Here is a 272,757-nt window from a genome sequence, read left to right as displayed (position 1 = left end):
CAGCATAACCATCATAAGTCAGGGGGGGTCCGTTGGGCACATTTGGTATCGGTTGTACTAAAGATAGGGTACAGTGCTGTGCTTTCCATTATAAGGCCTCTTGTACACAACCCTATGCTTCTTCAGGGTGTTCTCACACTGCATGGTTGCCAACAGTCCTACATTTGTCAGGATTGTCCATAATTTTCAGAGACAGGCCCAGCAAATTTCTCTGCCTGAAAATGGGCTGTGCTTATGTTAGCCCCGTCCGTAAACAGGTGTTCCCAGATTGGTTGGTGCTGTCACCGTGCCCCAAATTTACCAACTACAATATTGGTTAGTATGATACTGTGTGAGTGTATACTGACCCTTACAAGTCAGTATTACCATGAACACTCGTTTGTTTTTTTATTATGCATCCATGTACTCGATCCAAAAATGCGGCCACCGGCCTGGTACATAGGTACCTGCCTTATTAAACACTGGGATCATCAGTTCTTTAAGAGGGCTCAAGCAACCCCCTCAAGTAACCAGTGGGTGTGAACGCACTGTGCCAACTAACCAGTTTGACTTTGGGCTAAACTTAAGGGCGTTATCTTGGAGGTTCACTGGTATTCACCCTTTATCCCCCGAGTAGGGATCTGGACTTCGGCACAAGGAATCAACCAGGCCGCTACCTCCTGGAGTAGTCCTGGTGTAGTTGGCTGCTGACCCACAGGGGTCAGAGACACCAATTTGAAGCACCAAGAAAATAGACAAAAGCGTAGTCTAAACACAGTCCAATAGTCAGGGCAGGCTGCGTACAAGCATAATCCAGGTCAGAGTTAATAGGTCGGGGCAAGCAGCAAGGAGCGGAATCGGAAGACAAACCAGGTTCAGTACATGAGATCACCTTCACTGGTTACTAGCGAGCAATAACCTCAAAGCTCAGACGAGGAGGTGGAACCACAGCCCAGCTAAATAGGGAGACTGACCAGCACCCGGGCAGGGGCAGGTGGAAAGCATTAACTCTCTCAGTGCTGAAGGAAAGTTCACAATGCTCTTATCCCAATTTACACAGGGAGAGCAGAGCGATGTCCACACCTGTCCAGGAGAGCAAGACCACGGTGGGCATGGACCGCCAGCGTGACAATCATGTACCAAGCTGGTGGCCAAGGAGGGCACAGGTGGCCCCCTGGGAATCAGCCCACTGGAAAATTTCCCTGTAAGGTCTATGGTCTGTCCGCCCCTGACTGTTAGATTGACAAGATATGTCGATGGGGGAGAAATTAATCAAGAGGGGAATTTAACATTTTAAAGTCAGTTTTGCAGGAGTCTGCATTGCTGTAATTTGTGCCAAATTTATGAAATATTTGGTAAATTTTTTGCAGCTTTCAGTCCAAGACTTCTGTGTTGAGATGTTACTGGACTTTCTACTTTATATTTTTGTGAAGTCTCAAGTGATAAACCTGGAGTGAAACTCACTACACAATTTATCAAACAACAGTGATCGTGGTAAAAAAAAACACAAAAAAAACGCCAGAATTGCTGTCATGTTATTTATGCAAAAAAATTTAAATTAACGTTGCGAAATCTATAAAGTAAAAAGTGGCAGTATTGCTGTTTTTTCACATTCTGCCCAAGAAGGAGTTAATAAAACTTAATTTCTGCGTTATGTGTACCCCAGAATGGTGCAATTAAAAACTACAACTTGTGCTGCAAAAAACAAGCCCTCATATGGGCCACATCGATGGAAAAAAGTTACAGCTCTTGGAAGGCGATGAAAAGAAAAAAAAAACTGGTTGGTGACTTTTGTGGCTTACAAATGTTGCACGTCATGCCAATTTCAGGGTTTTCTGCGACGTTTAGTCAAATTTGTGACATTTAGTGATCTTTGCCATTTTTAAAATGGTCTGTATCTAAGAGCTAAAAGTGAGATTGGACCTGGATTATAGCCCTTTTGCAAAAGTCAGAGCTCCGGACCAGGTATAGGTGTGAACCCCATTGCACTCACACCAAATATATTAAGATGCGCCATTTCATAAATTTGGCGCAGACAAAACAGACAGACTTAAAACTGACACAAAAACAAGCACAAATGCTAAATGCCCCCCAGCAACGCCCTTGTTGCACCCAGGGGATTATTAGAATAAAATAAAAACTTTATTTTTCTGGATTGGGGGCACGGAGAAGGATGGGAGAAAGAGCATGGTTGTAGTTACTGGTGCCGGGTGACAGATTCCCTTTAGGGTCCATTCACACGTCCGCAATTCTGTTCCGCATTTTGCGTAACGGAATTGCAGACCCAATCATTTCTGAGGGGCTGCACGATGTGCTGCCCGGATCCGGAAATTATGCAGACCCGCACTTCCGGGTCCGAATTTCAGCTTCCGAAAAAAATAGAACATGTCCTATTCTTGTCTGCAATTGTGGACAAGATTAGGCATATTCTACTATAGTGCTGGCACTGTGCGGATCCGCAAAACACACACGGATGTGTGAATGGACCCTTAGACTACATTCACACAACCGTATGTGTTTTGCGGTCCGCAAAACACGGATCCACAAAAAACATAGATGACGTCCGTTTGGAATCCATTTTTTCTCCGCATCCTTTGTAACAATGCCTATCCTTGTCCGCAAAACAGAAATCAATAGGACATGTTCTATCTTTTTTTTTTGCGGGCTATGGAACGGAAATACGGATGCGGACAACACACTGTGTGCTGTCTGCGTTTTTGGAGACCCATTGAAATGAATTGTTCCGCATACTGTCCGCAAAAAACAAAATGGAACGGACACGGAAACAAAATACGTTCGTGTGCATGAGCACATCCTCCTTGTAGAAACCACGGCAGCAAATGTGATCCTTGTCCGTGCCAGAAGTTTATATGCAGGGACCGAAGCGCAGTAAAGAAAATGGTGGATCAACTGAGATGGAACCGAGCGTCCGGGAGCAGGTAAATATGCTTTTTTCGACAGGTCCCGGTGGGGAGGTTTTGTTTAACCCCTCCAGGACACAGCCAGTTTTCAAGACCAGGCCGATTTTTGCAACTCTGATGTGTCACTTTATGTAGTAATAACTTTGGAATGCTTTTACTTATCCAAGCCATTCTGACAATGTTTTCTCATGATACATTGTAAATTTGTGTTGATGTTTCACCTTTGTTAACCAGAAAAATCACAAATTTACCCCAAATTTTGAATTTTTTTAGCAATTTAAATTTCTCTGGGGGGAAAATGGCAGTTCATCTTACAGCTTGAATGCTAAGGACCGCTTCCATTATGGAAGCGGTCAATAGCATGCCGGAGGTGCGGGGAGTGTTGATGGAAACGCTGAGCCAGCAATACTCACCTCCCTAGTCTTCTTCCGGACCCCTCTCTGCACTGTGTCCTGACTGCGTATAGCCTCAGGAAGCAGTGCATGTAGGCGCGCACAATTACCTGATGCTGTGCGACATCAGGTCACAGTGCAGTGAGGGCCAGAAGAAGAGCAGGGAGCGCTGAGTGCAGGATCTGCAGGGTGGCAGAGCTGTCCGGAACAAGCAAGATTTAAAGAGGACCTTTCACTCGTATACAAACACTAAAAACTAACTCTATCTGTGGGCAGAGCGGCGCCCAGGGGTCCCCCTGCACTTACTAGTATGCCTGGGCGCCGCTCTGTTCGCCCGGTATAGGCTCCGGTGTCTCAGCTCCGTCTGTTGTACTGGACTGATTTTTTGTAGGAGGCGTGTCCCTTGCTGCAGCGCTGGCCAATCGCAGCACACGGGTCGACAAACCATTTCCGTCTCGTGTATACAGCTGGCTCTACAGGTGTCCACAAAGTCACAGTAAAAATGACAAACGAAATAATAAAAGTAAACTAATAACGTTGAACCGTCTCTCCAGTGTTTGTGTGCTTCTTTCATTTTAGTGAAGTTGTTTGAATCGGTCGCCGGAACTGCCCGCCGGATCCGGAAAAACGTGTGAAAACTGATTACATTTGAATCCTGTTCAGGATTCTGATCACAATGAAAAAATGCATTGGAAAAAACGAATCCGCCATTTATGGACTTGAACTTTTTTTGCAAATTTTTCAGGGTTTAACATGCAAAAGCCGGATCCGGTTTGACGGAACACACGGCGCCGGATCCGGCATTAATGCAAGTCAATAGGAAAAATACCGGATCCGGCGTTCAGTCAAAGTGTTCTGGATTTTTGGCCGGAGGTAAAAATACAACATGCTACGGTTTTCTGAAAAGCCTGATCAGTAAAAAAGACTGAACTGGATGCATCCTGAACGGATTGCTCTCCATTCAGAATGCATGGGGATAAAACTGATCAGTTATTTTCCGGATTTGAGCCTCTAGGACGGAACTCAGCGCCGGAAAAGAAAAACGCTAGTGTGAAAGTACCCTTAAACACGATAATTAGGTAGTTTCATCCATGGCTCCCACGCATGCTCTACTTTTTTCCTATTAATCAAAGTGTCTGGTAACATATGCTCATAATGACAAGTCAAATTTAGCTTTCTATATACTTCTTCCACACTCAGGGAATTTAACTCTTTCCAGTGAAGACGAGTAATCACCAGTTTTGCACTTAACACAATATGACCAATTAATAGTCTCACCTCTGGTGAGAAGCGGTGTATATTGCTAAATAGCAGGACCAGAGCTGGAGACGGCTCAATTGTCTCCAAGCAAATATCAGAAATCAACGTGAATATATCTCGCCAATAGATATGTAGCTTTGGACAGCCCCATAAGATATGCAACAATGTACCAGTTTGTCGACACTGTCTCCAACAACATGCACTGGCTCCTGGGTATATTTTACTCAATCTACTGGGAGTAAAATACCACCGTAGAAGCGTTTTAACTCCTGCTTCATAATGTGTAACACATTTAAAAGTAGAGGATAGATTGTCTCCTCCACACCCTCTGGGCCTGCCCAAAGATTACTAATCTCTGGAGAGAAGTTCAGGACCTCTTAAATAGCCTTCTCCCTACTCCCATAGTTGTGTCCCCAGAAGCAGCCCTCCTCTCTATCAACATCGATGCCCTGCCATATACCCACAGATCGATAATGGCCCACGTGCTCACGGCCACCAAGCTGGTTATTACTAGGCACCCTAGACATCCCTTCTTTCCGTGAGGTAGTGGCGTCTGTGAATTCCACTTGCATGCACGAAAAAATGTGGTACACCCGATAGCCCTCAATGTCTAGGTTCAACGCACTATGGTCGGAATTGAAATCCAGTCCATGGTACGAGTCTTAGTCAATATCTGGGAGATCCCATCCTCGAAGGAAACCATAGGGAATAGCTTAAATTGCCTTCACTCATTTCAACTGACCTCTGTTATGCTGCCCCTTTTAGTTATCCTGTGCCCTGGTGTTCCTTGTGTTGCTCTTTATGCTCGTTTGTTTGTTTGCATACCTACATATACAATACCAATAGCCACCCAGTGTGCACTTATATTCTCATTCTGTATTGTGGAGACTTCCACATTTTCATTATGCGCATGGCGTGCGAGCCAGCTTTTTCTATTTGATGTCGTATTGTAATAATGATACTGAATTATGTTTGTTAATGTCTTGAAACTTTAATAAAATTTCCGTGATAAAAAAAAGTAGAGGATAGAAATGTCAGGGCTTTAACCCATACCCCCTCCGTGTACTCTTGCTGTAAGTCCTTTTCCCATGCTAATATAGGAGGCGTTGTAAGAAATGTACTCTTATCCCCCAGTATATTATAAATAGCTTTTGTATTATTAGCGGAAATCCTGGGAGTTCCCTGGAGCCTATGAATCAAGTTCACGTTAAGTTTAGGCAGAGTAACAAGGTTCCAGAAATGACGAACTGTCAGATAATTGTAAAATTCCTGATTAGGGATTGAGTGGGCTGCTCTAATTGTTTCAAAAGATTTCATTGAACTCCCTTCCAATAAAGCTGCTATGTTGTTCACTCCTCCCCTGGTCCATGTGGACACCCACAGTTAGGGTCCATTCACATGTCCATAAGTGTTTTGAGGATCCGCAAAACACGGACACCGGCAATGATAGCATTTTTAATTAGACCCTGGAACCCCATTCTGTCCATCACCGAGAAGGCATAATACCATCTAATGTTATAGCAAGAAGCAGGATATTCTTCAATTCCGCATAGTGGAAGATAGCTAACATTCTTCTAGTGGTATCCGCTGCCTGACGGCCTTTGACAGAACCCTTCTGGTCTGTTTTAAATAATAAAGGCAGTATAGGGGCCAAGCGACTTGCTATCAATTTAGAGAACATTTTTATGTCTACATTAAGTAGCAATATAGGGCAGAAGTTCTGAGGGATATTATCCGGCTTTCCAGGTTTTGGGAGAATAATTATGAGGGCAGTTTGCATTTCTATAGGGAATGGTATTCCTCCAGCTGCCTGTTGGAATATAGACATCAAGTGGGGAGTCAGTGAATCCAGAAACTGCTTGTAATAGTCCCCTGACAGTTCATCTGGGCCTGGAGACTTTCCTGATGGTAGGGTTTAATCACAGCCCCAACATCCTTTTCTGTAATGGGTCTATTAAGATCTTCCAATTGCGCCTCACAGAGGGAAGGAAGGTTAGCTTTCGTAAGGACGTTTTGGACCAGTAAGGAATAGGAGTCTGGCAGTGGGATGGTGTCCCTTAAATTATAAAGCTGTTCATAGTACGATCTAAATTGAGCCACTATGTCTCTGCGATCTATGGGTTTTCCCCGGTTTTGAGGGTGCAATATGTGGTCAATATGAGATCTCATGTGAATTGACTTCCATTTGGATGCCAGAAGTTTCCCAGCTTTATTCCCCTGTACGCAGTGCCTAGCTTTGGTCCGAGAAAGGGCCTTCTCGTAATTAAGTAAGAGAAGGTTACGCAGCTTTTCTCTTTCCAATGCTATTTCTGTTGAGCGTGCGACGGTAAGTCACTGCTTGTTTACCTGCTCTAACTTAGTCAATTGGGCTATGAGGTCTATGTTCTGTTCCCTAGCCTTCTTTTCCTGATGTCCTATCTTAATCATTATTCCACTAATGTATGCTTTGTGAGCCTGCCATACAACGTATGGGTTGGCCACCGAACCTGCATTCAAAGTAAAATACTCAGTAATTGCTTCCTTCAGTTCTTGGGAATACTTTTTGTGGCTCATTATGAATGCGTTATTTCTCCAAATTGGAGTTCTATGCGTTTGAGATTGTTCTGTGATAGATAAGGTTATTGGGGCATGGTCTGACCATTTGATGAGACCTTTTGTAGTGGATTTTGTGAGAAATAAGGTAGCGTGTGAAGGAGAGAAATAGGTGTAGGCTCTTTCAGTACTAAGTTGGGCCCTCCAAACTTCAAAGAGGCCCTATGTTTGTATCAGAGCAGAAAGACCCCTATCTGTTCTGCGACTAACTGAAATAAAACACTAACCAATAACTCTGTAACTGTAAAAACATACAACTGACAATAATAAGCCCATACGGTATACCGCCGTTGACGGCCGCTGGGGGGGAAGTTCCATGTAGTTACCAGAGAGGTTCCGACTGCCCGGCTTTTCCCCGCAACTGGATAGCTATACAGGTATCATCTCCTGTGCGGTTTGCTGTTAAGAAACTGTAACCCAGTCTTTATGCAGAGGAGGAGGAGGCACCTTCCCTTTTTCATTATACGATTCCATCTTGATCTTCCACTCCTGAAACAACTGTTCCCCTTCTTCAAAGGTTTTCACCACGTGCAGTGGTCCTCCCGCATGTATAAGGAGTTTTAGCGGATATCCCCACTTATATGCAATATTGTGAGCGCGCAGTTCTGACGTTATGGGGATAAGAGTCCTCCTTTGGCGGAGTGTAGCAGCCGATAAATCCGTAAATAACTTGACGGGTTGAAAAGGAGGTGGCAAGGTCTTGTGCTTGCATGCAGCTGCCATCAGGGCTTCCTTGATGTGGTAGAAATGTATTCTCGCCAAAGTGTCCCTTGGAACGTCTTTGTCCAAAAATTGTGGTTTGGGCACCCTGTGTGTTCTATCAATTATTGACTCTTGGGGTGTAATGTCCGGTATCAGCACCGAAAACAGCTTGTGGAGATACGGTTAAAGTTCAGTGTTAGTCACAGTTTCTGGTATGTCTCGGAATTGTATGTTATTGCGGCGGGAGCAGCCCTCCATATCTGCAATTTTGGACTTTAGAATCTCCACCTCATCCGCCATATCATTATGCACATCTATGACATTGTTCTGAGACGTGGCGTAATCTCCCATTTTTTTTCTCTATGTGGAGCACCCTTTCCTCCAAGTTTTGAATAGAGGTTGAGAGGGGGAGCAGTAGCTCAGTCATATCAGTGTACAGGAAGCTCTGTAAGGCCGCTAGCATCTGCTTAAAATGGTGGCTTCTGAGGCCATCTTATCTGAGGTAGGAAAGTTCATTATGGATTCTGATGACTGTGCTGTACCAAAGCAGCTATTGATATGTACACCCACCTGGGTCATGTAATGCGAGTCCAGCCGCCAATTTTGAGCCTGCAAGCCTTCCGGCGGTGTGGTGGCGCTTCTTCCCGCCTGTCCACCATCTTGCTCTTTCCCTTCTTCCCCTTACAGCGCCTTAATGTCATCTGGCATCGGAGGGAGAGAAGGCTGATACGCTCGGGGAGAGCTCCGCACTCCGATCTGCTGCTAGGGACCTGGAGGAGGGTGAGTGTGCTCCGGATAAACATTGCTGTTGGTCCGGGTCCTCCATGTGGTCAAAGTACTGCTCCAGGTTGTTGGCGACTTTGGGGAGCAGCCTCCGTGATTTCCCCATCTTCTGCTGACTCAATCCTGCCTGGGTGTCCAGTTTGTGCTGGGTTCAGAGTGAGATGAGGCTGAGAATAGTCATTACTTGCTGGGAGCTCTCCTTCTACGCAGCCATTTCCTCCGGAAGCCTAGCCACGCCCCCCCCATCCACTTTTTAAAGGACCAATTCAGTTATGAAGTCACTTTGAGGAGCTTTAGAAACTTTGTTGTTGTTCTACAAGAACTAAAGGAAAATGGAGGTGAAATTTCACTTTTTTTTGCAGATTTTCCATTTTAATCCATTTTCCTGTAACACAGCAAGGATTAAGAGAAAAACAAACCTCAATGTTTATTACTGTGATTCTGCAGTTTACAGAAACACCTCATATGTGGTTGTAAACTTCTCTATGGGTACACAGCAGGGTTCAGAAAAGAAGGAGCGCCATATGGAGTTTGGAGGGCATATTTTGTTGGAATGGTCTTAAGTGCCATGTCACATAGAAAGAGACCCTGAGGTACTCCTATAGGTAACCCCCCAAATTGGCCCCCTTTTGGAAACTACACCTCACAAAGAATATTTCAAGGGGTGTAGTGAGCACATTGTTCCAACAGACATTTCATAGATTTAAAAACACTTGGCTGTGAAAAAGAAAAAATAGATATTTTACAAGAAAATGGCGTGGCGACAGGAGAAAAGGGACCCCACAATTTGTTACCTATTTTTTCCGAATACAGCAACACCCCATATGTGATCGTAATCTGCTGTTTGGCTATGCTGCAGGGTTCAGTAAAGACCATTTTTTGGCTTTTGCAGCTCAGCTTTTGATGGATTGGTTTACGGACACCACGTTACTTTCCTTTAGCCTCTATACGACCATACGATTTTTATTTTTCTCTTGATGGAGCTGTGTGAAGGCTTATTTTTTTGCAGGATGTGTTGCCATTATCATTGGTTTTATTACGGAGTACCTATGACTTTTTGATCACTTTTTATTTTTGCTTGTTGGGAAGTAGGATAAGAAAAGGCAGCAACTCTTCCATTGATTTTTGGGGGTTTGTTATTGCTGTGAATACCATGTCAGAAAAATGAAGTTAACTTTATTCTGCTGGTCAGTACAATTACAGATATACTAATTTTATATATTTTTTGAACAATTTTACAAAAGCATTTTTGAAAAAAAAAATACAAATTTTTGTGTCCCCCTTTTCTGAAAATAATTTTTTTCTTTGGTCTTGGGTGTGGCTCATTTTTGCGGGACAAGTTGACATTTTCATTGGTACCATTTTGGGGTACGTGACGAGGTGACCAAAGACTGGCACCATTTTTTTAATTTATTTATTTAGAAATTAACAGGGTAGATCATGTGATATTTTTATAGAGCCGGTCTTTATGGACGAAGTGATACCTAACATGCAATTTTTTTTTAAAGAGTCACATTATGTGCGGTTGGGTAGTCCAGTCCTAATATTGTGGTTTTTAAGCTGGCTGACAAGGGTGGGAATGTGGTCGTATGGCCAATTGATATGTATGAGGCCGAGGTCTCTCGTCAACTCCGTGATAAGGAATGTTATCAACGATTGCCTGATAATCCCACTATCAACTTCAAAATCAAATTGGATCTCATCTTGAAGGAAGCAGTGACAACTGGCATTATCACCAAGAGTGTTTATGATGGACTTTTAGTCAAGCATCCGGTAACTCCCACTTTATATGTGTTGCCTAAAGTGCACAAATCCCTATCACGACCACCGGGTAGACCTATTGCCTCAGGCTGTGGGGGGCTTTGTGAACCTGTGTGTCACTTCTTGGATTACTACTTGAAACCTTGTGTTCAATGCTTACCTTCTTATGTACGGGACTTCACGGACGTACTTAAACAACTTGAGGGTATAAAGATGGAGAGTAACATGGTCCTGGTATCCTGTGATGTGGAATCCCTGTATTGGTCATGATTTGGGCTTGAGAGCATCCCGATCCTTTTTACAAACAAGTAATTTAACATCTGAACTGGTGGACCTTCTGTTGGAATTGATGCATTTTGTCCTTACTCATAACTATTTCCTTTTTTAGGATTACAATTACGAGGAGTTGCAATGGGTGCGACATGCGCACCCTCATATGCAAATCTATTTCTTGGGCATTGGGAATGTGAGCTTGTCCAGGTTACTATGGATGAGGCCCAGGGACAGGTGTTGTAATGGATGCGCTTCATTGACAACATTTTGTTCGTGTGGCAGGGCTCACAGGATGCTCTAGATCTGTTCTTTAGAGCTATAAATACTAATGAATGGAACATAGTCTTGACTCAAACTGTGTCCTCGAAACAAATGGATTTCCTGGATATCAGGATTAAGGTGTCTGAAGATGGTTAGTTACAGACTTCTGTGCATCGTAAGGAAACTGCCGTTAATGCCCTACTTTATGCCTCTTCTTTTGACCCTAGGCATCAGAAGGCATTCATACCTACTGGACAGTTCTTGCAGGCCAAACGGATTTGCACATCCAATGTTGATTTTGAGAAAGAATCTGATATTTTAAAACAACGCTTTCAACAGAGAGGATATCCAAATCAAGACATTCAGCAGGGATATCAACATGCGAGGTACACAAAACGTGAAACATTACTTACTCCCAGACATAGGGATGCCTCTTCATCCTCCCAAGTGGTCTGGATGATCACCAATCATAATACACAGTGGCACAATATAAGACAGACCGTTACTAAATTTAGGCCTATTCTGAGATCTGATTCGGATTTGGAATATGTGCTTCCACTGACCCTGGCCTTTGTGGCCAAACACAGTAAAAACCTGAATGATTTATTAGTACAGATTCATTATGTGCCACCCAGATCACGTTTTCCATTTGACTCTCGTGGCCCAAAATGGGGCTTGATTCAGTGCGGTCACTGCAGTACGTGCAAGGTTGTGGTGAAAATGGACAACTTCTGTGATTCAACGGGGAAACAAGTTTACAACATAGTATATTTCATCAACTGCAGTACATCTGGAGTCATTTATTATGCCACATGCCCTTGTGGGCTTATATATGTGGGAATGACCACACGTGAACTACGTATTCGCATTTAGGAACATCAGAAAGATATACGTGCAGCTTCAAAGATTGACAACGATGAGAGGGATAAGATCGCTAAGCTCAAACCAATAGCAAGACACTTTCGACAAAGACATGATAATCGCTGGCAAGAGTTGAAGTTCCGAGGTATCGACAGGGTCTTGCTTGGATCCCGAAGAGGTGACCTGTTTAGATGCTTGGAACAAGTGGAAAGTAAGTGGATTGTCAAACTGAAAACGCAGATACCACATGGTCTTAATGACAAGATTCCTTTGCGTCCTTCTTGTAATTCTTGTTTTTATTATGTGTGTTAATGTTATTATTTTATACTCTTTTGATGACGCTGGATGTGTGTGGGAGTAGTGATACTTTGACTAATATGTTTTTCTATTTGCAGGTCCTTGTGTTGTTGGTTTTAGGGAGGATTTGAGGCAGACCATTCATTTATTTGGATGTGGGAGTAGTCAGTTTCTCAACGAAGGAAGTGCAGACAATATTTCTAAATGGCATGGGCACGGGGAATATATATTAGTCTATATATGCCTTATGTTTATATAAACAATTTCTCTTTTTTCCTTTTCTTCCTTATTTATATATTTTTTATACACACACTTTTTTTATGGGGTAAAATTGTGATGCTTTGATTGTATTATTTTCATGGAGCGGGAGAATTTTTTTCGCCTCCTCTGTGTCTCTTATAGTCTTAGGCTGGTGTGACACTTTTTGAAAACCAGGGTATATCAAGAACACATCTTCACAGCTATTTATAGCTCATGTCATTATTCACACACTCACATATATTTTTTCTTCTCACGATTTGTTCATTCACATTAAAAAAATTTAATTTTTTATTCATTAGTTTTTTCACATTTTTCTCCACCTTATTTGCCCATTTTTCATTTCACACATTTACATTTTCTCATTTTAATTTTACCTTTTTTTATCGATTTCATGCTCACATGTAGTCACTTGGCTCTTTATTTATTTTTATCATTATATATATATATATATATATATATATATATATATATATTTGTGCTCGGAATTTAATATGTAATGGATAATGTCAGAGGGAAAAGTTGGTTGTGGTGTGCCGAAAACCAACGTCCGAGTGGGCCTGTAAATAAAAGAGGGCAAAGAGAAGTTCAAAAACCACACTTTATTGCATTAGCTTACATGACTAAATTCCTGAAGGCTTGGCGAAGTTCTCTTTCTGGTTGTGGAATATACGTATTGTATATAGAGGACTTCCAGCGACGCAGTCTCTTTATGATGTGGACCGGGGTGTTAGGCTGGGTTCACACTTGAGCGTTGCGCAAACGCGCGTTTTACGCGCGTTTTTGACGCGCATTTTTATGCGCGTTTTTGTAATAGTAAACGCGCGTTTGACGCGCGTTTGTGTGATTCACTACAGTGTCCTATGGCCACAAACGCCCCAAAAGTCGCTTGTGTACTTTTTGGAGCGTCGGGCGTTTTACAGCGCGATCGTACGCGCTGTAAAACGCCCAAGTGTGAACCATTCCCATAGGGAATCATTGGTTTCTCCTTGTTGAGCGTTTTACAGCGCGTAGGAACGCGCTGTAAAACGCTCAGGTGTGAACCCAGCCTTAGTGCTAGAAGCTGATGAAGCGGCTCCTATACGAAAGGAATGCCCGGAGAATGAAGTTGGGCTGTAGCCCAATTTTCCCAGTAAGGTTCTCACATGCGTGGTGAATTTTGCTGTAGTGAGTGGGTGCCCTTGTAGCTGTAAGAGAGGTGAGTCTGATAAGTGCGTGCTATGGGTTGACCGTAAGAGGTCTAGAGTCTTAACTGGGCACCAAGCATTGTCTGTTGGAAAGAGAAGAATGATAGAGGGGTGTAAGGACTGATTAGTTTTGGTAGATGGGATTGTGAGAATGTAATGGTCGTCTACTTTAGTGAGTTGTGAGGTTTTAAGGCTGTGAGTGGTATCTCCTTGACAAACAACGGTAAATTCCCTAGGTCTTAAGAACCCATAAAAAGCCAAATAGATAGCAGATTTGATCACCAGGTTAGTGTTGGGATCAAAAGGGGATTCGTCGAGGAGGTTGCTAAGTGCTCTAAAGATAGGCCCGTCTATAGGTAGTCTGGTGGGTATGGGTGGAACCGATACTTTAGAGATCCCCTTTAAGATTTTCTTGATTGGGTATGATGACAAAAAGGGGGTATTGTTAGGGAAATTAGTGAGGCTGTGATGCTGCACCCCAGTGAGGTATAATTTAATTGTGTTGTGGGAAAGTTTTAAATGTAAGTGGCAAAAAGAGGCAAAAGCCACCATGGTTTGGGTTGAGAAATCACCTTGTAAACTGATTTCAGCTGTAAATTTGTTAAAAATGGTAAGTGCCCTACTGTAGGTGATAGTAGTGTTTGGTGATAGTGCTTGGTGCGTAAGGGTCCTAGCATGATGCATAAGTGTGTTCAATCCAAGATTAACTCGTGAAAATTCGGTGTTCTGGATGGCTGATGGTGGGCGGACGGGAGAGCCTGGAAAAACACCTGAAATTGAGATCGAGACAGAGCGTCAGCAGCAGTGTTGTGAATACCCGGGATGTGAAGGCAAATTAAGTGGAACTAGACGGTTGCTGCCAATCAGGTCAGCCTGCGAATCAGCCGCATGATGGTAAGAGAGGAAGAGCGCCCTTTGTTAATGATGTTGCAAGCTGACGGAGTAGCATTTTACTGCCTTGCCGGACCAGAGGTGACCCCAAGTGTGTGCGGCCGCCACAATGGGGTAAATTTCAAACAGAGCTAAAGTTTCTCTAAAGCCCGGCAAGGCATCCGTCTCAGCTGGCCAGTGACCCCTAAAACAGTGATTACCAAATATAGCTGCAAAACCCGAGTTGGCTGCAGCGTCAGTGTAAATGCAGGGAGAGGAGTCGGAGAGAGGGGTAATAAACATGGAGATACCGTTCCATTGAGTCAAAAACTTCCCCCACATGAGTAGGTCAGCTTTAGCGTGATGGTCCAACGCAATTGGGCAGGTGTCTGGTACCCCGTGAAGCAGACAAAGGAGCCTGGACACAAAAGATCTACCCTGCGGAACGATGCGCATCGTGAAATTCAGGGACCCCAATAAGGACTGAAGTTCTTTCCTGGTGCAAACATCATTCCGCAGGAACATATCTATTTCCCCTCTCAGGCGAACCAGTTTTTTAGGTGGAAGGCTGGCGCGGGAGGTACCAGAGTCTAGCTCTATCCCCAAGAAAGTGAGTTTAGTAGTGGGGCCAATTGTTTTTGCGGGAGACAGAGGTACCCCGAGGGTGGAGAAAAGTGCAGAGGCGCTGAGGATATCGGTGGGTGCGCGTGTGCTTGGTTTTATGATGAGGAAGTCGTCCAAGTAGTGAATGACGGTGTGACACCTAATAATGTTCAGAAGCAGCCAGCAAAGAGTTCCTGCGAAAATATCAAACATCTTAGGGCTGCTTCTGGACCCAAAGGTGAGTCGCGTGGAAAAATAGTACCTGTTTCGCCATTTAACACCGTGCAAGTGCCAAAGTGATGGGTGCATGGGCAGTAATTTGAATGCGTTGGCAATGTCTGTTTTTCTAAGCCAAGCGTTGCTACCAGTTGAAATGATGGTTTGTATGGCGTCGTCTATTTTTACGTATTGTAGTGAGAATTCGTCTGCGGAAATGAGTGCATTGATGCTAGGAACAAAAGAAGAGTGCGGTGCCGATAAATCAATAATCATGCGCTTTTTATTTGAATATTTGTGTACAGCTATACCAATAGGATTAGTGCACCAGGAGGAAAACGGTGAGGAGGTGAAGGGGCCGATCATGAAACCTTGTGCTATTTCTGTGAAGAGGAGAACGTCCGTGGCCTCTGGGTCAAGGCAGGCTGATAGGAGATTGGGGCATTCCAGTATCCCTGAGGGAATGGCCACGAGACCCGTGAGAAAGCCCTGGGTAAAACCTGTTCTCAAATACTCCACCAGATGTTTACTTAGATTATTTGTTTTTTTGTAAAAAACCAGGTTGTCGATATTAACGTTGGTTAGTCATTTGTTAGGGGACAACCTGGCCGGGCACATGGTCTTGGTGTGTGCCCTGAAACAGATGGAGCAGATGTGCAACAATCTACAAGCGCTGAAGCTGCAGGACCCTGCATTGAAGTTGTTGCACACCTGAGCCTTACCTAAAAAGGAGATGGGCCTCCCCAGTCTATCCCGCTGTCCGCCTTCCTGTTTAAGGTGAGGAGTGGAAGAGGATTGAGTGGTGGGTGTGGGGGTGGATGGGTCGGCCATGGACGGGCACAAATCGGCCAAGTGGGTTGAGGAATTGCATATGGCGCAGGACGGGGGTCTCAGACCAGCGAAGTGGCAACAAAATAGTTCTGTATCCATTTGACACCAGTTAATTCTAACATTAAACTGTTTCAAATGTGTCGCCGCTTTCACTGATGTCGATTTATGGTAATCATAAAAAGATGAGCCCCCATACTTGATGCCCAAATCCACCACTTTATGGAGATAGAGGTCCAGTTCCTCTCTCCTGTGGGGATATACCGAGCAGATAACATCACAGTATATCCCGAAGGCCAACACGAAATTGGGGATTGACAATTTTTTGTTGAGCCTTGGGTCTTTGGTTTTAAGAACCACCGAGATATCACCAAAATTATAAGCCCTGTTCTCCAGAACGTCTTGGGAGGCAATGAGTAATGATACCAGACACACGTCCTTCCCATCTAGGATTTCTTTCCTAATGGAGTCTGGGGTGGAGTGAGCTGGTGACACGAAAGGTGATGCAACTGGAGCAGGAGCTGGAGGGGGAAGTGTAGGGGCGGGTGTAGGTGCCATAGGTACCGCCGGGATAGGGGCTGAAGGATCAGGAAGGTTACCTGGGGAGGCTATGGAACTTTCCACCTTGCTTAACCTGCTGTTCAAGGTTTGTAGGTTGGCCAGGATTGCCGCAAGGGTGTCCTGGGTGGCCGGAAGGTTGACTTTGAGAGCTTGTGCCTGGCCTAGGCTCAGGGGCTTGGTTGGTTAACAGTCTGTAGAATTCCGCCTTTCTGGCCGTAGCAGGGAAGGGGATGCCCCTAAGCCTAAGTTCGGTCGTGATTTTTGGTATAGTCCATGCTCTCAAAGACGAAGCGGTAGAAGAGGCGAGAGAAACTCCTGGGGATTCCGGTCTGATAGGAGTGGATATTATATCCTCATCAGGCACCTCATTCATGGGAGATGTATCTTGCGACATTCTAGAAAATGAATTAAATGAGTTGGATTTAGTAGGGGCCGCCTGAGAAAATAATATCAAGGGGTGGGGGGGGGGGTGGGAGGGAGGGGGGGGGGGGATTGCTCCTGTGAACTGGACTGTAAGGCTACTGCCGAAGCGAAAAACTTAACTTAGACTAGTGACAGATGAGACCCTGCTAATGCCAAGTGGCGGTGAGAGGCTCTATGATTTGGGCGAGGGAACTACGTGGCCACAGATGTGGTGGCAGGATGTTGGCCTCTCGATGACAGTTAAAAGGTTCAAAACGTGTGGCCGTGGAAAGTGAGGCCCTGACTATGGCCCTATAAAAGAGCGAATGAGGAGTTTAACCACTTCAGCCCCGCTAGGTGAAACCCCCTTCATGACCAGGCCACTTTTTACACTTCGGCACTACACTCCTTTCACCGTTTATCGCTCGGTCATGCAACTTACCACCCAAATGAATTTTACCTCCTTTTCTTCTCACTAATGGAGCTTTCATTTGGTGGTATTTTATTGCTGCTGACATTTTTACTTTTTTTGTTATTAATCAAAATATAACGATTTTTTTGCAAAAAAATGACATTTTTCACTTTCAGCTGTGAAATTTTGCAAAAAAAACGACATCCATATATAAATTTTTCGCAAAATTTATAGTTCTACATGTCTTTGATAAAAAAAAAATGTTTGGGCAAAAAAAAAATGGTTTGGGTAAAAGTTATAGCATTTACAAACTATGGTACAAAAATGTGAATTTCCGCTTTTTGAAACGGCTCTGATTTTCTGAGCACCTGTCATGTTTCCTGAGGTTCTACAATGCCCAGACAGTAGAAAACCCCCACAAATGACCCCATTTCGGAAAGTAGACACCCTAAGGTATTAGCTGATGGGCATAGTGAGTTCATAGAACTTTTTATTTTTTGTCACAAGTTAGCGGAAAATGATGATGATTTATTTTTTTTTTTTCTTACAAAGTCTCATTTTCCACTAACTTGCGACAAAAAATAAAAAATTCTAGGAACTCGCCATGCCCCTCACAGAATACCTTGGGGTGTCTTCTTTCCAAAATGGGGTCACTTGTGGGGTAGTTATACTGCCCTGGCAATTTAGGGGCCCAAATGTGTGAGAAGAACTTTGCAATCAAAATGTGTAAAAAATGACCGGTGAAATCCGAAAGGTGCACTTTGGAATATGCGCCCCTTTGCCCACCTTGGCAGCAAAAAAGTGTCACACATGTGGTATCGCCGTACTCAGGAGAAGTTGGGCAATGTGTTTTGGGGTGTCATTTTACATATACCCATGCTGGGTGAGAGAAATATCTTGGCAAAAGACAACTTTTCCCATTTTTTTATACAAAGTTGGCATTTGACCAAGATATTTTTCTCACCCAGCATGGGTATATGTAAAATGACACCCCAAAACACATTCCCCAACTTCTCCTGAGTACGGCGATACCAGATGTGTCACACTTTTTTGCTGCCAAGGTGGGCAAAGGGGCACATATTCCAAAGTGCACCTTTCGGATTTTGCAGGGCATTTTTTACACATTTTGATTGCAAGGTACTTCTCATACATTTGGGCCCCTAAATTGCCAGGGCAGTATAACTACGCCACAAGTGACCCCATTTTGGAAAGAAGACACCCCAAGGTATTCCGTGAGGGGCACGGCGAGTTCCTAGAATTTTTTATTTTTTGTCACAAGTTAGCGGAAAATGATGATTTTTTTTTTTTCTCTTTTTTCCTTACAAAGTCTCATATTCCACTAACTTGCGACAAAAAATAAAAAATTCTAGGAACTCGCCATGCCCCTCACGGAATACTTTGGGGTGTCTTCTTTCCAAAATGGGGTCACTTGTGGCGTAGTTATACTGCCCTGGCAATTTAGGGGCCCATATGTGTGAGAAGTACTTTGCAATCAAAATCTGTAAAAAATGACCGGTGAAATACGAAAGGTGCACTTTGGAATATGCGCCCCTTTGCCCACCTTGGCATCAAAAAAGTGTCACACATCTGGTATCGCCGTACTCAGGAGAAGTTGGGGAATGTGTTTTGGGGTGTCATTTTACATATACCCATGCTGGGTGAGAGAAATATCTTGGCAAACGACAACTTTTCCCATTTTTTTATACAAAGTTGGCATTTGACCAAGATATTTTTCTCACCCAGCATGGGTATATGTAAAATGACACCCCAAAACACATTCCCCAACTTCTCCTGAGTACGGCGATACCAGATGTGTCACACTTTTTTGCTGCCAAGGTGGGCAAAGGGGCACATATTCCAAAGTGCACCTTTCGGATTTTGCAGGGCATTTTTTACACATTTTGATTGCAAGGTACTTCTCACACATTTGGGCCCCTAAATTGCCAGGGCAGTATAACTACGCCACAAGTGACCCCATTTTGGAAAGAAGACACCCCAAGGTATTCCGTGAGGGGCATGGCGAGTTCCTAGAATTTTTTATTTTTTGCCGCAAGTTAGTGGAATATGAGACTTTGTAATGAAAAAAGAGAAAAAAAAAAAAATCATCATTTTCCGCTAACTTGTGACAAAAAATAAAAAATTCTAGGAACTCGCCGTGCCCCTCACGGAATACCTTGGGGTGTCTTCTTTCCAAAATGGGGTCACTTGTGGCGTAGTTATACTGCCCTGGCAATTTAGGGGCCCATATGTGTGAGAAGTACTTTGCAATCAAAATCTGTAAAAAATGACCGGTGAAATACGAAAGGTGCACTTTGGAATATGCGCCCCTTTGCCCACCTTGGCATCAAAAAAGTGTCACACATCTGGTATCGCCGTACTCAGGAGAAGTTGGGGAATGTGTTTTGGGGTGTCATTTTACATATACCCATGCTGGGTGAGAGAAATATCTTGGCAAACGACAACTTTTCCCATTTTTTTATACAAAGTTGGCATTTGACCAAGATATTTTTCTCACCCAGCATGGGTATATGTAAAATGACACCCCAAAACACATTCCCCAACTTCTCCTGAGTACGGCGATACCAGATGTGTCACACTTTTTTGCAGCCTAGATGCGCAAAGGGGCCCAAATTCCTTTTAGGAGTGCATTTTTAGACATTTGGATCCCAGACTTCTTCTCACGCTTTAGGGCCCCTAAAAAGCCAGGGCAGTATAAATACCCCACATGTGACCCCACTTTGGAAAGAAGACACCCCAAGGTATCCAATGAGGGGCCTGGCAAGTTCCTAGAATTTTTTTTTTTTCGCATAAGTTAGCGGAAATTGATTTTTTTTTGTTTTTTCTCACAAAGTCTCACTTTCCGCTAACTTAGGACAAAAATTTCAATCTTTCATGGACTCAATATGCCCCTCAGCAAATACCTTGGGGTGTCTTCTTTCCAAAATGGGGTCAGTTGTGGGGTGTTTGTACTGCCCTGGCATTTGAGGGTCTCCGCAATCATTACATGTATGGCCAGCATTAGGAGTTTCTGCTATTCTCCTTATATTGAGCATACAGGTAATGAGATTTTTTTTTTCCGTTCAGCTTCTGGGCTGAAAGAAAAAAAATGAACGGCACAGATTTCTTCATTCGCATCGATCAATGTGGATGAAAAAATCTCTGCCAAAAAAAAAAAATGGAGGGGAAAGGCGTCTGCCAGGACATAGGATCTCCGCCCTACATCCATACCCACTTAGCTCGTATGCCCTGGCAAACCAGATTTCTCCATTCGCATCAATCGATGTGGATGAATAAATCATTGCCGGGATTTTTTTTTTTATATATATATATATATATATACAAAATGCTTGCCAAAGCATAGGAACGCCGCCTCCTCCTCAGCTCGTATGCTTCGGCAAACGTATCTGTCACTGCAGAGGAGAAAATCCCGTCTTGCAGCGCCGCATACACCGACTTGCGTGTAATCTGACAGCAGCGCAATGCTTCTGTCAGAATGCACATCGGTGCTGCAGCTAGTTCATCGGTTGGTCCACCTGGAAGGTAAAAAGACAAAAAAAAAAAAAAAGAAAAAACCAGGCCACAACGCAATAATTTTATTAACTTTGGAACAGAACATGTAACTTTAACTTTTGGAACTAAACATTAACCTGTTTGCTTACCTGTTTTTTTTTTTTTTTTGTTTTTGTTTTTTTACCTTTATAGAACAAACCTCTCCTCCCCCATGGGTCAATGTGCAAAGCGCAAATCGCCCAAAGATGTGGCGAAGTGCGTTATGCACTTTGTCCCATGTGAAAGGAGACGTTTGCAGCAGCTGTGTGAGTGAATGGGCCCTAATAGCCCTGTGTGCCTATCCTGGTGAGATGTGATCCCTATGCTAGGTGTACCTGTGTGTGGTACTTTCGGAAACAATCCCCTAAGCATAGGGCAGGGTGGTCAGGACAGTCAGGACAGAAATACCGGGTGTCACGCCTTATTCCACTCCTGCTACAGACACGACATCTTTTTCGGGGTGACGGTTGGGTTGAGGTACCAGCAACGACATTGGGGAAATGTCGCTCGTGTAGACGGCTAACTACACTGGTGGATGGGGCCACGGAACCTTCTGGATACAGGAGGTTCTCAATGATCTCTTCCTGAAATTTGAGGAAGGATCCAGTTCTCCCAGCCTTACTGTAGAGAACAAAACTATTATACAGCGCCAATTGAATCAAATATACAGACACCTTCTTATACCAGCGTCTGGTTCTGCGGGAAACTAAATACGGAGACAACATCTGGTCATTGAAGTCGACCCCTCCCATGTGGAGGTTATAGTCGTGGACTGAGAGGGGCTTTTCAATGACACGGGTTGCTCGCTCAATTTGTATTGTCGTGTCTGCGTGAATGGAGGAGAGCATGTAAACGTCACGCTTGTCTCTCCATTTCACCGCGAGCAGTTCTTCGTTACACAGTGCGGCCCTCTGCCCCCTTGCAAGACGGGTGCTAACGAGCCGTTGGGGGAAGCCCGCGCGACTAGTTCGCGCGGTACCACAGGCGCCAATCCGTTCTAGAAACAAATGCCTAAAGAGGGCCACACTTGTGTAAAAATTGTCCACATAAAGATGGTACCCCTTGCCGAATAAGGGTGACACCAAGTCCCAAACTATCTTCCCACTGCTCCCCAGGTAGTCAGGGCAACCGACCGGCTCCAGGGTCTGATCTTTTCCCTCATAGACACGAAATTTGTGGGTATAGCCTGTGGCCCTTTCACAGAGCTTATACAATTTGACCCCATACCGGGCGCGCTTGCTTGGGATGTATTGCTTGAAGCCAAGGCGCCCGGTAAAATGTATTAGGGACTCGTCTACGCAGATGTTTTGCTCAGGGGTATACAAATCTGCAAATTTCTGGTTGAAATGGTCTATGAGGGGCCGAATTTTGTGGAGCCGGTCAAAAGCAGGGTGGCCTCTGGGACGGGAGGCGGTGTTGTCACTAAAGTGCAAGAAACGCAGGATGGTCTCAAATCGTGTCCTGGACATTGCACCAGAGAACATGGGCATGTGATGAATTGGGTTCGTGGACCAATATGACCGCAATTCATGTTTTTTTGTCAGGCCCATGTTGAGGAGGAGGCCCAGAAAAGTTTTAAATTCGGAAACTTGGACTGGTTTCCACCGGAAAGGCTGGGCATAAAAGCTTCCCGGGTTAGCGGTTATAAATTGTGTGGCATACCGGTTTGTCTCTGCCACGACTATGTCTAAGAGCTCCGCAGTCAAGAACAGCTCAAAAAATCCCAGGGCCGAACCGATCTGAGCCGTCTCAACCCGAACTCCAGACTGGGCAGTGAAAGGGGGAACTACAGGTGCGGCTGAAGTTGGGGGCTGCCAATCAGGGTTTGCCAGCACCTCTGGGATTCTAGGGGCTCTACGGGCACGTCTTTGCGGTGGCTGCGACGGGGTCACTACTGCTCGTGCCACCGTACCAGCTTCAACTGCCCTTCTGGTGCTCGCTACTTCACCAGGTTGTACGGCAGTGCTGGTACTAGGTCCAGGATGGGCTGGTCTGCTGGTGTATGCCTCACCACGTAATCCGGCAGCACCAGCCCCACTCTAATGCTCTTGAAGCGGATCCTGCGCAACCTGCGGTCTAGCAACACGGGGCCGGGTACGCCTGGTTCTATCAGGGACCTCAGCCTCCTCGTCCGAACTTTGGGTCAGAGAGCCGCTGCTTTCTACAGGTTCGTATTCTGACCCGCTGGATTCATCAGATGAGGGTTCCCACTCCTCATCTGACTGGGTCAGAAGCCTGTAGGCCTCTTCAGAGGAATACCCCCTGTTTGACATGTGGGCAACTAAATTTAGGGGTATTCCCTGAGACTACCCAGGTAAAAAAAGCAAGCCTGTCTTACAAAGGGGAGGCTAGCGAAGTACCGGAGGCCGCTGCGGTTGATAAAAAATATCAAAAGTGATTTTTTTATCGCCGCAGTGCGTGTAAAGTGGATGTGCAGCGATCAAAAAAAAATTTTTTTTTGTCACTGCGGTGGGGCGGGTGTGGGCGAACGCACGTGTGGGCGACCGATCAGGCCTGATCGGGCAAACACTGCGTTTTGGGTGGAGGGCGAACCTAAAGTGACACTAATACAGTTATAGATCTGACCGTGATCAGTTTTGATCACTTCCAGATACTATAAAAGTACAAATGCTGATTAGCGATACGCTAATCAGCGAATAACGGACTGCGGTGCGGTGGGCTGGGCGCTAACTGATCCCTAACTACCTAACCAAGGGACCTAAACTATACCTAAAACCTAACGGTCAATAACAGTGAAAAAAAAAAGTGACAGTTTGCACTGATCACTTTTTTTCCTTTCACTAGTGATTGACAGGGGCTAGAAGGGGTGATCAAAGGGTTAATAGGGGTTCAGGGGGGTGATCTGGGGCTAAGTATGTACTGTTGGTGTACTCACTGTGAAGCCTGCTCCTCTGCTGGATCCAACCGACGAAAAGAACCAGCAGAGGAGCAGGCAGCCATATAACAGATCATATTTACAAATATGATCTGCTATACGGCTCTGTGATTGGCTTTTTTGAAAATCAGCAACCTGCCAGCCAATGATCGCTGGCTGGCAGGTCCTGACGAAATACTCCTCTATGAAATGCCGGCCCGCGATGCGCATGTGCGGGCCGGCTGCGGCGAAATCTCGCGTCTCGCGAGATGACGCGCCGATGCGTCCAGGAGGAGAAAAGCAACCACCTTCCGGACGCATCGGCGCGTTAGGCGGTCCGGAGGTGGTTAACTATGATTTGGGCATTGGGCCGTACCTCCGTGTTGAGGTGGGAGATGGTTTGTATGTTCCTCAGTGAGCTAGGTCTGACGCCCAGACCCTGTGAGCCAGTTCACGTTCCATCTATGAGCTAAATTGGCGAATTATTGTGATGGTAGGATACTAACCTTGATAGTGATTAAACCCGGGGATTTGATCTTTGAGTATATATGAAAGACAGGCCCAGTGGTTGTTGATATAGCCAAAGAAGCCCGAGGGGTTTAAGACAGATGTAGATCTGTGAGCGTGGCGTATGAGCGCCTCATAAAATTACTGGGGGGCATAAATGAGCGATACGAAAGAGTGGCAAATGACAATGAAGGCTGACTGTGGCCTTAAAATAGAAACTGAAGAAAATAAATACTGAAGTGTTCAAGAAAAAATACTATACCTGGATATAAGGGACGAGGACCAGGATCTGGAGTTTTTTTTTTTTTTTTGAAGCAGCAAGCTTGTTTGACGTTTATGATAGAAACCTCAGGGTTTTAAGACCGATGTAAATCTGAGCGAGCGTGACGTATGAGCGTATTGTGCGAAGAAAGTGGATTAAGAACAAGAATCAGGGTTTGCCATATGGAATGAGCAAACCGATTGGTGCTATTGTAGAAAGTGAACCTGGATTTGGAGTAGACGAACCCCTGATTGTTTTTTTTTTGTCGTATTACACAGTACGCTCTGTGGAGATAATTTATATTTATTTTTTTAACAGGGTTGAGCTTAACTTTGTGCGTAAAGGCATAGTATAGTATTGTGTGAATAGTTATTATGTGGTAACCTCCAAATAAGTATGCTAGTAGCTGCCGCTATGGTTTTGGTGTAGGGGAAATACATTTATGCAGAATAATATAAGAACCACTGATGGCGAAGACAGGCCAAACTGGGTATGTGATTTGGTACAAAGAACCGTATGGAAATGAAAGCTTGTAGACAGTAGGTTAGCTTTGTAGTAACTTCACTTTTCCCCACATGGAATGGTATAGTTAAAGAAAAAAAATTCTTTCTTTTTATTATTACCAGCTTGGTGTTTATTTAGTTCTTTATATGGAGACTTTTATATTTTCTGTAGGTTTTGCAGTCCTAATATAAGTCAGCTTTTAAGGGGTAACTGACATTTTTAATGGATGTTTATTTTGATGATGCCTTTCTGAGAGACTGAGGTTAAAGAGGTATTCCCATCACATACAATGGGGGCATAGCGCTACAACAAGAAAGGAACAGAGCTGTGGCTGGAGGACCCCAGATTTCCCAGGGTCCATCCACCACAAAGCGCTGCTCCCATATAAGTGAATGGGAGCCCACGCACACCCCCCTGAACCCATTCATTTCTATGGGGCAGACGGAAATAGCAGAGTCAGTGCTCGGCTATTTTTTCGGCAGACCCATAGAAATGACTGGAGGGCAACGCGCCCTCCGTTCACTTCCCCGCTTCGTTCTCATTGTAGGTGCGGATCCCAGAGGTGGGAACTGCACCTATCAGACAATGCAGGCATATACTAGTGATATGACCCCATTGTCTGAGATGGCAAAACCACTTTAAAAAAATGGACCCATTCAATTGTATGGGGGCAGTCTGTCAGTGAAAAACGGACAAGATAGAATATTTTTTAACGTCAGGTTTTCACTGACAGTCTAAAAAAACAAAACAAAAAAAAAAACAAAAAAAAACTGCCGTGTGAATAACCCCATAAACTACCATAGGTCTTAAAACAGACATGTGATGGCCGTTTATCAGTGTCGTGTGCATGTAGCCTTACCAAGCTATACATTGTATAGTGGTTGTGCTTGGTACTGCGCTTGAATCGGACTGGACTACGCCTAGGACATGTAGTTAATGAAAGTGATGTAACCGTCCTAGGAAGAAACAAAAACACTCAACGTAGCACTATCTGCAGGAGTCCTTAGGATAGGCCATCAATATTAACCTACTGGCCTTTAAACCTCTTGGAATTCTATCTTTCATTGTGCAGAATCAGGAAGTAGACTAAGAGACCTGAGGCAACGCTCCCTGATCAATATATGTAATTGTTAGTTCCCCAAACAAAACAAAACTTCATCTACATCATGCACTCGTACTTAGCAATGTTACAAGCCAAATACCTGTTTCTATCATTTGGGCATCACCGAAACAAAAACAGGAATCTATGTTGTAGAGCTCAGATTTTGAGCGATACTCAAGGGAAAAAAAAAAAAGTACAAATGGCTTTCCTACAAAGGAAATGCCGCCAATGAGGTGCCATTTATATAGCTTCCATGATAGTTAATGTATGACTACTTAGTGTTATAGGGGTGAAAGCTAAGGTGTTTCTTCTTTCCTATCCTAGATCAATCCCCGATCCCTTGATGGTGCCTCCGTTTCACCTCTGTCATGAATTAAGACATTGCTATAATTAAATGTATAGATTTTTAAGCAGACAGATCAGTTTGGCAGGCACTTGTGTTTTGGCAATGGATGCTGCTCAGAAAATCAAGGTATAAGCAGAAATATCCAGCTCTTCATTTCGTGAAACGGTTTTCTGGTCAGGTAGAAAGCCCTTCCTTCAGCTTATTGTGCATAGTCCAGTTTGGACCAAATGCAGAAGCCCCATTTTTCAAATCTAACTTATCACTTTATCTAGTAATAACTTTGGAATGCTTTTACTTATCTGAACAATTCATAAAGTTTGGGACACATCGTACTACATGTTAGGCCCCATTCAGACATCCGCAATTTTGTTACGCATTTTGCGGAATGGAATTGCAGACTCCTTCATTTCTATGAGGTGCTGCCTGGATACGGAATGGCAGCCCCGCACTTTCGGGTCCACAATTCCGTTCCCGAAAAAAATAGAACATGTCCTATTCTTGTTTGCAATTACGAACAAGAATAGGTATGTTCCATTAGTGACGGCAATGTGCGGTCCGCAAAATGCGGAACGCACATTGCCGCTGTCCGTGTTGAATGGACCCTTAGTGGTGATTTTAAGTTGATATGTTTTACCTTTATGTATAAAAAAAAATAATCCAAAATTTACAAAAAATTAGGAAAAATTTGCAATTTTCTAAATTTGAATTTCTCCTATTCACTAGAACTGACTGGAGCCGTCCCTGAGGATAGGTCATCAATAGTAAAAAGCGGACAACCCCTTTAACATTCACGATATGTCTACCTTATGTTGGCATCATTTTTTGGGGGGGAATTGTTAAGAACATTTTCAAAACTGTTTAAGGACCATTAAAGTTCTGAAGTGACTATAATGGGCTTACATAATAGAAACCACACAAAAATTACCCCATTTTAGAAACTAAACCTCTCAAAATATTCAAAACTGGTTTTACAAACTTTGTTAACCCTTTAGGTGTTCCACAGGAATTAAAGCAAAATGTCAGGGCTCAGAATAAAAGGAGCGCAATATTGTTTTTGGGGGGGCAGATTTTGCTGGAATGGATTTTGAGTGCCATGTCACATTTGAAAAGACCTTGAGGTACCCCTAGAAAGGAAACCCCCAAGGTAACCCCATTTTGGAAACTACACCCCTCAAGGAATTGATTGAGGGGTACAGCGTTTCATACACTCACTCTGTAATGCCAACAAACAGGTATTGGAGGCATATGTATGCATGGTGAGGGGTGTTAGGAGCACATATAAAGAATTTTGGTTTTGGGACCGGGCAACCTCTTTAATGAAAGTCAATAGGAAACATGTTTTGTTTTTAAATAGCAGTAGAAAGAACCAAAATCCCCAAAAACCTAGTACAGAAAGGATAGATAAGACTAAAGCAAAGTGAAATGAAGCACAAAAAAAAGATGTGAATGAAGTACTTAACTATATGACTGGTGCAAAGACTAAATACATCAAACCCTTATGTAATCCAAAAATACCTGACCCACAAGGGTTCTCCAACAGATACAAATGTATTGCTTTAAAGGCTATGTAAAGCTTCAGAAGCAAGTTTTTTTTTTTTTTACAATAGCATTTTTACTCAATTTGGGCAAAAAAAATAAAATAAATTCAATTGGTCTTTATTAAAAATAATGGAGTTCTGTCACAAAGGGTTAACAGTTTCTCTTTGTGAATCGTACTTTTTACTTTCACTCTGTGCTCATAGCAACCAATGACGCCGTGCGCTCCTGCTCTCAGCAGGAATCCAGTCAGTGTTACCACGGACCGCTCACGGTCGTAAAACACAGCAGTGTGCGTTCGGCCTTACTGAGCGGTCAAACACTTAAAGGAGTTGGCCACCATACGCAAAAAAATAAATAAAATTGTCTCGGATAATAACTAAAGCCAAGAGGTATTAGTATAATTTTTCTAATGTGTTCAGCATAGTACGCTCCCATAGACGTCAGGCTGTGTGGGTGGAGCAGCAGCAAAGTGAAAGTAAAAATCCCAGAATGCATCACAGCAAGCATCTTCAGAGGAGTGGTCACATGACATCCCTGGCCAACTATGATACCGTAGTAACAGCAGCACCTCAGGTGTCACTTCATCACAGACAAGTCAGCATAAGGGAGCATTCACATGACCATGTTGGTTTTGCGGTCCGCAAATCACGGATCTGTGTGTTCCGTATGTCTTCAGTTATCTTTCCGTTTCCGTTACGCAAGTCCGTATAATACGGACATGGTGCTTCCGTGTGTCATCAGTTTTTCACGGTCCGCAAAATACTGAAAAGGGGTTTTCTAGAATGTTTTCAGTCCAGGGGTCCGCAAAAAACGGATGACATACGGATGCACTTTCCGTGTGATATCGTTTTTTACGGACACAATGACCTTCTATGGGGCCACGGACCGCAATTTGCAGCCAAGTATAGGACATGTTCTAAAATAAAAGGAACGGACACACGGAACAGACAGCAAACTGATCACAATGAAAAGGCATTCCGCAATTTTTGCGTACCCATAAAAAAGAATGCGGAACAGACACGGAAGAAAAACACGGTCGTGTGAATGCTTCCTAATGATGAGAATCTCCCATTACCAGCAATGAATAAAGATTATTACCGGTCACAGAAAATAAAGTGATCAGTACAGTACAAACATGTAAGTTATCTATGAAATATCTATCTGCCTATTTATCATCTATCTCCTATTTCATTATATATATATATATCTCTATGGTTCATCTGCCTATTTATCATCTCTCTCTTATATATCTCCTATTTCATTATTTATATATACCGTATATATATATATATATATATATATATATATATATCTATCTATCTATGGTTCATCTATCTATTTATCCATCTCAGATAGATATTAGATAGATTATATATATATATATATATATATATATATATTCATCAATCTATCCATCTTGTATCTATGTCATATCTATCTAATATCTATCCCATATCTATCTTTTATCTATATCGCATATGTATCTATCTATCCCATATCTTTCTATCTATCTACCGTATTTTTCCCCCTATAAGATGCACCTAGGTTTTAGAGGGGGACAATAAGATTTTTTTTTTTTTCATGACACCTTAGATCAGACCCACAATCAGACCTCAGCTCAGACCCCAATGTGAATGACCTCCACTCTGACCTCAGATAAGAGCCCCATGCCTCTCATGTGCCCCCCGCCCCCCCAGCCTCTCCCTCTTATCAGCCCCCTCTGGTAACTCAACCCTCCCCCTAGTATTAAATCATTGGTGGCAGTGGCCACAGGGTCCCCCCCCCCCCCCCCATCATTTGTGGCAGTGGTCAGTTCTGATCGGAGTCCCAGCAGTGTAATGCTGGGGTTTCGATTGGTTACCATGGCAGCCAGGACGCTACTGAAGTCCTGGCTGCCATGATATGTTAGTGAGCAGTATTATACTCACGTGCGCCATGGCAGCCGGGCGCTGCTCCTTCTGTCTCTGCGGCACATTGCTAATGCTTATAGCATTAGCAATGCGCCGCACAGACCTATGAGAAGAAGGAGCGCCCAGCGGCCACAGCACACGCGAGTATAATGCTGCTCACTAACATACCATGGCAGCCAGGACTTCAGTAGCAGACACTGAAGAACAGTACCGGCACCCGACCTCTGAGAGGACGCTGTGATCCGCGCAATTAACCCCTCAGGTGTGGCACCTGAGGGGTTAATTGCACAGATTACAGCGTTCTCTCAGCGGTCGGTTGTCGGGAATGCGAGTCACAGAATTCCTTCCCCCATGCCGAACTGCTGAGAGCGCCGCCGCAAGCGGCCAGCAGTTATCGGGGACATTTGCACGAGTACAAGTACTCTGAAAATGTCCAGTATCGGTCCCGATACTGGTATCAGGACATCCCTACCGGTAATGTGTCAGCTCCAGGCACCGACCTTGGACACAGTAGAAGTGACGGATGGGGGGGTTAGGGTTACGTGAGGCTGGGGCGCCAGTGGCAGACTGGGCATGTGCTGCGACGATAAGGAAAAGCAGCGCATGCGCATTTACTCTGCAGGCATGGACAAAGCTCCTCCATGTCGCGTGCAGCCATGGACGAACTGGCTGCACGGCAGAGCGGGGCTCAGGGGGTGTGTCATCAGACTGTAGAAAAAACAGGCAGATCTACTAAAGACATATATTAGGAAAAGTACTTTTTTCCTGCCTCCCACACAGTAGTAGAAAACACATGCAGAGTGGCCAACCCCTTTAAGCCACATTCTAATCCATAAGATAAGAACTGAAAAGACAGAAAATTCTGATACTTCTATTAGAGCATCTCAGCGATGTACAGAAAAAAGTATTCCATATTTGTAATAAAGACCAATTTAAAAAAAAAAAAAAAAAAAAATTGCCCCCAAAAGGTATACATAGCCTTTAATGCATCTATGGCCAAGGATCACAGAGAATATTTAGCATCTGATTTGTGCAGTCTCATACATAAGGTCTACAACTCTACATCACAAAGGAATGTTTGAGTGCTGTAACACTGTACAATGATGAGAACTACACCGCAGCCACGAAAAATATTAACCTGCTGGATTTGTAGTTGCAGATTGCAAGCAACCTTTACAGCATAGAGGTCAACGTAACTTGGATGCATCTGTGACTTATTTGTAACAAGTGCACATTTTTTTTTTAGTCTACTGGTTGTTGCAAATACGCACTTTTTGTGCAGCTTTAACGCGACAGTAAGTTACTGCCAGATCACATGCATTTTTTGTTGCACAAAACCACAGTCAGTGTGATATTTTAATATGGTTTTCCCCAGAAGGTTTTTTTCTCCTCTTTAAAGGCCATCTGACAGCAGATTTGCACCTATGAAACTGGCTGACCGGTAACATGTGCACTTGGCAGCTGAAGGCATCTGTGTTGGTCCCATGTTCATATGTGCCGCATTGCTGAGAAAAATTATGTTTCAATATATGCCAATGAGCCTCTAGAAGCAATGGGGCGTAGATTTTACATTTACAGGCTCTGCTTTTTCTGCAACTACCGTGCAAGGCGTGATGATATTTACAGTGCCTGGCCCCGTCAAAGTGCAGAGAGAGCTGAGACTCCTGGTGTAAGGACAACGCCCCCATTGCTCCTATAGGCTCATTTGCATATATTAAAATAATTTTTCTCAGCAATCCGGGCACATATTAACATGGGACCAACACAGATGCCTTGAGCTGCCAAGTGCACATGTAACAGGTCAGCCGGTGTCATAGGTACAAATCTGCTGACAGATGCCCTTTAAATACATGCAGTAATTCCAGTGTATTATAATAGAACCACAAGGCTGGGAGTTGCATGACTGTTTTAATTTGAATGCACCTTCAATTGTAGTATAGTGCTAACAATACGGCAATGTAAGACAATTTTCTCCCATGAATTTAAAGGGAATGTGTTGTCAGGTGTGTAAATCACTTTTATGTTAAACATGTTTTTTAAGAAATAAAATACTGCAGTTTTCACACTGGCCACTACCACACTGCTCTCTCTCAACAGTTATGTGACACTGCAGTCAACTACTGGCAGGAACAGTGACCGAATGCATGTCCGTAGCAAGAAGAAACAGAAAGTGGAGTCTGGTTGGGATAGATTCATTATCTATCTAATCTCTGAACACACATCATACCAGTGGAGAATTTTGCGCCAGCTTAAAGGGGTTACATAAAAACTCATGTGAATGCCTCAAACAAATGAATGGATACTCGCCCATTTTCTACCCTGTATTTCGAGTGCTCCACTCCGGTCCTGCAGCGGTGATGTTCCATGCGTACAGGTCACCTCTGCAGCCAGTCACTGATCTCAGCCGTACATGGGACATCTCAGCTGATGCCAGGATTTGGCTGCAGCAGTGACCCGTGTGCACAGAACGTGACTGCTGCAACCAGGGAAACAAAGAGTAGCGGTGAGGACTAAAGCTCAGCGCAAGAAAAGAAAAAAAAAAAAAAAGCAGAGAACATGGGCGAGTATCCATAATTTTTTTTTATTTTAGGCCATTTACAAGGGGTTGCCTGAATTTTATATAACTTGTACAACTCCTTTAATAGCTGAACTGTCACTGGAAAAAGAATACACACACACAAGGAGGTGTTGCGAAATAATGAGAATGGAACAAAAGAAAATAAAACAAAAACGTGAAGCAAACTTTTTCTCAGTTTTATTTATATTCAGGTAAAAACATGAACCTGATGAAGTAGATTATTGCAGATCTGAGAAATCAGCACATAGAACAGGACATTGAGAACATTTGCTTTCATTGTCAAAACATTTCCAACCCTCCCTCCCAAACTAGACCCAGAAAAAAAAACTTAAAAAAAATATAATAATAATAATAATCTGAAGAAAGAAAATTAAACAGGGCATTAAACTGTATTTTTTTTATATTTTTTAAAATATACATTAAATTGAAATGCTATGGCTGTATTTGGATAAATACAAGCCAGCCAAGTTTTTTTTTTGTTTTATTTTTAATTTTTTTTTAATTTTACATTTTTAACAAATCAAAAAGAAACAAAAAAAAAAAAAAAACACCACTCAGTTCTTTATATACTGTGTAAACAGTTTTAAAGTATCCTGGAAAAAAGGCCAGAACAAACCATCGGATCTCTGCTTCCTCTCCTCACCCCCACACGTTTCTGGGACTTGGAGGAATATCACTGACAGATGTTACCATGTTCAGAGGCAGGGCTGCTTCTTCCCAAAAAAACTAACAATGAGGCTGCCTGCCATCAAGTCTGCACTTGCAAGGAACTCAATTGCACATAACAGGTAATTGGGGAGGCTGCGTCAAGTGAGAAAAATACACTCAACTACATAACTAGATTTGTCAAAGAAAAGGCTTTGCGATTCCATGTATCTGTATGCAGAATCTGCTTTCAGATGGGAACAAGCGGTGGAGGGAGCTGACTCATTAATAGCTTGATGGATACACACAGACTGGGATTTTTAAACTGCACAGCAATATTTATTTTTTTCCAGCTTCAAAAACATCCTTTTTCTTCCTTAAAGACTGCTTTTCTTTAATATCCCTCCTCTTTTGTAGTCACACGGCAAAGCAATTTAAAAACTTCACTCTTCAAAAGGATAATTTAAGCAAAAGAAAAAATAACTTTCTAAACAAACTTGCGTATCTTTCAAGCCTGATCAGTTTGAGACGTCCAGGGGACTGTTTAATGGGACTAACAGGTCACTTTTTATTGTGTGTGTTTGTAGTAATCTGCATTGTTTTTTTCCTCTACAATAAGGCGGAGATTGTCGCCTTGACTCTGGTGACACGTTTAGAAAATAATCATGATTTGTTATCTTAAGCAAGGTCCGTGGTAAGCCCCATCGGATCAGGAAAGGTGGAATGACTGTTGTCCTTCGCGTGCAGCAATTAACAGTTTCTCACGCATAATCTCAATGCTAGAATAGTCTGGCAGTTTAAGGTAGTTGACGCAGGTCATAACGGATGGCAAGAAATCATCTGGGTTTTCGGTGGATTCAAAAGTCTTGCGGACTATGGTGAGTGGAGGGTTCAAGCTCCGGAAGCCTATAGTAAAGAGACAAATACTGAAACAATACACACATACAAGTGTAATCTTGACTTCTGGAATAATGCACACTGGAGAATAAGGACCAGACCAGTCAGATGCTTTCTTACAAAGAAAGAAATGCAGCCACTTGTATGTGCAACCACTAGTGTCACTCTAGTGAAATAACACATGCATTAAGCTTAACCTCTTAAAGAAAGCCAGTCACCAACTTTTCACTATTAAAACGACCAGCCAAGGCTATCAGTACATGGTATAAGCAGTCTCAACATACTTGTATCTCATTTCGGTGTTCAGTAAATAAACAGAAAAGAGAACTTTAATATGCAGCTCGGCTGCCAAGTGCTCAGCTGGGCGGGCTTTGCATTCCAAAGTGCCCAAGCCTGCCTCTTTTGCCCAATGTCTGCTCCTCCCCAGACTTCCTCCCCTTGCCCCTGATGCCTCTCCAAATCTCACCGCTGCACTTCCACTCACAGCCAAATTCTAGGAGTAAGCTCCTTTGCTTCTATTGATCTTTAAGAGCACAGGTCACAGCGCCCACACAGAACATATCCCTGGGGCAATAGCCCACAAACGGAAATGTAGTGCGCAGGTGCCGAACGCGCAGCAGAGGGTGCCTATGAGAGATCTGGAGAGCTGTGATGTCAGGGGAGGAAGGCTTGGGAGGAGCAGACATAGGGGAAAAGAGGTCGGCTTGGGCACTTTAAAATGCAAAAGCCCGCCGAGCTGGTCACTTACAGTCCAGTTTGCATATGAATAAAAAATAATTTTCCTGAGCACCCAAATGACATTCCATTTAGAATGTGTATCTCATGTACTGAGGGCCATTACTGGTAATTTTATTATTGAAGAGTCGGTGACAGACCGTAATGAAAGCCATATAGTGTTCTGGTGAGCTGTCTTATATAGTGCATTCTTCTTAAAGCCTTATAAATCATGGTGAATTCTGATACACAGTCTGCTGGGCTAGTTTCACACTAGCATTAAAACCATCCAGTAGGCTGTCGTATTCCGGATATGATGAACTGGCAGGTTGTTTTTCTGCCAGAAAGGCCTGCCGGATGGTTTTAAAGGGGTTATCTGGTAAATTATATTAATGACCTACCCTCTGGATAGGTCCTCAATATAAGATCGAAGGGGGTCAGACACCTGGGGCCACCACTGATCAGCTGTTAGAAGACACCAGAGTGTCGTAATCATCGGGGCCTCTTTCTGAACCATGTCACATCACCGTATATCGGTCACATGGCCTAGTTGCAGCTCAGCATCAATGAAGAGATTACCAAGCACAGCCGCTATACGATGTACGTGGAAAGCTGCCGGGAGCTGCTGGGACTCTGACCCCCCCCCCCATGCTGATTCGGAGAGGTGCTGGGACTCTGAACCCCCCCCCCCCCCCACATGTGATACTGATGACCTATTCTGAGGACCAATTAAATTAGATTAAGATGTTTTACAGAAGGATGTGGCTCCCTTTGTCAGATCCTCGGTCAACAGCAACCAGGGACCTAACAACTGTCAATGGTTTACTGTAAGCAACCAAATGTAATTGGCCTTAGGCCACCTGCACACAGGTGTTGGCTGTCTGACAGAAATTCTACAACAATATCCATGAATTTCCGTACAGAAAAACTGCATGTGTTACTTGTGGGTTTTGGTGTGCATATGATGTGGTTTTGCCACAGATCTCACAGAAAAGCGTGAAATCCGCACAAAAGTACTTAAAGAACTGAGATGTACACTTTGCTGCTACTGTGTTATGCTGCTGTTTTTCCGCAAGAGAAAAAAAACGAGCATAAATCAGCAACGTCTGCAGTTGGCCTAATAGTCTGCCTGTCAGAGTTACACTGACATGCAAACTGTATGTCCTAGTATGTAGATGCCTATGGCAAACCAAACAATACTTTGAAACACCACGTATTTCAAAGCATTATAGATGTGATCAAACAATCCCTGGTTCAAATTCTCTAGGGGCACAAAAAAATAAAAGTATGAATTTTAATGAGACTTTATATAATAAAGTTAAACAAAATATTTTACTTTTTTTTTTTTACTCCTTTACCTTTGGAAAAAAAACTAACAAAAAAAAAACAAACAAACATACTTGGTACTGCTGCAATCGTAACATGTAGAATAAAATGTTACTTGTTATTTTTAAAAGGGATTGTTCATCTGAAGTGTGTTGTACCTGCTAAAAAAAACTCACTCGCCCGATTACATTCCCTGTCCTGTAAACTTCCAAACAGATTGGGACACATGCGCATCTGCAGCCAATGATTGGCCTCACTGACCAAGTCCCCAAGAGGCTTGTTACCCGGCAATAAGATGCCACTGATGGACATGTCACAGCTGAAGCCTGTTATTTGCTGCAGTGGCACGCACGTGAACTCATCTGTATGGAACTTTACAGGGCCAAAAGGAGCCACAGAGCAGGAGAGAATGAGTTTTTCAACAGATACAACATACAGCAGGCATCCCCACAGTTGGAGACCTTTTTAACACATGGAATATAGAAAATCAAAAGACAAAATTCTGGGTCTTAAAATGAATTAAACCAGTGTTTCCCAACCAGTGTGCCTCCAGCTGTTGCAAAACTACAACTCCCAGCATGCCTGGACAGCCAAAGGCTGTCCAGGCATGCTGGGAGTTGTAGTTTTGCAACAGCTGGAGGCACACTGGTTAGGAAACACTGAATTAAACGATATTTGGCCCAAAATAGTATCAATAAAAAACTTCAACAAAAATCTAATCATACAGCTACCTTGATGAAATGGTAAAGAGGTTAAAGGGGCTGTGCAGTCTGAAGAAACGGATGATCAGCCGTTTTAAAAGGTGGTGGTGCTTATACAATCACTGCTTCCACTTCAAAATCAGGTGTCATCTCGCCTGTAGAGGCGCAACAGTGTAATTACAACTGCTTGTCCTAGTCAAGTGCGCACAGGTCATTTTGAAGCGGAAGCAGCGCTTGTACCACTTCCTCAGATCAGCAGGGATGCCGGGAGTCAGACACCTACCGATCTGATTTTGGTGACCTATCCTGAGGAAAGGTCATTATCATCTTTACAATGAACAACCCCTTTAAGCATTTTAAAATGTGGCTACACAAAAATATTTTTTTGCTCTACATAAACACATTTTCTATTGTGCAAAGGTACTAAAACAAAAAGCATGTGCAATTTCAGGTCCTAAAAGGATTAATATTTAACATATGACCAACAAGCCATCAGCCATTACTTTCCTCCATGGACCGCTAAAACTACATTTTCCTTTATTATTTGTTAGTTTAATGGGTGTAATGTCTTGCATAGAGGTGTAGGTCTTACCTCCAACCGGCAGTCTTGGGCTCCCCGTGACAAACTGGAGGAAAAGTCTTTGCTGCTCATGGTCCAAACTACTGAGGATTTCAAAGAGAAATTTCACAGCGCGACTGCAAGAGAATAGGAGGACATATTACAGTAAGGTTATGATGGTTAAGTACAACACACAGACAGAGAAAAAAGTTTTCTACTGACCTATCATGTGTATATCCATGGTCAGGCCTACAGCACTCCATCAACGTCTTAACATCCCAAGGATCAGCCTTACTTCCACAAAGAAGTTGATCCAACTATTGAGAGATAGCAACAATCAATGATATTTGGAATTAAAAAATAAAGCAATGATCACTGAAAACTCCTAGAAGCAGATGAGACTACTCAACCAAGGTGTAATATAATGTGTTGTAATAAAATAAGAGCAAAATACACATCCTCATGTGACATAGCAATCGTCATGGACTGCAGATTGAAAGCCAGAGATTTGAAATCAGTCATTGTAATCTCTCTGGGAGCTAACACTATAAAACATCAAATTACTAAAAAGGTCATCAAATGAACCTATTACCATATGCAGTAGTATATACAGAATAAATCAAAATTACAAACCTCCTCTGGGTAAAAATACTGCAGGTGGTTAAGAGGGAAGACAGATTCGAAGCCATCTCTAAAAGAGTCAAACTGCCTGGAGACGCCTTCATTCAATGCCCAATAAATAACAAGCTGCAAAGAAACAGAAAGCTGCATGTAATCTTCAAGTTACCATATGCCTTGTATGTCAGCTCCGGCCGTAATTGCCTGCCAGTGTACTATACAAAGCAGTGTCCCCCACTGCTAAATGTGAGAAACCCGCTTCACACTGTGCTACGTTTCAATCACATCTAGCCCCAGAGCACTGCTACCTGGGAAGCATTCTACACAAAATAGTTTCACAGTTTCATTGCTCCCTTTAACTTTGCAAGGGTAAAAACTTGTAGATGTAGGGCGTTTGTCAGCCATCACTACAGCTCTGTCTACTTTACATGGAAGGAGGGAGTCCCTCTCTCCCCACTGTGACACAGCCGCCACTGCCACCAATTAAAACATTAAGGGGAGGGTGCTCTGAAGCTGCCACTGCACCACCAATGAAAATAACTAACCCCTAAATGCAAATGTATGGAGTGGGATGCTGTAGTGCAGTGTTTCCCAACCAGTGTGCCTCCAGCTGTTGCAAAACTACAACACCCAGCATGCCTGGACAGTCTTTGGCTGTGCGGGCATGCTGGGAGTTGTAGTTTTGCATTTGCATTTAGGGGTTAACTATTTACATTCGTGGCACAGTGGCCCCAGTATTTTTATTGGTGGCAGCTCTCGATCAGAGCCCCAACTGTGAAATTGCAGGGCTCCAATCGGTTTCCATGGCAGCCAGGACACTACTGAAGCCCTGGCTGCCATGGTAACCTTCCTGCTGCTGTGTGTACTATGCACAGGACAGCAGGGAGAGTGTAAGATCCTATTCACCCTAATAGAATAGAATGAAAAGCACACGATTCACCATTTTTTTGTCACCTTGTCAACCCACAAAAAATAGGATAGGACTGTTCTATTATGTACCGGACGTTCCGATAAATGTTGATTGCACACGGCTTTTTTTTTGTGTGTTATTTTTCTTTCACATGGTATCGAGTATCACAATCAAATAAAATTTTTGGTATAGTGACAACCCTAACCGCAAGACTGCCTGGCATCTCATGAAACTGACTCATGAGGAGTGGAAAAGTGAGTGTCAACGTCAGCGAGGTTCACAGGGACTAATGCGAGTAAGTACAATATGCACACGGCTCTGAAGAACACAATATACTCCAATCATTCCACATCTACATACTACACTTCAGCTTTGAAGGCCATATTACCTCAGTCTGTTCACTTACCCCTACATATTCGTCCAGATTATGAATAGTGACAGGCACATCCTTCCCTCCCTTCTTCAACTCAATATTGGGAAAGCCTGGTAATGTAAAGTCCAGTCCCAGATCTTCTATGGAGCAGCCATTCATATTCAAACTTTCAAGTGCAAATTGCAGACTCTCTTTGGTCTAGAAGGAAGATGACATGATCAAAACATGTACTGTAAACCGTGGGGTTGTTCACTGTTAGAAAAACATGTCTGCTTTTGTCTAAAAATCTGCTTGTGTGTAGCATTGCAGCAGTCCAATTCACTCATTGAGCTGAGCTGCAGTATAAGGGCTGTTTCACACGAGCGGATGCCGTGCGTGGCATCCGCTCCGTGAAAGAGTGCCAAAACCCGATGCAGACTGCAGAGGCACGGAGCATTATCAGAATATAGAACATGCTGCGATTTTCACGCAACGCAGAACTGATGCGTGAAAAACGACGCTCATGTACACAGACCCATTGAAATTAATGGGTCAGGATTCAGTGCGGATGCTATGCGTTCACGTCACGCATTGCACCCGCGTGGAAAACTCGCTCGTGTGAAAGGGACCTTAGACACCACCTATGGACAGGTGTGCTGCTGTTTGGAAGCCACCATGTTTTTCTGATTCTGCTTAACACCACAGCAACCAAGCCCCATACATGTATGGTGCTTGGCTTTATTGGATGGTGCAGGATTAAAGCTCCTGCAGTCTAGCAGGTTGGGTCCCTGAGGAGAAGACTGTTTATTATTGCTTCTGCCTTCCCCTTTCTTCTGTACATGTGCTCAATGAGTGCTAGCCTAATTATTATTATTTTTAAGCCTCTAATAGGTGTCTCTGACACAGGAGGGCTGCAGGCTCAGAAGACCCGGATCAGTTCTGTGTATAATGGCCCCCACAGAGGGATATTCCTGCTGCCTCCTTCCCCCCCGGTTTCTGGGATGCAGTAGTTACAGTGAAGAAAGTGCAAATTACAAGAAATAAAAAAAGAAGAAGTGTCAGAGTCCCCCAGAGGTTTTTTAATAACTACTAGGAGGATAAATGTGCCAGAAAAAAAAAATATATATAAAAAAACTAAAATAAACATGCCCATGCCAACTGAAACCATAGCCGCAATTGCCCCATTCACATAAAACTATACATATATAGCAAAACTACTGACACAAAATTGGGAACTTATTTTAATAATTTTGGAAACCCCTAGCTACACTTCACTTCATTTCATGTGCACATATGCCACCTGGTGGCTGATCAGTATACAAGTTTTCCACAGTCCTTATCTTTCACACACAGGGAGACCATCCTGCGTTTCCTGCACTTTAGTGACAATAGCACCTCTCGTCCCAGAGGCCACCCTGCTTTTGACCGGCTCCACAAAATTCGGCCCCTCATAGACCACTTCAACACCAAATTTGCAGATTTGTATACCCCTGAGCAAAACATCTGCTTAGACGAGTCCCTTATACATTTTACCGGGCGCCTTGACTTCAAACAATACATCCCAAGCAAGGTATGGGGTCAAATTGTATAAGCTCTGTGAAAGGGTCACAGGCTATACCCACAAATTTCGGATCTATGAGGGTAAAGATCAGACCCTGGAGCCGGTCGGTTGCCCTGACTACCTGGGGAGCAGTGGGAAGACAGTCTGGGACTTGGTGTCACCCTTATTCGGCAAGGGGTACCATCTTTATGTGGACAATTTCTACACAAGTGTGCCCCTCTTCAGGCATTTGTTCCTAGAACAGATTGGCTGCTGTGGCACCACGCGACCCAGTCGCCGGGGCTTCCCCCAACGGCTCGTTACCACCCGTCTTGCAAGGGGGGAGAGGGCTGCCCTGTGTAACCAAGAACTGCTTGCGGTGAAATGGAGAGACAAGCGTGACGTTTACATGCTCTCCTCTATTCACGCAGACACGACAATACAAATAGAACGAGCAACCAGTGTCATTGAAAAGCCCATCTGTGTCCACGACTATAATTCGCTCATGGGAGGGGTGGACTTCAATGACCAGATTTTGGCTCCTTATTTAGTTTCCCGACGCACCAGACGCTGGTATAAGAAGGTGTCTGTATATTTGATTTAATTGGCTGTATATAATAGTTTTGTTCTCTACAGTAAGGCTGGGAGAACAGGATCCTTCCTCAAATTTCAGGAAGAGATCATCTGCTGGGTCACCCATGCTGGGTGAGAGAAATATCTCGGCAAAAGACAACTTTTCCAATTTCTTTATACAAAGTTGGCATTTGACCGAGATATTTATCTCACCCAGCATGGGTATATGTAAAATGACACCCCAAAACACATTGCCCAACTTCTCCTGAGTAAGGCGATACCACATGTGACACTTTTATGCAGCCTAGATGGGCAAAGGGGCCCACATTCCAAAGAGCACCTTTAGGATTTCACTGTGCATTTTTTTTTACACATTTTGATTTCAAACTACTTCTCACACATTAGGGCCCCTAAAATGCCAGGGCAGTATAACTACCCCACAAGTGACCCCATTTTGGAAAGAAGACACCCCAAGGTATTTCATGATGGGCAAAGTGAGTTCATGGAAGTTTTTATTTTTTTGTCACAAGTTAGTAGAATATGAGACTTTGTAAGAAAAAAAAAAATAAATAAATTATTTCCGCTAACTTGCGACAAAAAATAAAAAGTTCTATGAACTCACTATGCCCATCAGCAAATACCTTAGGGTGTCTACTTTCCGAAATGGGGTTATTTGTGTTTTTTTTTTCTCGCCCATTTTCCTTGGGGGACACAGACCTTGGGTATAGCTCAGCTCCCTAGGAGGCGTGACACTAAGTAAAACTGTTAAGCCCCTCCTCCATCAGCTATACCCTCAGCCTGGAGATAGAGGCTACCAGTTTTAGCTTAGTGTCCAAGGAGGCAAGACACTCCCTGCTACTGCAGGGCTGTTTTCTCCTTGTTATTTTTACTTTTTCTTCTAATTTTGTTATTTTATTTTTTCCTAGGGATACCAGAGACTCATTTGACCTCTCTGCTCTCCCGGGGTTGAGCTGCGCCAGTGCAAACTTATCTGCACTGCTGCCTCCCCCACAGAAGCAATAGGAGGATCTGGGCAGCAATGGCTCCCCTACATCCCGCCAGCTAGGGGGTCGCCCGCACGCCAAGCCCCTCTTCCAGCTTCCTGCCACTGCGGTGCCAGTGGCTGAAGGGGCGACCCTGCTGGAAAGGACTGAGGGTGAAGACGTCGGACGGTGAGATGGCTATTCCAGCCCATACCCCGTCCCTATCTGCAGCATCTACCCCTCTGGGTAAGGGGGGCACCCGTGGTCGCTCATTCTGAGCGCTCATCTGCAGGACAATGCAGCACAGCAGCATCCTCAGCACCCCCACGCCGTTCCCCCCCACGCTGCTATCTTTCTCCCCTCCCCCTCATTCGGGGCTGACTCCATTTTTCTCTTCTCTCTCTCCCCCTTCCCGCCGAGAACGGGGGGCGGGGCTTAGCGGTCCCGGCAGGGGGCGGGGCTTACGCGCGCGTCATTTTGGGGGCGGAGCTACGTTCTCCTTCACAGGAGACATTTCAAGCGCTGGAGGGGGCGGAGCTTGTTCCCCGCGCTTTCTGCTGAGGTTTCCCGCGCTTCCTCACTCCTGACAGGAAGCTGGGACACGGTGGGGGACTCTAACCTCCTGTGTACATCGCTCGGCTTCTGTGGGCGCTCTCTCTGCTGCTCTCTGCTGCTCACTGCTGTTCACTGCTTCTCTGCTGCTGCTGATCTGGGCCATCTCCTGACGTTCTTCTGAGGCACTGGTAGGACAGTTAACCCTCTCCTAACCCTCCTGGTCATAGCTGCTATAACCCTTTGTGGTCTCTATATTAGAGTACAACCACACTTCAGCATGTCAGATCCCACAGGTGCCCCCAAACCCTGGTACCATGCCTGTACCGCCTGTAAGGAACTTTTTCCGCGTGGGCAATCTGAGCCGCATTGCCTTGCATGTCAGGCCCCGGTGCAGGGCCCACTTCCCGCTGCGCCCCCCGGTGCCTCTGAACCCCCTGACTGGGCTAGGTCTCTGTCTCAGGCGGTGGAAAGCCTTACACACGTAGTGGGCCGTCTCGTGGATAGACCGCCTCTCCCGCAGGCTGCCACAATCCCTGTCGCACCCGCTGGGACTACCGTTTCTGCCGCCCCCACTGGTTCCCTGCCTCCCAGCGAATCTTCCAGGGCCCGGCATACTCAGAAACGTTCAAGGGTTGAGCGCACATCTTCTCCAGATGCTTCGCTCTCTCCGCCATGCGTGCGAGCTCAGTCAAGTCTATCCTCTCAGAGGGATACGCTTTCTGAGGGAGAACTGGCGGATTCGGACGTGGACATGGACTCAGAGCTTCCATCCAAATTGGCGTCCGCGGTGGGGCATCTTGTCACTAGCATCCGTGATACCTTTCAGCTACACGATGACCCCCCCAGCTCTGAACAGGCCGGCGTGTCCTTTCTCCGCCCCAAACAGGCCTCCAAGGTTTTTCCCATACACGCTGATTTTTCTTCTGTGGTATCCAAGGCTTGGACTCGGCCTAACGTCCGCTTTATTACACCCAAAAAGCTGGACATTTGTTATCCCTTTCCAGCGGATTCTGTGACCACGTGGACATCCCCGCCTAAGGTTGATCCTCCCGTGGCTCGCCTGTCCAAAAGCACTACTATTCCTGTACAGGACGGATCTTCCCTCCAGTCTGTTGAGGACCGTCGTACGGAATCCCTCTCCAAGGCCATATTTACTGCCTCTGGTTCGGCCCTTAGACCGGTCTTTGCCTCCGCCTGGGTTGGCAAAGCGGTCTCTGAATGGGGTTTGCAACTGGAACGGGAGTTAGGGTCGGACGTCCCTGTTCAGGACCTCCGTTCCTTAGCCCAACTAATTGTTCAGGCCGGAAAATTCGTCTGTGAGGCCTCCCTTGATGCGGGTGCCCTCATTGCCCGTTCCTCTGCCCTGGCAGTTTCTGTCAGGAGGGAACTCTGGCTGAAGGTTTGGGCGGCGGACGCCGCTTCCAAACGCTCTTTGGCCGGCCTACCATTCACGGGTTCCCGCCTGTTCGGAACCCGTCTGGACGAACTTATATCAGAGGCCACGGGTGGGAAGAGTACTCACCTCCCCCAGTCCAGGCCAATGGGCGCCCCCCGTGGTCGCGCTGGTTCGTCCCGTTTTCGGTCTTTCGCAAGCCCACCGGGTCTAGACCCGCGGCCAGTTCTTCTTCCTCTGGCCCAGCCCAGGATAGACGCAAGAAGCCGTTTTTTCGGACGCAACCTACCTGGCGCAAGTCCCAGCCTGCACGGGCTCCCACAGGCCAGCAGCCCTCTGCCTGAAGGTGCGCCCCCACCCACCCGGGTGGGGGGCCGCCTTCTCCTATTCAGGAACGTATGGCGGGCCCACATCTCAGACGCATGGGCGCTCGAGATTGTATCTTGCGGATACAAAATCGAATTTGCGTCCATTCCGCCGGACCGTTTCTTCCGATCCCGTCCTCCGCGAGATCCCGTACGAGTGGCCGCCTTCTTCGCGGCCATTCACTCTCTAATGGACAAGGGTGTCGTCGCCCCCGTGCCTCCGACGGAAAGGTTCAGGGGGTTCTACTCGAACCTCTTTGTGGTTCCCAAGAAGGAAGGCTCAGTGCGTCCGATCTTGGACCTAAAACGCCTGAACCGTTTTCTCCGACTGCAGAGATTCCGGATGGAGTCTCTCAGGTCCGCAGTGGCCTCCCTGGAAAGAGGGGATTTCATGGCCTCAATCGACATTCAGGATGCATACCTCCACGTTCCGGTTGCTCCATGTCATCACCGCTTCCTGCGCTTCGCGGTGGGGGACGATCACTTCCAATTCGTCGCCCTTCCCTTTGGTCTGGCGACGGCTCCTCGAGTGTTCACCAAGGTCCTGGCCCCTGTCTTGGCCCTTCTACGTTCAAGAAGTGTTTTTCTTCTCCCATACTTGGACGACATCCTGGTCAAGGCACCCTCCTTCTCTCAGACATCCCGCAGTGTGGAACTCACTCTGGAGACCCTGACGCGGTTCGGTTGGATTATCAACCACCCCAAATCTTCCCTTACCCCCTCCAGACGGCTGATCTTCCTGGGGATGCTCCTGGATACAGAGTTGGCGGAGGTCCGCCTTCCGTCGGACAAGCGTCTGGCCCTTCGCGGGTCGGTTCGCAGTCTCCTCCGTCATCACCGCCCTTCCCTCAGATCCAGCATGCGGTTGTTAGGAAAGATGGTTGCCTGTTTCGAAGCGGTGCCGTTCGCACAATTCCGATCCCGCACCTTTCAGAGGGCAATTCTGTCGGCCTGGGACAAATCACCGAGGAGTCTGGACAGGACCTTTCTTCTGCCTCCCCTGGCTCGGGCTTCCCTCGGCTGGTGGTTGCATATCCCTCTAAGGGGGAAGTCCTTCCTTCCACTGAACTGGCTGGTGATTACCACAGATGCCAGCTTACGGGGGTGGGGGGGGGGGGGGGTTTTTCCCTCCCCGGTCCGTCCAGGGCGTTTGGTCTCTATCGGAGTCCAGACTTCCAATCAATATTCTGGAACTGAGGGCGATTCTTCTGTCCCTCAGACACTGGACCCATCTGCTGAGGGGCCACCCTGTTCGGATCCAATCGGACAATGCCACGGCTGTGGCATACATAAACCATCAGGGAGGCACTCGCAGCGCTGCAGCGATGCAAGAGGTGACCCTCATTCTCCTCTGGGCGGAGACGCACGTGCCGGCCTTATCTGCGATTTACATCCCGGGGGTGGACAACTGGGCGGCGGATTTCCTCAGCCGGTCCACCATCGACCCGGGAGAATGGTCCCTGCACCCAGAGGTGTTCGAAGCCCTTTGTCTTCGCTGGGGTCGCCCCGACGTGGACCTCATTGCCTCCAAATTCAACCACAAGGTCCCCCTATACCTGGTCAGGGCACGGGACCCGAAGGCATACGGCGCCGACGCGCTCGTCCTTCCGTGGCGCGAATTCTCCCTTCTGTACGTCTTTCCTCCTTTTCCCCTCCTGCCACGGGTTCTTCGGAGGATCGCGGCAGAGGGCGTCCCCGCGATTCTAATCGCCCCGGATTGGCCCCGCCGGTCTTGGTACGCCGACCTAATGTTGCTGTTGGCAGACGCACCGTGGCCACTGCCCTCCAGGGAAGACCTTCTCTCTCAGGGACCGATCTTCCACGAGCATTTAGGCTCGCTACGTTTGACGGCGTGGCTATTGAGACCGCCGTCTTAACGCGACGGGGTTTCTCCGCGGACGTAGTCCGCACCATGATCCGGGCTCGTAAGCCCGTATCCTCTAGGATCTACTATCGGGTTTGGAGGTCCTATCTGGGGTTCTGTGAGTCCCGGAGCATCCCACCTCTCCGGTTTTCTCTTCCCACAATCCTGTCCTTCCTCCAGTAGGGTCTGGACCTGGGGCTGTGCCTCAGTTCTCTGAAGGGTCAGATTTCGGCGCTGTCTATTCTTCTCCAGCGTCCCCTGGCCCCTCTAGGGCCAATTAAGACCTTCTTACAAGGGGTGGCTCACTCTGTTCCGCCGTACCGCCCTCCAGTTCCTTCCTGGGACCTGAATGTGGTGCTCTCGGCGCTCCAATCAGCCCCCTTCGAGCCTTTACGGGAGGTCTCCCTTCGCCTTCTGTCCTGCAAGGTCATCTTTCTTGTGGCCGTCACGTCTCTCCGACGGGTGTCGGAGTTAGCGGCTCTTTCTTGCTCCGAACCTTTCCTGATCTTCCACCAGGATAAGGTTGTGCTTCGGCCTGTCCCGACTTTCCTGCCAAAGGTGGTCTCCGCCTTTCACATCAATGAGGACATCGTCCTTCCGTCGCTCTGTCCCTCTCCTTCCCACCCCAGAGAACGGGAACTGCACCGTCTGGATGTGGTCAGGGCGTTGAGGATTTACTTGGAGGTCACCGGGTCCTTTCGGCGCACGGACTCCCTGTTTGTGGTTCCGGAGGGTTCGCGCAGAGGGTTGGCGGTCTCCAAGGTGGCTATTGCCCGTTTCATTAAACTGGCGGTGTCTGAGGCTTATCGAGCCAAGGGCAGACCTCCGCCTTTCGGCGTCACTGCTCATTCCACCAGAGCAGTCGGAGCTTCCTGGGCGCAGAGGCATCGGGCCTCGGCTGAACAGTTGTGCAAAGCAGCCACTTGGTCCTCTCTGCACACTTTCACAAAGTTCTATAGGGTGCATACGCATGCATCAGCGGATGCTGCTTTGGGCCGCCTGGTTTTGCAGGCAGCGGTTTCCTGATGCTCTGGTGGTGGTCCGCCTTGGGTTTGTGGTCCCTCCCTTCTTGGACTGCTCTTGAACGTCCCAAGGTCTGTGTCCCCCAAGGAAAATGGGCGAGAAAAGGAGATTTTTGTATAACTTACCAGTTAAATCTCTTTCTCGCTCTTCCTTGGGGGACACAGCACCCACCCTTCTGTGTTTGGTTACAGGGTTATGGTCTGGCGCCCCGTTGGGTTGCTGGCTGGTTGTTTCCGTTATTGGTTGTTATCCTTTCACTACTTGGACACGCAACTGGTAGCCTCTATCTCCAGGCTGAGGGTATAGCTGATGGAGGAGGGGCTTAACAGTTTTACTTAGTGTCACGCCTCCTAGGGAGCTGAGCTATACCCAAGGTCTGTGTCCCCCAAGGAAGAGCGAGAAAGAGATTTAACTGGTAAGTTATACAAAAATCTCCTTTTTTAACTGTCTGGGCATTGTAGAACCTCAGGAAACATGACAGGTGCTCAGAAAGTCAGAGCTGCTTCAAAAAGCGGAAATTCACATTTTTGTACCATAGTTTGTAAACGCTATAACTTTTACCCAAACCATTTTTTTTTTTTACCCAAATATTTTTTTTTTATCAAAGACATGAAGAACAATGAATTTAGAGAAAAATTTATATATAGATGTCGTTTTTTTTTTTAAAGTAAAAATGTCAGCAGCAATGAAATACCACCAAATGAAAGCTCTATTAGTGAGAAGAAAAGGAGGTAAAATTCATTTGGGTGGTAAGTTGTATGACCGAGCAATAAACGGTGAAAGTAGTGTAGTGCAGAATTGTAAAAAGTGGTATGGTCATTAAGGGTGTTTAAGCTAGGGGAGCTGAGGTGGTTAAAAGCCATGTACACCTTTGGGGCAATTTATTTTTATTTTATTTTTATTATTGCTTTGTACTCATTTTGAGCAAAATTTTTTTTTTTCAATTGGTCTTTATTAAAAATATGGCATTCTTTTTTCTTTACAGAGCAGAGATGCTCTAGTAGCAGATTTTCTGTCAGACCAGGAGCAGATGGGCTCTTTATCTCTGCTCTCTGACATTATAAACACTAATTATAGCTCCATTCTTGTCTTACTGATAAGACTGGGGCTTAAATAAGTGTTTATGACCTCTTAGTAACCATTAGAGATGAGGGTTATTAGATGTCAAGCAAAAAGTGAAAGTACCAGTCACACAGCTAGAAAAACTGTTAACCTTTTGTGAAAGAAAGGTTCAATATTTTCAATAAAGGCCAATTGAAAAAATTGCTTCCGAAGGTGTACATATCCTTTAAAAGGAAGTCAATCTTAAAGGGGTTGGCCGCTATCCATTGTTGCACATTGTGCTGGAAACGGTGCATGCATGCAGCTAGTAATAAGCATTAATAAACTATTGAAGTCTAATGATTTATTATAAATAATTCATACTTACAAGCAGTTCTGATCACCTGTTTGCCGGCGCTGCTCACTGAATGTCTGCTGATGGAGGGTTCAAGCCATTGGCAGCTTTTATTCAGTTACACTAGCGCATGCGCAGTTCATCCACAGTATAAAGGCCTCTTTCACACGACCGTTTTTTTTTTTTCCGTTTTGCGGGCCGTTTTTTGCGGTCCGTATACAGAACCATTCATTTCAATGGTTCCGCAAAAAAACCGGAATGTACTCCGTGTGCATTCCGTATTTCCGTTCCGTTTAAAGATAGAACATGTCCTATTATTGCCCGCAAATCACGTTCCGTGGCTCCATTCAAGTCAATGGATCTGCAAAAAAACGGAACACATACAGAAATGCATCCGTATGTCTTCCGTATCCGTTCAGTTTTTTGCAGACCCATCTATTGAAAATGTTATGCCCAGCCCAATTTTTTCTAGGAAATTACTGTATACTGTATATGCCATGCGGAAAAACGGAACGGAAACAAAAAACGGAACGGATCAGTTTAAAACGGACCGCAAAACACTGAAAAAGCCATACGGTCGTGTGAAAGAGGCCTTAATCAAATGGTAACTGCTTATGGACAGAACCCTCCACTAGCAGTCATTTTCCAAGCATAGAGCTGGCAAGCAGGTGAGTGGACCTGCATGTACACAAGAATTATTTATATTACACTATCAGACATCGGTGCCAATAGTTTGATAATGCTTAAGGAGGTTGTCTAACTTCAGAAAATTGTATTTACCATGTAGAAAAAGTTAATACAAGGCACTTACTAATGTATTGTGGTTGTTCATGTTGCTTCCTTTGCTAGATTGATTCATTTTTCCATCACATTATGCACTCCTCATTTCCAAGCTTATAATCACCCTGCAACACAGCAGCGGCGGTCTTGCTTGCACACTACAGGAAAAAAGTGCTGGACTATGTGCACTCCCGGCCACCAGAAAGGCCGGTGCCTTTTCCTGTATTCTGCAAGCATGACCAGTATATAATTGTATAATGTGTATAATTTGATGGAAAAATGAATCAAGCCAGCAAAGGAGGCAAAATGGACAATAATACATTAGTAAGTGCCTTGTATTAACTTCCTCTACATGATAAATGCCATTTGCTGAAGGGAGACAAGCTCTTTAATGCTAGCTGCATACCTGTGCTGTTACCAGCACTTATGCAACCAATAATAGATTGTGGTCAACCCCTTTAATCTTGAGTACCTCTTCTAATCCACACAGATGTACTTGATGTGACTACACGTATATTACATCATCATTTGATGTGACTACACGTATATTACATCATTACTTGAATGGCTCTCATAAAAAGTTACCAGTGCCTTATCCTGTTCCAGTCTCCTTTTCTGCCTCACAATTTCTTCTAGATGATAAACAGATTTTGCCACCACAGGGTCAATATTGGACAAATCATGTGAGGCCAAGGAGGATTCCTGTCTTAACATCCACTTGTAGAATGGGAGTCCAAGAGGAATATCCACCTAAGGAAATAAACGAAGCAGTTAGATATTTTGTCATACTATTCCGATCAAAATAAAACCATTCTATATAATACTGTACATTTATATTTAACTCCATCAGCAGGGTTTAAAAATGACACTCGCTTGGCTAGCTCCATAACTGCCGGGTTACTGCTGTTTTAAACAGCAGACACCCTGAAGTAATGTCTGATTAGGGATAACGCCGAGATTGGGTAAGCCGTTCATTTTCTGTAATAGCATGGGTCTGTCTGAAGGAACCCATGCTGTTACAGCTCCTATAATAGGCCTATTTAGCCTGTATGGTGAAGGCCAAAAGGGTGGGGAAAGAAAAAAATTAAAATAAAAAGGCTTCTTTCCCATTTAAACAAAATAAATAAAACATGATCACAAAGTCGTACACACTCTAAAAATGTTATTAAAGAAGTTTTCAGAGATTTTTTTTTATTTTTATTTTTAACCACTTCACATCCGCCCATAGGATATAAACGTCCTATGGGTGGATGTTTATCTCTGAATGGATGCTCTGGAACGTCCAGAGATGGCAGCTGCACGCTAATCATGCAGCTGCTGTGTCAGGGGCCCGCTGTCAGTGACAGCAGGGCACCTCAGAGAGAAGGCAGGGACAGTTCCCAGGTGTCCCTGCCTTCTAGATCGCTGTATACACAGCGCTCAACGAGCGCTATGTGACCGCCGGGGCCAGGAGAGTGCAGGAGCTGTTGGGTCTTCCATAGACCTCGAACAGCCCTGCACTGAGCAGCACTGTATTCTGCTGTACAGCCTCTCTGGGGGCTGTACAGCCTCTCTGGGGGCTGTATTTCCCCTGTGACCTGGGCTACTATGTTAGCCCCAGTTACAGAAATCAATAATGGAAAAAAAAAAGTGACGCTAAATGTCCCCCAGAGGTCTTGTACGCAAAGTGTCAAATAAAAAAAGCCACCCTGTTTGATAAACACCATAAAAAATAATAAAAAAGTGTCCCAAAAAAAAAAAAGGGCAATTTTTGTCACCCCTACATCACAAAAAGTAAAGCTCCAAGTGATCAAAAAAGCGTATGTCCCAGAAAATGGTACCAGTCACCTCATCCCTCATAAAAATAAAAAATAATAGACCCTAAGACAATCGGTCAAAAAAATATAAAAAATCTGTAAGGGTGCATAAGGGGGACTTCAAATGGGACATGGCATCTAAAAAACAGTTCAGCAAAATCTGCCTTCCAAAAACCATCTGGTGCATCTTTTCTTCTGCGCCCTGCCGTGTGCCCTTACATCAGTTGACAACCACAGAATCAGGGTAATAAATATTGAGTTTTGTTTGGCTGTTAACCATGTGTTAAAGAAAAAAAATTGATCAAAAAATGGAAAATCTTGCAAAAAAGTGTTAATCAGTTTTGAGTAACCTGAGGGGTGTAGTTTCTACAATGGGGTCATTTATTGGGGGGGGGGGGGGGTGTTTACACTATGTAAGACCCACAATGTGACTCCAGACCTTAACTGGTCCTTAAAAAGTGGGTTTTGGAAATTCTTACATTTTAAGAATTGCTTCTAAAATTCTAAGCCTTCTAACGTCCTAAAAAAAAATAAATATGACATTTACAAAATGATGCCAACATAAAGTAGACATATGGGGAATATTAAGCAATAAATATCACTTTCTTTTTTTAAAAGCAGAGAAATAAAAATTTAGAAAATTATGAATTTTTCTAAATTTTTGGTAAATTTTTGATTACCTTATAAATAAAGGTGAAATATATTGACTCAAATTTACCACTGTGTGTCACGATAAAACAATCTTTTGGAATGGGGTAAATGGCCCGGATGTGAAGTGGTTAACTGATGACCTATCAGTATCAGATTGGCAGGTGTCCAATACCTTATCAGCTGTTTGAGAAGGCACTGGTGCTCACAGTAGCACTGTGGCACTCTTGCAGCTTTGCCTAGACCAGGCATGCCCAACCTGCGGCCCTCCAGCTGTTGGAAAACTACAACTCCCATAATTCCCGGACAGCCTACAGCTATCAGCCTACAGAAGGGCATGAAAGGAGTTGTAGCTTTTCAACAGCTGGAGGGCCGCAGGTTGAGCATCCCTGGCCTAGGCGCAGCTCAGCCCCATTGAAATGAAAGAGGCTGAGCTGTGATACCAAGCAAAACAGCTATACAATGTACAGTGATGTGCTTGGTGAGCTGAGAGAAGGCTGCGGTACTACTGCAAACGCCAGTGCCTTCTCAAAAAGCTCATATCCAGACGGTTGGTCATTAATTATAAAGGTCTTTAAAAACAACAGATCGACCCTCAAAAAATGAATCCTTACTCAGCTCCATAGCTGTAAATGGGAGAATGAAGTTAGGGTACTTTCACACTAGCGTTTTTGTTTTCCGGTATCGAGTTCCGTCACAGGGGCTCAATACCGGAAAAAAACTGATCAGTTTTATTCTAATGCATTCTGAATGGAGAGCAATCAGTTCAGGCTGCATCAGTTCAGTCCCTCTTTCCTTTTTTGGCTGGAGAAAATACAGTAGCATGCTGCAGTTTTCTCTCCGGCCAAAAGTCCTGAATGCATCAGTTTGCGTCCGGATTGCCGCAAGTGTGAAAGTACCCTTCACAGGGCAGATTTACTGCATTGTGAATTCTGTAAAACATTTCACCTATAAAACTATTGCAGAATTACATTTTTTAACAACTCCACTCCATTTGGATTTTTTTTTCCAGCTTCTTCTATTACATGGTGGCATTAGAAAGTTCAACTTGTCCTGCAAAATACAAGTCCTCATACGGCTATGTCAACGGAAAAATAAAAAGGTTATGGCTCCTGGAAGACCAGAAGTACAAAACAACCGCAAAAATGAAAATTGCCTGGTCCTGAAAGGGTTAATGATTAAACAGTGCAAAAGTTTCTTTCTGAAAAGCAGGAAAACAAACTGCAGGAGACTTTGATTACATGAGGATGTTTCACTTGGTCATAAGGCTAAGGACTACTAACACTCACCAGTCTGAAGTCCATGATGGCTTTTGCCATTAATTTCCCAAGAAAGCGAAATTTCATTTTCACTTTAGCGATATGTGCTGGTTTAGCGGTCCGACCAAAAGGAAGAGCAAACAGGCCCTGCATGTTGTGAACGTACTTGGTCCCTTCTTGAGTTCCTAGAAAGTAAATGATTTTCAATGGCTTCATTCAGAAATTCTGCTACAGATACCGAACGATATGAACTATACTGATAAACAGATGGCAACACAAAGAATGAGTCGGACTATCAAGTTTTAACCCCTTTTTCACCAAGTGGCTGGGCTGTCGCCTTTTTTACAGAGTCAGGTTCTTACTGTGAATGACTGGAGTGGCAGAAGTGCTGGCCTGGGTTATTTAACCCCTTGAAAATGGTCCTGTAAGAGGACTGAAATGTTGCATCTGTTCACATGGGTGAATAAAGTGTTTATACAGTTACAGAAGGAGCAGACCTGTCTCCCATCGGCAGCCCACGAATGAGATCATGGGGCGCCAATGCCTTAGTATTGCAGTCAAGGCCTAATGAAGGCCCAGGCCTGCTTTCAGAGTATTTGTAGCAGGCAGCACCAATCTGGCAGTTAACAGCACAGCACTGACAAAATAAGACATTGAATAAACAATTCCAATGTATTATATTATAAAAGGGATCAAAAGATCACCTATTAATGGGGTTGACCACTTTACTTTATTGATGATGTATCCTCAAGATCAGATCAGCAGTGGTCCAACTCCTGGCACCCAGCTAATCAGCTCCTCGAAGAGAATGCAGCGCTCGTATTGGTGTTTACCTGCCTGACATTGCAGTGGCAAGAAGGTATAATTGTAGCTCCTCTGTCCCATTCATTTCAATGGGAAGGAGCAGACTGAGTAATTTATTATTATTATTTTTTTTACACCCCCCACATCCAGAAAGAGTTAGGGTACTTTCACACTAGCGGTCTTTTCCGGCATCGAGTTCCATCCTAGGGGCTCAATACCGGAAAAAGTTATATTCTAATGCATTCTGAATGGAGAGAAATCCGTTCAGTATGCATCAGGATGTCTTCAGTTCAGTCACTGAACAGCGTTTTGGACGGAGAAAATACTGCAGCACATTCCGGAACACAGGCATTAATTTCCATTGAAATATATTAGTGCCGGATGTAACATTAAAATTACCACTTTGACGGATCCGCTATTCCGGTCTGCGCAGACCTTTAAAAATGTGAAATAAATAAATAGAAACAGATCTGTTAGTTCGTATGACAAACGGAGAGACTGATCTGTTCTTGCAATACATTTGCGAGACGGATCTGCGTCCGGCTCCGTCTACAAATGCTGTTTGTTTGCCTACAGATTGACAGATCCGGCAGGCAGGTCCGGCGATGGAACTGCCTGCCGGAATCCTCTAACGCAAGTGTGAAAGTACCTTTAATAAAAAGGTAATCAGTAAGTCATGTGCAACCAAAAATGGTGCCATTAAAAATTACAACTTGCCCCACAAAAAATAAGCCCTCATACCACCACATCGATGGAAAAAAAAAGCTACAGCTCTTGGAATGTGACCATAAAAATGAAAATCATGTTGCCACTGAGGCCCAAAACAGGCTGGTCACTAAGGGTTTCTGTTCTGAGCTGGAAAAGAAAAAATCCTTTGACAAAGGTCATATTTACCTTTAGGGTTAGTGAGCGTGAATTCTTCACCTCTCCATAGGCCAAGGTCGGCTCTCTGTAATTCCTGAGATACAAGTGCATAAAACTCCAAAGTGGGTCCCAATCCAGTTCCAACCTAAAATGTGCACACAATGAATATTAAAATTCAGGGCATATCCCTGTTTTCACCCAAGCAGCCCGCCGGATATAAGCAGAGCTTTTCGTGCTCCGATGCTCTCCCTTGCACTGTGCTGTATCGCGAAGGGCAAGGGCTGTTTGTTTATATTTTTAACAATGCTAGGCGGAGGCTTCCGCCTAGCAGTGTCCCTGATGAGGTCACCAGCACTGATGGTTAAACCTAGCTTTACCTATAGATAGCAAGGTATGTCAACGGATCTCCAAAAAAGCCTTTGCCCTGTGCGATTCAGCGCAGTGCAAAGGAGAGTATAGGAGCAAGGAATTGACATAGGGACTGCCTGGGTGAAAACAGGGATATGTCTGGGTTCAGTTCTGAACTGTGACAACCCATTTAACAAGTCTGTACAATACATATGACATGATGTACAAATCAACTGCATGGAGGAGCCCTGAAACCCAGTCCTTCCATTTCCTGGCACAAATAAAATTTCTGTAGATGGCAGGCAGTGTATTAGGCATGATTTTCAAATTTCAAAACACTGCAGTATTCCTACTGTTAAATGAAAAGCACTGCATTACAGAACCAGAATCTCCAAGACCAATAAAAAAAGTTATGGGGGGTAGAATACAGAGATTTTTATTTTCTACGTTTTTTTTTCTGTGTTAAAACCCAAGAAAAACTATATAAAATGTGGTATTGGGAATGCCAAAAAATAAAACCTGTAAAACTATGGCAGAATTGCATTTTTTGATTTAGAATTTTTTTCCAGCTTATGAAAAAAAAAAAAAAAAAAAAAAAAAGAGGAAAATAACTCGGTTAGTGATAAAGGGCTTAAGGTATGAATAACAGTATGAATATGGTTTTCAGGTGATTGTATAGAGCTACTTTTCATTTTGATCTGATACTTAGTGGTACCTTACTTCAACTGCACTATATGCAATGATACAGCATGAAACGCATGGCGGTAACTCACTTCATTCTCATACTGGATCTCCAGCATAGCTCGTGAGCTTCCCAGATCCTGCATAACAGATTCAGCTTGTTTCAGGAGCTCATCTCTATTCACAGTGCGCTGAAAGAGAAAGGACATATGAGTGCTGTGCTCAACCAGCAAGAATATACATTTTACCTTGCTCCTGTTCTTACTAAAGTAATTGTTCTGGAACTTCAGTATGACAGTAACAGGAGAAGAACAGTAACAAGTGTAAGTACACGATTTCCGATTTATATTAATGACCATGGGACTAGTGTGATTTGTTTCTTTAACTCACTCAAAACTTACCTTTTTTCTGTCTAGTCTAGGAGCCACTCTGCTGTCCTGAGAATCTGACTGGTTGATTTCGGGGTTAGTGTCAAGAAGCCTCTGCATTGCCCGATCTCTGTCAAATGCAGTCACGTAGAACAACATTTGTCGCGTGTCAAACGGAAAAAAGAATGGACTGAAAAGAAAATGAACGTTCAAGAAATATGAAATTCTGTTCTCATACTTAGAAACCAAGTAGTCTAACACAATAAAAAGGCATTTCCCATAACTAACACATATACTATCAATAGGATATGCCATAAATCACTGTTGGTCCAAAGGCTAGGACTTACATGGTGGCCAAGTCAAAGGGCCTCTCCCTAAGAACCAATGAGTCATGGCACTACACATTGACATTTTAGCAACTGGTAGGGTTCACAAGGTCAGATCTGCATCAATTCTTGTATGGCATAACGCATAAAAATGCCAGGAACATTGGTGGTAGGAAAATCACAACTTACCAGCTTTTCCCGAGCTCTGTTAACCAAGTGGGAATATTCCCTGTCATGATAACCAGAGGATCTTGCAGCTGCCTGTTTGCCTTTGCAGTCAGTTTGCTATTGATAAATTCTGATGTAGAAATAATTTCTTTGCATACAGCATTCTAAGAGAAATCACATAAAAAAAGTAAATTTCCAAGGGGGAATGTACATTTCGCAGGGTGAATACTTGGAATCATCTGTTAACTTGGCAGTGTTTAAATAATTCATAGACGGCAGAAAAAAAAAAGACCACTGCATATATTTCACCACTATTCACTATAGCCCCCCTAATTATCATAGTTTAACCCAAAATGACCTTCAGGACAGCCAAAAATAAACCTGCAAACTGATTCTGATAAAGCACAGTACAAATAAAATAGTGCAACTTACATCAAACAGGTAATACCAGTATCTACTGATAGCATGAAGAACCCTCAGAAGTATCACTACATCAAGGGATGGGTCATCAAAAGTGATATTTTCAGGTGGGGTGGAGATGAGGTAATTGTCTAAAGGATTAGCAGTTCTTGGGCACACTCCATCTGTGTACAGAGGAAAAATAAATGTTAAAACAGTCTTTGTTAAAATCAGTTTCAAATTACATAGGAGAACAAAAATCCCTCAGAACTGTGCATTGCTATGGTTATGGAAGGTGCACTGTATGTATGAGCAGCCAAAACTGAAATCCATCTTCCCCCAAAGCCGCCAGCTAGGAAACACATACATGTAAATCAGAAGTTTAACAGTTTGTTTTCATTTGTAAAAGTGGCATGAAGTATCACCTTTAATTTAGAATCTCAGCAACTGCCGGTAAAAACAAGATTTTTGTATAACTCTCCTGTAAAATCTCTCTCTCGCTTAGGTCATTGGGGGACACAGGACCATGGGTATAGCTGCTTGCTGCCACTAGGCTGAAAAGTGATAACTCCTCCCTTGCTGGCTATACCCCCTCCAGCCTGGAGAGAGCATATCAGTTTGTGCCCAAGCAATAAGAGTAGGAGAGAAAAACCATACCGTAAACAACCAATAACTGACCAATGCCAGTCAGATCGAACCAGAACTGAGGGCCATACTGGCTACTCAACCGCCATCATTTACAGCAAACAGAAATCACTGGGTGGGAGCTGCGTCTCCCCCAATGAACTAAGCGAGAAAGATTTTACAGGCGAGTGTCACTAAAATCTTGTTTTCCCGCTCGTATCATTGGGGAACAGGACTGTGGGACGTCCTGAAGCAGTCCGAGGGGAGGAAAACAAATCACACGCCCATAGAGAAAACGCCCTCGAGGATGCGTAACCCACTGCCACCTGCAAGGCCTTGCTGCCTGGAGCAGCATCCGCTGATGCCTAGGAAGGCACCCGGTAAAACTTGGTGAATGTGTGCCCGGAAGACCAAGACACTGTCTTCTACAACTGGAAAGCTGCTGCATGACTGAGATGAACCCTAGAAGCGCCAACCGCTGGTCCAAAACTCGTGGTGCCTTACCCTGGGAGCGGAATGTCCGAGCAACTGTTAAACAGATCTACCTGGAAAACATCCATTGGAGGCCACCAGCTTTGACAAGGACCTCCAGGAAAAAGCAGGTAAAGTCTGTACGGAGGTAAGCGCTAGTCATGGACAAGCAAACCTCAGAGGCCAAATCACATGGCTGATTGAAAGCTCTCTCTGTATAATGCAAGGGAGAAAAGAGAAATCCATGTCTGTTATGACGTGGAAGGGCGACTACCTTCTGCAAAGAAAGAATACTGGGCGGAGCACTGCCTTATGTTCATGATAAAAGATAAAAATACATACAAGGCGGAGTATCAACTCCAAAAAACATCTGGTGGATGATCCCGCCACCTGGAATGCCGCCTTCCCTGAAATAAAAAGGAGAAGTCGACGACCCAGAGGGAGGGCCTCTTCCTCACTAAAACTCCACCAAACAACCGGCTCCTGGCCGCAACTGTGGAAGTAGAACTAAAAATCCAGGTCCGCAGGATCCTCCTCTGGTTAAGAGAACACCCCCTAGGAAGCAGTAAATTGGTAGACCAATGCCCTTCTAGCCATAGAGGCTTGTGGTGAAACTTCTAGCGAGAGAAGCTGCTTGAGAAACCACAGAGAAAAAAAAAAACGCCTGAGCCAGGCATGCCCCATTGCAGGTCAAAAAACCAATACCTCGGAGAAAGGTAAAAGTAAAGCCGATTGTGTGCATCATCGGTGTTGGGAAGCCCCGTCAGTGACCATATATTAACAATGTGGCAACCCTGCCTGGAAGGGCAGATGAGTGGAACAAAGATGAGAGAAATACTCTTGCCGGGTGGAGTGTGATTACGACGTCCAACGCCTCCACCGTACCCGAGGAACCCATGTCACGTGGAAAAAAATTTGATTTTGTAAAACCAATAAAATCTCTTTCTCGCTCTTCATTGGAGGACACAGAGACCATGGGTATAGCTATGTTCTCTAGGAGGCGTTGACACTAGTAAAAGCTGTTAGCTCCTCCCTGGCAGCTATACCCCCTCCAGCCTGGAGAGAGAGCTTCAGTTTGTGAGAAGCAGTAGGAGAAGCAAGTAAACGAAACCATGTGGAACAGCAACAATGCCAAGAACCGAACCAGGTTCTAACCAGCAACAGCCACAACTGTGGCTGAACAACAATACTGGGTGGGTGCTGTGTCCCCCCAATGAAGAGTGAGAAAGAGATTTTACTGGTAAGTTTTACAAAATCTCGTTTTCTCGCCCATATTCATTGGGGGGACACAGAGACCATGGGACCTCCGAGAGCAGTCCACAGGGAGGGAAAACCACAGACCCATGAAGCAAGCGCCCGTGCAGGCAACTGAGAACTGTCGCCTGCAAGACCAAGCAGCCCACACAGTGACCATCGATGCATAAGTATGCACCTGGTAACTTCTTGCGAACATGTGCAAGGAGGACCGGAGCCACCTTACATTACTGTGCAGCCAAAGCGCGATTCCTCCTAGCCCAAGAAGCGCCCACCGCTTTGGGAGAGTGAGCCGTGACACTTAAGGGTGGAACCCCGCTCTGAGCGCGGTAAGCTACAGCACTTGAAGACCGAATCCAACGTGCAATTGCCCTTTTTGGAGGCCGCCAATCCCCAGCGAGGACCCTCCTGAGAGAAAAATGGGGATCCGTATGCCGAGAGCCACTGGAGGCTGCTAATGAGTAGAGCACTGACAACATCCATAATGTAACTCCCTTCCATAGGGTGCGAAGGAAGGGACCGTGATATGGAAGTCAAAGACAATCTTCGGGAGAAGAAGGAATGCTGAGAAAACTATATTCAGATCCAAAGGCTGTAAGGACGGTACAGAGGAACCGTATGTGCCGCTCCTTGAAGGAAGATTCCCACGGGCACCAGGGAACCTGGAAAGCTGCCCAAGACGGAAGCGACAACACCTGACCCATGAAGGAAACAAGGGCTAAACAAAGGTCCAACCCTTAAAGTAGAAAGGAGAGAGAAAACCCCAAAGTGAGGGGGACGTCTCGGCTTCAGAGAAGCCTCAGAAGGACCTCCAGGTCCCATAATAGATCCTGGCGATGCAGACTTCCTGTCCTGAATCATAGTGCGGAAGATATCCGCCGAAAAACCCTCTCCACGTTAGAACGGCGGTCTCAATAGCCACGTCGTCATTGAAAAGGTCATGCAAGACTGAACCCCTTGAAAGAAGGACGTCTCTGAGTGGCAGTGACCAAGGGACGTCTCCAGGAGAACGAGGTCGGAGTACAACACGCGACGAGTCAGGTTTCGGAGCGACTAGGATACGTCTGAATGTCCTCCATCCGGATCTTCCGTAGAACCCTGAAAAGGAGGGGAAGAAACTCCCGTCAAGGAGAATCAGGACCTCCATGGCGGATGCTTCCGGAACTCTGGCTCTGGAGAGAAGGCGGGAAGCCTTTGTGCAGATACCATTAGCACACACGAACCAATGGAAGAGTCCCTGTAGGAGGAAGAATGTGGAGGGCGTCACAGCCCACCAGTTGGGACTGGATCGTGTATGGAATGGAAAGCCACCAAACGAATACCCCATGCAATGCAGGTGAGGGAAGGTAGCAACGTAGGAACTACCAAGGCATACAGGGTGACAATGAACCATGAGCCAGAGGGGAAAAAGACTGGAGAAGCAATAGGCTAGGTCTAAGCCCATACCCTGTAAGAGACCGACGCTATACAGAAGTAGCCAAAGATCAAGTGGCCGTGCAAAAAAATAAATAAAAAACTCCACCTGAGAAGGAAGCCAGGCAAGGGAAGTCACACTGCAATGCTAGCCCCATATCCCAAGCAGAGGAGGGAACACCTGTAGAAGCCACTAATCCGGTGCCAAAGAGTCCACCGTCTAGCGAAGGGCTGTGCAGCAAGAACCCAAGCATGTAGGGAAAAGTAATACTGCTACCACAGTGGTCGCCAGCGCTTGCCCTGGCAGCGCAAAAACTGAGGGAGAGAACCAATACTCTCTGTAGAAACCATGTGCCACACTGCCCCAGTTATGTGGCGCTAACCTTAAAAATTCTACCTGGAAGGTCAATGAACAGGCGCAACTGCCAAGCTAGCTCCAGGGTAGGACCCCTACCAGAGGGGGATGTCCCACTGCAGCGATCATGAACATTAGCGAAAAGCTGCACCTGTGGAGCAAAACAAGCTGTAGGAGCTAAACCAGAGTCGCCAGCATAACCACTTCCCCAGAGAAGGGGGAGTGGTGGATACAGAATACGGAGTCAGTGAAAAGAGTCGACCCGCTGGAACGTACTCACTGGGTAAGTGCAACGGAGTATGTATTACGTATTGATGAGGACAATATCAGGACCGACTGGAGCAACTGAGGCCGATGGGGGTGGGTGTCTGTAAGACCCACAAGTGATGCTAGGAACCCCCTGGGAAGACAGAGGATGTTATAATCAGGCGCGAAACCAGCACCAAAAGAAGGATGCAACGATAAATAGCCACCGTATCCACTGGTGGCACCCATATAACACTAGGGTAAGAGTGTCGGGCGCCTGCGACAACCAACTGTAGCTGCGCCCTCTTGGAAATAAGCGAAGGCACCTAGAGCCGTAGAAGATGGTTAGTTACTCCCCGCTAGTGGATCACTCACGGAAGGGGGAAATGCGACAGAAGCATTATGGAAGGATAGCGCGACAGTTGGAACCGTATTTAATTGTAGAGTAATTAGCTACCTAAGGAGGTGTGAGCATACGGCAAGTACTGGTCAGTGGTAGGTAGAATACCCCACCTAAGAAGGGGGGCGAATGCCCACAGCGAGAACTAGCGCATATGGCGAGTCCTGTACCGCGTGGAGTGCAATAGTGCACCTAAGGGGGTAATGCATACAGCACATAATGTAACCAATGACAATGTCATCGCGCCACCGATGGATCAGCATATGGCAGGTCCCGAACCTCAAGTCATTGTACTTAGTCCACCTATGGCAGGGGACAATGTATAAGGCAGACACTGTATCCTGAAGTAGTGCAGTTACACCACCAAAGGAAGTGGGTAATTCATACGACAGTACTGCTGGCCAACTAGACGCAATCTCTGGAAAATTGCTTCGGACTCATGTCAGGGTCCAAATCAGAGATTCTCCCCTCTTCCTGGACAGACCCGCCCCAGTGAGGGAGGGTGTATCCGAGCATGATTTAGGGAGGAAGTGTAGGGGGAGCGGAAATATTAGAGGAAAAATGTCCTGCTGCGATTCACTTGCGCATAGAGCTACCCTTCAGAATCTCGCCCCTGGCAGTTGTGGACTGCGCAGGCGGGGACTTATCAACCAAACCATCCGAGAGTGGAACAAACTCCCAGAGGTCTCTCCACTGGATTGCGAAAGCGGTGCATTATCAACCAAAGAACCCCGGAGGGTGGATGGGAGATTCCAGCGGACCCTACTGGATTGCGCAGGTGGAGAATTATCAACCAACAACCAAGAGGGTGGATTGGGAATCCCAGAGGTCCCCCACTGTATGGCGCAGGTGGAGAATTTATCAACCAAACGGCCCTGTAGGACGGATTGGGATCCTGCAGAGATCCTTCACCGAGTTGCGCAGGTGGAGACACCAGTGGGTACCGACTTGCCATGGACCACCTGTGAAGGAAGCCAAGGCATCTAGTGTTGTGGCGTAGGTGAAATATAGCATGCAAAGATGCATGTGATGGCAAATGACTGATGGAATAGCATCCAGTGGTAGTGCAATCCTCCGAAGGAGGAAGGGGGTAGCGCAATAGTCAGAACCGCATCCAACGGAAGTGTAATTACCCCACCTATGGAGGGGGGGTAATGCCTACGGTAAGCACTGCACTCACTCCACCTATGACCGTGAGTAACGTATCCGGCAAGTACTGTAATCCGAGATAGTGCAAGTACATCACCTATGAAAGGGGATAACGCCACAGCAGGAACTTGTATATGACGAGTCCTGTACCCAGTGGGAAGTGCAATTACTCCACCCAAATAAGGGGGTAATGCATACGGTAAACACTGCAACGGTAGTGATAATGCCATGATGAGGCTAATACATACTGACAGTACTGTGCCCAGTGGAACTGCAATTCTGCCAACTACGGAACGGGGGATGTCTATGGCTGGCATTGAGACCAGTGCTAGTGTGGTTAGTCCACCTATGGAAGGAGGTAATACATAAGGTAAGTACTGTACCCATTAGTAGTGCAAATACCGCCTAAAGAAGGGGGTAATGAATACACCAGTACCACCGGCTATCATGGACGCAATCTTGGAAGATTGAACCGGATTCATGTCGAAGTCTGAATAACTGAGACTATAATTGAATACTGCAATATTCTCAAATCCATTTCGGGCCACCCATGGGACAACTGTCCTGCGATCATATGAGTGTGGGACAGTAGTCCCATGGGCGGCCTGACACTCACAGCGTCATAGTAACCTATGCCGCTGTGTAGTACCGTGCACATGATTGATGCGTCTCCGGTACATACGGCCCAAACGCGGACCGTATGTCTCGGAAGGCAACGTTTTTGTGCATTGGCTCTTACTCTAAAGAAAATCTGTACTTTCTGTACAGGAGGGTTGGGGTGAGGGAGTTGTTATACTGTTTTTTGCAATTATGTTTTTCTTATGAACAATATTTTCTTATATTTTATGAACATCTAATAAAAAATTACCTGATAAAAACATATTACTAAAATGGCAAAATATTAGAAAATCAGAAATTTTGCTTTGGTGTCCAAATTTGTATGTTTTTTTTCTGTTGTGTCTTTGTAAAACTGGTATTGGGAACTTCTCTTGTAATTGACAAAACTAACATTTCTCGCTCATATCATTGGGGGACACAGGACCGTGGGTATAGCTGCTTGCTGCCACTAGGAGGTGACACTAGGCTGAAAAGTGATAACTCCTCCCCTGCCGGCTATACCCCCTCCAGCCTGGAGAGAGCATATCAGTTTTTAGCTTAGTGTCGTAGGAGGCACACCTCCCTGCTTATGCAGGGCGACTTTATTTATTTTTGTCTTTTTCCTTTTAGGTAAATGAATGGGTTAAAAAAAATATATTATATATATATATATATATATATATATATATATATATATATATATATATATATTTATCATCTTCACCAATTCCTGCTGGTGCCGTTCTGACACTGCTCTGGTCCCGATTCTGCAAACGGGAAACTGCTAATCCTAACTTAGGGTACTACACATTTTTTTTACCTTTGCACACTTACATTTGCAAAAATGTTAACCTGCTTTGTTCTTTCCTTTCTATTTAACCAGTATCAGGTGAAGAACCTAAACTAAAAGGGGTTTTCCAGAAGAATATGGATGAATTATCCTCAGGATAGGTCAATATCTGATCCAGCACAGATCAGCTGTTTCAAGTAGTGGCAGCGTTCCAGTCTCCTAACACCAACAAAGCACAGCACCATTCATTGTATAGCTGCTGCGCTTAGTATTGCACCCAGGCCTATTCACTTGAACAGGATTGAGCTGTACATAAGGCTATGTGACTGATGAATGCGACTCAACTAGCCTAGAAAGAGTGCCGCAGCCTTTTCAAAGAGCTGTTCATGGGGGTGCTAGGATTCAACCTCCCACTAGGGCTGAAATGATTACGATTGAATAGAGTAATTTGAGACCAAAAAAATATTTGTTTCTGTCATGTGACCACAGTGCAGGAGTGAAGCTTACTCACTGCTCCGTGGTCACCCGCCGGCCCGCACCGTGCTGCACTGTACTGTATCCTGACATATCGTCTGGTCATAGTGAATGTAAGCGCTGATGAGTTTTTATAAAGAAAAACGTTCTTTTAATTAGTTTTTTTTTGCTATTAGAGTACTCGATTAATCGTTGGATAGAATACTTGATTACAAAAACAGTCGATAGCTGCAGCCCTACCTCTCACAGATAAGATTAATGATCTTATCCTGAGGATAGGTGCCTTTAATTTTGAGTAATCCATTGTGGTCTCTCACAGCATCAAGTGACTGGCACTCAGACTTGTTGAATGAATAGAGTGTGACTTCTGGCCACGCTAAATTGTTGTAAATTTCAGCGAGTCAGACTGCTGGTCATGTGGTGCAACAAGAGACTGGAACGGAGCAGATAACTAAAAATAAAGGCACCAGTAATACAAGTAACTTCACTTGTTTTAATCTCCTATATCGCTAACATTCCAGACAATAATACAGTCTATGGGAGCTTGATCAAATCTGGCATTTTATCCCCCCCCCCCCCCCATCTACTAGAAGCTTGTTTATCAACTCTTCTACAACCATCCAATAATACAGAAAATATTTTAATCTGGCAAAATTCATGTACATGGTTGCCAGATTAAAGGAATTTTACTTTGTATTGTATATTTCCAGAGTTCAGAGCAAATACTGACACACGAAAATGTGATCATTGTGATACTGTCAGCCTTACCGTGCCACAGTTCATCGTGTTTCTTCGAATTCCTAGGAGACGTTTTGGTTGGTGCAGTCTGGGCACGACCTCGCTTACCACCTACTGTATCCTTTGTGCTCTCTTCCTCTTCTCTGACTGGCTTGTACCTGCAATCAATATAGGATGCTTGAATAGTTGGCAAACATGAAAGAAGCACAGGGGTTTGCAAAGATCCAGATTTAGGTATTTCAACAATGTTGCATACATAACAGAAGCACATACCAGATAGTGTGGGTCTTGGTCCAGATACCCGCTCTTCCTAAAGGATTACTTTCGTCATCTGTAGACTCTCTTTCCTCCTCTGTCTGTATGCTATACTGTCTCACTGCTTGATATACTGTCATATTGTATGGAAGCAAGTGATCACCTATGTAAAACTGTAGCCGATGTCGTACGTTTCCTGAATTCAAAAACTGAGCAGCCTAGAGAAGACAGGATACCAACAAATGTCCATTAGTTCTTTACAAACACGGTCAGCTTGACACAAGACTGCTATATATGTAGTTAAGCCCATAAACTGCCATGTAATAAACACCAATTGTTCAAATTGAACTTGTTCACTGTTGAATATGGTAACTACCAATGATGTAGAGCATGTGGTGGCCTGGAGAGAATACTGTACACCTTCTCATAGTCAAGGGCAATGCCTAACCAATAGCTCTCTCTTACCAAAGATTCATCAATTTCTTCATCAGAACCATCATCATCACTGTCCTCATCATCTTCTCTCACTCTGCCATAACCTAAAATAATCCATGAAAAAAAAGTTTAAAAAGGGGTAGTCCAGAGATACATTTTATTTTAAGGCCAGGAATAGTTAACAACAACAAAAAACAAAACAAAAAAAATAACATTTATCCTCACCAATGCAGTTCTGATGCTGCTCTGGTCCCAGGTGCTCTTCACATCCTAGGCTAGCACAACACACAGGAAACAACTGGAAAAGCCCACCAGGCAAGACAGGTCACCACTGTGGCCATTGATTGGCTGTGTGGGCATTTTAGCAGTTTCCCGTTTTCAGAATCGGGACCAGAACAGTGTCAGAACGGCACCAGCAGGAATTGGTGAATATGAATATATATCTATATATATATATATATCTATATATATATATATATATCTATATATATATATATATATATATATATATATATATATATATATATATATATATTTATTTTGACAACCCCTTTAAGCCATAATGTATCACCAGACAATTTAAATTAGAGAAACAAACCTGTCACCACAACAACATGCAATGTAAACTGCAGACAGCATGATATAGAACAGGGAAGCTGAGCAGATTGATAGAGTTTTGAGGCAAAACATTCAGTAAAACGTGTAATTTATACATTTATATCTCTGCTGTTTCTCAAGACCACCCCTGTGTACAGCTTTCAGTGCATGGGTGAGTTGCTATCAGTGATTGATAGCATTCTCTGTATAAGGGAGTATACATAGATAGCGGTCAGTAGCTGCTCCCAGGGGTGGTCTTCAATTGAGCAGTGATATAAATGTATAAATTACAAGTTTTAATGAATCTTTTCACATAAAATTATATCAATCTGCACAAACTCTCTTGCTCTATAACATGTTGCCTGCAGACTGCACTGCATTTTGTGGTGACTGAAAATAGTACTACATTAGAGCTTACACTAAAATCATAAAAAAACAACAACAAAAAAACAACACAACTTACCTCTAACCACAAGATATCTCTCAATTGCTTGAACCAGAGCCAGTGGATCAATTTTAACAGGTCCACCTTTCCACTGCTTTACGTTAGTGCATTCTGGATGTCTCTGTAGTTGACATTTCAGCTGATGAGTATTAAAAAACTTTAGAGCTTGAGACCCTCTGGTAATGAAAAAAAAAAAAAAACAGTCAGAAAAAAAAAAAAAATGCTTGAAGAAAGCCTTAAGCTTCACATTGGCATCATGGTTTATGTTTGTACAGGAGCCATTTCCATTACGATCGATCCTTTTTACAACTGATCCCGTTGACATATAATGAATCCATCAGGCTTTATGTATGTTTTTTTTTAATAATTGGATATAAAATAGTCATTCAGGATGTCAAATGGCAAATGTGAATTTATGACTAGCAAACTGCAGCTTATCAGAATATCACACAAAATAACTGAAGAAAATAAATAAATAACTCAAGTCACTTTTAGATCTGATTCATACGACTGCTTGATTCAGGAAACATGGTCGTGGGTTGACTGCGGCTCCCCTGACCCAAACTGCAACAGTGATCAGTTCCCATCTGATTTTGAGTCTGTTGTACTGTACTCACATGATGATACAAGTACCATACAATATCTGATCGTGGGTCTATTGTACTGTATACAAAGGATGATACCAGTATAGTACAATAGACTTGTGATCAAATAGGACCCGAATATCACTATGATAAAGTCAGTTTGGGTCAGGGGAGGTGTGGCCGACACACAAGCAATGACAGAGCACAGTCATGTGAAATAAGACACAGATCAGTGGAAAACGTAATTTACAAATCTTAAAAAAAAAATGACATACCTGCTCCCTGTACCATTACCGCTGGGAAAGTCATGCACTTTGACCGGAAATTGTTCCATCTGACTGAGGCAGTTATTCATTTTGTGCACCAGTGCAAGCAAATGCCTATTTTCTGTTAGCTCTATTCTCCCAAGTGGTTCCTCTTCTGGAAGCTAAAATGTATAATGAAACACATCAATTATCCCTGTGCAACACCAAGAGACATTTAGCTTCACTGTCAAGCAATAAAGACACAGGCAAACGTTTAGCAGGATTGTAAGTAACTGTGCAAGAAAGTTTCTGTATGGTCTTGCTGTTCATAGCTGCTAAAAGATAGGGAATAAGTATTTGATTGCTGTGACCCCCAGCTATAATAAGAACGGGGGTCCCAGAGTGCCTCATGAGAATGGAGTGGTGGTGTGGGTGTGTGATCAACATCTGAATCACGTTTCTGAATTTAGTTTATGCTGGCAGATAATTGATTAAGGTGTAAGAGTAGTAAGGCTAAAGTGTTTGTCTATCAAAATGTAATTCTTTAAATTCTGCTTATTATGAAATGTGGAATGGCATGACTTAAATGTTCTCAGATTGCTTATACAGGTCAGAGGGGGTATAAAAGAAATAAAAGCATCTTTACTCACCTCCACCATTGCCATTCTGACGCTACTTCAATTCCTGGTCGCGGCTCAATATGCTGGAAAATGTCAGGATAAACCTTGCGCCACAAAATACAGGCTGAGGTGGGTCACAGATATAACCAGTGAATTGGCTTTTCCTGGCACATCGAGCTAGGACCAGGAAGTGAAGGGCAGTGGGGACCATAGCACTGTGTGATCCATACTTAAGTAAAAACATTGGGAAAACCGTGAGGTTGCTAAGGTCTGCCAGCTACCGCATTTTAAATGGTGTTGTCATATAGTAAATCAACAGCAACTGGTCTCTCCAGTCACCTACTGCCATAACAAAAATGTGTGTAAAATTTGGGTACTTATTCTTGTTACTTACTGGGGACACAAAGAAGACATGCAGAAACCTTTTCAGTCGAATATCTCTACTAACAGCATCTTTTTCACTCTTCGAAGTCAAGTACAGAAGTAGCTGCTTCACAAACCCACTGTGCTGGATTTCAAAAGAAGAAACATCGGACTCCGAGACAATGCTGCGGATTTCAACAAGGCACTCAACGCCACCATCCACCTGGATAAAGGAGATATTTCAACTGTGTCAGAAAAAATTATATATCCACAATAACAGAGTAAGAGCTTATTATTTTCTTGCCATATGCATTTGCTTAGGAGAAATAACATTCACTACTCCTATATGTTTCAAAAAGAAGACAATAAAGGGAGTTATTCAGAAATGGAAGTAGTGCTGTAGTTACGACCTGTACACAGCTGCCAGAGACACACCTGAACAGCTGACTGGCATGGGTGTGGGCTGTCGGTCCCCAACAGATCAGTAGGCGGATCGCAAAAACACATGCAGTCGTGTGCATGAGCCCTAGTCTACAGCAGGAAAAAAAAAAAAAAAAAAAAAAAAAAAAGCTGCAGACTATATGCAGTTTTATGTTTTGCATTGAAAAGGATAAAACCTGCAATGAAATGTGCTGGATAAATTGACATGCTGCAGATTTTAAAGCTGCGATACTGTAGCTTTTCTGCAGCTACTGTACAACACTGAGGATTTACTGCACAAAAAGATTTTTGTATAACTTACCAGTAAAATCTCTTTCTCGTTCTTCATTGGGGGACACAGGAACCGTGGGTATAGCTATGTCCTCTAGGAGGACACTATTAAAAGCTGTTAGCTCCTCCCCTGGCAGCTATACCCCCTCCAGCCTGGAGAGAGAGCTTCAGTTTGTGCACAAGCAGTAGGAGAAGCAAGTTAACCAACGAAAAAACGTGGAACACCAACCATGTCAAAAGACCCAACGGGGTTCTAACCGGCAACAGCCACAGCTGTGGCCCAACAACAATACTGGGTGGGTGCTGTGTCCCCCAATGAAGAGCGAGAAAGATTTTACTTGTAAGTTACACAAAAATCTCATTTTCTCGCCCATATTCATTAGGGGACACAGGAACCGTGGGAAGTCCAAAAGCAGTCCACAGGGAGGGAAAAAACCCACAGACCCATGGAAGCAAGCGTCCCTGCAGGCATCTAAGAAACTGCCGCCTGCAAGACCATGCGGCTTAAGGCAGTGTCCGCCGATGCATAAGTATGCACCTAGTAACATTTTGTGAATGTATGTAAGGAGTAGCCGCCTTACACAACTGTGCAGCTGAAGCACGATTCCTCCGAACCCAAGATGCGCCCACCGCTCTGGTGGAGTGAGCCGTGACACCTAAGGGCGGAACCCTGTCCCGGGCGCGGTATGCCCCCGCAATTGCAGCCCGAATCCAACGTGTGATTGCCACCTTAGAGTCCGCTAATCCCTTGCGAGGACCCTCCGGAGTGACAAAAAGGGAGTCCGTACAGCGGAAGGGAGTGGAGGCTGCAAAATAGATCTTCAGAGCTCTGACAACATCCAAATGGTGCAACTCCTTTTCCTTAGGGTGTGAAGGAGAGGGACACCGTGAGGGAAGGACGATTTCCTTGTTGATATGGAAGTCTGTGACCACCTTCGGAAGAAAGGAAGGGGCTGGAGAACCGCTTTATCCTTATGGAGAACCAGGAAAGGTTCTCTACAAGAAAGCGCCGCCAACTCAGACACCCGTCTGATGGAAGTGATAGCTACAAGGAAAACCACCTTCCAGGACAGGAGTCTGAGAGAAATCTCCCGCAGAGACTCAAAGGGGGAAGCTTGGAGCGCTAAGAGGACTAAATTCAGATCCCAAGGCGGTAAAGGAGGACGATACGGAGGAACCATATGTGCCACTCCCAGAAGAAAAGTCCTTACAGTCCTGATGGTCTGGAAAAAAAAAATGAAAGCGCAGAGACTTGACCCTTCAAAGAGCTAAGGGCCAGACCAAGGTCCAACCCTGGGCCTGGGAGAAGGCGGCCGCCCGCTCGGGGTCCCGTGGAAGACTGGATTGAAAAAACCTGTCTGGGGGAAGAGATCGAAACTCGATCATGTATCCCGAGGATAGACTCTCGACTGCCCAAGCCTCTGAGACATGGGCCCGCCAGACGTCCTGGAAGAGGAGGAGGCGGACCCCCACCCTGTTGGGCGGGTGCGCACCTTTAGGCTGAGGACTGCTTAGCCGCAGGACGTCGAGCGGCCTGAGGTCTGGGATGCCAAGAGGGCTGTGTCCGAAAGGATGGTTTCTTACGTCGTCGCAGGGCGGGAACCAGCAAATCGAAGAAAGGGCCTGCCACGTGATGAACCCCTAATGTGAGAGGCCCTCTTAACTCTAGGCTGTGGAAGATGGATGCTCTTGCAACCCGTGAGCAAATAATTTCATCCAGCAGAGAACCAAAAAGACTGGTGGTGGCAAAGGGAAGTCCAACTAAAGAACGCTTGGAAGTCGCTTCCGCTGCCCACACCTTCAGCCAAAGCTCGCGGCGTAAGGTGACTGCAAGCACCGAGAAGCGCGATGAGGGCGCCGGCATCAGGGCTCCAGACAAAAAAAAATCTCAAGGAGCCATTGGCTCCTAATCTGAAAAATTTAGGAGCCAAATGAATTTTTTTAGTCGCCAAATGTAAAATACATATAATTATAATAAAAAATAAAAGACTTGTCTGGCTACAGTGCGGGGAAAGCGGACTGGGGTGACGTTACTCAGTCCGGCATGCTGCCCAAGTGTGGCATGGCACAGTAGGGCCCATCCCTTGCGGCTCTTCAGCATACAGGGCCCCAGTGAACACTGAACAGACACGTCCACTCTGGGGTTCACCTGAATCCCTACCTCTTTGGTGTAAGAGCGGCTCAGTCAGCCCCAATTCGGGCCCCAGCTGGCTGAGCAAGGCCTACAGCTGAGCCCATATCCGGTAGTTATCCAGGCAGTCAAAGGGAAGGGCAGACTTCATGGGCCCCCTTGTAGGGAGGCTTCCAGTAGGGCCCATTGGGTTTGTAGTAGGGGGGGCTGTAGCCGGTAAGTCGGCCCATAGTTTGGGAAGGGCGGATAGGGAGGGTGCATGATCAGATAGGCTGATATAAGAGGCAGCCGCGCAGCCCAACGTTACTTTAACGACCGGCAGCCCTGCAGCCTTAACACCTTCACTGCCAGCCTCACCTGAGCCTCCCCAGTGTGGTGGCATCTCTGCATCGTAGGCTGTACAAATGGCGGAGTGCTCCCTCATACCGCTGCACGTGCGCCAACTGATGGAACTGGTCACAATCGCACTTATCAGGCTCACACCAGAAAAGGTCCCCCCCCCCCCCCCACTTCAGCATAAAATAGGAGATGCGCAGAGAAAGTTAGGTAGGTAGGCGGGGGATACTGGGCAGCAGCAGCCATTAGCAAGTGGTGAGGTGATCAGTCATCTCACCACTTGCTAATATTAAGAATGTAAAGGGTTAATAGGAGCACTGGTCAAGACACTAAAAAGTCAGTGAACCATATCTCTTTCAAAACTCCATGCTTAGTAGGAGGGGAGGTTATCTCCTACTAAGTACGATTATTGAAAGAGATATGGTTCAATGGTTCACTGGTTTTGTAGTGTCTTGACCAGCGGCTCCTATTAACTCTTTTATTCCCTTATTAAGAATGTTTGTGAGCCGAAGCAGGGAGCTCACAGAGCGGCCCCCTGAACTGAGTGTTATCAGGGTTGTAAAGACGATAAGGATTAGCCTTTATCAGCGGCAGCGCAGGGGTGACTGACAGTCTGTGGATTGTTAAGTATTCGCTTCTCAAGCTAACCTCTGTTCTATGGAGCAGTCGGCATGGAGCGGCTCCTGTCTTCATGACTCTGAAGATCAAGCTGCTGCTGTGTTCAGCGCGGGAGAATGGGGGGGGGGGGGGTGAGAGGAGCAGCCAATGGCAGGGCAGCCCGGGGATACTATGACCAATCAGCAGCCTCCTCTCTAATAACAGAGCTCTATACTGTGCGGAGCTCTGTTATTGGATTGCCGCCTGCCTGCTGGATAAAATCTCGTTCTTCTTAAAGCGGCAGAGCAGCGGAGGGTCTGGGCGCAAATGGCCACAAGACTACAAAGTCTTGTCGTCATTTTGCAATTCTAAGTCGCATTGGCGACCATTTTGGTCGCCATCTGGAGCCCTGCAGCATCCAGTGACGCCTCGCAGAGGAACTTCCCCGCCTAGATGATCAGCTGCGCCAAGTAGGGACCTCTGATACCAAGTCCTGGTCCAGCTGGTTACCCCACTCAGAGATCGCCTTCGCCACCCTCGCGGAGGCGAACACGGGCCTAAGGGCTGACCCCGTAGCAGCAAAGAAGGACTGTCAAGGATTCCATCCGACGATCTTCAGCTGACTGAAGGGAGGATCCATCGGCTATAGGAGTAGCCGTATTTTTGGTGAGATGCGCCACTGGAGGGTCCACCTTAGGAGGGAATGCCCACGTGGAAACAGAATCCGCTGGAAAAGGATGTCCAGCTTCTTGGGGGCAGAAAAACGCATGTCTGGGTGATCTCAAGCCTTGGAAACCACCGCCGAAAAATTATGGCGAGGAAACACCTTTGAGGCCTGTCTTGGACAGAAGAAGGATACCCCCTGTTGGTCAATGGGGTGGGGTGGGGGGTGGTGAATTGTCCTGCACCCAGAAGCAGCAATGAGGCTATCCACAGTGGAGGCCAACTTAGAAGGCTGCTCCGTACCCATATCGGGGTGGAGAGGGAGATGCGTCAGAGGAAGAAACATGGTCTACTCTGGGACGCTTTTGCGAATGCCGTGCACTGATGGAATAACCGGAGGGAAGTGACCTAGGGGGGTTGCCCGAGCAAGAAGCTCTGGAGGGTGCATATGAGGGAGGTGCAGACTGCGCTGGTGGCGGATTCTCAACCAAGCGACCCACTATAGATAGGGGGAATTGGGAGATTTGAGCAAGGTTTTCCCAACGCCTCAGAGAGGGTTCTGGCCCAATCGGGTAACTCAGATGCCAGAGGGGGAGCAACGGTATGGACAGAAGGGGGAGGGGCCCTGCCTGGGCATCTGACAAGCAGTGGAGACAGAATCCTGTTGCCCGCAAGGGAATTTTGCCTGACATAGCGCAGGCATAATGGACAGCTATTGACTGCGGAAGTACCCCAGAAGGATCAGACATGGTGTATCCAGGAGATACCTGAGGCTGGAGGGATACAGTGACCTGAGGAGAGGAGCAACAGCTCTTACCAGGACCAGGAAACGCCGTCTGAGAATGTCCGGAGAGAACTGGCTGGGGGGGGGGGGGGGGGAGAAGGCCCCGCCCCCTCAGGTCCTGCATCCCTCCTCAGAGCCGCTGCGATGCGCGCGCGTCCATTAACCCCCGCATTGCCGGAATAACACTTACTGCGTGCCCCTGTACAAGGGCAGCGCCAGAAAAAACAGGCTGCCGCCCATTGGGAGTAGAATTGCCGCCGGCCCCTTTACTCGTAGTTGCGCTGTAAAGCGCTCGCCGTCTGAGCCGATAGGCTCCGCCCACTGCCAACCCGATGTAGGCTATATTCCGTGTCTGTGTCTCAGCGCTAAGCAAGCGTCCCTGCTGATAATAAAGACACCCCGGTCGGTCATTCATGCAGAGCCCAGGGCATGAGACCGGAAATATGCCACGGTGTCCCTTCCAGGGAGGTAGGGAATAGTATATCCAGCCGGTGGGTTGGCGGCCAGGGTGCGACGGAGCAGGCATCTACTTATCTGTCCAGCTGCCATCTTCACAGGGAGGCGAGGCGACTGCTGTTTCCCATTTGTAGAAAAAAAAAAAAAAAGGAAAAAAATAAAACTCAAATAAAAAATCATTAGGAGCTACCCTGCAAAGGTCTTGCCTCCTTTTGACACTAGAAAAAACTGAAGCTCTCTCCCCAGGCTGGAGGAGGTATAGCTGCCAGGGAAGGAGCCAACAGTTTTTACTAGTGTCAATGCCGCCTCCTAGGACATCGCTATACCCACGGTTCCGGTGTCCCCCAATGAATATGGGCGAGAAATCAGCAACAGCAAATCCGCAGCTAAATCAGTCATGTGTGAACCCAGCCTAAAGCTCGATTAACATGTCCTTGTTCCGGCTATACTGTACACTTGTATTACTTAATATCAATCATGTTTTAACTGATCCCTATAATGCTGTGAGTTCAGGTCATATAAAAACAGCGGTCGGGCCATTATGCATCCAAGTAATATCGACATATAAAACATCTGGAACACAGACACATAAATCCAACCCTAACCAGAGTAAAAAGCAGGGAAATAATAGCAACTCTAGCTCCCTTTTGGACTTAGTCCTTCCATGTATTGCAGATAATACATCTCTCTTGAAAAGTATAGCTGGCCAGAGCTTCCCACAGTTATAAGAACCAACTGAAAAGTTCAGTTTTAGTACCTGAAGGTTGAGCTGCTCTGTGGCATTGCAGAGTCTCTGAAGTACATTTAGTGCAGGATTGCTGCCATCCATATTCTCAGAGCTGAAGTATCGTTCCACAAATTTATGTGCTTGCTCTTTGATCCATCCACGAATCCGCTCCCTATAAAATATTGTGGTAGATGGAACCAGGAATTAGACACATTTATCAAATGACATTCATGCAACCAAAAAGACATGGAGTATTAAACCAGCTTGCATAAAAAACAATGCACAAATAAAAATATGACAATACAGTAATAAATTACTGTACCTGTTGTTTGAGATGGTATCTTTGGAAGCGGTTCTGGCCAATCCACTAACTCCCGCTGTCCGTGCTGGTTCTATGTTGTTGCTATTTGACTGTGTGCTCAACCTGCCCCAGGTTTTCGGGTTTAAACTAGCTAGAAATGAGGATTTTGGAGACTGAGTGGCTGTTGGGCTTTTTGCTAAAATAACCAGGAGAAAGGGAATGCATCATGAATCTACCTTTAGTTTCACCAATTTAAGACAAGAAAAATAACGGTCCACATTCACCAAGACACAAAAATACTATCTTTACCTTGATTGTCTGCTTTGTCTTCATCTCTAGGCGGAGAGTATTTTGGCCTCCGTGGCCCACGTTTCGGGAGCCTTTTCCTTTTCAAAACATCACTGAGTCGACTACAGAATAGAAGAGCATTAAGGATTATACAAGGTACTGTATTTCCAAGTTCCCTTTCCCATATACTGTACTTATCTACATGGAACAAAATGAAGTAATAGCTTTTCCTCACCCTTGTGGGCTGAGATCTAAAGAGTCATCTCTGTGCTGCAGGCTTGGAGACCCAAGGTCAGCTGCTGCATTTCCAGCTGCAGTGCCAGTTCCAGTGTTTATGGTTGCTGCACTTGCTAGAGAACTAGACCCATTGGTGCAGACCTTTGGTGGACTTGTTAAAAGTGTTTCTGACTCGGCCAAGTTCTTCACTTGATGCATGACACCTTGGAGTAAACAAAGAGAGCTTAATAAACCAGAAAAATATGGGTGCCGAATAATATATGCACAAAATGCTAACAAGCATGTAAGCAGGGTTGTCAGATTTAGTCAACAACTGAAATCCATATACAAGCATAAGTATACACAATCCAACATAAAAGCAGCAATGATGCAAGTGTGTAAAATTACCTTCCCTCCTGAAGTACACGCTGAATATATCTGGCAATTTCTGCATCAATATCTCAGCCATCTGAAGAGCTCCAACCACTATTTTGAGGTCTTGACTTGACAACATGGAGGCAATGTGACTACACAGGATAGAGGAGAGAATACAAATACTTAATGTAGTAATATACAGATTTGAAAGCATGCATTCAAATAAACTAGACACACTGAACATTTAGCTTCTGAAAAACTATTAGTGTATTTCTCCCACAACAGTTACATGTGCTTCACATTTTCCTTTAGGCTAGGGCTACACTGCAACTTTTTGTAGTGCGGCTAATCGATTTTAACTATTAAACTACAACTGCATTCCAAATTGAATGCAATATTGTGGACTCCAGCTGTTATCAATAGTTAAAGTCAGTCACACTACAAGAAGTTGCAGTGTAGCCCAGGCCTCAACTCCCACAGCAATGAATGGGAGCTATGCAAAGAGCATATCAGTGACTGTTACAGGAAACCACGTAGCTTACTGTGCTATACTGTTATGGGCGTTACGGAAAAAGCAGAGCGCAGCCAGCTTGGATGTTTCTGTACCACCTCAGGTTATACCCATCTTAGCCATGAAAGGCCGAGATTGAAATTACAGTTTAATTAAAAAGTTGGCAAAAAGGTAGATACACTCAAGGCTTGACTGCTTCAATAGCCTTATAAACCTGCAACAGCAGTTTAATACTGTGGTCAGGATAGGCAGTGGGATGCAGTCACTTGAAAATTAAATGTTGTTGAATTAAATCCATTAATAAGACTAGTAATTCACATATAGAATTAGCAACAGAAATAACATTTTATAGAGGTTAAAAAGAATAATGCATGCCTTACCTGGACACAGCATGGTTTTTTAAAACATCTTTTAGAAGCTCAGCATCTGCAAAATAAATTATCCTAAGGATTGCTCTAAGGCACTTGTGTCTGACGGCGGGCCCCGCAGATGAGCTATACACTTCATAAAGCACTCCAAACAAGGTCTTAATAAAAGACTTCGCCAGCTCAGGGTCCTCTTTCATCAATTGCGCCCTAGCATCATCTCTTTTAAGCTCAGAATGACCGCCTATGAAGACAGAAGGTACAAAGTCAGAAAATGGCTGCAGAAAAAAAAAAGGTAAAGTGATCTTCAGAACACAGAATGCCTGAGTAACTGGAAACGAACGGACCATAAGACATAATTTTGCATACATTTTATAAACAATTTTGGTATGCTGATAAAACAACTAGAAAAAGCAAGTTCTGCTAGAAACCTCTCAAAAAGGCTAAACTAGACTGGGGATGAAAGGATCGCCATTATCTGAACACACAAATTAATAAAATGACTATACTATTTACTGCTTCACCAACTGTTTGAAAGTACAACAAAACATGTAATAAAAATTGAAAAAGAGGAGGCACATGTGACTACACCATGGCAAGTAAGTAATAAATAATTCCAAATAAGCCAAAACCTAAACTACTTACTAGTGTTAGCATTGGCTAAAGGGTTAGGTTTTCTCTGAATGGCGCGTGCAGTTCCGGTATCCTCGTTGATTTGCTGCATAGAATTAAAATCAATAGTATAAACACGCCCCAGTGTAGACAAACTTATTTCATCCTCACCAACCTGATGGGCTGCCTGAGAACACAGATATAAAACAGAGAGATAATCCTTGAATAGAAAACACATAACTTCATCACGCACAACATTAGACCGTGTTTTGTCTTCTCTGGGTGAGCAAGATGACTGAATATGCAAATAAGCAGGCTTGGACTGACCCACATGGGAATCCCCCGGTGGGCCCCTGAGAAAGGTGGGCCCCCAGTCCACCAGCACAGCATCTCAAATAACCTATATCAAAATAAAAAACTGGGTAGACTATCCAGTTTATTATTATAGATGCATCGGAAGGTTAAAATGGCCTCTAGAAATAGATGTAGGCCAGCCAATATCCTCTCCTCCCTGGGACCCACTTTTTGAAGTTGTTGCAGAGACCCCATAACCAATCATCTTGTAGTGTCTTGCTGCTGTCTGCCTCTGTATAGGCAGGTAATATTTGCAGGTTGCTGTACGGTGGGCCCCCAGAATGAATTTTACTGGTGGACCCTAGGAATTCCAGTCCTTCACTGCAAATAAGAGACCTATGCCATCATGACTCCTATTAGAGGGATGATCCAGATTTTTTTTTAAATGGACTGCCTTTTTGTTGTGGCTTGGTATTGCAGTTTTGTCCCATTCACTTAAATGAGGATAAACTACACAGAGCTGCAGTGCCAGGCTCAGCTGCTACAAAAAGTACAGTGTGTTCAGTACAAAACAGTGTCTAAATTGACTAAAACAGGACATCACAGGTCCATGGGCGCACAATGGCTCAATTAGAGTTTCGTCTGTCGGCTTCTTGAAGGACATAAGCATCATTTTAGAGAGGCAGTGCTTCCACCTTTTAGGTTTCAAGGTTTGCAAGTCCAGCAGATGCTCGCTTTCCATTGGTAACCTGCACTTTCTCTGCTGTATACAAAGATCAATCTATGTCTCTTTATCCCGTGCATTTTGATCAGCTAGTTCTACTCAATTTTGAAAACCTGGACTTGACCTGTGACTCCCACATGATGCATAAAATATACTGACAAGGTGGCATCATACTCTTCAATTGTTTGAACAATACTGTGCCCTTTTTTGAACACTTAGGGGGGAGAATTATCAAGACTGGCATGTAGTACGCCGGTCTTGATATCCCCTGCACTGTCGGAGGATGCACTTTGTTTAAAGGGGTATTCCCCTTTCAGACAATGGGGACATATCGCTAGGATATACCCCCATTGTCTGATAAGTGCGGGTTCTAGAGGTGGGACACGCACCTATCTTCTAAACTGGGCCTTCAAAGTCACAGAGGGCGCACCGTGCATGCGCGGCCTCCCTCCATGATTTGGAAGGCTTTGTTTATGAGATAGGTGTGGGTCCCACCTCTGGGACCCACACCTACCAGACAATGGTGGCATATTCTAGCGATATGCCCCCATTGTCCGAGATGACAACCCCTTTAAGGTGAGGCTCAGGTCTAGTCATAAATTAGAGGCATCGCCCCAGCAGTCTGTGGGCCTAAACTGAGATCAATGGCGGCTTGGAGAAGCTGTAGATTTCAGACTTCATTTGTGAAAGAAAACAAGACGTAAAATATAAATGTGCCAGGACAACTGGACCTGTCCTAACAACACCCCCTTTTCAGTAAGTGGCATACAACTGCACCTATATTTTGTCACAATGGTGTTAAAAAAATAAAAATAAAAAAAATAAAAAAAAGGCTGTGCTTTTTTTTTTTTTTTGTGCCATAGGCAGATGATTACTATCCACCATATTGTTTTAATGTCAAATTCTGTTTAGCTTGAGACAAAAAAAACTTAGTCTTAGATTAGGTCTGCGTAGTATGAAATGAAATATTATGTACATATTTTATATTACTTTATTTAACAGCTTTTAACTAACTGCCGAATTAAAGAACAGTACCTCTGGATATCCACCTAGAGAGGACAAAACATGGCCTAATATTATTTCTGCTGCTGAACATATACAAACATGCAAAAACATGGCTGCACATGGATGACTGGTTTAGCACCACAAAACACACATTCATCTACCCCATGAGGTAAACCCACTACTGAGCATTTATGATATATAAGAAACCGATCTGCAGAAACACGGATGTCCGAACAAACAGGCAACCACTGCACATTGCATTATGGAAGAGTATTATCAGCAACTAGTGAATAAACAAACCAATCCTAACCTCAGCAAGGGGTATGTGTATATGCAGGCCATTGCACTCCATGTGCCCTGCCTTGCACCCATACAAGAGCCTAACAAAGGGCACCTCAACTACCATCAGGCAGGAGCCTCAATATGAGGGAGTGCTCTGAGGGAAGAAGGGGTGCGCCCTCCTTTCACTGCACAGACCTAGGGAGCAAATGGTGTGAGCAAAGCCACTGTGCAAGACTTTCTGCAGCCAGAGCTACTCCCATCCTCTGCACATGCGCAAATAAGACACAGGAAGAGCGAGAATGGCAGAAAGACCAAGCAAGCTCTCTATAACACATTCATAGAAAAGGCCAGCCAAAGCAGTTACTTGAAATGCAATTCCATAATACAATGTTAAACATGGCTCCAACATGTTCAGCCTCGTGCTCTAATCTGTTACTATAGCTCATAACATTTAAATCTCATCTTTGCACATGGCAGCCAAGCGCACCACATTCCCTAAACACAAATGATCATGCCACAGTCCATGGAGAGGAACAGATAACAATATAGACACAAAAAGCGAAAGAGGATGTTTAAAGCGACAATGAATCAGGCAAAACCCTGCTAGCCAAATGTCTTATTTTACTTAAACACAGTGTGTGTGTGTGTGTGTGTGTGTGTGTGTTCATAGTTTTGATGCCTTCAGTGTGAATCTACAATTTTCATAGTTATGAAAATAAAGAAAACTCTTTGAATGAGAAGGTGTGTCCAAACTTTTGGTCTGTACTGTGTGTGTGTGTGTGTGTGTGTGTGTGTGTGTGTGTGTGTGTGTGTGTGTGTGTGTGTGTGTGTGTGTGTGTGTGTGTGTGTGTGTGTGTGTGTGTGTGTGTGTGTGTGTGTGTATATATATATATATATATATATATATATATATATATATATATTTTGAGCCGAAACGTCGCCTCTGTGCCACTGTGGCCCAATAAATTATCTTTTTTGTACTATTTGGAGTTGCTGTCTGTTTTCGTCTATATATATATATATATATATATATATATATATATATACACACACACACACACATATATACACACACATACATATATATACACACACACACACACACACACACACACATATACACACAGTACAAACCAAAAGTTTGGACACACCTTCTCATTCAAAGAGAATTCTTTATTTTCATGACTATGAAAATTGTAGATTCACACTGAAGGCATCAAAACTATGAATTAACACATGTGGAATTATATACAAAAAAGTGTGAAACAACTGAAAATACGTCATTCTAGGTTCTTCAAAGTAGCCACCTTTTGCTTTGATTACTGCTTTGCACACTCTTGGCATTCTCTTGATGAGCTTCAAGCGGTAGTCACCTGAAATGGTTTTTACTTCACAGGTGTGCCCTGTCAGGTTTAATAAGTGGGATTTCTTGCCTTATAAATGGGGTTGGGACCATCAGTTGCGTTGTGGAGAAGTCAGGTGAATACACAGCTGATAGTCCTACTGAATAGACTGTTAGAATTTGTATTATGGCAAGAAAAAAGCAGCTAAGAAAAACGAGTGGCCATCATTACTAACATTAAAATGAAGGTCAGTCAGTCCGAAAAATTGGGAAAACTTTGAAAGTGTCCCCAAGTGCAGTCACAAAAACCATCAAGCGCTACAAAGAAACTGGCTCACATGCGGACCGCCCCAGGAAAGGAAGACCAAGAGTCACCTCTGCTGCGGAGGATAAGTTCATCCGAGTCACCAGCCTCAGAAATCGCAGGTTAACAGCAGCTCAGATTAGAGACCAGGTCAATGCCACACAGAGTTCTAGCAGCAGACACATCTCTAGAACAACTGTTAAGAGGGGACTGTGTGAATCAGGCCTTCATGGTAGAATATCTGCTAGGAAACCACTGCTAAGGACAGGCAACAAGCAGAAGAGACTTGTTTGGGCTAAAGAACAAAAGGAATGGACATTAGACCAGTGGAAATCTGTGCTTTGGTCTGATGAGTCCAAATTTGAGATCTTTGGTTCCAACCACCGTGTCTTTGTGCGACGCAGAAAAGGTGAACGGGTGGACTCTACATGCCCGGTTCCCACCGTGAGGCATGGAGGAGGAGGTGTGATGGTGTGGGGGTGCTTTGCTGGTGACACTGTTGGGGATTTATTCTAAATTGAAGGCATACTGAACCAGCATGGCTACCACAGCATCTTGCAGCGGCATGCTATTCCATCCGGTTTGTGTATAGTTGGACCATCATTTATTTTTCAACAGGACAATGACCCCAAACACACCTCCAGGCTGTGTAAGTGCTATTTGACCATGGAGAGTGATGGGGTGCTGCGACAGATGACCTGGCCTCCACAGTCACCGGACCTGAACCCAATCGAGATGGTTTGGGGTGAGCTGGACCGCAGAGTGAAGGCAAAAGGGCCAACAAGTGCCAAGCATCTCTGGGAACTCCTTCAAGACTGTTGGAGGACCATTTCAGGTGACTACCTCTTGAAGCTCATCAAGAGAATGCCAAGAGTGTGCAAAGCAGTAATCAAAGCAAAAGGTGGCTACTTTGAAGAACCTAGAATATATGACATAGTTTCAGTTGTTTCACACTTTTTTGTTATGTATATAATTCCACATATATACACACACACACACACACACACACACACACACATATACAATATTATATATAAAAATATAAATCATCACATAAAAATGTATACTTAGGAAAGATGTTTTGGGAGGGGAACACAAACAAATGTACGACCAGAGCCATTACAGACTCCATGACAAGACAGTTACCTCGATGATTCGACTATCAATGCGGCTGTATGGGTGCCATAGCCCACGGTCATCCCGCCATTGCCAAATGGCCCCATCAGTGTTTTGGGCATTTCCTTTCTTTAACATTGTATCAACAGCAAATATTCCTTCTTTTGGTAAACATGGCATCAGCTCACTGCAAAAAATGCGTTATTTGTAAGTTAATTTTCGGTCAATAAAACTGAAGTGGTAACCAATAGAGAAGAAACAATAATAACAGATGAATCCAGCTTTGAACAGGAACATATTTATATAGCACTACTATATTCCGCAGCGCTTTACAGACATTAGCATCAAGCTGTCCCCAATGGGGCTCATATGGACACTAAACATTAGCATAGACAAACACATACCATATAAGAGACGTCAATTCATACAACTCTTGAGGACTCCTAGGGACCAGGTCAATTTGCTCCAGGCAACTACCATTTGAGGCCCCACACAAAAGGAAGTGAAGAGTTTCTGCAATATCTAAAATGAACCAAATTTATAGCGCTGTAAAGGTGAGTTTAAACAATACACTGCATACATAATTGTATGCTTTATAGAGCACATTCTAAAACAAGCAAACACAGAACATACTTTGTTTCATGAGCTGCACGGCCAGCGTGGGGCAATTAGAACACATCAAGGAGAACATCCTGACTACCATGATGAACATGCCCGAGCTCAAGATCGGTGGTGTCACTACCAAAAGTTGCTGGATGTTGGTGAGCAAGTCTTTGGAAGCCACTTGCTGGAGAAGATTCTGCATCAGACATAGAATATAAAATGATTAATCGAAATTGTGAAAGGACAACACATCCATAACACTTGTTAAAGGGGTTTTCCAGTCTGTTGATACTAATCACTTATTTTCAGGATAGGTCAACAATGTCAGATCTGTGGGGGTCCAACATGTAGCAACCCCACCAATCAGCTGTTACATCAACACAGGAAATACAACATTTGACGGAGCCAGAAGCAGAAGGGTTCGTGAAGAGTGCAGTGGTCAAGCCGGAGTACTGCATCTCAGCATCCATTCAAGCGGATGTGAGCTGAGATGGAGTATGTCAGTACAGCCACTACATAGTGGACAGCGCCTTCTGCATCTGTCTCCGTCCAATGTCTTATTTCTGGCGCCTGCTGAATACAGCTGATCTGTGGGGGTGCGGGCCACCACTGATGTGATACTGATGAGTCAGTGATGACCAATCCTGAGGATAAGTGATCAATATGAGAAAATGAGACATCTTTTAGCATACTTTAAATAAAAATAAAAATAGCTGATTACTATATATACAGCAATTACTAAATCTAAATAACCTTTGTTCACATCTCCAACAATCATTTCTGTTGTTCTGCCTTGTCATAGGAGCAGAACAATAAAAAAAAAAAGGCAGTGTCGGACCAGTCTCATGACAAACACAAATAATACCCAGTGGACTCCATAGGTTTCCATCATGGTACCTATCATTTTCCTTGGCAAAAGCACTGTGTGCAATCAGATTTTGTCCCGATTTAACAGAGGCTCCTAAAAGAGCCTTCAATGTAAATATGAACACAGCCTTACACTGTAAAAATGCTGCATGCCGAGAAACAAATATGCAGAAATCAAAGAAAAGCAGCAATTTGCAACACTTATAGACTTAAATGTACTAAAGCAAAAAGCAATTTTTGCTGATACAGGAAACATGTAAGGCAATAAGCTAAACCAGATAGACCTGTTTTCCCCACAGAGTCTGCAACTACAGAACTAGTTCCAGTGAAACCTTACCTCTTCATGCTGGAAATTATCTACCAGACGTGCAAAACACAGGCAAGTGCTTTCAACGGATTTCTTATCCTATAGAAAAATTAAGAACAAAAAAAAAAAATTAAAAATGTATTCATTGTTGTCTGCATGTACCCAACAGATGTCCGAGATCGCAGCAGTTTATAAAAAATTTATGAAAAGTCTGTTTCTAAAATGGCTTGTTGCTGCACGGATCATATTAACATATGAGGGATTACCTTAGTAATAAGACGTGATTGGTGCATGAATCTTATATAGCCTACGACCACAAACTTACCAAAAGTGTTAAAGGGAATTTATCAGAAAATAACCTATTCTTAAAAAAAAAATATGGTATTTATTTTATTACTAATTTTTGATGTTTGTTTTAACATACATCTATCATCAGGTCTGTACCTATGACACTGGCTGACCTGTTACATGTGCGCTTGGCAGCTGAAGGCTTCTGTGTTGGTCTCATGTCCATATGTGCCCGCATTGCTGAGAAAGTGAAGTTTTAATATATGAAAATGAGCCTCTAGGAGCAACAGGGGAGTTGCCGTTACACCTAGAGGCTCTGTTCTCTCTGCAACTGCTGCAGCCTCTGTACTTTGACATGGGCCAGGCAGTGCAAACGTGATCACGCCTGCCTGGCCCATGTCAAAGTGTATAGGACACAGCAGTTGCAGAGAGAGCAGAGCCTCTAGGTGTAATGACAACTCCCCCGTTGCTACTAGAGACTCATCTGCATATATTAAAAAATGGATTTTTTGTACTCACCGTAAAATCCTTTTCTCGTAGTAGGCATTGGGGGACACAGCACCATGGGTATATGCCCAGCTGCCACTAGGAGGCTGACACTAGAAACAAAAAAGTGTTGGCTCCACCCAGGTGGGCTATACCCCTCTGCTAGAGCCAGAACAACTCAGTCAGTACCAAAAGCAGTAGGAACGCCACACCTGAACCAAAAAGAAACGGAGTGCCAACAAGTCTTGAACTGGGGAACCCGACAACCACAAGCAAACGCCGGAACCACGAACAAGAACAGATGCTCCAAGGAAAGGGAGGGATCTGTGTCCCCCAATGCCTACTACGAGAAAAGGATTTTACGGTGAGTACAAAAAATCCATTTTTCTCGTGCGTGGCATTGGGGGACACAGCACCATGGGACGTCCCAAAGCAGTCCCTGAGGGAGGGAAGAAGATCGCCAGACGGCAACCTAAAGCACCGCTGCCTGCAGAACCTTACGCCCCAGGCTGGCATCAGCAGAAGCCAGGGAATGAATGTGGTAGAATTTGGCAAAAGTGTGAACTGACGCCCAGGTGGCGGCCCGGCAAAGCTGGGCAGCCGAAGCCTGATGACGCACCGCCCAGGAAGCTCCGACTGCCCTAGTCGAATGAGCGGTCAACCTGGAAGGGGGAGCGCGACCCTTCGCGGCGTAGGCCTCCTTGACAGCCGACCGAACCCAGCGAGAGATGGTGGCCTTGGAGGCAGGCAGACCTTTACGAGGACCCGCCGGAACCAGGAAAAGAGAATCCGAACGACGGAAGGGTTCCGTGAGGCGAAGGTACCAGCGGAGAGCCCGAACAACATCCAGGCAATGGAGAGACTTCTCCCGAGGGTGAGAAGGATTAGGGCAGAAGGAAGGAAGGATAATCTCCTCATTGATGTGAAACGGGGTGACAACCTTAGGGAGAAAAGAAGGAACGGGACGCAAAACGACCTTGTCCCGATGGAACACCAGAAAAGGCGACCGGCAGGAAAGCGCCGCCAGTTCGGAAACCCGACGGATAGAGGTGATAGCCACAAGGAAGGCAACCTTAAATGACACAAACGACAGAGAGATGTCTGCCAAGGGCTCAAAGGGAGAGGACTGAAGAGCATCAAGAACAAGATTCAGGTCCCACGGCTCCACCGGAGGACGAAAAGGAGGGGCTCGGCGAGCGACACCCTGCAGAAAAGTCTTAACCTGAGCCCGCGTGGCCACAGAACGTTGAAAAAGGACCGAAAGGGCAGAAATCTGCCCCCTGAGAGAAGCCAGGCGAAGCCCCTTATCAAAACCAGCCTGAAGAAAGGCCAGAATATTAGGGACCGAAAAAAGGAGAGGACGAGAACGTGCGGACTCGCACCAAGCAAAATACGCCCTCCAGGTCCGATAGTAAATACGGGCCGACTGGGGCTTCAGAGCGCGAAGCATCGTCTGAACGACAGAGTCCGAGAGACCACGGGCCTTCAGGATCGCGGTCTCAACAGCCACGCCGTCAAACGAAGCTGCGGTAAATTCGGGTGGAACAGAGGGCCCTGCGAAAGGAGATCGCGACGCAGGGGAAGACGCCATGGAACGTCGGCGAGCAGGAACACGAGATCTGCGTACCACGCCCTGCGGGGCCAATCTGGGGCCACCAGAATCGCCGGCACCCGGGCCGCCTTGAGACGCTTGAGCACTCGAGGCAGAAGAGGGATGGGCGGAAAGAGATACAGAAGGTCGAACTGGGACCAAGGCAGAACCAGGGCATCGACCGCAAGAGCTTGCGGATCCCTGGACCGCGCAACATAGCGCGGAAGTCTGTGATTCAGGCGAGACGCGAAGAGATCCACGTCCGGAACTCCCCACCGGAGACACAGTTGATGAAACACTTCCGGGTGGAGAGACCATTCGCCCGGGTCGACGAGCTGACGACTGAGAAAGTCTGCCGCCCAATTGTCGACCCCGGGAATGTGGACGGCGGAGAGAACGGGAACGTGTTCCTCCGCCCATCGCAGGATCTGAGAGGCCTCTCGCAGGGCCATCACGCTCCTGGTGCCCCCCTGATGATTCAGATAAGCCACGGCGGTGGAGTTGTCCGTTTGAATCCGGATCGGGAGGCCGCGCAGACGGGAAGTCCAGTGCGACAGTGCTAAGAAAATCGCCCTGAGTTCGAGAACGTTGATCTGCAGGGAAGATTCCTGAACAGACCACAGACCCTGAACCGTAAGGGACTCGAACACCGCTCCCCATCCCGAGAGGCTGGCATCGGTCGTGATCACGCGCCAACTGGGGGGGAGGAAGGACCGGCCCAGGGACACCGTCCGGGGAAGCAACCACCAGGAGAGATCCAGACAAACCTGAGGAGGGAGACGAACGAGGCGCTCGAGACCCTCCGGGGACTTGTCCCACCTGGACAGGATGAACATCTGCAGGTCCCGAGAGTGGAATTGGGAATAAGGAATGGCTTCGAATGAGGCCACCATCCTCCCCAGGACGCGCATACACGTCCTGATGGTCAGAGAGGACGGCCTGCGGAGAAGATGTACCCCCGCATGAAGAGAAGACACCTTCTCCGGGGGAAGGAACACCCGCCCGAGGCGAGTATCGAACAGCATTCCCAGAAAGAGCATCTTCTGGCGTGGGACAAGGGAGGACTTGGAGTGGTTGACAAGCCACCCGAACCGAGCAAGAGCCGAGAGGGTGATGCTCAGGCTGGACAGATTGTCCTCGGGAGACGGGGCCCGAATCAGAAGGTCGTCCAGGTAAGGCACCAGGGCGACCCCCCTGGCACGAAGAAGAGCCACTAGGGGAGCTAACACCTTGGTGAAAACCCTTGGTGCGGAGGCCAGACCGAAGGGAAGGGCTACAAATTGGAAATGAAGCGAACCCACCGCGAAGCGAAGGAACCTTTGATGGGAGAGGGCGATGGGAACGTGGAGATAGGCATCCTGAATGTCGACCGACGACAGGAACTCGCCCAACTCCAGGGAGGCGATCACGGACCGGAGGGACTCCATGCGGAAATGACGGACCCGGACAAACCGATTGAGCGCCTTCAGATCCAGGATAGGACGGAGTGAGCCGTCCTTTTTGGGGACGGTGAACAGGTTCGAGTAGAAGCCCCGAAAACGTTCTGACTCTGGAACCGGAACGATGACCCCCAGAGCGCGCAGGGAATGAATGGCCTGAAAAAAACTGTCTGCCCGGGCGGGAGACATGGGGGGGGACGTCAAGAAGAACCGACTGGGTGGGAGGTCGGTGAATTCGATTTTGTACCCCGAAGAGACCACCTCGAGAACCCAAGCGTCTTCTACGTTTGCCCGCCAAACATCCCGAAAGACGAGCAGGCGCCCTCCCACCATGACGGGGATCGAGTCATGCTGAAGGAGGCTTAGTGGGCTGGGGACGAGCGGGCTTGGGTTTGGCGTGCCAAGAGGGCCTGGACTTGAAGGAAGGCCTGGAAGGCTTCTTGTCAGATCGGGCAGGAGGGGCCCGAAAGGACCGAAAGGACTGCGTCCGGGAGGACGATCCGGGGAAACGACGGCGGCGAGGCTGATTCTGAGGAAGAAGAGAACTCTTACCTCCAGTGGCCTCGGAGATGAGCTCCTCTAAGCGTTTCCCAAAGAGCTTTCCACCAAGAAAGGGAAGAGAGATAAGAGCCTTCTTAGAGGCGGCGTCCGCCGCCCAGGAACGAAGCCAGATGGTGCGGCGGATAGCCACAGAGTTGGCGGCCGCGCGCCCAGAGCGGCGAGCCGATTCCATAGAGGCGTCACAAAGAAACTTGGAGGCCTGATAGATCTGGGAGGCAAGCACTGCCAAGTCCCCCTGCTCAGAGTCAGCAGGTAAAGCACGGAGAAGCTGCTTTGCCCAAACGGCGCATGCCTTGGCGACCCAAGAGGCGGCAAACGCAGGACGGATGGCGGCGCCCGCTGCGATGAAAACGGACTTGGCCAAGGAGTCGACCCGTTTATCAGCGGGATCCGACAAGGAAGCCGCATCAGCCAGGGGAAGCGTAGTAGCCTTCGCCAGACGAGCGACCTGAGGATCCACCAGGGGGGGCATCGTCCAGAGATTGACCGAATCCTCAGAGAAAGGATAAGGAACATCAGAAGCCTTGGTGAGATGAAGGCGCCGATCAGGGTGACGCCATTCCCTGGCAAGGAGAGCGTCCAGATCCTCGTGATTGGGAAAAACCACAGTGGACCGCTTAGAGCGTCGGAAGGACACTGCCTCCATGGAGGAGGACGAGGGGACATCCTGCACGTGGAGTGCGTCCCGCACGGCTCTGATGAGATCCTGCACTGCTGCCGACATCGCCGAACACCGCTCAGATTCAGAATCTGAAGCGGAGGAGTCCCCAGGAGCGGCGGAAGCGGCTGAAGAAGAAATCTCACCGGACTCAGACCTAGCCGGGGAGTGATCCGGGGAAACTGAGGAGGAGTGAGACCCAGCCGAGACCGTACGTGGTCGTTTGCGGGACCGAGAGCCGGAGCGAGGCTGGGAACTGTCGCCAGGCGTATCACCAGCGGTAGAGGCCCTGCCAGAGGCGGCCGCAATCTGGGCAGGGAGACTGTCCAGAGACTGCGCCAGGGATTGGGAGAGGCTAGCAAGGCTACCTATGGCCTGGGACAGGGTAGCAGCCCATTCCGGGAGAACCGACAAGGTGGAGGCCGCAGGAGCGGACTGGGCGGGCCCGGGGGTGAGGCACTGCACACAGAGGGACGTAGGCTGGCCGCATGGGAACTTCCTGCTACACACAGAGCAGGCGTAATGAGTGGAAATGGCGGCAGGGGGAGTGGGGGCCTGACCAGAGGAAGACATGATGGCCTCTCGGTGGTGGAACCTGAAAAGAAGAGGAAGGAGTCAGCCAGAGGCTGCCTACCACGACCAATGGTGCTGTGTCCCAGAAAAAACCGAAGCTGGAGGATCCGGAGCGCACAGAGTGAGGACGCACGCGGCCGCACAGCTCAGGCAGAAGAGAGAGAGAGAGCGTCCGGCAGAAGAACCGCCCCCCTAGCAGCCCGCGCTGGCGCAGGATTGGGCGGAAAGAAGAGAGGCCTCCGGAGGAACGCCCACAAGGGGAGAGGCAGAGAGGAAGCCCGGGAAGCCCAGGAGGCGGAGACGACGCCCGCCCACGTGACCGCGGCCTAGGCCAGGCAAAAGCCGCGGCCTCTAGTATGCCAGGGTGCCGCCGGAGGAGAAAAGCGCCGCCGCCGGCAGGCCCCCGCCCGCCAGCGCAGGAGGCGGAAGCGGCTAACAAACAGCCAGCGCCGAGGGAAGGCAGAGGAGGGGACACAGCCACCGAGGTAGGGAGAGCGAGGGCCGAAACCGGCCGTCTTAAAGGGGCCGACACCATTAAAAAAAGGCTCCAGAATGGCGACCCCCCTGAGAGGAGAGCGGGGGAGACCCCAAGAAGGAGAGGTGCCCCCCCCCAAAGGCCCAGCTTACTAAGTGGAGGTGGGGGGGTGGGGGAGGGGGTTGGGGCTGAAGCACATACTCACCCTCCGATTAGTTCAGGCGCAGCATGACCACCCCCTCGGCGGACTCAACACGGAAACCGTGGGTCCGCCGGAATCCACTGCGGAAGCAGGTCACGTTGGGGACTGGGTGGCTGCAAGGTACCGAGTACGCGCCCGCAGGGGGACAACTAAGGTGGAACACGATGGAGCCGCCCCTGCTACCTGTAGAGGAAAAAATTAAAAGAAATAAAAATAAAAGATAAAAAATTAGCAGAAAAAGGACCTGCTAGCAGGTCATGTCTGCCTCCTACGGACACTAGAACTAGACTGGGTTGTTCTGGCTCTAGCAGAGGGGTATAGCCCACCTGGGTGGAGCCAACACTTTTTTGTTTCTAGTGTCAGCCTCCTAGTGGCAGCTGGGCATATACCCATGGTGCTGTGTCCCCCAATGCCACGCACGAGAAACTTCATTTTCTCGGTAATGCGGGCACATATGAAAGTGAGACCAACACAGATGCCTTCAGCTGCCAAGCGCACATGTAACAGGTCATATATAAAGAACTGTGGAACGATGCCCTTTAGGATTAGTGGCAAGTGCAAAAACTGGATGATTTTAGGTATTTTCTTTAAAACATTAAATGCCATGGGGAAAAAAAAAAAAAAAAATCACCAAGAATTAAAAAAAAAAGGTGTCTACCATAAAAACAAACTACTTTCACATCTGAGTTTTTGCTGGATCTGTCATGGATCAGCATAAAGCTTCTAATAGGATAATACAACCGTCTGCATCCGTTATGAACGAATCTGGTTTTATCTCAAATATAGCCATGACGGGTCACAGGATCACTTTTGCTCTGCATCCCATGACGTACTCGAAAACGCTGTCCACCATGAGAACGCAACCAAAACGGAATGCATTCTGGTGCACTTGTTCCACGTTGAGTCTAGTCCCCATTGACAATGAATGGGGACAAAACTGAAGCGTTTTCCTCCAGTATTGAAATTCTATGACTGATCTCAATACCGTTAAGGAAAAGCACAGATGTGAAAGTAGCCTTAAATAGGCCATATTCTGATGACACATTCCCTTCAAGACTATCTTTAATCTACTGAACATGCCTAAAAAAGGTGTTCCTCCAGATGCTTGCTGTGTCTCTAACCCTAGCGCATCAGCGACGCCGCTCCTGACAGACCGGGGACCACAGGAAAGAAAGATCCAGCATAACAGCACCACGGGGGAGATCACCATAGAACAGTGCAGGCTTCCCCAGAGACCGGAAACCACACTGAATTGGGAGGAGTGTCTCCTCCCTTTTATTCTGCAGGTTTCCTGTCTGTGGGGGTGGATTCTCTCTCTCGTGGTGCCGTCGTGGGTGAAGGGAAGACTATTCTTCTGTATTGTCCCACGTTTATGTTTCTCAAATGACAAATTCTATGGCTGTAGCACCTTTTAAAACATGGACATTAAGAGGGAAATTTATCAAAAGTAAATGGTGGAATCTGATTGGTTGCTATTGGCAGATAAACCAGTTTTCCTTTACACCACTTGTGATAAATCTCCCCCTAAGTGTTCCAGCCAATAGGCAGATCTCCACTGGTCAGAACTCAAACCCATACGGATTTTTAAAAAACATTTTAAAAACAATTAACAAGCTGATGAAAAAAATAAACTATAAAAGGGTATTATATGATGCTATACGAACTGCAACCATAAGGAATCTCACCTGATGTGTTAATCTCTGTGTCAGCAGTGGCAGAGAATCAGCAACAAAGTGAAACTCATCTGGACTGATGCTCTGGCAGCAGTTGGCTGCTATGGCTAAAGCATTCCTCTGAGCATTGATGCTGAAGAACTCTAGATACAAGAGGCAGTCGGCAAGTCCTCCCTGTGAATTAAGGAGTTCATCAGTGGATTTGTCCCCATGCATAAACTTTAAAAGAAAACCGTCACCACATAATGCTCTGCTATACAGCAGGAGGAGCTGAACAGATTGATATATAGTTTTGTGGGAAAATATTCTGTAAATTTTAAATTTGTAATTTATACTTTTATATCTCATATCTCTGGTGTTTCTGACGTTCATTGTACACAGGGGAGGTGTTATCAGTGATTGATCGTATTCTTTGTGTAAGTGTGTATACAGAGATAGCTGTGGTCACTGATGTTTGTACATGGGGGGAGGTGTTATCAGTGATTGCATACAGATTTATGAATAGAATGCTGTCAAATATAGATTTGTCAAATCTATTTCCAGAACACTATATATAAATCTGCTCAGCTCCTCCTGCTTTATAACATGATGCCTGCAGACTGCATTGCATTTCATGGTGACAGGTCCTTTATAAAAAGAACTGTGGGAGGTAGCTTCTGCAGTTGTACTTACAGCCTGTAGAATGGCTTTACTGTGCCTGCGTGATAACATTTCAAGAGCAGTGAGAGCCTGTTCTGCTACATCAATGCATTGAATGACTTGTAGCTGAAAAAGAATTAGAGGGTTATTCCATTACATTGTCCCCATCACTTAGTATGCTAAACATGTACCCCAACACAAGTGAAAGACAATTCTTACCTTTTCTAAAAACACAGGGATAGCATCGACAACCACAGCTGAGGAACGCGGGAGTGCTTCCATCATATAGGTTAAGGCTCGACAAGCATGATTCATCTACAAAAATACAGTGAAAACAATTTGTAGATTTAACATAGAATAAGCTGTACTTACCTGCTCCCTGCCACTCCGTTTAGGCTCCGTGGCTCATGGGCTGTCCTCCCAAGACTTCTAGTCCCAACATGTAAACATCATGCCTAGATGGGGTCATGTGCACCACGGCAGCTAATGACTGGCCTCAATGTTACGAGGCAGCACGCCACTGCTAGGTCAAATTACCGCTAAACCAGTCATTGGCTGCACTGTCTGTGTAGACAGTTTACAGGTGCGGGCCAGAATCGGGTGAGGACAGCCAAGGAGCCCCTACATAGTGGTAGGGAGCAGGTAAGAAAACCTCTCTTCACAGGTCCCAGTGGAGAAAAAGGGTGGTGGTAGAGGAAGACAGAAAAAAAAAAAGAAAATTTTTTTTTAAATCCTGGACAACCCCTTCAGGGGGTGAAACAGTGACTGCATTTTCAAGAGGATTGAGCCATATCTGACATTTACTAAATGAAAAAATTCACAGCACTCACGAGAAATTAACCTCTACAAGACACCTAGCTGTATGTTGTAACAAGTTTGAAAATCACAGCACTTACAATGTCAAAGTTGTGTTCCATCTGCAACAAAGTTATCTGAAAAGACAATAAAGAAAACAAAGTTAGGAGTAAACACGCAGTTCAATAGTGGATATAAAAAAAGTTTTAGAGTCTATTTGAAGGCATTTTTGTACTGAAATTCATGTATTTTTTTTATTTATTGTTCAACCATTTGACTTCTGCATCGTGCTATTCCCATACATTGTAGGCTGTGCAGTCCCCACTCCGTATGAAATCCATCAGATGAGTTATCCGATGGCTCAGTTTGCAGTCCCTCTCTCTGCTGTGCTGAACACTCATACGGCTGTTTTGCTTTTTGATTTAAGCTTGTTTTATTTTATTGTTGATATGGTAAAGATGTCGGAATAGACTTCAGTGATCAGGAGAGCAGAGAGAGGGCCTTACTGACCAAGCCATCAAAGTTTGTCTGATTAATTTTTACACTGAATGGGATTGAGCAACCTGTAATGTTTGAGAACACAAAGGCTGCACAAGATAAGTATTTATCATTTTCAGTTGGTTAACAAATAACTAACTTGCACTGTAGTATAAAATGGCCCCAAAAGGTTTTCATAGTAAGTTTTGCAGTTATTCCGATCGTAAAACCGAACTGTATGATATGATCCATCCTACCAGCGCAGGCACTACATTCTTCACAGGAAATCCTCCAAGCGTTTCTTCATTTCCCATCACCAGCAGTTGGCACATCTCTATGACAGCTTGGAGTTGCTGACTTTCATCTGTTGCCTGAAGACCCTGTAGCAACTGCTGAGCCTTGGAGCCTGAAAAAGAGTAAAATCTTAAAATCCCTTCCTGTGTAATGGGGCTTATTTTCACATTAACTAACAAGTATAACATTTCTTAAATGAAGAACTTGGATGTGCTAAAGGAAACCGGTCAGTTCTTTAAGGAAGGGCAGCATAGTGTAGTGTAGGGAAATGCACACCGATTTCAGGAAGTAGTGTTCGAGCACTAACATATACAGATATGGACCATGTGGCCAGCAGAGTCCAGCGATACATAGTTTGCCCTCACCCTCCAGATGCTGATTGACAAGTTTCTCCCTATTACTGTGCCAAAGGAGAAGCCTGTCAGTGTCGAGAAGGTGGGAGGCTAGCCCGCATCTCATTGAATGCCTTGCTGCAGCGGACTCCTTGCTGCCATGCACTGTACAATTTAACATGCAAGTACTTGTGAATTAACAGACACATCACTAATTATTAATGTGCATAATTTTTTAAGTGAAATTAGTGCCAGTCACTATACTATCCTGCCCTCACATACAGGTTTCCATTTAAACAGTTAACAAGCCCTGAAAATAAGCACACTTATGAAAGAAATTCTCGATTTGTGGCATACTTAAATAAAATTAAGACATCTAAAACAACACTAGGGCTGGGCGATTTATTCAATTCATTGGATTAATTTGCCCGTTTTGTTTCTGGTGATGGCACTTTGCCTTCTGATTGGAGCCCACACAGCGATATTGCAGGGCTCCAACTGGTTACCATTGCAACCTGGAGGCTTTTGAAGCCATCACTGTAAGCTGCCTGCTAAGCTGTACAGGAAGCACAGCATAGCAGGGAGCATGTCAAAATCCCATACACTCTAATAGATCTCTATAAGGGTAAAAGGAACAAGGGATCAAAAGATTGCTGCAATGTAAAAACTCCAAAAACCTTGGTGCAATTATTATTATTATTTTTTTTTTATTTAAACCCACAAATAACTTAATATATGTCGAAAAGTGAAACAATTTATTGAATAAAACCATTTATTGAACTGTGTCTCTGTATTTTATTTTTTCAGTTTAATAAGAAAATTGATATTTAAAATGGAAAATCATCAACAGGGTTGAAAAAAAAAAAAAAAAAAGCAAAAAAAAAAACACTTTACTGGCCTATGTCAGCATGGTGCCCAGTGTTAAACAGCTGAATGTGGGTGGGACTGCTGCAAGTGACAGATCAGCTGTAGAGACAACGGCACACAGCACTGGATGACATTTTTCACAGTATACATAATATACTACCTGTTTCTATAATATACACAAACACATTTAAGGGTGGGGTCACACTGCGTTTTAGAACCCTAATGCCTGTTGGACTTTACGTTGGGGGTATATATCTGTTTAAATACCCGAAAATGTATACTGTGACAGGTACATACAACTTCAATGAGACAACAGAGTCCAAAGATGAATCCTTTGGACTTGGTCTGTCTGACTGAAGTGAATGTACCCATTGCGGTATTTGTACACCACTGATGGAAGGCCCAGCGGGGGAACAGGGGCCAAACGTGAACCCAATCTTAGGATGATCATGGATAAGTTCTCTTACTTCTGCAGTCTATCATGCTCTTGGGTAATTTCAAAATGATACAAAACACAGATTACTAGGGGTGCACCGAAATTTTGGCGGCCGAAAATGCACCTAATCTGTTTCTGCCGATATTTTTACATATCGGCCGGAAATAGCGGGGAGGGACTGGGAGGAGGAGCTGGGGGCCGGTGCGTTCACTGTGCTCCGGCCCCCAGCTCCAGTAGTTATAAAATGTGTGCAATTAATAAGCATTCTATTCATGAGGCCCCCTCTGCAGTATTACATTCAATACAGCCACATCCTACTCACAGGGCTGTGCTGGCCGGCCAGGCAGACGAGCGGCAGCGTCACGACTGACGTCACATGCCTGCGCCGCCTCCTTCATTCAGAAAGTAGGCCGGGCACATGACGTCAGTTGTGACGCTGCCGCTCGTCTGCCCGGCCGGCCAGCATTAAGATGACAGCCCTGTGAGTAGGATGTGGCTGTATTGAATGTAATACTGTAGAGGGGGCCTCATGAATAGAATGCTTATTAATTGTACAACATTTTATAACTACTGGAGCTGGGGGCCGGAGAACAGTGAACGCACCGGCCCCCAGCTCCTCCTCCCAGTCCCTCCCCGCTATTTTCTATTAATTGTACAATGGGGGGGGGGGCTGTGGATGGCACTGTTATGGGGTGGGTGGGGGGGTCTGTGGATGGCACTGTTATGGGGTGGGGGGTCTTTTAAAAGTATTTGGGCAAAAAGGCAGTTTCGGTTTCGGTCAAGGGGTATCCTGAATTTTCGGTTTCGGACCAGAATTTTCATTTCGGTGCACCCCTACAGATTACGATACTGTAGCAAGTGGACCTACATTTTGCTACACAGTTGGACAGTGGACCAGCAAAATAAATTCTTATTGTGGGCCCAGCATTCACACAGTAACATGCCTGAATGAGATTATTTACACTGCTGTGTGCATTGCTCACAGTGATGGATGGCACAGTAACAGAAGAAACACCCGTCTCCACTGCCCATGGACAAGTATGAACATTTCTCATCGATACCAAGAAACAACCATAGCCTTAAGCAACAAATTAAATAAGTCTTCTTTATTAGGTTCCTGAAATTAAACTTCAATACACTGGCCTACAAACAGGGAGGTGCAGCAGTTAATGCCCACTACTACAATGAAGTCTGCAGTTGACGGGAAACATATCTTAATAGTAATTTTACTTTCAACCTTTTGCTAGGTATACACAACTACACAATAGGTTTCATGTAGAAACAAATTTGGTCTGGTTGGGAGTTTTTTTTTTTTCAGTGGCTTTTTTTATTTTCAGAAGACAAGAAAGACAGCTGACAGGCCTGTGTGTCCTGCATTTCACACTGCCCAAAGACAGCTGACATCTGGAGCGGGTGTTTTTCCCGGCAAAAACTGTACCAAACACTGCATATGCAAAGAAACTACACAAAGTAGCTGACAAAGCCACTAAAACCTGAGTAAATCCACCCTAAAGGTGTAATTATCTGTTTACTTACTTGCTCCACTTCCAATTGTCCGATGGAAGAGTTGGGACATACGAGGCCCAAGCGGTCCAAACAGATGAGGAGGAAGGCCTCGGGCCTCAAGAAGAGCTGTATATTTCACACAAGAGGTGGGTAAAAAAACAAAACTTAGACTGACATCCTTTGCGAACTTAAACACAATTATCTTTATGTTGCTTATTCTTCATTAGGCTACTTTCACACTTGCGGCAGTGTGATCCGGCGGGCAGTTCCGTAGTCGGAAATCGCCGCCGGATCTGCCGACTGAAAGCATTTGTAAGACGGATACGGATCCGCCCCGCAAATGCATTGCAAGGACGGATCCGTCTCTCCACTTGTCATGCGGACAGACGGATCCATCTTGTATCTTTTTTCACCGGTCTGCGCATGCGCAGGCCGGAAGGACGGATCCGGCATTCCGGTATTTTGAATGCTGGATCCGGTACCAATACATTCCTATGGAAAAAAAAAGACATTCAGGCAGGTCTTCCGTTTTTTTTGCGGGAGATAAAACCGTAACATGCTACGGTTTTATCTTTTGCCTGATCAGTCAAAACGACTGAACTGAAGACATCCTGATGCAAACTGAACGGATTACTCTCTATTCAGAATGCACAGGGATATGCCTGATCAGTTCATTTCCTGTATAGAGCCCCTGTGACGGAACTCTATGCCGGAAAATAAAAACTCTAGTGTGAAAGTACCCTTACCTGTGCATTTTAATAGATACTTTCTCTTTTTAATAGTACATGTTGCAGGGCTGTGGTCCTTTTATATAATGAAAACCTATTCTCAGAAGAGGCCATCAATATCTAATTGGCAGGTACCCGATGCCCCATCAATCAGCTGTTCTGCAGTAGCTTTGGCGCTGCACCTATAGCTCTGTCCATTGTTCCCGCAGCACTGCTCCCATTGAAGTGAATACCTACTTCTATTTATCAGATATTGATGGCATATGTTGACAGTAGGCCATCAATATAAAAGCCCCCCCCAAAAATACATTTAATGGTACAATGTACAATAAATTGCAGGCGCCACAATATATATCCAGCTTTACAGCAAGCAGTAGATTTAAAAAAGGATTGAAAAGGGTCAGTAACTTTTCAAAAATCGTTTGATATGTCAGAGAGTTTAGATTAGTGGTCGGAGACCCCCACTGATCTCTAGAATGAAGGGAGAGGAACGTGAGCACAGGTCAAGACTAGAATTAGACTATACAGGGGTAGGTTCTTTTCTTTAATATTTATTTGCGAACTAAGTTTTAATTTAAGTGTGAACAGAATATATACTGTTGTATGAGCTTCTTTCCCCTCATTTTAGAGATCGGTGGGGTCTCAATGCTCAGACCTCCTGATCTAAACTTTTGGTATGTCTATAAAATATAGAAAGTTTTTTTTTTTTTTTTTTAAAGTCAGTGACCATTCAAAACACTAGTGCCTCCTCCCAATGCTGCTTTTATAATTGACATATTTCTGAAACCAGGGGCTCATGCACACGATCGTTTGGCTTTTTCAGTGTTTTGTGGGCCGTTTTTAACGGAACAGTTTTTCGTCTCAGCAGTGTTTCTGGTTCTGTTCCATTTTTCCGTATGGCATATACAGTAATTACATAGAAAAAAATTGGGCTGTGCATAACATTTCCAATAGATTGTTCGGCAAAAACGAAACGGATACGGAAGACATACGGAGTACATTCCGTATGTGTTCCTTTTTTTGCGGACCTATTGACTTGAATAGTGCCATGGAATGGGATTTGCAGGCAATAATAGGAGATGTAAAAGAATAGTTATGGCAGATATGGCACTCATATCTGGAGGAATGCGCAAACATTAGATTTTATTGAATTCAAATATTATAATAGGCCACGGGTCATAATGAATAAAAACATCATAAATCTAAAATAATCATACAAGATACGTAAATTGTACAAAAAAACAAAATAATTAAAACATCAATAATTAAAAAAATCACTAAAGTGACGATTCACTATGTAAATCACTGAGGCATAGGATGACTGATTGAACGTATATGCCTGACAGCAATTAGTATGTCCACCACAATGTAATCTGATCGTCGAATATTATGATCGTTCGAGCCAGATTTTCGATCAAATCAATCACCATATATTCAATAACCGCAGTTGGTATGTCCACCACAATATACTCTGGTTGGCAAATCTAATGATCGTTCAGGCCGGATTTTCGATCAGGTGATCACCGAATATTCGACATCAGCGATCGACGATTAACATGTTGAAATATGTTTGTGTAATTTGCACAGAAACCAGAACGTAATTTCGGTTCGATTATTGGCTGTGAGTTACAGGTGTTGTGTTGGTCCAACACCATATATTCGAGCGGCTCACAAAGTCAATATTTCGTAATAATTCACAAGTTATCACAGCTTGAATTGCTTGAATTGTTCGGGGTTCCAGCTCTCTGGTGGCGTCCCACCTATTTATGAGCTGTACTAGTCCCTTACCTCTAAAGTGAAGTGCGGCTTTTGCCTCTGATCTCCGCTGCTTCAGTGTCTCTCGTGCTGGAATCCTGGGTTGTTCCGATCAAAGTAGAATGGAACAGTATAGCTCCAGGGAGTTCTTTGGCAGGCACGGGACAAATCTGTTTTCAACCAGCAGATGGAAAAGAGGTACAAGTCCAGGTGGTCTCCAGCGTACGCAGAAATGGTGGTATTAGATGGTCCAGATTCTTCCCAGATGCGTTTCGAAGTCTTAGTGGCTGAGGAAGAAGTCAGAACTCATAAGACTTCGAAACGTGTCTGGGAAGAATCTGGACCTTCTAATACCACAATTTCTGATGTTCGCTGATGTCGAATATTAGGTGATCACCTGATAGAAAATACGGCCTGAATGATCATTACATTTGTTAACCAGCGTATATTGTGGTGGACATACCAACTGCGGTTATCGAATATATGGTGATGATTTGATCGAAAATCTGTCTGGAACGATCATAATATTCGACGGTCAGATTACATTGTGGTGGACATATCAATTGCTGTCAGGCATATACGTTCAGTCATCCTATGCCTCAGTGATTTACATAGTAAATCGTCACTTTAGTGATGTTTTAATTATTTTGTGTTTTATTTTCTGTACAATTTACGTATCTTGTATGATTTTAGATTTATGACGTTTTTCTCCATTATGACCTGTGGACCATTATAATATTTGAATTCAATAAAATCAAATGTTTGAGCAGTCCTCCAGATATATGAGTGCCATATCTTCCATAACTATTCTTTTACATTAACTTTCTGGTGTGTGGAGTTCACACAGATATTGAGCACCATCCCATCCCCATTGATTAGTGGAGCCACCCCATTTTTGCCAATAATAGGACATGTTCTATCTTTGAACAGAACGAAAAAACGGACATGTAATGCACACTAAGACACTTTTTTTTTTTTTTTTTTGCTGACCCATTGAAATGAATGGTTCAGTATAAGTAACGCATACTGAACTAAAAAAACGGGCAGTATACTGAACGCAAAAAAAAAAGTACGTGTGCATGAGCCTTAAGGCCGAGTTCACACAAACGTGTGTGACCTGTGCCGCAGCCCACAAATTGTGGGCAGCAATGCACGATCGCCGGCCGTGGGTCAGCCGCATCGGGTCGCGGACCTATTCACTTTAATGGGTCCGCGATCCGCCCATTCCACAAAAAGATAGCACCTGTTCTAACTTTTTGCGGAATGGAAGTACGGGACGCAACCCCGCGGAAGCACTCCGTAGTGGTTGCTTCCGAGGGGTCCCGTTCCGTGCGGCCGTTCCGCAATTGCGGACCCATTGAAGTTAATGGGTCCGCATGAGTGATGCGGAATGCACACAGAACTGTGGCCGTGTATTGCGGCCCGCAATACAGCCATGGATCACACACGTTCATGTGAACTAGGCCTAAGGCTCAGTTGAAATCACAAACCCTGTTTGGTCTTTGCCAGGTGGGTACACATTGGTGCTTTTTCTTTTAAAGAGAGCCCATTAGTGATGCACGCCACTGTTGAGGCAAACATTTTAGCCCTACATCAGAGGTTTGCGTCAGTAAATTCTCCTGACGTATGCTCACAACATGTGGTGAACCCAACCTAAGCCTGGAGGACACACTAATGAATAATGCATAAAGCTGTCAGGCAAATCTCCTGGGGGAGTGCAATGAAATCAACAAACATAAAGCAGCAGAAATCATTTCACAAGTGTTCTTAATAACTTGATGTGAATTATGATGAGTGTAGGGTATGTCTTTTGTTACCTTGTAGCCTCCCCATTTCAGAGTCATCACTCTCACTTTCTCCAGATGTCGTCATCCCCACAGCACCAGCTACAGAGCTAGAGGCTGGAGGGGAGAGAAGAGATGAAGATCTTTCGCCAGTTGTTCCTGTTAAAGTTGTAAGTCATGCTATTACAATATAATTAAAAGCTGATTTAGCACGTCCTTCATGAATATATGTATGGAAAAGAAGCAGGCAAGAATGAGCAAAATAAAAGACAGTATATACTCCTGTGTAATGTGTGCAAGCCTCACAGTAAGGATCCATTCACACGTCCGTAGAATGGGTCTGCATCCCCATTAATTCTCTATGGGGCAGGAATGTATGCGGACAGCACAGTGTGCTGTCCGCATTTCCAGACCATAACCCCGATTTTCCGGTCCGCGGCTCCAGAAAAATATAAAAATAAAACATGTCCTATTCTTGTCTGCAATTGCGGACAAGAATAGGCAGTTCTATGGGGGTGCCGGCCGGTTGTATTGCGCATCCGCAATACACTACGGACGTGTGAATGAACCCCAACACGAGTGCGCCTTTTGGGTAACATCACACCCAGCACTTGTAACACTGCTGTGTCAGGTACATTCACTACACATCAGGTCAACACACAAAGTTCACGGGCTCATGTAGCTACTGTGCAGGCAATGACAAGGCCATGCATTTCCACCATGCCTGCTTCTACAGAAACGAATGTAACCTCTATACACTGGGAAGGTGGAATGAATAGTCCATAAACGGGAAAAGCCTTTATCACCAGGATTTGTATTCTAAATGTTAGTATTCAAAAGGAAGATTAATTTGGATTCACCTGTTTGTAGCAGTTGGGTGTGAGAATGCCCACTGCAGTTTTCTTTTTTCTCCACACATTCCAAGTGCCATAACTTTTAAAATTTTCTGGCGCTTATTTTTTTGGGCAAGATAAGCTGTATTTTTTAACAATACCATTTAATTTACCACAGCTTATATTGAAAAACAAGAACACTTTCCGTGTGGGTGAAGTTGAGGGAAAACCCACAATTCCCCCATGTTTAGATTTTTTGTTTAGTGTTTATGGTGTTTACTGTGTACCAAGAATGACATAACACCCGTAAACCTTATTCTGCAGGTCGGTACGATTACGGCGATACCAAATTGATATAGTTTGTTATGTTTTACTAAGTAAAAAAAATTCTTTGCATCTCTATATTATGACAGACAATGTTTTTTGTCAACTAGTGGGTTTGTCTTTTTTGCAGGGCGAGCTGTAGTTTTCTTGGTACAATATGACTTAATTCCATTTTTATTTTTTTTGGGTGGGGGTGACCCAAAAAAAACTGCAAATTAGCAGCTAATTTTATATATTTTTTTGTTATGGTATTCACGTTGCACAATAAATATTTTTATTTTTCAATACTTTGGACATTTTCAGATGCGGCTTTACCCCACAGATTCCATGGTCGCTTCTGGCACCTGCATCTGAGGGGTTAAATGACCTAGATCGGTGACATCTCCATTCTCGGTCTATGCCGGAAGGTGTCCACTGTATTATACAGCAGGCACCCGTATCCTATAGAGCGAGCTCAGCTCATAAGTCTGCTCCATACAACCCCTCAACGGAAATTAAAGCAAAAACATAAATAAATAAAACATTCTAAACTGATTAGAGGATATTTGAAAACAGAAACAGATTCCAAATTAATTTGTTCTGACCGGTCAACAATACCCCATACCTGTCTTCTGACACTGAACTTTAACCCATATGCTCTAAAGATTGTTTTAAGAGGGGTCATCCTTCGTCATCACATTCACCAGGGTGAGATGCAGTGACCCCACTGACTCGGGTCTCATGAGTATCTCTAGTGAGAGGAGACGAGCAAGGACAACCTGAGCAAAGTGAGGCACAGCTCGAGTGATGATGGCAGGGGATCAGTGTCAGAAGATGGTCGGCCCAGCAAATGTAGAGTCAAATACTCGTGTGCAATCTCCTGATCACCTGTACCAAAGACTGCAATAGCATACTAATCTAGTCCACGTAATTTTCACAGGCCGCCACCACCAGCCAGGCCATGCCTTGCTTCACAAGACCCCGAGCAACCAATCGGAACCTCACGATTTTTCAATTGGACAGAGGAAATCAGAGCCTACTCTCGCTGTCTAACCTGTTGTATCTGAGGGATTAAATGACCAGGATGGGCGTTACCTCCGATGCTGGTCATTGTGGCCAGCTGTATAACACAGCTGGCACTTAACGCGTATGGAGCAAGCTCAGCTTGCGAGTCAGCTCCATACAGTTACATCATGGTGCGTGTAACAGTTAAAATCAGAGTATAAAAAATGTATGTAAACATAATATAAGACATTACCTGCTGCTCCCTGGGCAGTATCATCTGTGCGTGCAGCCGAAGAATTGGCCCCTTCCTGATTATCAGGATCTGCCATCTTCTCCTGTCGGCGAGCTTCAGCTGCAGCTCGCTTGCCCAGGCCAGAGCCTCGCCGACTGACAGAAAGAAAGAAAGAAAGAAAGAAAGAAAGAAAGAAAGAAAGTCTATATTAAAAGGGGCTGTGGCAAGTTTATACGTTATCCCCCATCTACAGCAAAAGGGATAACTAGCTGATCGCTGGGGGTCCGACCACTGAAACCCCCACCCATTTTAATGTAATTGAAAAAAATTTAAAAATGATCGCGCCCACCGCATCGGAAACTACTGTAAAATACATTTATTCGTGCACACAGATGCACCAAAGGTATCAGATTATTTGGTGTGAACAGTGTAAAAAAATAAACCGAAAATTACACCAAAAATAGCTTTCTTCTACATTTTTTCAATTATATAACACCATAACTATGCATCTTCGAACAATGCCTAAAAATAACAAATGTTTTTGGTAATTAAAAGCCAAAATTAGCGTTAATCCTCATGTACACAAAATCGACAATTAATACAAATTTTGTTAAAAAGGTATGTTGTAAAGCTTATCTGCTCATTGTTTGTACAATGACCTTTACACAGGTCACAGAGCTGCCTAGAAAACTCTCTCATTGAAGTCAATTAGGTTTTCTCCTGACCATTGTCTTTGGCCCATGGGGCTGCTGTAAAGCATCTCTCTAAATGCTGTTAACAGCTCAGGCTAGATGGCCGTCCCAATAATCATGTTCAAGAAACAGACAAAAAAATAAATAAATAAATAAATCTACAATAAAAAAAATAAACAGATTAGAAATAAAACATGTGTCACTATCAGTTTATAACTGGCAGAATTATAATTTTTTTTTTTTTTTTATAAGCGACACATTCCCTTTAAGAAATAAAAAGGATTTTTGTACTTACAGTAAAATCCCTTTCTCGTTAAATGCATTGGGGGACACAGCACCATGGGTATATGCCCAGCTGCCACTAGGAGGCTGACACTAGGGCTCCGCCCAGGTGGGTTATACCCTCTCCACAGCCACTAGGCTAATCAGTTTGTTCTAAAATCAGTAGGGGGGAGAAACAAAAGCAAAGAACCAACATGTCCTGGACCGGGAAAGGATCGAGAACGGCAGCCCAATCACAAACCGGGTGGGATCTGTGTCCCCCAATGCATTGAACGAGAAAGGGATTTTACAGCAAGTACAAAAATCCGATTTTCTTGTTAATGGTATTGGGGGACACAGAACCATGGGAAGTCCCAAAGCAGTCCCTGAGGGTAAGAAGAGAACAGTCATGGCCAACAGTTGGGTGCCCAGGTGCAAGAGAACCAAGTGACCCAACAGAACCAGTAAAGGCTATAGCATGAAATGATAGAAAGGAAAAGCCAGGAAATGGGCAGAGGGGACCAGGAAAAGTCCCAAGAAATAAAAACGTGCGAGACCTCCAAGATCCAAAGGACAAGTACCTGGGAGAAAGTGCCAGAAGCCAGCAAAGAGCAAGGGGAAATACCCAGCTCCACCCAAGGCTGGGAAAAAGGAAAAATCTAGAGGATAGGGAACAGGGCAAGATGTCTTGCGCAAGGACAGAGGGGTGCACACTGGAGAGCCAGAGGAAGGAACTGGAAGAACCCGGGCTCCCCATTAATGAAACAGGAGCGCAGCACCACCGGAAGGAGTCTCCTGGAAGTGACCTAGCCAAACTGCATAGAGAAGGATGCCCTAGGAGGAGGATCTATAAGAGGACAAGAAAAATAAGATGGCTGCAGGTAGCCAGCGAGAGAACCTGGACAGGGGGGGGGGGGTGCCTGGGAAAAGGACAGGAGTCCTGAGCCAAGGAAGGAACCTCCTGGACAGAAGGCTAAAGGAAGACCCTGAGGAACGCCCAGTGGCAAAAGGAAGGCAACTCTAAAACCCAGAAGCAAGGTGACCCAACAAGGAAGAGGACCTGGTAAGGAAGACCACTCAGAATGGTCTCAGGCCAAACACATGCCCAGCCATGGCTGTTTAAATACCATGTGAGGTCCCAGGAGCAGATGTCAGGGTTGAGAGGAAACAGGGAGGCACTGGAGAGAGCGGGTATAGCAACAGTCACCATAGGAAGAGAGAAGTCTTCTTCCACTACAAGACAGGTGCAAGAAGAGAAACTATGAAAAGGAGGAGGTGGGACCCCACCCCGCCCAGGAATGCATCCACCCCCTTGTGGAGAAGGGAGTACTTGTCGATGGCAGGCACGTAAGGGATGGGGGGGGAATCTATTATTAAATTTAAGGCCAGAGGAAACCATGACCACATGAAGGCTCAGAAAAAACTCAACCAGTCACAGAGATATTAAAGTAAAGAAGAGAGGACTCTGAACAGCCTAGGGAGGAAGCGTTCCGATAATGTGAGAAAGTGCCACCCCCCTAATGGTCATATGAAGAAAAATTGCTATACAGAGCAACAAGCTCCCAGGAACTGGGACCCAAAACTGAGGAGATACAAAGTGGAGCAGAAAGAAACCAAACCAGGCCCAAAGTAGTAGCTGTCATCCAGAGCATATAGATATGCCATGGGAAACTGCCCCAGAGGATCAGCGACCCCAAGCAAAATAACCTAGTCAGAGGCCCAAGAGGGGCCCACAGGTGTGGACCACATCCGAACATAATAGCCAGGCTAAGAAACAACAAAAAAAAAAAAAAAAAAAAACAACACATCAGCCATGGTTCACTAAGGGCTCTTTCACACTTGTGTTGTCCGGATCCGGCGTGTACTCCATTTGCCGGAATTACACGCCGGATCCGGAAAAACGCAAGTGAACTGAAAGCATTTGAAGACGGATCCGTCTTCAAAATGCGTTCAGTGTTACTATGGCAGCCAGGACGCTATTAAAGTCCTGGTTGCCATAGTAGTAGTGGGGAGCAGTATACTTCCAGTCCGTGCGGCTTTAGCGTCCTGGCAGCCATGGTAACCATTCAGAAAAAGCTAAACGTCGGATCCGGCAATGCACCGAAACGACGTTTAGCTTAAGGCCGGATCCAGATTAATGCCTTTTAATGGGCATTAATTCCGGATCCGGCCTTGCGGCAAGTGTTCAGGATTTTTGGCCGGAGCAAAAAGCGCAGCATGTTGCAGTATTTTCTCCGGCCAAAAAAAGTCCCGGTCCTGAACTGAAGACATCCTGATGCATCCTGAACGGATTTCTCTCCATTCAGAATGAATTAGGATAAAACTGATCAGGATTCTTCCGGCATAGAGCCCCGACGACGGAACTCTATGCCGGAAGAAAAGAACGCAAGTGTGAAAGAGCCCTAACCATGCCAAGTGTAGTGACTGACATACCGTTTACACTGCCCTAGAAGGGGCAAGTACAGCACCCTGGCTGTCGTCAAAGAATTGCGGACACCAATATGGCCAAAAAGGACGCCGTATTCACCAGAAGCCGGAAGAGCCTACACTGACATGTAGAAACCAGCTATCGGCAGAGCACAGTGAAACCCCCAAGAGGAGGAAAAAAAAGATTGGTAGGAGGATACAAAACGGCAAGGCCAAATAAATGTAACGTCTGGCAGTAGCACCGCCACTCCGAAAACAGAAGGGCGTACAGAGGATGCCAAGAGCATGGAAAAAAACTGAGGGACTATGTCCGATACAGGAGCCAGCAGCAGAAAAAACTCCCACCTTAGTAGGTGCATGGTGCTCATCAGTCCTGCCACAGCCATGTGGGAGAGGGGGTCCAGCAATGACCCGAGTACTGCAGTAGCAGCTGGTGCTCACACTGCAGCGTATCCCTGTTGTATAAAGCAGCCAGTGATGATCCACCAGAACCGGAGCCTGTAACTCTGAAAACAAAGCAGAAAGATAGCAACAACAGTGCGATTACCCCAAATTATCAAATGGGGTAACATGACCATGCGGAATACAGCAGTACGTCATAGGGTTGTCAAAGAGCATACTCAGCATAATAGCCAACAACCAGCCCAAGGTGGAGAAAGTGTGGTTTGCCTAGTGCCTATCAGGGTCCTAGGAACCTTGCTAGATGTTGCATGATGCATTAAGTAAAAACCATGCCCACTATAGAGGCAATGAGAGGGCTTAGTGCACTCAAATAGTTGTGACAGGGGGTGTACAGTATATACACCACTAAATGAAGGGGGGGTGTCTAGCACATAATCGAATACACCACTAAAAGAAGGGACTAATGAGAGGGCCTGGTGCAGGAATACTGAACAGGCTGTCAAACATGGAATTCCCATAATGCGAAGGAGCAAGGCAGAACAGATACATTACTCCACAATGGATTAATCACAATGCAGGATGCCTGTGGTCTAGTAGGGCTGAAATTGAATAGGCCTGCCATACCAGATCTAACAATGGCACAACTACTCCACCCAAGAAAGGGGGGACTAATGCTTACCAGGTACACACCGCAACCGGGATGGTTTGTCAGATACAGCACCCGGAGATGTACGAGTACACTACTGGAGGGGGCGGCAATGGGTTTCCAGATGCATACTGGAACTAGGAATGAGTGATGAATACCGCAACTGGTGATGGTACAATCACGCGCATGAAGAGGGGCAACTTGTTGCCCAGCACACAGTAAAAACAGGAAAAGCATTGCAAGAGCCGTATAGGCCACAGTTTGCACGAACAGGACACAGGGTTTGGAGATGGTACGAAAACTCCACCTGATGAGAGAGTAATTCAATTACGTAGTGCACACTAGGACCAGGATGGTATCTTGGCTACAGCAACTGGAGATGGTACAGGTACTCCGCCTGGTAAAGGAGTAATATGGATGCCCAAAACACTCTAGGACCAGGAATGTGCATTGAATGTAGCCCCTGCTGATAGTGCCATTACTCTGCCTGAGAATGGGCACCTTGCAAGCAGGAAGGTCTGCCGGATACATCATTTGGAAGTGGTATGAAAACTTCCCCCTGAGAAGAGGAAGGCGTACGTACCTGGGGCACCACCTAGGTGTGCCGGCATGCTAATGGCCTGGCGAGGGCACGACCACACACTGGAGAGTCGGCAAACTGGCTTAACTTTGTGGATGGGAAGTATCTTTGTGACCAGAGGAGTCCCATCTGAGAATCCACTAAAGGGGGTTCCAACGAAGGACAGAAGAGGTCCCTCAGTGGACATTTGTCTTTGATCACCCAGAGAGCTTCTGTATGGTGAAAGACAGCCTGGTGCTCTGCTCAGAGTCAGAATCAGTGCAGAGGAGTCCCCCTGATGAGGCAAAAGTAACTGGAGGTGATTCCCTCAGTACTAGTCCTGTCCTGTATAAACTGCCCTGGAAACCAGGATGTAGAGGATGAGCGGGACTTATGAGGGGGGACCCTAGGCCGTAACCTCAAAAAGTGCATGGCCACAGACAGGAGCGTGTTCTGCTCAGATCTGGAATCTGAGTCAGGGGTGTCCCTCGAGGCGGCGGAAGCGCAATAGGAGAGGAGTCATAGTCAGCCTCAGACTAGTCTTGGGGGCGACTCGAGGACACAGAGGGGGAGAGGGACCTAGGTGAAACACCACGAGGTCGCTCACGGGACCTGTTGCTGAAACCCTCCCTGGAAGGTGAGCGTGCCCCTTCAGTGGAGGAGTCCCTGGGAGGGGCAGAGGCAGCTATAATTTGGGCAGGCAAATGGCACAAAAACTCTACCATGGAGTGGGCAGTCGAGCAAGGTTCCCTATGGCCTGGGTAAGGGAAGAGGTCCATTCAGGGGGGACCAATGCAGGAAGGGGCAGGACTACCTGAGGGGGTCTAGGTGCAAGGGACTGCACACAAATAGGCTCAGGATGACTGCATGGCAACTGTTTACGCAGAGGGAAAACCTAAGTGCATGGCGACCCTGGGGGGGGGGCGTGCTGCAGCAACCACCTGACCCTAGGTGCTGGGGCCCTAAGAGGTGCTGCAGCAGCCACACAAGGAGCAAGAGACCTTTGGGAGAGATGCCCACGAGTTTCAAAAGTGCAGGAAAGATGGAGGCCCCAGAAGCGGAGGAGTATCCAAACTCCGGCCATGGAGCAGAGTCTGCATTGAAGTAGATGGTAGGGGGGACAAGGAGACCCCTCCCAAGAGCACTAGGAGTGGAGAGGAGCGAAAAAAAAAAAAAAAAAAACAACAGGAGGCCAGGGAGAGCGAGAAAAAGATGCGGCCTAGTGGGGAGAAAAGGGGCCTCGAGTTTTGGGGTGGCCAGAAAAGAGGCTCTGCTGGCAGGTAATGGCCGCGGGAAAACCGGGGGCCTCCGGAGGAAAGAAAAGAAAACCAGGTTGGTAGCCTCCTGGGGGGAAGTGACTCACGAGGAGGGGACAAAAAAAAAAAAAACCCACCAGGGGCCTGGGGACAGGCTAGGGAAAATTACGGCCTAGTCCCAGCAAAAGCTGGGGACTAAATTAGGTGGAGTGGCTAGAAAGGGTGTCGGTGGCTAGGCAAGGGACAGGGAGCCCAGATGGGGAAAGAAACGACCCCCCACTGAGAATAAATGCAGACACCCGGATGGGGTGGGAGGAAGGTACAGGGGAACCTGGTTACAAGAACCCCCAGGATAGATCGGAAAGGGGGGGGGGGGGGGGGGGGAAGGTGCCTGACCTATGGGGAAGGGCAGGGACACTAGGAGGATAATTACCGTCCGGAGTCTTCGAGCGCCGCAGAGTCCCCCCTTCGGCAAACTCGCACTTACGTGGGATTGCTGGCATGCCACTGCGAATGCAGTAATGGATGACCGGTTAGGTACTGAAGTACGCGCCCGCAGGGGGTGCTATTAAAAAAGGTAGATATCAACGATGACGACCCTCCTGCAGCAGGAAGAGGCCCACAGAAGAAAAGAAAAAGAATAAAAACAGAAACAAAATAAAATAAGACCTGAAAAAATGCAAAAAAAAAAAAAAAAAAAAAAGAGCAGGTCAGGCCTGCCTCAAACTAAATGGATTAGCCTAGTGGCTGTGGGGAGAGGGTACAACCCACCTGGACGGAGACACTTTTTTTCTAGTGTCAGCCTCCTAGTGGCAGCTGGGCATATACCCATGGTGCTGCGTCCCCCAATGCCATCAACAAGAAATTTGGGTTTTACAACTTTCCATTTTAAATCACTGACACCTGTAGCCTCATCTCAGTCGTACATACCTGGTGCTAGCACAGGAGCCCGTGGTCTTTTGTCGTGTGCTCCGCCGCAGGCTGGGGAGCTCAGCAGGCGGCGACTCACTGCGCTTCTTAGTGGATTTTCTCAAGTCTGAAATGGGGAAAAAAAAATTATATATATTATTAGAGCACCAAAAACTGTTCCAGTCGTCACCTCGATAAACACATAACCAACGAAGAAAGAGAAAATAGTTGCCCACGTTTATTAAAATGATATCCTAGAATGGGGCGTACAGAACATACAGACCTCTATATAGCTGACCCTCACATTTACTTTATACCCTGTTATTGCAAAAAGTAAAAACTAAAGTTAACCCCAAAAGGAAGAAAATTTTTACACAAAGGTTTTTAGGGGCATTTTGTGAGATAAAAATGGCAGCTCTGGATTTTAGCTGAAGGTCTGTGGGAAATAGGGAAACACAAGCGTTTTGGTTAATTGGGTGGCTTTTTTTGTCCTTTCTTTTAAAAAATGAGGCATCCTGTAGCTCGAAGTTTTTTCAGGCTTTTTGACACAGCTACCTGTGTCCTCTGGTGGTCGATCCAAACAAAAGGGACCACCAGAGGACCAGGTAGCAGGTATATTAGACGCTGTTATCAAAACAGCGTCTAATATACCTGTTAGGGGTTAAAAAAAAAAAATCGCATCTCCAGCCTGCCAGCGAACGATCGCCGCTGGCAGGCTGGAGATCCACTCGCTTACCTTCCGTTCCGGTGAATGCGCGCGCCTGTGTGCGCGTGTTCACAGGAAATCTCGCGTCTCGCGAGATGACGCATATATGCGTGACTCTGCGCAGCGCTGCCGCCCCCCCCCCCCCTGTATTGTAATAATTTTTTGTTGGTGGCACAGTGTGCGCCCCCCATCGCCCGCAGTGTGCGCCCCCCAGTGTGCGCCCCCCCATCGCCCCCCCCCCCCCCGATCATTGGTGGCAGCGGAGTTCCGATCGGAGTCCCAGTTTAATCGCTGGGGCTCCGATCGGTAACCATGGCAACCAGGACGCTACTGCAGCCCTGGTTGCCATGGTTACTTAGCAATAGTACAATAGTTAAAAGATTCATACTTACCTGGGAGCTGCGATGTCTGTGTCCGGCCGGGAGCTCCACCTATTGGTAAGTGACAGCAATGCGCCGCACAGACCTGTCACTTACCAGTAGGAGGAGCTCCCGGCCATCACCATGGGAACACCTCTGTGTTAGAATATACTGTCGGAAATGAGTTTTCACGATGTAACTCATATCCGACAGTATATTCTAACATAGAGGCGTTCCCATGGTGATGCTTCAAGTCCAACGGATCACGGACCTACGGACCCCGTTTTTGCGGACCGTGAAAAAATACTGTCGTGTGCATGAGGCCTTACTCTGCTACATCAATAATTCAACACCTAGAATTCTTTTTTTCTTTTACTAAAAATATGTCCTTTTTATAAGGCTACTTTCACACTTGCATTTTGTGTGGATCTGTTTGTATTATCTGTAACATAGCCAAGACGGATCCGTTTTCTATTGTGCCAGTGAAAACTGATCCGTCCCCATTGACTTACATTGTGTGCCAGGGCGGATCCGTTTGGTGCCTGTCTCCAAAGCGGAATGGAGACTGAACTGATGCATTCTGAGCGGATCCTTTTCCATTCAGAATGTTCCGTTTTGGACCCCTTGTAAGAGCCCATGATGGATCTCACAAACTGAAAGCCAAAACGCAATGTGAAAGACTTGTACTTTAAAGGGATTCTGTCACCTTGTTTTCGGTTATAGAGCTGCGGACATGCACGGCTAGATCGCCGCTAGCATGTCCGCAATATACCTGTCCTATAGGGCTGTGTCCTTTTTATTTTGTTTAAAAAATTATTTTAGAGATCTGTAAATGAGCTTTGTAAGGAGCCCAAGGGGCTGTACAAATCTTCCTGGTGCCCAGCCACGCCCCCCTGTGAAGGAGCCCAGCACCGCCTGCGTCCTCCGAATCTCCTCCTTTCGTCACAGTTAGATTGCCGTAGTCTTCTTTCCAAAATGGGGTCACATGTGGGGTATTTATACTGCCCTGGCATTTTAAGGGCCCGAAAGCGTGAGAAGAAGTCTGGGATCCAAATGTCTAAAAATGCCCTCCTAAAAGGAATTTGGGCCGCTTTGCGCATCTAGGCTGCAAAAGTGTAACATGTGGTATCGCCGTACTCAGGAAAAGTTGGGCAATGTGTTTTGGGGTGTCATTTTACATATACCCATGCTGGGTGAGATAAATATCTTGGTCAAATGCCAACTTTGTAACTCAGTAAATCGCATCATTCATGCGGACACAAAAATCGCCGTTTGCCAGCAGCAGATCATGTGGTGTAAATAGCATCTGCTGCTGTCAGTATGAGGGACAAGCAATGGCATTACCGATCGCTTCTCCTCATACTGTGGAGGAGATCTCTGCTTCTCGACTGTATACACCTGCTGTATTGTCCCATGTAAAGGAAACTTGAGGCATTATTCACACAGTGTTTGGTCAATGATTTTCATCAGTGATTGTGAGCTAAAACTAGGTGCGGGTCAAAAACTCAGAAAAGGAGCATATCTTTCCATTAGCACTCCAGTTTTTGGCTCCCAATCACTGACCAAACACTGACTGTGTGAATAAAGCCTAAAGGAGGGTTTAGATCAGGCATCCTCAAACTGTGGCCCTCCAGCTGTTGTAAAACTACAACTCCCACAATGCCCTGCTGTAGGCGGATACCTGTAGGCTGTTCAGGCATGCTGGGAGTTGTAGCTTTGCAACAGCTGGAGGGCTGCAGTTTGAGGATGCCTGGTTTAGATGCGCGGATGTCACAGCTGATTGCTCGTTCAGTGAAGGAGACCTCTGTATTTACATGCAGCGATCACCGCCACAGTATAGTGACGAGGGATCGCTATTGCTCGTCCTCATACAGCAGCATTGTTTCTGGGCTGCAGATTGAGGTTTAGATGGCACAACCTGCTACCCAGAATTGATTTGCCTGCGCGAACAACAGGATCACCTGATGAAAGAGCATTTTGTTTGTTCGTCGGGTGATTGGCAGCACATTTAGTTGGGCAGATTGTAGGGAACAAGCGTTTGCAGAAATGTTCGTTCCTGATAATCTACCCAACAATCGGGTCGTGTAAATCCACCTCAAGTTCTGAACTAATAAGCTAATCATAAGCTCGTAACATCATAACACACGTGCACGTGGCATTAATCACCAAGGAATGTGTGGACCACTCCCCAGTCAAAATACTGGTTAGACTAGACTAACAGCTATAAAAAGCATTTATTAGAAGTAAATATACCAATTATATTTCAAATGAAACCAACTCTTACTGAATATCAGCTAATCCACAAAGTGAAGTGACATTCAACCTAATGTATAAAAATAGGACCTTCTTACCCACAGCAACCAAACACTGAGCTTAAATGGGCCTACCCATCCAGGACATCCCAAAGGTGGGACCCGCACCTATCTTCAGAACGGAACCTCCAAAGTGAACAGAGAGAAGCTGCACATGCATGACCAACCTCCGTTCACTACTATGGGTGTTAAGAAAAAAAACTGAGCTGGCTTAGCCATTTCCAGCTGTCCCATAGCAGTGAATGAAGAGGTGGCCGTGCGTACACAACACTCACACGCACTCTCCATTCACTGCTATGGGATTTCTTAAAAAAAAATAGCCGTGCATGCTCGTTAGGCCATTTTCGTAATGTCCATAGCAATGAGCACGCTGTGCATGTGAGGTGAGACCTGAACCTATCGGACATGGATGGCATATCCTAGCAATATGCCATTAATGTCCTGATCCCTTTAAAAGCAAAAGGATAGTCCAGAAAAGCTGACTGGTTAGCCTGGTCTACAAGGAGACTTTGAGAGTCTGTATACATACAGTTTGCGGCCCCTGTGCAGAAACACAGCTAATCGCGTCCAGAACTGGATTAAAGGTCTTCCTCAAGCATTAGCAGGTTGGGTCACCCGTCGTCAGCGACGGTTGAGGAGCAGAAAAGACAGAAGCATTTATTACTGCTTTTGCCTTCGCCTCAAATAGGTGCATAGCGCTCACTGAGCAGCCATGACTCTTCTACTATTCAATCTGGCGATCACGTGAACACTGGGTGTCTTGGGGCAGATCAGAGCAGCAGGGTCTTAGCAGACTCCGATCAGCTCCGCCTTGTACAAAGTCCCCACAGGGGGTTGTTTATCCTCTAACTAGGGCTCTTTTGGATGCCCCAGTTACAGTAGAAATAGTGCAAAATAAAAAATAAAAATATTTCACCGACTTCTTGGGGGACATAAGGGTTCAAATATTTTACAGAAAATTATTACAATTTTTTTATAAAATACAAATGAAAACAGAAAAAGTACAAAGCGTGTCAGTGTAGAAATATAAAAAATGTAAAAAAAAAAAAATACATTTTGATGTCAGTTTGCATATTTAAAGAATAAGGTGCTGTAATTTGAAAAAACAAAACAATGACACTTTAAAAAATGTTTTGCAGTTTTCCCCAAATAAAACTAAAAGTAAATACGGTAAAAGAAATTATACAAAATCTATTAACCCCTTCCCGCATATGCGCATAACTGTACGTCCATATTGCATGTTCGTTACCGCAATCAGGCGCACAGTTATGTCCGAATTGTTACCAGGCATTGTCAGTGTCACAGTGCCGGAGTCTATGACGTCGCAGACAGAGGAGACCCAGGAGAAGCTGGCAAGGTACCAATCAGCGGTCCCTTGTCAGCAATCTCTGATTGGTTAGTCAGTACACACTAACCAATCAAAACATACTGAGGCTGAAAATGTAATTTGCAAGCTCTGGTCTCCACAGTTCGTGACCATGGAGATCAGAACGTTCAAGAAGGTACCCCTCTAAGCCTCCATTGCGCCATCTGTGACCCTTGCCGTGCTACCTGTGCGTCATGCTGCCCCCATTAGAGACTCTTGATGGCAGTGACTCAAGAACTTTTAAAAAGTTAAAAAAAAAAATAATAATAATATTTAAAAAAAAATCCTTTTCCCCCATATTCGCTCATTTATATTCGATTAAAAAAAAAACACAACATAGAATGTGTCAGCAGATAAGAACCGTTTGGCCCATCTAGTCTGCCCAATATACTGAATACTATGGATAGCCCCTGGCCCTATCTTATATGAAGGATGGCCTTATGCCTATCCCATGCATGCTTAAACTCCCTCACTGTATTTGCAGCTACCACCTCTGCAGGAAGGCTATTCCCTGCATCCACTACTCTCTCAGTAAAGTAATACTTCCTGATATTACTTTTAAACCTTTGCCCCTCTAATTTAAAACTATGTCCTCTTGTAGCAGTTTTTCTTCTTTTAAATATTCTCTCCTCTTTTACCTTGTTGATTCCCTTTATGTACCGTATTTTTCGCCGTATAAGACGCACCGGCGTATAAGACGCACCTAGGTTTTTGGGGAGGAAAATAAGAAAAAAAATATTTTGAACTAATTGTGGTCTGTGGGTGATGCACTGTTATGGGGATCTGTGGATGACGCACTGTTATGGGGGATCTGTGGGTGACACTTATAGGGGATCCTCTCTGGATGGCGCTGTTATGAGGATCTGTGTATGACAGTTATGGGGGGGGATCTGTGGATGACACATATATAGCATCTTATGCTATGTGTCATCCACAGATCCCCTCCATAAGTGTGGGGGTCGCATTTGCTTTTATAATGGGGGTGGGGGTCGCATCTGCATTTATAATGACAGCGGGGCCCGTGCAGTGACTGTATTCTACTACACGGGCCCCGCTTACTGTACAATCATATCCCTAATACCGTAGTTAATTGTTGTGTGCACTGCATGTAAAAGCATAATGAGCGATGATGAGCGCTATTACTTACAATTAGAAGCGCTTGCCGTTCGGAGCAGGGAGGAGGGAGGAGGCAGGAGGCAGGCCGGGAGGACGGGCGCTGGCAGTGTGAGTCATCCGTCATGCGCCCACGCCGCCTGCTTCATTCATGAAGCAGGCGGCGCAGGCGCGTGACGTATGACTCACACTGCCAGCGCCCGTCCTCCCGGCCTGCCTCCTCCCTCCTCTCTGCTCCGAACGGCAAGCGCTTCTAATTGTAAGTAATAGCGCTCATCATCGCTCATTATGCTTTTACATGCAGTGCACACAACAATTAACTACGGTATTAGGGATATGATTGTACAGTAAGCGGGGCCCGTGTAGTAGAATACAGTCACTGCACGGGCCCCGCTGTCATTATAAATGCAGATGCCGCCCCCAGCCCCTCCTCCCTCACAGCTGATATACCCGCCGCACGGCATCGCGGCGGGTGTATCATTGAAAACTAAGCAAAATCGGCTACATTCGCCGTATAAGACGCACTGCTATTTTCCCCCCACTTTTGGGGGGGAAAAAGTGCGTCTTATACGGCGAAAAATACGGTATTTAGAAGTTTCTATCATATCCCCTCTGTCTCGTCTTTCTTCCAAGCTATACATGTTAAGGTCCGTTAATCTTTCCTTTAAATTGGTTTCACCACATCCATAACGATTGGGATCTATAAAAGGATCATATTACTTATCCCACGTGGTAATTGCCATATATAAAAAGTAAAACATTGGACACAATTGCCAATTTTGTCACACTCAGTACAAAAAAAAAAATCCAAATTTAGGGCGCATTTTCTCCTGTTACCCCTTGTGGTAATGAAATGCAGCATTCTATAGGTATTTAGTGCAGTATTATGTGGTAATAACTTTGGAAAAATTTTACTTATCCAAGCCTTTCCGAGACTGTTTTCTCATTACACATTGTATTTTAGGACAGTGACAATTTGAGTTAATATATTTATTTCACCTTTATAAAAACAAAAACTCAATTTACAAAAAAATTGGAAAAATTAACATTTTTCTAAATTGGACTTTATCTACCTTTAAGACAGATAGTAATACCTCATAAGATGATCAATCAACATTTTCCATATGTTTGTTTTATGTTGGCATCACTTTGTAAGGGTCCATTCACACGTCCGTTATTTCTTTCCTGATCTCTTCCGTTTTTGGCGGAACAGATCTGGACCCATTCATTTTCAATGGGTCCTGGAAGAAAAAAAAAAAAAAAAAAAAAAAAGACATTGTGCTGTCCGATTTTTTTCAGGACCCATTGAAAATGAATGGGTCCAGATCTGGTCCAGATCTGTTCCGCAAAAAACGGAAGAGATCAGGAAAGAAATAACGGACGTGTGAATGGACCCTTAATGTCATATTTTTTTTTTTAGGATGTTAGAAGACTTAGGCTGAGTTCACACGGGCGAGATTTTCCGCGCGGGTGCAATGCGTGTAATGTGAACACATTGCACCCGCACTGAATCTGGACCCATTCATTTCTATGGGGCTGTGCACATGAGCAGTGATTTTAACGCATCACTTATGTGTTGCGTGAAAATCGCAGCATGCTATATATTGCGCGTTTTTCACGCAGCCCCATTCAGGCCCCATAGAAGTGAATGGGGCTGCGTGAAAATCGCCAATATCCACAAACAAGTGCGGATGCAGTGCGATTTTCACTCACGGTTGCTAGGAGACGATCGGGATGGAGACCCGATCATTATTTTCCCTTATAACATGGTTACAAGGAAAAATAATAGCATTCTGAATACAGAATGCATAGTACAATAGCGCTGGAGGGGGTTAAAAATAAATAATTTAACTCACCTTAATCCACTTGCTCGCGCAGCCGGCATCTCTTCGGTCTTCTTTTTTTGCTGTGTGCAGGAAAAGGACTTGTGGCGACGTCACTCCGGTCATCACATGGTCCGTCACATGATATTTTACCATGGTGATGATCACGTGATGACCGGAGTGACATCACCACAGGTCCTTTTCCTGTACACAGCAAAGAAGAAGACAGAAGAGAAGCCGGGCTGCGCAAGTGGATTAGAGAGTTAAATTATAATATATATTTTTTAACCCCTCCAGCGCTATTGTACTAAGCATTCTGTATTAAGAATGTATTATTTTCCCTTATAACATGGTTATAAGGGAAAATAGTATCAATCTACCCAGCAACAAACCAGAACTTCTGTGAAGAAGTTCGGGTACCAAACATGCTGATTTTTCTCACGAGAGTGCAAAATGCATTACAAGGTTTTAAAATCGCGCATGTTCCCGCAATGCACCTGCACCTTTTCCCGCAACACCCGTGTGAACTCAGCCTTAGAATTTTAGAAGCATCAAGACCATTTTGAGGGGCTTACATAATAGAAACCATCTATAAATGACCCCATTTTAGAAAATAACAACCCCCCCCCCCCCCCACACACACATTATCGAAAAGTGATGTTGCAAACTTTATTAACCCTTGAGGTATTCCATAAGGATTAAAAGGGAAATTTTTTTTTTGCAGATTTTTATGTTAATCAATTTAAACAGCAAGGGTTAACTGCAAAATAAACCTCAATATGCATTACTCCGATTCTGCAGTTTACAGAAATAACTCACATGTGGTGGTAAACTGCTGTAGGTGCACATGGCAGGACTCAGAAGAGTAGGAGCGCCCATATGGCTTTTGCAGTGCAGATTTTGATGGATTGGTTTACAGATGCCATTGGTTTTTATTTTTTGGACGATTGTTTTATGTGGGGGCTCATTTTTGGGGGATGAAGTGAGGTTTTCATTGGTACCATTTTGCCGTACATATTACTTTGAAAACTCGATATTGATGCATTTTGTAAAGTGAGGTTACAAAAAAAATGACTGTGCCTGAGGGTAGATCATGTAAATACCTTTATAGAGCAAGTTGTTACGGACACAGCAATACCTAATATGTCGTCTTTTTTTTTTTGCAGCAGCAGCAAAAGCATTTTTGAAAAGAATAAAATCCTATTTGTGTTGCCATTTTCTGAGCGAAATATTTTTTGGGCGATTGTTTTAGGTAGGGGCTCTTTTTTGCGGGATGAGATGACCGATTGATACCATTTTGGGGTACACACAGCTTTTTGATCACTTGGTATTACACTTTTTGTGAGGCAATCTTTTTATTTATTTTTTACATTGTTCACCTGATGAGATGTGATATTTTTATAGAGACAGTCACTATGGACACGGAACTTATTTTTTATTATGTAAAACAATTTTTTGTCCCACAATGGGACTTCAACTTTTTGGGGTGTGATCCCCTCTACAATGCATTACAAGAGATGTGTATTGTATCGCATTGGCTGTCAGTGTATTACCAGTAAAATACACTGACAGCCTTCTTGTCTATTAGACCTAGGGGACATTGCGTCTCACAGGCTTCCGTAGAAGGCATCGGGTTGCCTTCAGAGCCATTGGGTCCCAGTCACTGCAGTGCGGGGATCAGATGGGGACAGGGACGGGGGGTATGGTGGAAGCGCCCTCCCTCCACTAACCCTGTACATGCCACTGCCAGCAGCATACAAAGTGTTAAAGCACCTCATTGATGTTTTCACTAATGCCGGTGTATACAGCAAAGGCTCGGCTGTCCGTGACTGTCGGGCCCCTGCTGCTGATTGGGCAGGTGCAGCTCCTGCACTCGCCCGATCAGCACTGCTTAAGTCACATCCCGAAGAGCTGTACATGTACGGTGTTGATCGGGAAGGGGTTAAAAGGAAAATAGAGGAGAACTTTTCAATTCACCTTTTTTGCAGATTTTCCATTTTAATCCGTTTTTTTCCTGTAAGGTATTAAAGGGTTAACAGCTAAACAAAACTCAATATTACACCATTTTGTAGTTTACATAAACACCCCATATGTGGTAATAAATTTTTTTTTTTTGTAAGGGCACCCGGCAGGGCACAGAAGGGAAAGAGCAACATAAGGTATTTGCAAAGCAGATTTCACTGGGATAATTTTAAGTTGCCATGTCACATATGAAGACCTCCGGATGCACCCCCTACAGTAGAAATTCCCCAAAAGTGACCCCATTTTAGAAACTATGGGATAAGATTTTATTGGTACTATTTTGGGGTACATATAATTTTTGAACACTCGATATTACGCTTTTTGTAAAAAGGTAACAAGAAAATGGCTGATCTGGCAGTTATTTTTCATGGCGTTCACCTGACAGGACAGATCACATGTTATTTTTATAGAGTAGGTTGTTACGGATGCAACACTAAATAGATCTACTTTTATTTTTGGTTTCAGATTAACAATTATTATTTTTTCAAAAATGCTTTATTATGTTTTTGTGTCTCAATTTTCTGAAAGCCATATTTATTTTACTGCCAATCGTCTTGTGTAGGGGCTTGTTTTTTTGTGGGAAGAATTGACGTTTTTATTGGTACCATTTTTTGGGTACACATGATTTTTTTTGATCATTAAATGTTACACTTTTTTGGGGCAAGGTGAACAAAAAATGTCATTTTTTTTTTTAAACAGCGTTCACCTGAGGGGTTCACAGGAAAGCTTATTTCTGATAAATGGCCTGGGTAGTTGTGCATCTGATCAGTTTGAGAATAAGCGAGCGATCAATTGTTTATCGGATGACTTGCATATTTTATCAGAATTAAAGCCATACAATTATTGTCAGCACATCTCCCTGTGTAATCAGTGATGTACTGCTGATAATACATAGAACTGAATGAGGGAGGAACTACTGTGGTAGCGATCATTCCTCTCCATTCATTTTGCTCCTATATTATACATACACACAACTAGGCAACTCCAGTGACTATGAATGTACACATTTATGTCTCCATTTATATACACTAGCTAGGACAAACTCCAGCAGTCAAATACAGTATATAAAAGGTAACTGGACAGGTGTAAAACATCTTTACAGATCAGTCTGCCCGCCAATGAAAACCAATGGCTGTCATCTACAGATTCACTTCCAGCCTGCAAGTCCTCCACTGCCTATAAGTAATTAAAGGGGTTGGTTATCTGGCCAGTAAAACACTTTGTTTTATCAGAATGGCATTAAAAAAGTGGTAAGTACCTTGCCATTTCCAGTGCTTCCCATCTCCCAGCTGGTCTCTCTTGACACACAGGAAATGACTGCTCGACCAATCACTGGCTGAAGTGGGTCACTGCTGAGCCAATCACTGGCTATGTATTCAGTGATACCAGGAAGTAGACACACAAGATAGGTGGGGAGCAATGCACTTGTTTCTTTTTTATGCCATTCTGATGACTTTAAAAAAAATTGCCAGCTGGAAAGCAGATACACAACGTCTTCATCCACCTTACTCACCAACAATGTAATACATATGACTGTAAATGAGACAGAAGAAGCCACAAATACAGCAGAAGGAAGCAATTTACCATCTGATCCATGTTGAGCTTTGTTGCTGCAGTCTTTTCCCAGGAATAAGCAGGAGGGAGACGGAGAACGTCTAACATCTAAAGTCTGGAGCCAGTGACAAGAACGGGCGATTATCCAGTTGTACAGGTTATATAGTATGTAATGTAAATCCCACACAAAGATGACAGAATGAGTCACAAACAGCTCAGATCCCCAACATAGTGTTTAGGCTGCACATAGTGCACACACTCATCCTGGGACTATTTAGATTTCACCCCATGGTGCACTATAACAAGCTCACATTCTTCCGCCCTCTGGTTTTACTGGCTCGGCACATGTTCATAACTATTTCATGCCCTTCAGCTGCTGTCATAGCTGTGGCTTCATGGCTCCACCATACACGCCAGCCTTTACAATAACAGAACTTTCTATGGTAAACCTAGTTCCAAGCAATCTAAACTAGACCTTCTAAAATAAAAAAAATACAAATGGAGCACTAGAACGTTCTGACAAGAAAATTGGAGACCCTTGGATTAATGATTACTTCTAACATTACGTTAGTGTCCCGAACCCAATCCACTTCTCACCGCTGCAGCCATGAAAGCCCATATACCACACATGACTGATGCAGCCAATCACTGGTCTCAGATGTATACAGCACAGGACCTCCTGACAAAGCTGAGAGCGAAGCCCACGTCAAAGCGTTTATCTGGCCATTTTTAATCTGATCTCTTCTACATTGGAGATTTATTACTTTATAGCCTGTATCAACTATGGGACGTCCCTTTTTTTTAATGATTATGTAATGGGATATTGGCTTGGCCATATAGATTATGTGTGTTATCTGGCCTCACTGGTGATCCTTTTTCTGGGACATGATACATTCTCTTCAGGGGAAGTTAGACTATTGGCTAGTGATTCAATACAGCAGTAGGCCTCATGCACACGGCCGTAAAAAATACAGACGATGTTCTCGTACATTCCGTATTTTGCGGAATGAAAGAACTGGCCCTTAATAGAACAGTCCTACCCTTGTCTGTAATGCAGACAATAATAGGACATGTTCTATTTTTTTGCAGAACAGATATACAGAGTAACTTCCATATTTTTTTGCGTGGACCCATTGAAATGAATGGTTCCGCATATGGTCCGCAAAAAAATAAAAATGCAACGAACATGGAAAGAAAATAAGTTTGTGTGCATGAGCCCTTAAGGTCATTGTTACTAATTTCTGACGTTGATATCCCCGATATATCTTTTAGGCCTCATACACACTGCCGTTGTTTTGGTCCGCATCCAAGCCTCAGTTTTGGCGGCTCGGATGCAGACCCATTCACTTCAATGGGGCCGCAAAAGATGCGGACAGCACTCCGTGTGCTGTCCGCATCCGTTGTCCGCAAAAAAACATATACTATGTCCTATTCTTGTCTGCGCTTTGCGGACAAGGACAGTTATATTAAAGGCTGTCCGTGCCGTTCCGCAAATTGCGGAACGCACACGGACACCATGCGTGTTTTGAGGATCCGCGATTTTCAGACCGCAAAACAAACCACGGTCGTGTGCACGTAGCCTTACTGTGTATTTTTTTGATTTTGTGTAATAAATTGATGATTTTCTTATATACTTTTGGGCATTTGTTTTTGTTCTTTTTGGGAAAATTTGTGTAGGTTGTATAATGTGCATGCACATGCCCTGTACAATATTAGCTTGAGCATTGTTTGTGTTCTTTGTATACAGCACAAGACCTTTGGCTGCAGTGATCACATGCTGTATACAGGCGCATCACTGCTGTAGTCACGTAAACAAAGCCTGGGAGGGTTGGAACAGTGGTGCTGGAGTTGAGAGGGTTCAGAAGGAGTACAATTATTTTAACACCTTTCCATGGATTTTACCTTTTTTTATATGTCCAATCTGTTTCTGATTGCAGATCTTCTATTCCGTTTCCTGAACAGGATTATGGGGGTGGCCATCTTGCCTGAGCTTTTGTTAACAGCATAAGCTTTACAGCAGCCCCTATGGGCCGTAGACACAAAGGATTGGAGGGGACTGACTTCTATGGGGGAGTTTTCTAGGCTCTGTGAGCTGTGCAGAGGTCAGGAGGGAGTAGATAAACTGTGTAATCCTACTTGTCATATGGAGATGACTGCTAAAAAAGTGATCTGTACAGACCAAGTGGTGGCAGTTATTATTCTTAGTTGCCAGTAGGAAAACTGCAGGATTTTAGTTTCTTTTTTTTTTTATTATTGATAATGATGTGAAAATTTAAACATCACCAAAAATTCTTCAAAAATGCTTAACATAAAAAAACATAAGAGGTCATTTTCTGATGACACATTCCCTTTAAAGTCTGATAACTCCTTTATTAAAATCTTTCTTGTTAGGCTATTCCTTCTCATATTGCAATCGAAAAAGAAAAATACATTATAAATAGCTGTATTTTCTACACGCTCCCTCATTGCAATCCTGTGTCTGCCTCCCTCAACTGTTCTGCCTAAAACACGAAACAATTTAAGCCCCACCCCCTCTGGCAAGCCCCACCCCCAATTAGTGGCAAGCTGAAAATGCAGATCAGATGGAAATTATATCCTACGTTCTCTGCAAAGTCGGTCCAATTCTGTACAAGGCTGTTTTCCTGTGGGCAAAGTGTATTTCCAGATGTATTAGATTTGTTACAGCTAGAATCTTGATAACAAAGCCAAGCCAGAAAGTGACTGATTGGGGGAACGCACCATTGCTGTACACCAGCTTTATAGCATAGAAAAGTTGCAAATATTGGCAAAAGGCCTGTTTTTACTGTTCTACACCATTCTCAACAGCTCTGAAAAGTAGTTGGAAAAATGGGCGCTTTTTTAAATCAGTATGACTATCTCTGCGAGTCCTTAAAAAAAAAAAAAGTCATAGTCCAATGGGAGGGGGGGGGGGGGGGGTTGTGTAGAAACTGGAGTATCATTTCTAGACCAAAGTGATAGGACTACGCATTAATTCATTATTAATAAATGTAGCACATACATGCCAAAGCAGGCATAATAAATGACCATCCCTTATGAGAGAGTGTAGTGCGCCATGTACAGGAAATTAGAGGAAGTGCAAGGTGTATGTTCTCCCAGGGTTTGAGTAGGTTTCCTCACACAAGGTTTGTGCGTCTATGATAGCAAAATTGGAATTGAAGAGAATAGTGCTCGCTGTATTTGTAGTAATGCTCATAGGTTTATTCAAACATTCACAAGAGCATTACTACAAATACAGCAAGTGGTGGTCTATACTCTTCAATACCACATAGGACGGCTTCCCTAGACGCGAGCACCGCACAGCAGACACAGAGCGCCGACTGAATATTACTCCGGGGAATGAGAATGGGACAATTTGAATTTGTTTGTGGTATGTATTGCAAAGAATGAAATCCACTGGAAAAAAAAAAAAAAAAAAAAAAAACACCACACTCCCAGTGTGGACTATTAGTAGCATGTGGATGGGATTTGGTATAATCTCATACACTTCACCTGTGCTGTAATATACTGCAAACTTTCTGCCCACCATTCTGCAAAGGAAAATCCACAGCATATCTATCCCACAAAGATGCCCTAAATGTAATCCAGCCTTCTGCTGATGAGATGACTGCTAATCGTACCCCTTTCTACACAGCACTGACAGGAGGATCAGCCAACAGAGGCTTTAGTGGCCTGTGTGCAATATGGGCGTACTTTTTGTTTTGTTTTTGAGGATAACGATTAACATAGTAGCCTTTATTACCTGGAGGAAAAAACCCTTGAAGCGAGCCCCAACTGTAGGACTCACCTGGATATTTGGCCCTGGACACTATATCTAACTTTGAGTTTTTATATTTGGAATGGACCTTACACTCATAATGCAAATAATTTACAATTCCTGGTTTCCATGCAGTGATGCTGCACAAGTTATTAGGACGTAAATAATGGTGGAACGCATTGAAATGTATTTTTAATACACATGCCACTTTTCAATATTACAAACTTCACAATGACTATTGCAATACCTTGTATGAAGTCTGTGTCCCAAACATTCTCCAACAAGGCAGATAGCCCCTTATAAGTTTATATAGCGAAACCCAAGATTCCTGAATTTAAGGGGTCTTCTACATAGGTTATCTGATCAGTGGAGGCCCGACACCTAGGACCTCTGCCCATCACGCAGCTTACCAAGCACAGTGCCATAGCTTGTATAGCAGCTGTGCTTGGTGTCGCAGCTCATCCCCATTCTCTTTAATGGGGACGAGCTGCAGCTAGGACATGTGACCGATGAATGTAATATCACATGGCCTATGCAAAGGTGCCTTTTTAAACAGTTTATCGTGGGGGGGGTCCTGGCTCTCAGATTCCCACCAGATACTGAGGACTCATACAGAGGATAGGTCATCAGTATAAATGTTTCGGAAGACCCCTTTAAAGGGAACCAGTCACCATGAAAAAGCAATGTAAGCTATAGGCAGCAGGTTATATATAAAAGATTCTGTAAAACTTGTCATTTATTCATTTAAATTCCTGCTCATTCTGGGCTTTGAAGTCCAGGAGGCGGTCCTACTAGTGATTGACAGCTGTATACACGGTCATAGTGGGAAGGCTGTCAGGACACCGATAGGACACACTTTTTTTTTATTACAATGGGAGCCTAAGGCCTGTATTACACCTGCAGAAGGTTGGTCAGAACATTGCTAACAAGCGTTGGTAGGAACGTTCGTAAGCGATGATCTGCCTATGTAAAAGTACCGCGCAAACACTCGTTCATCGGCCAATCACATTTTTTACGCAGGCTAAAAAAAAACAAAAAACAGTTTGTGAGCAAATTATGATTTTGTTTGAGGACGAGTAATGGCGTTAGCCATTGCTCCTCCAGATACTGTGGAGGAGATCGCTGCATGCCATAGCAGTGGTCTCCTCCACTGATGATCATACGCCCTTCCAGACAATGGTAATGCTCATCAGAAGGTGTAATACAGTCCTAATAGTGATGTATCCCACTGAAGCCTATATTGAGGGATATGTTGCAAGATTCTATCAGAGGTGTACATAGAGATACCCTTCATACTAACAATGTAGGCTCTTCACATGATGTGAACATATTGGTATGGAAACATGGTAATTAAGGCCGTGACATTTGTAGACACTACCAATACGGTTATATCTTGCTGCACATCATTTAAGAATATAAAGTCCCAACAAGAACCCTTCAGGCACAAAGACCAAAGCCAAGCAAGTTCTGCCAAAAGTACTCCATCAATAAGATATCTCTTATTACATTCATAAGTTACCTAAACTGAGATTTGGTTTATGCAGCAGAAAGTATGCCTGCAAAACAGCTCATTGAAAATTCTGCCTTGACATGAATAGATGTGTATTTTGAGATGGACAGGGTAGTAGGGACGTGCTGCCGGACAACGCCATTGGAAAAACTTTGGCTGCTCAACAGTGTACCCTAACAACCAGACTGTCAGGCATGTCTAGGCTAATAAGATTAAAACAGTACTAGTATGATGAAGACAGCAGGGAGAAGGGACACTGCTCAGCATCATTCAAGCCATGTCACTCATCACCACTGGCTGTGGTGCTAATCAGATGGTGGAGAACCTCTTCAACCACTTGGCAGTTTGACCTTGCAAGAGAAAATGCACAACTTACTTGCTAGTTTTGCCTGTAATCCTGAGGGTCCAGGTTTAGATGTCTCAGCCTTAGAGGATCCCGGAAGGGAAAGTTTTGTTTTAGGAAGGCTGACTTTTGGGCTGAATCGAGCTGCCCAATCAAACTTTGAAGAGCTGCCGGCTTTGGCCTGTTCTTTTTCTCGGCTGCTCCTTCGAGGGCTTGGACTTGAGGCAGAACGTGATCGTCTAGCCTTGTTCTGATCTTTCCCTTGCTTCACTCGAGCTCCTGGGGGTGCAGCAGAAGAGACAGAGGCAACAGCAGACGAAGAAGAGGAGGAAGTAGAGGCAGAAGATGAGGAATCAGTAATGGTGCTACACCCAGCTTTGGCTGAGGTGGCCGATTTTGAAGCCAGCTTGGTGGGTTTTGGAGGTCTGTCTTCTGCACCAGTCGCTACTACGGCTGCACTGCTGCTCTTCACACAAGAGGAATTATCTGTCCTTTTTCTTTTGTGCAGCGGGGAGGTGCCGGGGGCTCCACCCTTCCTGCCGTATGCTTTGCTTGTTGACGGCAATGATGCAGGTGGAGCTGAATGCTCCTGGTCAATCTGTCTCTTCTTAGGTTTATTATTTGGTCGCCGCGTCCCAGCAGAGGGCTCGACGTGCTGAAGTGCTTTGGGTTTCTTAGCAGAACTAGGGGAGTTGGTCCGGCTATAATCAGGGCTGGCGCTGCGCTTTAACCCACGGGAGGTTTCTTTCTTAGGCCTTTGAATTTCTGAGGTGGTACTTCGCTCTGGATCTTCTGGTTGGGATATTAAAACAGCAGACGAGGTACAGCCCCTGAGGGGAAGAGAGAACAATTTAACAACTGCCAAGACAAATGTATCTGTATTGCCTAGTTTGAAGTGTCAGTGGATCAGAAAACCTATTTCCTGTAATTACGGTGGTGTCACTTTTTTTTTTTTTTAAGTGGAATTTTTTCTGGTGGGATTTCTCAACATTTGTGGTTATATCTATCTTTTTTTTTTTTTTTTTTAATAAATTTACATCATGCTCTGGGTGTGCCATTTTCCCCTCAATTTCTGGCGTTTTGTTCCATACACTATTTTTGGCACTGCTTGAAAAAACTCAAGTGGCAATGTGTGCTGTGTTTAATGGCATTTCTTGTCAACAATTTATTCAGCTATATTGATGAAGTGACATTATAAGGAAGTGCATATTTAGAGGGCCTTCACATGACCGTATCCATTTTGCAGTCCGCAAAAACACGGATACTGGCCTTGTGTGTTCCGCATTTTGCGGATCAGTACATCAATTTTTTTATTTTTATTTTTTTTTTTTAAATGCAGACAAGATGCGGACCGAACATACGGTCATGTGAATATCCCCTTACCTATATATGAAAAAATAAAATAAAGGATACCACTGAAAAACAAGTGCTGAAAAAATTGCCACAAACATGCCTAAAAACGCTTAAAACTCAACACCAGTAAAAGAAATATAAAATATCCCAAAACTGTTTCAAAGGAAAAGTGACTTAGTTGGCCATGGCAACCAATCAGACTGATCCTTTCAAGTTCCAAAACAGCTCTGAACTGTGAAAGGTGGAATGTGATTAGTTGCTACGGCAACTAAGTAAGGTTTCCTCTGCACCAGTTTTGATAAATCTCCCAGTGTGTAAAAGCACCCTTAGGAATAATATTAAAAAAAATAAAAAAATATTGATTGAAGAGTCCAAAAAAAGTGTGTACATGGCCATAAAAAAAACCCAAAAAACAACTGATATTTACTTTGCTTATTACCCCCGCCATTGCTATACCATAGATGCCTGTGCCCCTGCTGTGCTCCACCTCCTTCTCCCGTGTCAACACAGCAGGAAATGACTGGGAATGCCACTCAGCCAATCACTGGTTGCAGCAATGCCCAGCCTCTGCAAGTGATTGGCTGAGTGGCATTCCCAGTCATTTCAGGACAGGAGATGGAAGTGGCTTGGAAAGGCAGAAGCTAGGGATTGTCGAGGAGAGTATAAGCTTGTGATTTTTTTTATTTTAATTTTTAACCATTTTACGGTCATTGGAAGGGAACCGGTCACCAGTTTTATGGTGTCCTAACTAAGGGCAACATAAATAAGTGACTGATTCTCTTAGCAAAATGCTGGGTCACTTTCTTTAATTGACCCAGTCAATCTGCCAACATCTTGTATTGAAAAGCTCCAGCTGATAATGATGAGTCCTGAATATTCATGAGCTCCTGACTCTCCCCGCCCACCTGCTGCTGATTGACAGTTATTTTCCAAAGGAATCAGCAGCAGGTGGGCAGGAGAGTGGCTATAGCTCTGAATTAAATATAAGCCGGACTCAATGACATCATGCAGGACTCGAATAAGCTCATTAGCATGTGGCATCTTTGTGGGTATATTATGAGGTAACCATCTGTCACACCAGTAAGTGAATACATCTAAGGCACTTTTTAGTAGTTAAGGATTGTATATAATTAGTTAGATTATAATCAAATATCCACATGACAGGTTCCCTTTAAAGACAGAATTTTGTGGTTGGTTACTCACATATCAATATGAAGACTAAAAAGTTAATGTCATTTAATTTGTGCAGCACCCAACAAGGGTGTATGTACATGTGGTGTTTTGTCATTCAGCAAAAGCACAACATTTTACCCCAAATTTTTCTGACATGTTTTGGCATCAATTTTACAAATGTAAAAAAAAAAGCTTCTGCTTCCTTCAGTTTCGGAGAGTAACCATGTGAAATCAGCCTGGCCCATGTATCCCAATGAATTTCTTAACTATGACTTTGTAACCTTCACAACCATTGTTATATTCTGCTGTGAGTCACATCTATTCACTCCGTCCCTCTCCACCTCGTGTCCCATGCACGGCACATGCATTATACAGTTCGTGTATTCCGCACATTCATCATGTAGTGCCCAGATAAACCCTATGTTTAGTCTGGTCGCCTTAGGAAATAAGAAAAAGGATAGCGCCTCGTGTAATACGTTAATAGGTGGCCCTGACCCACACGTGACTACAGCAGGGTTGCTCGCCTTTTGGAAAAATGTGCATGTAATTCCCTTTAGGTTAGGTCTGGACTGCGAGCTCGACGTCTAAGTTTCAGTTCCACAACAACTAGTGGAAGGTTCTGCTCCAGAAGTATGACGAAAGAGCACAAGATGACATCTCTATCAGTGGCATCACTTTCCATGATCCTGGAGAGGGACACCTCCAATAGTGATGTCATTTGCAGTCTTTCTCCATACCTTACTGTGGCATGCTTGGCTGCTCTCAGAACTCTGTAGAAATAAATGAAGCATGCTGGGAGTCGTAGTTTCACCACAGCTGGAGTGCCAAGGTTAGCCATCACTGAGTTAGGAGGTCCCATCCTGCTGAATATCAATGGGTTCAGCCAGCTGTAGTACAAACAGTTAAATGTCTGTGACGTTGAAAACATGGATGGAGATGATCAGTGAAGCACACGGCAGAAAATGCTTAGTGTATTATACAGAAAGAATGGAAAAGCAAGAAAGAGAAGCAAGACACTCATTTCTAAAATAAGCAGTAGTCACTCGAATCTCGACAAGAAAAGACCATTCTGAATCCTTTACTACCTAAGTGTATTCCTCTACTAGTATCATTAGCAAGACATTTGACTACCAATGCTAAACAAGTTCATAAAGTAGTTAGTAAAGTTACCTTTTAGAGCTGTATCCCCTGGAATGGCCAGTAGCTGTATTAGACTGCACTTTGGGGGTCTTAGAAAGTGACTTTCTGTTCTCAGGAAGGCTAAGGGTCTTATGTTCTGCCTGCTCTAACTGGGACCTGTTGCTGGAAAACCAAGAGAGAACTGCATCAGAGGATACAGGGAACACAGATCCCTCCTGTTAGGTTTAGTATACAAAATATAGGAACATGACTTGGAGGCAGTCATGGTACAAGAAACTAGGTAGGATTACTGTAATGCAAAAATATATATGTGTTTTTTTTATCACAAAACACGACCATTCCCCTTAACCAACTTGTCCATAATTGAGGTTTCTCCTTTTCTAAAGGGTTAGAAGCTTTAGAATAATTAGAAAGATCAAGACAGATGTTAAAAGGGCCCTTAATTAATTTAAAGAAACGAGGTAAACACGTGAGAAAAGAAAGCGCCAACAGACAAACAAGAGTTAATCTTTGCCAAAAATATATCTGCTTGTACTTTAGCAAGGCAAGCAAACAACCCAAAATGTGTCTAAAAGGCTTCTTCATGTTACATAGGCTGCAGGCACCACTTCAGAAGAGTCCTGTGGTGACCTTGATGCTACAGTTTTACAGCAGTGACATTTCCTCACCTTCCTCCTGCAGCGTCCTCTTGCGGCTGGGCCCCGGCAGTGTTCCTCTGTGAACGTCGCAGTGACCCCCCTGGATTGTTATTAGGCCGGCTGGACATTGGCACCTCTCTCCTGAAGGGACATACCCTTTCTAGATACTACCATTCACTGCAAAAAAATAAAAAAATAAATGTTACAATACTGTCACTGGCAAAGTGTCCCTAGCATGCAATACAGTAAGCCAACTACAATGACACAGCAGCACTGTCCATGCTAACTTCGCTCTGTACTCAGCACCCGCAGATTTTTTTTTTACATCATTGGAGATACACTGTGCCTTGAACTCATTCAATATATTCACTTAAACTAATTTACCAAAAAAGTCTTATGTTGGTCTCAAGTATTTTTTCAAGCATGTTTAAAAAAGGGATTCTCCGGGAATTAAGAAAATGAAAATACAAAAAAAAAGTATAATAAAATATTTTCCCGAATGCCTTTCATTAGTTATAATGGCTCATTTTGTCTAGGGAACAATCATTAGGAAAAATAAAATGGTCGCCGTCCTATTAGTACATACAAAACCTGTCCTAAATCACATAGCAGGACAAGTTAACTTTACAGCACTGAGATAAAGAGATGCCTCGTCGTCCTCTCAGGATTATGAGCCCGAATACAGCTGATAAGATCTTCAGTTGAATTTCCGTAGGATTGGCATCCATGAGGAGACGAAGTACAGAGAGGAGGTGGGGATGTGGGTAATGAGCAGCAGCACTTGTTTGCCGTCTCCATTCCTACAGAGATTCAGCTGAAGATCTTATCAGTTGTCAGGGATTATGATCCTGAATACAAGTAGAAGAGACTGAGGCAGCTATTTAGCTCAGTGTTCTGATGCAACTTGTCCTTCTGTGTGATCAGGATAGGTTTTGTGTGTACTAATAGGACAGTGGCCATTTTATTTCTCCTAATGATTGTTCCCCAGACAAAACGGTCCATTCTAACTAATGAAATGTATTTGGGAATATATTTATAATAAAGTAATATTTAAGTAGTTTCAGGAATTTTATTTTCTTAAAGTGTTTCTACCACCAGATTTGGCCCTATTTAGCTGACTGACACTAGCGATGTGCTAGTGTCAGCAGTCCATAACAGTGTTCTTACTTATCATCTGTCTGCTGCAGTTCACCTTAAAAACGTACTTTTATAGATATGCTAATGAGCCCCTAGGTGCTATGTGGGCGTCATTAGCATCTAGAGGGCTCCGTCCACCAACCATTTCAGCCGCCCATTGCGTCCCTCCAGCCCGCCCCGCTCCTGTTGATTGACGTGAAACTTCTCAGTATCTCGAACCAATTCCCGCGCCTGCGCTTCTGTATTCTCCCTGCGCCGGCTTCCTCTCCGCGCCTGCGCCAACTACGTTACAGTGAGGAAGCCGGCACCAGGAGCGCGGCATTCACTCACTGCGCCGAATACAGAAGCGCACGGCGCAGGCGCGGGAATTGGTACGAGATACTGAGAAGTTTCACGTCAATCAACAGGAGCAGGGCGGGCTGGAGGGACGCAATGGGCGGCTGAAATGGTTAGTGGACGGAGCCCTCTAGGTGCTAATGACGCCCACATAGCACCTAGAGGCTCATTAGCATATCTATAAAAGTACGTTTTTAAAGGTGAACGGCAGCAGACAGATAAGTAAGAACACTTATGGACTGCTGACACTAGCACATCGCTAGTGTCAGTCAGCTAAATAGGACCAAATCTGGTGGTAGAAACCCTTTAAGGCTACTTTCACACTCGCGTTTTGGCTTTCCGTTTCTGAAATCCGTTCAGGGCTCTCACAAGCGGTCCAAATCAGATCAGTTTTGCCCTAATGCATTCAGAATAGAAAAGGATCCGCTCAGAATGCACCAGTTCGCATCAGTTTAGTCTCCATTCCGCTTTGGAGACAGACACCAAAACACTGCTTGCCAAATGGATCCGTCCTGGCACACAATGTAAGTCAATGGGGACGGATCCGTTTTCACTGACACAATATGGCACAATAGAAAACGGATCAGTCCTCCATTGACCTTCAATGGTGTTCAAGATGGATCCGTCTTGGCCATGTTAAAGATAATACAAACGGATCCGTGACGTATTACAAATGTCCTTTACCGTAAAAAAGGTATAATAAATATATATATATATATATAAAAAACACACACACACAGTGGTACTTCTAGTATAATCTTAACAGCTTATAAATCTTAGCTGACCAATGCCTACACTTAGAAATATACTGGAAAAAGCCTCTACACTTGTGTTACTACTCGAAGCAGTGGCACAAACGTGAGATTGTCATGGTCGGGTGAGAAATCAGTCTGTCAAATCAAGTTGCGGGGGGGGGGCTTCTTCAGCAGCGGGGTCAGCCCCTCACAGCTGAAGAACTCTATTTGACGAACGAATCAATGCTTACAAATTGATTCGCTCACCCTGCCATGAAATAGCATTTAACCACTGCAGAAAAAGGACCATCTGCAGCGTCACCTGGTGATAATGGTTGCCAAATTCTCCTTCAGGAGAGGGGATGCACATATCAGAGACTGGTTATCCAGGATTTTAAGTTTGATGGCCTCAGGTTAGGCCCTCACTATTAGGTTTGGTGGGAGATCTGAAAATTGCACTTTTAGGATACGGCCACACATGGTGTAAATTCCAAAAAGGTTGAAAGCAGTGGAAGACTTGTTACTTGATTCCGGTATCAATGCCACGGTAAAACCCAGCTGATTTCAGGCGTTTTTTTTTTTTTTTTTGCAGCAGAGGAGTTCGGCTAAATGCAATGCGGAAAATCCGGAGGACTCTACATATGGCCACACTCTTAGGTTCCATTCAGACATCCGTAGTGCATTGCGGATCCGCAATACAACCGGCTGTCACCCCCCATAGAACTGCCTATTCTTGTCCGCAATTGTGGACAAGAATAGGACATGCTCTATTTTCTTGCGGAGCTGGAAGACCAGCGTCCACATTCCGGAAATGCGGATGCGGATAGCACATAGTGTGCTCTCGGCATCTCTTCCGGCCCCATAGTAAAAGAATTGGTCTGCACCTGTTCCGGATAATTGCGGAACAAATGCGGACCCATTCTATGGACGTCTGAATGGAGCCTTAGTAGTGGTGTGCAGTGTATTGCAGCTTTGCCCTATTTAAATGAATGAGACAACGCTTCAATACCGTGAACCTCTGCTACCAACCAATGTAAACAACGAGGAGGCTATAGCAACCCTCCAAATGTGTCAGCCCCATCAAACAGAAGATCAATTGGGGTGCTGAGAGATGAATTGACACCGATTTAATATTTGATAGTCTATCCCAGTGGTGCTCAAGCTACGGCCTGCGGGCCACAACCGGCCCGCGAAGCTGTGTGATCCGGCCCGCGCTGTGACGGGAGACGGAGCTTGCACCCAGCTAGAGAAGCAGAAGAAGGTACACTCCGGGGCGGCTGCAGTGGCGCAGTACAGAAAGCCTGGAGGAAAATCAGGGAACAAATGTGAGTAGTAAATCATTTCTGTGACTGTAGGGTGTTGTGTGTGTGTGTGGACTCTGCAGGGTGCGTTGTGTGTGGACTCAGCGCGTCTCTCACCGCTGTCGTTCACGTGGGTAGTTGCTTGCAGTGCTGGGCTCCTACTGTGCGGAGGGCTGTACCTTGTGACCAGACTGTACCAGAGGAAGGCCTGACTCTTAATGGCGGGCAGTGTGGTTTCAGGAGGGATGCCTTCCGCTTCTATAATGCAAACGATGGTATCCGTTCAGACGGAACCGTCTGCATTATATTTTACTAAAAAAGTCTAAGTACAATTTGTATTCAGACGGATCCGTCCATACTTAACATTGAAAGTCAACGGGGGGGGGGGGGGGGGATCCGTTTGAAAAATGCACCATATTGTGTCACCTTCGAACGGATCCGCCCCCATTGACTTCCATTATAACTCTGGACGGATCCGTTTGCCTCCGCACGGCCAGGCGGACACCCGAACGCTGCAAGCAGCGTTCGGGTGTCTGCCTGCTGAGCGGAGCAGAGGACAGACTGTGCCAGACTGATGCATTCTGAGCGGATCCGCATCCACTCAGAATGCATTAGGGCTGGACGGATCAGTTCGGGGCCGCTTGTGAGAGCCTTCAAACGGAACTCACAAGCGGAGCCCCGAACGCTCGTGTGAAAGTAGCCTTACAAAGGACACAAAAGTGAAAGCGAGCAATAGACACTGTGGCACAATAATTCTTTCAGGAATAAAGCTCTTCTGGTAGTAGAAATACTGGGGATTTTCCAACCAGACAGAGAGAATTTAATAAACCTTACCCACACACTTTAGGAAAATACCTGCACGTAGACTGACAGGCAGTGCAAATGGTTACACCCACAGCACGTCAGTGCGCTTTGTGGAAACTTGAATACGTATGAGTTTTTTTTAATCCCACATGGACGTACCTTTACCGAGGAAAATCCTTTTAACCACCTAACTGCTTTCCCGGAGTCCAGCTAGGGCTGTGGGAACAGTAGCTAACTGTGCTGCCAAAGCTAGGCTCAGGCAGAAAGTGGAGGAGGAGGGCTACTTTAGACATTGTTATCTCCTAATTGGTAGCAGCTAGAAACATGCAACTGGTCATGTTTAAGTCCAAGCAGCAGAGGAGAAATCACTGTTAGGCCTCTTTCACACTTGCGTTGTCCGGATCCGGCGTGTACTCCACTTGCCGGAATTACACGCCGGATAAGGAAAAATGCAAGTGTACTGAAAGCATTTGAAGACGGATCCGTCTTCAAAATGCTTTCAGTGTTACTATGGTACCCAGGATGCTATTAAAGTCCTGGTTGCCATAGTAGGAGCGGGGGAGCGGTATACTTACAGTCCGTGCGGCTCCCGGGGCGCTCCAGAGTGACGTCAGAGCGCCCCATGCGCATGGATGACGTGCCATGCGATCACGTGATCCATGCGCTTGGGGCGCCCTGACGTCACTCTGGAGCGCCCCGGGAGCCGCATGGACGGTAAGTATGCTGCTCCCCACTACACTTTACCATGGCTGCCAGGACTTTAGCGTCCCGGCAGCCATGGTAACCATTCAGAAAAAGCTAAATGTCGGATCCGGCAATGCGCCGAAACGACGTTTAGCTTAAGGCCGGATCCGGATTAATGCCTTTCAATGGGCATTAATTCTGGATCCGGCCTTGTGGCAAGTCTTCAGGATTTTTGGCCGGAGCAAAAAGCGAAGCATGCTGCGGTATTTTCTCCGGCCAAAAAACGTTCCGTTACTGAAGACATGGATTTCACTCCATTCAGAATGCATTAGGATAAAACTGATCAGGATTCTTCCGGCATAGAGCCCCGACGACGGAACTCTATGCCGGAAGAAAAGAACGCAAGTGTGAAAGAGCCCTTTGAAATCAAGTCTGGGAAAAACCTGCTTTTACTTTCATTCTCTGCATCCCAATTTCAGTGATCTCTTCCCATGTACTGAACATATTGCTGTCATTCTGGTATTGTCCAAAAGCCAGGAATTTCAGCTTTCAAACAAAACCCAAACCTAATATATGAGCAGTTAAAGCAAACCCCCCCCCCCCCCGCAGTATGTGTGTGTGTGTGTGTGTGTGTGTGTGTGTGTGTGTGTGTGTGTGTGTGTGTGTGTGTGTGTATGTATGTATGTATGTATGTATATATATATATATATATATATATATATATATAGATAGATAGATAGAGAGAGCGCAGTTACAGAGCCGAAAGGCTGCAGAAGGAGAGAAAAAAAATGATTTAAATCACTAGTCAGTAAGGCTTGATTTAAATAATAGTTTTCTACATAAAGACTAATTCTTGCTGGTATAACTTATAATATGCAAGTAGATGAATATTTTTAGAATAACAACTTTTCACATTAGTTTGATTAGGTTGATTCTGTATTCATAGGTTTGTAAAAGTTAGGATTAAGGTCTTTTTCTCAACTCTGTTCATGTTATAACATTTTTGCTGTGAAGAGGCATGTGATCTCTGCTGAGTCAAATTCAGTTTTGAGAACTGCAAAAGTAAACTAAGCATTTGTGATAATATCTTGTAGGCAGAGAAACTGCCCAATAATCTTACAAAAACCTCTGGAAGAGCATGACATTGTGAATGGATTAATGGAATTTATTTACCAAAAAAAATTACACATATAGAAACATAGAATGTATCGGCAGTTAAGAACCATTTGGCCCATCTAGTCTGCCCAGTATACTGAATACTATAAATAGCCCCTGGCCCTATCTTATATGAAGGATGGCCTTATGTCTATTAGGGATCGACCGATTATCGGATTTACCGATATTATCGGCCGATATTCAGGATTTTGAACGTTATCGGTATCGGCATTTATTTTGCCGATATTCCGATAACGTCCTGGGAACACAGATCGCGCTGATGACAGCGCTCTCCGTGTTCCCTCAGCAGCAGCACAGGGGAGAAGGAGCAGTGTCTCCTCCCCCTGTGCTGCTGCTGCCGCTCCAGCCAATGGGAGGACAGGGGACAAGAGGAGGGGAGGAGCTATGGCCACTGCGCCACCAATGAAGCTTAATCTCACATTAATTCATATACAGGAGGCGGGAGCTGCAGGATCACATAGCCGGCTCCCGACCTCTATGAGCTGTAGCTGCGATAGTTAACTCCTCAGGTGCCGCGGATCGCAGCTACAGCTCATAGAGGTCGGGAGCCGGCTATGTGATCCTGCAGCCAGCTCCCGCCTCCTGTATATGAATAAATTAGAGATTAAGCTTCATTGGTGGCGCAGTGCGCCCCCCCAAGCCCCCCAGTATCAGACATTGGTGGCGCAGTGCGCCCCCCTCCCCCCCAATATTAGGCATTGGTGGCGCAGTGCGCCTCCCCCCCAAGGCCCCCCCAGTATTAAGCATTGGTGGCGCAGTGCGCCCCCCCCCCCCCCCAGTATTAAGCAGTGGTGCGCCCCCCACCCCAGTCGCAGTGCGCCCCCCACAGGATCCCCTCTCCCCTGCTCCTCCGATCGGAGCCCCAGCAGTGTAATGCTGGGGCTCCGATCGGTTACCATGGCAGCCAGGACGCTATTGAAGCCCTGGCTGCCATGATAAGCTCCATGCTGCTGTGTGCACAAAGCACAGAGCAGCAGGGACAGTGTGAGCTCCTATTCACCCTGATAGATCTCTATCAGGGTGAATAGGACAAGGGTTCTAGTCCCTAAGGGGGCTAAAAGTTAGTTTAAAAAAAAAAAAAAAGTAATAAAAATAAAAACACCAAAATATTAAATATAAATGAAAAAGAAAGATTTACAAAAAAAATAAAAATAAACATTAATTTTCAGCAGATTTGTGGGAATTTTAATTTTTTTCTCAAAAATGAAAATTCCCTGAATATCGGTATAAATTATCGGCCTGAAAGTTCACAAATTATCGGTATCGGCCCTAAAAAATCAATATCGGTCGATCCCTAATGTCTATCCTATGCATGCTTAACCTCTTAGGGACCCATGAGGTCCCAAAAAATAAAATGACATTTACAAAATGATGCCAACATAAAGTAGACATATGGGGAATGTTAATAAATATTTTATGAGGTATCACTTTCTGTTTTAAAAGCAGAGAGATTGAAATTTATAAAATTGCTAATTTTTCAACATTTTTGGTAAATTTGGGATTTTTTCATAAATAAAGTGAAATATATTGACTCAAATTTATGACTGTCATGAAGTACAATGTGTCACGAGAAAATCTCAGAATGGCTTGGATAAGTAAAAGTGTAACAAAGTTATTAGCACATAAAGTGACGCATGTCAGATTAGTAAATTTTGACCTGGACACTGGGGCATCAATGACTCTTGGTCATGAAAGGGTTAAACTGGCATATCAGACTTGGGCCCCATGCACACAACCATAATTTTCTCCCCACACTTTTTGCAGATTGGATTCGGACCCATTTATTTCAAAAGGAGCTGCAAAAAACGCACACATACATCTCGCAAAAAAATAGAACATGTCCTATTCGTGTCCATTTTGCAGACAAGGATAGGCCTTTTGACAATGGGGTACACGGAAACTACATGATGCACACAGCAAGTATCTGTGTTCACAATGTGTTCTTATACGCAGATTTTGGCATGCTTCCTACACTCTTAGCAGTATCCAGAGGTGGATTAGCTTCAATCAATAAGGTAAATCCAAAGGCGGATTCTGCAGCAGTGCAAACTGGAAATCGAGGCAGAGATCTGAAGGTCAGCCGCAGGTTTCTGACGTAGGTTATACAAAATGCACATCACATTTCACATGCCTGGCCTTGACTAAGCAGACGAAATATCACCCACATGCTGCAAAGAAAATTAAAAAATAAGAATAATTCAACACCAGAAGCTGTGGTGAGGATCTGCATATCAATTTATGCTGTGGATTGCCACCAAAAATTTAACCCTTGCAATGCACTGGGTGAAATTTTGTGACAAATCTGCAGTAAGGCTACTTTCACACCAGTGTTGTTGCTGGATCAGTTATGGATCAGCAAAAACGCTTCAGTTAGGATAATACAACCAGCTGCATCCGTTATGAACAGATCTGGTTGTATCATCTCTAAAATAAAGTCAATGGGGTACGGATGCATTTTCTATTGTGTCAGAGAAAACAGATCTGTCCCCATTGACGTAGGCCTCATGCACACAGCCGTTGTGTGGCCATTCCGTGCATTGGGGACCGCAATTTGTGGTCCCCAGGGCACCAGCAACGTCCATGCGGCGGCTGGGATGGATCCAGACTCATTCATTATGTTCTATTTTTTTTGCGGCGCGGAGTCACGGACAGAAACACCACGGAAGCACTCCGTAGTGCTTCTGTACCTTCGTTCCACACTACAGCTCCGGATTGCAGACCCATTAAAGTGAATACGGCCTTAGGCCTCCTGCACATTAACATATTCATTCCATAGCCGTATTGCGGGCCGCATACAGCGGTTCCGCAATACACGGGTCACCAGCCGTGTGCATTCCGCATCACGGATGCAGACCCATTCACTTGAATAGGTCCACAAATCCAGAGATGCAGTGCCGAAGGGGAACCCCATGGTAGCACTATGGAGTGCTTCCATAGTGTTGCGTTCCTTGCTTCCGTTCCGCAAAAAAATAGAACTTATTCTATCTTTTTGCGGAAAGGACGGATCATGGACCCATTCAAGATGAATGGGTCTGGATCTGTCTCAGCCGCCGCACTGATGTTGCCTGTGCAGTGGGGACCGCAAATTGCGGTCCCCAATGCACGGAATGGAACTAATACGTTTGTGTGCAAGAGGCCTTAGAAGCATGGAACTGTGATGTCAACTCGGCCTTATTTTTGACAGGAGCAAAAGTCCTGCATGCAGCCCTTTTTCTCAGTTCAAAGATAACTGTTCTGACAGAAGGGACATGCTGATCACAACTGATCCTCAAAATAAGGGTACTTTCACAATAGCGTTTTTGTTTTCCGTTATTGAGTTCTGTCACAGGAGCTTAATACTGAAAAAAAAAACTGATCAGTTTCACCCTAATGCATTCTGAATGGAGGGCATTCTGTTCAGGATGTCATCAGTTCAGTCCCTCTTACGTTTTTTTTGGCCATAGAAAATACTGTAGCATGCTGCAGTTTTCTCTCAGGCCCAAAAAAAATGAACACTTACCGGGTCCGGCATTAATTTACATTGATGTGTATTAGTGCCGCCATTACGTGTTCTGGCAAAACGGATCCGTCTTTTCGGCCTGCGCAGACCTTTAAAAATGCAAAAAATAAATAAAGTTTATACCGGATCCGTAATTCTGGAGAGACAAATCCGGTATTGCAATGCATTTGTCCGTCTGACAAATGCCATCAGTTTGCATCCGGATTCCAACGAAAGAACTGCCTGCCGGAATCCTCTGCCGCAACTGTGAAAGTACACGAACACACTTTTTTTCCTTCTTCTGATGGCTCACAAGGGAAAGCTAAATGGTGATGGGAAAATGCATTTTTTTTATACAGGTGTTTTCAATTTGGTGGTTTTTTGAGTCTCTGGCTTTTTTTCCCCCTTTATAATAGACACCTGGCTTTGGCTACTAAAAGCGCATTAAAAAAAAAAGCAAGCAAACTAGGGCTAGAAATAGAGCACTCTATCGATTATTTTTTACGATTAATCGAGTACTCTAATAAGAAAAAAATGAAATAGACTATTTTCCTTTCCTAAAAAAACTCATCAGACCCCCTGCCATCAGTCCCTAAGACCCTTTGTTCCCCCCTGCGCGATCAGCCCAAGTGCATCAGTTCCCTCCGTGCTTTCAGATCTCCCCCACCCAAGTGCCAGCAGCTCCGAGAGTCATCTTCCGCACAGACAGGGTCACATGTGCTGTTGTAACCAACGACTGGCCTCGACGATAACATTTCCCTAGCAGCATGTGACTCAGCAGTGATATGACACTTGGGGACATGTCATCGGTGCATGTGACCCCATCTCCACAGAAGTAGACAAGCAGGGACCAGAAGTTCAGTGATAACAGCCTGGGAGCCACGGAGCTAAAATGAAAGGAGGAAGCAAGCATGTATTCTCACTGGATAGAGGAAGAATATGAATATATATATATATATATTTGCGCGGGTGCCATGCGTGATGCAAACGTACATGTGTACATGAGCGTTTTTTTTTTTTTACACATCACTTGTGCGTTGCAAATCACAGCATGTTCTATATTCAGCGATTTTCACGCACCTCTGGGCCCATAGAAGTGAATGGGGCTGCGTGCCAAATCGCATCATATCCACAAGCAGGTGCGGATGCGATGCGTTTTTCACTGATCGTTGCTAAGAGATGCTGTTTGTAAACCTTCAGTTTTTAATCACACGCGTTAAAAACACATTAAACCGCATTGCACCCGCACAAAAACTGAACGCGAAACAAAACTGAACGGACTTGCGAAGTTGGGCATTTTTCACTGAACGTATCTGCAAAGCATCCGGACCTAATCCGTTCACGCTCATCTGCAAGGGGCCTTAGGGCAAGGCAGCACTGCAGAATTAGGAAGGATAATAAAAACTTTCTAGATTGATGACAAATCTCCATTTGTTCCGGTCATAACATCAACACTGGTGAAAAGTGACATCACAACTAGCATGGAAAAGCCCTAAAGAGGTCTTATCATAGGAAATTATTAGGGTCCATTCACACATCCGTAGTGCATTGAGGATCCACAATACACCCGGCCAGCACACCCATAGAACTGTCTATTCTTGTCCGCAATTGCAGACAAAAATAGGACATGTTCTATTTTATTCCGGAGCCGCAGACCGGAAGTTCGAGGCCGTGCTCCGGAAACGCGGATGCAGACAGCACACTGTGTGCTGTCCGCATCTCTTCCAGCCCCATAGAGAATGAATGGGTCCGCACCCGTTCCGAATAATTGTGGAACAGGTGCGGACACATTCTACGCACGTGTGAATGGACCCTTACAGGGATTGTCCAGGAGTTACGAACTAAAGCTGGCAGCAGGAAATGTTACAAAATAAAATAAAAAAAACATAAGGCTAGGCTTGCATATACATTTTTCTGTTCCATATAGAAAAAAAAAAATATTATTTTTTTTTTTTTTAAAGAAAGCAGAAGGGTCAGACCCGGCACTATATTGGGATCTGTCAGATTAGGGGTTTATAACAGACAACCTGACCTCTGGTCATCAGTATCTGATCGGTGATGGTCCGTCACTCGGAACCCCCACTGATCAGACGTTTGATAAGGCACTGGCTTCCCTCAGCTTTTCTTAGGCTAGTGACGATACTTCAATGGTCACGTGGCCTAGGAGCAGCTCTGCCCCCAGAAGTGAATGATGCTGAGCGCGATAGCAAGCACATCCGCTATACAATATGTGGCGCTGTGCTTGGAAAACACGGAGAAGGCTGCGGCGCTCACAGGTGCCTTCTCAAACAGCAGATCGGCGGGGGTCCCTATACAGACAATAAGTCATCAGTTCTAAAATCCTAGAAAACCCTTTTAAGGCCCCATTCACACAACCGCATTTTAGCGGATTGAATGCAGACCCAATCATTCCCCCTTAATGAATTAGGCACATCTCACGCCAGCTCAGGGAGATCAAGACTGGGGTAGGCAAACAGTCTTAAGTCTTCGGCCTCTTGCCCACGAATGTAAGGGCCCCTTGCCAGTGCTGTGGACCGCAAATTGCAGTCCGCAATGCATGGGCACCGACAGTGGGGCAGCCGCATGCGGATTGCAGACCCATTCACTTGAATGGGGTCCGTGATCCGTCCTTTCCACAAAAAGATACAAGTTCTATCTTTTTGCGGAACAGAAGCAAGGTACGGAAGACCACAGAAGCACTCAGTGGTGCCTCCGCAGGGTTCTGTTCCGTGCCTCCAGATTTGCGGACCCATTCCAGTGAATGGGTCCGCATCCGTGAGGGGGCACATGGCTGGTGACCCGTGTATTGCGGAACTGCTATACGTTCGTGTGAAAGAGGCCTTAACTATACATTTATTTTTGTTTACAATGGAGCCCTATGAGCAACATCCGATGTACACACCATGGCGCATATATGTTAAACGGAGGCCTAATAGGCCAACAGAGTGAATGTTAAAACATCGAATGCCAACATCATGCAAGTGTTCTCAAACATCACTTGTGGGTCACATCTAAAACAGAGTGCATGCTAGCTCGGACCAAACACAGCCATATGGAAGTATCCCACGCCTACAGATAAAACTATTTAAACGAGACTAATCTAACACACAAGTTTAGGTTATGTTAAAGGAGCTATTAAAGGGAACCTGTCACCGGGATTTTGTGTATAGAGCTGAGGACATGGGTTGCTAGAGGGCCGCTAGCACATCTGCAATATCCATTTCCCATAGCTCTGTGTGCTTTTGTGTAAAAAAATAGATTTATACATATGCAAATTAACCTGAGATGAGTCCAGTCCCTTAGATGACTCTAGTGTGAAGGAGCCCAGCACCGCCCCACATACTCCGAAACTCCTCCTTGCTCCTCGACGTCACAAAGCTAGAGCGCCGTAATCTCGCGATGCACGATCTAGTCATGTGCAGTTCCTTCCCTGAGGCTGATACCAGCACAGGAAAGGAACACTGAGGACACCGTGCATGCGCTAGCTCACGCATTGCGAGATTACAGCGCTCTAGCTTTCTGACGTCAGGTAACAAGGAGGAGATTCTGAGGATGTGGGGCGGTGCTGGGCTCCTTCATGCTGGACTCATCTCAGGTTAATTTGCATATGTATCAAATCTTTATTTTTTTTTACACAATAAAAGCACACAGAGCTATGGGGACTGGGTATTGTGCTACTGGCCATCTAGCAACTCATGTCCTCAGTTCTATGCACAAAATCCCGGTGACAGGTTCCCTTTAATTAGTTTTTCCATTATTTGGTATTGATGGCCATACCTCAGGGTAGAGCATCAATTCCAGATCAGCGGGTAACCAACAGCTGCATCCCCGCTGATCATCTGTTCAGAAGAAGGAACCTGAATACACACTTCTGTCCATTGTGTAGTGAGTGAATCCGCTGCTTCCAGAAAAATCTGACATGTTTTTTTGCCTGTGGACCCCATGGCAGAAAGCAGAAGTTGAGCTTAAAAGGTTCCTCTATGTGTGGCCAGAAGCTGGGGTCTATGCACTGGTTTCAGCATGGAAACTGCAGGAAGCTTCTTTCTCTGAGTGGGGAAATTAGATGCGCAGTCAATGCTTTTAGAGAAGTTTTTCCACACCGATCCTGATGTGGTTTCCACATAGTAATCAGCATAAGTAAAATGCACTTATTTTTAGGACTCATGCACACAACCATGTGCCGGTCGTGGCTGTGCTGTGGACAGCAAGTTGCATTCCACAATGCACAGGCACCCACCGTGTGCCCGCATTTACGTGAATGCATTACGGGCGCATTTACGTGAATGCATTACTTTTTGCGGTGCGGAGGCACAGAGAGAAAACCCACAAAAGCACTACTTAGTTCTTCCAATCCGCACTACACCCTATCTTCCAGATTGTGGACCTATTCAAGTGAATGCAGTTTGCTGAGCTGTAATAAAAGCATGAACTGCAACAGTTGTGTGCATGGCACCTTAAAGGCCATGTACACCTTTGAAGGCTATGTTTGTTTACGATTGCATTTTACAAATTTTTGAATAAAAATCATATTTTTAATTGGCCTTTATTAAAAATATTGAGCCGATCGCCACAAAGGGTTAACAGTTTTTTCTAACTGTGTGACTGGTACTTTCACTTTGTGCAGGTTATCTAATAAATCCCATCTCTAAACTACTAAGAGGCAATAAACACTTATTTAATCCACGTTAGGAATAAGATAAGAACTGAGCTATGAGTGTTTATAATGTCAGAGCGCAGACATAAGGAGCCTGTCAGCTGCCCAACTGATGGAAAAGAGAAAATTCAGAGGCTGCTATAGAGCATCTCAGCTCTGTACTGAAAAAGGCAATTTTTCACCTTAAGGACCAGACTGATTTTTGCAAATCTGACCAGTGTCACTTTATGTGGTGATAACTTTAAAACGCTTTTACTTATCCAAGCCATTCTGCGATTGTTTTCTCGTCACATATTGTACTTCATGACAGTGGTAAATTTGAATCAAAATATTTCATTTTTATTTATAAAAAAAATACCAAATTTACAAAATATTTTGAAAAATTCGCAACTTTCCAAATTTCAATTTCTCTGCTTTTAAACAGATAGTGATACCTCCTAAAATTATTACTTTACATTCCCCATATGTCTACTCCATGTTTGGATCATTTTGTGAATACCATTTTATTTTTTGGGGATTTTACATGGCTTAGGAGTTTAGAAGCAAATCTTGAACTGTTTCTGAAAATTTCCAAAACTCACTTTTTAAACGACCAGTTCAGCTCTGAAGTCACTTTGTGAGGCTTGCATAATAGAAACCACCCAAAAACCAAAACCATTTTACTAACTACACCCCTCAAGGTATTCAAAACTGATTTTACAAACTTTGTTAACCCTTTAGGTGTTCCACAAGAATTAATGGGAAATGGAGATGAAATTTCAGAAATTCCCTTTTTTGGCAGATTTTCCATTTTAATCCTTTTTTTCCAGTTACAAAGCAAGGGTTAACATCCAAACAAAACTCTATATTTATTGCCCTGATTCTGTAGTTTACAGAAACACCCCATATGTGGTCAAAAACCGCTGTATGGCCTCACGGCAGGGCGCAGAAGGAAAGGAACGCTATATGGTTTTTGGAGGGCAGATTTCACTGGGATAATTTTAACTTGCCATGTCACATTTGAAGACCCCCCTGATGCACCCCTAGAGTAGAAACTAAAATAAAGTGACCCAATTTTGGAAACTACGGGATAACAGTTTTGTTGGTAGTATTTTAGGGTACAGATGATTTTTGGTTGCTCTATATTACACTTTTTGTGAGGCAAGGTAACAAGAAATTGCTGTTTTGCCACTGTTTATTTTTTGTTATTTACAACATTCATCTGACAGGTTAGATCATGAGCTATTTTTATAGAGCAGGTACTTACGGATGCGACAATACCAAATATGGATGTTTGTTTCAGTTTTACATAATAAAGCATTTTTGAAAAAAAGGATTTTCTAGTGTCTCCATATTCTGAAAGCCATAGGTTTTTTTTTTTTTATTATTTTTTGAGCGAATGTCTTATGCTTTTTTTCCAGTATGAGGTGACGGTTTGATTGGTACAATTTTGGGGTGCATATGACTTTTTGATCGCTTGCTATTACACTTTTTGTGATGTAAGTTGACAAAATTGCTTTTTTTTTTTTTTTTTTTTACACATTTTTAATTTTTCTACGGTGTTCAGCCTCCTGCACACGACCGTTTTTTTTCCTCCATTTACTGGCCGTTTTTTGCGTTTCGTATACGGAACTATTCATTTCAATGGTTCCGCAAAAAAAACCTAAAAAACTGAATGTACTCCGTATGCATTCCGTTTCCGTATTTCCGTTCCGTTTAAAGATAGAACATGTCCCATTATTGCCCGCAAATCACGTTCCGTGGCTCCATTCAAGTCAATGGGACTGCAAAAAAGAACGAACACATACGGAAATGCATCCGTATGTCTTCGGTTTCCGTTCCATTTTTTTGCGGAACCATCTATTGAAAATGTTATGCCCAGCCCTATTTATCTATGCAATTACTGTAAATGGCATACAGAAAAACGGAACGGAAAAAAAAAAAAAAAAGAACAACCGATCTGTGAAAAACAGACCGCAAAACACTGAAAAAGCCATACGGTCGTGTGCAGGAGGCCTTCACCTGAGGGGTAAATCATGTGATATTTTTATAGAGAAGGTTGATACGGACGCGGAGATAAATAAATTAAAAAAGTATACATATTAGGTAAGTTTTATACACTAATATTTTTTAAACAAAATATAAATATAAATGTCGCCATAGTCTGAAAGCCATAGTTTATTTTTTGGGCGATTCTCTTAGGTAGGGTATCATTTTTTGTGGAATGAGATGACGGTTTGATTGGCACAATTTAGGGGTGCGTATGGCTTTATGATCGCTTGCTATTACACTTTTTTGTGATGTAAGGGTGATTGTCCTATGTAGGGGCTCATTTTTTGCGGGATGAGGTGACGGTTAGATTGGTACTATTTTTGAGGGCATACGCCTTTTTGATCACTTGGTGTTGCACTTTTAGTGATGTAAGGTGACAAAAAAGGCTTTTTTTTTACCCAGATTTTATTTTTTATGGTGTCTATCAGACGGGGTGGATCATGTTATACATTCATAGAGCCGATCGTTATGGACATGGCGATACCTAATAGGTGTGTTTTTTCTTATAAAATCAGGGGAAAGGGGCTTTTTTTTTTTTTTTACTTGAAACTATTTTTTTTATTTAAAACACTTTTTTTCAACTTTTTTTTCTGTCCCACTCTGGGTCTTCAACTTTTGAGGGTCTGATCCCCTCTGCAATGCATTACAATACATCTTTATTGAAATGCACTACAGTGAGTAGTACACAAACAGGTTGCCTAGGAGACACCCGTAGAAGGCAGATCCCGATGTCATCCGTGTTTTTTGCAGACAGCAAAATACATACGGTCGTGTACATGAGGACTAATAAAGACCAATTGAAAAAAAGATTTTTAGCACAAAATGCAATATAAAAAAATAAAAAAATTGCCCCAAAAGGTGTACATGGCCTTTAAGTTGTGTGGCGAAATCCGTGGCAGAAATCACATAGGTGGCTTGACATGTTGCAGAATTTGCCATAACTGCATCCCCCATGTTAGGCTATGGGGGATGAAAAGATGTCAATACCTGCGCGTTCTGTTGCGCTGAGCAATTAACAATCCCCACCAGAACAGAACATAGAAAATTTTGTTGTATATTTCATGTGGCTGAATGCCTCCATTTCAATAGAGATGTAATCCGCATAGAAATCCACAACAAAAACCGCAACTTTGAAAAATCCACACCAGCAGATTTGGCTGCAAGAAATTCTGCAGCATGTGAAGGCATCCTAATACAGCTTTGCAGTTTGAATGTCACGGGTCCGTATAAGGATTAGCCGCAATGTCACAAGACAAACTTCAGAAAAAAAATTGGGGCATTTTAGAGCCTTATAGCTGGCGGTGGATCCGCAGGAGTAAGGGTCCATTCACATGTCTGCAATCACATTTCTATGGGGCAGCACAGGATTCGTAATTGTGGACCCGTACTTCCAGGTCTGCAATTCCATTCCCGAAAAAAATAGAACATGTCCTATTCTTGTCCGATTTCTATTTCTATCTGTGAAATCTTCCCCTGTACTGAACATACTGCAGTCATCCTGGTATTGTCTGAAATCCTGGAATGTCAGCTTTCAAACAAGAACAGTGTCATGTTTTAATCATTCAGGAGATATCGCCATCTAAAGCAACCCCCCCCCCCCCCCCCTCTCCAGTTAGCTACTTTTCCCACTGCTGGAGCTGGACTAGGGGGTTAAGGGCCTGGTCACAGAGTTTTTGGAGTGTTTCTGCCTCAAAATCAGCTCCAAATTAGACCTCGAAACCGCCTCCCATTCATTTCAATGGGAAGCAAAACTTGCCTCAATTTAGCTTTGTATTGAAGTGAAGACCCATTGGTTAAAAAATAAAAATTATAATAATAATGAACGGATTCCACACTACTTTTTTAAGTGCGTTTTTGAAAATCAGTCCACTTCTTTGCACCAAAGGATAACACCACATGCACAAGGCAGTGTCAGTATTTCAGTCTGCAAAATTCAGATGAATTCTGTGTGCGCTCATTTCTCACTCATCAATAGAAAGGACTATCTTGTCCACAATATGAACTAGAATAGTTTACGGAACTGCCACACAGATCTGCAAAAAAATTTAAAAAGTGGGAAATTTCTTTATTACTGCATTTTTTATTTTATTGGCCTTTATTAAAAATTTGGAGTCATATTCTCTGTACAGGGCTGAGATGCTCTAGTAGCAGCCTCTGGATTTTCACTCAGTTTCATCAGTTGGGGACCTGGTGGGCTCCTTACCGCTGACCGCCTAAACACTGATAGCTGGGTTCTCATCTTACTCATAAGAATGTGGCTTAAAATAAGCGTTTATGAACTCTTAAGCCTCATTCACACGTCAGTGATTTCCATCATCGATTTTGTGCCAAAACCAGGGGTGGCTCTAAACACAGAAGACCTTTTCCTTATACCTTATGTCTGTGGAGGCTCCAATCCTGGTTTTGGCTCACAATGGCCTCATGCACACGGCCGTTGTTTGGGTCCGCGTACGAGCCGCTGTTTTGGCGGCTCGGATGCAGACCCATTCACTTCAATGGGGCTGCAAAAGATGCGGACAGCACTCCGTGTGCTGTCAGCATCCGTTGCTCCGTTCTGTGGCCCCGCCAAAAAAAAAAAAAAAAACACACGAACATGTCCTATTCTTGTCCGTTTTGTAAATTGCAGAAGCCACGTGAGCGTCTTCCATTTTTTGGCGGATCCGCAGTTTACGGACCGCAAAAGACAGATCGGCTGTGTGAATGAGGCCAATCACTGATGGAAATCACTTACCAAAAATTGCCCGAAGGTGTACATAGCCTCTAAAGAAGCGTGGAAATGAATTTGTTAGTCCTCATTCAGACCGCCGTAGTGTTTTGCGTACCGCACATAGCCACAACCATAATAGAAAAGGCCTATTCTTGTCCACTTGAGGACAAAAATAGGACATGCTCTATCCTTTCCGCAGAGCCGTGGAACGAAACCATGAAGACGGACAGCACACCGTGTGCTGTCCTCATCTTTTGCAGCCCCATTGAAATGAATGGGTCAGCACCCATTCCGCAAAATTGTGGAACGGGTGAAGACCCTTCATACGGCCGTCTGAATGAGCCCTTAGTGTGCCATGTGCAAAAAAAAAAAATAATAATATATATATATATATAAAGGATGAGAAATATTTTCTTGTGCATGAGGTCTTATATACACTAGCGCTGCATTGTAGGCTTTACTATATGTGCCACAATCATTCATTCACATATAGTTCTCAAAGACTTTCCGACTGCAACATAAAGCATGGAAGCTGTTCATTTCATCATTCTGCAAACAGCAAAAAAATAAAAAACCCACAACCTGGTAAGGCATTGGAAGTAAGATATAATGGACAGCGAGCACTTGTTCTGCCAGAGAGCTGTACAAACATTCAGCAAAGCTCATAGCCAAGTCCAGCAGAACATAAAGCTGGTCACACCCAAAATGCACAAGCTTCAAAAATGGCACAGATTTCTTCCTATCCCACAAAACTCCAGCACCACAACAATGTCTACCCCCGCCAAGCTGACTCATGGCAGTTTCCTTTGGCAATTACACAACACCCAACAAAAGCAGGGACTAGTTTATACAAGGTCAGTCATGCCATGTGCGTACCTGTAAATACATTTCATAACTCACTCCATGGGAAGCAGACTGAAAAACATCACCGGCCATTCCCTGCATTACAGCCCGAGCTCTATCTACACAAGGGTGGCCATGTAACCCTGTGCAGCAGGGGTTGTCCAGTACAACTTCTTTTAGACACACTGGGAGCAAAAAATAAATACCCAATCTATCCATTTAAGCTACTTTCAGTTCAATGCTGTCGCTCCGATTTGAATTCATGAACCATCTAAGCCAGGGATGGCCAACCTGCGGCTCTCCAGCTGTTGCAAAACTACAACTCCCAGCATGCAAAGACTGCCTACAGCAGGGCATGGTGGAAAATGTAGTTTTACAACAGCTGGAAAGCCGCAGATTGGCCAGCCCTGATCTAAGCATTTGACTGCCGCAGCCAATCACTGGTCTCAACAGTATCACCCATGAGACCAGTGATTGGCTGCCACAGTCACATGACCGCTGTCTATAAATGAACTAGGGCTAGTGGTGAAAAGAGCAGTTGTGGCTTATAGGGATTCTCCGGGAATTCATAATATAAATTTACTGAAAATACTTAAAAGGGAACCCGTCACTGGGATTTTGTGTATAGAGCTGAGGACATGGGTTGCTAAATGGCTGCTAACACATCCGCAATACCCAGTCCCCATAGCTCTGTGTGCTTTTATTGTGTCAAAAAAATAACGATTTGATACATATGCAATTTAACCCGAGACGAGTCCTGTCCCTGAGATGAGTCAAGGACAGGACTCATCTCAGGTTAATTTGCATATGTATCAAATCTTTTTTTTTTTTTTTTTTACACAATAACACAATAAAAGCACACAGAGCTATGGGGACTGGGTATTGAAGATGTGCTAGCGACCATCTAGCAACCCATGTCCTCCGCTCTATACACAACATCCCGGTGACAGGTTCCCTTTATTTACCTTATTTTCCCAAATACCTTTCATTAGTTATGATGGCTGGTTTTGTCTGGGGAGCAATCATTAGGAGAAATAAAATAGCCACCGTCCTATTAGTACACACAAAACCTGTCCTAATCACAAGAGGACAAGTTACTTCAGAGCACTGAGCTAAAGAGCTGCCTCATCCTCCTGTCTGCTCTGCTTGTCATGGGTTATGATGCTGAATACAGATAAGATCTTCAGCTGAATCTCTGTAGGAATGGAGGAGTTCAGTGTTCTGAAGTACTTTTTCCTGCTGTGTGATTAGAACAGATTTTTAATAGGATGGCGGCCATTTTATTTCTACTAATGACGGCTTCCCATACAATACAACCCACTATAACTAATAAAAGGTATTTGGGAATATATTTATAATACAGTAATATTTATGTATTTTCATTTTCTTAATTCCTGGATAACCCCTTTAAGGTTACAGGCCCAAACCCTACAGCTACACTACTGAGATTCTGACAATTATATGTCCAGTTCTGATTGCTGTCAGGCTCAAAGTCATTTCGGAAAACGTGGCTGATTTCAAGCTATCATCCATATTAATGGCTATGCATATATGAAGCTGCCCGAGTCAAGATACGAACATTGGCGCAGACTGTACAGAAGGGGCTGACGAAACGGTCTACCCAACTGAAAAACTGCCCATAGCAAGCTTTCATTTCTTACAGTGATCTTGAAAAATGCTGTGCGATTGGTTGATATAGCAAAAAAAAAATTAAAATTAAAAAAATAGTTTTTCTGTTTAAACATTTTTATATCTACACCCCTCTGGGTCTTCATGATTATAGAGCAAAACAGACAAACTGCAGCTCAAAATATGTCATGAGTAGAGCAGTCTCGCACTTGGGCTCTGCAAATTCAAGAAATCACATCCAAGTATAGAAAAGACATGAGGGCCTCATTTTAAGGCAGGGTGTGAGAAAAAATAAAATTATATACAGGTCCTTCTCAAAAAATTAGCATATTGTGATAAAGTTCATTATTTTCTGTAATGTACTGATAAACATTAGACTTTCATATATTTTAGATTCATTACACACCAACTGAAGTAGTTCAAGCCTTTTATTGTTTTAATATTGATGATTTTGGCATACAGCTCATGAAAACCCCAAATTCCTATCTAAAAAAAATTAGCATATCATGAAAAGGTTCTCTAAACGAGCTATTAACCTAATCATCTGAATCAACTAATTAACTCTAAACACCTGCAAAAGATTCCTGAGGCTTTTAAAAACTCCCAGCCTGGTTCATTACTCAAAACCGCAATCATGGGTAAGACTGCCGACCTGACTGCTGTCCAGAAGGCCATCATTGACACCCTCAAGCAAGAGGGTAAGACACAGAAAGAAATTTCTGAACGAATAGGCTGTTCCCAGAGTGCTGTATCAAGGCACCTCAGTGGGAAGTCTGTGGGAAGGAAAAAGTGTGGCCGAAAACGCTGCACAACGAGAAGAGGTGACCGGACCCTGAGGAAGATTGTGGAGAAGGACCGATTCCAGACCTTGGGGGACCTGCGGAAGCAGTGGACTGAGTCTGGAGTAGAAACATCCAGAGCCACCGTGTACAGGCGTGTGCAGGAAATGGGCTACAGGTGCCGCATTCCCCAGGTCAAGCCACTTTTGAACCAGAAACAGCGGCAGAAGCGCCTGACCTGGGCTACAGAGAAGCAGCACTGGACTGTTGCATGTCATTTGGAAATCAAGGTGCCAGAGTCTGGAGGAAGACTGGTGAGAGGGAAATGCCAAAATGCCTGAAGTCCAGTGTCAAGTACCCACAGTCAGTGATGGTCTGGGGTGCCATGTCAGCTGCTGGTGTTCGTCCACTGTGTTTTATCAAGGGCAGAGTCAATGCAGCTAGCTATCAGGAGATTTTGGAGCACTTCATGCTTCCATCTGCTGAAAAGCTTTATGGAGATGAAGATTTCATTTTTTAGCACAACCTGGCACCTGCTCACAGTGCCAAAACCACTGGTAAATGGTTTACTGACCATGGTATTACTGTGCTCAATTGGCCTGCCAACTCTCCTGACCTGAACCCCATAGAGAATCTGTGGGATATTGGGAAGAGAAAGTTGAGAGACGCAAGACCCAACACTCTAGATGAGCTTAAGGCCGCTATCGAAGCATCCTGGGCCTCCATAACACCTCAGCAGTGCCACAGGCTGATTGCCTCCATGCCACGCCACATTGAAGCAGTGATTTCTGCAAAAGGATTCCCGACCAAGTATTGAGTGCATAACTGAACATAATTATTTGAAGGTTGACTTTTTTGTATTAAAAACACTTTTCTTTTATTGGTCGGATGAAATATGCTAATTTTTTGAGATAGGAAATTTGGGTTTTCATGAGCTGTATGCCAAAATCATCAATATTAAAACAATAAAAGGCTTGAACTACTTCAGTTGTGTGTAATGGATCTAAAATATATGAAAGTCTAATGTTTATCAGTACATTACAGAAAATAATGAACTTTATCACAATATGCTAATTTTTTAGAAGGACCTGTATATATATAAATATTTTAACCCCTTCTACCCCGGGCCAGTTTTCACCTCCTGCCCAGGCAATTCTTGATAAATATGACGTGTCACTTTATGTGGTAATTTTCACATTTTCAATCTCTCCGCTTTTAAAACAAAGTGATACCTCAAAAAATATTTATTACTTAACATTCCCCATTTGTCTACTTTATGTTGGCATCATTTAGTAAATTTCCTTTTGTTTTTTTTTTGGGAGGGGGGGGGGGGGGGAAAGACGTTAGAAGGCTTAGAATTATAGAAACAATTCTTAAAATTTGTAAGAACATTTCCAAAACCCACTTTTTAACCCCTTAAGGACCAGGCCATTTTTTGCAAATCTGACATGTGTCACTTTATGTAGTGATAACTTTAAAATGCTTTTACTTATCCAAGCCATTCTGCGATTGTTTTCTCATCACATGTTGTACTTCATGAAACTGGTAAAATGGAGTCAAAAAAATAAAACATTCAAATTTTTTTAATTTATAAATTAACAAAAATTTTGAAAAAATTAGCAAATTTAAATTTCTCAACTTTTATAATATATAGTAATACCTCCAAAAAATAGTTATTACTTTACATTCCCCATATGTCTACTTCATGTTTGGATCATTTAGTGAATGCCATTTTATTTTTTGCGGACGTTAAAAGGCTTAGAAGAAGTTTAGAAACAAGTTCAGAAAATTTCTAGAACCCACTTTTTCAGGACCAGTTCAGGTCTGAAGTCAGTCACTTTGTGAGGCTTACATAATAGAAACCACCCAAAAACCACGCCATTTTACAAACTACACCCCTCAAGGTATTCAAAACTGATTTTACAAGCTTTGTTAACCCTTTAGGTGTTCCACAAGAATTAATGCAAAATAGAGATACAATTTCAAAATTTCACTTTTTTGGTAGATTTTCCATTTTAATTTTTTTCCAGTTACAAAGCAAGGGTTAACAGCCAAACAAAACTCAATATTTATGGCCCCGATTCTGTAGTTTACAGAAACACCCCATTGGTGGTTGTAAACTGCTGTACGGGCACACGGCAGGGCGCAGAAGGAAAGGAACACCATACGGTTTTAGGAAGGCAGATTTTGCTGGACTGTTTTTTTTGACATGTCCCATTTGAAGCCCCCCTGATGCACCCCTAGAGTAGAAACTCCCCAAAAGTGACCCCATTTTGGAAACTACGGGATAAGGTGGCCGTTTTGTAGGTACTATTTTAGGGTACATATGATTTTTGGTTGCTCTAAATTACACTTTTTATGAGGCAAGGTAACAAGAAATAGTTTTGGCAGTTTTTATTTTTCATTTACAACATTCATCTGACAGGTTAGATTATGTGGTATTTTTTATAAAGCAGGTTGTCACGGACGCGACAATACCAAATATGACTACTTTTTTGGGTTGTTTGTTTCAGTATTACATAATAAAGCATTTAAAAAAAAATTTTTAGTTTTTGGGCAACTTGTGTAGGGGCTAATTTTTTTCAGGGATGAGATGACGGTGGCGATACCCAATAAGTCAACTTTTTTATTTATGCAATTTTTACATAATCATTTCTGAAGCAAAAAAAAAATAAATGATGATGTTTTAGTGTCTCCATATTCTGAGCCAATTTTTTTTATTTTTTTTTGGGCATTTGTCTTAGGTAGGTGTTTATTTTTTGAGGGATGAAGTGACGGTTAGAATGGTACTATTTTGGGGGGCATAAACCTTTTTGATCACTTGATGTTGCACTTTGTGATGTAAGGTGACAAAAATTGCTTTTTTTATGGTATTTATCGGACAGGGTGGATCATGTGATATATTTATAGAGGAGGTCATTACGGACGCGGCGATACCCAATATGTGTGTTTTTTTCATTATAAAATAAGGTGAAAAGCAGTGTTTTTTCCTTTTATTAAAAACTGTTTTTTTCCCTTTTTTTCTGATGTTCACTTTTGGGGATCTATTCCCCTCTGCAATGCATTACAATACATCTGACACTTAGATCTCCTCGGCTACAGTAGAAGGCAGGTCCCGATGCCGTGCAAGGCATTCGGCAGCCTCTGCACGGCATCGGGCTGCCTTCTGAGACATCGAGTCCCCGCCACAGCAGCGCAGGGACTCGATGGGCTCACTCAAACACAAACCCCTTTTATGCCGCGGTCAGCGGCATAGAAGGGGTTAATCTGCTGCGATCGTCGATACGGGGGTCACAGGACCCCCCTCGGCAGTGTCCCAGGGTGCCTGATTCATTTCAGCAGGCACCCAGTTCCGATCACCGCCCGCCGGTAATCGGAAATACACAGGGTGTACCTGTCCTTAAGTACCAGGACATCAGGGCGTACCTGTACGCCCTATGTCCCCAAGAGGTTAAGGACCAGCTGAGTTCTGAAGTCACTTTACATAAACTCCCCATAAAGGACCTTAAATGTAGAAACTACACCCCTCAAGTTACTCAAAACTGATTTTACAAACATTGTTAACCCTTTAGGAATTCCACAAGAATTAAAGTAAAATGAAGATAAAATTTCTAAATTACACTTTTTGGGCAGATTTTCCATTTTAATCCATTTTTTTTTTCTGTAACACAGAGGGTTAACAGCCAAACAAAACTCAATATTTAATACCCCGATTCTGCAGTTTACAGAAACACCCCACTGATGTAAGGGCACCGGCAAAGTGCAGAAGAAAAGGAACGCCATGTGGTTTTTGGAAGGCAGATTTTGCTAGACTGGTTTTTAGACACCATGTCCCATTTGAAGACCCCCTTACAGCAGAAAGTAAACTCCCAAAAAGTGACCCCATTTTGGAAACTACAAACTACGGGATAAGGTGACCGTTTTATTGGTATTATTTTGGGGTACATATGATTTTTACACAAAGCATTTTTGAACACCATTTTTTTTTCTTCTGCCGAATGTCCTGTGCAGGGGCTCGTTTTTTGCAGGAAGAGTTGTCGTTACCATGGCGGAGTTACCATTTTTGGGTACATACGATTTTTTAAATCATTCCTATTCCTTATTACACTTTATAGGGCAAGGTGACCAAAATAATTGGTTGTTTTGGCACAGTTTTTATTTTTACAGCGTTCACCTGAGGGGTTAGGTCATATGATATTTTTATAGAGCAGGTCGTGGCAATACCTAATATGTATACTTTTTCTTATTTATTTAAGTTTTACACAATAATAGCATTTTTGAAACCAATAAAATTATGTTTTAGTGTCTCCATATTCTGAGAGGTATAGTTTTTTATTTTTTGGGTAATTGTCTTAGGTAGGATCTCTTTTTTTTTTTGCGGGATGAGGTGACTTATTGGTACCGTTTTGGGGGCGGGGGGGGGCATACGCCTTTTTGATCGCTTGGTGTTTCACTTTATGTTATTTTAAGTGACCAAAAATTGTTTTTTTTTTAAAATAAATTTTTACGGTGTTATTCTGACTGGGTATATTATGTGATATATTTATGGAGCCGGTCATTACGGATGCGGCGATACCTAATATGTGCGTTTTTATATTTTATTATAAAATCAGGGGAAAGTTTTTTTTCTTTCTCTTTTTAATTCAAACTTTTTTATTTTTTTCTATCCCACTCTGGGACTTCAACTTTTGGGGGTCTGATTGCTCTGCAATGCATTACAATACATCTGTATTGTAATGCATTGCCTGTAAGTGTATTACTCTGTGTAATACACTAACAGGTTGCCGAGGAGACAGGCCTGGGGCTGGGGTTAATCTGCCGGGATCTGCTTTTACAGCAATGCCAGCGGATACAGCAGGGTTCCCGGCTATCAGGGACTGCCGGGCCCCTGCAGTGATCGGGCGGGCATGGGAGCGGTGCACGCCCGATTACCATGACGTAATAGTACGTCAAAATGCAGTAAGTCACCTGCGGCCATGACGTACTATTACGTCATGTGTAAGGAAGGGGTTAAGCACAATTCTCAATTTTTCTCTAGCAGTAACATTACTTCCCGGGAATATTTTCCAGCCCAGGCCCAGACACAGAAGTTGCAGCGAGCAAAGAAACAGCAGCACGGTGGCTCAGTGGTCAGCACTGTTGCCTTGCAGTTCTAGGGTCCTGGGTTCAAATCCGGCCAAGGACAACATCTGCATAGTTTTTGTATATTTTCCCCATGTTTGCGTGGGTTTTCTCTGGGTATTCCCGTTTCCTCCCATACTCCAAACACATACTGATAGGGACCCAAATGTTAATTTCCCCGATTGTCAGCGGAGGTTAAGCTGCATTTACCTGCAGCAATTACCTCCTGTATGGTGCAGAGCTAATCGCTGCTGCAATTATTTGATAATTGTACTGAAGATCATCCAGTGTAAGGCCTCATTCACATGTCCATGATGGCAACCATAGCAAAATGGTCAGTGGTTCATCCGTGAAGATGTCAGAACAATCTGCGTTATCCATATGCCACCGACACTGCTAGGCTGAACATTATTTTCCAGACCATATTCTAGCAACAATCTGAAAACCACAGACCAAACTCGGATGAAATCTGTATTGTTTTTCACAGACCTATTGACTATAATGTGCATGGAGGATCCATAACCATGGACAAAATAGGGCATGCTTCCGTGGTGTTACTATGGACAAATGATCTGTGGAAAACCACCGTTTCAACACACTTTAAAGTCAATGGGTACATGTGGTGCCCATGGTCACCTTGATTCAATGACGTGTGAAAGAGGCCTAAAGATACAGCCACACTTTCAGGTTTTCATATGCTGTTTTTGTAGCCAAAAATCAGGAATGGATGATAAATGGAGAAACAATATAAAGTACGGATACGTCTTTTTTTTAACCCATTCCTGGTTTTGGCTTCCAATACCACTCGATAAAACACGATTCTGTGGCCGCACACTAAAAGGATCTACGGCAGTAATGGCGAACCTTTTACAGACCGAGTGCCCAAACTGCAACACAAAACCGCAAAGTGCAAACACGGCAATTTAACCTGAATACGAATATAGTACGGTATATCCTCCATGTACTTTATCATGTAGCCATAATAGCCTGCCTACATTCAGTGCGCTGCCTGTGCTGTTCATACTGCGCTTTGCGCTGATGAAGGGCCGGAAAAGTCTAAGGCGTATCGGTACACCATAGACTTTTTCCAGGGTGCCCACAGAGAGGGCTGGACCAAGCTTACTTAGCTGCTTTTCGGCACCGGCTCCCCATTGCCTCTCTTCCTGTCCTGCGATGCTCTGCTTTGCTCCCTCGCTGTAAACATCTGGTTTGACATTGCCTGCAGCTAATCATTGGCATCGGTGATGACCAGCACCCCTTAATGGTCACATGACACAAAGAGACCTGGTCTCCAATGCGGCCAGCGATTGGCTGCAGCGATGTCAAACCAAATGTTTTCAGAAAGGGAGCCCAGGGGGCACTGCAGGCCAGGAGGCGAAGGAGCGAGGAGCCAGTGCCGGGAAGCGAGTAAGCAAGCTTCCCTTTACACCTCAAGCCTAGAGTCACTATTTTGCTCCCTCCAAAATAGTGACTACAAAAGGATCACCCACAGTCTTTTGTAGTCACTATTTTGGAGGGAGCAGATCTCTTCTGTGAGGACACCTGCTCTATGGATGAGCTGTAACATCCTCTACAGCCTGTGACCACAGCATAAATAAACGTTATTTCCCGCTCTGACTGGGTCCCAGTGATCTAATCAGAAACTGGGTAAGGCCAAGTTCACACTTCAGTGATTAGGTCAGTAATTTCCATCAGCAATTGTGAGCCAAAACCAGGTACAGGTCAAAAGCACAGAACTGGTGAAGATCTTTCCATTATACCTCATCTCCAAGTAGTCTTCACTGCTGTTTTGGCTCCAAATAACTGATGGAAATAACTAAAGTGTGAAAATGGCCTAAGCCCTCTGCAGTCAGTCCTGGGAGCCTAAAAAGGACTGCAGGACTGTACGAGCAGTAATTCTGCTGTTAGGACACAGTAGTGTTGCGCTAACCACAGCCTGGGATACAAGAGCATGCTAATGTACAGGTCAAATCATTTTGTAATACAGTAATTCTTTAACTGGTTAAAAAAAAAAATGTATGCAAAAAAAAATAATAAGTGATTATTTTACATAAAATGCATTTTATCGCACATACATTACATAAAAGCAAAAAAAAAAAAAAAAAATACACTTATTAGGCAACAACTGGGATTGCACTGGGTATCAAAATATCTTTATTTTTTGATACTTTGCTACCCATTTTGGTTTGATATCGGGATTCTCAGTTTTTTTTTTTTATAGTAAGCTGCAATATTGTAATTATTTTGAGAACCAGGCAGGCGCACAACGCAGCACACGCCATGTTCTCATCAGTAAATACTTTCACCTGCAATAATGCCTCTTGTCCTTACTTAACAATTTTGCTTGTTTTTAGACCCTGCTCCTCTCCAGGGGTTATGGCCATGGCTGCAATGCAGCAGTGGTAGCCATGCTTGCGCACTGAAAGGAAGAATGCCAGCCTTTCTGGTGGCTGGGTTTATGAGAGCACATAGGCTCACTCGCCTGCGCAATAGCTCCCGTCCCCGGCCACCTCGTATCTCCTCTGTCAGTAGCTCCCCTCCCCAACCACCTCCTATGTCCTCTGGTTGTTAGTATAGATCAGCTCCAGGACATGCACCTTGGAGATGTTCTATACAGCTATGAATACGGCCAGGGAGCGTGCACACACACAGGCAGGCGGTGGGCTTGAACAGAACTGGTTACCATCACTTGCAGAGATGCTAGGTGGGTGAGGGGCTAGGCTTCGCTACACTGATCTACAATAGATGGTAATGATGTGATCAGGGCTGAGCAGCCTGACAGGAACCCTCACTATTATGTAAGTGCCAGAGCCTAGTGTGTAGTGAGGCCCCATCTCCTCACCCCCTAGGCAGCTCTGCAAGTGGAGGCAACCAGTCCTGCTCACATTCTAGGACTGATTGCTGGTGGCTATTTTAAATTAATGGAGAACCCCTTTAAACATTGAGAAGCAAAAACTAGCTTCTTTGGGGCGTATTGTCACGCGTAACACCTCTGTTTTTCATAGTACGCCTCTGTGGTCAATAGCAAGAACGCGCGTACGGCGCGCGTTTCCCAAATACAAAAACCCCAAAATACTCCTAAAAAACGGCCGATAAACAGCACTTATCGAATACGGTCAGGTGTGAACCCAGCCTTATTTTCAGCGACAAAAATAACACCTCTTAAATTAACATATAAAGAAGTGTAGAACCAAACAACATGGGCATTAACATATACAGTGGCAGTGTACAGAACCTCGCACACATCTACAGTGGCAGTGTACAGAGTAGAGTTGTTGCGATACAAAAAAAAAAAGCCACGTGCATTTCCGCATTTTTAAAAAAATGCTGAATCACGCAGTTTTATTTTATTTTTTTCTGTTCCGCCACTCACCGCATATATTTTATATGTGAAATTTGAAAAAAAAAGGGGTGATTTATACTTAATATTTTGGTGTTTTTTTTTTTACACTTTTTATTTAATAACCATTTCCCCCCTTAGGGGCCAGAACCTGGGATCTTTTCATCCCTTTTCCTATTCACTCTAATAGATCTCTATCAGGGTGAATAGGATCTTACACTGTCCCTGCTGCTCTGTGCACACAGCATCAGGGATGTTATCATGGCAGCCAGGGCTTCAGTAGCGTCCTGGCTGCCATGGTAACCGATCGGAACCCCAGGATTACACAGTTGGGGCTCTGATCAGAAGCTGCCACTGCACTACCAATAGAGAGGAGCGGAGGGGACCCTGTGGCCACTGCCACCAATGAGAAGGGGAGGGGACCCTGTGGCCACTGCCATCAATGATTTTAATACTGGGGGATTGAGAGGGGCGGGCCACCAATGATAGTTAACCCTCAATACAGTAGTTGGGTACTGGCAGCAGATCAGCGGCAGTTAACCCCTCAGGTGCCGCACCTGAGGGGTTAACTGCAACTGATCGCAGCTCCCCGTCAGAGGCAGGGTGCCGGCTATGCGATTCTGCTGCCAGCACCTGCCTCCTGAATTAGGATTATATGGGTCCGGACTTTAAGTAGCAGGCTACACAGAGCAGCGCCCAGAGATGTCCCAGCACTTACTATTATTCCTGGGTTCTGCTCAGTTCGCCCGCCGTGCCCCATAACTGTCTCCTGCTCCATATGCTAATTACTAACGGAGCAATGGGGAGGAGACAGCAGCTTATCTCCTGGGCGTTCCTTCTCCCTGCGCTGCGCTTGGACAGGGCTACAGCCAGGGAGAAGGAACGCCCACATGATGCGGACCCACTTCGTCCTACCTACCTCCTCTGCTTCCCCCGATGGCACCCTGTCCACCCCGCTCTCCGCCCCTGGGTAACTCCTTCTGGGGGCAGCCATGTGAGGGCAAATACCCAGGCGCCAGGACAAAATTCCTGATTGCCATGGCGACCTGGGATTTGTCAAGCCCTGGATTAAAACAACTGCAACGGCTAAATGCCATCTATTTTGGAGATTGTTATGGATGCATCTGTATGCACCTGTTTTTCAAAGGGACAGGCTTATGTAATCGAGTTTTCTCCCCAGAAGACCGGCAATTATTATAGGTTTACAAATACGCTCATGTGAAACTGATCTGGCACCTATGGGTGCTGTCACAGATAGCTGATAACTGCTTGCAGTTTGTAGACAGCTGCGCTTTTCTTAGTAATTTGAGCGGCCAGTAACAAATTGCAAGAAGTTAGCGCAGCTACACGACAATCCTGGTCGTGTAGCTGCGCTAACTCCTTGCAACATATTCTGTAACTCGAGAATCGCCAAATATCCATCAAGGTTGGATTTTTTGCTATTCTGGGGGCACGGCACACATGCGAGACACGCTGCGACCCCATTCATTTCTATGCTAGCACCTGTTCATTGTGATCCTTGGGCGTGACAACAAAGATCACTGTATAGCCGAACCCTAGCAGCTCTAGTGTCATTACAAGATTTGTGGCAATTCGGCCTCATGCACTTTACTACATTTTGTAAGATTTCAAAACAGCAGCAAATGTCCCAGTAATGCAAACAACAAACTGCAATACATTAAGGACTCTTTCACATACATTTTTTTACTGCTAAAAGCCATAAACAGCTTTTTTTTCCCCTACCATATACGTTCACTGCCTTTTTTAGTGGCGTTTTTGTATTAACACGTACAAATGCCTTTTTTCTCTTTAAGATTTTTCAAGATAAAGGAATAGAAAAATCCTGGAAAAAAATAAAATTGTAATGAAATAAAATAAAAATAGACCATCAGTACAGCCTTCCATCTGCTCAGGCAGGGTACAGGTTAATTCCCAGCAACATGGCCAATTCTGTGCGATGCAGGTTCAAACGTGGAGCATCAATATTGAATGCAGAAAGCAACAGTAAAAATAGAACAGCAAACCACCAGAACCAAGGGCTTCATAGGGATTAAAGGGACAGTGATCGCATGGAAACAGATCCACCTTTCCATACGTGTTGGATTACACCAAGTGCTAACATCCACCTCACTTTTAGCCCTCTGTCACACAAACATTTTATTCAGCCCATTCACTTCAATGAGGCCGAGAGCGATACTAAGCACAACCGCTATACAATGTACAGCTCTGTGCTCGGTAATCTACGAGAGGCCGCTGCCTTCTCAAACAGCTGATTGGCGGGGATCCCGGACGTCGGACCCCCACTGAGCAGATACCTGGTCAGTGACAGCACAGTAAATTCATTTACAGCAACTCTCATCCACATGCTGTGCAAAAAAGTCTGCAGCGGAAATGGACCTGTGATGCTCATTATACAACTGCAGCATGTCAATTTAGGCCTCATGCACACAACATACTGAACACAACCCCATCCATTAGGTTATCCATGTGCTGTTCACTATTTGGTGCATTATTTTTCTAGCACAGACACTATTTTTTGCTGCAAAAAAATTCACTTTAATTAAACTGCGGCTGCTCTAAGGAGATGAAGTGCAGGTCATTTTGAAGCAAAAGCAGCGCTCACACAGCTGTTCAGCAGGGGTCCTGGTTTTGTACTCCCACCGAATACTGATGACCTGTCCTGAGGATAGATTTATATCGGTGCACTGCACAACCCCTTTAAAGGGGTTATCCAGGAATTGATAAAGATGAGTTACCCTCAGGATAGATCATCATCATATCGGGGGTCCGAGTCGCGTCAGCTTTCCAAGCACAGCGCTGTAAACTGTATAGTGGCAGTGCTTGGTATTGCAGCTCAGCCTCACTGACTTGAATGGGGCCGAGCTGCAACTAGGCCAAGTGACCTATGTATGAAGACTTCACTACACGGCCTAAGGAGGGGCCATAGCACTCAGAGCGCCAGCCTGTAACAGCTGATCGGTGGGGGTCTGACACTGATTATCTATCCAGATAACCCCTTTAATCTAGTACAGGCTTCATAAACACACTCATGGCACACATGCCCTCATTTACCCGTGGTGCAGGAAAGCTTCCGTCTCTACCCCTCAGAAGTGAGAATGAAAAACCTGAAGGCATGCAGGGGAAGCTGCACTATAAAGCTTTGTTCACACCTGTATTATTAATAAATTACTGAAGCACCAGAACCATTGCATGATGGATACAAACAGTGCCCAATAGACCCCATTATACCATAATGGGGTCTGCCAGGCTTCAGACATGAAGCTCCTCATTTGTAACACAATCTGCGACAGAGGTTTCCAACAGCAACTAAGGCCTCATGCACACGACCATATGTATTTTGCGTTCCGCAAAAAATACGAATGGCCTCCGTGTGTATTCAGTATTTTGTGGAACGGAACAGCTGGCTCCTGATAGAGCAGTACCATCCTTAACTGTAATGTGGACAATAATAGGACATGTTATATTTTTTTTGTGGAATGGAAATACGGACATACGGAAACGGAATGCACACGGAGCACCGTCCGTTTTTTTTTTTGCAGACCCACTGAAATTAATGGTTCAACATATGGTCCAAAAAAAAAAAAAAAAAAAAAACGGAACGGACACTGAAAGAAAATACGTTTGTGTGCATGAGGCCTAACACAAAATGTGAATGAAGCCTAAGAAACATGTGTAGATCAATAACCTAAAAGGCCCCTTTCAGCCTGCACCCGCACCCGGGGAACAGCACATCATCAATATAGGAAAACAGAACGGCTATTTGCAGAAATGCTTCTGTGCATCCCAGGCTTCGACATGGAACAACTCAGGTGACAGCAGCACAAGCCCTCGGGAAAACGTCTCCAAAGAATTCACATACAGGAATAGAAAGTCAAATACTGTGTTTTGGACTTCAAATTTCACTATGGGAATGAACGCTGCTCCTAATGAGATGTGTGCTCTGCCGTGTACCATATACCGCGACAGTTCTCAGTGGCTAACCATTGTCTACGATTGGTGGGGGTCTGACTACTGGGACCCGCTCTGAATGAGAACCGTGCTCCAAAGTCCCCTGTTTGAATGCAGCAGTGGTCAAGCATGTGCACTACCGATCCATTCCCTGCCCAAGGGACTGCAGAGAGCAGGGTGGATAAAAAAAAATAAAAAAAATTAAAAAATGATTTTTTATTTATTTATTTTTATTTGAAATTTTTTGAAAAATCTGTTTTTTTATTATAGAAAATGCTTTATGGAGGAAAATATATTACCATCCAAAAGGTTATTTCCATCATGAAATGAGGATTCGTTTTTTTAATCATGTAGAATAAGGCTGTATATGTTTAGTTTTTTTGGTAAATAAATTCCATTAATCCATTCACAATCAGTAATGGCCAGTTCGCATTGTTCGCCCGAGAACACATGCAGGCTGTCATCTTTTTTCACAAGTCCGGCGATGCACAGGGAAGCCCTTACCTGTGCCTGTGCGCGAGCCAGTCTGAAATCAAATGCGGTCACCAGGAGCAGGCAGTTCCGAGAAATGCCCGATGAAGGCCCCTGGTGGCTGTTCTCGGAACTGCCTGCTCCCGATGGCCGCATTTGATTTCAGACTGGCTCGCGCACAGGCACAGGTAAGGGCTTCCCTGTGCATCGCCGGACTTGTGAAAAAAAGATGGCAGCCCGCATGTGTTCACGGGCGAACAATGCGAACTGGCCATCACTGTTCACAATGTCATGCTCTTCCAGAGGTTTTTGTAAGATTATTGAGCAGTTTCTCTGCCTACAAGATATTATCACAGATGCTTGGTTTACTTTTGCAGTTCTCAAAACTGAATTTGACTCAGCAGAGATCACATGCCTCTTCTTCACAGCAAAAATGTTATAACATGAACAGAGTTGAGAAAAAGACCTTAATCCTAACTTCTACAAACCTATGAATACAGAATCAACCTAATCAAACTAATATGATAAGTTGTTATTCTACAAATCTTCATCTACTTGCATATTATAAAAGTTATACCAGCAAGAATTAGTCTTTATGTAGAAAACTAGGATTTAAATCAAGCCTTACTGACTAGCGATTTAAATCAAATCCACCCTGGCAGAGAGCCAAGCGCTTTACTGTGAACTGAGGGTTTTTTTTTAGTTTAAAAGGGGTTGTCCCACAAAAATATTTTGCAGCTTTCAAACCAGCACCAGGATCTGACTACTTGACTGTAACTGCATGTAATTAAAAAAATTTACATACCCACCGAGTTATTGTATTGAATATGTATAGCACCACCTGCTGTTTATTTCTCTGTCCACCTCACTGAGGTGGTTGCACATGCTCAGTGCCATCCTTCATCTGCCTTCTGAGCTGTGATAGGGAGAGCTGCAGCAGAAAGGTCACACCCCCTGAGCTGCCAGCTTGATTTCAATCTAGCAGAGACATTGGAGCAGTGAATGTGGAGATCTCTGGATCCATGTGAGGTACTATACGAGTGTATTACTGTAGTCCAGCAGCGGCATGAAGCGCACGGCGTGAGCTCCTGCTCTCAACAGTATGCCAGGCCGTGTTACCACGGACCGCTCTCGGCCGCGGAACACGGCCGTGTGCATTCGGCCTTAGACAGAGACTCATGTCCTGTATGATACCTGGTTTTCATTTTTACATTAAATCTTGGGATAACCCCTTTAAGAATCTACTGCAGTGTGCAGAGATGAGAGAATTTCATATTTTGACATTTGTTCACACTTCGTTTGGTGGTAAAAGGTGAATTGCGTTATGGATTCCGTTACCATGGACCATAACGCAATTCTCTGACGGAATGCATAACGGAATGCCTTCATTTCGGTCATCATAGAAGTCTATGGGCTGCAAATCTGATCCGTCCCGTTTCCAGCATAACGTAAAGGCCATGGTAACGGAATCCATAACGCAATTCACCTTTTACCACCAACGAAGCGTGAACAAATTTCAAAATCTGAACTTCGCTCCTCTCTAGCACTGTGTAACGAGCAGTTATAACCATCCACATCACTTTCCAATCTGCCACTTTCACGCGGTCAGTATTTGTAAGCCCAAACCCTCCATTATACTCTCACTGTAGGCACCACTCCTGGCCGATGTGAAAGTGGCCTCAGGCACAAGAATAGTCATTGTTTTAATTGAAGTGAGAAAAATGTGAATTCTACACGGAAGGCATCGGTACACGGTCGTGTGCATGAGGCCCTAAAGGGAACGCGTCACCAAAACAGTAACATCTCCTTTTTCCTAATCTCTTTATTTTCTGATTGCAGATTATTATTCTATTTCCTGAACATGATTATGGAGGCAGCCTTCTTGCCCGAGCTGTTCTTAACATGAAATATGGAAGGTGGTCCCTCAGGCAAAAATGGTGCAGTGGCACCTAACCCCAATACGGCTCGGCAGTTAAGACTATGTGAAATCAAGGGGGCAGAAACGTGTTAAAACCTAACTTTTAATGTTATAGATTAAGATCCCTGTGATGGGAATAAGAACCCCTTACGGACATACAATACAGACAACAGGGAACCTGGTGTACCAGGTTGCCTTTGGTCGAGTCCACAATGCCACCCCTGCGTAGGGTGGGAGTGGGACTGATAGACCAATAAAACATAAATAAAGATAAGACCACGGCGGTGTGCCTAAAGGGCTATAGACATGCTAATAGGCAAAGAAAAGGGTAGGTCTTACCGGTGGAGGACAGTCTGGACCCACACATGCGGTGAGCAAACAGAGGTAGTTCTTAAACTTGAAAGAATCCTCAGGTGGACGGTCACTCTGGTGGAGGGCCTCGGGGAGAGTCTATCGCTGTTTTTGCCCTACTTGGCCTGTTATGCCCTAAAGTAAGCCTAACACGGGGTCCTATACCCGCAAGGGGTGGTCCCGTCCGGAACCTGACCCTAAACTAATTACCCTAGGTGACCCTTTCAGGGACAGGGGAAATGGACCAGGGCTGTATCAAAAAGTGAAGGTGGTGAAAGCTTATATGGCGATATACTCGATGTCCATATGCGTTCTTAACAGCATTTAGAAAGCCTCAAGAAAATTGCTTTATGGCCATAGACAATGGTCGGTCAGGAGGAGACCTCATTGACTTCTATGGGAGAGTCTTCTAGGCATGTCCTGTGCAGAGGTAATTGTACAAGGAGAGAAGAGATAAGATGTGACATCACCTATTGTGAATGGTGGATCCTGTCTTATCTGCCATTCTAATCCTGCCTGTAATGATATCACCTCTGTGTATAGATAAGCAGATAACTGCAGTAAAGTGATCTGTACAGACCAAGAAGTGGTGCCTATTAGTCTTAGGGCCAGTGTGAAAACTGCAGGATTTTATGGTTTTTGTTTATTTATAGTAATATAGAAAATTCTAAATATCACCAAAATTTCTTTAAAAATATGTTAGGCCTCTTTCACACAAACGATATGGATTGGCTTCAGATGCGTTCAGTTAAACCCTCACCATTTTCAAGCAAGTTCAGTCAGTTTTGCCTGCAATTGCATTGAGATCAGTTTTTTCTGCGAAAGTGCAATGCGTTTTTCACGCGAGTGATAAAAAAGGTTTACGAACAACATTTCTTATCAACTATCAGTGAAAAAAAAATAATCTAACTCGTTGCATCTGCACCTGCTTCCGGATGAAATAAGTTTTTCAATTCTTATTTACTTCTATGGGGCCAGGGCTGCGTGAAAAATGCAGAATATAGAACATGCTGCGTTTTTCACGCAACGCAGAACTGATGAGTGAAAAAATAATTAAATAAAAATGCTCATGTACAAAGACCCATTGAAGTTAATGGGTCAGGATTCAGTGCGGGTCCTGTGTGTTCATATCACGCATTGTGCCCGCACGGAAAACTCGCTCGTGTGAAAGGGGTTTTAAACATAAAAACAGGACTTAAAAAGATATGTCATCACAAAATGACCTATTCCCTGTCACCGGGATTACAGACTATTATCGGCAGCACTACATGGTGTCCGCTCTGCAGAATAAATAACAGGATAATTTCATAGCTTTGGCCACTGTGGACAATTCTGTATAGTTTTTCATAAGAAACAACTTAAAGTGTAATCCTCATGGTTTCATCAAAAAGTCAATTTTAGCATATGTTACTGCAGCAGCAGCATGTTTCTTCACATGCCAGTGTTTTCCTTAAGTTTTTCCCTTAGTTTTACGGCTGTTTACATTTACAATATGAGGATCTTCTCAAGATGGCTCCTCTGCCAGTTCTGAGGCCAAAACTGCCTTCCCTCACTTCCCATACACACTTGCTGTAGCTGCCAGCCAATCAGATTGGATTACTGAAAGACACGCCTCCTCACTCTGAAGCCTAATGCAGGCCTGCAGTGTGAAATACCGCCCCTATGTCTTCTGTTTACTTTAAGGCTACTTTCACACTAGCGTTCGGGTTTCCGCTCGTGAGCTCCGTTTGAAGGAGCTCACGAGCGGACCCGAACGCAGCCGTCCAGCCCTGATGCAGTCTGAATGGAGGCGGATCCGCTCAGACTGCATCAGTCTGGCGGCGTTCAGCCTCCGCTCGCCTCCGCACGGACAGGCGGACAGCTGAACGCTGCTTGCAGCGTTCGGGTGTCCGCCTGGCCGTGCGGAGGCGTGCGGATCCGTCCAGACTTTCAATGTAAGTCAATGGGGACGGATCCGTTTGAAGATGCCACAATGTGGCTCAATCTTCAAGCGGATCCGTCCCCCATTGACTTTACATTGAAAGTCTGGACGGATCCGTACTAGGCTATTTTCACACTTAGCTGTTCTATGCTAAAAATAATGCAGACTGATACGTTCTGAACGGAGCCTCCGTCTGCATTATTATGAGCGGATCCGTTCAGAACGGATCCGCCCGAACGCTAGTGTGAAAGTAGCCTAAGTTGGGAGACAGGCAAGCCCTAGTAATGATCTTTTAAAGGGAACCTGTCACCTGGATTTTGTGTATAGAGCTGAGGAGATGGGTTGCTAGATCGCCGCTAGCACATCCGCAATACCCAGTCCCCATAGCTCTGTGTGCTTTTATTGTGTCAAAGAAAACAACGATTTTTTATATATGTAAATGAGGCTACTAACTTTTCCGGAGCCCAGCCACTGTGAATATCACAAAGCTAGAGCGCCATAATCTCACAATGTGCGAGCTGGCGCATGCGCAGTTTGTTCCCCGAGGCCGATGCCAGCACAGGGAAGGAACACTATGCCAACACTGAGCATGCGCTAGCTCGCGCATCGCGAGATTACAGCGCTCTACCTTTGCGACGTCGGGGAGCACGCATTCGAAATAAAAATTGTTTTATTCAAGACCAGAGTGCTGGACCCACTACTTTGTTTCTACAGGGGATTTGCTTCTCCTGAGGACTGGCAAAAGCAGTGAGCGGATTGCATTTATATCTTCATGTATTAAAACATCTGTGAAAACTGAAGTGTGAACAAGGCCTAACAGCAGACTCCTTGGGCAATTGTCAGGTCAAGCAAAAACTACACAAAACAGCATATGTAACACTGCAAAATAAGAAATGAATGTTCAGACCATGTGCTCTGGACCTAGGATTACCTGAGGTAAAATAACCCCACTTACCACAGCTCACCTGACATAAAGACGGTCTCTAATATATTTCAATCTCTAACCTGTATTTAGCAATGTCACAGAAATTCCTAATGTTGTAAAGAAACAAAGCATTTCTACTCCTGAAATTCAACCAAGAACTTTTACCTCAAACCAGAAGCTTCCCTGCACACAATGGCCTCCAGTATGGAGATTGGGGGGGGGGGGGGGGGCTGCTGTCCATAGCAACCAATCAGAGTGCAGCTTCTATTTTAAAAACTGCTGCTGAAGCATGAAACATGAACTCTGATTGGCTGCTTATAAAGTGCTTCTCTTCTGAGGTAGATTTCCCATACCCATGGCTCCAAGTGTAATGCGAGTGACTACTGCCCCTCATGTCCATGCCCAAAGCAACCAAAATGGTGGAACCAATAAACTGTTCTGTTTAGGCTACTTTCACACTAGCGTTCGGAGTGGGTCCGTCTGATGTTTCATCAGACTGGATCCGCTCCTATAATGCAGACGTTTGCATCCGTTCAGAATGGATCCGTCTGCATTATAACTTGTGAAAGTAGCCTGAGCGGATCCGTTCCAACTTTACATTGAAAATCAATGGGGGACGGATCCGCTTGAAGATTGAGCCATATGGTGTCATCTTCAAGCGGATCCGTCCCCATTGACTTCCATTATAAGTCTGGACGGATCCGCTTGCCTCCGCACGGCCAGGCGGACACCCGAACGCTGCTTGCAGCGTTCAGGTGTCCGCTCACTGAGCGGATCGGAGGCTGAGCGCTGGCAGACGGATGCATTCTCAGTGGATCCGCCTCCACTGAGAATGCATTAGGGCCAGACGGCTGCGTTCAGGGCCGCTTGTGAGCCCCTTCAAACGGAGCTCACGAGCGGACACCTGAACGCAGGTGTGAAAGGAGCCTTATCTTGTTCACATTCAAATAAAGCATGTACAATACCTAGCACAGATGAACCCACCACACATTGTATAACCGTCACAGTCTGCACCAGTTTTTACACATGAGGTGGAATGACAGATACTGCATTCACTAATAACATAATACACAGGTCCTTACAAGGCCTATGTCCGACTCAGGCCCCTTTCACACGAGCGAGAATTCCGCGTGGGTGAAATGAGTGATGTGAACGCATTGCGCCCGCACGGAATCCGGACCAGTTCATTTAAATGGGTCTGTGTACATGAGCGGTGGTTTTCACTCATCAGTTTTGCGTTGCGTGAAAAATCGCAGCATGTTCTATATTCAGCGATTGCCCCACAGAAGTGAATAGGGCTGTGTGAAAATCGCATCACATCCGCAAGCAGGTGCGGATGCGATGTGATTTTCACGGATGGTTGCTAGGAGATGTTGTTTGTAAACATTCAGGTTTTTTTTTTTTTATCACACGCGGGCCAAACGCAGTAAATCGCATTGCTATCGCAAACAAAACTGAATGACTGACTGTTTGCAAAATTGCTTGGTTTTGACTCAACGCATTCGGACAAGCTCGTCTGCAAGGGGCCTTACTGGTCAGGGCAAGCATAAAAATTACCGTACATGAGAGGGTAAACCCTGAGAGACTGCCTAAAATATACCAATCTGGCACAATAGAAAACGGATCTGTCCTCCATTGACTTTCAATGGTGTTCAAGACAGATTTGCATAAGACCCCGTTTGCACGACTGTATTTTTCCTCTGCAGCCGATCCACATTTCGGATGCGGACCCATTCACTTAAACGGGTCTGCAAAAGATGCGGACAGCCCTCCTTGTGTTGTCCGCATCCGTTGCTCCGTTCCTTCAGCCTGCAAAAATAAAAATTGAATATGTCCTATTCTTGTCTGCTTTGCGGACAAGAATAGGCATTGTTGGTCTGCAAAACAAAATTAAAAAATAACAGATGAAACACGCGACATAGGGCGTCGCAAAATACATACGGTCGTGAAGTGTGCCGTCTGTATCCATATGTCCGTGACTAAAATGACGGAACATGAACTATTCTGGTCTGCAAAATGCAGTCCTCTGACCCAGCAAATAAAAAAAGCGAATGGCACACGTATTTTGCCCATCCTCGGTTTACGGATGGCAAAATACATACGGTCGTGCGCACGAGGCCTTATGGTTCCGTACTAGAAATACATGGTGATATATCAGAATTTATTGACCATTATATATTTTACAGTTATGGTATATGTGCCTTACTGTGAGAACGATGCAGTACTAGACTAAAAGGTCCACACGTGAATTCTCAGATATGCTAGCATTGGCCACAGCTATACTCCCACATGCGATACACGTGACCCTCCCCCCAAATCCTTTCTGCATTGAGGGCCACGGAAGCCTAGGTATTACTGCAGTCGTCCTTTAGGCTCCGCAGCACGATGACCCTGACCCCTGAGGCACTCCGCAGCCTGATGTCTGAGAATTCCTCCCAAAGCCCGGAAGACGCAGAGCTTTGTCCCCTCTCTACCCCCCAAGCTGTCACCGTATTATTGACTGCAGCCTCCTCCTCCGGGGCCTGAATCCTCACAGCTTTAGCTGCTCTTCCACATCATCATCATCATCGTTTCCACTCTGATCAACCACCCCAAACCAGTCACACACGATGATGTCACAGGCACGAAATCCACTGCACTGACCCGTGCGACATGCCAAGCACTGCCTCTTCCCTATGGCACAGGCCTGGCTCAGCAGTGCCGTGACCAGACTGAAAAGTGGGACCTGATCAGGTAGAGAGCACCTAGGCCAAAATCCTGGAAGAACAATAACAGGAAGCTGTATGTGACAAAGACAGGCGCCTATAGACGTACTGTATGGACTACACAGGGGGAAGAGGTCCAGGATATGGGGGGAGGGGTGTTATCACCAGGATTGCAGCAGTGCTACCTATACGCCGGTGCCATCATCTACAGATCTGACAAAAGACCCCCCAAGTCTTCTCCATAAGAAGGGGGAACAGATAGGGGACCCCGGTCATCGATGTCACATACATAATCAATAACACACACACACAAGACTGCCTGATGTACATTAGCTGATAGACACACACAAAGCCATACAATGGTGAGCTGGCACCATCATGCACACAGTCATGTGTCCCCACAGGGGCAGCACACAGGAATATGCACAGACGATGCCTACTAATAGGATTGCCATATTAATCCCAGTCCTGGGTGCACCCTGGGGTGTCAGTACCTACCGCGCACACACACACTGGGCCCAGCAATGACCTCCTGTGAGGCAGCACACCACACAAGGCCCCGGGGCTGATTGTACAGCACTGTGTCCACTGCCCCCATGTGTTATGGCTGAGCACACTGGCGTCCCTGACCCTATTACCTGAGTCTATCTCACGGCTAATCCCAACAGAAAGGTGTCATTGCAGGCCAGTGACTAAGGGGGGCCCTCTAAGGCCCAGCTCGGGTACCTCTGTCTCCGCCGCACTCCCCCCTGATGTCTCCGCTGCTCTCCGGCTCCTTCTCACCGATCAGCTGAGGATTCGAGGCCCAGATCCCTCCGCGCACTACTTTACAGCTCTGGATCCTTCCGCAACAGCACAGCACTACTTCATAATACCATAACACGGCCTAGCCGGGATCCCTCCGCGAACTACTTTACAAAAGAGTGGGGAGGAAAGAGGAAAAAATAAACGAAAAAAACCCCCCCCCGCAGATCCCGAAGAGGACTACCGCGTCCCGGGTGCGGTGGAAGAGCGACAATGGCCGCCTCACTCTGTGGGTGCTGTGATAAATACCCTGCCGTCCGCTCGCTGAGGGGATTTTTGGGGATTTCTTTTATAAAGCGTCTTTATTTCCGTCGTTTCTCTGCTCAGAGAAGGATTTCAGGCAGAGTTGGTTGCCTCACTGAACCCCTTCCGCTGCGTGAAATCGGTTTATGTCCGCCAGGGTCACCCTGCCGAGCGGGCGGTTACTACACACGATGTGTCGCTCTGAGTTCCCAAGACGAAGTGTTATGTGCCTGTGCTTATTGTTCAGGGGGGAATGTATGCGAGGCGGAGGGATCTGTCGATACGTTTCTTCGACGCTCAGCGCAGGGATCCCTATTGATAGGCAGGAGTAATCCGCCACGGTTTCCCTGGCAACTGTTTGAGCGTCTCAAGATGGCGGCTCTGTTGCCGGAGATTCTGTTCGAGTGTAACGGGCAGGCGCCGGCCCCGAGCAAGGATTTCTACCAGCTGATTGTCGGGCGCAGCGAGGTCAGTGCGGGAGCGGTGCGTGTGAGAGAGGCCGTTGGGAACCGTGCGCGCGTGTATAGGGAAGCCAGTGTCAGCCATCCCGAGGGCGGGGAGAGAGGAGGGGACTGCGGGGGAGCCGAGAAGGATCGCAACGAAGTGCACAGAAACCTAACGGATCCCTGTCCCGGAGGAGACCTGGGGACATCCCCCTTCTCCAGGGCAGACATCTTGGGTATTTGCTGCTCCTGTGCCCCATGCAGAGGGGCGGACATGAATATTGCTGAGCTAGCAATTGCATCCAGCAGCAGGCGTGGGGCCCTCGTCTCATCTAACCGCACAAGGAAGTCGCACAGCCCTGAAAATAATCCCTCCCGCTATAGAAATGAACTGGACGAGGGCTCAGTATGCACAACCTGCCTTATAACCCTCCTGATATTGATGACCTATCCTCAGGTCAAACACGGAGCACCCCCGCTATCAGCTGTTCTCTCCCCCATGATGCTGAAACTGGCACTGTGAATGTAGCAGGAAGCACAGCGCCGTTCAAAGCGTAGTGGCCGTTCTGGGTACTGCAGCTACCACTGAAGTGAATGGGATATGAGCTACAGTACCCAGTGCGGCCACTATACTTTGAATGGCGCTGTGCTTCCTGTTACAGTATCAGACGGAAGCTGATTGAGGATGCAGGAGTCCGCCGCTCACCAATCTAATATCAATGACCTAGCCTTAGGAGCCTGAAAACCCCCTTTAACACAGTTTCCCACTTCCGGTTTTGTGGGGGGAAAAAATTGGAAATAATATAAGCAATATGTCAGCAGCTCAGAATACTATGTGGACATTGCGGCGTCTGATGGCTTTAATGATGTCCAGCCCTTAAAGGAGCCTGCCAGCAGTTTAGTCAGTGCAGAACTGCTGATAGACATAGGTCAGGGCATGTATTACCTCCAGTCCCTTCCTATGTCTGTCAGCAGTTATGCATCAACACAACTGCTGGCAGCTCCTGACGCCACCCGTACATGTGATGCAGCACTGGATGATGAAGTACAAGAAGCAGGGTGATCAGCCATGACGTGCCGATATGACAGGCTCTCATCTAATGTCCTTATCCACAGTGCCCCGTGGCAGCCACATGTCCGTTTTCATACATAAAGTGTTTTTTTTTTTTTTTTTCTGTCGAAGACCCTTTCCACACAAGCAAGTTTTCCCGCACAGGTGCAATGCGTGACGTGAACGCACAGCACCTGCACTGAATCCTGACCCAGTCATTTCAATGTGTCTGACTCTGTGTACATTTTTTTTTCACGCATTACTTCTGCGTTGCGTGAAAAACGCAGCCATTTCTATAGTCTGTTTTTCACGCAGCCTTGGCCCCATAGAAGTGAATAGGGCTGTGTAAAAAACGCATTGCACCCGCGTGGAAAAAAACTGAACGCAATCGCAGACAAAACTGACTGAACTTGCTTGAAAAATGGTCCGAGTTTCACCGAACGCATCCGGAGCCAATCCGCCACGCTCGTGTGAAAAAGGCCTAATGCTAGTGTCACACTAGCGTTGTGAGATCCGGCAAACGGGTGTCTCTGGATGCAGCATTGTCAGAAGCGGTTTCCTCCGGCCAATTCTCGACGCATTTGCCAAGTTGCGGCTGGATCTCTGCCGGTCTCAGTTATAGTTTAATGGGGCCGGATGGGAACATAACGGCTTCCGGCAACACCGGATCAAGAGAGCTTTTCCCTGCCGAATCTCCCAACGCTGGTATGAAACTAGCCTAAAATAATGGCGATGGCGGAGGTCCGCCAATCAGCTGTATGAAGAGATGGCGCGCGCGCAGTGTGCACACGCAGTCTCTCTTCCTGTTCCCCAATGCTATATCTATGGCAAAGCAGCGGCGAGCAGGAAGAGGGATGGCACGTGCGCACTGCGCGCACCATCTCTTCATACAGCTGATCGGCGCGGGTGTCAGGTGTTAGCCCCCGCCAATCTGATGTTGATGACCTATCCTGAGGATAGGTCACTAATATTAAAAGCCCAGACAACCTCTTTGAAACACAGGATCCGTTTTTTTTTGTTTTGTTTTCTGTTCTTCTGACGGATCAGAAGAACGGAAAACTAAATGTTGATGTGAACCCAGCCTAAGGCTACTTTCACACTCGCGTTTTGGGAGGATCCGTCATGGATCTGCAAAAACGGATCCGTTACAATAATACAACCGCATGCATCCGTCATGAACGGATCCGTTTGTATTATCTCTAACATAGCCATGACGGATCCGTCATGATCTCCATCAAAAGTCAATAGAGGACGGATCCATTTTCTATTGTGTCAGAGAAAACGGATCTGTTCCGAATTGACTTATATTGTGTGCCAAGGCGGATCCACTGCAGGCAGCGTGGTGTCCGCCTCCAGAGCGTAATGGAGATGGATCGGAGGCAAACTGATGCATTCTGAGCGGATCCTTTTCCATTCAGAATGCATTGGGGCTGAACTGATCCGTTTTGGACCGCTTGTGAGAGCCCTGAACAGATCTTGCAAACGGAAAGCCAAAACGCTAGTGTGAAAGTAGCCTAAGGTGTGAGGAGGCCACGGAGCTCACCCACCATCCTGTGATCACTCAGACAGCTGTTCAGCGGGGGTACCAAGAGTTGGACCCCCGCCCATCCTGAGTATAGGCCATCAATATGAAAATCCAAAAGAACCTCTCTAATGGTCCAGGGACCGTGTTTTTGCGTCTGTCGCACGCACAGTAGCGGGGGTATACTTGCACATTCACACTCGGGCCTGAGTATACACATACTACTGTGCAGGTAGCATGGATGAACTGCGGTCTGTACCACCATCCCACTGGTCGGGGAGCCACGAGGGTCTCCCAGTCATTTCAGGATAGTATGCAGGTATAGACTAAGGGGCCATTCACGCAGATCGGATGCGGACAGAAACTACGACCGTAGGCATAGGCCCTTGTGGGAATGTAAGCATATATAGCAGCGCCTGCAGATCCCGTCACCTAGATTTATTATGTCACACGCCTTCCTGTCGGTCATACATGCAGACAGAGGGCTCATCACCTCCACTTCATTCCAGTGCCCGAGCTTTTCCACATGGCACAGTATGGGTGGGTATGGCACCAGTATAAAGCAGTGGATGATGCGGATGTATGACACATCAGATGTAAATGGAGAACTGTCTTGTTGCCTACACCCACCAGTCTGCGAGGCTTTCATCTTATATTCAGAATTTGTTTCTTTCAGGGTATGGCCGCCCGTCGCGAGTCTGCTGTGAATTTTTCTGCAGTGGAAAATCCACAACGGATCTGCCGATAATCTGAACCAAATCATGCTCATTTTGATGCGGAAACACTGCGGATTTGCCGCAGATTGTCCTTCCGCTTTGCATAGAGGTATCTCCCGAGAAGGTCTCTTTCCCTGGGAGATGCCTCTTTCCATATTCGTTTCCCATGGAGCATTGCCAATAAGTCTCCGTAAAGGTGCGTTTTACACCAGATTAAAACTTCTAAACTAACTATACAGACATGGAGAGCGGCGCCCAGGGACCCCCCTGCACTTACTGTTATACCTGGGCACCGCTCCATTCTCCCGGGATAGCCTCCGGTATCTTCATATGTTAGGTTCCACCCAGGGGAACCTGCCGGTGTCTCCTTCTCCCATGCTGTAGCGCTGGCCAATCACAGCGCTCAGCTCATAGCCTGAGAGAGAAAAAAGCCTATCAGACTATGAGCTGAGCGCTGCGATTGGCCAGCACTACAGCCTGGGAGAAGGAGGTGACGGCAGGTTCCCCTGGGTGGAGCCTAACTATGAAGATACCGGAGGCAATAACGGGAGAACGGAGCGGCGCCCGGGGATAATAGTAAGTCCAGGGAGATCCCTGGGCGCCGCTCTACATGTCTGTATAGTTACTTTAGAAGTTTTATTCTGGTGAAAGGTCCTCTTTAAGGAGAGTCATCGCCCTGCCTAAGTGATTAAATCCACGGCAGATATCGGAAACATAAATTGACATGTAGGATATATTCAGACTTAGCGTGTACACTGCGGGTTTTCGTGTGGCAAATCTGCACGGTACCAGCAAAGTGGCTGAGATTTTAAGACTGTCAGTGTAATTGCAGTGTAAATTGACCTGTGGTGCGGATTTAACCCCTTGACCATGGCATCTGAACAAGTATAAACACGGAAGCAAGAAAAATAACACGTGTTGGGTTTTTTTTGGTGCGGAAATTCACAGAAATCCACACGAAAAACTACGCAGATTTTCCGTTTTGAAACCCGTGTGCAGGTAAGCCTTAGGCCCCATTCACACGTCCGCAATTTCGTTCTGCATTTTGCGGAACGGAATTGCGGACCCATTCATTCCTATGGGGCAGCATGATATGCTGCCCGGACACGGAATTGTGGATCTGCACTTCCTGGTCCGCACTTCCATTCCGCAATAAAATAGAACATGTCCTATTCTTGTCCGCAATTGCGGACAAGAACAGGCATATTCTATTAGTGCTGGCAATGTGCGGTCCGCAAAATGCGGAACGCACATTGCCGCTTTCCGTGTTCCGCGCCTCCGTGTATCCGCAAAACACGTTGCGGACGTGTGAATGGAGCCTTAGGGTGTATGCACACAATGCTTATTACAGCGGATTTTCGCGCAGAAAATCCGTAGCGAGACACAGTACCAGTTAAGTGGATGAGATTTTCAAAGTTGCGCCTACATGGTGTGGAAACTGGCCTGCGGTGTGGATTTTGAAATCCGCGACATGTCAATTGTTTGTGCAGATCTCGCCCTTTGCAATGCAAAGATTGAGCTTATTTGCGTTAAAATCTGCAAGTAAGGCCTCAAGCACACGACCGTTGTTCTGGTCGGCATCCGAGCCGCAGTTTTTGCGGCCTGGATGCGAACCCATTCATTTCATTGGGGCCGCAAAAGATGGGGACAGCACTCCGTGTGTTGTCCCCATCTGTTGCTCCATTCCGTGGTCCGCAAAAAAAATATAACCTGTCTTATTCTTGTCCGTTTTGCGGACAAGAATAGGCAGTTATATTAATGGCTGTCCGTGCCGTTCCGCAGATTGCGGAACGCACGCGGACGCCATCCGTGTTTTGCGGACGGGTCGTGTGCATGAGGCCTCAGGGAGAGTTCACATAATCAGATCCGTCAGAAGAACAGAAAAAAACGGATCCTGTAAAAAATAAAATAACAGATCCTATGCACATTTGGCATCAGTTTGAGCCATCTCTGTCTGAGATCCGTTTTCTGCACCAAAGTCCGCAATTTCTAATTGTTTTTGGTGCAGACTAGATGCACCAAAAAAGGGTGAAATCCGTAGCTAAAACCACAAATGTAAATGACGTGCTGCCCATTTCTAAATCCACACGGCAGGTCAGTTTCCACGCAGAAGAAATCAAGTGTACATGAGATTTGTGTAATCTCATTCGCTTTGCTGGTGCTGTACTACGCTGCGCGTATTCGTGTGCAGGTGGCCTTAGCAATTCCACTGCAGAAAATCCGCGCTGTGTGGCCGGACCCTTGAAATCTGCACAGCATGTCAACTTATGTGCAGATTCCCTGGGGGAGACTATCCGCAGCGTGTGGATTTGTGGCAGTCTCCTCCACTTTGCTGCTATTGTAAGCACCGCAGATTGTGCAGGGATCAGCAACCTTCGGCACTCGAGCGTCTGTGAAACTACAACTCCCAGCATGGCCACTTATTTGGCTGTTCTTCTAAACTCCCATAGAAATGAAAGGTGGATTCTGGGAGTTGTAGCTTGAGAACAGCTGGAGCGCCGGAGGTTGCTGATCCCTGATACCGCAGGAAAATCTGCGAATCGGTCACTGATTGTGATGTCGATTTCACCCTATGCATGGCAAAGGTGGGAATCCTCAGCCTAAATTGACATGATGCAGTTGTACAATCTACATCGCATGTTAATTTACACTGCAGATTTTTATTTATTTTTTGAGATTTCTTAAAACTTTGCTGCCACTGTAAAATGGTGCATATTTGATGCGCAAAAATCCATGGTGGCAAATCTGTAGTGCATACATCCCATAGGGTATGGTCAGTTCGCAGTGTTTGCCAACGAACACATGCGGGCTGCCATCTTGACTCACCCGTCCGGGGATGCACAGGTGAGCCCTTACCTGTGCCGGGAGCCGGTCTGAAATCAAATGCGGTCACCGGGAGCAGGCAGTTCCGAGAACAGCCCGATGAAGGCCCCCGGCGGCTGTTCTCGGAACTGCCTGCTCCCGGAGACCACGTTCGATTTGCCCCCGGCACAGGTAAGGGCTTACCTGTGTATCGCCGGACTTGTGATTTAAGAAGGCAGCCTGCATGTGTTCGTTGGCGAACACTGCGAACTGACCATCACTGGCGACCACACGGCGCAGGCGTGTCACGGTTGCAAAGCGGCCACGTACCCGCGCGGCTTTTATTAAACTAATGAGACCGCCGCTCTGCATTGTTTATGGCCAGGCGGCACCTTGAATACCGAGCAGCCATTAGCAATGCGGTGTTCCTTAGTTAACAAAAGCCAGCTGCGGCCCATCAGGCCACGGCGCAACCCCGACACGGCCGCGCCATGCAGTTGTACCCTAAGAATAGCCCACACCTGCTGAATTAAATCCACAAAAAAGCCGCAGCGTGTGAACGTCACCTTAGATCTCCTGGGAATGTTGGAAGATGTGAGCACATGTAGTGTTGAGCGAACTTGTGTTTTAAGTTCAGGTTATCGAAGAATCCCGTTATGGATTCTAAATTCCACTATGGTCCGTGGTAGCGGAATCCATAACGCGATTTTTCGATAACCCGAACTTTAGACTCCGAACTTAAAACACAAGTTCGCTCAACACTATACAAGAAGTGACTAGAAGGTTCATGAGGAGGCTGAGATAGTGCCTAAGCCCCCCTCCTAGCCACAGAAGGATTTATTAGGCCGGGTGGTCTTTTATAAAGCTGAAGTCACGTCTTATAGATGTCTCATTCTCCTTCTGGCTGCAAGGTTATTATGCGATGGTGGAAAATCTCCCTCAGAAGTGAATTTCGGGAAGCAAGACCAGGGGAACTCAGGGAATCTCATGAAGACTTTGTAGATGACTCAACGCTTCATGGTAAGTGGGCAAGCTTCACAAAGAGAATGAGTAACCACTGCGGACATACCTTCTGCTGGAGAAACTTCACATGAGCTTTAATACAGCGTGGATCCTTCTGATTTCCTTCTTGTAGACCCAGTGTACACGTTGTGAAGTGCTTTCTTCCCTTGTGATCTGTAGACTATGTTTTCTAAGATGGTGTATGTGCAGCTTTCTGCCTCTGATTCATATTCTGCTTGTATGGAAGTAGTAACACCAACTTCCTTGATTTTTGCAGACTACACTCCCCATCGTCCCTCCCACACTTGGCTCCACCCAGCTGATTTCACAGCAAACCCTAACAGTCAGAATGAAAAGCACTCTGTCTGCCTGCGCTCATATCGACAAAATCACAGAAAAAACTATTTTCATGGGAGCGTTGCCAAAAATACCTGCTCTCCTCTGCAGGACCTCTGCAAAAAAATAATATATATACTGTGTGTGTATATATATATATATATATATATATATATATATATATATATATATATATATTCCTCAAAAAAATAAAAATAAAATAATGCACGTAGAAGGAGTTGTTGGAATCTAATGAAACTTTCTATGTCGGAATGTAAAGATGATTTATATTAGTTATTACATTATTTGAGCGAAAGGATACGTTTATTGGGGAACTGTACAATTGGAAAGGGCCACATCTAGCCTGGATACAAGATGAGATACGCTTGCACATGGAGACATATCGGTTGCGCGTATGGTTAGGGTGACCATACATCCTCTTTTACCTAGACATGTCCTCTTTCTGGGACCATTTTTTAAATGGCCAGGAATGTCCGGGATTCTCATTGATTTTGTACAGGGGGGTGGTGAGTGCGGCGCTGCCAGGGCTGTTATTACTCACTACTCCATGGTCTTCTGCTCCACTGTGCTGACCGCGTTGAGGAGAACGTAGAGTACACTAGTGGGCACTGTGGCTTCACACTGAGTTGTCAGGTCATTACAGAGCTGCAAGAGGAGCACGCCGGATCTCCAGACCAGGAAAGGTAAGTTTTATTTATTAATTTTTGTCTGATCTGGGGTCTGATTTTCGGGATGGACGGAGGGTGGGTGTTATAGGGGGCCATTACTTTGGTGCCTGATAAATGGAGGGGGGTGTTATAAGGGGCCATTACTTTAGGATCTAATCTAAGGTCTGATTGATGGAGTGGGGAAGTTTTATAGGGGGCCATGACTTTGGGGTCTGATCTGAGGTCTGCTTGATGGAGGAGGAGGAGGAGTGTTATAGGGGCCATGACTTTGGGGATCTGATCTGAGGTCTGATTGAAGGAGGTGGGGTGTTATATGGGGGCCATGACTTTGGGCATCTGATCTGAGGTCTGATTGAAGGAGGTAGGGTGTTATATGGAGGCCATGACTTTGGAGTCTGATTTAAGGGATGGAGGAGTGAGGGTTATAGGATCTATGAATTTGGTCTGATTTCAGGGATGGAAGAGTGGAGGTTATAGGGGCTCTGAATTCGGGGTCTGTTCTGAGGACTGATTTAAGGGATGGAGGGTTGAGGGTTATAGGGAGCCACATGAATTTGGGACCTATGTGAGGATAATATGGGGTTTGTATTCATTTTCGGACCCCATCATTTCTAGTTCTTCAGTTGCACCCTTTGGCACTTTCATTATGGCAATTCAGTATTTTCAGGGCAGCAGCAGGCACAGTATTGGTGGATGCTACAGGATGGCGGTGTTGAAGGGGCAGCTGTATAGGGGGTTCTTTGCTATAGAGGGTGGGGATGGACTGCAGAAACTAATGAGTCAAGTCTAAGATGTAACCTAGTCTCCTGGTCCCTAATGTAAAATCTGTAACAGGCCCAAGCAACAGTGTGCCATTTATTAATACTGGTGTCGTCTTATACAGCAGAGGGGGTAGTGCGCCCCTGACGAAAGACATCTGTGCGTGCATGATCTGGACCAAATGGAGAAGAAAAGGAAAGTGAAAAACCCAAATCCGTGGAGACATTACCTGTAAGTCACTTTCTTAGAAAAGCAAAATATGTTCCCCCTACGTACGGTATCCTACAGCACATTTGCCCACAGATGTTGCAGCTGGGCCTGTAGATCCATCACAATGGTAGGTTGCTGGCGTCCCAGCTGGTCTTATAAATGCTCGATTGGCGATAAATCGAGTGTTGCCATCTGGCGGAGACATTTCTCAGAAACTTGCTGTGTGCAGGTGAGCATTATTGAGAGGCAACACTCGTGGACGCAGGATGTCCTGCACAGATCACTGAGCTGTTAGTGTCACTACTAGGGGTGACCGACTGTCATATGCAATGGCTCCCCAGATCATCGCACCAGCAGTTGGGGCATTGTGTCGCTCTACAGAAAAATGGAGGATGGAAGCGATCACCATGAGGCCTCCTTACTTAAAGGGAACCTGTCACTGGGATTTTGTGTATAGAGCTGAGGACATGGGCTGCTAGATGGCCGCTAGCACATCCGCAATACCCAGTCCCCATAGCTCTGTGTGCTTTTATTGTGTAAAAAAAACGATTTGATACATATGCAAATTAACCTGAGATGAGTCCTGTCCCTGACTCATCTCACATACAGGACTCATCTCAGGGTAATTTGCATATGTATCAAATCAGTTTTTTGACACAATAAAAGCACACAGAGCTATGGGGACTGAGTATTGCGGATGTGCTAGCGGCCATCTAGCAGCCCATGTCCTCAGCCTTATACACAAAATCCTGGTGACAGGTTCCCTTTAAACCTGACCACCATCGGATCCCAAATAGAACCTGGATTTGTCACTAAAGATGATACGGTTCCAGTCCATAGGAGTCCAGGTTTCTCGTATATGACACCACTGCAAACGAATGCAGCGGTGGCTCGTTGTCAATTGCAGGACACGTAATGGGTGCCATGACACCAAATTTTCCTCTGCTAAGCGCCTAGAAATGGTCCAGGCAGAGACAGGGTGTGTCACCTGTGTCTGGATGTGGACAACAAAACTGTGGGGGCTGCTCGTGCTTGTCAGCAGATCAAACAATCTTCTCTACTGGTGGTCTGTCTGTTTCTGTGCGATCTCCAGCCTGTTTGCAGTGTGCGTGTCCTCACGTAACCACTGCTCCCAGCACCTCCTAACAGCTAGGTCAACTAGGCAAAATGTCATCGAGTGCGTCATACAGGCATATCTAGCAGTCTCTGTCCAAGAGGTACACTACCCAAAAGTAGCCTCTGAGGGACTTTTTATAGGACAAAGGGGGAAGCACTTAGGCTGGGTTCACACGAGCGTGACGGATTAGGTCCGGATGCGTTCAGTGAAACTTGCACTATTTTGCAAGCAAGTTCAGTCAGTTTTGTCTGCGATTGTGTTTAGTTGTTCAGTTTTTTCCGCACGGGTGCAATGCGTTTTGATGCGTTTTTTTACGTGTGTGATAAAAAACGGAAGGTTTACAAACAACATCTCTTAGCAACCATCAGTGAAAAACGCATTGCACCCGCACTTGCTTGCGGATGCAATGCATTTTTCACGCAGCCCCATTCACTTCTATGGGGCCAGGGCTGCGTGAAAAATGCAGAATATAGAACATGCTGCGATTTTTACGCAACGCAGAACTGATGCGTGAAAATCACCGCTCATGTACACAGACCCATTGAAATGAATGGGTCAGGATTCAGTGCGGGTGCTATGCGTTCACGTCACGCATTGCACCCGCGCGGAAAACTCGCTCGTGTAAAAGGGACCTTATACTGCCTCTTGTGGCAAGACTCGGTGTCTAATCAGACCACCCCAGTAATCATTTACATATCTGCCTGAAACATAACTGCAGCAATCTGACATGTCTATGAATGTATATATACTATATAGTATATACCAGTGTTGGCGAACCTATGGCAGAGGTGGCACTCAGAGCCCTCTCTGTGGCCACCCATGCTGTGGAAAAAGTCTATGGCGTACCAATATACGTTAGACTTTGGCCTTCTATGCTTAACGGATGCGGACCCGTTCACTTCAATCCAGAGATGCGGAATGGTGTGGAACGGAAGCACAGAACGGAAACCCATGGAAGCACTGCGGAGTGCTTCCATGTGGTTTCGTCCCGTACTTCCGTTCCGCAAAAAGATAAAACATGTCCTATCTTTTTGCGGAACGGGCGGATCGCGGACCTATTAAAGAGATCTGGTTCGCGATCCGCTGTGGCTGCCCCGCGGTTGGTGTTCGTGTATTGCGGCCCGCAGCACGGCCACGGGGCGCACACCTTTGTGTGCAAGAGGCCTTTTCCTGCCATTCATCAGCGCAGGGCGCACTATGAACAGCGCAGGCAGCGCACTGAATGTAGGCAGGCTATTATAGCTAAGTGATAAAGTACATGGAAAATATACTAGATTAGACTAGTATCCAGGTTAAATTGCTGTGTTGGCACTTTGTGATAAATGATTGTGATTGTCCATATTGCCTCCTTGGCTGGCTTGATTCATTTTTCCACAGCAATCCAGCAGTAGTGGCCATGCTTGCACACAATAGGAAAAATCACCTTTTCCTATAGTCTACAAGCACAGCCACCATGGCTGGATTCTGCCCCTGCCAGTTGTCATAAACACGTTTTGTCAGATGTAAGCGTGACACGTGGTACTTTCAGCGGTCGTAATGGCGTATCATTGATATGGTTGTCTTGATGACATGTGTAGGCTACCCATGTGGTGACATCATAACGGTTGTAGAAAAATTATTGTAGTGTCGCCATGCTGCGATGAAGAGCTCAAAGTAAGTTTTTGGATTGTGTTCCGATAGAAGCCCTGTCCTGTGGATTCATTGTGGTTGAGTTTATTATTAAGCCCTATTGTGGCATTAAAAAGTCACACCATCTGTTCGCCATTATTTGCAACTTTTTAGGCTTCTCGACACTTTTCCGAAGTGGCTAGAAAAGATTTACTATAAATTACTATAACTTATGAGAAACTGGCGTAATTTATAGCTGAAGTCTGTGCCAGCCCCTGGCTGCTGTAGACTTCAGCTTCTGGCGCACAGCAGGACAGAGATGCGCCTAATTTATTAAGAGGCATCTTCAAGGAGATCGAAAGTGCAAATAACAGGCAGACGACCACAATGGGTAAGGGCACACTGCTGTTTAATTAACTGAAAAATAAAAAATATAAATATTTTTTTAAAGAAACTCTATGGCCTCATGCACAAGACTGCTGTTTTTTGCGGACCGCGGATCTGCAAAAAACGGAAGCCGTCCGCGTGCCTTCCGCAATTTGCGGGACGGAACGGGTGGCCCATTGTAGGCATCCCTATTCTTGTCCGCAAAACGGACAAGAATAGGACATGCTGTATTTTTTTTGCGGGGCCTCGGAACGGAGCAACGGATGCGGACAGCACACGGAGTGCTGTCCACATCTTTTGCAGCGCCATTGAAGTGAATAGGTCCGCACCCGCGCCACAAAAACTGAGGCTCAGATGCGGACCCGAAAAACGGTCGTGTGCATGAGGCCTAACTTTAAGAGAAAAAAAATGCACAGGAATATCAACCAAATTTATCCTGGCTTGTCCCAGGAAATCAGCTGCTTCCGTCTTCCTTCTTGACACATAATGGGAGTCATTCACAAACATTTTTATGCCAGTTTTTGGTGTAAACATTGTTGCAAGATACCTTTGTGCGACTTTTTAGACGCCCATGCAACAGCATTTTTTGCATGGACATTTATATGCTGTCCTGGCGGGGGCTTGGACTTTGGTCCTGGCATATTTACTAAGATTTACGCCTGAAAAAGGCACATAAGGCCTCATGCACACTACCGTTCAGTTTTTTGCGGTCCGCAAACCGCAGATCCGCAAAAAACTAAAGCTGCCCATGTGCCTTCCACAATTTTGCGGAGCGGAACGAGCGGCCCAAAACGGACAAGAATAGGACATGTTATATTTTTTGGGCGGGGCTACGGAACAGAGCAACGGACGTGGACAGCACACGGAGTGCTGTCCGCATCTTTTGCGGCCCCATTGAAGTCAATGGGTCCGCATCCGAGCCAAAAAAACTGCGGCTGGGATGCGGTCCAAAACAATGGTCGTGTGCATGAGGCTTAAGAGGAGTAAAAACGACTCCAGTCAGGGGCTGGAGTACTTGTTACTCCAGGCTCAGGGACTGCCGGAGGTGCGCCTAACTTATGACGAAGCCCACGCCTCCTCATAAATTAGGCAAATCCTCCAGCAGAGCATGGGGAAACAAAGACCGACATAAAAAGCCGGCCTTTGTAAATGACCCCCAATATGTGTTTTAAATGTTGACAAGTGATAGGCACAGAGAAAAGTAATGGCAGTGATTTTTATGCATGCAGTTTAAATCATTTATCGGTAGTTGTTTTTTTTGCATTCGGATTTGAGGGTGTCACGGACGTACCGAGACAGGCGGACATCCCCGCGACAGTGACTGGCAGGAGATCTGTGAGACTAGCAACGCGTGGTTTCATTTGACATGTTTAGGCCCCATGCACACGGCCGTGTGCGGGCCGTGGAACCGCGGCCTGGATCCCTCCTGAGAGCAGGAGCGCACGGCGTCACTGGTTGCTATGACGCCGTGCGCTCCCTGCTGCCGGCACAGTACAGTAATACACTGGTATAGATCATACCAGTGTATTACTGTATTGCGGCGGCAGCAGGGAGCGCACGGCGTCATAGCAACCAGTGACGCCGTGCGCTCCTGCTCTCAGGAGGGATCCAGGCCGCGGTTCCACGGCCCGCACACGGCTGTGAAACACAGCCGTGTGCATGGGGCCTTACCTTGTGGATCAATAGGTGTCTGTGTTGTTTCTGGTACTCGCCACACCCTTAACCTCCAGGTGTTGCTATTGTGGTCATTTAACTTTCCCTATTTATAGCTGTTTCTCCCACAATGCTGTGCGGTTTATAGCTTCTGTTGGACCTGTGGAAAGCTGGTGTTTGGATCTCGGCTGAGTTCCTGGTGCTGCCATAGCTTCGTGGAAGTTAAAGAGGACCTGTCACCTTCCCTGACATGCCTGTTTTAATAGCTACATACATTCCCCATGTAATAACGATTCTGGAGCCTCTATTCCTATGTCTGTATGTTGTGCCATTCCTTTATTATTTCTACTAGAAGTTATGAATGAACTGCTAGCAGTCTGCAGTAAGGGTACAGGGGGAGGTAACCGGTTTGGGGGTGTACCTGCACAGACTCACTCTATCCAATCAGTGCTGCCATTGTCAGACTGCAGGTACACCCCCCAACTGGTTACCTCCCCGCTGTACCCTTACTGCAGACTGCTAGCAATGAATTCATAACTTGTAGAAATAATAAAGGAATGGCATAACACAGAGCCATAAGAATAGATGTTCCAGAACTGTTATTACCCGAGGAATGCATGGAGATATTATAATAGGCATGTCAGGGGAGGTGACAGGTCCTCTTTAAAGAGCGCCGAAATCTCGCGATGCGCAAGCTAGCGCATGCGCAGTGTCGGCATCATGTTCATTCCCTGTGCTGGCATCAGCACAGGGAACGACCTTCGCATGCGCTAGCTCGCGCATCGCGAGATTTCGGCGCTCCAGCTCTGTGACTTCAGCCAGCAAGGAGGAGATTCGGAGGACGCGGGGCGGTGCTGGGCTCATCTCCGGATACAGGACACATATGAAGTTCATTTGCATATGGATCAAAATGTTTTTTTTAACACACTAAAAGCACACAGAGCTATGGGGACTGGGTATTGCAGATGTGCTAGCGGCCATCTAGCAACCCATGTCCCCAGCTCTATACCCCAAATCCTGGTGACAGGTTCCCTTTAATTGTTACCTTTCCCTTTTTGTGTTTTATTTTGACTTGTGTGTTGCATTTCCCTATTGTTTGTATTAGGCCTGATGGAGACTCCTGTTCGTCCTTCCTTTTGGAGGAACAGGTAGTCTCGTCCCTGCCATTACTAGTACCAGGGTCCTTTTAGGGTTAGGCCTCTTTTTTGCGGTCCGTATATGGAACCATTCATTTCAATGGTTCCGCCCCAAAAAGTTATGTACTCCGTATGCATTCCGTTTCCGTATTTCAGTTTTTACGTTGAAAGATAGAACATGTCCTATTATTGCCCGCAAATCACGTTCCGTGGCTCCATTCAAGTCAACGGGTCCGCAAAAAAAACAGAACACATACGGAATGTACTCCGTATGTCTTCCTTATCCGTTCCGTTTTTGCGGAACCATCCATTGAAAATGTTATCAACAGCAAGAGAATCACAGGTGGCACTGCTGATGCGTGTTCACACTGGTGCGTGCCTGCACAAGCCTCTCGATACCTCCAAACAAAACAAAAAACAGCGAGGTGGTGCACAATCCAAAAGATCAAGTCATTAGATCTACGGTAGTGGCCTGAGGAAGCGCGATCACTCATGTGCGAAACGGCCGTCGCCACTGGTATGTGAATCTGGCTAACTGCTACGTTGCCGCATGAAGCACTTGTCTGCTTGAAATAAAGAAGCAAATAAACATTGGTTTCTTCATCTCGGTCTGCAACATGGAAAATGTTATACCCAGACCAATTTTTTCGATGTAATGACTGTATACTCTAATGCCCTATGAAAAAACAGAACGGAAACACAACAGAAAGGAAAAAAAAACGGAACAACGGGTCTGTGAAAAACGGACCGCAAAATACTGAAAAAGCCATACGGTCGTGTGAAAGAGGAGTTAGATTGGACTTTGGGTATTCCTGTGTATGAATTCACCTACCGCTGGGGACTATTCATACTGGTAGTCAGTCAGGGCTTTGGTTAGAGTTTTCACTAGGAGGCGTCCATCTTTCCTCCCTAGTTCTCAGGCCTGATCCCCTTCCCTCCTATGTTCGGTGTGGGGTTTCCCTCCCACATTAGAGCGTGACAGAGGGTATGGCAACATGTAGCACGCATGCTGTGGATTTTCTGCTGTGGAATTGCGCGCAGCAAACCTGCAGCATTAATAGTAACAAAAGTGGATCCGATTTTTAAAAATTTCATCCACATGTTGAGAAAAAAAATCCACAGTGTAAAATTGACCTGCAGTGCGCATTTTACAGTTTTTGTTGCAGATTTCATCCTTTGCTGTCCATGGGGTGAAATCTGTGGTGCATGTAGAAGATGCAGATATGGCTGCAGATTCGGTGGGCATATTGCTGTGGACACACAGCAGAAATTCTTATCCACATGGCCGTACCCTTGGAAACAAACAAACCCTGACATTTACTGCTATCCGGAATCTTAAAGGGGTTGACCACTGTCTATTACTAGCTGCGCGTGTGCTAGTTACAGGATTAATAAGCTATGGGCACTGATGTCTGGTCTGACTTGTACATGTAGGTCCGCTGACCTGCGCTGGGAACATGGATGGGGTTCCGTCCATCAGCGGCCTCCATTCATTTACATAGGGAACTGACAGGGGAACTAGCGCATGCACAGTCTGATCCCATCGGCGGTCAGCGCAGCGCCTGCGTGTAAACATGAATTACTCATATTAAACTGTTCCCCATCAGTGCCAATAGTTTAATAATGCTTATTACTAGCTACACGCGCTGTCACCAGAACATGTGCAGCTATTAATACATACCGTATTTATCGGCGTATAACACGCACTTTTTCCCCCTGAAAATAGGGGGCAAATGATGTATGCGTGTTATACGCCGATTAGGGCTGAAACGTGTCCTCCGGAGGCCAGAGAGGCAGGACTGAGCCGGCCGGCACAGCGGAGGGAGGAGGAGGGAGTCCCTCCCTCCCCACTGTGAGCGGCTGCCGCTGAAGACCAACGAGGACAGAGTAGGAGGAGGAGGGGAGGGACTGTGGCCACTGCGCACCAATGAATGTGCCGGCCATATCCCACAGTTCCGATCGGAGTCCCAGCAGTGTAATGCTGGGGCTCCGATCGCTTACCATGGCAGCCAGGAGTCACGCTACTGAAGCCCTGGCTGCCATGGTATGTTAGTGAGCAGAGAGCAGCGCATTATACTCACGTGCGCTGTGGCCGCCGGTCGCTCCTTCTTCTGTCTGTGCGGCGGATTGCTAATGCTTACAGCATTAGCAATGCGCCGCACAGACCTATGAGAAGGAGCGACCGGCGGCCACAGTGCACGTGAGTATAATGCGCTGCTCTCTGCTCACTAACATACCATGGCAGCCAGGGCTTCAGTAGCGTGACTCCTGGCTGCCATGGTAAGCGATCGGAGCCCCAGCATTACACTGCTGGGGCTCCGATAGGAACTGACACTGCCACCAATGATGGGGGGGAGGAGGGGGACCCTGTGGCCACTGCCACCAATGATTAATACTGGGGAGGGAGGGGGGGGGGGTTTGCGTTACCAGAGGGGGCAGATCAGAGGCTTTATTTGAAATTTATTTATTTTTCCTGAAATTTCCCTCTAAAATGAAGGTGCGTGTTATACGCCCGTGCGTGCTATACGCCGATAAATACGGTATATCATGTTTTACAAAAGGCTCAGATTTAGGGCTCATTCAGACGGCCGTATGAATGGGGCCGCAAAAGATGCGGACAGCACACTGTATGCTGTCCGCATGTCCGCATCCATGGTTCCATTCCACGGCCCTGCAAAAAAAGATAGAGCATGTCCTATTCTTGACTGCAATCACGGACAAGGATAGGCATTTTTTTCTATTATAGTTACGGCCATGTGCGGTCCACAAATTGGATCCGCAAAACACTACGGTCGTGTGAATGCGCCCTTAGTTAAAAAAATAAAACTGCAAGGCATTCTCTCCCCTACCTTCAAAATAACAAATGGTACTCGGCAGGGATGTCCCTTGTCCCCACTATTGTTCATATTGACAATAGAAACCTTACTCCAGGCTTTTCGGCAGAACCCAGGAATAAATGGGATGACCGTAGGGAAGACAATACACTCAACAGCCGCATTCGCGGACGATGTACTACTTATAATTACGAATCCAAAAGATGCTTTCTCAGCAATCATGTCTGTTATAGAACAATTCCATGAGGTCTCTAACTTCTCTGTTAACTTTTCAAAGTCAACAGTTTTAAATGTGTCCTTGCCGGCACATGAACAGACTTCTTTGCAAAACACCTCGTCCTTCCAATGGACGTCAAAGGCGATCACCTTTTTGGGAATAGAACTCACCCCTGAATTCAATCAGTTGTATATTGAAAATTTCTTGTCTATCCCCAAACAACTGGAGGAGCTGATAGACAGCTGGGATATCCCTTTTGTTTCCTGGTTTGGCCGTAAATCACTTATAAAAACAATACTCCTCCCAAAAGTGCTCTATTATTTGAAGGCTTTACCGATCCATATCCCCTTAGCCTTCTTTAAAAAAGTTCAGAAGCTCTTTCTTAAATTTTTATGGGGAGGTAAAAAAGCAAGAATGCCCTCGACATACGTAATTCGCCACCCTACGAGAGGGGGTATGGGTATACCGGACATTCATACTTATCATAAGGCAATTCTTTGTACTAGGAGTCTAGATTGGCTACGTTCCACCCCAGGTCGACTTGACATTAGTGTAGAGGAAGCAATGTCGAATATCCCTTTAAGGTCCTTACTTTTCCTGGATCGGAAAAGGGTAAACAAAATACTTATAACACACAGCTCGATAACTAAACACACGATTACCAGTTGGTGTACATTGAATATGCTTCAGAAGCTGACACCTAATTATGCTTCACTTATGCAAGTAAGAGACGTTCTATGTCAGTCTAATATATGCTTCTGGAATACAGTAAAAGAAGGAGAAAAGGATAATAATACGTCTATAGTGTCCCTGTGCCCAGATGCTGACTTGCCATCTTTGTCAGAATTGGCATTACACCCTGCTCTGGAAAAATGTACTATGTTCCAAATAGCACACTGCTATCAGGTTTTTAAAAAGCTAACTAGAGCTCCAATATGGGGCACAGATCACACAAAATTCGAAAAAATGGCCTTGCAAAAGCTAGAACCTAAAAAGAAGATTTCCCAGTTATATACCTCGATTATTTCCTCCACGAACACAAATAGATGCAAATTTATTGATAAGTGGGAAGAGGAACTAGCCATAAAGTTCGATCAATGGGAATTGCCAAAGGTATTAATGGCTCCAGGGAAAGTATCTAGATGTGTAAAACTACAGGAAAATAGCTACAAAGTCCTTGTACACTGGTACTACACACCACAACGTATACATAATATGTTTCCAGAAATTAGCTCTATTTGCTGGAGGTGTGAGATTGATATAGGGACTCAAAGTCATGTTTGGTGGTCGTGTACTAAAATACAAACTTATTGGCAAGAGATATGTAAGATACTCTCACAAATTTGTAAAATGACTATTCGAGCGTCGCCTAAATTATGTCTTTTTGGTCTTATGGGATAAATAGCCGGTTCAAAATCCAGAGAGGTTCAGAATTTGTGTAAGACACTCTTAGCAGCTGCCCGTCTTCTTGTGGCTGTATATTGGCGGAAAATAGATCCCCCATCATTACAGCATTGGTATAGGAAATGTGACCAGATATATAGGTTAGAGCAGATCGCACATTGGGACACCAGAACGCCTCAACGTTTCACAGATATATGGGGTCCATGGAAGAAGTTTAGAGAGTTTGCAGACTGAATCCAATGGTTGCGTTTAGAAAGATATACTGTTCTCTAGTAATGGTGTTTGAAGTGACGATAATAGGATATCATGATTTACATTATTCCCTATCCTCTACCCTTCAGACTCTCCACCCCCCTTTTTGTCTTTCCCCTCTCTCCACTTTGTATTGGTTCTCCAAGTTCCTGTTCTTCCAGACAAAGCGGCACAAGATTAGATCATTATCTTTATAAAGAATGTATTAGTTGTTGTAATAGCATGCCGATATGCATTTGACATAGCCAATGTTACATTTTTATCTACCTGTCGGTATATATTCACTTTGAAACAATAAAAACAATTTGAAATAATAAAAAAATAAAACTGCAATATTCACTGATCCCCTGGTGCACCCCTTCCAGTGCTTCCCATCCCCCCTGGTCTCTACTTACCGATCCCTGTTGACACACAGGAAATGGCCGCTCATTGATTGAAAAGGACTGATTTGCATGTCATTTCCTGACTGCCGCAAAAGAATTAATAACGAGCCTGTTAATGTATATGGACTGACATGTACGGCGAGGCCTCCATGCCAGGTTGGTACATGCTCACTTTGACTTCAGGGTTTCGCGATGGAAGAAAACCTTCTGACCACCAGGGCTGTTAAAGGGAATGTGTCACCTACAATGTTTTCTGCCATTGAAAACCAGATAGTGACACACGTTCCTTTTTTTTTCCAATCTGTTTCTAATGGTAGATTATTATTTTTTTATTCTGTTTAAATTGGCTAACACAGTGGGGGTCCTTTACAAACCGTTTTATGCCTCTTTTTGGTGTAAAATGGTTGCACAACCCTTTTTATGAGACTTTTTTAACGTCAGTGCATCAATATTTGTCGCAAGGGAGTTTTTATGCTGCGTTTGAGAAAAAGGAGTAGCAGGGGCTGGGAATCTGGCCCTGGCAAATTAACTAATTTTACACCAGGAAGAAGGCGTACAAGTTGCCGAAAACGACGCCAGTTTCCAGCAGAAGCATGCCCCCTCATAAATTAGGCTCATCTTCCAGCAGCAGCACCAGCATAAAATGTACAAAAAAAAGACCCCAAAAAGGATGGTCTTAATAAATGACCCCCAGTGTGGTGGATTTTTGCTGCTTCACATGTGAAAAGCCCCTTAACGGGCCCTCAGTTCTGTACATAGCCTCCTTTTATACACAGTATATACAGGACATTGCACCTGACAGTATATTATATGGCAGCAGGGATACCCTCAATATAAGGCCTCATGCACATGACTTTAACTGTATTTCGGTCCACAAACCACGCATGCGCAAAATACAATTACTTTCCATGGGCGTTCCACATTTTTCTCTCTCCCATCTGGAGAAATGGCTATTATATTTCGCAATGCGGACCAAAATAGGACATGTTCTATAATTTGCGGAACTGTATACGGATGCGGACATCGGACAGATGAGATCCATGTGCTATCCGTTTTTTTTTCCGGACCTATAGAAATGAATGGGTCCGTGTGCAGTCTTCATAAAATACGCATCGGACAGGGATGGAAAATACGGTAGTTTGCATGAGGCCTTATGGTAAGTCCATGTGTGATGGAGAAATCTGTTGCACATCCTCAATTTGTGGAACCCGGACTTCTTCACTGAAGTTTGTGTTTGGGTTCGGTGTTCTATTCGTTTTATTATTTTCCCTTATAACATGGTTATAAAGGAAAATAATTGCATTCTTAATACAGAATGCAAAGTGAAATGTGGCTTGAGGGGTTAAAAATATCAAAAAATGAACTCAGCTCATCCACTTGTTTACGCAGCCGGCATCGTCTTCTTTCTTCTTCTTTCCTGAAAGAAGAAGAAGAAAGAAGACGATGCCGGCTGCGCGAACAAGTGGATGAGCTGAGTTAATTTTTTTCATTTTTTAACCCCTCAAGCCACATTTTACTTAGAATTCTGTATTAAGAATGCAATTATTTTCCTTTATAACCATGATATAAAGGAAAATAATACAGTGATTAGACTTTAATGGGGTTGCTCATCCCTATCATCTCCTAGCAACCATGTGTGAAAATCGCACTGCATCCGCACTTGCCTGTGTTGCGTGTAAAACGCAGAATATAGAACATGCTGCGATATTCACGCAACGCACAAGTGATGCGTGAAAATCGCTGCTCATCTGCATAGCCCCATTGAAGTGAATGGATCTGGATTCAGTGCGGGTGCAATGCATTCACCTCACGCATTGCACCCGCGCAGAAAACTCACCCGTGTGAAAGGGGCCTTAAGGTATGTCCACGTGGGACTGAAACACTGCCGATTTGTGCACAGCAAGTCCACAGCATCTCGCAGCCAGGGGGACGAGATTTCAGGAACTCTCATTCGGACGCCACAGATAAATCTGCAACTTAGGGTCCATTCACACGTCCGTAAGTGTTTTGCGGATTCGCAAAACACGGACACCTGCAATGTGCGATCCACAATTTGCAGACCTCACATCACAGACACTATAATAGAAAATGCCTTTTCTGGTCCGCAATTGCGGACAAGAATAGGACATGTTCTATTTTTTTCAGGAACGCAATTGCGGATCCCGAAAAATGCGGATTCGCTTCCGTTCCAGCCCCATTGAAAGTGAATGGGTCCGCAAATTGCAGAACGAATGCGGACCCAAATTACGGACGTGTGAATGGACCCTTAAATTGACCTGCAGTATGGATTTTAAATGCACAGGGTGAAATGTGTGGTGAAATCCACCAAAATTATGCGGATTTATCACAGATTGTTTCAACACAAATTGCAACCCTTATGGACATTCCCTTAAAATGGCTAAAATGAGTGCGACACGTTTGGACTTGTCCTGTGCTGTCCATTCACCTCTTCAGACTGGTCTGACTGCCTTTGTTGAGTTTCCTATTTTCTGAATCTGTGATCTTTCCATCATGTAGACTTTTTATTTTTTTTACCTTTTAGCCCAGATTGGCATAATCTTTGGACAGAAAACCCTCAGCTATGTGACTGGTCTTTGCCGCGGGCAGTACGATTTCCTGGAGCGTCTTCCTGAGCCGCTGATGTTGTATATCTTGACCTTCCTGGACTTGGAGGACATTGCGCAGCTCTCCCAAGTGTCTCATACGTTTCAAAAGGTAAATCTATAAGCAATCAGATAAATCATGCGCAGCTTTTCTGGTGCTTTTCACTGGGTGTGTTCGGTAACCGACCCGGCTTACGTCGTGCCCCTGCCACTCACAAGTGGCGAGGACGGTGTAAAAACGTATAAAAAGTCACAAAAAGGGGTCTTGCAACTTTTTTTACACCAAAAACTGGCACAAATATGTTAGTAAATGGCCCCAGCTGTAGCAAACGCCAGACTAGGACAGCACCGTGTATGATGTAACAGTAAGTTTAGACACCCCAGATTCGTGGCAGAAAACCATAACAGCGTACAGTACAATACATGTGAATGGTGTTCTGAAAACCTCACTCACATATAGTGAATAGTGTTGAGCGAACTTGTGTTTTAAAGTTCGGAGTACAAGGTTTGGGTTATCTAAGAATTCCGTTATGGATTCCGCTACCACGGACCATAAGTAATAGCGGAGTTCTTCGATAACCCGAACCCAAACCTTGTATGCCGAACTTGAAAACACAAGTTCGCTCATCCCTAATAGCGATTATTTCCTCTGCAAATTTTTAAACCTACATGTCCATGACGTTGCAGATTTTTCACTGCCAGGGTTCTTTCCACTGCATGTGAGCGCACCCTACAATTTATACAGACAGCCCTCCAGTATGACACAGATAGACCCCTGTGAAAGCTCTCCTACCCTTCTGAATTCCATATTATGGCTCCAGGAGCTCCATTTTTTTGTAAGCTTACTTTTAACCCAGGCATGCTCAACCTGTGGCCCTCCAGCTGTTGCAAAACTACAACTCCCAGCATTCCCAGACAATCTACAGCTATCAGCCTGCAAAGATTAAAGGGAGGTTTTTTTTGTTTTTTTCCCCGCTAAACTGCTGGCAACACTAAGTAGGGGCTGGGGAGTGCAGGACAAACATATCTTTTGTGACGTTTTTTCATAAGTGGTGAGACTATGAAGTTTATTCTCCCAGATTCTGTTCCTGCAAGTGCCCAGTTTGGGACTTTGCAGTGAGGTGCTCTCCGCATTGAGCTACTCCACAGCCTATCCTCTCTGCTCTGAGTGACAGGTGTAGCATCCAATAGGAGACCACTACAGCTGTCACTCAGAAGGGAGGGCTATGAAGCAGCTCCACCTCCATTGTACTGGCAGGAGCAGAATCTGACAGAATAAAAGTTCATATTCACACTACTCCTGGTAATAAAAAAAGCCACAAGAGGTATTTGTTTTTGTCCTGCGCTCCCTGGCCCTTACCTAGTACTGTCAGACTCCCTTTAGGGATATATTCATCCATAGCAGCTTTTATTTGATTCTCAATGTCCTCATAAGGCAACCAATGTCTGCCATAACAGTGCCAGCCACATAATGGTAACAGTACAGTAATCTTAACCTGTCCCTACTTCATCATGGAATGCTCCACTCTTCTTCTCTGTGACCTGAGGCATACATAAGAGCCCCATAACAGTGCTAGTCACACAATGCCCTCATAGAGGTGGCAACCACACAATATCCCCCATAACAGTGCCAGCTACACAGTGCTAACAACCTGTCCCTACTTCATCATGGAATGCTCCACTCTTCTTCTCTGTGACCTGAGGTATACATGAGTGCCCCCATAGCAGTGCCAGTCACACAGTGCTAGCAGTACAGCAATATTTCAGCCCATGCTCCACTCTTCTTCTCTGTGACATCAAGCATACATGTAAGTAGCCACTGGAGGGCGCTCACGTGTATCTTCCAAGTGCTGCACAGAAGAAATAATAAAACTGTCATCTAATAATGCCACACCGTTCTGTACTTATGTGCCGCATAGAATGGCATCTGTGGCCCCTGTGCTGCACAGAATGATATCTGTAGCCCCCGTGCACCTCTGGTTTAAAGCTTCTACTCTCACTTCCATGTTTATAGTTGACAATAGTCATTCATTTTCTTTTCCTGTGTACTAATCATTGACTCTTATTGGAAGATAGCTCCAAGATATTCATCAGTTAAAAGAGTGCAAAAACAAATAAAAAATCCAACATAGAATAAGATGCCGCTATGAGACTTCCATGTAGTTCCATGGCTTAACCAGTGGTGCTCAGTGAAGAAAGAGAGAGATATAGATAGTCCACGAATAAAGAAAATCACTGCACTTACCAGAATTGCAAGTTGTGGTCCTTTAGGGTAACTTCACACTTGCGGCAGAGGATTCCAGCAGGCAGTTCCCCGGAACTGCCTGCCGGATCCAGCAATCCGGACGCAAACTGATGGCATTTGTCAGACGGATCTGGATGCGGGACCATCTGACAAATGCATTGAAATACCGGATCCATCTCTCCGGTAGCATCCGGAAAAACGGATCCGGCATTTTTTTTTGCAGATTTAAAGGTCTGCGCATGTGCGGACCGGAAGAATGGATCCATCAATGCGGCAATTTTAATGCCGGATTCGGCACTAATACATTTCAATGGAAATTAATGCCGCAGCTGCAGTATTTTCTACTGGCCAAAAAACCTAAGAGGGACTGAACTGATGCATTGATGCATACTGAATAGATTGCTCTCCAATCAGAATGCATTAGGATAAAACTTAATACCGGAAAAGAAAAACGCTAGTATGAAAGTACCCTTATTGACTTCACAGCAGGTTAAAACTCCGGGTAAGTGCAAACACACATGAATAGGCCTAAAAAACTGATGCAAAGTGATCCAGGTCTAACACCGAGCTCCCGCCTCCACCGCTGGACCAGACGTGTGATGTCCTCTCACACACATCACTGCTGAGGGCCGCTAAGTGGTCACATGCTGTTCCTGATCCATCACTTAGGTTACTGATTGGCCCTCAGCGGTGACTTACGTATTTCTGGAAAGTCACACTTTGGTCCAGCGGTGGACGGGAAGCAGCAGAGACAGCGCTGAACCTGGAGCACTTTCAACAGGTGAATGTGTGTCTTTTTCTCTCGGACAACCCCTTTAACTTTTGATCTGAATCGGCACCCGCATCATTAGGGACTGTAGAAATAATTTGTCAAAGCCCATGCACAAACGTGATGTTGCTTCTGGAAAGAAAAGCCTTTTTTTTCCTCTAATACAGGCAGGGGCGGACTGGGAACTTAAAGTGGCCTTGGAAAAAAAATCTAAAAGTGGCCCTGGAAAAAAATCTAAAAGTGGCCCCATGTTGTATGTGGGTCCAAATTGACAGAAAGTGGGGCAACACAAACAGGAAAGGCAGGGACAACAATACCGTAGTACCTCCCTAGAAGAACTAAATACCATAGTGCAGTACAAAATACTGGCGCCACAGTATTCACCTGTATCATTGCCCTGAGGATGGCAACACAGTTGAATTCAGGAGGGCACCTGAGGCCACTGGCCAAGCGCATAAGTGCCTAATTAATGCTGATAACATCAGATCTTTATGTGCCTGGCTCGTGGCCATGAGGAGGGCTTGGGTGGCCCCCTGGGCATCGGCCCACCAGGGAATTTTCCTGTAGGGTCTATGGCCAGTCCACCTGAACACAGGACATCATATAACATATAAATCTTTTGTGAATATCTTCTGTACTATGGCGTCTGTCTACTTGACTTGCTGTCCAGCCATACACTATAATGGCCAGACCTAGTCTCTTCTAAGTGTGGCCAATGGAGGCTTATGTGACCCATAGGGGCACACTGCTCTTAAAGGTATTAACCAGCTTTTGGTACATTTTGAAATCTGAAGCCCTACCTGCTGTATCTACATACTTACCTGCTCCACGCTGCTCCATTCCAGCTCCCTGGGTACCTGGCTCTTATCTGCTGTCTTCCAGTACCTGTCCTTTAGACTTGAGGATGGACAGGGTCACATTCATCACTGTAGCCAATGACTGGCATCAGCGGTAATGTGTCCCCAAGCAGCATGTGGACCAGCAGTGACATGGTCACTTGGGGACACATCATCACTGAGGCCAGTCAGTGGCTGCACCGGTGCCTGTGACCACGTCTGTCCAGAGGTTTACAAGAAGGGTACTGGAAGACTGCAGAAGAGAGCTAGGGAGCCAGAACTGAGCAGCAGGAAGTATGTTTTTTTTCCACAGGTACACCAGACTGGAAGAACCCTTTAAGAGCCCTTTAGCGCCTTTGTTCTAGCAATTGATGAGGGCATCAGCATTTGAAGCCATCAGATATAGTGATAAAATTGGTGAATAAGGGCCTGTTCTTCTCTTGGCCAGCAGAGGGAGTAACACGCACTTTGTCACTAGTTTCTTGGCCTCTTCTACCGGTTGCTCAGGGTAATGTGAGGACAGGGTGCACCAGCCTAAACCTTTGTGTCTTCATCAATAGAGAACAATGTACATGCAAGAAAAACATACAGGTTGGCAGCAATATTTGGCCAAAAGATTTACCGGTAATTCCAATCCAACTGGAGCTCAGAAATACGCGGAATCACATGGCTTAGCCCTGGTCAGACACTGAGGAGACTTTAGGAGTGAAATAAGTAAGCTAAGCTTTCTTCTGACTCTTCACGTAGCTTTGAGTAATGTATTGTGAAGTCCTGAGATTCCAGACAATTGGGGAGTTTTTCTCTGGGAATCACCTACCATTCAGCTCTGTGAAAACTAGTAGCACCCTGTGCAGGAAACATGCCGGGGGGGATTTACTAATCATATAGCGGCAAAATTCTGGTGTAATGTGCGCCAAAAACTGGTCTACATGCAACACAGTTATTTAATGCGACTTGCCTGATTTAGCAGGAAAGGGAGTGGCCTACTGGAAATGAGGTGTGGCTTAAGATGTGACGGTGTGCGCCAAAATTTTTCTGCACAATTTTGCATAAAGTAAGCAAACTACTAGGGGACGTAGACAATGGGGCAGATTTATCATAGACCGGCGGCACTTGCCTCGTCATAAATTAGGCACAGCATCTGGTATTCCGTGTGTCTATACTGATATCTATGCCAGATTACCCTACAAAACTGGTGTAAAAGGTGATAAATGTGGCGCCTCCCTGTCCTCGGCACGCTCCTTTTTAAAGTAAGTGGCGAAGGGGGCGGAGAAACATTATTTGCACAAACATTTATGCACAAGCGGTGTTGAAAAAGTCGCAAACACGCAGTTCGCAATTTTTTCACACCAGAAAACTACCATTCATTTATGATAAAGAGAGGGTGCGGCAGATATATCATCCAGCATCAGCCACTGTGATAAATCTGAAGCAGTTTTAGACTAAGCTTGAATTTTCTAAAAAGTAGACAGGATTAGTAAATCAGCCCCATTATATTCACCCCCCCCCCCCCCCCCACCCAAAAAAAAGAAATAAGAAAAGATAATTAAAGATGTGGAAAGAGTTTCCCATTTCCCGCATGTACGATCTGGTGGGGGTTAAAGGGGAGCAAGTGATGGATTTTAACTTTTTCCCAGGAGATGAGCGACACGAGAGGTGTCTGGCAGCCATTTAGTTTTAGCTACCCTCCCCTATTGAAGTAACTTTCAGTTACAGGAGTTGTCCTAAGATCAATACTTATCACCTATCCACAGGAATGGAGCACAGGTCATGCATGCACGTCGCTGCTCCTAGCAAAGTCTAAGGCCCCTTTCACACGAGTGAGTTTTCCGCGCAGGTGCAATGCGTGACGTGAACGCATAGCACCCGCACTGGATCCTGACCCATTCATTTTTTTTTCACGCATCAGTTCTGCGTTGCGTGAAAATCGCAGCATGTTCTATATTCTGCGGTTTTCACGCAGCCCTGGCCCCATAGAAGTGAACAGGGGTTCAGTGAAAAATGCATTGCATCCGGATGCAATGCATTTTTCACTGATGGTTGCTAGGAGATGTTTTTAAACCTTCAGTTTTTTTATCACGTGCATGAAAAACGCATCAAAACGCATTGCACCCGCGTGGAAAAAACTGAACAACTGAACGCAGTTGCAGACAAAACTGACTGAACTTGCTTGCAAAATGGTGCGAGTTTCACTGAACGCATCCGGAGCCAATCCGTCACGCTCGTGTGACAGAGGCCTAAGGGACTGACGGAGGTAGCGGAGTGGAGCTCTCGACTTTCTTCGTCAGTCCCATAGATTTTGAAAGGAGCGGTAGTGAACATGCCCAGCTCTTATTCCAGTCAAACAGGGTTCACAAGGCCTCCGTTTTCATGAATGATACATTGTACATTTTGGAGAGTGGTTCCCCCTATTTAGACCATGCACTGCCGCCCATCTGCCTGCTGCTTCTAAGCAGAGTATCATATAGCTGGATTCTACATTGCCCCGAATTTCATAGGCCAAAAGCCCAGGAGAGGCAAGTCTTTTAGTGTAGGTTCCTATCTGTTGTAATCCACCTTGTCTTTGGTAGATGGGTCCAAAACAATTTTGATTGGAAATGTGCTTAAAGAGCTTCTAATTTTCAAATAGCAAGTGTAGCAGTAATGCATTCTACTTTGGCCCCATGCACACGGCTGTGTTTCACAGCCGTGTGCGGGCCGTGGAACCGCGGCCTGGATTCCTCCTGAGAGCAGGAGCGCACGGCGTCACTGGTTGCTATGACGCCGTGCGCTCCCTGCTGCTGCCGCAATACAGTAATACACTGGTATGATCTATACCAGTGTATTACTGTACTGTGCCGGCAGCAGGGAGCGCACGGCGTCATAGCAACCAGTGACGCCGTGCGCTCCTGCTCTCAGGAGGAATCCAGGCCGCGGTTCCACGGCCCGCACACGGCTGTGAAACACGGCCGTGTGCATGGGGCCTTTTAGTAATCTTTTCAGTGTTTGCATGCAGGGGTGGACTGGGAACTTAAAGTAGCCTGAGAAAAAAAAACTAAAAGTGAACCCATATTGTAGGTGGGTCCAAATTACCAGAAAGCAGGGCAACACAAGTAGGCAGGACCAGCATATATAGGCAGGGAAAACAGAAGTAGGGAGTATCAGCTATACCATAGTGCAGAACCATATACTGCCCCAGCAGAACCAAATACCACAGTGCAGCACAAAATACTGCCGCCGTCACCACAGTATTCAACTGTATCGCCGACCTGAGGACAGCAATATGGTCGATTTCAGGAGAGCACCTGCGGCCACTGGCCAGGTGCATAGGAGAAAATCGGATCATTATGTACCTGCCTTGATGAGGGCTTGGGTGGCCCCCCTAAGCATCAGCCCACCAGGAAATTTCCCTGTAGGGTCCATGGCCAATCAACCCTTTGCATCGGCCTTTGTACATAAAGCAGTGTGCTGCTTCTTGTAGTCCTTGTTTGCATCTGTGTGGTTATACAGAGGGAGGGGGCTCTGATTGGGGCTCTCCCAGCAAAATCGCAGGGCTCCAATTGGTTGCCTTAATAGCCTGGGTTCTTGTGAAGGCTCCCAAGCTTGTCATGGCTAGCTGCCTGTGAAGCTGTGTCTGAGGCACAGCTCAGCAAGCAGCCTGTCATTTTGGGGCCTCCTTCTAAATAAATAAAAATAAAAAACACTATAAGATCCTGGTCATCTGATGTGTTTTGAGACACATCTGACAGCGATTTGAGACAATCCTGCGATTTCTTCATTTCGCTGACAACACTCCCCCCCCCCACGCGTGATGACCCCAGCCATCACAGGCTTTATAAAATTAGGCTCCTTTTAAATTTTTCATTTAAATAATTTATAAGAGGTCTACACCCCAGAATAAAAATATTGCCGTGGATGAGTCACTTGTCCTTTAAAGGTAGGCTTCAGTTTCGCCAATATTTGCCAAGGAAGAGGGCACGATTTGGGCTAAAAATGTATAAGCTCTGTGAGAGCGGATCTGGCTACACCTATAAATTTAGAGTGTATGAAGGCAAAGATACCCAGTTTTTCCCTCCTGAATGCCCCCTTCCCTCAATGTGGCAGGTAAAATAGTGTGGGATCTTTTGCACCCTCTTTTAGATAAGGGGTAGCACTTGTACATAGACAATTATTACACCAGCGTACCCCTTTTCAGGTGACTTTCAGTCAGAAAGACAGTGGCATGTTGTGGCACCATGCGCCGCAATCAAAGAGGCCTGCCCAAGCCTTTAGTCAGCCAAAAATTGAAGTCTGGGAAAATAAAGGGCCTTTGCAATGGGGGCATTTTACTTGTAAAATATTGAGACAAAATAGATGTCCTCATAATGACATCTATACATCCAGACAGTAACAGCCTTGTTCCTGTGCGCAGCACAAATACCACCGTCTGTAAGCCTATCTGCACACAGGATTACAATAAATATATGGGAGGGGTGGACCTTGCAGACCAAATGCTGCAGCCCCATAGAGCGGTCAGGAAATCCCGCATTTGGTATAAGAAACTTGCAGCCCACCTTTTGCAGTAGCCCTGTATAATTATTTTGTCATGTTCCAAAAAGCAGGGAACAAAGGAAAATATGTTGATTTTTCAAGAACAAATTCTTAAAATTTTAATATTTGGAGAGCAGCGCCAGGATAGCAGTGGGATACCATCATCTAGTCATGCCAGCAGAATTATCCCAGGGCAACATTTCCCATCAAAGGTGCCCCCTACTGCGAAAAAAGCAGAGCCCAAAAGAGATGTAGGGTCTGTTACAAGAATGGGATACGGTGGGATACTATGTACCAATGTGACACCTGTCCAGATAAGCAGCGTTTCCGCATTTACTATACTTCCCTCGATTATTAATTTAATCAATTTACTTTTTTTTTTAACTTCTTTTATGCACTTTTGGCCATTTTTTATTTATTATGCAAGCCACAGTTTTTTTTAAACACTCCACATTTCATTATATTATTAGCCAATTATAATTTGGAAAATTAGACAAACTCCAAAATGTAAAAATAAATTCTCATTATACCCCTAGATGAATACTGTAAAATAATAAAATTCTCACTACACCCCTAGATGAATACTTTAGGGGGTGTAGTTTCCAAAATGGGGGTCACATTTTGGGGTACCTCAGGATAACTTCAAATGAGACACAGCACCTGAAAATAATTCCAGTGAAATCTGCCCTCCAAAAGCCATATTGTGCTCTGCCGTACGTCCTTACAGCAGTCGACAACCACATATGGGGTGTTGCCGTATTCAGGGCTCACTACACCCCTTGAAAAATTCCTTGGGGGGTGTAATTTCCAAAATGGGGTCACTTTTTTGAGGTTTCCACTGTGGGGTACCTCAGAGTACCTTTAAATGCGACACGGTGCCTGAAAATGATTCCAGTGAAATCTGCCCTCCAAAAGCCATATTGTGCTCCATCCCGTCTAAGCTCTGCCGTGTGCCCATACAGCAGTCGACAACCACATATGGAGTGTTACTAAACTGCAGAATCTGGGTAATAGATATTGAGTTTAGTTTGGCTGTTAATACTTGCTGTGTTACAGGAAAAAATGTATTAAAATGGAAAATCTGTGAAAAAAGTGACATTTTGAAATTTCATCTCCATTTTCCTTTAAAGTATAACTGTCATCTTTTTTTTTTATTTTTTTTTGGACTATTGGATTGTGGTGATTAATATCTCCTTGATGGCCCTATTTCAACTTTTCACTGTGTATTCAATTACCCCTTAATTCCACAGTTTTATTCCCTCTACTGCCTACTTTTACCTGTGCTTAAAATCAGGTTGCTATGCAGGGTCCGTCTATCTGTTGAAGGACGGAGGACGCAGGTCCTCCCCAGCAGCTGATAACAGTGCCTGGGCTGTGTGCACTTCTCCCTGTCCCTGAGCTTGGCAGACGATCCCTCACTCAGCAGACTGGGACAATGCAGAGTCGAATCAGCGCAGACCAGGGAAGGGAGATCTGCCGTCTGCTCAGTGTATAAATGAAAGCAACATATGGTAAGAGGACCCCTTTGTGCTGCAGGAGATTAACCCTTTAGGGTGAGGGCTCTGGTTACTGACACTTTTGGGGGGCTATTGTTACTGGCTAGTGAGGGCAGGTGGGAATAGCCTGAGGGTGAGGGCAGTGGCGGCCATCTTAACTGAATAGTGAAATTGCAGTTTTATGCAGACTGGTTGCTAAGGGCTGAATCTTATTAAATGTGGGGTAAGTCAGTCTAAGGGTCCATTTACACGTCCGTTGTTTCTTTCCTGATCTGTTCCGTTTATTACGGAACAGATCAGGACCAGATCTGGACCCATTCATTTTCAATGGGTCCTGAAAAAAATAGGACAACACAATATGTGCTGTCCGTTTCCGTTGTTCCGTTCCGCATGTCCGATTAATTATAAAACTTGTCCTATTCTTTTCCGCAAAAATCGGATCCTGGTACAATACAAAGTCAATGGTTCCGCAAAAAACGGATGACATTCGTATGTCGTTACGTATGTCATCCGTTTTATGCGGAATCCGTTCCTGGAAATTAAATCCTGCCCACAGAAATCACTTATTAACTTTTTTTTTTTTTTTCTAAGAAATCCAAACAACTTTATTTGCTTTGTGAAATTTATACATGTTTCCGTTTTTTGCGGATCCGCAAAAAACGGATGACATACAGATGACATACAGATGACATACGGAAACATTTTCAGGAACAACGGATCCGCAAAAAACGGACCGAAATTCCGGATATAGAAAAATACTGACGTGTGAATGTAGCCTTATAGTAACTGATTCTGGAATATCATGTTATTAGTAAATACATATATGAAAATTGAAATTAGGGTCTAAGTGTGACAATTATCCTTTAATTCTTGTGGAGCACTTAAAGGGTTAACAAAATTTGTAACATCAGTTTTGAATACCTTGAAGGGTGTAGTTTCTAAAATGGGGCCATTTTTGGGTAGTTTCTGCTATGTAAGGCCCACAGAGTGACTTCATAACTGAACTGGTCCTTAAAAAAGTGGCTTTTTTAGAAATGTTTTTAAAAAATGTAAGAATTGCTTCTAAAATTCTCAGCCTTCTTATGTCCTAAAAAAATAAAATGACATTTACAAAATGATGTCAACATAAAGCAGACCTATGGGAAATGTAAAGTAATAACTAATTTGTGAAGTATCACTATCTTCCTGAAAAGCAGAGAAATTAAATTTATTTAAATTATAACACGTCAGATTTGCAAAAATCAGTCTGGTCACGAAGTTGCAAAATGGCCTGGTCATTAAGGGGTTAAAGGAATATAATGACATCTGGAGCTGATGATGACGCCATTTTTGTTCTGTACAATCTTTAGTGTTTGACATTCCAGTAGTCTGTTCTGGCAGAGGAGCAGACTACCAGAATTACTGTATTATCTGGCATAGCCGGGCTCCACCAGGCACTGCCAGATCCCTATTCACTACAATGGGATCCAGCAGGTTTACGGCACCATGCATGCAGCCGTATTTTTCCGGCAGAAAGTTGGCATTTATGCCAAAAACCAGCTAGATCCTGTTATAGTAAATGGGGATCTAGCTAGGTCAGATATGGTAATTCCGGTAGTCTGCTCCTCTTGGATGCTTCATACGTGAAGTTACAACTAAAGATGAACTAATCGAAGCTGACGAAGTGGATTCGATGTGCAATTTCAGGAAAAATTTGATTCGCACTGAAGCCGAATTTCTTCGCGCTTTGTGGTAGCAAATCTCATTTTTTCCTATAATGGCTGCTGCACCTGTGAGGACATGGAGAAAGGAACTCTGGGAAGGCGGGATCACCCATAATGCCATGCATGCAGCCAATCAGCAGCCAGCCAGATTTGTGATGTCACAGCCCTATAAATTGCCTCAGCAGGCGCTAGGGACAGTGCTAGAACAAACTTCATTGTGCTAAAAAACGATTTACAAGTGCAGGGAAAGATTATTCAAGGTGTAGGGAAAGGATAGGAAGGAATCATTCCACAGCATTTCTGTAGAACAGGGTTCAGTAGGGGAGGTTACAGCCTGGGTAATAGGAACAATCCTATTACACCTTGCTGCACTGCCTGCCATTATACAGCTCTGTAATTCCAGCAAACTGTTCTTGTTATTGGGGTGATACAGCCATTAACAGAATTTATTACAAGGAAATATTTCTACGTCTTATTTGCCCTTGTGCGGTGCAGTTATATGTTCTAAAGAATTTTTTGGCTTGTATTAGTCCGAAAAAACGGCTCATTAGCCGTTGTGTGGTGAAGTGCTAAAATGACAGCACTTTTTGTTGTGTATTAGTGTGAAAACTAAAATATATTTGCTGTTCAGTGGTGCAGTTATATGTTCTAAAGCCCTTTTTGGCGTGTATTAGTGGCAAAAGTAAAATATATTTGCCGTTCAGCGTTTTTTTGTGGAGTTTTTGTTCTGACGGATTAGAATAAGGGCAAATTAATCGGTAATGTCAACACAAACTTACTGCTGACACCCTCTCCACTCTGTCGGGGGGCTCTACTTGTATAAGCGTTTAATAGAACAGGTTCTGTAGACATCTATATGGAATCAGCTGACGACAGTGTAAAAGGAGTGCGCTTCTTCTTTACACTAACCCGACCTGTAAGGCCTCATGCACACGACCGTTGTGTGCATCCGTGGCCGTTGTGCCGTTTTCCGTTTTTTTTCGCGGACCCATTGACTTTCAATGGGTCCGTGGAAAAATCGGAAAATGCACCGTTTTGCAGCCGAGGCCGTGATCCGTGTATCTTGTCCGTCAAAAAAATATGACCTGTCCTATTTTTTTGACGGACAACGGTTCACGGACCCATTCAAGTCAATGGGTCCGTGAAAGAACACGGATGCACACAAGATTGGCATCCGTGTCCGTGATCCGTGGCCGTAGGTTGCTTTCATACAGACGGATCCGAAGATCCGTCTGCATAAAAGCTTTTTCTGATCTAAGTTTTCACTTCGTGAAAACTCATTTCCGACAGTATATTCTAACACAGAAGCGTTCCCATGGTGATGGGGACGCTTCTAGTTAGAATACACTGCAAACTTTGTACAAGACTGCCCCCTGCTGCCTGGCAGCACCCGATCTCTTACAGGGGGATATGATAGCACAATTAACCCCTTCAGGTGCGGCACCTAAAGGGGTTAATTGTACTATCATATTCCCCTGTAAGAGATCAGGGCTGCCAGGCAGCAGGGGGCAGACCCCCCCCTCCCCAGTTTGAATATTGTTGGTGGCACAGTGTGCCAACCACCATCGCCCCCCACCCTCCCTCCCTCTATTGTATTAAATCGTTGGTGGCACAGTGTGCCAACCACCATCGGCCCCCCTCCCTCTATTGTATTAAATCGTTGGTGGCACAGTGTGCCAACCACCATCGCCCCCTCCCCACCCCCCCCCCCCCCCCTCCCTCTATAGCAGTAACATTGGTGGCAGTGTGCGGTCTCAACAGTAGAAGATTCATACTTGCCTGCTTGCTGCTGCGATGTCTGTGAACGGCCGGGAGCTCCTCCTACTGGTAAGTGACAGTTCTTTAGCAATGCGCCGCACAGACCTTTCACTTACCAGTAGGAGGAGCTCCCGGCCGGACACAGACATCGCAGCAGCAAGCCGGTAAGTATGAATCTTCTACTGTTGAGACCGCACACTGCCACCAATGTTACTGCTATAGAGGGAGGGGGGGGGCGATGGTGGTTGGCACACTGTGCCACCAACGATATTCAAACTGGGGAGGGGGGGGGTCTGCCCCCTGCTTCCTGGCAGCCCTGATCTCCTACAGGGGAATATGATAGTACAATTAACCCCTTTAGGTGCCGCACCTAAAGGGGTTAATTGTGCTATCATATCCCCCAGTAAGAGATCGGGTGCTGCCAGGCAGCAGGGGGCAGTCTTGTACAAAGTTTGTAGTGTATTCTAACCTGAAGCGTCCCCATCACCATGGGAACGCCTCTGTGTAAGAATATACTGTCGGATCTGAGGTTCACGAAGTAGCTCATATCCGACAGTATATTCTAACATAGAGGCGTTCCCATGGTGATGGGGACGCTTCAAGTTAAAATATACCATCGGATTGGAGAAAACTCCAATCCGATGGTATAAAAGAACTCCAGACTTTACATTGAAAGTCAATGGGGACGGATCCGTTTGAAATGGCACCATATTGTGTCAACGTCAAACGGATCCGTCCCCATTGACTTGCATTGTAATTCAGGACGGATCCGTTTGGCTCCGCACGGCCAGGCGGACGCCAAAACGACTTTTTTTTCATGTCCGTGGATCCTCCAAAAATCAAGGAAGACCCACGGACGAAAAAACGGTCACGGATCATGGACCCACGGACCCCGTTTTTGCGGACCGTGAAAAAAAACTGTCGTGTGCATGAGGCCTAAGGCTGAGTTCACACTTGAGTTATTTGGTCAGTTTTGGCCCCGTGACTGCCAGTGAAGTGTGCAGTGATTCTAAGGCCCCATGCACACGGCCGTTGTTCACAGCCGTGTGCGGGCCGTGGAACCGCGGCCTGGATCCCTCCTGAGAGCAGGAGCACACGGCGTCACTGGTTGCTATGACGCCGTGCGCCCCCTGCTGCCGGCACAGTACAGTAATACACTGGTATAGATCGTACCAGTGTATTACTGTACTGTGCCGGCAGCAGGGAGCGCACGGCGTCATAGCAACCAGTGACGCCGTGCGCTCCTGCTCTCAGGAGGGATCCAGGCCGCGGTTCCACGGCCCGCACACGGCTGTGAACAACGGCCGTGTGCATGGGGCCTTAGAGGGATGCCTGTTATCTGAATGTCATACTGACTCACGGTATTATTTCACTACCACAGCAGACTCCCTATGCGTGTTACTGCAAGGCACAATGTTCTACACCACTATAAAAGGTTCTCTGCAGCCAGGAAATAGCCGTTTTTAATAAAAATTTGCCGCAAATTAATTGAGAGCAAACCAAATTTTTTCAATTCTTTTTCCGCAAACCAGCTAATTGCATTTTTTTTAAATTCACTCCTCTCTAGTTACAACCAGTTACTGTCTGTTCTCTTTGGTTGGAAAGGATTTCCCGTGTATATTTATTGGGAGATTTCCTGCAGTAATAAGCACTTTAAAGGTCCCATGCTGGCATAAAACCGACTCGCACTGAACTGTCTAATGGAGGCGGCAGAATGACACAGGTTTGTCGGATGCATGCCAGGCGCCGGCCGCACATCCTATCAGATGACCTTGGCACCAGTGGACAGCTCTGGTATGTCTGCATAGTTTTTTGTGTCTTTGAAAATGTTGGATGCTCCGGGCGCTGGTCGGCCTCCTCCGCACATCATATCAGAGCTCTGACCTTTTTTTGTGAAATCTTAGATGTTTTTCCCTCCATCTTCCTGATTGTACCATTGCTGCAGTGATTTTATAATTATCTAGAACAAGTACAAATGAAACCTCTAATAAAACCTTGCTATACCCCCCACCCCGGCCAGAATTATGCCTAAGTAATCAGTCAGTAATCTGTACCTGCTTGATTGTCATTTCACTTTTTCACTGTTGGCTGCTCTGTTAGTACAAGGCAATGATAGGTAACTGTACCTTAGGGCCGGTTTAGTATGAAGTTCACGTCTTGTGTCATCAAAAGATTAGTGTGCTGCTCTGTCCACCATGATTTACAGTGCAAATCTGCTTGTTCCCATTGACTGCTGAAGTCCGTGCTTGGGTAACTAACAGAGGTGGATTTAGTGTTTCTGGAGTCGCAAGCAAAGTTATGTCTGGGGGTCCCCATTGTACTGCTAAGCTGTGCCCCTGTCACGGCACTAAGCTCCACCCCATTGAACCACTAAGCTCCACCCTCTCAGCCTGCTAAGCTCCACCCTTGTTGGCCAACTAATCCCTACTCTTGGCTTAGCAGTAAAGCTTGGGTACTTCTGCTACTGATCTACAGATGGAAAGGGCCCCACTTGGCCACTGAATCAGTTGCCCAGACGGTATGCCCGCCTCAAGCATTTTCTTGGTTTGGGCAGTGGTAAAGTCCACCATAGGTTACTAATTTACTTTATGAATCAAACTTGGCAGTGATCCATTAAAAAAAAACATATGTCTCCTCCTTTGTATCCACTCCTGGTTCTCAAAAACGCATGTGTGATTTCAGCCTGAGCGGTGATGCTGGGGATGTGCTGTAAAGCTCTGTTCACATTAGTATCATGGCTTCTATTACTGTATTGGTTCTTAATGGGGTCTGTCAGGGGTCTGTTGAGGATTTTGACAGCAAGAATACAACTGCTTACTGCGCTAATCATAATCAACAGTGATGGAAACCCTAAACTCCTCATGTTGGTTCTTAGCACATACAATGGCATGCAAAGGTTTGGGCACCCCTGGTCAAAATTACTTTTACTGTGAAAAGTTAATCAAGTTGAAGATGAAATGATCTCCAAAAGGTACAAAGTTAAAGATAAAATATGCTTTTTAACATTTTAAGAAATATCAGTGTATTATTTTGGTTTAGTACAATTTTAGAGTGAAAAAAGGAAAGGAGTACCTTGCAAAAGTATAGGGACTCAAGAAGATTTGACTGCTCAGATAACTTTAGGGTTAAGGCTTGTTCGCAATCATCGTTAGGAAAGTCCAGGTAATGCAAATTTCAAAGCTTTATAAATACCCAGACACCTTTTAACCTTGTCCCAAAAAACTGCAGCGATAGGTTCTTCTAAGCAGCTGCCTAAATGAAAATGGCTGAGGCCCACAAAGTAGGAGAAGGCTATACGAAGATCATTTCCTCAATTCAAAATAAAATTAAGAAATGGCAGATAACAAGAACAGTGGAGGTCAAGAGAAGGTCTGGAAGACCAAGAAGATTTTCAGAGACAGCTGCTTGTAGGATTGCTAGAAAGGCAAATCAGAACCCCCCGCTGCAAAAGACCTTCAGGAACATTTAGCAGACTCTGGAGTTGTGGTACATTGTTCTGCTGTTCAGCGACACCTGCACAAATATGGCCTTCATGGACTAATTTTACCACTTTACCATTTTTCCTTTTAACAGATGTGTAATTCGGACAAGCTGTGGGAGCACATTGTGGAGCGCTCTTGTGACCGGTTTACACCAGAGATGAGGTCTCTTGCTCAGGACCTAGGCTGGAAGCAGTTCTTCTTCACCAACAAACTACAACTTCAGCTGCAGCTTCAAAGACGAAGGAAGAGACAGGAGAGTCAGAATGTGTTCTTGGACTAACTGGATGCACCGTTTGGCCAAGCGCAGAATTCTTACTGCAAAGCCAAGAAGTCAGATCTTCCATTCACTGTGATTGTGTACCAGTAACCAGATGCAATGGTCTGTGCCGCTGAATAAACCCATTCTACCCCCTGTACCCCAAATGCAATGAATGCTACTCTGATGCATACGCTTTACTGGTATGTTCACAAGCAGCAGATTTGTTGCAGAAAGTTCTGCATCTGGAAATCCGTCCCATTTAATTTCAGTCTTTTGCAGCATGTGCGTGGATTTCTGCAAGCCTCACTCAAATGAATGGGACAGTCTCAGAAACCTCTGCAGAACATGCCACATATCAATACACGAGTGATGAGAGAATCGATTTGTTCTTCTGAACCAGGGATGCTCAACCTGCGGCCCTCCAGCTGTTGTAAAACTACAACTCCCACCATGCCCTGCTGTAGGCTGTCTGGGCATGCTGGGAGTTGTAGTTTTGCAACAGCTGGAGGGTCGCAGGTTGAGCATCCCTGATTCTGAACAACTTCTCCATCTGCAAGGGACTGTCCCTCTACAGATGATTCCCCAGTGTGCCGGCAGATTAACATGGCTGCACATCTCCTGCAGCCATGATAATTTTGTGCGTGCGCCGTTACTGTGGGTATTGTCACATGGGCAAATAATATGCCTACGAAAATGAATCAGCGGTTGTGCACGCACTGCTAAAATTAGTTTAGCAGCGCATGCAAATTCGTTCATGCAGCTTTGTGGGCATATCTTTGGTGCATGTGCTAGTACTCATAATAACAGCGCATGCTTGAGATTATGAAGGCCGCACAAGATGTGTGGCTATGTTAATCTACCGGGAGAGGGAGCGCCTGAAGCTGTGGGGACTTGTTCAGATGAACTAATCGATTTTGTATGGAATCGATTGGCTCAGCACCAGAATATTCCCAATGTCTGGAATCACCCATGCAATGTTTTTTTTTTTTTTTTTTAATTAAACCAAAGCCAGAAATAGATCCAAAAAGAAGGAAAAGTATAAAGGACATTTTAAAACATCTCTTCTCTCTTGGACCCACTTCTATTTTGGACTTAAAACCACTATCAAAAACGTATTTGATTCCTGCCTAACAGGCTTTAGGCTCTCAGGTCCTAAAATTTGTTTCCTAAGAAACCAACAACCACACCGAGAAGTCTTTTTGTTCTTTTTTTTTTTTTTTATAATAAGGCTATAGGTTTTTTTGTTTAATGTGATGCATAATTTTCCTGCTTTCTTCTCTTTGCAGCCATTTGTAAAAATGCTAGCTACTTGCTACCACTACTAGAGGTCCAGTCTGTATCAGTAAGATGCATATACAGCAGCGTACAGATTGCCCCCCACCCCCCACCACTGTTGTGGTGGTATATGCCAGCCAAGATTTTAATGAATGTGTGAGGAGTACTTTTGGTACATGTAATTTTCTAGCTTTTATATTTTCCTTTGCCCTCATGCACACAACAGTTGTTTTTTGCGTCCGCAAATTGTGCGTCCGCGAAAAAAACTGATGCGGCATCTGTTTTTTTTGGGAGGATCCGTTTTTTTTTTTACAGATCCCTTGTAATAAATGCCTATCCTTGTCCGCAAATGTGAAAAAAGTAGGACATGCACAATTTTTATGTGACCACTAAGTCCTTTTTTTTGATCTGTCATTGACTATGGCACAATATAACAGAAGTTTACAGTCTAGGTTAATATAATGTGCCTTCAAGTTTAGTCATATTGTGCCAAAATTTAATAAAAAAAACATAATTCATTTTCATTTTCTATTATTGGTTAATTGTGTGAGTCTAAATGTATGCCAACATGATGAACGGCTAAATAAAATATGCTTAATTAAAGTGTACCTGAGTTCTGGAAAAAAAAAGTTTGCCTAGTGCTTCTTTGTACAATCATACATAACTCTGAAGGAGCAGGTCTTTTTGGGGCTTCCTTAACATTTTTTTCAGCCATATTATTCCCTGTTTCAGCTGCAAAGCTAGATGTATTTCACTCAGAAGCAGGGGGTGACTCCCTTCTGTGAAATCTGCCAGCATTTTACTTCTGTGACTGTCTTTTTCTGCCACTATGTATCTCTTGCAGCAGTGTTGCTTGCTATATTGTTAATTATCTAGCTCTCTGGCTCTCCCTGTGCTGCTAAGGAAGCTACAATCTTTCTCTCATTGTCTAAATATAAAGATCCTCCTGCCTGGATCGGTATTAGGGGGCGCCTGCAGCACGTCCCTCCTATCCTTCAGCTTACTGGGTCCATAGCTGTTTATTAAAAATTATAGTACACGCTACCCCGACATGTTTTGCCAAATAACACGGCGTCTGAAGACACCGTGTTATTCGGCAAAACATGTCGGGGTAGCGTGTACTATAATTTTAAATAAACAGCTATGCACCCAGTAGACTGAAGGATCGAAGGGACGTGCTGCAGGCGCCCCCTAATACAGATCCAGGCATTTAGACAGTGAGAGAAAGATTGTAGCATCCTTAGGGCTCTTTCACATCTGCGTTATTGTCTTCCGGCATAGAGTTCCGTCGTCGGACAGTCCGTCCTTCAGGATGCATCAGGATGTCTTCCGTTCCGTAATGGAACGTTTTTTGGCCGCAGCAAATAGCGCAGCATGCTGCGCTTTTTGCTCCGGCCAAAAATCCGGAACACTTGCCGCAAGGCCGGATCCGGAATGAATGCCCATTGAAAGGCATTGATCCGGATCCGGCCTTAAGCTAAACGTTGTTTCGGCGCATTGCCGGATGCGACGTTTAGCTTTTTCTCAATGGTTACCATGGCTGCCGGGACGCTAAAGTCCTGGCAGCCATGGTAAAGTGTAGTGGGGAGCAGCATACTTACAGTCCGCGCGGCTCCCGGGGCTCTCCAGAGTGACGTCAGGGCGCCCCAGGCGCATGGATGACGTGATCGCATGGATCACATGATCCATGCGCATGGGGCGCTCTGACGTCACTCTGGAGCGCCCCGGGAGCCGCGCGGACTGTAAGTATGCTGCTCCCCGCTCCCCACTACTACTATGGCAACCAGGACTTTAATAGCGTCCTGGGTGCCATAGTAACACTGAAAGCATTTTGAAGACGGATCCGTCTTCAAATGCTTTCAGTACACTTGCGTTTTTCCGGATCCGGCGTGTAATTCCGGCAAGTGGAGTACACGCCGGATCCGGACAACGCAAGTGTGAAAGAGGCCTTAGTTAGCTGCACAAGGAGAGCCAGATAGCTAGATACGAGTAATTAACAATATAGCAAGCAACACCGCTGCAAGAGATACATAGTAGCATTTCATCTACAAGATACAACTAGCTATCCTCCAGCTGGCTGCCATTGTAGCTACAAACAATCCAGTCTAGTGTAAGGGTATGAATAAAATGCCCTCACCATATATCATTAATAAAACATAAAAGCATACCTGGGGGGAAGCTGAAACTTTTAATTCACTCGAGCATTTTTTGGTCCATATTTTACTAATAGAAAAATAAGGGTCCTCTCACACGTCCGCAAAATGGGTCCGCATCCGTTCCGCAATTTTGCAGACCCAAGATTAGGCATTTTCTATTATAGTGTCGGCGATGTGCAGTCCACAAATGCACATTGCCAGTGTCCGTGTTTTGCGGATTCGCAATTTTGGGATCCGCAGAACACTTACGGACGTGTGAATGGACCCTTAAGGTTATATTTTCAAGAGTTATATTAAGGCCAAAAACTGAATTTTGATAGCCTGCGGCTATTGGAACCATTATATTGATTTAAGATATTCTGGGCCATAGGGGCCTTTTTTTGTATTTAAATAAACTAGCGAAGCTACTTTGGATGAAGCATCCAAAGTCGCTTCGCTCATCTCTAGTAGCTACCAAAAGTGGTCCAAGGAAGGACAACTGGTGACAGAATCTTGAGTCACCAAGGCTCATTGATGGTTTTAGGGGAGCAAAGCCTGGCTCGCCTGGTCTGATCCAGGAGAAGAGCTTCTGTAGCAAACTTTCTTACAAATGTTATGGACACATTCAGAGGTTTTGTGGAGTTCATGCCTCCACAATAATAGGAGATATATATATATATATATATATATATATATATACACATGGTGCTGTTGAAGCTTTAATTGGTAAAACCCGCGTATTATTTTACTGTGATTTTGATGTGGTTGCGGCGAAAAATGCATGCAATTTATTGCTGACATGGTTTCAATTCAACAGCACTGTCTGAATGCACCCTTAGGCCTCATTCACACGAACGTGTGCTGCCCGTTGCCGTATTGCGGACCGCATTTGCAGATCCTCAATACACGGGCACTGTTCCGTGTGCATTCCGCATCACGGATGTGGACGCATTCACTTCAATGGGTCCGCAAATCCAGAGATGCGGAACGGTGCAGAACGAAAGCACAGAGCACTACGGAGTGCTTTCTGGGGTTCCGTGCCTCCGCACTGCAAAAGGATTGAATTTGCTCTATCTTTTTGCGGAAATGATGGATCGCGGATCCCCATGCGATCCCCATGCGGCTGTCCTACGGACTGTGCCCGTGCATTGCGGCACGCAATTTGCAGTCCACAGCCTGGGCACTGGCTTCACACGGTCGTGTAAACAAGCCCTTAGGATGGGTTCACACATGGCAGATGCACTGCCGATTTGTCGTTGCAGATTTCAATTTTAAGAAATCCCATCCATAAGCTTCGTAAAAAAAAAAAAAAATTCAAAGCTTAAATTACAGTAACCTGCAGAGTGTCAATTTATGCTGCAGATCTCCATCACAGATTTCAACCTTTGCAATTGAGAGAATGAAATCCACAGTCCTTGTCATGGCCCCCAAAAAAAACCTGCATGTAATTCATGCAGTCTTTTGCAAATTTTTATCTGCGTTTTTTGCCACGGCAGAGTCCATAGCAATGTTTCCACTGTATTTTGTCCCATGTGGACTTGCCCTTAGAGATGACACCTGTGCAGTGAATGAAGTCACTTGTGCACTCTATCTGGCATAGCCAGAAACTGCAGTTCACCCACGGAACTCTTTGACTATAATGGGTTCTGGCGGGGATCTGGCCGGTTTCCGCCATGAAATAGGAATGACTGGCCCACCAAGACATATTTACTTGAGATTGAGGGCTAGCATACACTGGGTTATTGGTGTGATCCAACTGAGACACTGATTAAATACATTACCTGGTAGAAGAGAATTTGACAAAAATACAGCCTTAGGCTACTTTCACACTAGCGTTCGCTGGTCCGCTCGTGAGCTCCGTTTGAAGGAGCTCACGAGCGGACCCGAACGCAGCCGTCCAGCCCTGATGCAGTCTGAATGGAGCGGATCCGCTCAGACTGCATCAGTCTGGCGGCGTTCAGCCTCCGCTCCGCTCGCCTCCGCACGGACAGGCGGACAGCTGAACGCTGCTTGCAGCGTTCGGGTGTCCGCCTGGCCGTGCGGAGGCGTGCGGATCCGTGCGGATCCGTCCAGACTTACAATGTAAGTCAATGGGGACGGATCCGTTTGAAGATGCCACAATGTGGCTCAATCTTCAAGCGGATCCGTCCCCCATTGACTTTACATTGAAAGTCTGGACAGATCCGTCCGAGGCTATTTTCACACTTAGCTTTTTTTTTGCCATTTTAATGCAGACGGATCTGTTCTGAACGGAGCCTCCGTCTGCATTATTATGAGCGGATCCGTTCAGAACGGATCCGCCCGAACGCTAGTGTGAAAGTAGCCTTAGGCCGAATGCACATGGCCGTGTTCCGCGGCGGAGAGCGGTCCGTGGTATGCCGGGCAGGATTCCTGTTCAGAACAGGAGCGCACGGCGTCATTGGTTGCTATGATGCAGTGCACTTCATGCAGCCGCTGCTGTACAGTAATACACTCGTATGGTGTAGTACTGTGCATTCGGCCTAAATTTGAGAAAATGTGTCTAAGATGGGGGATGGGAACTTATGTGACACCATCTATTGATAATTCATAAATTATCACATTTCACAGCAGAACGGTAGGTTCATAGATATATAGAATAATGAGGCGTTGGAGTTTCCTTTGATTGGAGGGCAACATAAGAAATTTTACACATATATAAGTATTCTGTAAGTTCAAAGTACCAGGAGCCAAGGTACTTACCTAGTGGTAGAGGGTCCCGTTACATAAGATAAATTAAACAGTTGGAGATGTGAGTAGGGAGGTGGACCCTTGCTCCTTTTTTTTAGGTCCTGTAATGTTCTACCACCATTCTGGAGCACTGTTTGATCAGTGTTAAGAAGGGTGTTGGGTAAGGGCTCATTCAGACGGCCATATGTGTTTTGTGGTCCACAAATTGCGGATCCGCAAAACACAGATACCAGCCCGTGTGCGTTCCACAATTTGCGGACCGCACATGGCCGTCACTCTCATAGAAAATGTATATTCTTGTCCGCAATTGTGGACAAGAATAGGTTATGCTCTATATTTTTGCGGGGCTGCGGAATGGAACAACAGATGCAGACAGCACACAGTGTGCTGTCTGCATCTTTTGTGGCCCCATTGAAATGAATGGGTCCACACCCGTTTCCGCAAAAATGCGGAACAAAACACACGGCTGTCTGAATAAGCCCTAAGGGATGTAGGGCGCAGCTATAGTTGAATACAGTGGTGAAGCAGGGAGCCATCGGCCTCCAGTGATTCAGCGCTGGTAGGTCTGGTGCAATGATGTCATCACTGGTAGGCATTATAAAGTTTGGAGGGCGCCACTAAAGGGGGCATCACTCTGTGAGGAAGGCACTTAAGGGGGCATTACCGTGTGGGGGGCCAATTAAGGAGGCATAATACTGTAGGGCGAGCACTTAGAGGACTACTTGCCACTGGTGTTGTCCCTTCTTACATTTTTCTAAGCGGACTTTTTTTCACGCATCATTTCTGTGTTGAGTGAGAATCGCAGCATGTTCTATATTCAGCGGTTTTTTTTTCACGCAGCCCTGACCCCATAGAAGTGACTAGGGCTTCAGGCGAAAACGCATTGCATCCGGATGTAAGCTGAATGCAGTCCGGATGCAATGTCTTTTTTACAGATGGTCGCTAGGAGATGTTGTTTGTAAGCCAACATGCACATGAACGTTTGTGTTTTGCGGTCCACAAAAAAAAACGGATGACGTCCGTATGGCTTCCTTTTTTTTTGCGGATCCATTGTAACAATGCCTATCCTTGTCCGCAAATTTTTTTTTTGCCTGGCTACAGAACGGAGCAACGGATGCGGACAGCACACGGAGTGCTGTCCGCATCTTTTGCGGCCCCATTGAAGTGAATGGGTCCGCACCCGAGCTGCAAAAAATGTGGCTCTTATGCGGAACCAAACCAACGTTAGTGTGCATGTAGGCTAAACCTTCATTTTTGTATCACTCAAAACTGATGCTCCCGCGTGGCAAAAAAAATTATACACTGAACGCAATTGCAGACAAAACTGACTAAACTTGCTTGCGAAATGGTGCGAGTTTCGCTGAACACACCCTGACACAATCCATATCGTTCATGTAAAAAAGGCCAAACTGGTTAAAGTCTTGCAGCCACCGAAATCAATAATGAGTATAAACTAATGCAAAGCTACAGTGAGCGCCCAGAGTAATCAGGCAACCAAGGTAACCGGTTAGGCCGGCTTTTCCATGCTGGGACAGATGCCACGGGGGCACGGTCTCTGTAGACCAATTACAATGCAGCTTTCTATGTTTCTGAAAATAATGGTTCATTTCTTTGTGCGCAATCTGATTTATAATGTGTCTGCTTCTGAAATTAAAGTTTTTGCAAAGCACATCAATAAATGCACTCAGTTAGGACTATGTTCGCATTGCCTCTGTACTACATTGCCTCCATGCAGCATCATTCTTGCAGTCAGAATGATAAAAAACCTTCACCGACCCCATTATAAGTCAATGCGGTCCGTCAGGTGCTACAGGGATCCATCGTTCTACAGATCCAGCACAGAACTGTGGCTTCTGTCATGTGAACAGAAAATGGGATTTTGTATAATGCTATAACTTCACAGGACCCACTGCCTTGATTACGTCTCCCTCTACATTTAGGGTACTTTCACACTAGCGTTTTTCTTTTCCGGCACTGGGTTCCGTCAAAAGGGCTCCGTGCCGGAAAAGAACTGATCAGGCATATCCCCATGCATTCTGAATGGAGAGTAATCCGTTCAGGATGCATCACGATGTCTTCAGTTCAGTCTTTTTGACTGATCAGCCAAAAAAACTAAAGACTTGCCTGAATGCCAGATCCGTAATTTTTTTCCCCCATAGGAATGCATTAGTGACTGATCAGGCATTTTTAAGACTGATCAGGATCCTGATCAGTCTTACAAATGCCATCAGTTGGCATACGTTTTGCCGGATGCGGCAGGCAGTTCCAGCGATGGAACTGCTTGCTTAATCACTCTGCCGCAAGTGTGAAAGTAGCCTTACTGCAGTTATCCAAATCAAGCAATGCGAGTATCAAAAACATTCCAAAAATATCAATCAATGTTTATTAATATTTCATGATTAAAACATACAAATATACTGCTTATCTCTGATCCAGTGATAGCCGCATGGTATTAGGTGGGATTACTATGTGGTATACAATCATTGCTACCTGTATGAGGCATCTTTCGAGTGGCACCCTTGTTTGTATCCCCTACTAGTTAACACTATATTGTATGTTTTAATCATGAAAAATTAATAAACATTGATATTTTGGGAACATTTTTGATACTCGCATTGCTTGATTTGGATATCATATTTAGAATGTTCCTGTTACATTTATATTGGATTGCTCAGTTTTGGATCTAATTGGTGATAATTTACTGCAGTTATATAGGCTCCATGCACACAATACTATGTGACGGGAACCAGATGAGCAGGAAACTTGGCTGTGAGCCAGGTTTGGGGAGTTGGGTGTGTGCCCTTCTTCTATAGCCACATCCTCTTTAGATCTGAAGTGCACTTTCATTAACAATTCTCTTATTGTACTTTCTGTTACCATCATAATATTGTGAATGGTGCATTTGTAATGGGGTCAGACCTTACAGAAGGGACCTTTTTGAGTGGTATGTGTGGCTCCCCGCTGAGGGAAGGAATCGGACTAGCACTATAAACTTAAACAAGGCTCAGTGGTTACAATCTCTCAATGAGGGCACAGACTTAGGCCGCATGCACACGTTCGCTGTGCGGCCATTCCGTGCATTGGGGACCATAATTCAACTTGAATGGGTCCGTGATCCGTCCGCACCGCAAAAAAATAGAACGTATTTTTTTGCGGTGCGGAGGCACAGACAGAAACACCACGGAAGTGAATGAGTCCGCATTCATGATGCGGGGAGCACACGGGTGGTGCCTGCATATTGCGGACCCTCTGTTCGCGGGCCACAATACGGCCACGGCCAGGCAACGGCCGTGTGCATGAGGCCTTAGTCAGAGGCAACAGGTTAATTAGTTAGATACACTGTCTCATTAAGTGCCAACGGGTAAATATCACAGCATCCCTTTAAGAGGGAACAACTCACTCTCCTTTTAACTCAGTTGCCTTGACATCCAAACTCTGGCTTTATTTTCCCAGAGTGTCAGCAATGAGCGTGATTGTTTGTGCAGATATCACCATGGTTATCCCTTCACATGATGCAGTACTGCACAATCTGCACAGTGTCCAACACAGTGTCTGTATACGGTCCTTATACGGAACCATTCATTTCAATTGTTCCGCAAAAAAAACGGAATGTGTACACATCTGCCCTGATGATTTGTGAACACTTGATTCTATTCACTATTATTTTAGTGTTAAAACTTATACCTCAGCTTTCTCTTTTTCACTTTTTGGCTTGCAGGTATTTTACTTAAAGCTAGTATGGGACCGCCCTCCGATGTCTCCTCCTCCCAGGTGATATTCATTAACCTGGGGGTTAGTAGGGGATATATCTGAAGGTGCTCCCATTTCACATTTGTGTTTGTCACGAGGAAGGACCCATATGTCTTAGAGGTCTGAAACGCGTCACTGTACACTTCTTGTTATATGGAAATTTTAATCGCTGGAATAAAGTCAATATTACTTCACCCGAACTGAGCTGGAATGTACTCCGTATGCATTCTGTTTCCGTATTTCCATCTTTCCATTCCGTTGAAAGATAGAACATGTCCTATTATTGCCCGCAAATCACGTTCTGTGGCTCTATTCAAGTCAATGGGTCCGCAAAAAAAACTGAACACATACGGAAATGCATCCGTATGTCTTCCGTATCCGTTCCGTTTTTGTGGAGCCCATATTTTTTTATGTAATTACTGTATACTGTATATGCCATATGGAAAAATGGAACAGAAATGGAAACACAATGGAAAAAAAACGGAACAATGGATCCGGGAAAAACGGACCGCAAAACACTGAAAAAGCCATACGGTCGTGTGAGAGAGGCCTTAGGCCTCATGCACACAACAGTTTTTTTTCACGGCCCGCAAAAACGGGGTCCGTGGGTCCGTGATCCGTGACCGTTTTTTCGTCCGTGGGTCTTCCTTGATTTTTGGAGGATCCACGGCCTGGCCGTGCGGAGCCAAACGGATCCGTCCTGAATTACAATGCAAGTCAATGGGGACGGATCCGTTTGATGTTGACACAATATGGTGCCATTTCAAACGGATCCGTCCCCATTGACTTTCAATGTAAAGTCTGGAGTTCTTTTATACCATCGGATTGGAGTTTTCTCCAATCCGATGGTATTTTTTAACTTGAAGCGTCCCCATCACCATGGGAACGCCTCTATGTTAGAATATACTGTCGGATATGAGCTACTTCGTGAACCTCAGATCCGACAGTATATTCTAACACAGAGGCGTTCACATGGTGATGGGGACGCTTCAGGTTAGAATACACTACAAACTTTGTACAAGACTGCCCCCTGCTGCCTGGCAGCACCCGATCTCTTACTGGGGGATATGATAGCACAATTAACCCCTTTAGGTGCGGCACCTAAAGGGGTTAATTGTACTATCATATTCCCCTGTAAGAGATCAGGGCTGCCAGGCAGCAGGAGGCAGCCCCCCCCCCCTCCCCAGTTTGAATATCGTTGGTGGCACAGTGTGCCCCCACCATCGCCCCCCCTCCCTCCCTCTATTGTATTAAATCGTTGGTGGCACAGTGTGCCAACCACCATCGGCCCCCCTCCCTCCCTCTAATTGTATTAAATCGTTGGTGGCACAGTGTGCCAACCACCATCGGCCCCCCTCCCTCCCTCTATTGTATTAAATCGTTGGTGGCACAGTGTGCCAACCACCATCGGCCCCCCTCCCTCCCTCTATTGTATTAAATCGTTGGTGGCACAGTGTGCCAACCACCATCGCCCCCCCCCCTCCCTCTATAGCAGTAACATTGGTGGCAGTGTGCGGTCTCAACAGTAGAAGATTCATACTTACCTGCTTGCTGCTGCGATGTCTGTGTCCGGCCGGGAGCTCCTCCTACTGGTAAGTGAAAGGTCTGTGCGGCGCATTGCTAAAGAACTGTCACTTACCAGTAGGAGGAGCTCCCGGCCGTTCACAGACATCGCAGCAGCAAGCAGGTAAGTATGAATCTTCTACTGTTGAGACCGCACACTGCCACCAATGTTACTGCTATAGAGGGAGGGGGGGCGATGGTGGTTGGCACACTGTGCCACCAACGATTTAATACAATAGAGGGAGGGAGGGGGGCCGATGGTGGTTGGCACACTGTGCCACCAACGATTTAATACAATAGAGGGAGGGAGGGGGGGGGGCGATGGTGGAGGCACACTGTGCCACCAACGATATTCAAACTGGGGAGGGGGGGGGGTCTGCCCCCTGCTGCCTGGCAGCCCTGATCTCTTACAGGGGAATATGATAGTACAATTAACCCCTTTAGGTGCCGCACCTGAAGGGGTTAATTGTGCTATCATATCCCCCTGTAAGAGATCGGGTGCTGCCAGGCAGCAGGGGGCAGTCTTGTACAAAGTTTGCAGTGTATTCTAACTAGAAGCGTCCCCATCACCATGGGAACGCTTCTGTGTTAGAATATACTGTCGGAAATGAGTTTTCACGAAGTGAAAACTTAGATCAGAAAAAGCTTTTATGCAGACGGATCTTCGGATCCGTCTGTATGAAAGCAACCTACGGCCACGGATCACGGACACGGATGCCAATCTTGTGTTCATCCGTGTTCTTTCACGGACCCATTGACTTGAATGGGTCCGTGAACCGTTGTCCGTCAAAAAAATAGGACAGGTCATATTTTTTTGACGGACAGGATACCCGGATCACAGCCTCGGCTGCAAAACGGTGCATTTTCAGATTTTTCCACGGACCCATTGAAAGTCAATGGGTCCGCGAAAAAAAACGGAAAACGGCACAACGGCCACGGATGCACACAACGGTCGTGTGCATGAGGCCTTATACAGACCTTTCTGCTATCAGTATGCAGTGTCGGACTGGGGTGCTTAGGGCCCACCAGTGTAACTGATTCTGGGGGCCCACCTTAGGGCTCCTGCACACAACCTTTTTTTTTTCCACGTTTCCTTCACTTCAATGGGGCCGCAAAAAATAAATAAAAGACTCTGTGTGCATTCTGTGTCTGTATGTCCGCATGGGCGTTCTGCAAAATGATGGAACATGTCCTATTATTGTCCACATTACAGACAAGGACTGTTCTATTAGAGGCGGCTGTTCTGTTCCGCATAATGTGGAATGCACACGCCCGGTATCCATGTTTTGCAGATCCACAACTTGCAGACTGCAAAACATCCAATGGACGTGTTTATGAGCACTTACAGTGATAACAGAAATATTAAAGATGAAGCATGATGGAAGACACTCACAGCAAAATGCACATACATACATGTGGCAGAATTTACACATATATGGATATCCTGCCCTTAAGTCAGTCAGAAACAAGACACATGCAGCGCACACCAATCACTCACTCATTGGACAGATGGGACACAAGACACTTATACATTGGTCACATCCCACTGATGTATATGTCACATACTGCACATACACCACAGATACATAGAACATATATAGCACACACCAATCACACATAGGAAACACGAAATGCACACACCAGGACATTTATGCCTAACCCTATTAAGTGTAGCACACTTAAAGGGAACCTGTCACCGGGATTTTGTGTATAGAGCTGAGGACATGGGTTGCTAGATGGCCGCTAGCACATCTGCAATATCCAGTCCCCATAGCTCTCTGTGCTTTTATTGTGTAAATAAACCGATTTAATACATATGCAAATTAACCTGAGATGAGTCCTGTCCCTGACTCATCTCACATACAGGACTCATCTCAGGTTAATTTGCATATGTATCAAATCGGTTTATTTACACAATAAAAGCACACAGAGCTACGGGGACTGGGTATTGTGGATATGCTAGCGGCCATCTAGCAACCCGTGTCCTCAGCTCTATGCACAAAATCCTGGTGACAGGTTCCCTTTAAAGGGGTTGTCTCACTTCAGCAATCGGCATTTATCATGTAGAGAAAGTTAATACAAGGCACTTACTAATGTATTGTGATTATCCATATTGCCTCCTTTCCATCACCTTTTACACAGCACATATCTGTGGTTATTACCACCGTGTAATCCAGCAGCAGTGGCCGTACTTACACACTATAGGGAAAGGTGTTGGCCTATGCGCACTTCCAGCCTTTCCCTATAGTGTGTAAGCACGGCCACCACTGCTGGATTACACGGTGGTAATAACCACGGATACATGCTGTGTATAATGTAATGGAAATTAGGCAATATGGATTATCACAATATATTTATGGGAGAGGCTTAACTGTGATAAGTGGGTAAAGCGCCTCCCCTGACCTAGCTGGCTGTGTTGTGCCGGAAGCCAGGAGCGAGGGTAAGCCTAGTAGTGGGCAAAGATAGACGAGGAGAGCAGAGTAGTGACCAAAAGCTTTTAATTCCACTCAGAGGGCAAGACTACAAAACGCCTAGGAAATCTCCACATTCGGATTCGGTATGTATCTTGTGAAGCAGGAAGAGCGCCAACGACCCATGCATTTGATCACGTGCGCCGGGACCTCGTTTTTTGATGTTGAGGACGCGGCCCCTATTCGGAGCGAGTGTCCTGTGATGGCCAGTCGGTTATGGCTGAGACCTGAGGCAGGACACGAACTAAATTGACGTCAGGGGCCCCCCACGCCAAGGAAGCAGCGGGCCATCTAGGGGGGCATCTTGCAACAGGGCTAACAATTGACGGAGGACCATGACCGGCCACCAATCGTTCGAGGTTTAAAACCTGACCTCCGAGGGAGGCCCATGCTGATTGGCCTTCGTGAAAGGGAGCCAGAGGAAAAAATGGTCATGGGCCCAGGACAACTGCCGCACCTGCAACCCCTGACGTTTAGGGGAGGTGCTGGTAAACTCACCTGGCCTGAGGAACCCGTAAAACCCGAGATACATGGCTGCCTTAATAATTAAACTAGGAGAGTGCCCAAAATAATGTCTATCCAGCACGGACGACAGTCTCCAAAACATCTCGCCGGAGACAGGCTTTCTACGGGCGGTAGGGGCATCCCCGCACCTCTGGATCCCCCTAAGGGCTGCCTTGACTGCCTGCACTGAAGAAATGGAACCTCCATTTGGATTATGAAGCATGGCGCAGTGCTGTATCCCTGCTAGGTACAGCCCGATGGTGTTAAATGACAGCCTGAGATTTGCGGTGACAGTGGGCTATGAACGCCAGGGTGTAGGAGACATCGTTCAAGCCACCTGTGGGTGGGACCTTGAAAAACTTTGGAAACCTTGACGCCGGCTTGGTAGTTTCCTGATGGTACGGGAAAACCTCTGAGCGTTTCAGGCAAATATATTGGATCCTGTTCAGCTCTCCATCTCACAAACATTTGAGAGAAAGCATAAATTCCCACCTAGCCACCCTCGATCCCTGGCCCTGAATGCCAGCATTTCTAAACTACTGGCCTATGAAATGCTGTCATTTAGGCTGGTGGACACAGACAGCTTCAAACAGCTCATGTCGCTTGCTGTCCCACAGTATGTTGTTCCTAGCCGGCACTACTTCTCCAAGAGAGCCGTGCCTTCCCTGCACAACCAAGTATCCGATAAAATCAAGTGTGCAATGCGCAACGCCATCTGTGGCAAGGTCCACAGATAGGGGACCAGTAAGCACGGCCAGGGACGCTATATCTCCCTAACTGCACACTGGGTAAATGTAGTGGCAGCTGGGCCCCAGGCGGAGAGCTGTTTGGCGCACGTCCTTCCGCCGCCAAGGATCGCAGGGTAAAATTCTTTGCCTCCTGTTGCCACCTCCTCCTACTCAGCTTCCTCCTCCTCTTCTTACACCTGCTCATCCTGTCAGCCACACACCTTCACCACCAACTTCAGCACAGCCCGGGGTAAACGTCAGCAGGCCATTCTGAAACTCATATGTTTGGGGGACAGGCCCCACACCGCACAGGAGTTGTGGCGGGGTATAGAACAACAGACCGACGAGTGGTTGCTGCCGGTGAGCCTCAAGCCCGGCCTGGTGATGTGCGATAATGGGCGAAATCTCGTTGCAGCTCTGGGACTAGCCGGTTTGACGCACATCCCTTGCTTGGCGCATGTGCTGAATTTGGTGGTGCAGAAGTTCATTCACAACTACCCCGACATGTCAGAGCTGCTGCATAAAGTGCGGGCCGTCTGTTCGCGCTTCTGGCGTTCACATCCTGCCGCTGCTCGCCTGTCTGCGCTACAGCGTAACTTCGGCCTTCCCGCTCACCGCCTCATATGCGACGTGCCCACCAGGTGGAACTCCACCTTGCACATGCTGGACAGACTGTGCGAGCAGCAGCAGGCCATAGTGGAGTTTCAGCTGCAGCACGCACGGGTCAGTCGCACTGCGGAACAGCACCACTTCACCACCAATGACTGGGCCTCCATGCGAGACCTGTGTGCCCTGTTGCGCTGTTTCGAGTACTCCACCAACATGGCCAGTGGCGATGACGCCGTTATCAGCGTTACAATACTACTTCTATGTCTCCTTGAGAAAACACTTAGGGCGATGATGGAAGAGGAGGTGGCCCAGGAGGAGGAGGAGGAGGAGGAAGAGGGGTCATTTTTAGCACTTTGAAGTGACTCAGAGGGAGGTTTTTTGCAACAGCAGAGGCCAGGTACAAATGTGGCCAGCCAGGGCCCACTACTGGAGGACGAGGAGGACGAGGATGAGGAGGAGGTGGAGGAGGATGAGGATGAAGCATGGTCACAGCGGGGTGGCACCCAACGCAGCTCGGGCCCATCACTGGTGCGTGGCTGGGGGGAAACGCAGGACGATGACGATACACCTCCCACAGAGGACAGCTTGTTCTTACCCCTGGGCAGCCTAGCACACATGAGCGACTACATGCTGCAGTGCCTGCGCAACGACAGCAGAGTTGCCCACATTTTAACGTGTGCGGACTACTAGGTTGCCACCCTGCTGGATCCACGGTACAAAGACAATGTGCCCACCTTACTTCCTGCACGAGAGCGTGATAGGAAGATGCGCGAGTACAAGCGCACGTTGGTAGACGCGCTACTGAGAGCATTCCCAAATGTCACAGGGGAACAAGTGGAAGCCCATGCCAAGGCAGAGGAGGAGCAAGAGGTCGCCAAGGCAGCTGTGTCATGGCCAGCTCCTCTGAGGGCAGGGTTAGCATGGCAGAGATGTGGAAAAGTTTTGTCAACACGCCACAGCTAACTGCACCACCACCTGATACGCAACGTGTTAGCAGGAGGCAACATTTCACTAACATGGTGGAACAGTACATGTGCACACCCCTCCACGTACTGACTGATGGTTCGGCCCCATTCAACTTCTGGGTCTCTAAATTGTCCACGTGGCCAGAGCTAGCCTTTTATGCCTTGGAGGTGCTGGCCTGCCCGGCGGCCAGCGTTTTGTCTGAACGTGTATTCAGCACGGCAGGGGGCGTCATTACAGACAAACGCAGCCGCCTGTCTACAGCCAATGTGGACAAGCTGACGTTCATAAAAATGAACCAGGCATGGATCCCACAGGACCTGTCCGTCCCTTGTCCAGATTAGACATTAACTACCTCCCCTTAACCATATATTATTGTACTCCAGGGCACTTCCTCATTCAATCCTATTTTTATTTTCATTTTACCATTATATTGCGAGGCTACCCAAAGTTGAATGAACCTCTCCTCTGTCTGGGTGCCGGGGCCTAAATATATGAGAATGGACTGTTCCAATGTTGGGTGACGTGAAGCATGATTCTCTGCTATGACATGCAGACTGATTCTCTGCTGACATGAAGCCAGATTCTCTGTTATGGGACCTCTCTCCTCTGCCTGGGTGCCTGGGCCTAAATATATGACAATGGACTGTTACAGAGGTGGCTGACGTGAAGCCTGATTCTCTGCTATGACATGCAGACTGATTCTCTGCTGACATGAAGCCAGATTCTCTGTTACGGGACCTCTCTCCTCTGCCTGGGTGCCTGAGCCTAAATATATGACAATGGACTGTTACAGTGGTGGCTGACGTGAAGCCTGATTCTCTGCTATGACATGCAGACTGATTCTCTGCTGACATGAAGCCAGATTCTCTGTTACGGGACCTCTCTCCTCTGCCTGGGCCTAAATATATGACAATGGACTGTTACAGTGGTGGCTGACGTGAAGCCTGATTCTCTGCTATGACATGCAGACTGATTCTCTGCTGACATGAGGCCAGATTCTCTGTTACGGGACCTCTCTCCTCTGCCTGGGTGCGTGGGCCTAAATATATGACAATGGACTGTTACAGTGGTGGCTGACGTGAAGCCTGATTCTCTGCTATGACATGCAGACTGATTCTCTGCTGACATGAAGCCAGATTCTCTGTTACGGGACCTCTCTCCTCTGCCTGGGTGCCTGGGCCTAAATATATGACAATGGACTGTTACAGTGGTGGCTGACGTGAAGCCTGATTCTCTGCTATGACATGCAGACTGATTCTCTGCTGACATGAAGCCAGATTCTCTGTTACGGGACCTCTCTCCTCTGCCTGGGTGCCTGGGCCTAAATATATGACAAGGGACTGTTACAGTGGTGGGTGACGTGAAGCCTGATTCTCTGCTATGACATGCAGACTGATTCTCTGCTGACATGAAGCCAGATTCTCTGTTACGGGACCTCTCTCCTCTGCCTAAGTGCTGGGGCCTAAATTTATGACAATGGACTGTTACAGTGCTGGGTGACGTGAAGCCAGATTCTCTGCTATGGGACCTCTCTCCAATTGATATTGGTTAATTTTTATTTATTTTATTTTTATTTTAATTAATTTCCCTATCCACATTTGTTTGCAGGGGATTTACCTACATGTTGCTGCCTTTTGCAGCCCTCTAGCCCTTTCCTGGGCTGTTTTACAGCCTTTTTAGTGCTGAAAAATTCGGGTCCCCATTGGCTTCAATGGGGTTCGGGTTCGGGACGAAGTTCGGATCGGGTTCGGATCCCGAACCCGAACATTTCCGGGAAGTTCGGCCGGACTTCTCGAACCCGAACATCCAGGTGTTAGCTCAACTCTAATTACCACTAATCTATGTACACAAGGGTCTTAAGACCACGTTACCTTGATCATGGGGTTCCGAGCAGTCAGACCCCTACCAATCAGACACTTATCACCTGTCGTGTCATAGCTGTTGGACCTTTTCAAATTCCTATCTTTAAAGGTTTTTTTTGGATGTAAAAAAAAATAAAATAAAAAATCTGGGCCAAAATATGTGTCAAACTAAAATAGAAATGCTCGCCTGTTAAAGAACCTGTGTCCACTTTTCTTGTTGTCCTCTATCCACAGGATCGGGGATAACTAAGTGATCCGTGGGGGTCTGAATGTTGGAGCCCCCACTGATCCCCCTTCTTGATTGAGTGGCGGGTCGAGTATATGCCCTATCTCTCCATCCATTCTCTATGGGGTCGCTGGAGATTGCAGAGTACAGCGCTGGCTAATTCCAGTGGTCCCAAAGAGAATAAATGGAGCAGCAGGACATATGTGTGGCCTGCCACACCATCAAAAAGGGGGAATAGGACCCGTTTCTGGGATCAGTTGGGGGGTTGCAGAATCGGACACCACTAATCATATAGTTATGCCCTATGGTGTGGAGAGAATAACTTGAAAACCTGGACAACCCCTTTAAATCCTCTACCACTATCTCTTTACATGGCAGCAGTGATGCCTGTAAATACAGAATATCATCACTGCCGCCATGTAAACCATACGTGTCAATACTGGAGAATATGACGCACTGTGCAGAATTCTTCAGTCATAAGTCCAACCCCCTATGCAGGTCATAACCTTTAACAAAGTCCAAGCAAAGGTACTAGAGGAGCAATGTGAGCAAAGGGCACAAACGAAGGGTCATAACTGTAACAGAGGCATTAGGGTTACCTGAGGCAGGGTAGTAGTGTGGATCCTGGAGCAGGGGTAACTGGAGAAGAGGCAATATTAGTGGTGCATTTAGAGTGGGGGCATCTGAAGCTGGGGCACTAATGGGGGCGCACCTAAAGCAGAGGCATTAGGGTCACCTGAGGCAGGGTAATAGTGGTGATCCTGGAGCAGAGGTATTAGGGGGCAACTGGAAAAGATGCAATATTAGGTGTGTATTTAGAGTGGGGACATTGGGAGGCATCTGGAGCTGGGGCACTTATGAGGCATTTGGGGGGACCTAGGGCAGAGTCTCCCCAATGCCACTCTGAACTCTGCAGAGAGAAGCACGCATTCATAGATCTGTGTCTGTTATAAACAAATCCCCTATTTCCCCCTTACGGTCTCCTACAGCTCACTACTGTCATGCACCTGAGAGATCAGCCCAGCAGAGGAGTCCTTCTCTCTCCAGCAGCCAGTTTTCTGACAGCAGGGAGGGCAGGAGGATGGCCAGACATGTTCTCTCCTCCTTCACTGCCAGCAGCCAGGAAGTTTAGAAGATACTGCCGGACCTCCTGTACAATTTACACCAGTAGGAGGCTGCATAATTAATATTACTCCTCTGTCTTATCCCTGGGAGCAGGAGACTGGGGGCCCACCAAGGAATCCCCCGCCTCCCCAGTGGGCCAGTCCCAGCCTGAGTATGCACAAAGCTCCAGCATTAGCTCTACTATTCTGTGACCCTATCTATGCCTTAGGTCAGGCATCCTCAAACTGCGGCCCTCCAGCTGTTTTAAAACTACAACTCCCACAATGCCCTGCTGTAGGCTGATACCTGTAGGCTGTTCAGGCATGCTGGGAGTTGTGGTTTTGCAACAGCTGGAGGGCCGCAGTTTGAGGATGCCTGCCTTAGGTGTTGTACCCTTATTACTAGTAGCAATCACCTCCACTATCTAACTAGCTCCATGCAGGAATAATGCCAGCAGCAGTTCACCAGACAAGCCTAGTTTCACACAACAGGAAACAGCCCGCCAGATCTCTTTGCATTCCAGCATTGCTGGAAGCTACAGCATTGCTGCTTAGCAACCCAGGAAATATTCAGAGAATCTGTCAGGATAAAGTGACACATCACACACAAACAGGGGAAGTGCAGCCATAAAACTTCCCAGACCCACTATCCCTACCTACTTGCATGGTCAACCTAGGCAGTGACCCCACAACTGGGCGGAAGTCCCTATACTGAAATACATGTGAGGGCGACACATAAACACACAACAACAAGCAGAAAAAAACACAAGAGTAGTCGTACGAAAAAAGGGTCAAATACATGTCGGACAATGAAATACAAAAACCGCCAGAGGCAAACCAGAAAACCAACACACCAGAAAGTCAAAACCAGGAGATCAATGCAATACCAAATCGCCAGAAGTCATAAATGTAGTCACAACACAAACCCAAAAAGCAGAAGGCGAAGGAGATTTCAATACCACAAAGGAACAGCAGGGGGAGCCAAAGGACAAGATATTCATTGGCACATGCAGGTGCCGGCCTTATATACTGAGGATGAAATAGACATCCCAGCAGGGACGTAACTATAGGGGAAGCGGCTGCTTTGGGGCCCTGACCCAGAAGGGGCCCATCCACGAGGAGGACTGAAAGATTTTGTCAGGGCCCCCTGAACAGTATTACACAAATAAATTATATACAGTGGCAGTATAGAAAACGGATGGAACAGCTGCCGGGCCTGGTCTGAGAGAGCGATCTTTACTAGCAACAGGAATGGGGGTGGCATGAAAGGGAGGGGTTGCGAAAAAATTACTGGGGGAGGGGGCCCCATTCAAAAAATTTTGGTGGGGCCCAGTCATTTCTAGCTACGCCACTGCATCCCAGCATGCCGGCAACCACAGCTATTCTGTCTCCTGCCCGCTACTGACCAGAGCACTGCTATTTATGATTTCTGCCATGAATATTTACTACCTACTTTCATTACTTACTTAAGGACCTTAAATAATTAGATCAACTGACTAAAAGGTCTTGTACACACACATATTATCCAACAATAATAATACAGTTGGTCAGTAGATGACAGCATACCCTCAGTGCTGCATGCTATTGGTATATTACATATTTTTATATACAGTATGTATTATATCCGATATTGACACATGGCCATTACATGGCTCTAACATTGGAGGACATTTAATCAGGTGGTAATCAGAAGCTATTTACCACTAGGTGATGTCTAGAGGTGCGATTGGAAAGATAAAGATCCTTTTGTTTAAATTAAAGGGAACCTGTCATCAACTTTATGCTGACCTCACTGAGGGCAACATAAATTAGTGACAGAAATGCTGATGTCAGCGATGTGTCACTCATCAGCTAAAAGTAAGTGGTTGCTGAGAACCAGCAACATAATCATTGCAGCCCAGGCCTGGAGAAGAGTCAAATCTACATGAGAAGTGTAGACTTTAGGGTTTGCTAGTCTAGGGTTTGCTAGTTGTACTAGCTCGCCTTCACTTCTTCCATTTTAAAAACAAGCTTCTCAGGGAAGCAGGAAGAAAAAAAGACATTCCTGAGCGTTTTAAACAAGTTTATTTCTATACTGGTCTCTCTCCAGCAACTCTAGCCAGGAGGAGGGAGTTTGCTACATATACCACAATCCTGAGAGAGAATGGAATCCCATATCGCTGGGGTTTCCCATTGAAACTTCTTGTCAGTAGAAATGGCACTAACTTTATTTTACTTTCTCCATCTCAAGCTGCAAACCTTCTGGAGAGGTGGTCCTTACTCCAGCCACAAGAGGGAGCCAGATTTCCAGGGAAACAGAAGCCACCCAGGTTGACCCATGAATGGACTGTGGTGAAATCTACAAAGTGATAACCTCCATAGGTGGAAACCATGTAAGGTACCTCACCTGCCTACACCATTCTACATTGGGTCTGCTTTCCTCCACTCTTAACCCATCTATGTATCTCGAAACACACAAATGTTATAGTCCTTGACTTTCTCAACTACTTCGGAGACTCCCCCATATACGAGCTGTTGGTTGCCTGTTGGGACATCCAATAAGTCATGTCTTGGCGGTGGCTGTTGAACGTCCGCTGTTAGATAAAATTCAGATTTTTTGCCAATTTTTTTATTTATTTTTTCAGTTTTTGCTATTTTTGTTCTTCTTTTTCTCAGCTGATGTAATTGCTTTTACATCGTGAACTAGATCTCCCCCTCTCTCTCCAACCCTACACATGGCAATTGTGACTGGCTTTGGCGATCTACTAGAGACTGTATGGTTTCTTAAAAGTTTTACTTTCCTTGTTGTTTATTCTGTTTTTTTTTTTTAGGGTGTTAGGGTGACATGTCATTACCCGATTCTGACTTACTGACGCATCTTTGCACTCTATTGTTCTATGCAGCATTGTACATTTAATATGGCAAGATGTATTCTATCTATGCCCATGAAAACTCATTTATTGCCTAAAGATAGTTTCAGGATTCAAATTTGTTGCTTTCCTCATATTTTTCACTCCCACCCTGAAAAGAAAAAAGCAGGGGTGATGCTAGCCATTAAAGATACGGTCTCTTTTAAACTTATATCTACTACTACAGACAGCCCAGGCCGCTACATTATCATTGGCTGTCTAATGAATAATCAGCTTTACACTATAGCATCCATATTTGCACCTAATAAATCACAGCTTCACTTCCTTCACCGCTTTTTCAACAAACTTACACTAATAAGACAGGGATTTTTAATACTCTGCGGCGACTATAATAACGTTATTGATCTTACGATTGACAAGACACCCGTGGACAGTAAGGACAGAGACTTCTCATTAAGAGAGTTATTGCACAAAGAGGAGATTTTTGACCCATGGCGCATATTCCATGCGTCTGAAAAAGACTTTACTTTTTTCTCAAGCCCCCATAACTCATAATCCCGCATAGGTATGGTATTAGTCGATAAAAGACTACTATAAAATATAATTTCATCAGATATCGATACCATAACTTGGTCCAACCATGCCCCTACCTCTATACTTAATAACCTACAATGCCTTCTTGCGAGCCTCGTGGAGATTGAATAGTTCCATTTTGAATAACCCTGAATATTTACCTCAATTCCTCACAGCTCTGCAGGAATATTTTACTCTTAATAACTCATCTGAGATCTCGTTGTCCACGATCTGGTGCGCTCACAAAGCAGTCATGAGAGGTATCTCTATAAAAATACTCTGCTTTGGAAAAGAGAAATCAAAAGATCCAACTACTCATAGGCCAGATTAGACAACTAGAGCGTGACAACCAAAAATCTCCCAAAATTACCTTCACAACCCAATTGAAAAATTTAAGATATGAGCTACATGCGTTAATGCAATCCAGGTTTGAGTTCTACATCCGCAAATCCAAATCCATGTATTACTATTGCGGAAACAGAGCTAATATATCCTTAGCAAACAGGATTAAAGGGATTCTGTCACCAGGATTTCACTTACTGAGCTGTTAACATGACCACATCAGTCTCCATGATTTATATTAAAATATACTAGTATTACTGCCCTGTGTCTTGTAATTTGTCTATAAAATCGCTTTACGTTAATAAATAATGACCAGGTTGGATTTGTGAAAAATAGACAGACATCTGACGGTACCAGATTTATAGACATCCTGGATATAATATGGAGACGTGGAACGTCTTCTCTGCTCCTATCTTTGGATGTGGAGAAGGCGTTCGACAGGGTTCATTGGGGCTTTCTGAGAGCTACTTTTTTAAAATTTGGATTTCCAGGAAGCTTCTTTGTAGCCATCCTAGCTCTTTATTCTTTCCCCAATGCGATAGTGTCTACTTCAGGCTTTCTATCCTCTAGGTTTGACATTACTAATGGAACCCGACAAGGGTGCCCCATGTCCCCTCTCATTTTCGCTTTGATTATGGAACCCCTAGCGGAAAACATTAGAAGCTCACCCAAGATCACTGGGATTAAATTGCTGTGGCCAAGATGGTACTTCTACCAAAGATTCTATATATTTTTAGAAATGTACCAATATTTATCTCCATCTCCTACTTTCAAACCTTGGAAAACTTGCTTATGCGGTTTGTGTGGGGTGGGAAGAGACCGAGGGTCAAGGCGGACATCCTGTTTTTTCCATATGCCCATCTCTGTCTTTATACTATAAATCCGTGATACTGGCCCAACTGAAACAATTGTGGATTGGAGATGTCTCTAAAAATGGGTTCATATTGAGCTTGGCCTATTAAGGGGACACAGTATTCATACTTTCTTATGTTCCCTTTTATATTTTAGGTTCCACAACAATTTTCTATACTTAACATCCCCGATCTCAGCTGGGATACGGACGTGGACTAACCCATCCTTCCATAGATGTTTTGACACCATAGAATAAATGTATATCCCTATATCTATTGTTGGAGTTGTTTGTTCCTAACTTCTCAGCATCAGCCTGGTCCGAGAAAGACCTCCACTGCTTGTTCCTACTCTACATCAATTTTACATTTTAGTTGCCAAACATAACCTGCCATCCTCAGAGTACTTCCAGTACATGCAACTTAGACATATGCTTAGCTCTGAGTTGATTCCCATTGCTCAATCCTTTAATTTTCCTTTATTAAGGCTATGGATCTCCAATCCTAACTCCAATTCCCACAGCATATCATTCTGCTACAGACATTTGCTAATGGAGGAAGAGGACAAACTGGGGAAATTAAAGACCACTGGCACCATGATTTAAATCAAAGCTTTACTGATGATCAATGGCAATCTGCTCTTACCTTAGTTTGCAAATTTTCTAAGTGTACAGGTATATCCCACTTGGAAACTCATCGAAAAATATTCTATAGATGATACCTCACACCATGCCGCCTGTCACGTATTTTCCCCAACACATCAGATGTGTGTTGGAGATGTAGTAAAGTGGAATCGGTTCATATATGTATGTGTGGTGGGAATGTGGATTAGTAAATGAAGTTTGGCACCAGATTTTTTTCTCTATTATCCGATATATTTGCCCATTTCAAATTGTCCCAGACCCAGCTTTAGCTCTTCTATTCCTTGGTATAGAACAGTTCTCCTTTTAACATTCAACTATAGTTTCTCAGGCATGCATAGCTATGTGACAAAAAAATGCGGCCAATTGGAAAACAAGAACACCCATACATGTCTCAAACATTCTACAGTCCATTAATGAACAATGCTGGTACAGAAGGATTTCCGCCTCGGCTTTCAACGCGTCACATCCAGGGGCGGACATATCGCCTGTGCAGCCTGTTCAGCTGCACAGGGGCCCGGCATGTGAGGGGGCCCATTCATACTAGTGAGCGCTTCTGGAAGCGCTCACAAGTATCATACTAGTGAGTGCATCCAGAAGCGCTCACTAGTATGAATGGTCCCCCTCTAGTATTCAAGAGAGAGGCGGCTCCACTTCCTCCCTGGTCTCCTCCAGCCTGACTGCGTACAGCGCGCAATATGATCTGATGCTGTAAGCAGTCAGGTCACGTGTCTGTTCAGCGTGGGCTGTTGGAGACACATCAGGACAGCCTGGTGGACATGGAGAGCAGAGGAGCAGGAGAGGTAAGTTTTAATTATTTATTTTTAGTCTGATCTGAAGTTTGATGGGGGGGTCTGTCACATCGATATGGGGGCCTGAATAAATAATTAACAACTCTGGGGGTTCTGAGCAAGTGACATATGGGGGGGGGGGGCTGGGAAATTGACATATGGGGTCTGCCTATTTTATATATTGGCAGACATGGGGGGCACTATGGAGGGGAAAAAGCACTATGGGGGCCCTATCTTGCATACTGGCACACATAGGGGGGCACTATGGAGGGGGAGGAATAATATGGGGGCCCTATCTTATATACTGGCACACATGGGGGCACTATGGAGAGGGAGGATCACTATGGGGACCCTATCTTATATATTGGCACACATGGGGGGCACTATAGAGAAGGGGGGAAAGGAGCACTATGGGGGCATCTTCTGGGGCCCTATCTTATATACTGGCAGACATGGGGGGCACTATGGAGGGGAGGAGCACTTTGGGGGCTCTATCTTATATACTAGCACACATGGGGGGCACTATGGAGAAGGGAGAGCATCTACTGGCACATTGTCAGGCACCATGGGGATAAGGGGAGGTGCACTATTGGGGCATGATATAAGGGTATTTTATACTGGCGCAAATTATAGGGCACTATTGGGAGCTTGTCTCAACTGGGGACACTAAGAGGGTTTTCTGGGCACACAGTAGGGGGCATTGGCACACATTATGAGGGCACTAGGGGGACATTGGCTCTACAGGGGGCACTAAGAGAAGGTATTTTTTATACTGCCACACAACATGGTATTTTTATTTTTACTGTAACACATTATAAAGAGAATTATTACTACTGTGGGCATTTTGGTGGGCTTTAATACAGTTGAGGGGGATCTATAAGGAACATGAATACTAGTATGAGCACTATGGGAGCATTATTACTTCTGGGACACAGTGGGAAATTATTACTGTAGGGGCACTATTACTACTACGTGTTGTCTGGTAGATAATTATTTCTATTGGTGAGATTTTGGTGAGCACTGTTACTTTTGGTGTGCACCCTGGCATGGTATCAGCTTAGCACAATTATTTTTGGGGAACATTTTGTTTACACTATTATTGTAGGGGAACTATCTGTGTGTAACTTGTATAGGGAGCACAGCAGGTACAGTATTGGGGGTGGCAGGATGGGGTGTTCAGAAGGTGGAAGGATGATGGTAAAGTAGGAAACTAAGATGTCTGTAAAACTCTGCAGAGAGAAGAGATGGCTGAAAGAAATCATCATGGTGGTCTGGTCTGAAAGGAGAATATGAGGACAGAGAACATCTACTTCAAAGGAGACATCACTGGATGGAAGAGGTATGTGGACCTGTATTAGGCTACTTTCACATCATCGCATCATGCTGAAGGTATATGGCTTCCCAAGAGTGGTGCTATGTCATTAGAGCCTGCCTGGGACATTTCCCACCAATATACATCACATGAGAAAACATTACATTGCACATACAGGATGGTTTATCATACATTATTGCAAGTACGTAAATATAATGCAACACTTGAATACTTCCATTGGCTCACGATCTGTGCCTCCGCTCTATACCACACCGTATCTTGAGGATTGCGGACAGGATTTACATGGTCGGTGCCCGTATATTGCAGAACCGCTGTTTGAAGTCCGTAATACGGGCACAGACGCCTAAGGTTGTGTGAATGCACCCTTAATATGGTGTTTTAATAGTTGTGTATGGCCTGGAAGATCAGAAAATGTACCTGCTTTTCTGAAGGAACTCCTTTACCTCCTGCTGCTGGTGTACTGAAGGCGATTCACCTATTTTGAGGAAAATGGTTGCGACACACTACTAGCCACGGTATTTGTGGCCCCCTCCAGGGCTTTATTAGGTTAAATCTGGATAAATCTGGAAAGACTTTCTTCTATCTGGTTGGTGCACTTTGTAGTTTACTTCACCCACCTTTTCTATAATCTTGTAGGAACCCTGACACTTTATCAAGAACTTACTTTCCACCGTGGATACCAAAGTCAAGACTCTATCCTCTGAATTAAAATGTTGTGCTCTATGACACTTGTATGGAGTAGAGTCTGCCTCCTATGACTCCCTGGCAATGTTTAGCCATCCCCTTGGGTGACTACCATAAAATAATTCAAAGGCAGTAACTCTGTAGAAGATTGAGGCACCTCCATGATTGAAACCATGAGATATGGCAACAGGCAGTACCAATCATGGCCATCCTTCTCTACTACCTTTTTAACATATGCTTTAGTGTTTTGTTAAACTTCTCTACTAACCCATCTGTCTGTGGATGATACACAGAGGTTTGTAGGTGTGTGATTTAAAAAAACTGGCACTCCTTCATAACCTTTGACTTAAGGGACATACCCTGTTCAGTGAGGATTTCTTTAGGAATCCCTCTGCAGGAGAACATATAAAACTAGAAAAGGTACAATTTCTGGGGAAATTGTGTGATGTGTTCTTGCCTCCACCAGTAGCTTACAACTGGAGTGGGCGGAGTAACTGGGTGGAGTGTAGACTCCGCCCACTTTTATAAATTTTGACCTTTGTCTCACACTGACCCACCTTGCCGAGTTTGGGTGCTGTGAGAATGACAGCTGTTTAAAGGTTTCTTATAGAAGTCAATAGGGAAAATCTGATTGGTTGTTTGTGGCTCCGCCCACTTTTTAGCATCCCCAAAATGAGATATACATTGGCACAGTCCTCCAGTGACCAACTGTGCCAAGTTTCGGGAACCCTGCCATTAACAGTCTAAGAGCAGCGGCAGTTTGAATTTTTCCCATTTAAACAAATGGCTGAAATTTGATTGGCCGTTGTAGACCCCGCCCACTTTTTAATTTTTTTTGACCCCAGTCACCCAATGACCTACGGTGCCTAGTTTGGGTATTCTGGCTTAAATACTGTGAGAATGACAGCAATTTAAAAGTTTCTCATTGAAGTCAATAGGGAAAATCTGATTGGTGGTTTGTAGCTCCGCCCACTTTTTAATGTCCCCCAAAATGTGACAGAAATTTTCAGGTTGACCCCATGACTAAGTGACCCAAGTTTGGTGACTTTAGTTTAAAATCTGTGCGACTGGGAGAGATTTGAAAATTGTCCCTGTCAAAGTCAATGGGAAAAACGTGGATTTTGGGGGCCCTGTCCCAGGGGCCCGGAGGGTGGGATCGGGTAACAAAGCAAAAGCAAGGTACTTGGGTGGGTGCCGACCAAGTCTGCAAAGTTTGGAATTTGTACTCCTAAAAATGTGGGAGAAGTAGCAATTTGAAGGTCTCATTAAAGTCAATGGGGAGATTTTGATTGGTTCTGTGTGGCCCCGCCCACTTTTTGGGGTCCCCGAAATGTGCCCAAAGTTTTCGGGTTGACTCCATGACTAAGTGACCCAAGTTTGGTGACTTTAGCGTCAAAGCCTGGCGAGTGGGAGCGATTTGAAAATTTACCCTGTCAAAGTCTATGGGAAAAAAGGGGGCTTCCGGGGCCCGCCACGGGGGCCCCGGGGGTGGGATCGCTCCACAAAGTAATAGCAATCCGATCGGGCACAATCTGCACGTTTTGGTAAATTTTTGTCTATGTAGTGTAAAAACTGTGGGAGGAGTTAGGGTGGCAAATTTGGCTATAATAATAATAATAATAATAATAATAATAATAATATATATGTGAGATAATAGTATGTGGTCTTGCTATGCAAGAACACATAATAACTTACAGGCCGTATTTCTTAAGGGCATAGCTTAAAGGGGTTATCCCACTTAGCGTTTTTATACTTACCTGCTGCCACCGCGCGTTCACTTCCTGGATTCTGGCTGGGGGCGGGCTTCATCTTGATTAAAGTCTTCTCCCGGCCGTGCCGCGCGCTGGACTGAATGCGCACGCCGCCGCGCATGCGCAATGGTGACTTATTCCTACAGAGCCGGCGTGCGCGTTCGCAGCTCTGTACTATTCTGGCCGGGAAGAAGTCACCGTCACGCATGCGCGGCAGCGTGTGCGTTCAGAACAGCGAGCGGACCGGCCGGGAGAAAAGAAGGAGTCTTCTGGGCAAGCGCGACCTTCCGGCTTTTGGAGAAGAGCAGTGGTCGTAACCAGGGGAGACCGAGTCACAACAATCAGGTAAGTGGGGATTAATTTTATCCTAATCGGTGGGGATTTGTTAATAAAGTATATCTACAAAAATGATCACTGTCAAATCATTAACAGATTTAACAGTGATCATTATGATGGGATAACCCATTTAAGTTTAGGGTAACAGGTGGCATAATCCAGAACCAATAAAATATAGTGGTGTCCCCTAGCTGATTGGAAGTGAAACCAAGGGGCTATGGAAATGTACCATTGGGGCACTTATCTGGAATGTAGGGCATGACTATCAATAGTTCTTCACTTCCTATTATACCTCAGGCCAGTAATAACACTGGAGGACTCTTGTGTTTTACCAGTCCCCAAATGTCCCCCAAGTACATAATTGTGTGCCATGTCAAGTACCATGCATCAGTATGGGTTTGGTACCAGAAGCTGCTCCACAATTTCACTGTTAATTTTGGTATGTATCTGTATAACAGATCACACTATTCATAGCAAAATATGGAAATTGCTGGTTAGTATCTGGTTCCTGTAGTACCCCATGTATTACTGTGAAACTTTTCCAGAGCATGTACTAGAGTGGGGCCTTTCAATTGTGCGGTACTAAAATTATCTCTAGACACTTCTGGATCATGCACATTTTGACCAGCAGGAGGAGCTTCTTCTTCCCCAGCTAAGACCTGCAAAGGAAAAGTGTCATCGTCATTATGCACTTCATTTAATCCCATGTTTATCATTTTAAGGCCTCATGCACACGGCCGTTGTTTGGGTCCGCATCTGAGCCGCCGATCCATTCACTTCAATGGGGCCGCAAAAGATGCGGACAGCACTCCGCGTGCTGTCCGCATCCGTTGCTCCTTTCCGTGGCCCCGCAAAAAAAAATAGAGCATGTCCTATTCTTGTCCGTTTTGCGGACAAGAATAGGCATTTCTACAATGGGCCGCCCAATCCGTTCCGCAAATTGCGGAAGGCAGACGGACGGCTTCCGTTTTTTTGCGGATCCGCAGTTTGCGTACCGCAAAAAACTGAATGCTCGTGTGCATGAGGCCTAAGAGGAAGGTACTTGTTCTGCAGGAGTTTCTTCCCTTTTCTTTTCCTCACAATTACCAGAACAAAGGGAAATCATGGCTCAATATGACATTGTGCATGAGCCTCTTAACCACTCCAACTAAATAGGTCACAGTTTCAGCCAGAGTCTCACATTTAGTGAGGGCCACGGGATAAACCTTGCTTTCTCCATGGATACATAACACCCTCATATGTTTATCTGACACATAGTCCCCAGCTATAAAGTTGGCATGTACCAGGGTTACCAGGCCACCCAAGTTCAGCGAGGCCTTGACAGGAAAGTCATTTACCACAGTGTTGCATATTTGAGACTCAGTACCTAGTCTTGGTAACGCGGCAAAAACAGCTGGGCTTATAACACCTCTTTATGTGCCTGTCTTTGCAGTTCCAGAGTTTGTTGATGTAATGCACGAGCACTGGTCTGCTGCTGTGCATGTAAGGCCTCTGCATGATCCTTCTGCTGCTGCAGGCTGGCCTGCACCAGTTGCTTTATCAGCTCCTCCATGGCACTTAATGGACTTAGCCAGCTGCAGCCTTTACCCAGGACATAGCACCAATTTTTTTATGACGTTGCCCCTAGCAACTATGCCTGCATACCCTATCAATTTTCGCAGGTCAGTGTGTGGATGTGGGGTCAGCGATGACAGATTTCACTGGATTCAGTACTTTTAAAGTACATCCAAGTTATACACTCACGAGTGAGACCAATACACATGAATAGAACTTAAACAACAAAAGTCCTTACCCATCCGGGCGCTAACTAAACAGTGGGTTTTTCTCACCTATACTCTCAGCATAATACAGGAGATTAGGCTTTACACAGCCAACAGGCCATGCAGCTTCCAGGCAAACTTTTTGTTTTAATGGATGAATGTTTTTTTGGATATAATTTTTTAAGTCACTCAATGCATTCTACTTCCTGTCCCGAATCTTTAACCTCCTCATTTGTTTAGACTTTTAGCACAGCAAACTGCTGCACTTGACTTTCTTAGTCAGATCATTTAGTCTGACCAGAGAGGATAGGGGATGAGTGACTTAATTTGGGCACCACACATTACACTGATAAGTGGGCATCTTTAGCTAGGCCTATCAAGGGAACAACAGAGCTGTTATACTGTCATCCCAGTTTTACACCTACTATTACAATGAGGATTATCTGTCAGATAACAGGTAAATTGTGTTGGTTGCTACAGAAGGACAACATTTTGTATTTCATTTTCAATGGTATACTACTTCCAAAATGAAAACGAAAAACAGCTAAAAACTCCAAATATGTTTTTAATTAGTAAAAAAAAGATATACCCTTCTGATGGAAGTGCCCCTTTTAACAAAGTTCCTTGTGAAACTGCACAAGTCCAGAGAGGGAGGATGCTGGTTAGCCTGGGTACCCAAGTTATAATTTGAAGGATGGCTAAGATGTTGCCTATTTGTAAGCAGTATAGTAAAGTGTCCTGTACCATGTACCACTTATGTGTGGGGATGGGGGTCCACTCCTGACTTAGGCATTGTTGTCGACCTGAGACAAAATAAGCCACCTGACTGAAAAATAAGCCAGTAGCAAAAAAAATTCTTGTATACCCTGAATTTCATAGCTTTCTAAGAGCTTGCTAAGAGCTCATTTGCATCCTTTTTTCCCAGAATTCCAGAGGAGCATTTATGGCCAATAAGCCTCCTAACGCTGATTAAGGCGCTCTCCGCAAGGAGAGATAGTACCCCCCAAAACCTCTTCCAATGCAGAGAATGAAATTTGTGTCAAATCAGCAGAATTTCTGAAACAATGCAGTGTTGTTTCCAACAGAAACGTTGCAGATTTTCTGCTGCAGTAAAACTGTTGCATTTCAGTCACAAGTGGGCATACCCTTAGGCCTCATGCACACAGCCGTTGCCCGAAAACAGCAGGTCCCCAATATACGGCCCCGGTCATGTGCACTCACTCACTTGAATCGGTCTGCAATCCGAAAGGTGCGGAATGGAGGCACGGAACCCCATGGAAGCACTCCGTACCTCCGCACAATAAAGTAGAACTTGTTCTATTTTTTTTGCGGTGCGGACAGATCACCAACCCATTCAAGTTGAATGTGTCCGGATCCGTCTGCGGCAGCTGTACCGATGTTGCCCGTTCATTGGGGACCGCAAATTGCAACGGACGCGTGCATGAGGCATTAATATGTGGAGTATGTTAACTGAGATCAGGAATGAGGTTCAGCACCGAGGCTGACACGACAGTTATGGACCGCATGTGCTATCCCCTGGTTTATTGTCTTTCATAAGCCGTTCAATAATTTATTTATTTTTTATCAGCAAAGATAAGTACAGTCTAGAAGTTCATTTCAGAACTAATTGGGTTTGCACAATAATCTTTGGAAAAATGTATTTTTTTATTATTATTCAATAGAAAACACTTAAAAACAGAAGGTTTGATCCAATATCATTGTTTTCCAGGATTCAGTCACCTTTATTGAAAAAATTCCGCCAGTACGTTGACGTCATATTGCTCCCATGCTTTGGGTACGTTCTGCTTGTACACACTGGCATTATTTGTGCTCACTAACAACCTATTGATCAGCTCCTTTCCTTGTAAATTTAAAGACAATGACTGTCAATGGCCTTCCTGGATCCAAACCTGAATGGAACTACTGATTGTACGCACCCACGGAAGCCTATACAGCCATACCCTACCTCTGTATGCCTGCAATTTTCTGTAAATTGTCCATCCTATGGAAATATCTTCTTTAAGAAATATTGCTTCTAGGAGGCACTCCACTGTGATATGATGCTGTACAGGGGCACCATACTGAGTCTGCCACAGGGATTATGTGCCCTGTACAGACTGTTATGAGCCCTGAAATCACATTTCTGTGATATTGACATCCTCGGTCTCCTCCGTGCCCCGCAAATCTTGCGCCTGCGCCATACATTTTAGTTTTAGGAGCAGGCGCAGTGAGTGAAGAATGCTCGCCTGCTGCAGGATTTGCGGGGCATGGAGGAGACAGAGGATGTCAACCAGCTTTACAAGGGCGTGCCAAACGGTGAGAACACAGAGCCTCTAGGTGCTGCAGCAACGCCCCCTAGAGGATCATTTGCATATTATAAAAGTCCTTATTTAGCACGAACAGTGGCAGGCAGGGAGATATAAGTCATACAGTTATGTCATACAGTTAAGTCATACAGTTATCGCTAATGTCAGCCAGCTACATAACGATTTTTCTGATGACAGAAACCCTTTAAGGACCAAGCCATTTTTTGCAAATCTGATGTGCCATTTTATGTGGTGATAACTTTAAAATGCTTTTACTTATCCAGGCCATTCGGAGATTATTTTGTTGTCACATATGGTAAAACTGGTAAAAATGTTGTCAAAAAATATCATTTTTATTTATGAAAAATTACCAAAAATTTAGAAAAATTACCAAATTTCCAAATTTAAATTTATCTACTTTTATAATAGATAATAATACTTTCAAAAATAGTTATAACTTTACATTCCTCATATGTCTATTTCATGTTTGGGTCATTTTGTGAATGCCGTTTTTTTTTGGGGGGGGGGGGGGCGGAGACGTTAGAAGGCTTAGAAGTTTAGAAGCAAATCTTGAAACTTTTCAGAAAATTTCCAAAACCTACTTTTAAAGACCAGTTCAGGTCTGAAGTTACTTTGGAAGGCTTACATAATAGAAACCACCCAAAAATGACCCAATTTTTGAAACTACACCCCTTAAGGTATTCAAAACTGATTTTACAAACGTTGTTAACCCTTTAGTTGTTCCACAAGAATTAATGGAAAATGGAGATGAAATTTCAGAATTTCACTTTTTTGGCAGATTTTCAATTTTAGTCCATTTTTTTCCAGTAACAAAGCAAGGGTTAACAGCCAAACAAAACTCAATATTTATTGCCCTGATTCTGTATTTTACAGAGACACCCCATATGTTGTGGTAAACTGCTGTATGGGCACACGGCAGGGCGCAGAAGGAAAGAAACGCCATATGGTTTTTGGAAGGCAGATTTCACTGGGATAATTTTAAGCTGCCATGTCACATTTGGAGACCCCCTGATGCACCCCTAGAGTAGAAACTCCAAAAAAGTGACCTCATTTTAGAAACTACACCCCTTAATGTATTAAAAACTGATTTTACAAACTTTGTTAACCCTTTAGGTGTTGCACAAAACAAGCAAGGGTTAACAGCCAAAAAAACTCAATATTTATTGACCTGATTCTGTATTTTACAGAAACACCCCATATGTGGTCGTAAACTGCTGTATAGGCACACGGCAGGGAGCAGAAGGAAAGGAACGCCATATGGTTTTTTTGGAAGGCAGATTTTGCTGGACTGGTTTTTTGACACAATGTCCCATTTGAAGGCCCCCTGATGCAACCCTAGAGTAGAAACTACAAAAATGTGACCCCATTTTGGAAACTACGGGATAAGGTGGCAGTTTTGTTGGTACTATTTTAGGGTACATATGATTTTTGGTTGCTCTATATTACACTTTTTGTGAGGCAAGGTTACAAAAAATAGCTGTTTTGGCACCGTTTTTATTTTTTGTTATTTACAACGTTCATCTGACAGGTTAGATCATGTGGTATTTTTATAGAGCAGGTTGTTACAGACGTGACAATACCAAATATGACTACCTTTTTTGGTTGTTTGTTTCAGTTTTACATAAAGCATTTTTGAAAAAAATAGTTTTTTAGTGTCTCCACATTCTGAAAGAATTTTTTTGGCGACTGTCTTATGTAGGGGCTAATTTTTTTTGGTATGAGATGATGGTTTGATTGGTACTATTGTACTATTGCGTATGACTTTTTGATCGCTTGGTATTACCCTTTTTGTGATGTAAGATGAAAAAAAAAAGGCTTTTTTGACACACTTTTTTTCTTTTACGGTGTTCACCTGAGGGGTTAGGTCATGTAATATTTTTATACAGTAGGTTCTTACGGATGCGGCTATACCTAATATGACTTTTTTTATTTATTTAAGTTTTACACAATAATATATTTTTTTAAACAAAAAAAATATCATTTTAGTGTCTCCATAGTCTGAGAGCCATAGTTTTTTTTATTTTTTGGGCAATTGTCTTAGGTAGGGTATCATTTTTGTGGGATGAGATGACGTTTTGATTGGGACTATTTTGGGGTGCATATGACTTTTTGATCGCTTGCCATTATACTTTTTGTGATGTAAGGTGACAAAAAATGGCTTTTTTAACACCATTTTTATTTGTATTTTTTATGGTGTTCACCTGAGGGGTTAGGTCATGTGATAGTTTTATACAGCAGGTTCTTACGGACGTAACGATGCATAATATGTCTACTTTTTTTTATTTATTTAAGTTTTACACAATAATATATTTTTTGAAACAAAAGAAAAATCCTTTTAGTGTCTCCATACTTTGATAGATGGTTTGATTGGCACTATTTTGGGGTGTATATGACTTTTTGATCACTTGCTAGTACACCTTTTGTGATGCAAGGTGACAAAAAATAGCTTTTTTAACACCGTTTGTATATTCTTTTTTTTACGGTGTTCACCTGAGGGGTTAGGTCATGTGCTAATTTTATACAGCAGGTTCTTATGGATGCGGCGATACCTAATATTTACTCAAGTTTTACACAATAATAGCATTTTTGAAAAAACAAAAAAATTATGTTTTAGTGTCTCCATATTCTGAGAGCCATAGTTTATTTTTTTTATCATTTTTGTGGGATGAGATGACGGTTTGATTGGCACTATTTTGGGGCGCATATGACTTTTTGATCGCTTGCTATTACACTTTTTGTGATGTAAGGTGACAAAAAATGGCTTTTGACACCGTTTTTTTTTTTTTTTTTACGGTGTTCACCTGAGGGGTTAGGTCATGTAGTATTTTTATACAGCAGGTTGTTACGGATGTGGCGATACCTAATATGTACACTTTTATTTTATTTACTTAAGTTTTACACAATAACAATGATGTTTTAGTGTCTCCATAGTCTGAGAGCCATAGTTTTTTGTTTTTTTTGGGTTGATTGTCTTAGGTAGGGTATTATTTTTTGCGGGATGAGGTGACGGTTAGATTGGTACTATTTTGGGGGGCATACACCTTTTTGATCGCTTGGTGTTGCACTTTTAGTGATGTAAGGTGACAAAAAAAAGTTTTTTAGCACAGTTTTTATTTTATTTTTTTGACAGTGCTCATTTGAGGGGTTAGATCATGTGATATTTTTATAGATCCGGTTGATACGGACGCGGCGATACCTAATATATCTACTTTTCTTTTTTTCTCTATTTTTTTACAAATGTTTTTACTTTATTTTGAGAAAAGGACACATGTATTTTACTTGAAACTTTTAATTTTTTTGTAAAACTTTTAACTTTTTTTTTACACTTTTTTTGTTGTCTCACTCTGGGACTTTTTGGGGTCTGATTCCCTTTACAATGCATCACAATACTTCTGTATTGTGATGCATTGGCTGTAAGTGTATTACCAGAGTAATACACTTACAGCCTGCTTCCTGTGAAATCCACAGGCTCTCTGGGAAGGATCTTCACAGGCTCTCTGGGAAGGCAGCCACGATGCCTAAGGAAGGCATCAGGCTGCCGTCCCTGCCATCGGGTCCCCGCCACAGCAGCGTGGGGACCCAATGGCTGCTCTATCCCTCCCTCCACACATCGCACGTGCCGCGGTCAGCGCTGACCGCGTCACAGCAAGGGTTAATGCGCTGGCATCAGGGATTTCATTGATGCCGGCGCACGCATCAGGGGTCCGGCTATCAGTGACTGCTGGACCCCTGCCGCGGATGTGCCCGCCGATCACAGCGACATACATGTACGGCGCTTGTCCATAAGTCACTGACATCTGCGCTGTACATGTATGGCACATGTCCTTAAGGGGTTAAGCAACGGTTTGACATGACGTACATGTGCTGGGTCAGCACACAGGACACACTTATGTGATAAATAGGATGAATGTTGAAATAATGATTTTTATTGTGGTTAATACAGTAACTACATGACTGTGTGTACTTACATGGCGGCCTATCTCTAGGTGATTTGGTAAAATAGCTGTCTGTCTATAGGTGATGTTGTTAATAAAGTTAAGTGTAAAAAAAAAAAATACACACATCTCTGCTTCTACATAGACACTGACAGACATTATGTTGAGGTGCTGCGGCAGGTAGTAATACTGTGTATGTTTTGCTCCCTAATATGCTACTATTCACCTGTTAAATATCGAGGCAGTTAACTAAAAGCCAGGTCACGTGATACTTGTGAGAGTCACATGACGGCTCGCATGACTGACGGCATGTTTAGTCCTATTCAGCTCTCCTATGGATGCATTTTACAGGACTAAAATGGGTTGTACCATTTTATTTTCTTTAGGGAGAGGCTTTAGGGAAAGACATTCTATTCTCTAAATAAATAAGTGTAATCATTAAAACTGAAATACCCCCTTTAAAAACAGCACCATCAAATGTGCTCTACAGTGATTTTGCAATAAGTTTTTTTACCAGTGGTTTCATAGCAAATAATACACTCATACAACAGATGCACCAGTGTTTAAATAGGTTGCTTCGCTAAGATACGTCATCAATATCACATCACTAGAGGTTTGACCACCACTGGGACATCATTAAAACACCCTGTGCTACTCTGTCTCCTGACAGGGGCAAGGCAAGAATTGACATTTGCCCCTCATGGTTTCATTGAGACAAGATATGTTCTTCTTGGTCCCCCCCCCCCCCCCCGCCTTTTTTCTTTTTCTCTTCAGATGCTCAAGTTAGCCGTCAACAAGGACAGCGTTGGGATTGGCCTGAATGGTTGCTGACCGATAGCTGAGCAAGCAAGGACAGCACTATTATTGGCCAAATTGGTTGCTGTCCAGTTGCTGGGCATTGTTCTATTTTTATCATTTAATATGGATTGGTCAAGGGCCACCTGTGGTGGGAATTTGGGGTATTTATAGAGGTCACTAACCATAAGGAGCCTGTGATGGTTTGAAGAGTCAAGCAGGACGATCGTCCATCCTCTGCGTGTCAAGTTAGCAGCGGTGACGGCATCGGCTTCAGCAGCATCAGTGGCAGGACCAGCGCAGCTCTGAAAAAAGAAGACGCGGCTGCGCAGATGTCTGGCTGAGGCAGTGTCGGTGAGCATGGTGGCTGGGCCTGCATCTCAGGCAGCGGAAGAAGGAGCGGGTCACGTGACCTAACTGGAAGAGCGACGGAGCAGACGTTCAAGGGCCGAGCCTGGCAGCGACTGCGCTTCCTGCCCTGCCCCGGAAGTATCCTAGCCAGGTGGATCTCGTCATCAGGAGGTGCCGGTCCGGTCATCTGGATGGAAGAAGAGGCCAAGGATCACTTACTCACCTTCCAGGAACTCAGGATTAGGTGGGCGCCAGAGATCTTCTCCAAGGCCGGCAGTCTCGCAGCCTGAAGATTTGGCGGAGCAGAGCTTTGGTGAGGATAATGTTACCTCTAGTGAGGTAAAGTTACCTCTGCCTGAATGTTTTGCATTTAATGATAACCGGAATGTTTCTTTTTTACAGGGTTTAGCCAAGGTATTTTCTGACCTGGCTCAAGGTTCTGCTTCTAGTACAGGGGCAGCGGCTAATGCGGATGGTGTGGCTGAGTCATGTTTAAAAGAGGCAAAGTCCTGTGAGGTTTCTCCTCTGGGATTTAATTTGCCTAATTCTGTTAAAGAGAGGATTTGGCGGAGGGAGTACGTTGACATTTTGTCATTGCTCCCTTCTTCCAAAGAGGTGTTGTAAGTCAGACGGGATGGCGGATGAAAGGTCGGGGGAAGAAATAGAAAGCACAGTCCCCAAATCATTTAAGAATTGGGTGCAAGCATTTTGTATTTACGCATCTATTTTGGGGTCTAAGCATCCTCAGTTATGTTCCGATTTGTTTCAACATACTGACACCATTCTTGAGGCTTGACGTAGTTTCGGTGGTTTGTCTTGGTTTCAGTGTGATGAAACATTTCGGCAAAAATTTGCTGTTCATCATGGTTTAAAACGGGGTAGTAAAGATGTTGGTTAGTGACTGAGTTAGTTGAAGCAGCAAGCTAATCCGTCACAGAATGTTTTAGGAAGGGACTGTCTTTAGCTTTTAACGAGTCAGTGTGCAAGTGGTTAAATTTGTATAAATATAAGCGAGTGTTCAGTTTGCTTGGGTCTGCACCCTATGTTTCGCTGTTTTAAAAGGGTTTCCGGACCCCAGCAGGCCGTTACCGATTTTCAAAAAAGCACTGACTCCGGTGAAGTTAGAAAACATGGTTCCATGGTTAGGCATTTACTTAAATCGGGAGAAAGCTGAACTAATTCTTAATGGTTTTAGTTATGTTTTTTTGTCCCTAAATTTAAAGGTCCTGGGTGTGTTTGAAATGAGAATTTGAATTCAGTTAAATTAAATGTTTAAGTGGTTCGGGATAAGATTGAGAAAGAGGTGTTATCAGGTAGGGTGGCTGGCCCTTTTACTCATCCTCCTTTCCAGGGTTTTCGTTTATCCCCTTTGTGCCTAGTTCCCAAGAAAGCGACTAACGAATTTAGGTTAATTCATCATTTATCCTTTCCAGAGAAGCAATCGCTTAATGATGAATTAGACAGAGAGTTATCTTCGGTGTCGTATAGTTCTTTTAATGAGGCTGTCAGCTTGCTAAGCGCCTTCGGTCAGGGTTGTTTATTGGCCAAGGCAGATATAAAGTCGACCTTTCGTTTATTGCCAGTCTGCCCAGAAGGTTTCAATTCATTAGGCTTTCAATTTGAAGGAAGGCATTACTTTGATAAATGTTTGCCAATGTTTTTTTTTTTATCTTGTTCTTATTTAGAGTCGTTTTCGTCATTTGTTCATTGGGTTACTATGTATTCGGTCAATGTTGGTGGTTTGTTGCATTATTTAGATGATTTTTTTGTTTGTAGGTCCCCCTGGTTCTGATGTTTGTTTATTGTTGTTGAATTGTTTTTCTGAAGTCTGTAAGTTTTTTGGTATGCCTTTGGCAGAGGAAAAAACGATTTTGCCTTGATGTGAAATTGCATTTTTAGGTATAACAATTTATACTGTAGCAATAGAGTTTAGGCTTCCAATGGAAAAAGTTAATAAGTTGTTGGAGATCATTAGAAAAATGTCAGTTAAGAAAACCACATTGCGGGAATTGCAGAGCTTATTAGGCCTGTTTGTTTTTGCTTCCAAAGTAATTCCTATTGGGAGGGTATTTTCTAGAAGACTTTACATGGCAACTAAAGGTCTCAAGTCTCCATGTGCTCATATCAGATTATCCAAATCGTTGAAAGATTATTTAAGGATTTGGGAGGAATTTCTGATTTATTTTAATGGGGCTAGCATTTGGCAGTGTGAATTTGTTGATTCTGAGGCATTAGGCCTAGTTACGGACGCATCAGGTTCATGGGGTTAAGGAGCATATTTTCAAGGTCGGTGGTCTGCTGAAACCCAGTGTTACAAAGAATTTAGTTTTACTTGAGTTATTCCCATTAGTCATTTCTTTAGTAATATGGGGAGCTTGCTGATAACAGAGTTTTGGTTTATACGGACAACAAAGGTGTGTTATTTGCGGTGAACCGTTTGTCGTCTAATAATGAGATGGTGGTAAAGTTACTAAGTTTTTTGGTTCGTTGTCTGTTTAAGAAGGGCTTAAAGCTACTTATATTACTAGTAGATCGAATTCAATAGCAGATGCTCTTTCTCGCGCACAGTTGGAGAAGTTCTACACCTTGGTTCCAAATGCGGAGAAGGAAGGCATTCCGTGTCCACCTTACCTGTGGAGTCTAATTGGCATTGATGTGTTAGCAGATTCTTTGGCGCCTAATACGTGGAATGGGTATGCGTTATCCTGGAATAAATGGTCCTTATTTTGTAAAGCTAATAGATTTAATGTTTTTGAAGGTGATGTTGGATTGATTATGGAATTTATTTGTAGTTTAGTCAGGGCAGGTTTGGGGGGTTCAGAAAAGATTGGCAGGGGTGTCTTTCTTTTTCAAGTTAGATGGCCTTCCTCCTGTCAATAGCTCATTTGCCGTTAGATTACTATCTGCTTTGAATCATTGTTCAGCTTCGTTTTATGAGTTTAATTTGTTTTGGTCCGTATTTGTGTTAGCGTTCTTCAGCACGCTGAGGGTTAGTGAGCTGGTTGCGCCTAATGTCCATGCAGGTTTTTCTTTGTTGTTATCTGATATTCAGTTATTGTCTTCATTCGATTTGATTTTGGTTACAAAAGTCTAAGATGGATCAGTCAGGGAAGGGTTTGGTTATTACATTGAGTCAGCTTTGAGGTTCAGCGATCTGTGCAGTGTTAGCGGTATGGGAACTCTTAGATGTAAGGCCCCCTGGAGCTGGTTCTTTTTTAATGCATATTGCTGGCTCTTCACTTTCTAAATTTCAGTTCACTGCGGTTTTCAATTTTTTAAAATCTTTTCTGGGTTTAGAGTTTGAGCCTTATTCATCTCATTCTTTTCGTATTGGTGCTGCCACGGAATTGTCTACAATGGGTTTGGATAAGGTTTTGATAAAACAAATTGGAAGGTGGGAATCTGATAGATACAAGCTGTACATCAGACCTAATTTGGTGTTACTATAATTTAATTCTTTTTCAGATTCTGAGCAGATCAATGTATGCATTTGCAGTCATTCCTTTGTTTTCTGGGCAGAGAAGAGGACTACAGTCCGTAACTATGCTCAGCAATTTAGTTTTTATATTCCTTCTGTATCCATTTATTGGTTAGGGTTTAGGGGGTTGTGTTGGAACCAAGTCGTGCCTATTATTAAAGGTAAATTGCAAGCTCATCTTCCACCTCAGGTGATTATCTTTCATGTAGGGGGTAACGATTTGGGGAAAAAGAAAACTTTAGATTTATTAGCAGACATTAAAAAGAATCTGCATACATTAGTCAGTTGTTGCAAGGAGTCATTTTGGTTTTCTCTGAAATTATTCCCCGTTTTTTATGGAATAATTCCCATCTCCGTTTTTTGGATAGGATCCGTAAAAGGATTAATAGGGGATTAGACAAGTTCCTGCCTTCTGTGAATGGGTGATTGTTTTGACATTTTGAATTAGATGGTTTATCGGGATGATTTGGTGCATCTCTCTGACATTGGATTGGACATTTTTAATATTAGGTTACATTCAGTCATTGAGAGGGCTGCGGTTTGGTTGGGGGGGTGGGGGGCAAGTGTGGCTGATCCCGCACTTGGCTGTTGGGGGGTTAGTCGCCCAGTCTTCTAGGTGGACCGAGGATCAGTTCAGTAATGGACTTTTATTAAAACATGTGGTGATTTTAAGGGTTAATGATTTATGACTGTTTGGTCATATTTATGCTTACCCCCCAAATTTAACAAAGACCGCGCCCATTTTAATCCATCAGTAGTATGTCTTTATTTATATTATTTATTAATGTTAAGTTGTTGAATATGACACCATGTCATTTCTGCTCAGCTTTCCATGTATCTCAGGACTCCACAGCTGACCATGCAGCTGCAAGCTAGGTGGACCAAACAGGAGAAACTGCCAGAACATCCCTAACACTGCTGTCAGAAATGTAGCAATCAGCACGAATCATAGCGATCAGACCCACACTACTGGACATTAAAGTATAACTGTCATCTTTTTTTTTTTTTTGGAGTATTGGATTGTGGTGATTAATATCTCCTTGGTGGCCCTATTTCAGCTTTTCACTGTGTATTCAATTACCCATTAATTCCACAGTTTTGTTCCCTCTACTGCCTATTTTTACCTCTGCTTAAAATCAGGTTGCTATGCAGGGTCCGTCTATGTGTTGTAGGACAGAGGACACAGAAGCAGCCTGCAAGGTCAGATTGCAGACAGCCAGGGACTGTAAGTTGCAGACAGCCAGGGACTGTAAGTAAATCATTGAAGCCAGGTCCTCCCCAGCAGCTGATAACAGTGCCTGGGCTGTGTGCACTTCTCCCTGTCCCTGCGCTTGGCAGACGCTCCCTCACTCAGCAGACTGGGACAATGCAGAGCTGAAGCAGCGCAGGGAAGGGAGATCTGCCGTCTGCTCAGTGTATAAATGAAAGCAACATGTGGTAAGAGGACCCCTTTGTGCTGCAGGAGATTAACCCTTTAGGGGGGAGGGCTCTGGTTACTGACACTTTTGGGGGGCTATTGTTACTGGCTAGTGAGGGCAGGCGGGAATAGCCTCAGGGTGAGGGCAGTGGCGGCCATCTTAACTGAATAGTGAGATTGCAGTTTTTTGCAGACTGGTTGCTAAGGGCTGAATCTTATTAAATATGGGGTAAGTCAGTCTAATAGTAACTGATTCTGGAATATCATGTTATTAGTAACTACATATATGAAAATTAGGGTCTAAGTGTGACATTTATCCTTTAAGGCCTCATGCACACAAAGGTTGTTTGTGTCCACATCCGAGCCACATTTTTTGGGGATCGGATGCGGACCCATTCACGTAAAAAAAAAAAAAAGGTGCATGTCCTATTTTTGTCCATATCACAGACAAGGATAGGACTGGTCTATTGAGGGAAAGACCTTCTGTTGCTCAAAATGCGCAACACACAAGGCCGGTATCTGTGTTTTGCGGATCAGCGATTTGTGGACTGCAAAACGTGGTACGGATGTGTGCATGAGGCCTAATCTCTCAATGACACCATTTCAAGTCAAGGTAACCGCACGCCCTTCCGTGCCCCTTTGCCTGTGACTGTCAGCCTGCTGTTCCGCAAAGCCAGCAGAACTCTCTACATAAGCGATGTCAGTCACTGGCGAAGGGGCAGGGAAGGGGGTGCGGTTACCTTGACTTGAAGCAAGGAGGCCGCTGCCCGCTTGACTTCAAGCATGACTGGAAAATAGCGCACGCAGGGGATAAATCATTAGAAACACACTGCTGGCTACTTGAAGGTACCACTTGCGGTTTGTGGTGGTTTTTGCCACTGACAGGTTCCCTTTAAGTTTCACCACAATGGGGGCCATTTTTTTATATTTTTACACCACTTTTTGGCCCGTGTGACAAAATGTAGCATTTGAACTCCATCCTCGCCACTTGAAGTAAAAAGCCATTGTTTGTAAATCCCAGATCCCCAGTGTGTGTTGTTTTGCCTGCAAAGTAGCACCACATATTTCCATCAAATGTGACAAAATCCACAGCAGATGTTCCCAGTAAAGCCTCCCGCAAAGATGTGACCACAGTCTACGTGACAGGTTACATAAAAGTTTTCGGTGCTCACCACCTTAGCTTCACTGTTATAATAAATCCAAATCTTTATCGTAAATCCATAAAATAGGGAATGCAGTCAATGGGGGTCATTTGTCATGTGCGTCTGTTTTTTAGAGTGCAATTAGACCAGTGTAGTCAGTATTTTGCATAGTATTTATAGGGAGTCGCACCACAGGTGATGAATTAGGCGAGGCATCTTTGTATTGATCAGGGCTCAGATGGATCGTGTACAATTAGACTTACTTATGAATTAGGCGCAAAAGTGTGGCAAAAAGTTGCATATTAAATAATAAGTTGCAGCCATATACAAGTTTTTGTGTTTGTGAAAGGCGGGTCTCTACCTGCCGATGCAACAATTGTTGCATGTTCCAACACATTAAACCAAAACTGGACTCAGAACAGCATAGTTTGAACAAGTACAAAAACTTTTATTGGACTTACAATGATTAAAACATACATATCCATATATATAAATAAGCAGCACAAAGCCACACAGGATAACGTTTGCAGGTCTGTTGTAAGACAAATAACAATAAGTAATCCCAAACTGTGCAGAGTATGTTCATACACAGCTAGCAGTCAATACAATATAAAGTGCATAGTGCCAATTGTAAACAATGACTAGGGGAAAATACATAAATCAATACAGACCAAGTCCTCCTGGATCCCTACACGTGTTTCGCGTTTTGCTTCCTCAGGGGATATTAATGGTGTGTGTTGCCTGTTCATATATAGTCTGCATATTGATTAGAACGAAAATCACCTGAACTTCTGGTGCATACTGGAAACCGGAATTGCGGTGCGTTCCACACTGGAACGCACCTTCACTTCCGGCTCGGTCGGTGTCCGGACACCCGATGGCGCCATAAATAACCGTTGTACCTAAAGTATAACTTATCCGAGCAACTACCTAAGAAAATCTGACTCTCCAGGTGCCCAGTATTCGAAATAAGGGAGGAGTCAGCGGGCAGAGAGGCGGGGAAGGCCGCTCCACAGACAAGAACCGGAAGTATGACATGCGGTCCACAGTGGAACGCATCGGCCGCATCAAGCCGGCATAACCACCTCCCATATCTCCGCCCTGAATGATGTCACCTCACATGAATACCTCCGGCTTACAATGCGTTTCACCCTGGAACGCAAACAAGGCCTCTACTTCCTAGGTCGCTAGAGTGTCGGTTCAATAGCCGGTTCATTTAATCCTGGGACTCGGGTGGAATACATAAAGATATATATGTGTGTGTGTAGACATTCAACTCAAAGTGACTATATGTACCTCAGGAGACATCCTTAGATATAACAACAGGGGAATATAAAATACATTACAAAAATGTCATTAAACAGTCAAAGTGCAAATGTTGTACATTAACAGTTCATGAATACATGTCATAACAGGCCAGGAAGGTCCAATATTCACTGGAAAAATAATAAGTGATAAAAAAGGTGAAAAAGAAATGATAATAAATAAAAACGTGATGCATGCGAACGCAAAAGGTGATAAGGTGATCAGTGAAACGAAGTGAAAGAAGTGATAGGGAAAAAGAAAGGGTTTATTATTATAAACATACATATATAACTATAAACCTACATATATAATTAGAGTAGTTCCAATTCATAATATATATCACAAGTGCAAACACCTATTAAAATGAGATCCATTAATGACCCCTCATTAGATATCACGGAATCGTTATCCAATCTGTTTATTTTACGTGAATGTCCAAGCCATTCCTGTGCTCCACATATATAGTACTCGTATTAGTGCTTCTTATTAGACCATTTTTCAATAGACCGAGTTGTCCACGCCTCCCCAGATGTTCCTATCAACCATATACATATATATATATATAATGGGCAGCCTCACGGAATGACGACCAAAAAATATAGTCCTATCAAAGCAGAAAAGAACAGAATTAAAAAACATAAAACCATATATTAACCACTTCAGCCCCGCTAGGTGAAACCCCCTTCATGACCAGGCCACTTTTTACACTTCGGCACTACACTCCTTTCACCGTTTATCGCTCGGTCATGCAACTTACCACCCAAATGAATTTTACCTCCTTTTCTTCTCACTAATGGAGCTTTCATTTGGTGGTATTTTATTGCTGCTGACATTTTTACTTTTTTTGTTATTAATCAAAATGTAACGATTTTTTTGCAAAAAAATGACATTTTTCACTTTCAGCTGTGAAATTTTGAAAAAAAAACGACATCCATATATAAATTTTTCGCTAAATTTATAGTTCTACATGTCTTTGATAAAAAAAAAATGTTTGGGAAAAAAAAAAATGGTTTGGGTAAAAGTTATAGCATTTACAAACTATGGTACAAAAATGTGAATTTCCGCTTTTTGAAACGGCTCTGATTTTCTGAGCACCTGTCATGTTTCCTGAGGTTCTACAATGCCCAAACAGTATAACTACCCCACAAATGACCCCATTTCGGAAAGTAGACACCCTAAGGTATTCGCTGATGGGCATAGTGAGTTCATAGAACTTTTTATTTTTTGTCACAAGTTAGCGGAAAATGATGATGATTTTTTATTTTTTTTTTTTCTTACAAAGTCTCATATTCCACTAACTTGCGACAAAAAATAAAAAATTCTAGGAACTCACCATGCCCCTCACAGAATACCTTGGGGTGTCTTCTTTCCAAAATGGGGTCACTTGTGGGGTAGTTATACTGCCCTGGCAATTTAGGGGCCCATATGTGTGAGAAGAACTTTGCAATCAAAATGTGTAAGAAATGACCGGTGAAATCCGAAAGGTGCACTTTGGAATATGCGCCCCTTTGCCCACCTTGGCAGCAAAAAAGTGTCACACATGTGGTATCGCCGTACTCAGGAGAAGTTGGGGAATGTGTTTTGGGGTGTCATTTTACATATACCCATGCTGGGTGAGAGAAATATCTTGGCAAACGACAACTTTTCCCATTTTTTTATACAAAGTTGGCATTTGACCAAGATATTTTTCTCACCCAGCATGGGTATATGTAAAATGACACCCCAAAACACATTCCCCAACTTCTCCTGAGTACGACGATACCAGATGTGTGACACTTTTTTGCTGCCAAGGTGGGCAAAGGGGCACATATTCCAAAGTGCACCTTTCGGATTTTGCAGGGCATTTTTTACACATTTTGATTGCAAGGTACTTCTCACACATTTGGGCCCCTAAATTGCCAGGGCAGTATAACTACCCCACAAGTGACCCCATTTTGGAAAGAAGACACCCTAAGGTATTCCGTGAGGGGCACTGCGAGTTCCTAGAATTTTTTTTTTTTTGTCACAAGTTAGCAGAAAATGATGATTTTTTTTTTTCTCTTTTTTCCTTACAAAGTCTCATATTCCACTAACTTGTGACAAAAAATAAAAAATTCTAGGAACTCGCCATGCCCCTCACGGAATACCTTGGGGTGTCTTCTTTCCAAAATGGGGTCACTTGTGGCGTAGTTATACTGCCCTGGCAATTTAGGGGCCCATATGTGTGAGAAGTACTTTGCAATCAAAATCTGTAAAAAATGACCGGTGAAATCCGAAAGGTGCACTTTGGAATATGCGCCCCTTTGCCCACCTTGGCATCAAAAAAGTGTGACACATCTGGTATCGCCGTACTCAGGAGAAGTTGGGGAATGTGTTTTGGGGTGTCATTTTACATATACCCATGCTGGGTGAGAGAAATATGTTGGCAAAAGACAACTTTTCCCATTTTTTTATACAAAGTTGGCATTTGACCAAGATATTTATCTCACCCAGCATGGGTATATGTAAAATGACACCCCAAAACACATTCCCCAACTTCTTCTGAGTACGGCGATACCAGATGTGTCACACTTTTTTGCAGCCTAGATGCGCAAAGGGGCCCAAATTCCTTTTAGGAGGGCATTTTTAGACATTTGGATCCCAGACTTCTTCTCACGCTTTAGGGCCCCTAAAAAGCCAGGGCAGTATAAATACCCCACATGTGACCCCACTTTGGAAAGAAGACACCCCAAGGTATCCAATGAGGGGCCTGGCAAGTTCAAAGAAATTTTTTTTTTTTCGCATAAGTTAGCGGAAATTGATTTTTTTTTTGTTTTTTCTCACAAAGTCTCACTTTCCGCTAACTTAGGACAAAAATTTAAATCTTTCATGGACTCAATATGCCCCTCAGCAAATACCTTGGGGTGTCTTCTTTCCAAAATGGGGTCAGTTGTGGGGTGTTTGTACTGCCCTGGCATTTGAGGGTCTCCGCAATCATTACATGTATGGCCAGCATTAGGAGTTTCTGCTATTCTCCTTATATTGAGCATACAGGTAATGAGATTTTTTTTTCCGTTCAGCCTCTGGGCTGAAAGAAAAAAATGAACGGCACAGATTTCTTCATTCGCATCGATCAATGTGGATGAAAAAATCTCTGCCAAAAAAAAAAAATGGAGGGGAAAGGCGTCTGCCAGGACATAGGAGCTCCGCCCTACATCCATACCCACTTAGCTCGTATGCCCTGGCAAACCAGATTTCTCCATTCGCATCAATCGATGTGGATGAATAAATCATTGCCGGGATTTTTTTTTTTATATATATATATACACAAAGTGCTTGCCAAAGCATAGGAACGCCGCCTCCTCCTCAGCTCGTATGCCTCGGCAAACGTATCTGTCACTGCAGAGGAGAAAATCCCGTCTTGCAGCGCCGCATACACTGACTTGCGTGTAATCTGACAGCAGCGCAATGCTTCTGTCAGAATGCACATCGGTGCTGCAGCTAGTAGATCGGTTGGTCCACCTGGAAGGTAAAAAGACAAAAAAAAAAAAAAAGAAAAAAACAGGCCACAACGCAATAATTTTATTAACTTTGGAACAGAACATGTAACTTTAACTTTTGGAACTAAACATTAACCTGTTTGCTTACCTGTTTTTTTTTTTGTTTTTTTTTACCTTTATAGAACAAACCTCTCCTTCCCCATGGGTCAATGTGCAAAGCGCAAATCGCCCAAAGATGTGGCGAAGTGCGTTATGCACTTTGTCCCATGTGAAAGGAGACGTTTGCAGCAGCAGTGAGTGAATGGGCCCTAATAGCCCTGTGTGCCTGTCCTGGTGAGATGATCCCTATGCTAATAGTGTACCTGTGAGTGGTACTTCCGGAAACACTCTCCAAAGCATAGGGCAGGGTGGTCCGGACAGTCAGGACAGAAATAGCGGGTGTCACGCCTTATTCCACTCCTGCTACAGACACGACATCTTTTTCGGGGTGACGGTTGGGTTGAGGTACCAGGAACGACATTGGGGAAATGTCGCTCGTGTAGACGGCTAACTACACTGGTGGTTGGGGCCACGGAACCTCCTGGATACAGGAGGTTCTCGATGATCTCTTCCTGAAATTTGAGGAAGGATCCAGTTCTCCCAGCCTTACTGTAGAGAACAAAACTATTGTACAGAGCCAATTGAATTAAATATACAGACACCTTCTTATACCAGCGTCTGGTGCGTCGGGAAACTAAATACGGAGACAACATCTGGTCATTGAAGTCGACCCCTCCCATGTGGAGGTTATAGTCGTGGACTGAGAGGGGCTTTTCAATGACACGGGTTGCTCGCTCAATTTGTATTGTCGTGTCTGCGTGAATGGAGGAGAGCATGTAAACGTCACGCTTGTCTCTCCATTTCACCGCGAGCAGTTCTTCGTTACACAGTGCGGCCCTCTGCCCCCTTGCAAGACGGGTGGTAACGAGCCGTTGGGGGAAGCCCGCGCGACTAGTTCGCGCGGTACCACAGGCGCCAATCCGTTCTAGAAACAAATGCCTAAAGAGGGCCACACTTGTGTAAAAATTGTCCACATAAAGATGGTACCCCTTGCCTGAATAAGGGTGACACCAAGTCCCAAACTGTCTTCCCACTGCTCCCCAGGTAGTCAGGGCAACCGACCGGCTCCAGGGTCTGATCTTTTCCCTCATAGACCCGAAATTTGTGGGTATAGCCTGTGGCCCTTTCACAGAGCTTATACAATTTGACCCCATACCGGGCGCGCTTGCTTGGGATGTATTGTTTGAAGCCAAGGCGCCCGGTAAAATGTATCAGGGACTCGTCTATGCAGATGTTTTGCTCTGGGGTATAAATATCTGCAAATTTCTGGTTGAAATGGTCTATGAGGGGCCGAATTTTGTGGAGCCGGTCAAAAGCAGGGTGGCCCCTGGGACGGGAGGCGGTGTTGTCACTAAAGTGCAGGAACCGCAGGATGGCCTCAAAACGTGCCCTGGACATGGCAGCAGAGAACATGGGCATGTGATGAATCGGGTTCGTGGACCAATATGACCTCAATTCATGCTTTTTTGTCAGGCCCATGTTGAGGAGGAGGCCCAGAAAAGTTTTAAGTTCGGAAACTTGGACTGGTTTCCACCGGAAAGGCTGGGCATAAAAGCTTCCCGGGTTAGCGGTGATAAATTGTGTGGCATACCTGTTTGTTTCGGCCACAACTATGTCTAAAAGCTCCTGCAGTCAAGAACAGCTCAAAAAATCCCAGGGCCGAACCGATCTGAGCCGTCTCAACCCGAACTCCAGACTGGGCAGTGAAAGGGAAAACTACAGGTGCGGCTGAAGTTGGGGACTGCCAATCAGGGTTTGCCAGCACCTCTGGGATTCTAGGGGCTCTACGGGCACGTCTTTGCGGTGGCTGCGACGGGGTCACTACTGCACGTGCCACCGTACCAGCTTCAACTGCCCTTCTGGTGCTCGCTACTTCACCAGGTTGTACGGCAGTGCTGGTACTAGGTCCAGGAAGGGCTGGGCTGCTGGTGTATGCCTCACCACGTAATCCGACAGCACCAGCCCCACTCTGCTGCTCTTGAAGCGGATCCTGCGCAACCTGCGGTCTAGCGACACGGGGCCGGGTACGCCTGGTGGTATCAGGGACCTCAGCCTCCTCGTCCGAACTTTGGGTCAGAGAGCCACTGCTTTCTACAGGTTCGTATTCTGACCCGCTGGATTCATCAGATGAGGGTTCCCACTCCTCATCCGACTGGGTCAGAAGCCTGTAGGCCTCTTCAGAGGAATACCCCCTGTTTGACATGTGGGCAACTAAATTTAGGGGTATTCCCTGAGACTACCCAAGAAAAAAAAAGCAAGCCTGTCTTACAAAGGGGAGGCTAGCGAAGTACCGGAGGCCGCTGCGGTTGATAAAAAATATCAAAACTGATTTTTTTATCGCCGCAGTGCGTGTAAAGTGAATGTGCAGTGATCAAAAAAAAAATTTTTTTTTGTCACTGCGGTGGGGCGGGTGTGGGCGAACGCACGTGTGGGCGACCGATCAGGCCTGATCGGGCAAACACTGCGTTTTGGGTGGAGGGCGAACTAAAGTGACACTAGTACTATTATAGATCTGACCGTGATCAGTTTTGATCACTTCCAGATACTATAAAAGTACAAATGCTGATTAGCGATACGCTAATCAGCGAATAACGGACTGCGGTGCGGTGGGCTGGGCGCTAACTGATCGCTAACTACCTAACCAAGGGACCTAAACTATACCTAAAACCTAACGGTCAATAACAGTGAAAAAAAAAAGTGACAGTTTGCACTGATCACTTTTTTCTTTTCACTTGTGATTGACAGGGGTGATCAAAGAGGTGATCAAAGGGTTAATAGGGGTTCAGGGGGGTGATCAGGGGCTAGTGTGTAGTGTTTGGTGTACTCACTGTGAAGCCTGCTCCTCTGCTGGATCCAACCGACGAAAAGAACCAGCAGAGGAGCAGGCAGCCATATAACAGATCATATTTACAAATATGATCTGCTATCTGGCACTTTGATTGGATTTTTTAAAAATCAGCAACCTGCCAGCCACGATCATTGGCTGGCAGGTTGCTGACGAAATACCTCTCGATGAAATGCCGGCGCGAACTGCGTATATGCGTGACTGTGCGCCAGCCTGCCACCTCCGGAACGCACATGTGCGTTAGGCGGTCCGGAGGTGGTTAAAAAGGTCGCAGGTATACACACCACCTAGACCTACAGAGGATTTCACGGAAACGGTTACTAATATACATTGTTAACCTAGCCTAAAAATGGCGAAAAACTCAAGGCCTCATTAAGGCCCAATGGTATAACAGTATTCAACTCGAAAATCCATTTGACCTCCTTTTGGGCAAGGACCTTCTTCCAGTTACCCCCCCTCCCACTTATCAAAACCCTATCAATGCCTCTTACCTTTAAAAGGGAGGCATCGCAATTGTGATGGGTCTTGAAGTGTCGGGGGACCGTTTTCAAGCTCTGAACGTCATCTTCCTCTTTTGCTCCCAGGATTCCAAGCACATGTTCTCGTGTCCTGCGTCTCAGCTGTCTCGATGTCATTCCTACGTAGGACAGATTACAGGGACAGGTGGCTACATAGATAACCCCCGATGTTATGCATGAGATCGTATGTGCGATCTCGTAATTTTTGCGTCCGGAGGAAACTGTGAAATAATTTGTACACAGAACATTGGGACATGCCACACATTTTCCGCACGGACGACATCCCCATTTGGGGTCCTTAGAGCTATGGGAGAAGACGGAATGAAACAGCAGGAGGGCGTCCAGCAACAAGGAAATTTCAGGGTACAGGTGACCCTAAGAACCAGCGCCTGCAGGTAATTAATTTATCTGATCACATTCTGAGCAAGGAGCAATCAGAGGTGTTGGGCATGGGTCTAAACTTTATCCCTAAAACAGGATTTAATCTCTTTACAGCGGTGAAGGATTTACAGTTATTTGCACGCAATCTCACTTTTAAGAAGTTGTATCACAGGGGCGGCACGGAGGACACTATGTTCACAGCGGTGGAATTGGAAGCAATTCGCGTTTTGGAGGAACTACAGAATGAACAAGTAGATGTTGCACCGGTGAGTAGACTACCTGCAGCTTTGATACCCAAATCTAAGAAATTTCCCCCAATGTAATTATTTCCGAATATAGACATCTTTGTTAAGGTGGTCACGGATGAACTGAGATCTATAAATAAATTTACACCAGGGGATAATCTCAATAGAGGACAACGTCTTGCCTTAAAACAACTTAATAAGATCGAGAACCTTGTCATTAAAAGCTCAGACAAAGGAGGCAATGTGGTGTTATGGCCCACGGATATGTACGAACGGGAGGCCTTTAGACAACTCAGGAATCCTAGTTGTTATCGAAAATTGACATTTAACCCACTATCTGCTTTTCAGGGTGATTTGGGAAAGATATTACAGAAAGCAGCAGACACAGGAATAATTACCGGTAAAGAACAAAATTGTCTACTCACCATAGACCCGACCATTGCAACTTTTTACATGTTGCCAAAGATCCACAAAAATGCGAAAGTCCCACAAGGACGGCCGATAGTCTCAGGTAATAACAGCATGTGCGAGGCTGTCGGCAAATTGATTGATCATGTCCTGCGACCGTTTGTTGACAGTTTACCTTCGTATCTTAAGGACACCGGTGATTTATTACGAAAAGTTGATGGTCTACAATTGGATGAGGACATGATTTTAGTAACATGTGACGTAGAGTCATTATATACATCTATCCGCCATGACGATGGGATTCGAGCTGTAA

The 272,757-nt window shown here is 44.9% G+C and overlaps 2 protein-coding genes across 13 annotated transcripts; one reads left to right on the top strand and one right to left on the bottom strand.

The window, feature by feature from the left end:
• Window positions 1–32,746: 32,746 nt before the first annotated feature.
• Window positions 32,747–185,524, bottom strand: TRIP12 (thyroid hormone receptor interactor 12). 12 transcript variants are annotated; one of them, XM_044289059.1, is made up of 43 exons: window positions 177,430–177,951; window positions 133,720–133,866; window positions 133,082–133,213; window positions 129,419–130,215; window positions 112,524–112,629; window positions 105,372–105,505; window positions 103,011–103,136; window positions 98,741–98,836; window positions 95,533–95,681; window positions 94,900–94,935; window positions 94,223–94,318; window positions 94,037–94,129; window positions 93,377–93,538; window positions 85,449–85,517; window positions 84,275–84,440; window positions 84,046–84,163; window positions 83,672–83,828; window positions 78,750–78,761; window positions 78,608–78,680; window positions 77,978–78,206; window positions 77,120–77,238; window positions 76,731–76,935; window positions 76,517–76,617; window positions 76,229–76,403; window positions 75,937–76,078; window positions 69,533–69,724; window positions 68,549–68,700; window positions 67,708–67,865; window positions 66,678–66,751; window positions 66,231–66,430; window positions 65,988–66,115; window positions 57,480–57,631; window positions 57,069–57,211; window positions 56,587–56,743; window positions 56,278–56,376; window positions 55,187–55,301; window positions 53,519–53,673; window positions 50,371–50,535; window positions 39,368–39,532; window positions 38,067–38,180; window positions 37,656–37,750; window positions 37,467–37,570; window positions 32,747–34,142 (listed from the first exon to the last, which is right to left on the bottom strand). In XM_044289059.1, the coding sequence occupies exons 2-43, from the start codon at window positions 133,815–133,817 to the stop codon at window positions 33,946–33,948; spliced, it is 6,156 nt and encodes a 2,051-aa protein (XP_044144994.1). In that variant the 5' UTR covers window positions 133,818–133,866; window positions 177,430–177,951; the 3' UTR covers window positions 32,747–33,945. The 12 variants fall into 12 exon arrangements, 11 of the variants coding, with proteins under 11 accessions (XP_044144994.1, XP_044144990.1, XP_044144989.1 ...); XM_044289055.1 differs by lacking the exon at window positions 177,430–177,951 and adding an exon at window positions 185,354–185,524 and having other exon boundaries at window positions 78,608–78,761; XM_044289054.1 differs by having other exon boundaries at window positions 78,608–78,761; window positions 177,342–177,951.
• FBXO36 (F-box protein 36) lies at window positions 177,721–219,804 on the top strand. Its single transcript, XM_044289065.1, has 4 exons — window positions 177,721–178,218; window positions 185,196–185,304; window positions 200,814–200,986; window positions 217,764–219,804. The coding sequence occupies exons 1-4, from the start codon at window positions 177,721–177,723 to the stop codon at window positions 217,950–217,952; spliced, it is 969 nt and encodes a 322-aa protein (XP_044145000.1). The 3' UTR covers window positions 217,953–219,804.
• The last annotated feature ends 52,953 nt before the right edge of the window (window positions 219,805–272,757 follow it).

The sequence above is a fragment of the Bufo gargarizans genome, chromosome 4, assembly GCF_014858855.1.
Source record: "Bufo gargarizans isolate SCDJY-AF-19 chromosome 4, ASM1485885v1, whole genome shotgun sequence".
Taxonomy (NCBI): Eukaryota; Metazoa; Chordata; class Amphibia; order Anura; family Bufonidae; genus Bufo; species Bufo gargarizans.
The sequence above is the reverse complement of the archived record's forward strand: the minus strand, read 5'-3'. Positions and strand labels throughout refer to the sequence as shown.

What these genes read in the sequence shown, in the direction of transcription:
- TRIP12 (XM_044289055.1), bottom strand. Translation starts at nt 133,817, where the DNA reads ATGTCCAGCCGGCCTAATAACAATCCAGGGGGGTCACTGCGACGTTCA. An exon ending in TTTAGCCAATGCTAACACTA is followed by an intron (nt 78,207 to 78,607) that starts GTAAGTAGTTTA and finishes CTGTCTTCATAG; the next exon opens with GCGGTCATTCTGAGCTTAAA. An exon ending in AGATCCAGTATGAGAATGAA is followed by an intron (nt 55,302 to 56,277) that starts GTGAGTTACCGC and finishes TGCACATTTTAG; the next exon opens with GTTGGAACTGGATTGGGACC.
- FBXO36 (XM_044289065.1), top strand. Translation starts at nt 177,721, where the DNA reads ATGGCCGCCTCACTCTGTGGGTGCTGTGATAAATACCCTGCCGTCCGC. An exon ending in AGATGACTCAACGCTTCATG is followed by an intron (nt 185,305 to 200,813) that starts GTAAGTGGGCAA and finishes TTTACCTTTTAG; the next exon opens with CCCAGATTGGCATAATCTTT. An exon ending in TGTCTCATACGTTTCAAAAG is followed by an intron (nt 200,987 to 217,763) that starts GTAAATCTATAA and finishes TCCTTTTAACAG; the next exon opens with ATGTGTAATTCGGACAAGCT.